General features: G+C 36.7%; 1 protein-coding gene and 1 pseudogene across 10 annotated transcripts; one reads left to right on the top strand and one right to left on the bottom strand.

The window, feature by feature from the left end:
- Positions 1–1882: 1882 nt before the first annotated feature.
- On the bottom strand, positions 1883–202551 carry EVI5 (ecotropic viral integration site 5). 10 transcript variants are annotated; one of them, XM_036026423.1, is made up of 22 exons: positions 202241–202551; positions 183348–183442; positions 159761–159990; positions 144320–144509; positions 143505–143729; positions 142617–142691; positions 138329–138454; positions 135335–135478; positions 134277–134366; positions 134066–134163; positions 122690–122750; positions 113847–113900; positions 111724–111756; positions 111013–111159; positions 92115–92249; positions 89554–89694; positions 88068–88226; positions 74999–75145; positions 67805–67900; positions 40010–40105; positions 16573–16585; positions 1883–6456 (listed from the first exon to the last, which is right to left on the bottom strand). In XM_036026423.1, exons 3-22 carry the CDS (start codon positions 159907–159909, stop codon positions 6383–6385), a joined length of 2253 nt encoding a protein of 750 aa, XP_035882316.1. In that variant the 5' UTR covers positions 159910–159990; positions 183348–183442; positions 202241–202551; the 3' UTR covers positions 1883–6382. The 10 variants fall into 10 exon arrangements, with proteins under 10 accessions (XP_035882316.1, XP_035882315.1, XP_028367418.1 ...); XM_036026422.1 differs by lacking the exon at positions 183348–183442; XM_028511617.2 differs by lacking the exon at positions 183348–183442 and having other exon boundaries at positions 16573–16582; positions 202241–202493.
- Positions 196654–198450, top strand: LOC114496225 (annotated as a pseudogene).
- Positions 202552–216398: the final 13847 nt, after the last annotated feature.

Raw genomic sequence — 216398 nt, forward strand, 5'->3', positions numbered from 1 at the left:
TCTGTATCTTTGAACATATTTAATTTATATGCTGATGCTAAATTCTTAACGTGCCTTTTTTCTTTAACCATTTTTAAGTGTAAATTTGGTGGCACTGAATACCTTCGGTGTTGTGCAACCATCACTGCATCCATTTCTAGAACTTTTTCATCATTCCGAAGAGAAGCTCTGTACCATTAAACAGTAACTTCCTTTCCCCCACCCCCTATCCCCTGCTCACCTCTGCTGTATACTTCTATGAATTTGCTATTCTGGGTACTTCCATTCATTGATGCATATTCTGCACCTGGCTTATTTCACTTAGAATGCTTTCAAGATTCATTCATATTGTAGCATGTATCAGAACTTCTTTCCTTTTATAGTTGAATAATATTCCATTATATCTACAGGGTGGGGCAAAAGTAGGTTTATAGTTGTTTTGTATGGAAAAATAATACAATTAGTAAGCAATAATACAAGAATAAACTGTTTCGTGTACTCAGAACTGTAAATCTCCCTTTGCCCCACCCTGTAAACACTGTCTTTTATTACCCCTCATCTGTTGATCATTTGTTGCTTCCACCTTTGGCTCTTGTAGTGTTCTTATGAACTCTGGTGTACAAGTATCTGTTTGAGTCCTGCTTTGTTTTGACTATATATCCAGAAGGAGAACTGCTGGATCACATGGTAATTCTGTTTAGCTTTCTGAGTAACTGCCAAAACCTTCCCAGAATGGCTGCACCATTTTATGTGCCCAGCAGCAATGTACAAGGTTCCAATTTTTCCATTATGAATTTTCCTTACCAGCTCTGTTATTTTGTTTTGTTTCGAATAGTCCATCCTAATAATATGAAGTAGCACTTCATTGTGGCTCAGGCTTTACTTTTCTCACTGACTCCAAATTGGTGATCCCTCTCTAACAGGTAGTATATTTTTTAGTTTCGGTCCCAGTGGTTCTTTTTTTTTTTGACCCACTTCTAAATTTATATTAGACTCTCAGTGAGGGGCAGTTTTCATTCTCAGTGCTTCCCTACCAAGGACATTTAGGAATGACCAGAGGGAGAAATCTGCGACTCTCATCTAGTGGGTGGAAGCCAGGGATGCTGCTAAACACCCTACAATACACAGGACAGCCACTTGCAATATTTGGCCCCAAATGTCAATAGTGTCAATAGGTAGAGAAACCCTGGATTATAACTATCTTGTCATATTTCATGACCTTTATAAAGTACCTTACATATTTTGGGGAATAAAGCAGAATATATGGTGAACTGTGCTTCCAAACTAAATGACACTAACATTGTGATAAAGATGCAAAAGGCATAAATTTCTTTTTATAATAGCTTCTATATGTATACTCAGATCATATACATTTGGATATATTTATTGAATTAGTCACTAATTCAATAATCTAATATGAGATGAAAATATTACCATTAACATTTTTTAAAAATTGGTATGTTTCTGAAGGAAACAGCAAATCTGGCCTTTCATAAATTGAAAATGTCACCCTACCAGCCTCTCTGTCTGGCACCGACTACACATGGGTTGCACCAGGTGGATACGGTCCCTGTACCCACGGAGCACAAACCTCACTGATGAATATATGAATGTCAGCAGGCCAAGCCATTTTTTAGTGTATTTCATCTCATTAAATTATTTTTCAGAACTGCAATCTTGAATTTCTCTGTCACTGAAGTTCACATATTTCCATGTCTTTAAGTTTGTTTTCTGAGGAATTTTCACTTTCTTTCTGAGCTGCTTCTTACCTTGGTTATTCATGGTGTCTGATAGATTCCTTTGCTGACTAGGCATCTACGTATGAGTGGCATTTCTCTAGTAGAAGTGTTCTGATGCATCTCCCCTTTTAAGTTGAAACAGTTTAAGAAAGCAAAATTTCTATAAATGAAAAACTTTAATTGTTTAAAGCAAAGGCACAAGTAAATATTTTAGGTTATCATACAATAATAAGAAATTCCAACAGTAAAATGAAATACATCATAATTTTGCATCTTATTAGATACCTAATATATTACTCTATCATCTATTCTTTGGAGAGAAGAGGGGGGATAGGTAGATCGATGATGTGATGTAAAAACCTGGACCATAGTCTCCACTCCACTTTTAACCAGAAATTTTAATTTTAGTAGAAGATAAATTAAAATTAATTAATTAAAAACTCACTGTTTTGCCAATGAAGAGCAGCAATAACTTTCTTGCTAAAGCTCATTGTTTTAACAAAGTAAATCACTGATTTCTAAAACTGCTAGCTGCCAACACCCAGTCTTGCAACAATCAAGCGGGCCACAGCAGAGCTTTAAAACAAAACACAATTCATCCACGTTCTTATTTAAGTCCAGAAATGATCGGTGCATTATGTAAAAAAGGAGAATAAGAACCAAAATAATTTCTAATGTCAAAAATAAAATACTTAAAAAACTCTAGACCCAGGGTGTCCAACCTTTGGCGTCTCTGGGCCCCACTAGAGGGAGAAGAGTTTGTCTTGGGCCACACATTAATTACACCATGACACTTAGTCACCACAAAAAATCCCATAATTCTTAAATAAATTTATGATTTTGTGTTGGGCTGCATTCATAGCCATCCTGGGTTGCATGTGGCCCGTGGGCTGCAGTGGGACACCCCTGCTCTAGACCTTGTTGTTAATCAAAGGCACGATCTGGACAGTAATGAGATACATCATGAGTCAAGAAAAAGGTGGCTTTTTCCCTTCCAAAATAGCCAGTCATTTAGTTGAGATTTGATATTTCAATAGTCCGCAAATATTGAGTAGTCTAATATTTATCAATAAAAAGGGTAGAAATCGTGTAAAGTTACATCTTTTGACTTCTTTGTCCAGGATAAAAAATTTTACCACTAATTTTTAAAAAGGCTGTTGAAGTATTTCTTGCTCTAAAAGGCCTTTTTCATCATCTCAGTGCATTCATTTTATTCGGGTCATTGTAAGACTGTACTCCAGGCCTTTCAGCCCACATGACAATGGCAATGGCACCAGGCAGGTGACTAACCCAAGGGAGTAAGTTTTTTATTTGGAATTTAAAAATTTCATTCACTTCCCCTCTCTGTTCCAATATTCAACTCTGTTTAACTAAATAACATTTAAATGACACAACATACCACAGACTAATTAAAATCTATCAAGAATACAGGTCCCAATGTCTCCAAGTCTTAATTTGAATAAAATGGATACAATCAGAGCACAACAATCCTACTGTATCCCAAAGGTCGGAGGACTTTAACTCTTCTGAGTATTTGAATCAAAGATATTGAATGAGATAATGTTCCTTGTTTTTCATTGTCCAAATTACAAGAGTATCAATGGATTAATGTTTAGTTACCATAATTCTTTTAAATACCTAATTAAACAGTACTTATGAAATTCTCTAAGAATCTTTCAAAATTTAGAATTAAAACATGGCTATAGAAAGATATTCTTTCTTTTAAAGTCAAATTATAAACACTGACTCAATGAAGCATGCCTAAGATCAATCATATACACTTAAAGAACAGTGCCGAGATTCTGGAATTCTTTCTTTTTCCCTTTCAAGGTACAGATCTCCTTCCAAATCTGTGTCTGGTGTCAAAAACTTCATGATATAAATAGCTGCACACTTTCCATTTGAATAGTTCTGAGCACAAGATCCAACCAGGAATTTAAGTTTCCAAACTATTAGCTCAACAGAAAAAACAAATGGTTTGATCGTCCACTGAGACAAACTGAAGAAGTAAGCTTCCATTTTGGAATATCTAAATCAAGGGTCAGCAAACTTTTCCTCTCAAGAACCAGACAGCAGGTATTGTAGGCTGCTCAACTCCGCCACTGTGACACAAAGCAGCCACAGACAACATAATGATAAGCATGGGGATCCAATAAAACTTTATCAATACTGAAATTTGAATTTTATGGATTTTCATGTGACAAAATATTTTTTTCTCTCAACTATTTGAAAATGTAAAAAAACATGCTTCACTTGTAGGTCACGCAAAGATAGCATCTGGCTAGACTGGCTCACGTGTGTAGCTGCTGACCTCTGGTCTAGATCACCCAGATTTCTCGATGTGGGGTCAGAGTGGTCACATGACCACAAATCATCTCGTTTCACTTGGGCATCAGTAGCCTCCCAGGCTGACAGTACGAACCCCCGAAGCACCAGCCAATTCTGGGAGAGTATCTACACTCATAAGCTGTGAGATGTGATTAAACTTAATTAAAATCACATTAATTGTCAGAAAGGAAGGGCACTGAGAAATTCGTTAGCTGAACTTTGTCAAATGTTTTGGTGTCAGAAAGATCTGAACTAAAATCTTGGCTCTGCTACTTAGTAACATGTGACCACAGGTAAATTACTTAACCACTACGCCTAGTGCTACGGACACAGCAGGCACGTTTCGACCTTGCTTCTCAAACAGCTACAAAGGGTTTGCTGGAAAGCCTTGTCCGTGGAGATGCTAAGGCATCTTGGTTTTATTTTTTTATACATTAAAAAAAATTTTTTGTCCTCACCCAAGGAATATTTTTCATTGCCTTTAGAGAGAGAGGAGGGAAGAGAGAGAAGCATTGATTGGTTGTCTCTCATATGTGCCTGGAACAGAATCCTTGGGATCCCGGGATCATATGTGTCCAGACCCAGAGGTCACACATGCCCACATCTGGACCAGGAATCAAACCCGCACCCTATGTACATGTCCCTGACTAGGAATTGCCACCTGTAACTCTTTGGTTACGGGATGACACTCCAACTGACTGAGCTATACCAGCCAGGGTTCCTGGTTATAGACAGAAATTATTTTTGTCTCTTCTACTCCGTTCTGTTATATTTTTTCCTACATGCAAAATATTGTGCAAAATTGTATCTCCATATATGCTGAACTCTACCTTCACCTCTTATCCTTGAAGGCTGCTAATGAAAAAAAGTGGAAAGCATCCAGTCAACATATTTTTTGCTGTTTTTCCACAGTGCAAGTGCAATTTGGGTGTTTCCTCCAACTTACCATGACAGCTATTCGATTTCCAAGAAAAATAGTCTAGATGATAAAAAAGGAAGAATCAGTAGGAAAAATTATTGTGGCTTTATAGACTAGTATCAGAGAATCTGAAGATAATGCTCATAGATTATTTGCAAATATTATTGTTGTGTATCTTGGACTTAAGTCCATTGCTTAATTTATATTAAGTAGAATAGTAGCACTAAGTAATGTGTGCTATAACCTTTGAATCATGGACAATTTATTAGTTACATACACATGAAGTAAAAAGTCTCACCAATAGTATTTTTGAACAAGCATCAGTTATGAATTTGCTAGTGTTGAATGCTAAGCAAATTACTAAAGCTATTAAAATATTAGTGTTTGGTTTTATTTTCAATTTCCTTTTAACTTTTTATTTACAGAAGTCCTATTAGAATGCTGAAGGCAGTCATTTTGCAACAGGTACAATCTCCATATAAAATGATGTTCGATATTGGGTGATGCTTATTTATAAATTATGTACAAAAGACAATATATTTGTAGTTAACTTATTGCTCTGACTAGTAAGCAATATATGGAAGTATCATATGTACATAAAAATTAATTCAAACAAAACAAAACTCTCAAGAAAGGTAACTGTGAATTTGTATTTATAAAATTATATGGAAAAAACACTGTTTGGGAACTTTCAATGGCCCACTAATAAAGTAGTAACTTCAATGAAAAAAATCCCTCAAACACAGAAGGACAAGATAAATCAGATGTACGTCTTGGTCAAATGTTTGTGGACAGATGCCCTGAAAACTGATAGACATAAATATCTAGTTTGTTGATTGAGCATGAAATATTGCACAATAGCAGTGTTGTCTGAAGAAAATTAAATTTTCCATAGTTTCGAACTTCAAAATGGTTCCCACATATAGATATAATTGCATTTCCTACACAAGAAACATTTAATATTCAGTAATACTGTTAGAACCTTATTTTTCATGTTAACCATATTCCAGTCTACTTTATGGCAATGGTTAAGTCAGTGGTGAAGGTTTGGCAAAGATAAAAAGGCAGGTAAGATCAAAAAATATATATATGTACATATGAAACAGGTATGTCCCCCAAACCCTTAATTATATAACTGATCCCTTTTAAAAAATCCACAGTCTAGTTCACAGTGATGGTCAGACAGTGGTTGAGTACGACTCTCTTTTCCTTGGGGGCCGGTCCTTTTGAGCCACTTGATCGCTCTCTCTGGTCTCCATCACACTGTCCTCTGTTTCGCTTTCACTACCACTTGCCACGGCAGGGTCCAAAGACATGGGGCCAGATTTTCTGTGCAAAGGAAAACCAATGCCGCTTTCCCGTAAGGAGTTATCTATAAAATCTTCATCGGAGGAATGGAATGATTCGTCATCTCCTATCAAATGGTTGACAATGTGGATTCCATCAAAGGGGGGTTGCCTGAGAAGCCCCTCTGGCCTTTAGGCACCTGAGCTGTCAAGACAAAATCAAGTTAATATACTCAACTCGGGGAAATACACACATACCCTCACCAAGAAAACAAACATTTCATCTTTAAGGAAGATGTTACCTTGATCTTTTTCCATTTATAGATATAATAGTTAACTACCAATTTTTGAATGACTCCCATGTGTTATGTAATGGGCACATGCTGTTTTAGTTGAATCATCATCACAACAGCCCTGTATGGTACACTTTATATCCTCATTTCAGAGATTAGGAAATAGAGACCTCAGGTTAAACAACTAGCTGAGGAGGACACATAGCTAATAGTAAATGTTCACATTCAAATCGAACCTTCATTTTACTAGAGGTTAATACAATGAACCCTATGTACCATCACTTCATTTCAACAACTGGCACGGATAATCTTGTTACATTACACCTCCCCAGTCCCTAGATTATTTTGTGGTGAGTCTCAGACATCCTGTCAGTTCACCTATAAATACAGGTTCCGACAGAGGTAACGCACCAAGTGCGGTTGTAGGGGACATGAATATCTCGCATGAGATGGACCGCAATTTGAACCTTTCACCTAAAATGTCATATGGTGGGCTTGAGTATGATATTGTGATGTTACAGAACTACATGCTTATGATTTTGTAATAAAGGTTTTTATGCAATATAAAGGGGCATTACTTGTGCCAGAACCTGTATTTCAGTGTTCATCTCTAGAGGATATGTTTCTTAAAGACCATACTCTAAACTATCACACACACAGTATGTCTCCTTAATTCAGTTAGTAATGAAAATGATTTACAAGTCACTAAAATTTATTTTACTGTCTGTTATTCTAAGAAGCACCACACCACTATATCACTATATGTGGCTAGGAATGCTTCTTCCCACTAAGGTTATTTCCTTCAGCAGTGTTTTTGCCTTCTCTCCCCTACTCCTTCCTGGTCAAGAGTGGCTTCCCTCACCATGGTGCAGGGGAGAAGAACTGCATGCATTGCTCAGTTCTTTTCCCCTCTCTGTCTTTGGGAACCAGGTTCTGTTTCTCTGTCTCTGGAGGTTTATAGGGCATGGCACGCAGGGTGGGGGAGGGTGTGGAGATCAAATGCTACATTTTCCTGGGTGGGCAAGTCTGACTAATTCTAGAATTCAGTACTGAAAAACCCATTGCCACATATCTAAGCCACATTCCCCAAAACCAGTTTTATCAGAATTAAGGTTATTTCTTTTCATCACCTGTCACTTCTTTGCCTAAATTCCTTCAAATTCCCAACCCCACCACCATGCTACTTGCTCTACCACGTAATCACATTAGCCCTGTTCCATGGAGTTTATGTTTTAGATATGCCATTTAATCCTTATATTGTCATGTGTTAAAGAATGCAAAACAATAATAAAAAACAATTAACTACCAAAATCTGCTTTGATTATCAAGAATTTTGCTGAAATGTACCCCACGTGTCCTACCTACCCTTATCATTACTACTGATCTTCAATTTTGTTTCTCAGGGACAAATTCCCGGTCACTTATGAGCACTATCTTTCAAATCTTGAGATAAAGGCAATGTGAAATATTCAGGAAATGTTACACACACTTTCAAAACCAACGGTTCTAAGAGTAGAGACATTACAGCTTTGCTAGAACACCTCGCAGCTTTCCCTACAGACTTCCAGGAAGATGTGAAGAAACCCCAACACTTCCCTGCTGGTGTGTGACAACAGGAAACCAGAGGGGCGAGGGGACTCAGTACAGTGATGGCCACCTCCGGCAAGCTCTCAACCATAAAGAAGTTCCTGTACCCTAGGCCAGGAATTAGAGAGAGGTACCACGTAACTGAAGTGACACCCTTCTCCTCAGCGGAGCAGGAGGAACACAAACTTGGAGCTGAGCCTTCAGGGAAAGGGCACAGGGCACCACAGGGCCTCCCACGGCTGTGATACCCGCTGCATTACAACGGCCACGTTCTGATGCAATATCCTATCACCACATTGCAACACATAATTTATAGCTCCCAGGGTTAAATTATGTCAGTTAATCTCTTCCTTTCTCTCTTTTCCCCAGGCCCTTTAGAAGAAATGATATGAAACATGTGTCTTCCTCCTTCCTGGCTGTTTAAAGGAGGGCAGCAGCAGAACCACAACTTCCCAATTGTTTGGAAAGTTGTAGCTTTCCTCTGCTCTAACAAAACTTACTGCAATGAAAACCCTGAAGCCTCACAGATGTTAATAAATGACTGCAAATATTATATAAAACTATGAGTTGAGGGTTCATTTCCTCAATATCAAAGGAGATGCAATTAATGTTCTTTACTTGAGAACTGGTAACAGAATAATAAAGGCACAGAGGAATTTTTTGGTGGACAAAGGAAAAAGGTGAAGATAAGACACCATTTGGTAAAGAAGAAGCTATTGCTGAGTCATCGCCAAGACCCAGGAGGAAAGTGGACCCTGGGCCAGAAATCCCAGGGCACTGAGTACCCAGGGCACGATCTGGGCGGGGCTGGACTTCAGGTGCGCGTGTCCTTTGGGACTCCTCACTCTGTGGGGCGGGATTTGGCTGGAAGAAGACCGAGCTGGGCCCTCTGAAGTACAGTCTTGGTTACCTAGATTGAAGAGCTGTACTGCTTATTCTTACTCCTCTACTTTTAGGAGCTAATAAGACTTAAACAATAACAAAAAGCCAATGACCAGCCCCTCATCCCAACCCTCCCCCCAAAACTTTCAGGGATATTATCGAGAGCAAACTTAGATTTGCATATCTCAAAGTGTGGTCCACTGGTCATCTGCATCAGGACCACAGAGGATGCCTATAAAAAATGTAGACTTGCTTCCCACATCTCGGGAATCAAAACCCAAGAGCAAAATCCCGGCATCTACATTTGTAATGAGTATCTCAGGACATTTTGATATCCTCAGTTTGAGAATCACTGTGGTAGATCCTCTGTACCAACCAAATGGGACTGAGTCAGAAAGAAGCTGACTACCTGAAATGGAACTCTTAATTATTCAGGGCAAACATGCTTTGAACTAAGAACATATCCTGCATGTCTGGTGTATACAAACGGACACCGCCTTCCAACAGCACAACCGAGCTGGGCAGACTCCACCACCAGTCAGGAGCAGTCAGTTTAAACCTCTTTCCTGAAACTTTCTGCCGCTAGGGCCTAGGGATGCGTGTGTCCAATGAAACCGAACAGCTGCGATGCGCGTCCAGGGCCAGAGCCACCGCACTAGGGAGCCCGGTGCTAGTCTGCGGGTTTCGTTCGGCATCTCTTATGGGTCACACGTGGGACTAGGAATCTGACAAAAGCTACTAACTCTGTCTTGAAAGGTCACACACACACTTCAGCACACCCTTTGGGCCCACTGTCTGTTCTCATTTTTGGTTAAAGATGATGGGAATGGCTTCATGACCCTGAGAACAGTAACAACTTTGTCAAATGCTAGTAATAAATCCAGATCACAGAAAAGGAAAAAAAGGGTGCTCGTTTTCCAGGTGAAATTAGACATAGGCTTTAAAGTCGCTGACTGTGCCTGGAAGTACTTTTGAGATTCGCCAAGGAAACACGAGGCACCAGGGCGTTTCGGAACTGTAAGTAAAGGGATTCTTCTCTGGTGCGCCTTGGAATTCCTTCGAGAGAGGGCTCTGTGAGGCCACCCTGCAGTGGCAGTCACACTCCGCAGACCCTGCCCGGCCACTCTGTACTTCCTGCCAACTTTGTAAGCTCTCCAGTCAGTCCAACATTGCCAGACGCTTGAGGAAAGCATCTAAGAGAAGCCAGAAAAAAGGCAAGTAGGAAGAAACAGACTATCTGGGAGAAGAAAACTTAAAAAAATCATTTATTCTCTCTGAAGACACTGCATCCATGTAAAAAGAACAGAATACTCTAAAAGAGAGATCTTAAAACAAAACAAACACACACACAAATAAAAAGATCTCAGACATAAATTTCTCTAATATGAAAAACATGAAGTTTGAGACTGAAAGACCTATGAAGTGTCGGGACCTGGGTCGCAGGGAACCACCCCACGTCACATCAGAATGAGACCGCGGGCCCTGGGCACAAAGAGGGAAATAAAGCATCCAGCCCCAGACAAAAACATGTTTTATGCAAAAGATTAAGAGTCACCTTTAAAATTCTGAGAAAAAATAAGTTCTAATTTACATTAAAAATTTTAATTACCTTTAATTTTTTAATTTTCACTAAAACTCTAAATTGAGTGTGAGGCTACAATGAGTGCAGAGCTGCAAAGACCTAACCTCTCCCTCTCAAAAGAAAACCCTCTTTTGGGCGAATCACGAGAACAGAAGTCAGATAGGGTTTATCTCCTACAAACCTTTTTTATTTTAAGGAAAGAGAGGTGATTTGCTCCACCAAATTGAAGTATACCAAGAACGAAAATGACACCCTTCTGTTTCTGATCCAAGAAAAAGAAAGTGAAGCGAAAGGAATCCCTAAGATGACAAAAAACCTCCCAAGGCAACAGCTACACAGGAGGCCTCAAGGCGCCTCGCCCTCACTGAAGCAGACTGCGGGAGGCCAGAGGAAAGATTTCTTCAACAAGGTGGAATTAATAGTACAACTGAGTTGTCTGAATAGGAGAGATGAACATCTAACGGGATTTACATGGAGCTAGAGGAGAGTTACACATAAGAAAACACACCCTAAGAGAAAATGAAAAAACAGACAATCATTTGAATAAATGTATCATGTGTAGAATAATCACATTAAGGCATTGTTTCCATACAACTGTGTACTATTTGGCAATAAAAAGAAATGAAGTCCCTGGCTGGCGTAGCTCAGTGGATTGAGCGTGGGCTGGGAACCAAAGTGTCCCAGGTTCGATTCCCAGCCAGGGTACATTCCTGGGTTGCAGGCCATAACCCCCAGCAACCGCACATTGATGTTTCTCTCTCTCTCTCTCTCTCTCTCTCTCTCTCTCTCTCTCTCTCTCTCTCCCTCTTCCCTCCCTAAAAATAAATAAATAAAATCTTAAAAAAAAAAAAGGAATGAAGTAGTAACACATGGATGAACCTCAACAACATCAAGGTGAGTCAAAGACACCAGATACAAAAGATGACACACTGCATGACTCCATTTACGTGCAATGTCCAGAATGGACGAGGCTATGGATGCAGAGGGCAGGGAGACCGGCAGGTACCTGGGCCTGGGGGATAAGGGAGGAGAAAGGGAGGGACTGCAAGTGGACATGAGGCTTCTTTTTGGGGTGACAGAAATATTCCAGAAATTAGAGTGTGGTATGGTTGCACAGCTCCATAAATACACCAAATGCCATTGATTTACACTTAAAATGGAAGAACTTTGTATGTAAATTTTATCTCAATAAAGCTGTTTCAAATACAGTCAGAAAAACAATTACTCTCTTTGCTGCATCCCCCATCCCCAATCCGCATTATTTTCCAAACTTCCATGATAAGACCATCTTGAAACTTGTGAAAATCAGATTTCCCAGGCCTGTCCTGGGTCTCCGCTCCAGAGGAGAGGCCTGAGAAGTTGCACACTTAAGCACCTGTGTGCTTGATGTTCCACTGTGAATTTATATAGACTTAATGATGTAAACAAAAACTAATGATGTTGATTCTGAATACCAACACCCCAAATCCTTTGCTTTACTGCACTCACAAATACTGCATTTCTTACAAACTGAAGGTTTGTGGCAACTCTTCAATGAGCAAGTCTATCAGCACCATTTTCCCAGCAGTATCCGCTCACTCTGTGTGTCTGCCTCACATTTTGGTAATTCTCACAGTATCTCAGACTTTTTCATCACAGCCATGTGCTGCAACTATGTATCACATATAAATAGGATGGAGCTGAAAAATTCCTATCGCCCAGTGCTGCTGTCATCACTGTAACGCTGTAATGCAATGCAATACTCATCATATTTGTGGTAGTGCTGATGCAGTGCCTATAAAGCGCACAGCAGTGTAATGTCCAAGGCCTTCACATTCACTCACCACTGACTCACCCAGAGCAATCTCCAGCCCTGCAAGCTCCATTCACAGTAAGTGCCCTATACAGGGGCACCATGTTTTATCTCTTATACTGTATTTTTACTGTAGTTTTTCTATTTTAAGATGTGTCTAGATACATAAATGCTTACACTGTATTACAATGTCTACATTACTCAGTACAGTAACATCCTGTACAGGTTTGTGGCCTAGGAGCAACAGGCCATATCATATAACCTAAGTGTACAGTAAGTTCTCCCATCTGGGCTTGTGTAAGGGCACTCTATGATGTTCGCACAAAGCCAAAATCACCTAACAACACATTTCTCAGGAGGTATCCCCACTGTTAAGCTATGCATGATGTATTATTACATTTGTTATGGTGATCTGTAGTCAACAATTTTTTTTTTAATCTTCAGCTGAGGACATTTTTTTCATTGCTTTTAGAAAGAGAGAGAGACAGGGACAACATCAATATGAGACAGAAACACTGATAGACTCCCGTATGCACCTTGACCGGGGATCGAACCGGCAACCTTTCAGGTTATGGGACAATACTCCAACCAACTGAGCCACACTGGCCAGGGCTGTGATCAGTAATCTTTGATGCTACTTTTGTAATTTTGTGGGGGAGCCATGAACCATGCCCATAATTGGCAAATGTTGTGTGTTATGATGGCTCCAACTGATTGTACCCCCTCTTCCACGTCTCTCCCCCTCTCCTCAGGCCCCCTTATTCTCTGAGATAAGATATTGAAATTAGGCCAAGTAATAACCCTACAATGGCCTCTAAGTGCTCAAGGGAAAGAAGAGTTGCACAGCTCTCACTTTGACTTGAAAGCTGGAAATGATTAAGCTTAGAGAGGAAGGCATGTTAAAAGCTGAGACAGGCCTTAAAGTGAAGTCTCTTGCACTACATAAGTTAGTCAAGTTGTGAATGCAAAAGAAAAGTTCTTGAAGGGAATTAAAAGTGCTACTCTCATGGATACATGGATAAAAAAGTGAAACAGCCTTACTGCTGATATGGAGAAAGATTTAGTGGTCTAGATAGAGATCAATCCAGCCACAACATTTCTTTAGGCCAAAGCCTAATCCAGAGCAAGGGCCTAACTCTCTTCAATTCTGTGAAGGCTGAGAGAGGTAAGGAAGCTGCCGAAGAAAAGTCTGAAGCTAGCATAGGTTGCTTCATGCGGTTTAAGGAAAGACACTGTCTCCTTAATATGTAAGTGCAAGGTAAAGCTGCAAGTACTGATGCAGAAGCTGCAGCAAGTTATTCTGAAGATCTAACTAAGCTAATGGAGGTAGCTCCTCTAAACAACAGATTTTCCATTAGACAAAACAGCCTTACATTGTAAGAAGAGGTCATGTAGGAAGGCCTTTCATAGCTAGAGAGAAGTCAAGGTTGGGCTTCAAAACTTTGACGGATAGGCTGACTCTCTTTGTCTGTGGCCAGTGCAGCCGGTAACTTAAAGTTGAAGGCAATGCTCATTTATTTTTCCAAAAATCTTAGGACCTTTAAGAATTATGCTAAGTCCACTTTGTCTGTGCTCAGAAAAAAATATTCCTTTCAAAATATTACTGCTCATCGACACTATAGCTGGTCACCCAAGAGCTCTAGTGGAAATGTACAATGAAATTTATGTTGTTTTTATGCCTGGGAACATAATACCCATCCCGCAGCCCAGGGATCAAGGAGGAATTCTGACTTTCAAGTCTTATTATTTAAGAAACACATTTCATAAAGCTATGGATGCCACAGATAGTGATTCTTCTAATGAATCTGGGCAAAATAAATAGAAACCTTCTGAAAAGGATTCACCATTCTAGATGTCATTAATAACATTCATGATTCATGGGACAAGGTCAAAACAACAAATTAACAGGAGTTTGGAAGTTGATTCTAAACCTCTTGATGACTTTGCGGGGTTCAAGACTTCAGTGGAGGGAGTAAATGCAGATGCGGTGGAAACAGCAAGAAAACCAGAATCAGAAGTGGAGCCTGAAGGCGCGACTGAGCTGCTGTAATCTTACAATAAAACTAATGAACAAGGAGGGTGCCTCTCATAGATGAGCAAAGAAAGTGGTTTCTTAAGCTGGAATCTACTCCTGAAGATGCTGTGGAGATTGTTAAATGACAACAAAGGACTTCGATTACATAAACTTAGCTGATAAAGCAGTGGCAGGGTCTGAGAGGACTGACTCCAACTCTGAAAGTTCTAATGTGTGTGAAATGCTATCAAACAGCATTCATGCTACGGTGAAATCATTCCTGAAAAGAAGAGTCCATCGATGGCAAATTGCACTGTTCTCCCATTTTAAGAAATTGCCACAGACACCCCAACCTTCGGCAGCCCCCACCAAGACCAGTCAGCAGCCGTCAACGTCAGTGGGCTGCCTGCCCGTCATGGGCCCCACGGCCAGCAGCCCAGCGGCTCCCGCAACCACGTGGCTGTGTCCTCAGCAAGCTGTTCTCCCTGAGTCTCCAAACTTCCACCTGATACTGTATACATTTTCATGTGATAATATCAACTCTGATTTTGCTAGATGTTGCTCTAAAACAAATTCTTTTAACTATTATATTGAACCCCATGCTATTGCAATTTTTGTAAGTGAAAGTCAAGTATGAGCAATTTCACTTGGTTTAATTAACCTAATATTAAGTTATTTTTGTATTATAAGTATTCATGCAAACTCCCTCAAAAATCTGTGGGAAACAAGGCAGGGTATAAATCTAAAAACAAACATTTCTCACTGTGTCTATTGAATTTCTTAGTTTCTGATATTTGTTTAGTTGTATCCCAAGAATAAGGTCATTAATAAAACCTCTAAATTGTGCTTTCAAATTTATTTGTAGCTCAGTCATTTTGATAATAAATTATACTCACTAGAACAAAATCTCCAACTAATTTAATAACAACACAAAAATAAAAAATTAACACTGCTTCCTTTACTTTCAAGCATTTTTTGTTTTCTAGTATTATTTTGATATTAATAATTTAAAATATTAGCATTTTAATAAAACTTTTCATAATTTTTGTAACATTTTAAATAAATCAAGAGCCATAAGTAATTTCATGAGTACTTTATTTTATTGATTGACATACACATATACAAGGTCTCTCCAGAATAAATCCAACCACTGTTAATATAACGAGAATGGTTTATGCGACATCCCTGTAACCTGGCAGCCAAGGACAGTGGACTGGAATGTGCATGTGTGAACAATGACAACTTCACTGTATTAGTCAGTGAGGGTGGTAGATACCATTGAGTGAGCATGTGTACTGTGTGACTGTTACATTCAAAATGACTGAGCCAGTAGAGCAATGAATCTACATTAAATTTTGCTTTAAGCTTGAACATTCCTCTGCGGAAACTATCTGGATGATTCAGAAGGCTGCAGCTACAGGCAGCTGGTGATTGGCAGCTTCATCACGACAATGCACCCGCTCATACGTCATGCAGAGTTTTTGGTAAAACATCAAATCACCCAGGTGACTCAGCCCCCCTAAAGCCCAGATCTGGTGCCCTGTGACTTCTGGCTTTTCCCAAAACTAAAATCACCTTTGAAAGGGAAGAGACTTCAGACTGTCAATGAGATTCAGGAAAATATGATGGGGCAGCTGATGGTGATTCGGAGAACTGAGTGAGGTCCCAAGGTGCCTACTTTGAAGGGAACTAAGGCGTCATTGTCCTATGTACAATATTTCTTGTATCTTATATCCTCTTTAAGAAATGTTTCTATTTTTCATATTACATGGCTGGATACCTTCTGGACAGAACTGGCATATTTGAGTATATTCTTTATAGATAGATTTTTCCAAATTATATGATTTAACACTGGCATTAAATATCTAAAATTAGTGCTACCTGGAAAAGTATGGAATGACTGATTGTTGTACATATATTCTACTTCTTTTAGCCCCTGCTGGTGGCCATTCTTTCTTAATCAGTTTTGTATCCCAGAACTTGGCATTCTGACTTGGTAAGAGTCGAAACATAAGAAATGTCGAAGAACTATGCTGAAAAGATGGCAGGATTCTTGAAAAAAGTCCTCAGGTGCTGATTATTCATCCCATCCTCTTAAATGCTGAATCAAAATATTAATAAGCAGACAGGAATATATATATATATATTCCAAACAATATACTGTTTCTTACCTGATGTGGACTGCTTCATCAAGTTATGCATTAAGAGACAGAGTAAAAAAAGTAAAAACATGTAGAATTTATTTAGATAATACTGAAGATATTCTAACATATTCATTACAACTTCACAAGTTAACAAAATCATCATCTCACTATCAATAAAGAGATGAGACTGACGATTTCTCTGCATGTATGAACGATGCTGACCTAAGAGAACATTTAGTAAATAAAAAAGGAAAGTGACAAGCTGAGATATTATGTAACTTTAAAGAATAAAGCACAGAATACAGTATAGTTAATAAGAAAAACAGGAAACTGTCACGTTCATAGTCTGATGAACGTAGGTTTTGACAGGAAACAGCAGTTTCTAACTGCATGATGGTAAAAATTCAAACACTAAAAAGAGCATTAAAAACTATTACAGCTATTTTACAGAAATTTATCATTAAAACTTTAAAGCAGGGAGAACCTGCAGGGATGAATATTCCTAAAGGACTTCATAAACATTAAGGGTACATAAGTGTTTAAAATTTTTTTCATTAGTCTGCTTCATTAGCTAACTAAACCACTAAAGGTTAAGACAGAATTTTCTTTTCTCAAAAGAGAAATGTCATAGTTGTGGAGGCTTAAGGACTTTAAGTATAACTTAATAAATAATAGAAAGTCTATGCTAAAAGAAACCGGTCACCTGAGCTAGCATCCACGTGGACAAAGGACAGACGCTCTCTGTGTGTTTGCTCACTTGCAGCACATCACAGAACACTGGAACTCGGAAAAGTTAGGGCTGATTTTTACAGCTGGTTTTAAGAGATGCAACAGATTATTCTTCCTCAATTGTAGTATGTTGGGGTACAAGAATTAATTATAAACCCTTAGATGTAATGCTAAACGAAATAAGCAAGTCAGAGAAAGACAAATACCATACACTTCACTTGTAAGTGGACTCTAAAAAAACAATGTAAATGAACAAACAAAACAGAAACAGACTCATATGCAGAGAACAGACTGATGGTTGCCAAAGGGAAGGGGGGTTGGGGAAATGAGTAAAAAGGTGGAGGGACTGAGAAGTACAGATTGGTAGTTACAAAACAGTCACAGGATGTAAAGTACAGTGTAGGAAATATAGTCAATAATATTATGATAACTATGTATGATGCCAGTTGGAAGTATCAGGGAAACAGTTTGTAAAGTGTATGATTGTCTAACTTCTATGCTGTATACCTGAAACTAATACAAAATCATATTGACTGTAAACTGCAACTGAAAAATAAAACTAAAAAAGTAAACCCTTAGATTTACATGATGCTTACAGTTAAAAGTACTTCCATGCATATTCTTTCAAGTTAACATTTTTTCCCCTGTGTGTGATTGGAGGTTGAAGAGTGCAACTATACTTTCTCAGATTCAAAAGAATAAGAACTGCACTGAGTATTTTGAAAGACTATCAATCCACAACAAAGTGGAAAAAAATCATCCACATACCAAAAAAAACCCCTAACCAAATGAACTTTGATCACTACTAGACAGGGTTTGAACCACTGAAGTGAGTCATGTGATACTACCAAGCGAAGTGCAAAACAGTTGCAGTAAGTTTCCAGGACTGAGTCATATCAGATTATAAAAGCTCCTACTTGTACACTGGGGTTTGTGTAACCAATCTGTAAAATACAGAGTTATATAGCTTTTAAAACTAAGTGTAATATTTCTGTAAGTGACGTACAATATACAAAATGTTAAATACTAAACACTATCTATGGACATGGAGTCCAATAATCACATAGATTTGTTTTCTAAGTTCTAGAGGCTTTACTTTTTCTCTGAAAGTTCAATCAGTAGTTTTGTTGAATTCTTTACAGAATAGTTTTCTCAGTTTTGAAATTAAATAATGAAAATGGGAAATATGCTAAATTTATTCTTAATTATCAGCTTCTTTAAAAACGAAATTATACACATGACAGAGATTAAAACAAGCACACAAACCAAAAGATTTCCAGTGAATCAGAACAGGAAACCAATAAAAATGATCAATCGGAGGTCATGACTTTCTGATCACTGCATTACATAGACAAGAGCCGAAAGTCGGACCTATGATACTTCAAAGATTGTTTAAAAATCTCAAGAATTTTATTGAAAGAATATAAAATAGACAATGCTAACATGTTTCTGGCTTTAATCTAAGTAAATCATTTTTTAGAACCACATAATACAATACAGTTTTTTTAAAGTATAGATTCTATGTTAAATGTATAAAATGCAATAGTTAAGACTCATCTTTAGAAGCAAAATATGTACCCACATTAACAAGTGAAAAAGGTTGGAAAGGAAAGTTTAAAATTGAAGAAACTGATACTATGAATTTATTACTAGAGAAGGAGAGAGGGGAAAGAAATGTTAAGTCATTTACAAAGAACTCCCAGTCTTTCTACAGTGCATATTTAGATTCATCCAGTATACTGGGTCAAACAAAATCAAACTGCACTGTCCCCTTCCTGGCAGCCGACACATCTTGATAAAATCGAAACCATTAACACTATTTAGACAGTAGTCTAATGTCAATGGTGATGAGGTTAGGAATATATGAGGTTCTATGTAAATTTATGACCAATTACAGGAAATAAATCACTTCACACTTGTTTCACTCTGAACTTGTAAAGCTACATCAAAGTACCACGTACATTTCATTTGATTTAACCTTTAGCTGAAGCACTGAAAAAATTCAAACCTTTAGCACAATATCCTCATGAAAATGAATCATACGTTTTATCAGTCCATCCCATCACTTAACCAAGTTTTAAATCATTTACCTGATAAGGGACTTGAATCTAAAATATATAAAGACCTCTTATAACTTAATTATAAAAAGACAACCCAATGTGACATGAGAAAAGGGTTTGAACAGATATTTCTCTAAACACATAAATGGTCCCTAAACATATGAAAAGATGCCCAATATCATTAGCCATCAAAAGAATACAAATAAAAAACTAGATGAGGTAACATTCACACTTACTCCAATGGCTACAATAAAAAAGATAGTAACAAGTATTGGCAAGGATGTAGAGAAACTGGAACCTTCATACACAGCTGGTAGATACAACAATACAGCTGCTTTGGAAAGGAATATAGCAGTTCCTCGAAAGGTTAAACAGAGTTATCATATGACCCAGCAATTCCACTAAGAATATAGTCAAGACAAATGAAAACATGCTTACAAAGAAACCTGTACATCAGTGCTCACAGCAGGATTATTTATAACAGCCAAAAAAAAGTGGAAACAACTCAAAAGTCCATCAGCTGACCCAGGGGAAAATAAAATGTGGTGCACCCATATGGTGAAATGTTATTAGGCAATAAAAGGAATTGAGTACTGACACAGGCTATGACATGGATGAGCTCTAAAAATATTATGCTAAGTAAAAGAAACCAACCAACCACAGATAACAACATATCATGTAATTCCATTTAAATGAAATGTCCTGAATAGGGAAATCAATAGAGATAGAAAGTAGATTATTGGCTGCTTAGGGCTGAATGAAGGAAGTTTGGGGGAAATGAGGAATGATTGCTAATGGAAGTAGGATTAACTTTTAGATTGATAAAAATGTGAATATACTAAAAACACGGAATTGTATACCTGAAATGGGTGAGCTGTACTGATGTGAACTGTATGTTAATAAGCATATATACTTGTATATGTGTGTATATATATTTTATAGGTGTGTTTCCGATGGAGCTATTGCCAAACTGAAAATAAACAATTTTCTATTTAGGCAATGAAGAAAATTGAACTGAATTAAAAAAAGGCACCAACAATGTTAATTTTCAACATCCACTTTTTTCCTCAAGAGTAAAAAAAAGGTGGCTACTGTCTACTACTTCATTTAACTAGGAAGAAAAGATTCATAATAAAAATATAATGCTTTTGGTTAAGTAAAAGAAGATGATGCATTTGTAATATTCACTTTTTTCAGAAACCAAAACTAACTCCTGACAAAAAATAACTTAAAATATGCATAATATACATATATAACCACACACACTATTGTGTTAGTGAACACAGAATAAGCTTTCAAAAAGACAAGGTCAGTATCCCCCTCTTCCTCATTCTGAGGGCTCACAGGCTGCTTAGTTAAGATTGGGCACTTGCAAACCACATGACCTAATGAATGCTATCTTATCATATCACAGGTTCCTCAGACTGACCACAACCACTTAAATCAGACAGGCAGCAAAGAGGCACTAAGTCTCTGACACATATTATTGGTATGACATTTCAACCATCCAGCTTGTAGGGAGTAAAAAATCTGATTATCTCACCTCCAACTGCGTCTGTGAGATACGGTTCATGAAAAGCACATGATTTACTGCACTAAAGACTTCTAACCACAGTGTAAAATTTTTAGTATTTGTAAATCTGAGAGCTAGCTACTCATCTTTAGTCAAATCTTTAATTGACACGAAGTTGTGGAGCACATTTTCAAATGTTCTTAATTTGAATGCTATGTTACTCTTTCTTTTTTAAAAATCTACCATTTGAGAATTGAATTACCTGATGCAAAAAAAAATAAGGTTTTTCAAACGATTGACTATATTTCAAAATCCTGGTATAGTTGAGGAAACCAGACTAATATTTAAGAATATAAAGCACTAAAAATCAAGTGTTTAGTGCTGGGTAACTTGGTAAATAATAGCAAAGGAATATCTAAATAAGACTGAAAAGATTAAAATTGGCTCTGAGATGCATAATTTGGACTCAGGCTTTGAAAGGAATATAATTCAAAATATAACCAAGGAAGATTGTATTTTATAAATTTCCTCTTGTTTGATTAAGAAAGCTTTACCCTTGTTCATGAGATCAATTTCCATGAATGCTACTTTCAGTGCCACACACTACAAATGATCTGATCAGGAACGTCTCTGGTTTCAGAGACGCCCCCTCTACTGATTTCCCTCTCGCTTTTTATAGCTGCTCATTCTCAGTCTCCCATGTGAGCCCTTAACTTGCCTCCAAACCTTTGCGTGTGATGGCTGCCCTCCAAACACCCTTCTGCTCTCCTTTTCCTGGCTATCATCTGCTCTTCAATCCACACCGACAGACTTTGTAACGTGTTTCTAGGCCATGGTGCCATGTGGTTCTACCAACAGCACTGCCCACACTGACTGCCTTTCCCTAGCAGTCTGAATTCCTTAACAAATGGGGCTACTAATTTTATACATCCAGCACAGAACTGGAATGGAAAGGGCTTTATAACTTCTGGAATACAGAAACTGAGGCAAGGCCTGAGGATGCCTGGGAGCTAAAAGATGTTCAGATGGGCACTGACTGAATGAATATATGAAGTAAACTGGCATCCAGAGGTCACAGTCAATCAGCGGCAGAGCTGGGCCCCACTTGAAGCTCCACTCCTCTAAAGATGACAGTTTCTCAACCATGTAGTAAGATGGAGAGCAAACGATGCAACATCCAGAAACAAAATTAAACTTGTCAAATAAAAAATCAAACACAGCAACAAAAAAACAATAATCCTGAACTGCTATTAAGAACCTTATAAATTACACAGATATCTATTTTTCCCCCTTCTTCTCCGTTCTATGGATGTGCTTAAAAATTCTCGCTGGCATGATAATGAAAAGAGAAAGGAGAAAGTTAAGAGTTAGATGCAGAGTAGGGATAATCAGCTTTTAAATAAATAAATTTTAAAAATGAACACTTACTTGAAACCTGAGTACAGGAGTAAGTTCACTGGATTTTAAAACTGTAGCTTATTTTGGTTGCCCATATCCGGTTGAATGAAATCTTCAAGCACATCTGATTAGTAAGATCTAAGAGTATGCTATTAGATAGTCTATTCATGGGAACGCTAAAAAAAGAAAAAGTCTTTTCCACCCTTACTGAATTAAATTTGCTGAGGAACTACTATAAGCAATATAAAACCTGTAGCCTATAGGCTTTATCATTGGCTCCATTTCCTTTTGATTATTATCACCTGCCTCTATTTCTCATAACTCAAGTGGTGTTTAGCAACCAGCTTCCCTTGAAGTGGTTTCTTATGACTTATGTTTCCAATGTAATTGTCATGCAGCAATTGTTGGGACCATTTATGAAGTAATTTATAAGATCAGTACTAGTAAGTATTGTTTTACTACCATACTATTGAACATCTAGGTATACTCATTTGATGTAAAGTACTATTAAAAATTTGTCACCTTGCCCTGGCAAGGGTGGCTCAGGTGGTTGGAGCATCATTCCATAACCAAAAAGTTGCATGTCTGATCACTGGTCAGGGTGCATACCTAGGTTGTGGGTTTGATCCCCGGTTGGGGCGTCTATGGGAGGCAACTGATCAATATTTTTTTCTCACTTCCCCACCTCCAAAAACAAAAACAGAACATATTCTTGGATGAGGATTTTTAAAAAATTGTCCTCTAGTGCCAGAAAGCACAGAAATGTTCAAAGACTACTTAATAAGGTACCGAGAAAAATAAATTGGTGCTAGCTGGAAAGAGTTCCTGCTGATCAAATAGAGGACACTTTAAACACCAAGACAACTGATTGAATCTGTGAGTTCCTAGTGCTGAGGACTTTTGAAAACTCTAAGGAATATAAGGCTAAATAAGACACAATCTTTACCATCCAGAAATTTACAGGCTAGATTGTTCCTAAGCATCAAGGAGAGTATAAGAACCATTAATTAAAATAAAAGACATTAAGTGCTGTGTTATCTCTCATTTCTGAACTATTAAGTACTCAGTATCAGTAACAACTATATAGCCTCTATTAAATTAACTGTTACACTTTCTCCCATTAGATTGTAAGTTCCTTGACAGTAAGACTACACTGAACTTTCAACAGTGTCTGGAACAATCTCAGAAGAAATCCATATGACAGCTTGGATGTTAGCTTAACATCCAAGTCTGAATTATCTCCTGAGGATGTTTCTTCGGTTCTGTAATTCTGAGTACCAATTCCAAATCCTGAGTTTCAGACTGATTCTGCACTCTTCAAGTTGGCTGCTCACCCAGATTTTATCCTAGAAACCACTTATCAAAACTTCTTTAGGCATATACTACCTTAGTCAATATTTCTAAGAGGCTTCTTTCCTTGGTATCTTAAAGTTTCTAACTCCTTTCCTCGCTTTGCTTTTTATTTTTTATTTTCTAAGTGATTTTATTATTTCACCTTACCTGCTCCTACCAGGCCTATCTTTTCTGTCATATTCTCATGATTCAACTCCAGTTCCTTAATGAAATTACCATTATTAGAAACATATTTTCCTTAAGAAATTTAAAAGTCTTTTTTACCTATAGTAGGAATAGGATATATAGATGCATATAATTGGGTAGAACACCCTCTTTTTATGAATATGACTCAAACTAGAAAGTGGTCTAAACATTTTGAATAAAAGTAATGTATCCTGTGTGGTATTACTATAGTTTTTCTCTGAATGTGGTGTATTATACATTCTTTTTGAAGGTAAAGAATGAATGGAAAGATATATAGCCCTGGAAATTAAAAAAATTAATCTAGAAACAACTGCTGGAAGTTTGGTCACCAGTTAAATAATGAACTCTTGAAACAGAATGTATTGAATAGTTGAACTAATTTATATCATTGAGTAAGCTTGTATTTTTAAAAATAAGAGGTATATATGAAATTGAGTGGATTATTTTTATCTAGTTTTCTGTTTCTGGAAATGTCAAATTTGGCTAGAACATCTTAGGTGCCTCTACTTTTAGTAAATCATCTCATATTTAAAAGCTAAGATTTTAGAAGCATAATGTGAAGGAATAAGTCAGACTATTCCCCAGCTTCCGATGGAAAAGAAGTCCAGACCCAGCCCTGGCTACCGGGGCTCAGAGGACTGAGCCCCGGACAGCAAACCAAAGGGTCACTGGTTTGCCAGTCAGGGCACATGCCTGGGTTGTGGGCAAAATCCCCAGTTGGGGGCATGTGAGGGGCAAGCCACACATTGATGTTTCTCTCCCTCTTTTTCTCCCTCCCTCCCCCTCTCTCTAAAAAGAAGTAAATAAATAAATCTTAAAAAAAAAAAAAAAAAAGAAGCCCGGAACCTGATGCTGCAAGAAAAGTGAAGAATTCTAGGTTAGAGAAGATTTTTAGTTACTAGATGTTGGGTTCTCATCTGAAATAAGCAGTTAATTTTTATTCAACTAAACACTTCATGGAACTCCTACTGTATCTGGCGTGAGAGAGTAAGTGGGCTGGCAGCACTGTGGTGGGGCAGTGGGATAAGTACCGTAGATCAGAAGACAGAATGCCTGGGCAGTAGTTCCGTCTCTGCCACTAACTAGCTGTGTAATTCTGGGTAAGTCCCTTAACTCTTGGGCCCTCAGCTTCCTCATTTACCACGTGAAAAATTAGATAAACTTTAAGAACATGTTTGGTTTAAATATATCTATATATATCTCTCTCTATATATATATATCTGAAATCTCAGCTTTAAGTCTTTCATGTAGTGATATTATTCCAGACATAGAATATTGTATATTGTACAATAATTTTTATCTTATGACTTCAAATAAGATGACTGCTTATCCAAGATAAAATGGAACAGGTGAGGAAGAGAAGTAATAACACTCATTTAAATAAGTAATTAATGGAGGATGCAAAATTAAAAAACAGTTCTATACATTTTATTCAAGGGCCTTAAAGCAGTTTTTTCCCCAGTAAAACCATAATTTTAAAAAAAATTTGTTTTAATCATTGTTCAAGTACATTTTTATGTCCTTTATTCCCATTCCAGCCTACCCACCCAACCCTTCCCACCTCCCTCTAAAGCAGTTTTTGTAGTTGTATAAATAAGACCTCTCATGACGTACGTGGGACCTCTGGGCAGCAATAAAGAGCACTTTACTTGCCCTGAGGCTTCTGTGAGCAACTGTGTGGCACTTTACATTTCTCTACGTAGAGAAAGAGTAAATGTAAGGGAATGACTTATTTCATTAAGAATCTGGCACTCAGGGGAACCGAGCACTTTTTACTGTAAAAATATACATGAAAATGTAAAAATTCATATATTGAAATTTTTGTTAAATAATTCTAAAACTAAAATTCAATTATCAGTACAATTAGAAAACACTATTTTTGATCTTATATCTGCCTCCAGACATAAACTGTTGTTTATCAATGCAGTTTGTGAGTAAGAATGTCAAGTCTATTCCAGGTTATCACTCTGTGAACTAGGTAATATACTTGGAACACTACAAGATTTAAAAGAAAAGAAAGAATAGTAAAAACAGTCAGTATACAGTAAGCATCCAGTTAAAAACAAACCAAGATAGTATCACTCAGTTTGAAATAGAAAAATTAGCCGCCAATAACTTCAGAGACAAATGACTAGTTCTTTTCTACCTTTAACACTCTGGGTTTTGAAGATCAATGGTGAATGGGTCTTTAAAAAGCATCTTTTAAAAAAATTCAAAGTCTTGCCCTGGCTGGTGTAGCTCAGTGGATTGAGCACCAGCCTGTGAACCAAAGAGTGGCTGGTTCGATTCCCAGTCAGGGCACATGCCTGGATTGTTGGCCAGGTCCCCAGTAGGGGGCACATGAGAGGCAACCACGTTGATGTTTCTTGCCCTCTCTTTCCTCTCTGTCTATAAATAAATAAATAAATAAATAAATAAAATCTTTTAAAAAATTCAATTCAAATAATTTTATTAACTACTTTAAAAATTAAAAAAAATTTTTTACCTGAGGATATGTTCATTGAATTTTTAGAGAGATGAAGGGGGGAGGAGGGAGGGAGAGAGAAACATTGATGTGAGAAAGAAATATCAATTGGTTGCCTCCCATATATGCCCTGACTAGGGATTGAACCTGCAACCTTTTGGAGCACAGGATGATACTCCATCCAGCTGAGCCACCTGGCCATACTATTAACTATGTTTAAACTGAAGAATGTAAGTGCAAGGACAAAAAAGATAGGCTGTCATTTGATTCTTAAAGTTCCTTATTTCAAAAATTCTAATTTAATAACAAAATGAGAAAAAAGAACTCATATTAAACATATTAAGAATATTTAGGACATTAAAATACTTTTGGGGTAGATATTTAATTAAATCCATAGCTCTATGGTACACAGAAACAATTATCAGAATTTACAAGCTTGAAGAGTACATATATATACCCTAGCTGGTGTGGCTGAGTGGATTGAATGCCTGCCTGCAAACTAAGGGGTCCTGAGTTCAAATCCTGGTCAGAGCACATAAAATAGTGTTGTGGGCCAGGTTCCCCAGTTGGGGGTATGCAAGAGGCAACCTATCAATGTATCTCTTACACACTGATGTTTCCCTCCCTCTCTTTCTCCTTCCCTTCAGAGGAAAAAAGAAGAATACATACACAAATATTTTCTAAGCTAAACTTTAGTAAGGACTTTGTTCAGATTTCCTTTTTATTTATTCAAACTCCTAATTTCATAATTGGCTGGTAGAAATAAGAGTCTCGTGCCATATGATGACAACTTAAAAGTGCTTCCTCCATGAAGGGGGCAGGATGACAGAAGCCCTTCTGGGTACTGGAAACCAGTGCAATGGCTCCCTTTAGAGAGAAAGCTGGTTTTCTGCCTGGGATGCATATTGTTCACAGCATCCTATAATAGGTTTCTGCTAGTTTGTTTGTTTGCCAGCCTTGTCCTGAAATAGTTTACATTTCTCTAACTTCTTCAGGGCAGGGGTCTCAGTAATTATTCAGTGACAGACCATACCTCCTTCTAAATTTTTTCATAAATCATCCACCACTCTCTGATACATGGCAAAAAATGCTGAAGAAATCTTTTGAAATAAATTTGTTCTTCAGAAAGATCAGGCAAGTTTAAAGTCTAATCAAAATAACTATGTTGAAAAGCTCCCTTCTTGAAAGTCTTCTTGCTGGGGGCTCCTGTGTCTCCACACTTGCCAGTTCCCTTACCATCCCATTGGTGGTTTGGTCTCCTCTGCTGGCTCTCCTGACTGCTTAGGTCCAAACTTGTCCTGGACCCCGTTTTATTTATCCATGTACATCATTTAATGCCAATGACAACTAAACTTATTTTTAGCCCTGAACTCTTTAGACCCTCTTACTTCCATGTCCATTGCCTACCTGGTATTTTCATTTTAATGTTTAACACAAATTTCAACTTTAACATAAAAAAGAGCTCTTGATCTCTTCCCCAACCCTCCCCCAACCTCAATAAATGGCACCAAGCATTCACTCAATTGTCAAGTCAAAAGTCTCTGGAGTCACCGACTGCCTTCTTTTATATACCTCATACAATCCATCAGCAAGTTCTCTACCTCTAAAACACATCTCTAATATATCCACATTGCTAACACTTCCACTTCTCCCATTCTTCTAAGCCACCTTTGCTCTTGGATTATTTTAAGAGCCCCCGTAAAGAATTTCCATTTCCATTCTTGCTCTCCTACAACCAATTCACCATACAGCAGGCAAGGCAAATCAGATCACATCACTCTTTGCTTAAAACCATCCAAAGGCTTCCCACTAAACCAGAATAAAACCCAAACTATCTATTCCGGCTTACAAAGCACTATGACTCTGTCTACTTCTGTAACATTCACGCATACCATTTTCCCCGCTGTCTACTGTACTCCAGCCACATTCATTAGTATGGTTTCTCAACAAGTCCACTTTGTTTTCTTCTAATGTCTTTGTGTTAGTTCTTCCTTTTGTCTAGAATGTTCTTTCCACTGATTTTTGCATATGAGGACACTTCTTAGCATTTAGATCTCATCTTATATGTTACTTTATAAGCAAAGCCTTTGACAATTATTTAGTAATTAAAACATTTTCATGGAGTACCCTACTACATGCCAACACTGTTCTGGATGTCAGGAGGAAGGTACACAATCTTATTAGTAATAAGTGAAATATGCATTAAAACTATGAGAAATCTCTTCACAGCCAAAGAATGACTAAAATTAGATAAGAACTGACAATTCCACATGTTGATGAGTATGTAGAACAGTAAGAATTGTTTTTGTTGCTCACGGAAGTATAAATTGTCATAACCACTTGCAGCCATGTTCTTAACAGACCAAGATGGAAATAATTCAAATACTCATCAAAAGAATAAAAATTGTATATTTATAAAAAGGAAATGTATACAGTAATAAGAATGAATAACCTACTGCTATATTTAAAAAAAACATGGTTAAATCTCAAAAAAGTTTTGAGCAAAAGTCTGTGAAACCACTTCACCACAACAAGACTGGTAGGGAGAGCGAAGGAGGCACAAGAGGCTAGCTGGACTCCCGTGGGCAGCAGATGAAATTCCAGAGGGATATTTCAGCTGCCAGGTGGCTTCCCCTGATAAGTATGGTGCCTAAACTCCAAGCTGGGCTCCCCAGCCTTCAGCACCAAAGCCAGAAAGGAGCCCAGTTAGTATTCAGCTGTGAAAAGCAGTGGGTTTTTGGTCTATCAGGGAGAGATGGCTAGAGATGAAGAGAGTCCCTTAAAGGGCACCATATAAATTTCATTTGCAGCCATTTACCCTGGGCTCTGGCAGAGGGAGGGCAGAGTGGACTAGAGATGCTTGAAGAGAATCTGAGGTTGATGGTTCTGGGGAGAGAACTGAAGGACAAGCTGCCTGGATCCCTGTGCTGAGTCACTCCCCATACTGCAGAAGCCATAGTTCTCAAGCAGAGTACTCCTTTCCAAATGGCCTCACCCTGAAGGGAAGCAACAGCCCCGCCCACAGGAACTACTTCGCCCTGCCCTGCAGAGCTTAAGCAGGGCTGCTGATCACAACTTGAGGTTATATCACAAATTAGTTTAATAAGTAAGGCAAATCTCTATGAGAATTCAGCTGACCCTCCCCTGGGCCAGGTGCTGATAAAAGCTGAACTTGGTGTGTAGCCTGGTTCTTTCTGTACAACACCCAGGACCAGAAGAGGGAGCCACATGCGATGGATTGCTGATAGCTCCAAACAGGTTGCCCAGGGCCAGTCACAAACAGTGAGTGACAAAAGCCTGCACCAGAGTATTTGCAGGTCTACCTTATATATAGAAACAAATACGAAGATGTAGCCAAAATGGGAGGACCAAGAAACAGATCCCAAATGAAAGAGCAAGAGAATTCTATAGAAGAGCCAGATGGAACGGAGGCAAGCAAGTTATCAGACAGAGAGTTTAGAGTAACGATTATAAAGATGCTCAATAGCATGAAAAAAAGACATACAAAACATAAAAAAAGAACCAGTCAGAAATAAAGAAAGCAATATCTGAAATAAATAATACACTGGAAGGAATAAACAGGAGGGTAGATGAAGCAGAGGGCAGAGTTGGTGATTTGGAATACAAGGTAGAATAAACACCCAGGCAGAGCAGCAAAAAGAAAGAAGAATTTTTAAAAATGAGGAGAACTTAAGAAACATTTTGGACAACATGAAGTGTAACAACACCCACATCATGGGAATACCAGAAGAAGAAGAGAGCAAGCAACGGATTGAAAACCTATCTGAAGAAATAATGACCCAAAACTTCCCTAATCTGGTGAAGGAAAAGGACACACAAATCCAGGAAGCTCAGAGAGTCCCAAACAAGTTGGACCCAAAGAGGCATACACTGAGACACATCATAATTAGAATGATAAGCCTTAAAGCAAGAAGAGAATCCTAAAAGCTGCAAAAGAAAAGCAGGTAGAGTTACATAAAAGGGAGTACAAATTAAACTGTCATCTGATTTCTCAACAAAAACATTTCAGGCCAGAAGGGAGTGGTGTGAAATATTCAAGGCGATGAAATTCAAGGACCTACAACCAAGGCTACTTTACACAGCAAGGATGTCATTTAAAATAGAAGGAGAAATAAGAAGCTTCCCAGACAAGAAAAAGTTAAAGGAGTTTGTTAACACCAAACAAGTACTGCAACAAATGGTAAAGAGCATGCTTTAAAAAAAAAAGAAGTCCCTGGCTGGCGTAGCTCAGTGGATTGAGCGCGGGCTGGGAACCAAAGTGTCCCAGGTTCGATTCCCAGTCAGGGTACATTCCTGGGTTGCAGGCCATAACCCCCAGCAACCGCACATTGATGTTTCTCTCCCTCTCTCTCTCTCTCTCTCTCTCTCTCTCTCTCCCTCTCTCTCTTTCTCTCTCTCTCTCTCTCTCTCTCTCTCTCTCTCTCTCTCCCCCTCCCTCCCTCCCTTCCCTCTCTAAAAATAAATAAATAAAATATTAAAAAAAAAAAAAAAAGAAGAAATAGCCCTGGCTGGCATAGCTCAGTGGATTGAGCACAGGCTGCGAACCAAAGCATCGCAGGTTCAATTCCCAGTCACGGCACATGCCTGGGTTGCAGGCCACGGCCCCCAGCAACTGCACATTGATGTTTCTCTCTCTCTCTTTCCCCCTCCCTTCCCTTTCTAAAAATAAGTAAATAAATAAAAATTTTAAAAAAAGATGAACCATCTTTAAAAAAAAAGAAGAAAAAAGAAAGAAAAAACCAGAAGAAAATAGTCTAAAAATAAAATGGCCCTAAATACATATCTATTAACAATCACTTTAAAGGTAAATGGCTTAAATGCTCCAACCAAAAGACACAGGGTAGCTGAATGGATAAAAAAACAAGACCCATACCTATGGTGTCTCCAAGAGACACACCTCATATAGAAAAATACACACAGACTAAAAGTAAAGGGATGGAAAAAAATATCTCATGCAAAAAGAAAGGGAAAAAAACTGGGGTAGCAGTACTTATACTTGACAAAATAGACTTAAAATTCAAGGCTATAGTAAGAGACAAAGAAGAACACTATATAACAATAAAGGGGACAATCCAACAAGAGGGCATAAAACTAGTAAACATTTACACACTCAACATAGCAGCACCTAAATAGGTACCATATATTGATGTATATGAAGGGAGAGATTGACAGAAATACAGTTATAGTTGGGTTTTTTAAAACCCCATTGATTTAAATGGATAGATCTTCCAGAAAGAAAATCAACAAGGAGACAGCAGCCTTAAATGACACACTAGATCAAATGGATTTAATTGATATCTTTAGAGCATTTCACCTAAAGCAGCAGAGTATACATACTTTTGAAGTGCACATGGAATGTTTTCTAGGATAGACCACATGTTAGGACATAAAACAAGTCTCAATAAATTTAAGAAGACTGAAATCATATTAAGCATCTTCTCTGACCACAATGCTATGAAACTAAATCACAGGAAGAATACTGAAAAACACATAAAGACATGGAAGCTAAGTAACATGTTATTAAATAATGAATGGGTCAACAATGAGATCAAGGAAGAAATCAAAAGATACCTTGAAACAAACGAAAATGAGGACACAATAATCCAAAATCTGTGGTAAACTGGAAAAGCAATCCTAAGAAAGAAATTCATAGTGTTACAGGCCTATCTCAAAAAAAAAAACAAGAGAAAGCTCAAACAAACAATTTAACTTTACACTTACAAGAACTTGAAAAAGAACAACAAAATAAATCTCACAATGAGTTAGAAGGAAGGAAATAATAAAGATCAGAGCATAAATATGTGACATATTTTAAAAGATAAACAAGACTGAAAAACCCTTGACCAGGCTCATCAAGAAAAAAAGAGAAAGGACCCAAATAAATAAAATCAGAAATGAAAGGAGAAATAACAGCTAACACAAAAGAAATATAAAGGTTTGTAAGAAAATATTATGAACAACTATATGCCAACAAACTGGACAACCTGGGCAAAATGGATAAATTCCTAGAAACATATAATCTTCTAAAACTAAATCAGGAAGAAGAGATCTGAATAGACAGATTATACCTATTGAAATTGAAGCAATAATCAAAAAACTCCCAACAAACAAAAGCTCTGGACCAGACGGTTTCACAGGTAAAATTACCAAACATTCTGAGAAGAACTAACACCTCTCTTTCTCAAACTATTTCATAAAATTCAATAGGAGGGAAAGCTCCCAAACTCATTTTACAAGGCCAGCATTATCCTAATTCCAAAACCAGATAAAGACACTACAAGGAAAGAAAATTATAGGCCAATATCCCTGATGAACATAGATGCTAAAATCCTCAATGATATATTAGTAAACCAAATACAGCAACGCATCAAAAAGATCATACACCATGAGCAAATGGGATTTATTCCAGGATTTCAAGGTTGGTACAACATTTGAAAATCAATGAATATGACAGACCATATAATCAAAATGAAGGATAAAAACTACATGATCATGTGAATAGATGCAGAACAAGCATTTGATAAAATCCAACACCATTTACAATAAAAACTCTCAGCAATGTGGGATTAGAGGGAATATACTGAATCATAATAAAGGCCACATATGACAAACTCACTGCCAGCGTCATACTCAACAGGCAAAAACTACAAGTGTTCCCCTTAAGATACAGAACAAGACAGAGAGGTCCTCTTTCACCTCTCCTATTCAACATAGTACTGGAAGTCTTAGCCACACAATCAGACAAGAAGAAATAAAAGGCATCCAAATTGGAAAGGAAAAAGTAAGACTGTCTTTATTTTCAGATGACATGGTACTGTACATAGAGAACCCCAAAGGTTCCAACCAAGAAACTACTAGAACTGATAAATAAATTCAGCAAAATAGCAGGGTACAAAATTAATATTGGGAAATTAGTTGTGTTTTTATATACCAAAATGAACTAACGAAAGGGAAATTAAGAAAACAATTCCATTCACAATTGTTACAAAAAGAATAAAATACCTAGGAGTAAACCTAACCAAGGATGTAAAAGACCTGTACTTGGAAAATTATAAGACCCTTAAGAAAAAAACTGAAGAAGATACAAGTAAGTGGAAGCACATACTATGTTTGTGCATAGAAAGAATTAACATCATTAAAATGTCCATACTACCCAAAGCAATCTATAGGTTCAATGCAATGCCTATGAAGATTCTAATGACATATTTCCCAGAACTAGAATGAATATTTCAAAAACTTATATGGAACCAAAAAAGCCCTTGTATAGCAATAGTGAGCCTGGAAAGAACAAAGTTGGAGGACACTACCCTATATCAAACTATACTATAAGGCCACAGTAATCAAAACAGCATGCATGGTACTGGCATAAAAACAAACACATAGATAAATGGAACAAAATAGAGAGCCCAGAAATAAGAGGCCACACCTTTACGGTCAATTAATATTTGACAGAGGAAGCAAGTACACACAGTGGGCTAAAGATAGTTTATTCAACATATGGTTTTGGGAAAATTGGACAGACATGTGCAAAAAAATAAAACTATACCACCTTCTTACACCATACACAAGACTAAATAAAAATGGATCAAAGACTTCAACATTATACCTGAAACCATAAATTCATAGAAGAAAATGTAGGCAGCAAAATCTCAGATATTGTTCATAGCAGTACTTTATTGGATGTAGCTCCTCAGGCAAGGGAAACAAAAGAAAAAATAAAAAAAGGGACTACATAAAAAAAGTTTCTGCACAGCACAGGAAATCCTCAAGAAAATGAAAAGATGACCTACACAATGGGAGAGCGTCCTCACTGATACATCTGATAAGGGGTTAATATCCAAAATTTATAAAGAACTTACAAAATTCAACACCATGTAAGTAAACAACCAAATTCAAAAATGGGCAAAGGACCTGAATAGACACTTCACCAAAGAGAACATACAGGTGACCAACAGACATATAAAAATATACTCAATGTCACTAACCATCAAAGAAATGCAAATTAAAACCACAGTGAGATACCATCTCATACCCATCAGAATGGCTGTCATCAATAAACCAACAAATAATAAGTGCTAGTAAGGATGTGGAGAGAGGGGAACCCTTTTGAGCTGCTGGTAGGAACACAGACTGGTACAGCCACTGTGGAAAGCAGTATGGAGCTACCTCAAAAAATTTAAAATGGATCTGTGTTTCAACCTAGTTATGCCACTTTTGGGAATATATCTGATAGAACCCAATATTCTAATATGAAAGAACATAAGCAATCCTATGTTCACTGCAATGTTATTTACAATAGCCAAGATATGGAAGCAGCCCAAGTGTCCATTAGTAGATGAGTGGGTAGAACAACTATAGGACATTTACACAATGGAATACTGCTTGGCTATAAAAGAGAAGGAAGCTTTACCATTTGCCACAGTATGGATGAACCTGGAAAAAATGATGCTAAATGAAATAAGCCAGTCAGGGAAAGACAAATATCATATGATTTCACTCATATGTGGAATATAATGGACAAATGGAACTAACAAGGGAAATGTGGACAGACTCATAGATGGAGAGCAGGATGACAGCTGGAGGGGAAGGACCGAGCAAAAAGGAAAAAGGACTCATGGACATGTACAGTAGTATGGTGACTGCTGTGCAGAGGGGGGTGTAGGAGATTAAATGGTTATGGAAAAAATACTATAAAGAGTAAGTAGAAAATAAAAAGACATTTGCACCCTTATGTTAATACAGCAGTATTTACAACAGCCAGGATATGGAAGCAACTTAAGTGTCCATCAACAGACAGATGGATAAAGATGTGGTACATATGTACAATGGAATGTTCCTCAGCCATAAAAAAAGTGAAATCTTACCATTTGCGATAATATGGATAGACCTAGAGGGTATTATGCTAAGTTAAATACATTAGCCATTGGAAGACAAATATGATATGATTTCACTTATATGTAGAATCTAAAAAAACATGAACAAATAAAACGGAAACAAACTTATAGACACTGAGAACATTATGATGGTTGCCAGATAAAAAGTAGGGGGTGGGTAAAAATGGGGAAGAAATTATTATTGTAAATTGCAAATTACCACATATAAAAACAGCTATGGGGCTATAAGGTACAACACAGGGAATATAGACAATAATATTATAATAACTATGTATGGTGTCAGATGGTACTAGACTTATTGGGGTGATCACTTCATAAATTATATAAATGTCTAATCACTATGTTGTACACCTGAAACTAATATATGTTAACTATAATTGAAAAGTAAAAAATTATTAAAAAAAAAAAAAGCTAGGGAGACCCAAGATGGCAGCGGACCAGATGGATGTTATACTAACCTCCCTATAGGACCAAATTGGAAATACAGAACAACCAATCTGAATAACCAACTGATGACTAGCTGAAGAGAAGTCTTATAACCAAGGAAAAAAAGAAAAGCTATTAAGCAAATAGAACTAGAATTACTTTCTTAAGATTTTAAGAACATAAGCACATTAAAACTATTTTATTAAGATATTGTAAAATTCATCAAAACTGTTTAATGGAGAATATTTATTTTTTAGTATACGTGAGCTATCTTTAATCTGGAATAAATTTACCTATTCCTAGAACATCCATCAGAACACATCACCAGTAACCAAGTAAAAACATATAATCTGTATTCCAAAATATTTTTGAATCTGTTATTTAATATACATTTTCCCATGAAACACTACTGTAAATGGTAGGAAGGCTTGGAAAGATCCAGAGAAGCTTAGTCAAGTGGTAATTGGGCTGAACTATTTACCAGTTCAGCCTGGATTATATTTCTTAATATATATATACCTGTGTGATTCTGACATACGTTTCCTTTGGCTTATAAATGAGAATAACTTCCCACCTCCTTCTGCCTTCCTTTCCTGGTATTTAGAAAATATTCTTTGTCTTTGGTGGCCAGCAGCCATAAGAAGACAGACCTATGCTGTGAAAGTAGATGGTTTATTTGTTCCTGGCACCTACAATTTTGTTTGTTTAAATGTTCCTGATGTCCAATCTGCCTGAAAATTTTTTCATGTTTCAAAACCAGCCCAGATGCTGTTACCAGCTTCCGTACCCCTGTATGTTTCAAAGGAGGCTATATAGCATATGGTAGTTAAGTGCAATGGATGGGCTCAGAGTCATATAGTGAACCAGCCTCAACCGCTTTCACTGTCTAGTGTATGACCATGAGGAGTTATTGAACAGCTAAGAACTTCAGTTCCATTATATGTAAAACGTGAATAATAATGATGTTACGTACTCATAGGACTGCTGTGAAGCTTAAAAGAAATAGCGGAAGTATAACTCTTAGCAGTGTCTAGCAGAGAATGACAGTTAAATGAATAGTAGCTACTATAATGCTATACTTCTCATTATAGACTATAAGCCCCTTGAGGCTATCGATTGTGTTTCAGCATTCTCTATCTTCAGTTCAAAACCCAGTGCCTAGCATGTAGTGGGTGCTATGATGATAGACGGGTGGGAAGGTAGGATGTGGAAGGTGGGATAAGGAAAGCACCTGAATTGGGATCCAGGCACTTTTCTATGTATGCAATGAGGGCAGGATGTTAGAGAGGGGAGGGTTTGACCACAGCTTTTGCCAGGTCTGGGGCAGCAAAGATTTCCACGGTGGCTTCTGTGAGATCTTGGCAGGATATAAGAGGCTCCAAATTAAAAAATTTCTATGAAAAGTAAGTAAATTAGGAACAAAATTAATTAGGCGATGAGAGTAGGAATTGCAGGGACTGGAAGTCAAAGAAGGCACTGGGATGGATCACAGTAAACTGCAGAAAGTGAAGATAAAGCTCCATTTGCAATGCTAAACAGGGAGAGACAGAGGCTCTTCTGGCCAGATCAATGGCGCATTCACTTACTGGATGTATGCAAATTCATGTGACAAGGGAAGAATAACAGTTAAAATAGTTAAAATATTGTCATTAATTGATATTCTTCAAATTTTAAATATCGATGACATGTTTCCTAATCTAATGTCTCTGTAAGCAGCACAGAAAAGAACAGGCCAAACTGAATTATGAACCTGGGCCAGTTACTTAACCACTGTGAGCTTGTTTCTGTATCTGTTAAAAACTGAGGATACCACCACCAACTGGGATTAGTATGAAGGAGGGTTAGTAATAATAAATATGAAGTATCTGATACAGTGCTTGGCCGATACTGTTATTTTACAGATCAACAATAAAGTCACCATTCATAAAAAATAAGCTGCTTAATCCTCTTTACTGTTTCATATAGCTGACAACGCTAAGTGGTCAGAGTTGTTATAACACGTACAGCAATGCTGTGTCTGCAACATGTGTCTCAACATTTCCTTCAACACTTAGAGAAGCACAAAAACCAGCTAACAAAGTGACTAGCAACAAGCACATGCTTGCTTCATTAATATTTGAAAGTTAATTTTTATGTTGAAAGTCAAAGATTTTGGCAAATTCTAGCATATAGGCAAAAGCTACATTGGGAGTTTTAGACTGATTTTGGTTATATGTATATTTTTTCACTGTGAAGTGCTATATTACAAGAACGGGGTGATCGTTTTGAAAGTTATATAAATGTCTTATCACTATATTGTACACCTAAAACAAATATAATATTGTATGTCAACTGTGAAAAAAATAAATGAATAAAATTAAAAATCACTAGAATAAAAAGTGACCTTATTTAATTAACCCTCTTAAAAAACTGGTCTAACCAATAGTAATTTTCATAATACTACAACCAGTATCTTGGTTTAATCTTTCACTTGTTTTCATTTATCCTTTCTTTAGTTATAAAACTTTGAAACAGGTAAATGTATTAAAATCTGCTCAGAAAACATTAATAAAAAGGAATCTCCAACTGAAGACCTATAATGATTTCATATTATTAAGTAAATTTAATCTCTTTTAGTTTTGCGGATTCACCATAAACTGGATCTATTCGACCTACCCTTGTTTCCCAGAACTTAGTCACAAAAATTCTTCATCAGTTCTGGCCTCCTCTGAACTCCCGACCTCTGTGCTCTGAGCTCACTCTCACCTCTGAGCTCTTGTGGTCCCCAGCTGCACTGTCCTCACACCTTCCTCCTAACCGTGTTTTCTGACTAGGGCCTGCTTAAACCCAGCACTCTGGCCTACTCTGAATCACACAATTAGCATTTCATCACAAACTGTTTTAGTTTTTAATTTGCACAATCCAACTTTTTAACGGTAGAAAATTGACCCTGTTGATGAATTTTCTTTGCATGTTTCTATAACATAAAAGATTGCTTTCACAGGCCACACATGAAAAACAGATGTTAAAGTAAAGCCTTCTCTGAACCATTTTCTGCCAGTCCTGATGAGAATATCACTATTTTTAGTCAAGGTACCTGTCAGGCAAATGTAATACTTGCTGACTGATTTGTAGGCTAGTTTTAGAAATAAACTCAATCTACATACAATTTTCTTAATTCACCAACTTAATTAAGGCCTCCTTATCTGTAGAAGTCAAAATTATGAATGGAAGATTGTTTTATTTTAGTCACAATTAACTTGAGAAAACCTTCTGAATGCAAACTATAATACTTGGGTTCCCAAAAGAATAAGGATTTCAAGAACATGATTTTTAACTTTTTTTTATACTTGGCTATTGGATCAGAAGATATTATAAAAAATGCACACAAATAAGTAAAAATTACACATAATCCTGAATCCCTCAAATCATGGCTGAAAATCAGTATTTACAGGAATGACCCCAACACTGTCAGACCAATTAAATTAAACCACATCTAAGATTTATAGTTTTTGTTCATGTTTTGTTTCTTCGTTCAGAATTTACTTAGATTGACTACCTCCAGGAGGCATCACTCAGAACATGCAGACTTCACCTGCAGAGTGTGACACTGGGGAAGGCAATGCCCAAACTTTTTCCTTTGAGGTTTTAATTAACTTAGTGACCAAGACAAGCTTTCTTCTTAATAAAGAGGTTTATGTTACCCATTCAAATCTCATTACTATGAATAAACATTATTGTACAAATAAGCTGAGAAATGTGCTTTTACATTCATATTTAGAAAGATATTTATCATTAGAAAATAATAGAGGATAAGAAAATTGACTTAGAGCCACATTAACAAAAAGTATTTCTCTAATCAAAACACATTGGATTAAATAATTTAAATTACTTAATATAGCACTCTAGTAAAACTATTTGAATTTCATGAGTCGAATCTTACAGATTCAAGGTGGTGCCAGTTTAAAAGTGTTCAGATACTAAGAAATCTGTTAACTGATATTAGGCAAGTATCCTTTTTTGCAATCTCAGTAATACCACCATGAAGACAAAAAAGAAGAGGAGTAAAAAGACTTCCCTCTCTCCACAACGGTAAATACCACAAATCTATTGGTATAAAAAACTAGTTTAATTGAAGTCACTTTGACTCTTGACAAAATATCAAGGGTTCTTAGATTACAATTAAAAATAAAATATTTTCATGCAAATGTCAATTGTCTATTTTAGAGCATGATTAAAGAGGTTTAAGGAAAATAAGTTTTCAATATTGGAAGAGAAAAAAATCTTGTTAAAAGGAAGACAATCTTCTAAACAGAATTATAATCAAGAATTTACAGAAAACATTTACCAGGAAAGAGTCAGTCACAGCCAGTAATAAAGTGTTGTTACAATACAGAGGAAGGAAGAAAGAAATATGTGAAGATCAAAATTTATCACTTACCTCATGATTCAGCTCTGCTATCTGATCTTTCAGTTCCCTAATATACTGGTTAGAATCAGACTTGTTAAGCTGTCCTTGAAGCTTTCCTTCTTCTTTCTGTTTTGTGACAACAAAGCACAAACAAAAGAATTTTCACAGCATATACTCAAATACTTGAAAATATAGGACAGCATAGTGGCATATCTTTTACTTGGCTAAATTCTGAACAAGTTTGTCGTCATACTATTTTAAAAAAATGATTCATAGTAAGCGATACTGAATATTTCTAAATAATGCTTAATGGAACTGGTTTACAATAAATACAAGAGTCTTATAAATCAATAGTTAAGTGGATCCACTAGTGAAAGAATTACCCTAGAATTTCAGAGCTATTTATCTGGTTATTTTGAGGGCAAATGATTTTCTCTCTATTAGAGATTCAATGCTTAGTTGAGAATATGGTGAGTCTCCTACAGCTACACTGGCAATCTGCTTTTGACTGGGGAACAGAGAAGGAGAAAAAAAAGAGTTCTCCAAACTACTCCTAAAAGGGGAGTATAGCTCTTCTCTTCAATCAGCTCAGCAATGTGTGCTGGAGTCCTACACAGCGCTGATTAAGTGTGCTCCGCTCCTAAGAGCTAGTTCCAGACCTTCCGAGGGACCACTTTCCAGGGATAGAGGTTGGGAAGGGGAGGGGCTGCCTCTTTCTTAAGGCACCTGAAAACAAATGTGAACTTTTAAGATAAAGGGCTTACTAGCTGAGTGAAACAGGATTGTTTTGGGTCTCTAGATTATCTGTAATTAGGAAGTCAAATGTGAGGCTTAAAATGTTAAGAAGCTCTGATCCAGAGAAGTGTACTTAAACTACTGAGTAACTCCTGAAACGAGAAAAGCACTGGGTTACTTTTAAGTCACCAACCACTTATTTCCTTCCATGGAGATAACCATTGTTAACAGATTTTTAGTGTAGTTTTGCCATGATATTTTATACACATATAATCAAATATATATGTATACACATTTACTTGTACTATAGATTCTGTACACACTGTTCTATATTTGCTATTATCTCTCAAGAATGCAGCTTGAAAATCGTTCAATACCAGTTTGTGTAGAGCACCAAGACATACATTTTGATTTGAGAGAGCTTTGAAAGTCCTATAAAAAATTATGTTAGTGATATCTTTTTTTTAAAGTAGGTTTTAAAATCTGCCTTAGGTTCTGTACAATTACCTTGAGAGTAAGGGGATGCAGTGAAGAGTATTTTCCAGTGTGGAAATACCTGCTGCTATCTTTCCATTCACAGTAAGAAGGGACCTTGGACATCACCTGGTTTAGTCCTCTGACTGCAGCCAAGTCTCCCCTCTGCTTTCCTTCTACACACCTTCCCCTAACATCCTTGGCAGAAAGAGGAACTGGCTAGAACTACTTCAATAACAAGATGGGTAGCGCCTCTGTAGTCAGGGTACCATCCCAACACGACTGCTCTTCTGCACTAATTGGTCTAGCCACCTCAACTGAATTCTTACACACCCTGTTCCTCAAACCCTTTCATCAAGTGATTGCTATGAGCCAGTGGTTTTCAACCTTTTTCATCCCATGGCACACGTAAACTAATTACTAAATTCTGCAACACACCAAAAAATATGTATTTTTGCCAGCCTGAAGAAAAAAAAGGTATAATTTTGATTTATTTATACTAAACTACCACTGTTGTGTTGGCTGTTGTCATTTTCTTATTTGACAATCTAAGGGAATAGAGGTCAGTGTCCCTGACTATATAGTAGGGTATCACAGGTTTTAAAAATCTTGCAGTACACCAGCTGAAAATTCGCTGCTATAGCTCCTGCCTGCCTTTATTGCTTTTTTGTTCTTCTTCTTTTGGCAATATGCCTTGAACGCCTTTTACAGAATATGGCCTGCTGAAGCAGTTTGATGTAACTAATACCTGTGTAGCTATAAAAGAACAAGTATAATTTCTACAGGCTCTAAAACTTTTCTTATGTATTTAAACACATGAATATCACATATAAATCACCAAAGCAAAGATCTGTTTTAACAAGTACTACATTCCAAATATGCCAGGCTTCTTAAATATATACAAAAGATACCTAGGAATTTTAGCCAGAAGCCTGTATTTAAGAAAAAAATATTTTTTGAAAACTTTTAGTTAAATATTGTTTGTTTTGGCCAGAGACGGGCAGACTAACCAAAGAGCAGAAACCAAGTCAGAGTACTAATTAAATCATCTGAGGCCTTTCCTGTCTTTTCATTTATATGAACCAATAAAGTCCCTTTATTATATGAATCAGTTTGCACATAGGCTTCTGCCACTTGGTACCATAATAGCTTAAGTATTTTGAACACTTATCAGACCTTCTCCATTGAGATTTTCCCAAAGGAGTTAAACCCTAACTCCTAAAAGCATCATTATATGCATAATGATTTAACTCTCCTTCCAAATTCAGTCTATTTCATGACCATCTCATCCTAAGACTTTCCTTGGCTATATACTTATCCCACCTCAGTCCTGTACATCCCAAAGTAGGGAAGGGTGATGTCCAGTAAAAGGGGATGAGTCGTGAGTGAGTGAAGTGAGAAGAAAGAATGTAGGAAAGAAAAAAAAATGTATGGAGTGAGACTATCCTTTGACATAAAATAAATGAAGCCATTATTTGTATAGAATGTACTTTCCAAGTACCACATGTAACACAAGAAATGGTGGCAGCGACTGAGTTAGTAGACATACTTCCACAGGGGACTAATGAGATAAAAATTACTCATTTGGATATATGTGTTCAGCTGTCCTTTTTGATGGCTTTTACTTTTAGCACCGTATCATATTAATTCCCTTGCAATGGCTGATTAAATAGAAAGTGCAGCCTAGTACTAGGAAGAAATCCTTCAGGATGAGATGGGAAGGCTTTTTGTTGTTTGGAATCAGACCTGGAGAAAGATACCTTTCAATCTCATCCTCAGTAAAGGCAAAGTTCTTAAGGGTGATGGACATCCCACGGCAACAGTGTCATGTGGGATACAATAGAAATTTCAGGACAAATACTGGGTAGGTATTTGTGTAGACCTATGTTTGAAATGCCAAAAACTCTGTTTAGTTTTTTTCCATAAAAGACAATTTTTCATTTTCACCAATAACTTTATTAAGATATTTTGCTTATATCAGCTATCTCCCACTATTGGCTTCTAGTGCGTAGAGGCTAGGGTGCTGCTAAATATCTTTCATTTCATAAGACAGTCTCGCAGCAAAGAATTATTTGAGGAAAATGTCAATAGTACCGAGAAACTTCACAAGCCACTTTTGACACGTTTGATCAGTCACAGCACCTTCTTCATACACTGCACAAATCTTTCTTTGTGTTTCAGTTGCATTTTTACCTTTCTTGAAATAATAAAGCATAATATGCCAAAAATGTTGGGTATTTTCTTCCATCCTCAATATTGAAATGGCTACACAAAAATTCACCAATTTTGATAAGTTTTTTTAAAAATGCAAGCTGATATAACAGCTGTCACAATACAATCTAAAAAAATTGTTTTGAATCAAGTTCAAAACAACTAAGTGCTACTAGAGCCATTTACAGAAAAACCAAATAAACTTTATACCCAACCCAATAAAATTACAAAACTGAGATAAGCTCTAATGTTGAAAGACAGAAGTTTAACAATGCAGAAATACTTCAAGTTTAAATAATGTAACATAACCAGTAACAACAATTAATACCAACTCTTTCCTATAGGGAAACCTGCATGAAAAAGAAGTCTGTCAAGATAGGAATCACCCCTGGCTAGTTGGTTGGAGAACAGTCCTATACACCAAAAGGTTGTGGGTTCGATTTCCAGTTAGGGCACATGCCTGGGTTGCAGGTTTGGTGCCACTTAGGGCATGTGCAAGAGGCAACTGATAGATATTTCTCCCTCACATTGATGTTTCTCTCCCTCTCCCCCTCCCTTCTCCTCTCTCTAGAATCAATAAGCATTTTTTATCCTTGGGTGAGGATAAAAAAATTTTTAAACACAGAAATCAAAATCTGTTTTTACATAAAGCAACCCGGGAAATCCAAAGAGCTGTTTCCTCCAAAGGTAGGTCTTAGTAAGATTTAGCAAAAACTTTGTTATAACACCCTGATTTCTTTGGAGGAAAGGCCCTCTTAGATTTTATGACTAAAAAACCCCAGATGTTCCTTGAATTTCCATTAATTATAGAAAAAGGCAGAATTTCAGACAGAAAGACTTTATATACTTGAATAACTCCAACTGTATAAAATTATTCTTTTAAGGTTTAAATATAACTTCATAAAGCTCAAAAGTCATACTGATGGCCATTAAAACATTGTTTCTTGGGATATACTGCTCCCTACCAAATAACTTGTAGGGCACACAAGCTAGACTGAGGGGAGAGGAAGGGTGATTAAGTAGCTCCTGGCTCCAGCAGTGAGCCCAGGATAAGACCGTCACCATCCCAGCACACCTGTCACACATTAGTAGCACATTAGTGTGACAGACACACCAGCTGGAAAGCTCTGCAAGGAGTATTCTGATTCAACAGTCTGCTTAAAGGGAACATAGCTGTTATTTCAAAAATATTGGTGAAAAGTGAGAGATGTTGTAAATGCTACTTAATAAATTAAAATGTATAAATGATCTTTTATCCAGAAGTCTGGGATTTTTATGTTCTACAAATGGGCTCTAATTAAAATGTGTTAATTCAAAGTCTTTTAAGGACCCTCTTTAAATGTAAACTGGCTCAGGCCCTGGCCTGGTTGCTCAGTTGGTTAGAGTATCATCCTGATACACCAAGGTTCCAATTATTAAGATTTTTTGCAAGTATTTTTAAGCTTTCTATTTTCAAGCAATGTCCACATTGCTCTTTCTGATAAGCAGGTGGGAAAATGTCAGCTATACTAATAAATTACCAGGAACCTGATTTTCCTGAGGTTTTTTTTTTTTTTGGTGGGGGGCTGTCTAGCTGATAACAACAGATTCCCAGTTAACAGCTTTCCTAAGCAAAACTAATTGGTAAGTAACAAACTTAAAGAGCTGCAATACATCGACAATTTTGGTATTCTGTGATGTCACTGAAAAGACCTTAAATACATTTCCCTTTTGGCACACAATAAAAGAAACTTTATTTTTAGGGCATAAAGTAACATATGAAAAAGGTCTAGATGTACATTTCACTCTTGGATCTATCTTTGAGTAATTATTTTAGCAATTACCAGTATGATATCTATAGTAATCTAATTTATATTAAGGCTATAAACCATAGAGCTTTGTACATAAGCCTCTTAATCAAAAGTTCATCATCTATAACTGTATTTAGTAATGTCCATGTTTAAGTGACTAGAGGTGAAGTATAACAAGTTTAACTTACTCTGAAATGCATAAAAATAAGGTAGCTAGAATGGTAAATAGGTGAGTTCTGATAAAGCAATACATAAGACACATCAAAATATTAATTTTAGAATGGAGGTGGTGAGTTTATGGTGTTCATCATATAATTCTTTTAACTTCTGTATGTTTGAAATTTTTCATAAAGAAATACAGGAGGAAGAGGTCATCAATAAAAACAATTCATTGTCTCTCCCTCCCATCTGCTAAAAAGCAAGCACTTGGTCCACACCAGACTTCATTTACATTTGTGAAAAACTATCTATCGCAAAGGTTAGTAATTCTTCATTTAAAATCTACCTTTTGCTCTAGGAATGGATACTACTTTCTTCACGTTTTATTGGAAACTTAAGACACTTGAAAATAATGATTAAATCATATAAGTTAGTATCTCATTAAAATAGAATACACTCTAAGAGAGGGCTGAGTTACAGTTCATCTCTGTATTTTGTAGTAGACTCTATGGTTGTTACCTCAAGATCCATTCTCTCTCCCTCTTTGTGTAGTGGTATTAGAACTGGAATTATCCCCATCCTTAACCCCATTTGCAAGCCCTGCCTGGTAGGGTTTAAACTCAACAGGATAATTGCACTTGTGTTGCACAGTGATTGATTCAGGGGTTGTTCAAATAGTGTGATTTTCAAAAACTTCTGCTGGAAATTATGGGGTATAGTTTCTTATTGTGGAAATTATGATACGTGGGTATAAAGCTCACCTGCTAGTCATTTTAACAAATAAGGAAAACCTCCAGAGGAGAAAAATGATAAGGGCAGAGCCTTGGGAATCATGGTCAAATGCAACAAGTTGGAACCCAAATCAAACTTCCTGAAGCAACCCTACTTTCAAACTTTTCAGAGACATGAGCCCATAAATCCCTTTTATTATTTAAGCCATAAATTCAAAATTGGGTTTTCTGTTATCTGTAAAAACATATAAAGATATTTTAAAATATCTTTAAAATATGGCTAAGTACATGAGTAAAAAAATATAAACAATATAATCTAGGAAATGCTTAAAATAGTAATTCCCAAAGATGATTATAGAGAAAAATCATTTTGGGAGTTTTGTAGACATATAGGTTAAAAGAACCCATTTCTGACCTACTGAATCCTCTGGGAATGGGGCTTGAAAATCAGGACACTCTGAAAGCTACAGAAGTGGTGGTGATGATGTTGCCAGTGTGTAGACCTATGCTTGAAATGCCCTGGTTTGAACCACCTTTGAAAATTAACTATTTTTTAACACAAACTCAAAATTCTATTTATGTGTTAACTATAAATTACTTTAACCATACTTCCTAAGGATCTCAACTATTTTATGAGTTTACTCTCATCATAAAAATTACTTAGTATAATTTTACATATATAAAAGAGAAAAATATTTCTTTCAACTACTACCACAATGGTAAATGTGGTAAATGACCAAGATTCATAACCTTATTTACAAATGGTCTCTACATTTCCAGAAAGAATATATTTAAAAACAAAAATAGAGGAAAACTGTCAAGGGTTTTTAAATTAATTTCTTTCAATTCTGCTATCAGTTTCACTTCACATTATTTCTATGTTAGTTTCAGCTGGTCAGTTCCCTGTCTACAGAAGTTGGTTCAATTTTGAACTCAAATCCCTTTCTTGGTTAACCTACCTCTCAAAGAGAAAACATTATTTTAAAGTCTAGTAATATATGATGAGGAACTAAATAAAAAGTTTAGGATCTGAGAAAATTCCATACATATGACCTCTATGACTGAAAACTAAGATAACTGTTCTAAAGAATAAAGAGAAACCAAATATTTGGAGACCAGCAAAAATGATTCTTTAAAAACTTAAAAGCATCAGTATCAATGAAGAGATACGGCACTGAAAAATATTGTGGAGGTGATAGAAGAGGCAGGGGCCAGGTTTGCATTAACTCACAAATTTAGTCAGACTCATTTTAAAAAACAGATATTGTGGCAGGCATGCCTGGAAATCCATTATTGTTTGTTTCTTTATCTATGTTTTTAATGCTGGTTGTAACTTACCCTATCTTGCCACATGAAGGACACTTCCTTAGACAGGAAGATAGCAGATTTCAAAAGCCATTGTTACAAGCCAGAGGCTTTTTTAAAAAAGATTTTATTTATTTATTTTTAGAGTGAGAGAAAAAGAAGGAAGAAGAGAGAGAAACATGAATCGGTTGCCTCTTGCATACACCCCAACCTGAGACTGCGCCCCACAACCCAGGCTTGTACCCTGACCAGGAACTGAACTAGAGACCCCAGTGACCTTTTGCTCTGTGTGAGAACACCCAACCAGCTGAGCCACATGGGTCAGGGCTCAAGCCATAGGCTTTTAATACTCTCTACAACCAGATAATTTGCTTAGAAGTTTTTTGGCTTTTTAAAGAGAAATTAACCAGTTAATGCCCAGTTAATGTACTACATACATGGATGAGGTAGCAGCAAGCACCCTAGATCAGGAGGCAAAATTGTTTTTAAATCATTTAAAAGCATCTCGTATATTTATTTACATCTTACAAAATTATTCTCTAGCCTTTTAGTTTTCAAAATTTTCAAATTTGCAGATCTAAATAGTAAAATACCCACATACCCTTCAGCTACGTTCATCAACTACTATTTTGTACCATTTGCTTTCATTTTCTATTTATATCTTCTGAAACATTTGAATGTAAATTGCAGATAAGACATTTCACTACTTATATATTTTAGTATGCATCTCCTAAGACTAAGGAACTGTCTTATATAACCAAATGCCATTACAACACCTAAATTAATAGCAATTCCATAGTATATTCATTGAACATGTATAGTTCCTATTTAAATTTCCCTAAAAAGGCCCCAAATGTTTATTACTGTCCAGAATCAAACCAAGGTTCATGGTTACATTTGGTTATTATATCTCCTTAGTCTTTTTAAATCTATAGTAGTCACTCTGCCTTTTTTTTTTAATGACATCGTTAATACCTTTGAAGAAGCCAAGTCTAAAAGTTGTATATTACTCCAAGTAAAGTGCCTTTTTATTTCCTTTTTCAAACCAAGTAGGTGGCGAAGTAAAACTAATGTAATGTACATTTAATGGGTTGCTGGATGATGGGAGTAAGTATAGCCTAAGACATTTTTGCCTCTTATTAACGGACTAACCCATAGGTTTAACTCTGTGGTCCAAACAACTCTCTCCATATTTAACATCACTTTAAGCATACAAGAGCCTTTTAGTCTCTCATTTGTCTCTTCACAAAAATATTCTAAAAAGTAGGCAGATGACTTTAAGTTCTGGGAAAAGCACAGGGTTAGTCACAAGGAAATCTCTAAGACAGAGAGAGGACTTACTAAAGAGAGCATCAAAGAGTCACACATTAAACTTCATATTGCTCATTGAGACAGTGCTCAGAGTTAAAAAAACAAACAAACAAACAAACAAAAAAAACCCTAGGGTAGTTCCAGCCAAGATGGAGGGACAGGTAGAAACCCTTCACTTCCCCACACAACCAAAGGAAGGATTAACTTTTTAAAAACAATTTAAAAACAAAAACAACCAGAACAAATCAAACTGCATGGAACTATGACAACCAAGGAGATAAAGAAACATTCATCCAGACTGACAGGAGGGGCGGAGATGTGCAGCCAGGTGGAGAGACTGCAGAGCAGGGTGGCAGACATGCGGACATGGCAGGGGCTGGTGGATCTAGAGCTCATAAGCCAGGAGGAACAACGGGAGTGTGATAGACCATGAAACCCAGAGTTTCAGAGCAGGAAACTAAAGACTCAAAACCTCTGGCTGTAAAATCCTGTGGGGGTTGCAAAGGTGGGAGAAACTCCCAGTCTCACAGGAGAGTCTATTGGAGAGGCCCAAGTGGTCCTAGAATGTACACAAACCCACCCACCCAGGGATCAGCAACTGAAAGGGCACAATCCGCTTGTGGGTAGTGGGGAAAGTGACTGAAAGCTGACTGAGAGCCAAGCAAGCGCCATCATTCCCTCTGACCCATCCTCCACAGGCAGCACCAAAATTCAGCAGAGAGCTGCCCCAACCTGTTGAGTAGCCAAGGCTTCATTCCTTACAATGTAACAGGTGTGCAGAGACAAAGGAATATGACCCAAATGAAAGAACAGATCAAATCTCCAGAAAAAGAACTAAGTAGCAAGGAGACAGCTGACCTATCAGATGCTGAGTTCAAAAAACTAGTAATCAGGATGCTCACAGAATTGGTTGAGTTTGGTCACAAAATGAAGGAAGAAATGAAGGCTATACAAAGTGAAATAAAAGGAAATATGTAGGGAACCAAAAGTGAAAGGAAGGAAACCAGGACTCAAAGCAACGATTTGGAACAAAAGGAATTAATAAACATCCAACCAGAACAGAATGAAGAAAGAATAATTCAAAAAAAAATGAGAAGAGGCTGAGGAACCTCTGGGTCAACTTTAAATGCTCCAACATCCAAATCATAGGGGTACCAGAAGGAGAAGGGGAAGAACAAGAAATTGAAAACTTATTTAACAAATAATGAAGGAAAACTCTCCCAATCTGGCAAAGTAAACCGACTTCCAGAAAGTCCAGGAAGCTCAGAGAGTCCCAAGGACATTGGAACCAAGGAGGAACACACCAAAGCACATCATAATTAAGTTATTCAAGATTAAAGATAAGGAGAGAATCTTAAAAGCAGCAAGAAAAAAGAAGAGAGTCACCTACAAAGCAGTTCCCATTAGACTATCAGCTGATTTCTCAAAAGAAATCTTACAGGCAAGAAAGGCTGGAAGAAGTATTCCAAGTCATGAAAGGCAAGGACCTACATCCAAGATTGCACTCTTCAGCAAAGCTCTCATTTAGAATGGAAGGACAGATAGAGTGCTTCCGAGAGAAGGTCAATTTAAAGGAGTTCATCATTACCAAGCCCTTATTATATAAAATGTTAAAAGCACTTACCTAAGAAAAAGAATAAGATCAAAAACTATGAACAGTAAAATGACAACAAATTCACAACTATCAAAAACTGAACCTAAAAAATAAAAACAAACAACTAGAACATGAACAGAATCCCAGAAATGGAGATCACATGGAGGGTCATCAGTGGGGAGGGGGAAGGGGAGAATGAAGAGAAAAAGTACGGGGAATAAGAAGCCTAAATGGTAGGTCCAAAATAGACAGGGGAGGTTAAGAATAGTATAGGAAATGGAGAAGCCAAAGAACTTATATGTACAACCCATGGACATGAACTGAGGCAGTGGGAATGCTGGAGGATGGGGGAGTACAGGGCAGAGTGGAATAAAGGGGAGAAAAAAATTGGGACAACTGTAATAGCACAATCAATAAAATATACTTTAAAAAACCCAACTCTGTAGCTAAAGAAAATGTGATTATATGTTTCATCTTCTGGATAGCTGCAATTGTCCTATTTTAATATCCTCACATTCCATGTCATGGGGGTCATCATCTCAGTGAAAGACTCATCTGCACTTGTTTCTTGGCTTTGTTTTTTGTTTTTTATGCTATCAACTAAGCTATCAAAGGGTGCACTGTTTTTTGCTTTTAATACCACGAAATTAAATTCCAAATAGGTGCTCTTGTGTAGTGCAAAGCAGCTGTTGCCTCACTTTTTCCCCATCTCAGGAAAGGACAGAGGGCAATATATCCTGTTTACTAATGATGAACACTGTCGGCTCGGTTGAGCTAAGACCTGCAAGACCTTTGGGGAGTGCTGCCTTGGAATACCAACACTTTTGAAGAACTAGTTCCAAAAAGCCTTTCTAGACCTATATAAACATCATTTCATCTTTGTCATTTTAGTACCCATCACTGTTATTTTCCTAGATCCTCTTCTTCCAGCTTGATGATCATTATGGTCTAGTCCTATTGTTTCCATACTCGCGATTCTTACCATCATTTGTTTCTCTTTTAGCAAGATTATCTCTACTTTGATAAACTAATAACAAGTTCTTTTTTTTGGCAGGCCCTTTTATCTGTGCTGTCCTCATAGATGGCTTGACCTACGCACAACCTGGCTCCAACAGCACTAGAGGATTAAACAGACTCAGGGGCTGGCTAACTTACCGAGGATCACATGGCTCATTATGAAAAAGCCAGGGGTAGAAGTCGGGTTTCACTCCTAGTCCCTTATTTGTGAGACACATCACAGCAGGGTATGTGCTAAAATTGTTTTCTAAAAATGGTGTTGCTTCTTTTATGTTATTCATGTATCTTTCTCTATTTAAATTAATTCACTATTTACCACCCATGTTTTCAAATAGCATCTGCATTTCTTAGTTCTTTATTTTGACTTGTTTTAAGCTGGATTTCACTATCTAGTTTTTTTTAAGGATCATGAGAATAGTATCCCATCAGTCCTTCCATGCTGCAAAATGCCAACATGTTTCTTTAATATATTATTTAAAAGACATCTTGTTTGGCTATAATATTTTGGGGTCACCCAAAGTCAGACTTTTATACACTAGCACTGAGCAAACTTCCTGGGGTAATGGAAATGTTGTCTATCTGCACTGTCTCATATGGTAGTTAGTAGCTATCGTAGATGAGGCTACTGCACTACTGAAATTGAGGAACTGATTTAAATTTTAATTTAAATTAGTTTAAATTACTATATGTGGCTAATGGCTATCGTATTGCAGAGTGCAGCACAGCCATTGCTTCACTGGTCGCTGGCATTGAACACGCCATGAGAAATCTGGAGGACAAGTCTTTGTCTTCTCCTACAACTCAGCGGGAAATTTGTTCTAAGAGTGTGGGGCACTCTGTGTCCAATTTTCCTAGAACGTAGGGTGGGTGTCCTTTTAATCCAAATATTTGAATTTTCCTTAATTTCAGGGACCTCTTTTTGTTTATAGTTTTGAATACCTTCTTTCCATTTGTTGTGGGACATCAACTTTCCTTAGTGTTAGATAATATGTCATCTGTACCTAGGAGCTAATACTTGTTTTACATTCTTAATCTCTACAGTCACTTCATCTCAAGTTTCCCTTCCATGCCTTTATTCCACTTTTTAGCATTGTCTATTGAGTAGACTATTCTTTTGTGGTTTTGGCAATGATGCATTAGACCTTGATTTGTTTCCTTAATGGTACAATCTTCCTTCCCACCTCATTATATGTTTTTATTATCTTTTGATAATTTAATTTTATTGAATTCATGTTTAGTTGTTTTATAGTGTGAAGCAATTTAATTCCTCTCATCCCTGAATTACCTTTCTTTTTGGTCAGGATCTCTCTGAATGGTGTTTCTTTCTCTTTTTCTGCTTCAATAACATACAACACACTGCTGTGCCCTTTCTTCTCACCATGCTCATGGCTAAGTGACTGTCCAGATATCCATGCACTTTAACAAATGGTTTACTTATTAATGCTTTCCGCCACATTTAAAAACTACTTTCTTTGCCCTCCAACTCAAGTTTGTTCTCACTTTTCTATAGCCTGAGGATTAGCACGGGGCAAGGAAGAACCTAACTGAACAAGGGCTCTATATGTTCTTCTGTGATTTTGTTAAATATCTTGTATAACGGAATTGGGGGATATGTCAAAACCTGGGTTTTAGAGTTCAGTTTATTTCCCAAATTCACTGTGTTGTGCCAGGGCCTTTACTTTAGTTAAAATTTCTCATCTCTTTCACTGGATTGCTCCTTCCAGAAGTTTCTACAACTCCTTAGTCAGGAAATTACATGTTCGTTTTCCTTCTTTCCACATTTGGGATATAAACAAAACTTTGGGGGATTTTGCTGATTTACCTGTACGGCTTGGCGAGTGCAACAGGAGAGGGGAGATGGTTGAGGTTAGCAGCCAGGCCCCGGTGGGCCTCTTTGCTGTAGTCTGTTTCTTTCCTTAACTGTCATTTTTAAAACTTATTGCATTAGGCCATGTTTTTTTCCCTTAAGACAATAACAACTATTTTTTACTATTAGGTTGACCTAAAAGTCTGTTACGTTTTTTCCACACTATGGCTCTTGTAGCACTTAGTTTTTTTTTAACTTCATTTGAAACAATTTTGTTAGATTGTCTTGTGACAGGTGTCATATCAGCCTATATTTAAAACCACTTATCAAAATTGGTGAATTTTTGTGCAGCCATTTCAATATTAAAGACAGAAGAAAATATCCAACATTTTTGATGTTGGATTTGTTATTATTTCAAGAAAGGTAAAAATGCAACTGAAAAGCAAAGAAAGATTTATGCAATGTATGGAGAAGGTGCTATGACTGATCAAATGTATCAAAAGGGGTTTGCAAAGTTTCTTGGTACTATTGACATTTTGACTAAATAATTCTTTGCTGTGGGGCTGCCTAATGCACTGGAGATGTTTAGCAGCACCTCTGACCTCTACCCACTAGAATCCAACAGTGGGAGACAGTTGACATATTCAAAATACCCAAATCATTAAAGTTATTGGTGAAAATGAAAAAATGTGTTTTTTATGTTACAGAAAAAAAAAACCCACAACGGATTTTTTGACCAATCCAATATTTTGTTAGATGGCTAGGGTAGGAAATTATGGGCTCAGTTTCAATTTATCTCTGGGGCAACATTTACTTAAATAAATGAATCTTTACATATAAAGTATTTAGAACATGCCACCTGCTCTTTTAGCACACAATATCAAACTCTCTCATACATGGCTATTTTCTGCACCTTAAATTTCATTCAGCAATTATTTTTTGAGCACCCAGTATATGCCAGGGTACAAGGTATAACACAGTATTAAATAAGAGAAACAAGGTTTGAATATATCATGTGTGGGTATGAGTTCATTTTTAAAGTGAGGACAATTTCAGGCACTGATAAGAGATATTGAAATAAAAAAAAGATGATGATAAAATAGAGAGTAACAGCATGAGGGAATACTCTAAAAAGGTGGTCATGGAATATTTTTATGATTTGGTGACTTGTAAGTCGAGCTATAAATAATGAGAAGGACCCCACACTGGGCAGATCAGGAAGGACGCATAGTATTCCAATATAACAAGGAGCAAGAGCAAAAGCCTTGATGTAGGGATGAATGATTTTCATTTCAAAAGCAAAAAGGCGGTTGGTGTTGCTACAGCCCAGTAGGTGAAGGGCTGTGTTGTTTGTGACTCGGTCAGGGGAGGAGGCAGGATCTGGGCAACTCAGGGACTGTAAAGCCAGAAGAGTGTGGCGCTTTTGCTAGGTTGACCAAGTTTTCTTTGCTGCTCTTTTCCAACATTATTTGGAACTCCTAACTCTTATTTCTATTCTAGCAACAGTTACTTTAAAAATGATTCAAATGCATGTAAATTTCAAAAAAAAAATTACAACAGTAGTCATGTAAATTCATATAGTATATAAAGTAAGCTCCCGACCCTTACTCCTTTGCACCGAGCCCTCTCCCACCTCTGTGAACAGTTTGACAGGTATCACAGCCAACATTCCAACGTATGTAAATGTTTACATATACACACATGTATATATACATAATACAAAATATTTACATATACACACATGCATATATACATAATACACACACCTTTTAAACACACACAAATGGAATTTTGACTATTTATAATGTTTTTATTTAATATGTCTCACAGGTCTTTCTTAATTCTTTCTTAAAGACACAGACTATTCCAAGTATGGATTAACTATGGTTTAATGCATAAACTATGGTTGAAGCATTCTCCTATGATGAGTAATTGCCAATGTTTTTAAATAATAAAAACAATGTGAGATGTATGAGTTATCTTAAGAAGTTACATAAAAAAATAAATCTAAAGTAGAAGTAAGGAAATAATAAAAACAAGAACAAAAAACTAGACAAAAATTGGTGGCTTATTGTTTAAATTTACAGTGGTTAATACTATACTAGCCAGTAGTATTAGAAGTATTGGCTACCAGTACTGTTTGTTGCTTTCTCCTTTCGTGACTGCTTTACAGATGTCTAACATACTACCCACTTCTCAACTGAAACTTAAAATTAGTTAATAAATTTTTAAATAGAAAGTTTAGACTAGGAAATCAGTAGTTTGACATTTTAAGCCTGACAACTTAAAACTTAAAACATAGTTTACAAATAGACATCACACCCTTAAAGGAAATAACAGAAACAATTAGTAATCTCTCTATGCTCTCTTCATAGAGATTTCAAAATAAATCTAAGGTTATACATAGGATGTGGGTTTTTCACTGGGAGCAGTATTACAGAAGTTTTGTGGTGTTAGGAGGGTCATGACACAATGCATGTTGCTTAGCCTCAAATGCAAGTGTAAAGCTTACATTTATTTTAAATTATACCCAGAGATAAAAAACATAACAAAAAGATGATGCTACAGAAAGATAGATCCAACCTCTGTCTCCTCTATAAAAGTTAAACTATTTTAGAGACCATAAAAAGGCAATCTCGTGACTGGTTTAAAGGTTAAATAATACTCTTTTTCAAGGCTATATTATGAAACTATGTTCAACGGTCACAGAGGCAACTGTATTAACTTGCAGCAGGGGCCCAATTTCTAAATCCTAATTTGATATTTTCAATTCATATATTAAAGCAAATGTATTAAGACAATTATAACTGCATATGAAATTATTACAGTAAAACTTAGTGATGTGAGTAAATTCGTGACAGCTGATTACCGTGATTAATCAATATAACCTTACTAAAACATCCATAGCAACAGCTTAGCTTTCATTACTGATTTGTACTTTGCCCTAAAACAAATTAATCAGAATAGTAAATGTGGTAAACGGTAGCCTCTCTGTGACTTCAAGGTGACTCATTTGAAACATCTAAAAACAAATCATACTATATCAGGTACTATTGGTAAGTTTCTAAAACAGTTTCCTGTAATTTAAAGTCATTGCCAACAGTTAGGAAAAGATGCTCAACTTCACTAGCTACTAGGGAAATGCAAATCAAAACTACAACGTGATACCACCTCACACCTGTTAGAAAGGCTGTTATTAACAAGACAAGCAACAACACGTGTTGGAGAGGTCGTAGAGAAAAAGGAACCCTCATTCACTGCTGGTGGATGTAAACTGGTATAACCACTCTGGAAAACAGTATGGAGGTTCCTTAAAAAATTAAGAATAGAGTTACCATATGGCCCAGCAATCCCTCTTCTGGGCATCTACCCCCCAAAATTAAAAACATTTATTCACAAAAATAATGCACCCTTATGTTCACTGCAACATTATTCACAGTTGTCAAAACATGAAAACAACCAAAGTGTCCTTCGACAGATGACTGGATAGAGGAGATGTGGTACATACATACTATGGAATACTACTCAGCCAGAAGGAAAAATGAAATACTGCCATTTGTGACAACATCGATGGACCTTGAGAATACTATGCTAGCAAAACAAGTTTGTCAGAAAAAGCTAAGAACCATATGATTTCAGTCATATGTGGGACATAAGACTGACACTCATAGACACAGACAACAGTATGGAGGTTACCAGAGGGAAGGGGGTGAGGGGTAGTAAAGGGTAAAGGAGAAAGATGATTTGACTTCAGACAGTGGGCATGCAATGCAATATACATAAGACTGTTTATAGAAATATACACTTGAAACCTATACAATCTTATTAACCAAAGTCACCCCAATAAATTTAATAAAAATTAATCGATTGACCTTAATATTCATGTAGCCCTAATAAAAATCTTAGCAAGTAAAAGAAGAAGTCATGGACAAAACATTTGAATATTCTTTGTTTTAGTAACCGGAAAAAAATAAAACTATATATAAATAGTTGAAAGAAAATAATAAGGTAAGTTGAAAAGTATGGAAAAAAGAAAATCAAATTTTTCCTCAGTGCTAAGACTGATTTAATTCTTTTCAGAAGACACACAGACACACACACATTTTTAAAGTGATGTCTCTTACAGGACTAGCTAAAGCACATATGAAAAATCAGCATTTGTACAAGATCCAAAAGCTAGAAAATATTTCTTATAAATTGTAGCTTAATTGAAAATAGATCAACTTTGTGACCAATACTTAAAATTCTATGTAATTCCAGGGATTTTCCCAAACCATGGAATTACATAAACTACTTTTTTATAATAGACGTTTTTTAAAAGAACTGTTTCAGATTTACAGAAAAACTTCAGAACATAGTTCCTGTTTCCCCCCTGCACTGGTACCCCTGTTATTAACTTCTTCCATCAGTTTGTTACAATTAAGGAACCAATACTGATACAGTTTTACTAACTGAACTCCATACTTCATTCAGATTTCCTTAGTTGTTGTTTTTTTTTTTTTAATTTACTGTCCTTTTTCTGTTCTAGGCACCTATGCAGGAAACCACATTACATTGAGTTGTCACGTCTCCTTAAGTTGCTCTTGGCTGTGATAGTTTCTCAGACTGTTTTGATGACCTTGACAGCTTAGAGGAACACTGGTCAGGCATTCTGTAGGATGACCCACTATCAAAATTTGTATGATACTTGTCTCATGGTAAGATTGGGGTTTGGGGTTAGTGGAAGGCCAGAGAAGTGTAATGTCATTTTTATCATGTCATATGATGGGTATATACTGTTAATGGGATTTATAACTGTTAATGTTGACCTTAATCATCTGAGTGAAGTACATTTATCAGGTTTCTCCACTATAAAGTTATTTTCTGCTGCCCTTTCCATACTGTGCCCTTAGGAGGGTCTGCACTTTGCACATCACAGCCCGCACTTCAGCAGGAGGGATCTATGCTTTCCCTCCTTGAGGGCAGAGCATTTAGAATTCTTCTGCACAGAGATGTATCTCTTCTCCTCTGTTTATTAATTTATTCACTCATTATTTATACCAGTATGGACTCATGGATATGTATTTATACTTTGACCTATAACCCACTACTACTTTAAACAAGGTTCCACCTTTGATGATTGGGAGCTCTTTCAGGTGGCTCCTCTCTGTCCCTTTAGTATGCTCCTATTAATGTAGAGTTTTGTTTAGTTTTTGAGCACTTCTTTACTTTCTGGCATTATAAGAATGCTCCAGGTTCATCTTGTATTTTTCTTGTTTCAGTCCTGGAATCAGCTGTTTCTCCAGGAAACATTGGTGTCGTTTATTGGAAATGGTGTTAGAAACCAAGATCTGTGTGCTAGGTGTACAAAAACTAATTTTTAATAACACAAAGACAATCACTGGTATTATGGTACTTAAGATTCTAACCTCCCTTTACTAATTTTCCAGATGCTACTATGAGTTGGTTTGAGGTATCTGAATAATATCCTTCATTTCAAGAAAACAGTAATGTCTTAAAAACCTCTAGATATTTAATCCCTTTATATTTAACTACATACTAAAGTTGAACACCAAAGAATCATCTCTGAGCACGTTAGTACAAAAAAATTTTTAACTGAATTTTATAATACAGTGTAGTATCTGGGTACTCATCGCTAATTCGTTCTGGAACTTGTGATGAGTGCCAAAACTGACAAGTGTGGAACTGCTCATAAGCTACTGTAAGACTAATGTCAACCTCAGTTTCATTACAAGAGAGGGTGCTGAGTGCTGAAACATTTTTTTTCTCATCAAAATGTGATGAGTACAGGGTTTGATGAGCTCTGAAGTCGATGTGTACCGAGGTATGACTGCACCTCATGACTAGACAGCAAGCTAAGTAAAAAACGCTATATACCTAACTTCCTTTGTTGAGAACTTGTGGTAAGACTAGATAAGATTACAGAATAAATATCTCTAATTTAAAAATGCTTAAAATTTTGAGAGAATTGTTAAAGAAAAAAGAAAAATATTTTAATATTCAAGTAAGTTGCTCAAAACAGAAAACACTGTGCTTCAAGGGGGAAAAATCCTCCAAAAAGAAATTTGTTAGCCAGATTGGCATATGAACTATCACCTGCTGTGAAACTAACAAACTAGCACAGGAAGTTGGAAAGCATGAATTGATGACAAAGTATATGATAAACTCCATCATTTAGTAATGTCATGGTAATGTAACATTATTAAAATATACACTATTTTAAAGTTCAATAGTAAAGATTTTATCACTTCCTCTCCATCTCTGTCAAAACTGCATGCTGATCTGGGCACACTGATTTAAACCTAACTCCCTCACTTTATGTCAGAACAGAATTTTGAGTGGGTGTTTTTAAGCCAAGAGTGGTTGGGGTATTGCCCATCTGAGGCATCCCTAGAGGTTATCTGCTGGGCTAACTAACCAAAGTGGGTAAATGTGACTGGGTACCAGGAAAAGAACAAAAAGTTGGATTTGAGTAGAACTAAACCGTTTTAAATGAAAAACTTTCCATTATTTAGAACAAAGCAGAATTAATTCACGGATGTGCTTAGCCCACAGAAGCTTTTAATATGGTAATGAGAAGTTATTATACAGGGGTGAGCAAAAGTAGGTTTCTTTTACAGTTTTGAGTACATGAAACACAGAATTTATTCTTGTATTATTATTTATTGTTTAATTTCCCATACGAACAATTGTAAATCTGCTTTTGCCCACCCCTGTATTTATCTTTTTATAATAACTAAAATATAAAATCAACTCCAGGTTAAATACCAGAAAGCTTGGGTTCAATTTCCATCTATTTTCTTCAACTAGTTGAGCACGATTACCTGTTCTGAGCTTTGTTCCATAACCTAGAAAGTGGAGAGTTCTATTAAATATTAATGTAAAAATAAAGCCCTCAACTGTTAAATAACATGTGGATCTCTATAATAAAGGTAGAAAATTCCATTAAGAGAAGGAGGAAATAATTTTTAACCACCATTTCCTTGCATGTGAATACTATGAATTCTTGCAATCATTTTTTTTTAATCAGTTCAAAATTTCAATCAGTTAAATGTCATCTAACTGATCACTCATAAGCTCAAAATCCTCCAATGACTTTCCATCTTACTCAGAAAAAGGCCTAAATTCTTCAGCCCTACGCAATCTGCCCTATTTACCTCTCAGACTTCCCCCACTTCCCCTCTGACTGCACAGAGAGACTACACATACTCTTGGCCTTAGGCCTTCTGCCCAAACTATTCCCTCACTAGGAAATTCTTTTCCTTTTAAATCTGCATGCCTCATCTACTTCAAATCCTTGCTTATATTAGGTTCTAATGAGCCTGTATACTTAAGTATAAGAACACTGCTTGACATGTTTTAAGCAATCAATGATGCTAGCTATTAAAACTTTTATTATTAGTATCATGGAAGAATTAAGAATTAAAAGTTACAAGTAATAAAGTCTATGTTCCCCCAAATGAAAAATACATTAAAAAATAAAAAGTAGGTTAAATAACATGGTTTACAGTGAACAGAAATACGCTCACTAAAATGTACATTTTAGGAAAAACTAAAAAGTCAAAGCGATTCTTAATTTGACATTATATACAATTCTTGAAAAGAATAAATTCATTATCTGGGGTGAATAAAAACTATCTTAAAGGGAACAAAAATACTTTCTGTACTTTCAAGTTAGGTTGTAATTTTTGGAATCCTCTACAAGTTGAGTGTGGTTTCTTTTTTATATATAAGGTCATCTATGAGCTTTTTTTCCTGGAGACTAGTTAGGGGAGAAAGAACACTTTACACATGCTTTCTCATTTAATCCCAACAACTCTGAGGTAACTGTAGATTCCTCAGTTTTGAATGAGTAAATAAAAATAGTAACTTGTTAAAGAGATAGTTAATAAGAAGTTTGACTTCCAAATCTATACTGTTAACCAGTACAAAATCTCTAGCAATTTTAAGAAAACAAAAAGACAACAAATTGTGACCACAGAGTCATTTAGGATTCTGAAGTCTTGTTCTTAATAATAATTAAATTTCTTGAAGCTTTTTATTCTGATCAGGGCATATTATAATTATTTTTGCAAACTATTTAACGAAATTCCATTAGCCTGAGACATTCAACCAGAAAATTAGTTGTGAAGTATATGTGCAGATAGCAAGAAAAAAACAAACAAACCAAATTTTTCCTTTAAAAGATAGCAGCTATTATTTTATATGTAATTAAAGCCATTAACATCAACAATAAATGTACCTGAATTTTCAGAGGTTTGAATTCTATCCAATGACATTTCAAAGAAGGAACCCAGGGTCAGTAACCCCTTCTGTATAATGATAAATGCATTTAGCCTGAGTCTGAATTCATTTAATCTTCCTAACAAGTAGTGACCTATGGAAAAAAGAATGTATGCAAATTGATACATATGTGAATATAATGATAACACCTGAATTTTAAATATTTGAATACTCAAATTGCATACATTAAAAATCACTTGTAGAAACAACAGCAGATGAGTAAATTATTACATTCCTTTAATTTCTTCAAATACAAATATTTGAGTGGTGGCTGTGCACCAGGCATTACACACCAAGCCTGGAGGAAAACAGAAATGAAATAAAACAGGTAAAAATTCCTCTCATGAAACCTCCATTCTGGTGGGAAATGTGAACAACAAAAATGTATCATTTATGGCAAAAAAATGTTTTGAAAATATATAAAGCAGCATGAGTACAGTGTTTAAAACAGGAATGTTATTTTACATAGAAATTTGGCCAGAGGAGCTTTATCTAAGAAAATAATAGACATCTGAATATGGTAAGAGGATTATACAGTATTTAAACTTCATAATAGTAACTCTGAATTGTAATAAAATAGTAAAGCAATATACACTGGAGCCTTCGAGTTCAACCCAAATAAGCACTTATAGAATAATGGTGACTAAACTCTACTAACAATTGTCATTCTGTTTCAGAAGGAAAAAACTTAGGTGATAACTTTGACAAACAGTTCTAGGAAAATGGCCAAAATCTGAAAGCTGCTACACTTAGGAAAAGCACTGTGAGACCCTATATTAAACAGCTCCCACAGACAGGGGCAAAAGCATTGTCACGAAGAATGTAGAGTATATGACAGATGTAGTTATCTCAGAAAAATAACGTGGGGGAAGACTTTGGACTTTAAATCAGAAAGTGTCAAGTTGACTACCGAACCTTTAAACCAAATTTAATAAACCTCAGTCTCATAAGTATATTTACTACATAATGCTACAGTGTTTATAAAAATGAATATTTCTTCATCTAATGTATTTCCTCATCTAAATATGACATTTGCAAAAGTATAATTTCATAACTACATTTAAAAGCAGTCTTTATTATACCAAAGAACAGATTATGTAATATTTTATTAAATGAAGAATTTGAAACATTTTACGCACAAGAGAGTAACAGTAATTGAAGGGTTGGTCTGAAGAGATTTGAAGTATAAAAAGTTTGACTGAGTTGAGTTCTCCCCCTAGTGGTACTTGAAAGTTGATCTATTTCCTTTACTCAGAATAACCTAAAATACATTATTCTTAGAATTCAAAAAGGAGTTTCAGGTTTTAACAAAAGATCTATTTATGGATCTTAATCTGCATGTAGTAAGTAAATAAATGAGTAAAAGTGAATCATTAAGATGTTTACTGAAAATACATTTACTAAGTATAAATAGTAAGCTAGTGAAGGAAAATTTAGCAGAAATACCTCAAAAGCAGAGGACTAGGAGGTACAGAAAAATACAGCAGTTTATGAAGGTAGAGCAGTGTGTAGAATGGTACAGAATTTTGAGAGAACGTGAAAATTTTGAAAGGAGAATTTATGTGTGTAGGAGTTGGAGAGGAAGGATGGGGAGGTAATATTGACAGATGAAGTTAGAAATGCAGGTTTGAGCAATAAAGAAAAGGTAAGTATTTTATGCTAAGGAGCTTTGATGTGATTTGGTAGGTAAAAGGCAGTCAGTAAAGTTTTTATGATTTGCAAAGACAACTCTGGTAGCTCAGTGGAAGAGCTGAGGCTGCAGAAAAGGAACCTGGTTAGAAAGTTACCAGACGGTTGCTGGGGGCAGATGACTTAAGGGGGTGGAAGAGGTGGGGAAGCTAAGAAAGGCTAAGAAAGATTTTTAAAATGTCTTTGAAATAATTAAAATTACCTTTGATTTAGTTTTAGATTTACTCAGGATTTTTCTCTTTTGAAGATGAAGAGCTGGACTTTAATCTGTATGAGTTATCAAGAATTTGAAGGCAAATCTACAACAGCGGGTGAGGAGGTAAAATGATGGTGGAAATGCTAACTAGCACAAGCACTTGGTAAGATATTTGGGTATTATCAGGCAAAGTTGAAAATTTGCACGCTCTATATAATGGCCCTGGTATATATGGTACTGGGTAAGAAAAGCATAAGTGAAATTCCTCCTACTTTGAATAATTCAGTAATTCATGATACCACTGGTTAAGATGTGAGATATAAAAGAAGAAAACAATTTGGTTGGAATAGGAACACATTTGATTGTAAACATGGTGAATATGAAGTGTCTGTATAATTTCCATGTGGAGCTATCTACTGTCCATTAAAACTACTGGTCTACTCATCAAGATACCATACAAAGAAACAACAAAAAAGAAACAACAAAGAGAGTAGAAATCTGCAAAAAATAACATCAATATATAAAGAACTCATCCATAGGAAAAGACAACCCAATAGAAAAATATATGCAGAAGACTTTAACAGGCACTTCACAAAAGAGGAAATCCAAATGGCCAAATCCATTAGTGTCAGGCCAATGGAAATTAAAACCATGAATATCACTGCATGCCCTCCAGACTGGCAGAAATCAAAATGACACTACCAAGTGTTGGGGGAGGGTATGGAACAAGAACTTTCATGCACTGCTGTTGGGTGTTTAATCTGGTGCACTTTGGAAAATACAGTGGAAGATGTGCACGCTCTCTGACCCAGCCATCCCACAGCTTGGTACACATGCTGGAGGAACTTATGTACAGGTGAGCAGTACAGTGTACAGGACTGCTTGTAATCACAGCATTGTTCATAATGGTCCTGATCTGGAAATTCCCAAATGGCCACTAATATTAGAATGGATAAATACATTGTGATGTATTCATAAAATAGAAGATGTACAACAATAAAAATGATTACCATTACTAAAATAATGTTGAACAAAGAAAGAAGAGACAAAATATGAAATTATTCAATATGACTATACAAAATTCAGACACAGGGAAAACTAAATTGTGGATCAGAGATGCATACAAAAATGAAACAACTATAAAGAGTTTGATGGTAATCACCATAAATTTTAGGATTACCATAAAATTCAGGATAAGGGAATAGGGTGTGACTGGGTAGATTTTTGGGGTACAGGCAATATTCTCTACAGTGGCCTTATGGGTAACATTTTTTTAAAGATTTTTATTTTTTTATTTTAGAGAGGGGGAGGGAGGGAGAAAGAAAGGGAGAGAAACATCAATGTGCAGTTGCTTCTCATGCACCCCTTGCTGGAGACCTGGCCCGCAACCTAGGCATGTGACCTCACTGGGAATTGAACCGGCAATCTTTTGGTTCACAGGCTGGTGCTCGATCCACTGAGCCACACCAACCAGAGCTGGGTAACATTTTTAAAGATACATTATAATTTTGCTTCATTTATGAACTTCTCTGTATTTTGTTAACAATTTTTTTTTAAAGTGTAGAAATTAATGATTAGGGAAAACATGCTAGGGCTGGAGACATAGTAGGGTTCACTTGTAAAGGCGGCTCCTGAAGCCACATGAGAGAGACTCTTCATTTGAACACTGTTTCTAAGAAACCTGAAACTTGGAATCTCTGAAGAATACAAAGACTCAGGACTGAGAGAAAAGACAAAAGAACAGTTGAAAGACTGAAGAAAGTCAAAAGTGAGTGGTGTTAGGAAAGTGAAGGGAATGCAAAGAGTATGAGAGCTCAACAATGACAAATGAGGTACGTTTAAGCAAGATAAATACCAAAAAATAACAGTGAGTTTGGCAGATAGAATTTCAATGGTCACTTAAGTGCTGTTTGATACTAACACACTGCTTGCTATTCATAATAAAAATTTCATGTATCATTCTGTTCTATTTTTCAAAAATGACATGTTATATTCCATTTTAAATAAAGCATGCATCATACTAAGTTCTTCATTTTAATATTTCAGAATAAACAAAAAAAGTGATTTAAATTTTGTGACTAATATGTAAAGGTATGTGGCAAACTTTTATAATTTTCTTGATGTTAGAAAGAATAGCACAGATATTAATCTGTACTATTGTAGAGATTAAACTAGAATTGCACATGATAGCATGATTTAAAAAGCTGATTACAAATATATTATGCATGTTCTAAGTTTTTCTGAATATGTGATACTTTATGGGGAATATTATCAACAAAAGATAAAGCATATCTTTTTATAAACTTATACAAACCATAATGTGTTGTGATTACTTTTGACCCAGATCAAAAGAGAGGTTATGCCCTGGCTGGCATAGGTCAGTGGATTGAGTACAGGCTGCAAACCAAAGGGTGGCCAGTTCAGTTCCTAATCAGGGTACATGCCTTGGTTGCAGGCCAGGTGCCCAGTAGGGGTCGAGTGAGAGTCAACCACATATTGATGTTTCTCTCCATTGCTTTGTCTCTCCCTTCCCCTCTCTCTAAAAATAAATAAATAAAATCTTAAAAAAGGGGGGGTTATAATATAATAAGTCTTAGGAATTAATTGAATTTTGAATTGAAACTTAAGAATAAAAAGATTTTTCAGGTGAGGAGAAAACTGTATTTATGGCTTGGAACAGAACATATTAAAAAACTGTGAAAGAAATAAGATTTTAAGTTAGTACTTTTCTTATATTGGAAATGTACCTTATATAGTACAATAAGAAGTAGGACATAAGTAACAAAATGTTTATTTTTAGAACCTTTTTTAAAAAATTTATTGATTTTAGAGAGAGAGAGGGAAGGAAGAAGGAAGGGAAAGAAAGACATCACTGTTTTTCCATTTACGCATTCATTGAAGACATGTTTGTTCTTAAAGCTTTGAATTTTCTTTTTAAAATAGCTTTGACAATGTAAAAATGTGATAAATTATCATTAAAAAATGGACTTGGAGCACAGGAAACAAAAAAAAACCATGTAAGTAGGACTTAAAAAAATAAGACCTTTTGTACATCAAAGGGAAATTACAGAGCAAAAAGGTAACTCATGAAATGGGAGAAAATGTTTGTAAACCATGCATCTGAGCCCTGGCTGGTGTGGCTCAGTTGGTTGGAGTACTGTCCCTCAAACCAAAGGTTGCAGGCTCAATTCCCAGACAGGGCACATGCCTGGGTTGCAGGCCAGGTCCCCGGTAGGAAGTGCAAGACAGGCAACCACACATTGATATTTCTGTCCCTCCCTTTCTCCCTCCCTTGCCCTCTCTAAAAATAAATAAATCTAAAAAGAAAAATGGGCGAAGACTTGAATAGAAATTTCTCTAAAGAAGCTACAAAAGGCAAATAAGCACATGAAAAGATGCTCAATATAGTGATATTGGGCATCTTTAGGGATATTGGGAATCATTAGGGAAATGAAAAATAAAACCACAATGAGATACTAGTCACACCTGTAAGGATGGCTGTTATTTAAAAAATGAAACAAAATTAGTAAGTATTGGTGAGGATGTGAAGAAACTGAGACCCTTGTGCATTGCTGGTGGGAATGAAAAATGATGCAGTTGCTATGGAAAACAGTATAGTGATTTCTCAAAAAAAGTTACATTTAGAATTGCTACATGATCCAGCAATTCCACTTATAGGTATGTACCCCAAAGAAATGAAAGCAGGAACTCAAACATATTTGTACACCATGTTCATAGCAGCATTACTGACAACAGCCAAAAAGGTAGAGGCAACCCAAATGTTCATCAATGGACAAATAGGTAAACAAAATGTGGCACACACATACAATGGAGTATTATTCGGCTTTAAAAAAGAAGGGAATTCTGACACATATTACAAACATGGACTAACCTTAATGACATCACGCTAGTGAAATAAGCCGGTCACAAAAGGATAAATACTGAATGATCTTACTTATATGTGGTACCTAAAGTAGTCAAATTGAGAGGCAGAAAGAAAAATGGGTGTTTTCCAGGAGTTGGGGGAAGAGGAGAACAGGGAGCTGGTTAATGGGTGTAGACTGCAGGGGTGTCAAAGTCATTTTCACCAGGGGGCCACATTAGCCTTGCAGTTGCCTTCAAAGGACTGAAATAATTTTAGGACTGTATAAATATAACTACTCCTTAACTGTTAAGGAGTTGAAATTACATTCAGCCCTTTGAAGGCAACTGTGAGGCAGATGTGACTTCTGGTGAAAATGAGTTTGATACCCCTGGTGTCGAGTTTAAATTTTGCAAGCTGAAAACAGTTCAGGAGATTGCTTGCACAACAGTGTGAACACACTGAATGTCACAGAACTGTACAGTTTAAAATGTGCTATGTTTTTTACCACAATAAAAAACATGGACTTGGATATGAATAAGTGTTAAAAACAGAATCACAGTCACTCTTTGAATGAAGATGTAAGTCACTATTTCGGTGCAGATGGAACAGAAAACAATTGCATTCTTTTTATGTGTACTTTATTATTTTCATATGGTACCTGGATTTCAAGTTCAGCAATGTGCTGCTGTAGTTCAGCCACAGCAGCTATGCTGTCTGCTTCTCGGAGTCTCACAGCCATCACTTCTTCCTTGTTCTAGGGTAACGAACAAAACAAACCAATAACAAACTGTATAGTAAATCAAACTAATAATACACTAATAATAAAACATAAATGATGTAATTTATCTCAAAATTTAAAAAAATAAGCCCATGATAAATGAGAGAAGAGCCATTATCTCCTAAACTTAATATGAAATGAAGAATATATAGAACAGCTTTCCATTTTTAAATATTAAGAAATACCATTCATATAAACAAATATTGCTCAAGATCTTTAAATTAAAAATTAATTTGTTTAAAAGTATTCAAGTTATTGTTGACTGTAAAAGTTAAGTTTTTATTAAAGAACAATTATGGAAAACTTTCAAACAGTTAAGTAACTAAGACAGTAGACTAATGGAGAATATGGATACTAACTGTGTTAGCTAGATAATATTTTAAAAATTATATTCTTTCTGAAATAATAAATGATAATGAACATTTACATTATATTAGAAAGAATATTAGATTATGTCACAATTCTGCATATTTATCTACCACCTCAAAATTTCACAAAAGAAAAACTCTAAAACCATATTCTACAATATATATATGAGAAATAATAGTAATCCAGAAATAACAAGGAAATATGGCAGAGGAAAAGGGTATGCAAAAATATTTTGCTCCCCCATTAACTTCAGTTGAAATTTATCAGTCAGTATCCAAAATGTGTAGCATGGTCATCATATAATATTGACAGTATTATAATATCAAAATTTTAAGAAATACTAAATTTAATAAAAGTATAATAATTAAGCTTTTAAATAAAAATTTATATTGCCCTGACTGTTGTGGCTCAGTGGGCTGGGCATCATCCCACAAACTGAAAGGTAATGGGTTCGATTCCCAGTCAGGGCATATGTCTGGGTTTCGAGCTAGGTTCCTGGCTGGGGGCATGCAAGAGGCAAGTGATTGATGTTTCTTTCTCTCTCTTTCTCCCTCCCTTTCCCTCTCTCTAAAAATAAATAAATAAAATCTTTGAAAATTTATATTTATTTTGTATCTCAGATATGATATTGGTACTTTACTTCAAGCAAATACTGCTTTAAATATTTTGTAAATTTGCATGTGGCCAAAACATGTAGTTTCTGTACCCAATGCTATGCTGATAAATGTTTAACAACCAGCTCCCAGGGATGTGTCTGTGTGTGTGTGCACGCTCATGTGCATGTGCACGTATCTGTGTGTGTACATGTGTTTATGCATAAGTGTATTATATATTTTAATACAAACTGATATAAAGGGTGTATAGTACAAAATACTCACATAATAAGACATTCAATACTCATTATTATAAATTCTAGATAGTCAGTATATTCTCATGGAATATGTTGCCTTATTTTTGCCAAACTCTTGTATCCATAAGCCACCTATGGTTGAAATTGAGGAATAAGTGAAGTTTTGATGTGTACATTGGTTAAGTATTTTTGTTTTATGTTAGAGTTAAGATGGAAGTGAAATTAGGAAGACATGTTAGAATTTCACTCATTTGTCAATGAGCAAGTTTTTGCTGATTCCGATAATAGTAATAAATAGAAGAAAATTTCCTTAACATTTTGTACTATTCACAATGTAAAGGCTGAAGATACAACAAACTTTTAAGCTTTAATCTGCATTATTAGCCTAGAGCAGGAGTGAAAAACTTTCCCTTAAAGCACAGGTGGCAAACACAAGGCTGGCAGGCCAAGTCCAGCCCTCCACTTTGTTTTATCTGGCCCTGCACCTTGTTTCTACCCAGTGGCAGCACTGAGGTCTCCCTTAACTGTTAAGGAGTAATTACACTTATACAGTCCTAAAGTTACATTTGGCCCTTTGAAGGCAAACTCGAGGCTGATGTGGTGAAAATGAGTTTGACATCCCTGCCTTAAAGGGTCAGAGAGTAAATATTTTAGACCTGATGGCCATACAGTCTATCACAACTATTTTATTTGCCACTGGAGTGTGAAAATGGCCATCGACAGTACATTAATGAATGAACAGGCTGTATTCCAATAAAACTTTATTTACAAAAACAGGCAGCCAGACAGATTTGGGCCATGGGCTATAGTTTGCCAACTCCTGGTCTAGATAATCAACAAAACAATAAATCAAGCCCTGATATGTAGTTTGCCAATTTATCTGGTGTAAATACTTTCACTATGGCTCCTTTCAAGCTGCCGACATAACATGACTGAAACACAGCGTTGGGAAGAAATGTGCAGTAGTACACTGTTGTGGGGTATTTCCACCATACAGCTACAACAGGTATAAATAACCTCAAAAGCACAGGTAACAGTAAAATGCAAAATAATTAGGAAATGATGTTTGAGTGTTTATTACCTCTGTTCTACTATAATTTAGTTACATTAAGTAAGTTTTAATATAGCTGTTTAACAAACATGTTACAAAATTCTCAAAAATTTAATGATTGGTTCTTGCAAACTTTTACCTAGTTGGTTCCAGCACACCAGCATCTATGCTTACTAAAATTCAAATCTAGTCGTCACCCCCTTATTTTAAACACTTTAATGGTATTCCACTGATCTTGAGACAACATTCCAGGTCCTTATACGGGTGTCCAAAACTCTGTATGATTGGGCTCCCCCTTTACTGTTCTACCTTCATATCATACCACTGTTCCTCACTCCCCCTCCAGCTAGAAAAAACTTTTTTTAGTTCAACCAACATGTTGTTCTTTTTCACTTTGTTCTTCACACATGCTATTCCCTTTCCCAGATGAACTCTGTTGCCTTTCCTTGAACTAACTCCTATACATCCCTAAGGTCCCACCTTAATCATTTCTTTAGTTGATCCTCCTTGAACCATGACTCCTACACTAAAATCCCATTCTAGCACCCTATATTCCTCCCCGATCACAGCACTATCTATACTAAACAGTCATTGTGTGTTACTTGCTTGTATCTTTTACTAAGAGAAAGTCCCTTGAGGACAATGGTCTATCCCACAGCCAGCTCCACCTTGCAATGATGTGAGTGGGCCACCTAAAAATCCTTATCTTCTCACTTCAGTTAAACAAATGGCTGCAGCCTCATTAGAGACTAAACCACAACCACTTAGCTAAGTTGCTCCTGAATTTCTGACCCACAGAATCTCTAGAGTACTGGTGCTTATTGCCATTTCAAGCTACTAGTTTTAGAGGTAATTTGTTAAATACCGATAGATAATTGATACATTTATACTCTAGTGATTTTAGTTAACCTGTATAAAAATATATCAGTCAGGTATAAAAACAAAAATTTAGACATCAATTTCCCCTAATCTTTCCCCTCTCCAACCTGATTTTCAATGGATGTAGTTCTCTTTAGTTTAACTGCCAATATCTGAGCCCAAGCTAGTACCACTGTCCTATACTCTTATTACCTGATGATCTCATGTCAAATCTCTCTCCAATCCCACCCCAAACCCATTTCCACATACAGTGACATGTGGTTCTTTTAAAAAATTGCAGTCATTGCTACAAGCAACACCCTCTAATAAATGTTAAAACACTGGGGCCCGTTCCATGCAGGGATCTTCTCCTGGCTCTTCACTAAGATCGATAGACTTTTTTCTACTCTTTAGGTCCCAACTCTGATACTGCCTTCCGGCAATGGATCTCAATTACCACTGTCCCTTAATTCCCAGTCCGCAGTATATCATTAGTGATGATCTTATCTATTCTTACTTATTATCTCACAAACACTATGTCCACCTTCTACACTACTGTGTCCCCCAGTGCCCATAAGAGTAACTGACAAATAGAAGATGCCCAAATATTTGATGAATACATGAGTAGCTGCCATCATTCTTTGAAGTCTCATAATCTCACCTCCTCCCTACTCTATTTGAGAATCACTGTCCTAAAATATATAAATTACATCTATTTAAAATGGAAAGATTTTCCTACACACTTTGTAATAACATGAAGAAACAGGAATTAGAATGCCCCATTTGTCAAAGTACAAAATGATGCCACCCTAGGAAGGTAACTTGACAAAAATCTATGAAAAGTAGAAATATATTTACTCATTAACCAAACAATAAAGTTTACAGGAATGTATCCTGTAGGGATGTATAGATATATTTCTATACATCTAAAATTATGTATGTTTCAAGGTTGTTCACTATACTTTGTTTATAGTAGCAAAACACTGGGAGCAACCTGTGTGCCCCTCAATAAGGGCCTAATTAAGTATACTATGGTACATCCATGAAGTGAAAAACAATGCACCTTGGAAACTAATGAGAAGACTCTTCAATGACTATTTAAAGCTCTATAAAACATATGACAAAAAAAGCAAAAAGCAGACATATAGTATGCCAACATTGATGTAAAAAAGTGAGAAGAAAAATTATGCACTTTTACTTGTTAGTATTTGCCTAAAAGAAACTCTAAAAGGACTTATCAAAAAATAATAAAAGCATTACCTGGGAAAAAATAAGAGGTATATGGGTAAGGGCAGGAGGAGGATGAGACAGAAGGGAATGGGGATGTTATGATACTACCATTATAATCATAGTAAAATACCTTGATTCACTCTCCTTACTTAACATTATTTATTACACAATTTTACAAGTTTGTATATAAATTAATATACATTTTCTCATGTATGTTTATATATTTGTGTCTATGTGTATACAGATATATATATCTGTATATACATATGTATCTACATATAGAACTAGAGAATCTACAATCTTTCCATAATCTTCAATTTTCAATTTATATAGAAAATTTCATGGTCTCATTACCGAAATCTTGGGAACCATGTGTGTTATGAAATTTCAGGTTTTTTAGATTTTTAGAAAAGTAATATGGTGTATAAACCATACATTAGTCCTGCCCAGTGGGATCTGAGGCAGCATCCACAATGAGACAGTACACTCATGCTCAACTCAGTGAAGCAGTAAAGCATAAATACCCACACCAGCTGAGATATTTAAAAATGATAAGTGACCATACTTCAGTTCAAGTCAGGTTTTGCTTCCAAATGAATCTGTATAAAATTTATGAAAAAAACCTTTGCGTTTATAGTGTTTGGGATTTTCATATTGAGGATCACAGACTTGTACTATTTCATATTTAAATGGGAATGTTCAAATTCAGTTACAGAAGAATAACATTAATACTAAAAAGTATCCTGACATTTTAAATAAATGAAAAATAAAATGAACTTTCATAATTGCTTATCAACAAATAATAAGCTATAATCATATAAAACTAAATGAAAATTAGTCAGGTTTATCTGACTGAAGGACTGACTTCCCTGAAAGTTAGGGTTGTTTCTAAATTGTTCCAGCATCACAAGGTGAAACACACACACTTTATCAGAATATACTAGGAGCTAGAGTAACAAAACACTGGTCATTCTTGAAATCTGCAAAAGGCATTATAAAAGATTTAATAAATCAATGCAAATCTTAAACATAGGGGAGAAACCAGAGTCAGATTTGTAACATACTTCACAGAGGTATTAATGAACAATTAATTTTTTTAAAAAATCTCAAAACAGTTCTTAAAATTCTCTAAAATTCTGAATCTGAGCCCATTGCTCAGATAACTACAAAGAAAACAATTATTTTCATTAGTAAATTCCCCAAATATTTTTTCCAAAAAATATTTAGGTAGTAAGGCATTTGAGGAGCAATACTAAATCCAATAAAAATGTTATCAACACATGTTTTAAGGAAAGCTTACACCAATAATGAAAAAGATTAAATTTTGTTCTTTATTAAAAATAAGTCAGCACACACCATATAGCATACTAAACTCTAATCAGGCATTAGTATAACAAATCAAATTGATATAACTTCATGTCACATCATTTTATTTGTTTTTGTTAAAGATTTTGTTTATTTATCCCTAGAGAGAGGGAAGGGAGGGAGAAGAAGAGTGAGATGACATCTATGTATGAGAGAAATATCGATCGGCTGCCTTCTGCACAACCCCTACCAGGGACCTGGCCCACAACCCAGGTATGTGTGCTGACTGGGGATCAAACCAGTGACCTTTCAGTTTGTGGGACAATGCCCAACCCCGTAAGCCATACCAGCCAGAGCCACATCATTTTATTTCTAAATTAGTATGGTCATATCCTTCAAGAGGGCCTACTATTAAAATAGTACAAATTTCAGTACTGCTTACAGATTTCTGTCAGTATAAATTGTAACAGCCATGCATATTAATTAGGATGTAATTTCATCTCTGGATTTCAGTGACACTGATAAACCACTCAAGCTTCACTCTTGGTTTTTAATGACACCAGAACAAGTTGATGGAATTACAGCTTTATATGTGCCATTGAAAGTCTCATTTCTTATCATAGAATAATAGGGCTGGAATCTTTAAAGGACATCATTCCTAGTATCTCACCATGGAAGATGGATGTCTAGTTTATTTTTAAAATCCTGTAACTCATCCTCAGTAATCCATTCTACTGCTCAGAACACAGTCACCTCTTTAGTTATTTCACACACGCACACTCTCTCTTCCCACTCCACTCTCCACCCCCTCTGTCCCCACTGCTATAGCTATTTATTTCAAAAAAAAAATGTACTTGCATTCAAACACTTTCATGCTTTATGAACCCAAACACTTCACAGAAAATAAAAAAGCTGATTAAAATAATAATGAGAAATGTAGACAATTTCCCCAATCCACTGGAACACACAACAAACACTTCCTTTGCTCTCTACTCTATCTAGAAAACATGTCAATATTCACTGCTCACTAATAAGGTACCTATCAAAGCAGAGTTGCCCTAACCTCTCTAAACTCCCTATCTTTTCGGTTGAGACCTTAATGGCTTTGGTTTTAAAGAGCTGCAAGTAAAAAAAAAAATTGTAAAGAGATACTATTTTAATCCCTTAGTTAACTTAATTTCATGCATTGGCACGTGGCTGAAAATGAGGTTTTCTGGTGAAATCCACCCCAGAGCAAGATCTGCTAACCTAGTCTGAAAGCAACTACCAAACCAAGTTCAGAAAAAGTAGGAAATTAAACTAGCTTCTTATGGCTTTATTTGATTTTAAGATAATGTAATCAATGCTGAGATAAAACAAGAAAAGGGACTTTTACACTGACAAAAACAAACTAGCTAGTTGATATATTTACCTTGCATTCAATCTCTGCTTGTTTGCGCTTTGCTTCACTTAATTGAGTAAGCAGACCTTTGTTCTGCACAGAAAGATACTGCACCTTCTCGCGTAGACTGATCACTTCTTGTTCTGCTCTTCGAAGATGGTTACTGTTGATCTGGTTCTAATAATAAAAAATGTAAATACTCAGATTATACAGAAAAATGGCCTGAAAAAACTTACAAATTTCTACCTGCCCATTTCATGTTTACACATTATTGAAAACTGTTGTTACTATTAGTTATAGGTCAATTTTATTCAACAAATACTTAAAAACTAAAAAAAAAGGGGACTTATAAAACTGCTTTAAAAATCAAATCATCTAAAAGAATACATAAGTTCTATATTAGAAACTGTCATGACAGGTCACTTTATCATTTATACAGTAAGTACCTATAAACTATAAGGATTTTTACACAGAACTTGAAGGTATTCATTTCTGACATAGGCAACACTGTATAAAGTTGCCTATTTAGCAGGAAGAGGATGAATTTAGCTCCTCTTTCCAATTCTCAGAAGGAAGCACAGACTGACTGAAGGCACGATCACCACGAGCTGGGCTGTGAACCCAATGTCATGGCAGGTGTCACGCGCGTGCCTCCATTCCTCCACGCACAGCACAGTCCGTGCTTATGGAATTCTGAATTCTGAATTCTGAATTCTGGCTTCTGAATTCTGGCTTACGATCTGGTAACAAAGCAAACTAGTTAATATCTCTGAGTCTCTATTGCCTTATTTGAAAGGTGTATGTAAAAATACTACCTACCAGTAGTTCTCATTTGGTTGTCTTGAGTGTTAAGTGAGATAATATATGTAACAGGTTTAACATAGAATAAGAACTCAACAAATACTAGCTGCTTAAGTATTATCATTATAGGACACTTTAACACACACACACACACACACACACACACACACACACACCTTGAACCAACTGACTTGAGATACTTTTTCCAATCAGGCTTGACCCAGCCTGAATTCTCTCAACCCCATATTTTTCTATCAGGGGCCTGAAAGAAACAATATGAATTTTCCTAATCAAAGACAAGTAAAATCTGGCTCCTCATTGAACAGTTCTTCAACCTTGGTCAAGTTATCTAATTCCATCAAAATTCAGCACACTGATATAAGCACAGATTTACCACTTGCCTTTCAAGGTTGTATTGGGAGAATTACATGAAAAAAGTTTATGAAAGGAGTGTCAGGCACAAAGAAGTGTCTGAAATTTAAGATAATAAATACATGGTTGTTGCTATCATAATACCTATTCTACCTCACTCTCTGAAAAGGACTCTGCCTCCAGCTTTAATGAAAAATATGGATCATCTAATAGATATAAACTCCAAAACTTTCTTCCACTTCCAGGTTTTTTCATCTTCATTTTTACTTATCTTTCTGACTCATAGAAGAAATTCCTCCTTTCTAAGACCATCCTCTATATTATTCTCTTCTCACTTCAATGAATGCTATCTACAAAATTTTTATGAACTTCTTAGTATTGTACTGAAAATGTCCCACAACCTCTTTCTACTGTCTTGCCTTCTACCGTGAAAACAAGTGACTACACTGCAGAGGGACATACCTTTGATATAAGCTCCAAAGAATTCCCACAGCTAGAACTCCTCCCTGCACCCCTGATTAAAATTCCATGATCCAAAATTACAAAACACACATAAACAAAACTCCAAAATTGCCTGTAAATGAAAAATAATAGATAAAAAGAGAGGACCACAGATTTTTAAGAACTCTAGATAAAATCACAGGGACTTTACATATAATATAGTTTATATTTAACATTACTAGAATAAAAAGAGGAAACAAAAACATAAGCAAAGCACAGGTCACTCTGAAGAAAATTTGGCAAATTTAAAAAATAACCAAATACAATTTCTAAAATTAATACAGCCATTGATGTTAAAATTTCAATTAAAGGGTTAAATAAATTAAATACATTGAAGAAACAATTAGTGTCCCAGAGAAGTCCAGAGACATAGAAAAAAGCATAGGAAAGTAAAAACACCTGCCTAATAAGGGTTATAAGATAAAACAGAAAAAAAAAAGGCAGTGAGAGATGATGGTCCAAGACAGCAACTTTCAACCTTTCTAATCTCATGGCACATAAACGAATTACTAAAATTCTGCAGCACATCAAAAATTGTTTTATACTTTTTGCAGATCTGACAAAAAATAGGTACAACTGTGGTTCATTCCCACTGGATGGCTATTGTTGTGTTGACCACTGCCCTTTTTTAATTTGACAATCTAAGGGAAAGGTGTCCAGTGTCCGACTAAATAATCAGGTACTGTGTATTTTAAAAGTTCTGCAGCATATCAGTTGAAAATCACTGGTCTAAGACACAATAATAGTAGAGAACTTTTTATAATTGAAAAAAAAATGTATAAATCCACATGAAGTTCAGGAAGCACAACTACTCCTAAAGAAGACAAATAAATCCTCACCAAGACACAATGTAACAAAACTTAACATGCTAAAGAAAAGAAGAGGTAAATCAAGGTAAAATCTGAGTATCTGTGAAGGAGGAAAGTGAAATATAAAAGTGGCAGACATATCAACAGGAAAAATATGTAGTGCTTAAAAAAACAAATTTCATCCTGTGATAGTATACTCAGCTAAACTATTATACAAGATAAGAGAAAGCATTTATTTTCAGAAAGTGAGAGTTTATAACACTCAATTCAAACTGGAAAGAAACTTAAATAAAAATAATAGAGAGCAAAAAATTGTCAAAAAGGCAGACAAGTCCAAATGAGCACCAACTCCATAAAACAACAACTACGTCTAGTCATTTGGATGCATAAAAACTATGTGCAATAACAGTAAGATGTAAGATTAGAAGACGGAAGAAGAGCACATGAGGTTTGTGTAATGCCCTTAAGACAGTTTGGAAGGAAGATGGAGATAATTACTAACTTTAGACTTTGTTCAATCAGGTAAGTGAGCATTTTCTTTTTTTTAAGTAATAAACACCAACAGAGAAAAAATTATGAAAGTCAAACTAATAGAAAGAGAAACTAAATTAAGCCAATAAAAAGCAGTAAAGGAGGAAAAAGCAGAAAAAGGAAGATGAAAATTAGAAAATAAAACTATTTCAAATATTTCATAATACAGACTTGTGATTTCTGGTCAGGGATGTAGACAGAAAAAGCATTGCAACTGCTCTTTCAATTAAAAAAGAAGAAAATCCAGTCAAACTCTAAATTCGTGACTTTTGTTGAACCCAGACAAGTAAGGTCAGAGGACTACCAACTAGCCCCGAATCTAAAGAGAGACAAGGGTAGAAGCAGTCAGCAGCTGTTAAGTATATTTCAGCTAAAATAAATATCAAGTTGGTAGAGGCCTAGTGTGGGCTGGCGAGTGAGGAGCCCAGGGTGGCTGCAGAGTTCACAAACTACTTCTCCATGGACCCCAACAGATATATGACAAAAAGACTGATGAAAGTCTTGAGAAAGAAAGGCCAATGGTACAGGCATGAGGGAGGGGAATAGCAGCCGATATAGAAGGGACACTGACTCTTGCTTGCCTACTCTTGGTAGTAAAAGGTTTAATCTGCTTGGATCACTAATCTTCTTGGGGCACTAGGGAAATCTTTGTATCTGAGTAAGAAGTAGAACTATATTTTGGGCCTAGGACTATAGCTGGTATAGGGCAGGAGAACTAAGAAGGCCAAATACTCAGATCCATGGACAGTGCAGCCTAAGACTGAGGCTTTATCAGAATAGGGCAGAGGTGTTTTCTGCCCCACCAACCTCTTCTAACACTGGAGACCGACCCTTTCTGAAGTGCTGTGCAAAAGGAAGACCTAAAGATAGTGAGAAAACCCTTTGGCAAACCAGCCCTCAATCTAAAAATAAGATATTGCTACAGGAATTTGAAGCCTGTGGTGTAATGAGGGTAACCACAGAAACAACAAACCTCAAACCCAGCTCAACTCCTGACTATATTAACTCAAATCCCCCACATTAAAGTCCTAGCAGAAGGAAAGGTGTGCACATATACAGGCATAAAAACCTTAGTTTTACTGTCCTACACAAGATATACAGTTTTCAACAGAAAAAAATCACAAAGCATAGGGCAATGTAAAAAAACACTAGACACAGCCAAAACACAATGCAATCACCAGGACCCAGCTTCACATATGACACAGATATTGAAATTATGTCATACCGATTTAAAATAACAGTGATTAATATACTAAAGGCTCTAAGGAAAAGGTGAAAAATGTAAAAATCAGGTACTATCAGCAAAGAAATGAAAACTATAAGAATTAAACAGAAATGCTAGAAATTCTAAATATGGTAATTGATGTGAAAAATGCCATCAATGGCTCATCAACTCACAAAGTGCAGGAAAGAAATCTGTAAACTTAATAATAAGTCAATAGAAATATTTCAATCAATAAGAGCTAAAACACAAAGTGCAAAATAATGGAGGAAAGAACAGAACATCCAAGAGTTGCTGGATGTTGCTGGACTTCAAACAATCTAACATATGTGTAATTGAAATCCCAAAAGAAGACAGTATGAAACAAGAAATATCTGGAGAAATAATGACCCAGAATTTTCCAAGTTTTATTACAGACACAATTCCCAGGTCAAAGAAGCTCAGAGAAATAACAAAGCAAAAAACACTCAACTCATATCATATTTCCCTAAACAGGCTGTCCATTTCATTTAAATTTTCAAATTTGAAATTTATCACTTAAAGTTGTTCTGAGATTCTTTTTACTGTATTTATATTATCACTGGATCTATATAGGGTGAAGCAAAAGGAGGTTTACAATTATGGGTATGTGAAACACAGAGCTTATTCTTATATTATTATTTATTATTGTATTGTTTTTCATATGAAAAAATGTAAACCTGGTGTAGCCCCACTCTGTATTTATGTGCCTTTCATTATTCCTAATAGTGTTTATTTGCATCCACTTTAGTTTCTTTTTTTAATTATATATATTTTTAATTTTGTAATATATTTTATTATGCTATTAGAATTGTACCATCTTTTTCTCCCCTTTATTCCCCACTACCCTGCACCTCCCTCCTACCAGCATTCCACCCCTGCCCTTTAGTTCATATCCACGGGTCATACATATAACTTCTTTGGCTTCTCTATTTACTGTACTATTCTTAACCTCCCCTGTCTATTTTGTATTGACTATTTAGGCTTCTTATTCCCTACACCTTTCCTCCATTCTCCCCACTCCCCCTCCCCACTGATAACCCTCCATTGATCTCCATTTCTGTGGTTCTGTTCCTGTTCTAGTTCTTTGCTTAGTTTGCTTTTGTTTTTGGTTTTGGTGTGGTTGTTAATGATTGCGAGTTTGCCATCATTTTACTGTTCATATTTTTCTTCTTTTTCTTAGATAAATCCATTTAACATTTCATAAAATAAGGGCTGGGTGATGATGAACTCCTTTAACTTGACCTTGTCTGGGAAGCACTTTATCTGCCCTTCCATTCTAAATGAAAGCTTTGCTGGATAGAGCAATCTTGGATGTAAGTCCTTGCCTTTCATGACTTGGAATACTTCTTTCCAGCCCCTTCTTGCCTGTAAAGTCTCTATTGAGAAATCAGCTGACAGTCTGATGGGAACTCCTTTGTAGGTAACTGTCTCCTTATCTTTTGATGCTTCTAGGATTCTCTCTTTCATTTTAATCTTGGCTAATGTAATTATGATATACCTTGATGTATTCTTCCTTGGGTCCAACTTCTTTGGGACTCTGGGCTTCCCGGACTTCCTGGAAGTCTATTTCCATTGCCAGATTGGGGAACTTCTCCTTTATTATTTGTTCAAAGGACTTTTCCACTTGTTCTTCTTCTTCTCCTTCTGGTGCCCCTATGATTCGGATGTTGGAACATTTAAAGATGTTCTGGAGGTTCCTAAGCCTCTCCTCATTTTTTTGAATTCTTGTTTCTTCATTCTTTTCTGTGTGGTTGTTTCTTTCTTCCTTCTGGTCCACTCCATTGATTTGAGTTCCAGTTTCCTTCTCATCACTATTGGTTCCCTGTGCATTTTCCTTTATTTCACTTAGCATAGCCTTCATTTTTTCATCTAATTTGTAACCAAATTCAACCAACTCTGTGAGCATCCTGATCACCAGTGCTTTGAACTGTGCATCTGATAGGTTGGCTATCTCTTTGTCGCTTAGCTGTATTTTTTTCTGGAGCTTTGATCTGTTCTTTCATTTGGGCCATTTTTTTTTGTTTCGATGCACCTGTTACATAGTGAGGGGCGGAGCCTTAGGTGTTCACCAGGGTGGGCAACCCAGTCACTGGGTTGTGATGCAGTATGTTGGGGAGAGGTCCAAGAGGGAACAATGGCCCTTGCTCCACTCTCTGCCAGATTTCAGTCCCTTCCGCCACTTCCCCCAAGCAGACTGGGCCTTTCTGGTGCTGATTCCAGGTGGGTAGATTTGTATACATTCTAGGACCCTGTGGGTCTCTCCAATGAACTCGCCTGTGAGGCAGGGAGTTTCTCCTGGCACCTCAACCCCCACCAGTGTTTTTGATTGTTTTAAGGCTTTATTTCCCTGCACTGGGACACTGGGTTGCGAAGTTTGTCTCGCTTCCCAGTTTCGCCTGGTTTATCTGTGAGCGAATGTGGGACCACCTGGTCCGCCAGCCACCTTGTGCTCCACACCCCTCCACAATCCACCTCCTTGCTGGGTCCACTCACTGCCACCTTGCTCACCCAGGTCCACCAGCTGCCACTTTGCCGCGAGCTGTCTCTGCCTGGCTGACCGACTCCACCCTTCTTACCGGTCTGGACAAATGTTTCTTCTTTAACTCCTTGGTTGTTGGACTTCCATACAGTTCAATTTTCTGTCAGTATTGGGTTTTTTTGTTTGTTTGTTTCTAAATTTTTGTTGTCCTTATTTTGGTTGTGTGAGAGGCACAGTGTGTCTACCTATGTCCCCATCTTGGCTGGAAATCCTGATCTGTTCTTTCATTTGCGCCATATTTTTTTTTTTTGTCTCCACACACCTGTTACATTGTAAGGGGAGGAACCTTAGGTATTGGCCAGGGTGTGACAACCCACTTTGCTGCACTGTGGTGCTGTATGTGGAGGAGGAGTCCAAGAGGGAACAATGCTGCTTGCTTGGCTCTTGCCCTGCTTTCTTTCACTTCCTCTGCTACCCACAAGCAAATTGCGCCCTTCTGGTGCTGATTCCTGGGTGGGTAGTTTTCTGTAAGTTCTAGGACCCTGTGGGTCTCTCCAACGAACTCTCCTGTGAAGCTGGGAGTTCCTCCCACCACCACAATTCCCACAGGTTTTTACAGCTCCCCACAGGTTTTGAGGCTTTGTTTCCCCACGCCAGAACCCTGGGTTGTACAGTCTGTCTCACTCCCCAGTTGTTCCTCCTGTTTATCTGCACATGAATGTGGGACGGCTGGTCCACCAGCCACTGCCGCACCCAACCAGTCCTCCAGTCACTGCTTTGCCTTGGGTCCTCTCCACCCTGGCTGCCCGTCTCCATCTCTCCTACCTGTCTCAGTGAATGTTGCTTCTTTAACTCCTTGGTTGTCTGACTTCCATACAGTTCCATTTTCTGGTAGTTCTAATTGATTTTTGTTTTTAAATTTGTTGTTGTCCTTCTTTTGCTTGTGAGAGGAGGAAAAGTGTATCTACCTACGTCTCCATCTTTTTTTAAATTACATTTTATTGAATATACTATTACAGTTGTTCTAATTTTCCCCTTTTGCCAACCCCCACTTCCTCAGGCAATCCCCAGCCCTTTGTTCATGTCTACTGATTATGGGTATATGTCTTTGGCTACTCCATTTCCTATACTGTACTTTACACCCCCATGGTTATTCTAACTACCTATTTGTATTTCTTACTCTCCTTTTTCACCCATTCCGCAACACTCCCCTCCTACCTGGCAACCATCAAAACACTCTCCATATTCATGAGTCTGTCTCTGTTCTTTTGTTTGCTTAGTTTGTTTTTTAGATTCATTTGTTGATAGATATGTATTTTTTTTAAATTTTATTTTAATCATTGTTCAAGCAGTTTTCTCCCTTTTACTCCCATTCCAGCCCACTCACCCAACCCTCCCCACTTCCCTCCCATTACCACCCTCCCCCTAGCTTTTGTCCATGTGTCCTTTAAATTTGTTCCTATAAACCCTTCCCATTCTCCCCTGAAATTCCCTCTTTTCTCCTCTCTGGTCACAGTCAGTCTGTCCCCTATTTCAGTGTCTTTGGTTATATTTTGCTTGTTTCTTTGTTTTGTTGTTTAGGTTCCTGTTAAAGGTGAGATCATATGGTATTTGTCTTTCACTGCCTGGCTTGTTTCGCTTAGCATGATAGATATGTATTTATTGCTGCTTTATTGTTCATAGTTTTTTTGATATTCTTTTTCTTAAATAAATATCTTTAATATTTCATGTAATATTGGTTTGGTGAATGTGAACTCTGTTTTTTCTTGTCTGGGAAGCTCTTTACCTGCCCTTCAGGTACCTTTCCTGGATAGAGCAACCTTGACTACAGGTCCCTGCTTTTCATAACTTTGAATATTTCTTGCCAATCCCTTCTAGCCTGCAAAGTTTCTTTTGAGAATGAAAAATCAGCTGACAGTCCTATAGGAACTCCTCCATAGGTAATAAACTTTTCTCTTACTGCTTTTAAGATTCTCTCTTTGTATTTAACTTTTGGCATTTTAATTATGATGTGTCTTAGAGTGGGTCTCTTTGCATCCACCTTGTTTGGGACTCTGTGCTCCTTGGACTTGCATGTCTATTTCCTTCACCAAATTAGGGAAATTTTCTTTCATTATTTTTTTAAAATAATGAAATTTCTTACTCTTTCTCTTCTCCTTTTGGCACCCCTATGATGTGAATGTTGGATCTTTTGAAATTGTCCCATAGGCTCCTTACAATATCCTCATTTTTTGGATTCTTTTTCTTCTGGTTATTCTCATTGGTTGTGTTTTGCTTCCTTATGTTCTAAATCATTGATGTGATTCTGAGCTTCATCCACTCTACTGTTGCTTACTTGTAAATTGTTCTTTATTTCCGTTAGTGTATCCTTCATCTCTGACTGAATCTTTCTTATGCTGTTGAGTTCCTCACTAAGTTCCTTGAGCATCCTCATAACCTTTGTTTTGAGTTCTGCATCTGATAGATTGCTTATCTCCATTTTGTTCCTTTATTTTTCTGGATTTTTGATCTGTTCTTTCCTTTGAGCCATGTTTCTTTGTCTCCTCATTTTGACAGCCTCCCTGTGTTTGTTTCTATGTATTAGATAGAACTACTTTGATTCTGTTGTCTTGGTAGCGTGGCCTAATGTTGTAAGTGTCCTGTAGGGTCCAGTGACACAGCCTCCCTTATTACCCAGCCTGGGTACTTGAGGTACGCCCTTCATGTGGACTGAGTACACCCTCCTCTTGTAGTTGAGCCTTGATTGCTGCTGGCAGATCAATAGGAGGAATTTATCCAGGCCAGTTGACTGCAAGAACTGGATGTGAATACCAACCACCAACTTCCACCTGCCATGGAGGATCAGCTGTGCAGGGGCAGGGCGGTAGTGCCCCAATGTGCTCTGCAGCTGCACTGGATGTGCAGGCTCTGCAGTTTCTTGGTTGGTACAGGCCAAGGTCAGTCCCTACTTGTGTTCTGCCTGGTGCCAGCCTGTCTCAGTCATAAAGCAATCTGAGATGGCTGCTACTTGTGTTGGGCTTGGAGGTTCCCAGGCAAAGCCAACCTGTGAACCTATGCTGCTGCTATGCTGGGCCTGGGGCCACTTAGTAAGAGGTATTGAGGCTGGGGGCTCACTGAGGCTGGCTGTTGCTTGTGTGAGATAATTTAGGAAGTTGTAAAGCATAAGCCAAGACCAGACACTCATATGGAAAACCACAGTTCACATCTTGGGTGGGCCCATAAGTTGGGTGGGGCAAACCCTCAGGGGATCTCCAGAGAGAGGCAAACAGTGTTACCCAGGTTAATGGAGTCTCAGATATGGCACCTGCCTGCTGGTTCTGTGGCTCCTTGGAGTGAAGAGGGTTTAGAAAAGGAACAATGGCCACTGTTCTCCCTTTTGTCTGGGAGAAAGCTATCCCCCAGCTCTCACCTTGATGCCAGACACTTCAGTTCCTCCCTGTTTTCCACTGTTGCCTTTACAGTGCTGTTGCCTGCTACCCCAGTGCTGGAGCTCAGAGGGTTGAGTCTGAGTAAATCTGTGTGCAGATTCTCTGAAGAACTGTTTGGGACTCTAGAAGTCTCTTCCACCAACTCAATCCTGCTGGTTTTTACAGCCAGAAGTTATGGGGACTTATCTTCCTGGCATAGAATCCTGGGCTGGGGGATGTGGTGTGAGGCTGGAACTCCTCACTCCCAAGATATCCCTCTCAAATTTTTACCCACCACATGTGGTTGTGGAACCAGCTTGTTCAGCAATCCCTGGCTCCACACCTCCTACCAGTCTAGATGGATTTGGTTTCTTTAGTTCTGTAGTTGTTGGATTTCCATTCAACTCGATTTCTGATGGTTTTGAGTGGTTCTGTAGTTTATTTGTAATTTTGACATGGTTGTGCAAAGAGGTGAGCCATGTTTACCTACACCTCTGTGTTGATCAGAAGTCTGTTACCTTCTTTATTTTCTTGAAGTTTGCCTTATCTTACCAAACTGGATGTAAGAAGACACAGAAAACCTGAAAAGATCTACAGCCCTACCCTTTGACAGTTTGGATCAATAGTTACTCTTCTCATAAAACAAGAGTATTTACAGAAATAAATTCCAGCAAATATCAAGGTAATGGGTAATCCAATGTTACATAAGATTTCTGAGAATAGAAGAAGATAAAATAAAACCCACCTCATTTACATTGAGACAATAAATCAGGAAAGCATCTCCCCAAAAAGGGAAATACAGTACAATTTCATTTAGATACAAAAAAATCTACAGTATTAAAAACCTGAATCCAGGCCCTGGCTGGCACAGCTCAGTGGATTGAGCACAGGCTGCGAACCAAAGCATTGAAGGTTCAATTCCCAGTCAGGGCACATGCCTGGGTTGAGGGCCAGGTCCCCAGTGGGGGCCACATGAGAAGCAACCACACATTGATGTTTCTCTCTCTCTTTCTCCTTCCCTTCCCCTCTCTAAAATAAATAAATAAAATCTTAAAAAACAAAACAAAGCAAAACCCTGAATCCAGCAATGGGAATATGTTGTATGTGTTTCTGAGTAAGTGTTCTGTCACAAACTTGTTTGCCTTTTACTACTTTAATAACTGTATCTCAATGTAACTGGTTTGCTTTACAATCCTATATATTTTATTTGATGCATTGAAAAACATTATTTTGAGAGGTGCATAAGCCTCAGACTGCAAAAGGGGTTCATAGCCAAAAAAATAATAAAAACCCCTGTTCTGAAGAAACTCTTAGAAATATACACAAGAAAACATGAAAGAATGTTTCACTGACTGTAATAGCAAATTTGGTACAAAGAGAAGTGAGGCTCAATAAACTAAGATAAATTCACTAGGTGGATTTTTCTAAAAGTCATTAAGAATGAAGGAACTGGAGCTTTATGTATCAACAAGGACATGTGTCTTAATCTGGGTGCTAGACACATGGGTGTTTGATATAAGACTCTGTGAATGACTAATACAGCATTACCATTACACCACAAATTCCCAAGAAAGCCTTCACCCAAACCACCTAGCTGGAATTAGTTCTCCCCTATTCTCCATAAAATTTCTTTCTAACTCTATAATTACCATGTTTCTGAATTACATATTTTTCCAGTTTATTAAAATATAACTGACATATAACACTGTATAAATCTAAAGCATACAACATAACAACCTGACATATATATTAATAAGTGATTACCACAATATTTAGGTAGCATCAATTATCTCTGATAGTAAATTATATTAAATATAGTTTGTGAATTCTTGATTCTTCAAGTATAAGTTCTTTGAAGGCTGGACAGTACTTTGTATTACCAAGTTCTCAAAACCATGTTTGTTGAATTCACCTACACCCAGTCTGAAATAAATCCTGAACATGGCTTAAAAGCTGTGTTTGCATTTTTAATATATATAATGAGATGAAATTTGATTATAAAAATAAAATTTCCCATTATAAAAACTTTTACTTTTCATAATCTTACTATTATTTTTAATTGCCATAAAAATATAAGAAAATAATTCTCAACAATGTAAAACAAAATATATTTACTTTAAAGGATTTACATATTCATGTTATGTTCAAGTTGGAACCATCATTTCTGTTTTTGTAAGTAGGCATACAGAACGATACATGAGTTAACTATGCCCCCTACTGACGAATAAGTGTTTTTTGAAAATGAAATAACATTACAGAGAATAGAGAATATGATCTGCACAAATGCACAATGTAAAAACCAAATATACCTTTAAAATAGAAATAGTTTTCATAAAAAGGACCTTCCATATCTTAAGTATATTTAATATAGGGTTTATAGAGAAAGAGGGACTTGAGAAGAAAGTGACGAGAATTCCCATTACACAATTTTAGGAAGCATTGTTCACACTATACTCTGTATCAGTGGTTCTCAACCAGGGAATTCTTCCAAGGACATTTGACAATGTGTGGAGGCATTTTGGTCAGTACAACGTGGGGTGGGAGACAGGGAGGCACTCGGTGCTACTGGCATCTAGCAGGTAGAGGCCAGAGATGCTGCTCATCATCCTAAAATGCACAGGACAGTCTCTACAATAAATACTTATCTGGTTCAAAATGTTAATAGTGTAGAGGCTGAAAAATTTTGCTCTACATGAGTATTCCTTCTTGAGTTGTGTAATAAGGCAACAAAGTCAAATGGAGTATTATGGCTTGCTTAAACTTGGTTGAATGTCAAAGAAGTTAAATCTCTGATATCAAATAAAACAATTTTAGCCTTTTATTTGGACTACAAAATTGGAGTATAAACAGTTTTGTATGTCCACCTTTTACTTCTATTCTAGAGATGATACATTCTGTGCATAAACTTTTGATCTGCCAATGACATTTTTTAAAGCTATCAGGCTTTCCATCATACCTGTGTTTCCATTTCCATCATCCTTTGTTTTATTTCTCTTATTTCTGCCTGTGTTTCTGCTTCTCTAAGTCGAATGGTCATCAGTTCATCTTGTAACTCATTCACAGCATTTTTCTTAGGTGGATCTTTCCATCTTCCAGTAGTACGAGCTAAGTGGCGCTAAAAGACAAAAATTATATTGCAACAAATATCCCCAGTATCAAAATAACAGCTAACTTGACTGAGCAACTATGTCAGATTCAGTACTATATTAAGCACTTTATACACATTATTTTATTTAATGTCCAGAAAATCTAAACAGACCCTGTTATCTTCGTTATACAGGTATGAAAATGGAAACTGTGATTAAATAACTTCAGAAAGGTCACACTGCAGATCCCACTGCCAGTAAGTTGCAGATATAGCTCAATTTTTTATACTGTGAATTAATTATTGTGAACAATACAAATTTCACCCTAATTTTTTTAATGAGATTTCCATATTTTTTAAACAAAATTCCAAGAAAAGGGGAAAAATGGGGCTATTCATGAACTAAGGAAGCACTATTAGAAGTTAAGAGCAGTGTTCTTAAGATACCTGTGGTGAAGGTATAGGTTTGTTTGCTTTTAATTTCCAGTTTATTGCTTCCTAATACTTTGCTAGATACATCACCTACCCCAAATTCAAACCAGGATCACTATCCTGAAATGCTGTCTAGTTTTTGTTTTCTTACCTCTCTCTGTTCTCTCTTACAGATTCTGGTTTTTTGTTCCTTGTAAACAGTTTCCCTCATATGTGAATTTGAGGGAAATGTAAATTTCCCTCATATGTAAATTTGTTTGCATACAACTGGCTAAATGTCTGATTTATTTTGTGAGATACTAATTTTCAAAAGAAGTTACAAATTTATAGACAAATTTATATTTATGTCAGCCTTCCACATTTTCATACTGAAATATGGATATAAAATTAACAGAAAAAATATGTACTATATAAAGAATTATTTCCTTAAAGTTTTTCCAAAAGAAGTTATATAAATTACAATGGTATAACATAAAAATATGACCTCTATTTTATCTTTGTTTAATTATAAGAGTTAAAAAAGGGAGAAACAGCTTAAAGCTATTTTCAATTTATAAAGACTCTCAGTTGTATACATTATACAGGATCTTTCATATTTAAACTCATATCCTAGTGTTGGTCATCAACTACTTCAAACTCACACAAGGTAAATATTCAAGTTTTACCCTCTTTTTAAAAAGCACACAATAGGCCTGGCTGACGTGGTGCTGTGGATTGAGTGCTGGCCTGCGAGCCAAAAAGTCTCTGGTTCAGTTCCCAGTCCGGGCATATGCCTGTGTTGCGGGCCAGGTCCCCAGTTCAGGGCATGTGATCTCTCACATACTGATGTTTCTCTCCCTCTTTCTCCCTCCCTTCCCCTCTCTCTAAAAGTAAATAAATAAAAAATCTAAACACACACACACACACACACACTATATATATATACCTGCCAGTGCTCCTCTAAATCTCTGACTTGTTGTCTAAGTTCTTTCAAACCCATAATAGCTTCTGCTTCTCTCAGTTTCACAGCAATGAGCTCTTCCTGAAGCCTTGCAATGTTATTCTCATCAGGAAAGGAGTTGTTTCTCTAAAGCAAAAGAAAATTTAAATTTAATTTGATTTTTAAATTTAAAGAATAAAGCATATAAAATAAGAGCTATTTTTGTCCCATATGTAATTAGTTAACTTTATACAATTTTATTGAGATATAATTCACAAACTATGAGACTTACCCTTCTAATGTATACTAGTCAGTCGTTTCTAAGAGTATTCGCAGGGTTGTACAACCATGATCATGATCTAATTTCAAAACATTCTAATCACCTCCCCAAAGAAACCCTGTACCCATTACCAGTCACTCCACACTTCCCCTCCCCGCCAGCCCTTGGCAACCCTTAATCTACTTTTAAATCTCTATGGATTTGCCTATCCAGGACCTTTCATATAAATGGAATCATATAATATGTGGCCTTTTATGAGTAGCTTCTTTCACTTGACATGTTCTCAAGGTTTATCCCTTTTATTGCCAACTTATGTTACATTATATGAATATACCACATTTTATTTATCAATTCTTCAGTTGACAGATATTTCTGTTGTTCCCACTTTTTTGGCGAACATGAAAAATGCCACTATGACTATTTGTATAAAAGTTTTTGTGTGGGCCTATGTTTTTTATCTCTTGAGTACATATCAAGGAGCAGGACTACTGAATCAGATGGTAATTCCACATTCAATTTTTAAGAAACTGTCAAGCTTTTCCAACAGCTGCACTGTTTTACATTCATATGGGAATGTATGAAGATAACTACTTAATTTTGAGAACACAAAAAGTCTAACTCTGCTTTGTTTAATAAAATGTTAATCAGTGTTACAAAGCATTAGGGCTAAAAATGGTTTTCAACATGGCAATAAATTGAACTAACCTGTGATTAGGACTCCAAATGAATCCTAAACATCATTTATATTTAAAGACCTATGGAAAGAATAGTTTAAAATCTCTGTACATTAGTCACTATGTATGTCGATAGTCACAAAATTAAGACCAAGGTGATCTAAATATTTGTTTCAAGGGCACAAGATTTAGATTATTTTCCTATCATACTGAAAGACCCACCTTAGCATATAGGGTATCCCTGTAATAAACTACTCTGGGGAGTGACCAACAGATCCTAAATTAAGCCCCCAGTAAAAGTTCCTTAGGGAAACTGAGGTACTAATGAGATTAACTTGAATATAAAATTTTCTCTCTCTCTAAAATAGTTCATGGTACACATGAAGATTTTAGCTCACAGTGATGATAGAATGAAGTTATTCTTGCCAACTACACACTTTTATAATGAACTTTATTTTCTTTATTGAAAACCAGAAATTTACTGTATATGCATAAAAGAGAGAGCCCTGCATGAAGAAATTAATCATAGGAAGCATGAAACCTTCCAATTTCATTTCCTTTCTACTTAATACTATGAATACCAACAAACCTACTTCAGAAGTCCATTTTTAAATTGGACTCAAGGACATTCCTTACTACCAAAAATTTACAATGGAGAGATACAGATTGCTATCTAAATTAGGGAGCCCAGAATACCCCTAAATTGTAGTTAGAACCAAATATTCTGTTGGGCATTTTCAAAGCATTCTTGTACACCATTTTCTCAATAAATGAGAATAAATTTTCTAAAAAGCAATATAAAAATAGCAAGCAGATTTATAGCAGAATTATTGTGCTACTGACTGTAGTTATACCCTGCTCTATCTCATTAAGAAATAGTTAAGAACAACTCAAGTCTGTCATGTTTGTTATTTATGAGCCTTTGAGTCAATAGCTAGATATTCCCCAGGGATGAAAGGAACACACTCAACATACAGCCCAAGCCATCAATGATTTTACAGACAAGGAAACAGAGTCTGTTATCTAGAACACAGATTCTCAAGTCTGAGAGTTATAAGAAACCTGAAAGCTTGTACTTCCACTACTTGCCTAATCCTTAAAGTTCTTTAATGACTTTGAAAAGAGGTAAGTTAGCTTCTGTGGTATGCCTGAAGCTAAGATCTTCCTACATACCCTGAGGTGGCTATTGTAGCTTGGAAAATTGTAAGTTACAACCAGTAAAATTTTCCTGAAATGTTTATGTATTAATCAAATTCAACCTCTTACAGATGAAAATATTACAATATTTGAAGACAACAGTTCATTTCTATCCCTTAAGTTTCTCTTCTCCAACATTTAAATAATATTCATATCAAAATTATCCTGGTTGTTTTCCTCTAAAAGGACTATAACCTCCATTTTACCCTTAAATATGAGGCTTTGAGTAGTATGGCAACAACAAAGAATAACTGGGAATCTTATTTTTTCCCGTCTTCTCTCAGTAACTAACATGTTAAGGTACCTAATGTATGAAAGCACCAAGTCCAATTTAACTGCTCAATAAGTACTTAACAAGGGTCTAGTAGTGCATGTCCTGTCTGATTTGGGAGTAACAGCACTTATGTTGTTCTCACCTTCTCTAAATCCAGGACTTTATCCTGCATCTCCTTCAGCGCACACTGAGACTCGGCTTCGTTCAGACGGGCTTGAACCAATTCTTTCTCTAGCTGTAGCACAAAATCTTCATTGTAGTTGGAACTGCATTTATGCTACAAATTATAGAATTATAGGATTTCATGAAACATGAACATACAATAGAAATAAATGTAATTTGCACAGTACAGTGATTAAGTGCAACCAAATCACCAAAAAGTTCTGTCTACCCAATATTTTCAGTATATCTCCTCCAATTAACTTTCCAATTACTAGAAAAGTCCAGGTTCGATACCCATAAAGATGATCACAGTATTGGGTGTTGGTACCTAGTTATCACACTAATCAAATCCAATATATAGAAAATAGACATCTCTGTATCTTGTTATCCATCCAGACACAAAGAATCTGCTCCGACTCCACAGGCCTGCACTGCACCATAGTGTGGCCATTAGCCACGCATGGCTACCGCACACGTGAAATGTGGCTAGGCCAAACAGACAAAGGTTGTTAAGTGCAAAATACTAACTGGATTTTGAAAATATGAAATACAAAAGGCAAAATATCTCATTAATAACTTTTGCATTGACTACCTGTTCAAATAGCACAGGGTCTGGCAGAAGTAAGGCCTGCTTGAGTGTGGTTGGTAGGGTAAGTGCATGTCTAGCACAAGAGGGACAGCAATTTGAACATTTCGCCTAAATGTCATATGGTGTGCTTGAGGGTGACACTGTTATGTTACAGAATTACATGGTTATGATTTTATAATAAAAAAGGGGTATTCTTTGTGCCAGACCCTGTATATTGAATACACTGAGTTAAACAAAAATAGTTATCTGTAATTATTAATTACTATTTTAAATTCATATTTGTCTCATATTATAGTGCTTTTGGACAGTACTGTTATAGACTACAGAAGACAAGTACACATTTACTGAAAATTCCATTTTAACCTAATGGAAATAAAAACAAGGGATCCACAATAACACAAACCATCCTAAATCCCAGCAGAACAAAAATGTGTTTTCTTTTAGAAATGTAGATCTCTTTAAAGATATGCATGAAAATGATTGCTGGAAGCAGAGAAAAATGCAGATGCCGCATGAACACACTGACCACGGAAGCAGGAAGCCTTCCCGTTTCTTTTCCTACTCTGTAATGTGAACACCAATGCAGATGCTCAAGAAACCCCTTTTAAACTGGTTTCTATACACAAACTGTCCTAAGAAACCAAAAAGATATCTAACTCACCACAATAAAAAACTTCCTAAAATAAACTCTCACTTCACATTTAATCCACGTAGTAAAGAAAAAGTGGCAAACTCAAAATTTCAGAATAAAGTCATAGAAAACAATCTCCTACTGAACTAGCATGCAGAAAGAATGGTTTCTTTTACTCTTCAGTACATTAGAAACAAAATAGATGTCAAACTAAAACTCTATTAAGAAAACTATTAAGTGCTTAATTAAAACACACGGTGCTCCTTTGTCCCAGTTACTCAAAAAGATGATGTCATTTTCAAAAATAAACAGTTCATTTATTAAGCAAATGAGGACTTTTTAATTCAGTGTGTTACACATTATTTCCCCTAGTAATTTTTTATTAAAACATTTCAATACAAATACATCTGTAACAGGCATATCACTTTAGCAAATACTTACCTTACCAAGTAGGGGAAAGGCACTCTTTTGGAATGACCAACTACAGGTTCCATAATTGTTGTTTAATGAGATCACAGTTATTTTATAAATAGTACGAGGTGGTTTTGCCCTTAATCTAAAGCCCTGAGAACTGCAATTCAGGTTTGTTTACCAAGACTCTATATTAGGAGATCCCCAAGAAAATGCATCAAACACAAGCGTGGCCCATATGAGAATGGACTCATTGATCTGGTATAAACCAAATGATCCAACCAAGCATGCACACACACACACACACCCTAACATTGGAAGACATTTTTTCCAATAAAATTCACAAAATTTCTAACTGTCCTCTATTGTTCAAGTGATAAATTCCAACTTCCATAGTTTATGCGTTATTTCTCCTTTCACACTTTTCATTTGTTCCTCAACCCACTGAAAACTAGCCTTAGTCCTTGATGAAACTTCTCTAATTACTAACAAAAAAACTCAATGAAAGCTGTTTTACTCAGCTCTTACCTTCACTAGTCAACTGACCACTCTTAATTAAAACTTTGTCCTTTCTTAGATTCTGTCACTCTTCCATGGTTCTCCTGCCTATCTTCTCTGTCTCCTCTTCCAATTCTGCTTCAGATAGGTATCAGTGTGTGTGTGTGTGTGTGTGTGTGTGTGTGTGTGTGTTACTTAGTAGTCCCAGAGGTTTAATATTGTGTTTTCTCTCAATCTTTCTGTTAATTTTCTTATTTGGTAGATCAACCATACATGATTTCATCCATTGTCTGTTGGGAACCGCCCTGCCTGGTTTTAGAAGCTGTACCCCCCCCACCCCCCACCATGGCTAAGGCTGAGTAAAAAGACCTTGGGGCCATAAGCCACTTAGAAGACAAAGCTTATCTTCCTTGTAGGGCACCACCTCTGCCCCCTTTCTCTTCACCCTGTTTGGCCCCAGGTAGATGGCTGATTAGCCAATGATGGGTAAGATTCTTCAAGGGAGGGATGACCTAAGACAGGCATGGTCACAAAGAGGCCCTCAGGGAAGGACTTGGGGGGCTATAGAAAAAGGGAGTGATAGACCTTCACCCTTTGGCTTTGACATAGTCTGAGCCCTCATTGTGTCTACAAGAAGTCTCCTAATCTCTTGGCTGCCTTACTTCCCCTGCCTGACTTAAGCCTGAAACAATGCTGGAGGTGGGTGCAACCCTGTGCTGGGAAGGGTGGGTTCCCCAGGATGATCAGGCCTAAGAAAGAATGCATAAAATCCTATGAAACATACTTTGCTAATACCCTCAATTTAAATGACAAGGGTCCAAGCATGAAGTGAGTTTGTTCCCCAAAGTTTTATGGCCCTTTAACTATCTGACTCTGACTCAGAATAAGCCCTCAGAGTTCTCCAAATGTTATTTATTGTTTAATCATTTCTGCCTGACAATGATTGATGAGCTTTACATGTACACCCTGCATACCTATGCAAATTAAACCCAATAAAAGCCTGTCAAGGCAAGGGTCAGCGCGCTCTCCTCTTGAGAGGGTGGCTGAGGTGCTCCGAGGCAGTCTTCCCTTGAGAGAGTGGCCATGATGTCCCTTTTTATCCACAGGACTCGGTAGTCTGTGAATTTGTCTCATCTCATCCATACTGCTGCAGACACTGCGGGCCGGTGTCTGCATCAATTGTCTGTACAGACTGTATGTGTCCGCAGTATCAGAAACTGTCTATATGTATTGGCTATTGTCTTTATAGAGTCTACTTAGTCAGTGAATGAAATTACCAAGGAAGGATCTATAAAATAGTAAAAGGGGGACAGGAGGAAAGAGAGACAGGCAGAGGAAGGGAGAACATACAATGATGGAACTCTAGGGAAATTGATTGAGAGATAGACAGATGGACAGACAGGTAGATCTGACTCTCAGGTCCATATTTCCAGCCCAGACCTTTCTATAAACTAGTGCCATATTCAGAACTTCCTACTGGTCTTCTGTATCTGGTCGACCTCATATTCATTTCATGTTCAACATGTCAAAACTGAACTCCCCATCTTTTCCTCCTAATGTATTTATTATTTTGTTAAGAATTCCACCATCTAATATACGACCAAGTCAAAACTTTCCCTCTTATATTCAACCTGTACCATACAATCACAAAACCTGAGTCACTTTTCTTCCAGATAGCTCTTGAATTTGCCTGTTTCTCACCACCTTCATTGTCTTTGTTCTTATTGATGCCTTCATCTCTTTCTTGGGATCATTACAATAGTCCTACATATATCCCCCTCCTGTTATAGTTGTTAGAGTAGGTGGGTATCATTATTTAACATTTTATGTTACCTTTCACACTAAACTGAAATGAACAGAAGGCCCGAGGAAGTTTTGAATCCATGTTTATTAATAGAAAACTGTTACTAAGATTATACAAACATTGATACACTTTTTAAGAAGTATTCAGAATAAATCGAACTCCATGAAGCCAATTTCACTCTGGCCAATTATATTCACATGCATTTTTGTTGGACAAATAGTATTTTCATTGAAATTAATTCTTAATAATAATATGTTCCCACTATATAGAGATTCTACACTTTAGTATTGCAGTTTTAAGAGTCAGAAAAGGCTCTAGCATTTGTCTGGCTAGTTGACTGAAACAAACCAAAAGGTGACTCACAATGAGTAAACTGCAAATGCTGGACCTACTTTGGTTTAATGTAGAAGGAAAAATTGGTGACAAAGAAATCTGGGAAAGCTGTATGTAGACAGTCCTCTCTGAATGAGCTGAAAACATGACAAAATTTATGTGCAATCTGAATGCTCACTGAAGGGCAGGCTCAGTAGAGAAGGATTTTAAAGCCAGTTGGATAGGATGATCCATTTTGTGGGTAGCTGTCAGCCTCCTCCCCAGCCACCCAATAACAGACTTATGAACAATGTGGCCATGGTGATGGGTGAGAGTTATGCATGGGCTCAACAACATGGACTTCCACTCACTGAGGCTGTAGCTACTGCTAAATGTCTAATTGGCCAGCAGCAGAGACCACTACCCAACCCCTGACATGACGCCATTCCCTGGGGTGATCATCCAGCTATCTGGTGGCAGGTTGATTACACTAGAAGGCTTCCATCATGGAAGGGGCAGCATTTTGTTCTTACTGGAATAGACACTTATTCTGGGTATTGGTATGTGTTCCTAGCATGCAATGTTTCTGTCAAAACTACCATCTATGGAATTACAGAATGCCTTATCCACCAGCATGGTATTGGACACAGCATTTCTTCTGATCAAAGGAGTCACCTTACAGCAAAAGAAATTCAACAATGGGCTCAATCTATTGAACTTACTCGTCTTATCATCCCCTAACATTCTGATGCAGATGGCTTGGCAGAACAGTGAAATGGCTTTTTGAAGACTCAGTTACAGTGCTGGCTAGGTGGCAATATCTTGCAGGGCAGGAGCAAGGTTCTCCAGAAGTATAAATAAGCTTTGAATCAATGTCCAATATATGGCGCCATTTGTCCCATAATAAAGACTCAGAGATACAGCAGTCAGTAAGTGGGAACAGGATTGATTCCACTCATTGTTACCCCTCATGACTCACCACCAGCAAAATATCTGCTTTGAGAACTTTTACTGTTGGTCTAGAAATCTTAGTCCCAGGGGGAGGAATGCTCCCCCACCAAGACACACAAAAATAACTTTACTAAACTGGGAGCGAAAACTCACTGGGCCATTTTGGGATCCTCATGACTCTGAATAACAGGCAAAAAAGGGAGTTATGAAGCTGGCTGGGGTCCCCGCATGATCCTGACTACAAAGGGGCACTGGACTACTATGCCACAACAGGGATTAGGAAAAATATGGCTGGAATATATGATATCCTTTAGGGTCTCCTCGTATTATCATGCCCCATGGTTAGGTCAATGAAAAAATTACAAAAACCTAATTTAGGAAGGATTATGGAGGGCCCAGCCCCTTCAGAAATGAAGGCTTTAGTCACCCCATCAGGTAAAGAACCATGACCAGCTGAGGTGCTTGCTGAAGGCAAAGGAAATAGAGTGGGCACTGGAAGAAGGTACTCAGCCATAAATAAATACTAGCTACCACCACCTGACCTGTCACAGACACGAGGATGGTTAATTGTCATGAGTAGTTCCTTTTAATTTTGCTATGAATATGTTTGTGTATCTATATCTATCTTCTTTCCTCTTATTCCCTTATGTAATATAAGGTACATTAACTTTATATCACAGTACTATATAAGTATCATTAATTTTACATCATAATATTTAAGTTACAGGATATTGAGAAAATATCACAGAAGGACTTGACCTCCTCTTCTAGGGAAGGCATTAGTGCACTTTTGGTTGTGTGCAGGAGAACTGTATCATGTTAGGCAGAATTATGACCTTGTTGTTACTGTCTTATGTGGAGATTAAGTATGGTTTAAGGAGATGCACATGGGTGCCAAGTTGGTAAGCATTGGACTTATGATGGTTAATTTTGTGTCTACTTGACTAGGCCATGGGGTGCCCTGATCAAACATTACTTCTGAGTGTGTCTTTGAGGGTGTTTCCAGGTGGCGCAGTAGACTGCTCCCCCCACTAGAAGTAGGCATCATCTAACCAGTTGAGGGCCTAAATAGAACAAAAAGAGGAGGAAGGTAAACTTCATTCCCTTTCTGCCTGCTTGAGCTGGGATATTGGGCTCCTCCTGACCTTAGGCTGGGATTTATACCATTGGCTTCCGTGGTGCTCAGACCTTTGGACTCAGACAGGAATTATACCACTGGCTTTCCTAGGCCTCTGGACTGCAGATGGCAGATTGTACGACTTCTCAGCCTTTATAATGGCGTGAGCCCATTCCTCACAATAAATCTGTGTCGTGTGTACTATTGGTTCTGTTTCTCTGTGAACCCTAATACAAGGTAAATTTTAAAAATAAGATGAAATTTACTGATTAGGAGTTTTATTGTTGTTTTTTGTTTTTGGTCCATTTCATATTTGACCCATTGGAGCTTTTGCTTTTGAATTTTATTTTTTGGTCATTATTCCTACCATATAAAATTTTCCCCATTGAAACTTCTGCAGATCTAAATTTTGTCAGGAAAGTGACACTTGTGAGATTTGTCAACATTTACTCTACTAAAGATTTTACCTTAACAGTTTAAGCTCTTTGTAAGTTTGGTTTTTAATGACTAGCAGCCTATGCCACTGGCTGAGTAAGCTGGTAGAATAAAATAATGGAACAATGTTAATACTATTCCTGATAATAGCTACCACTGGTTGAGTATTCATTATGCACAAGGCATTATTCTCGAGTAGAACAATCTGCATAAGCCCCAACAACACTCTCTTGTACATAAGACAAACTGAGGCACAGAGAAGTTACTGCTAAGTAACTTGTCCACGGACACACAAGTGAGTGGCAGGGCTGGCATCAAAGTGGCCATGTTAAAACATGCTTCTGTGGACAGTAAACTATCTGTTTGTTTTTCCCACAGGGAAAAAAAGTATTATTTATAAAGCAGGTTTTAAAGTTTATAGTGATAATGATGATGATAATAGCAGCTAACATCTAGTGAGTACTTATTATATGCTATACAAATGCTAAGTGCTTTGTATTCTCATTGAACCCTCACCACTTCTTTATTTTAAATTTATTATTTTTATTAAAATACAGTTGACATGCAATATTATATTCATTTCAAGTATATAACATAGTGGTTTGGCATTTATGAACCTTATAATGTGATCACCCCAATAAGTCTAGTAACCATACAAAATTATTATAATATTACTATTTTCCCTATGCTTTCCCTATTTTCCCTATGTACATTACATCCCTGTGACTTTACTAATAAGGTAACTCAGCAAGGTCAAACAGCAATCAGCAGTTCTGTTAATCAGGAGTATAAAATACATAGCCTAGGTTCTTAGCCTCTAACCAATATAAGGATTGAAATAATACAGGTAGGTTTACAGTTGTAAGTATATGAAACACTGAGTTTATTCTTGTATTATTATTTATTAATTATTGTATTATTTTCCATACAAACAACTATAAACCTACTTTTGCCCCACTCTATTTTAAAGAGCTTGATATATTGTTTTTAATGCACTGTTCTAAGAATTAATGGTACAATGTTTGAAGTCTAAGCATCTAAAATAATTTATGCATCCTTACATAATGTTCCTGTAATAAGAAATTCTTAGGAGAGTACAATACAGTCAGCATTCAGTGCTCATCAGCTTCAGAACTCATCAAATCCTGTACTCATCACACTTTGATGAGGAAAAAATGTCTCAGCACTCAGTGCTTGCTGGGGACCTGTTGCACTGGCTAGAACTGGTATGTCCCAACACCACCCCACAAGAGAAAATGCTTCATCATTCGGTACTCATGGGTTTCCGCACTCATCACAAGTTCCGGAACAAATTAACAGTGGTAACAAATTAATATAGGTACCATTGTATTTCATATTCACATTAGTAACTTAGCAAATATACAATTTCTTTTACCAGATGACAATTGCCACAATTACGATGGCTGATAAGTCAGCACGGGGTCATTTATTTAAAAGTCTTTAAATAACGAATGACTTCCCCACACCTACATCAGGTTCACGTTTGTCAACGAATCTCTTAATGATACCAGCAAACCCATCTAAATGAAACTGACAGAAAATAAGTTTTTTCATAGGTAGAGTCTCTGCTTTTCAATCCCATATGCTTTTCTGGTGTTGTAAAAGTTATAAAGGTAAAAGAAAAGCTAGAAAGCCCTTAGCAATCTTTCTGGGTTATGCCTTGAGTAAAACAAAAGAATGCATTCTCAAATTCAAAGTTTGAAGGACATATGAGTGATACAGTGAGCAGCAAATATTTGAATTTAAAACAGGAATCTTGTATTGTTAAATAAAAAAAATCCAAATTGGAAAAAGGATGGTCTATACAGATATATCAAATTGTCTTTGAGTTTAATTATACATTAAGCAACTAAGTTTAAGACCTGACAATTGTATGTTCTCTTCAGAAACTCACACATTTCATGAAACCCTGTATTCTCTTTGGTGGCATTTTTCACAATACTAATTAAATGATTATGCACTTTAAAAAAATTCTATCACTATATACATTACACAAGCATGCCAGGTATAGTTTGAATGACTGATTTACTACCGTACTGTCTGAACTAATCTGTGCTTTTCATAGTAGGTGAGCAAACAGTATTCACTTAATAAATTAGTCAACTCTTATTTAAAAAACAACAAAATCCCTCAATTACATATTTTATATTAAACATGGGGAGAAGGAAATTAAAATTGTAAAAGTAACATATAAAATCCATTTGTTCCAAAATAAAATTCATAATAATGTGGAAATATGGTACATTTCTAATGTCACATCAAAAGCATTTGAAAAAACTATTACACAAGGCAAGCAGTCCAGAATAGGTTTCTATACTACAAGACAAAATTACAGCAGAAAAAAATTAAATAAAAAATTATATCTTGCTCTCCTTCTCAGCATATGATCTCCAAATAATGTTTGTAATCCTCCCTACTGCATGCTCCAAATAGTCTTTTTAAAAAATTCCAAGCAATACGGATGTATTATTTATAGATTTGTCACACTGAATTTTTTTTAGTTGGTACATCATTTTTAAATAATTTCTTCCCAACATATATCCTTTAAGATGGAAGTTCATCTTAACTGCAAGATTTTTTTAAATGTTGAAAAATGCTGAAAAAATTACTACCATTTATTTATTTATTTATTTTAAACTGAAAAGGAAAGGTGATTATATATGAATGTAAAACATCTAATCTTAAACTAAGGTCAAAATTAGTCTTGGAATAAAACCTCTGGCCAGATTTATAGGCATATTATCAACAGCCAAAGAGTTGGTCAAACTTTTAGATTGTAACATCGTCACTCTATTTTGGACTTTTAAAAAGACATATCAATTTACCAATAATTGGTAAATCATTACATATTAAATGGCTTTTCTTTAAATGCCACTATAGTAGAGCTAAGCAGTGTTATAACAAAAGAAGAGATATAAAAACATTAACTTCAATATTCATAATGGAAAACAAAACCACCAACTAGTTAAATCAGGTGTAGGGCAATTCCTAAATGCTGCTGAACAAACACATTTTCTAAAATAAATTATCTAGAAGATTTCACAATGTCCACTAACAGTTTTTAGTTTAATAAAGTTTATTCATGAGTTTAATCTAAGTAAGATTAGTTTTTATTTCTCATACAAAATCCTTGGTTCTTAAAAGGATCACATAATTCTTTTATATTTTCCTCTAGAATTATAGGAAACAAAAGGAAGGTCAGAAGAAATCTTGTCTAGCCTCCCCTACAGTACTTCCTAGTACAAAGGTCCCAAGAACTTCAAAAGGCTATCATTTCAGTATTAGGCAGCCTTAACTGCTACAGTCCTTATTCTTTATGCTGAACCTACCAAGACACTGCTAGACACAACCGTTTATTCAGGGTACCTGAATGATAAGCAGCCATGTGTAGGCAAAAAGCTTTTAAACAGATCAAGCAAGATTCTAAGACAGTTGATCTCATCAGGAAAAACTGTCCAACATAAAACACTCAAAGGGACAGACTCAGAAAAGGCAACTATATGACATTATTGGATCATTTATTGTATCATTTCTACTTCTAGGTTTCCTGGAAAAACTGACATGAACATGTAAAACAAATACTTAAAGGGACAATTTAATCTTAATACTTGGCTTTATCTTATGCTTAGTTTTTAATTTAATTTAAAATTTACTTAGCATTTAGTGTAATACTGTGTACTAAAAACTAGTGTATATATATATATTTTAGTGTATATATATATTTAATGCATACAAAATTTACTAAATACTAAATTCAATAAGAAATTAAAATCATTTTTGCAAACCAACAATATCCAGTACTAACTATCAGGGTCCAGCATAAAATAAAATCAATTTTCTGTTAAAGACAATTATTTAATAACTGTAAAGCAGAAATGCTTTATAAAAAACATGAATACCTAAAATTAATTAAAAATAAAATTTACCTTTTAAAAACTGCTTTGGAAAAGATTGATACACTACTGTTAAAAAACTATGGCATATTATTGTACTAACAGCATCAAAACCATTAAAAATTATATAAAACATTAAACAAACAAAAAGTCCATGAATCTGGAGTGGTAAGGAAGAGTACACTGTAAGTAAGAGAGATTAAAGGGAAAAAAAAGAGAAAGATCTCTTTACAGAAAAGCATTAGTGAATAAATGTAGAAAAATGAGAAAATATGAAAATCACCATTTTGGAAACCCAATCACTGGATGCTAAAATTATTAGGTATAAGGTCAATGAATAGAGGACAGGATATTTATTTGGTACAAAAATATTTCCCAAGAGATTACTTAATAGTTGCAAAGAAATCATACCTTTACAAGGGAAAGTCTATGGTAACCAAACTTCGCATGGAACTCAAACTCAGCATCACTAAATAGCAACAACAACTTATGTGCTTACTGATTTAAAGCAAAATAAAGTTCACAGCATCATCTAACACTGAAATGTTAAAAATTATTAACTGAATCTAGTTTACAGGAAATATGACACCATGAGGAAGGAATCAAATTCAGAATATGAGACAAGACAACTTGGCTATATCTGTAAGAAATCAATGTCAACTTCCAGTCACGATGGCAGTGTAGGCAGACATTGCTCATCTCTTCGCACAACCAAATCAAAATTAAAACTAAAATAGAGAACCACTATTCTGGGTGGAGATTCCTAGGTGAGTATTTCTGAGAGAATCACTCAGAACAATCAGAAATTGAGTTGAATGGAAGTCTGAAAACTATAGAATTAAGGAAACCACATTCATCTAGACTGGTAGGAGGGGTGGAGACACGGAACAAGCTGCTCCCACATGCATGTATGGTGGATAAAAACTTGAGAGGGATATCTTGGGAGCAAGGAGTCCCAGCCCCACACTAGGCTTCACAGCTCAGGGTTCCATGTCCAAAAGATAAGTCCCCACAACTTCTGGCTACAAAAACCAACAAGGACTGAGTCTGTGGAAGAAACTTCTGGAGCCCCAAGCAGTTTCTCTTAAAGAACCCAAACACGAACTCACCTACTCAGGCTCTCTCCCTCCGAGCTCCAGCACTGAGGTAGCAGTTTGAAAAGCACCAGTGGCATACAGAGAGGAACTGAAGAGTCTGGCATCAAGGCGAGCAGAAGCCATTGTTCCTTTTCTAAAACCTCCACCCACACAGCCAGCAAGCTAGTGCCATATCTGAGATCCCATCAACCTGGTTAACACTGTTTGATCTACCCTGGAGATCCCCAGAGACTCTGCTCCACCCCACTTATGGGATAACCCAAGCTGCTCTTCCCTATGAATGGCTGATCCTGGCTCATGCTGCCCAAGATCCTAAATTCTTTCAAACAAGCAACAGCTGACCTCAGTGAGCCCCAGGTCCCACACTAGCAGCAGCCAGCCTAGATTCACAGCTTGGCTTCACCTAGGAATCTCCACCCAGGCACAAGCAGCAGCCACCTCAGATTGCTTCACAGCTCAGGCAGGGCAGCCCCAAGCAAAACAGCTGGAGCCTGACCTTGGCCTGCACCATCTGTAAAACACCAGGGCCAGTGCACCCACTGAATAGTTACAGACTACACTGGAGCACCACCACCCTGCCCCTGCACAGCTGATCCTCCACAGAAGGTGGAGGTTACAGCCAATCCTTGCAACTGACTGGCTTGGGTAAATCTCTTCCATTGATCTGCCAACAGCAACTAAGGCTCAACTACAAGAGAAAATTGTACTCAGCCAACACAAAGGGTGCACCTCAAGTACCCAGCCTGGGTAATAAGGGAGGCTGTGTCACTGGACCCTACAGGACACTTACAACATTAGGCCACACTACCAAGACAACAGAATCAAAGCAGCTCTATCTAATACATAGAAACAAACACAGGGAGGCTGTCAAAATGAGGAGACAAAGAAACATGGCTCAAAGGAAAGAAGAAATCAAAACTCCAGAAAAATAAAGGAACAAAATGGAGATAAGCAATCTATCAGATGCAGAACTGAAAACAAAGGTTATGAGGATGCTCAAGGAACTTAGTGAGGACCTGAATCTATGAAAGATTCAGTTAGAAATGAAGGATTCAATTTACACTAATGGAAATAAAGAATAATTTACAAGTAAGCAACAGCAGAGTGGATGAAACTGAGAATTAAATCAATGATTTGGAACATAAGGAAGCAAAAAACAACCAATGAATACAACCAATGAGAAGAAAAAAGATTTAAAAAATGAGCATATTGTAAGGAGCCTCTGGGACAACTTCAAAAGAGCTAAGATTTGCATCATAGGGATGCCAGAAGGAGGAGAGAAAGAACAAGAAATTAAAAATCTGTTTGAAAAAATAATGAAAGAAAACTTCCCTAATTTGGTGAAGGAAATAGACATGCAAGTCCAGGGAGGACAGAGAGTCCCAAACAAAATGGATGCAAAAAGGCCCACTCCAAGATATATCATAATTAAAAAGCCAAAGGTTAAAGACAAAGAGAGAATCTTAAAAGCAGCAAGAGAAAAGAAGTTAGTTACCTACAGGGGAGTTCTCAAAGACTGTCAGCTAATTTCTCAAAAGAAACTTTGCAGGCTAGAAGCAACTGGCAAGAAATACTCAAAGTCATGAAAATCAAAGATCTACAACCAAGATTGCTTTACTCAGCAACGATACCATTTAGAATTGAAGGTAGATAAAGAGCTTCCCAGACAAGAAGAAAAAAAAAAAAAACTAAAGGAGTTCATCATCACCAAACCATTATTATACGAAATTTTAAAGGAACTTATTTAGGAAAAAGAAGATCAAAACTATGAGCAATAAAATGGCAATAAATACATATCTATTAACAAATGAAACTAAAAAATAAATTAAGCAAATAAGAAGAACAGAAACAAAATCATGGATATGGAGCAATTTGATGGTTGCCAGATGGGAGGGGGATGGGGGGGACGGGTGAAGAGGTGAGGGGAGTAAGAAGTACAAATAGTTACAGAGTAACCATGGGGATGTAAAGTACAGTACAGGAAATGGAGTAGCCAAAGAACTTACACGCATGACTCAGGGACATAAACAATGGTAGGGGGATTGCCTGAGGGAGCAGGGGGTGCTGGGTGGGGGGGGTGCAAAGGAAGAAAAATCAAGTCAACTGCAGTAGTATAATCAACAAAATATAATTTTTTAAAAAGTCAGTCATCCTTGATCTTGGTTATTTCTCCTCTCTTCAGTCAGTCTAGACTCTAAACAGAGGTTTATCAACTTTATTAATCATTTCAAAGAACCAGCTTTTCAGGGGGGTTCTCAATATTTTTTATACTGTTTTAATATCATTGATTTCTACTCTTTTTATTATCTCTTCCTTCTACTTGCTTTAGGTTGAATTTACTCTTATATGTTGTTTCTTAAAGCAGCTTAGTTTACTGGTTTGAAACTTACTTCCTTTCCTAATATAAGCATTCAGTGCTATATCCATACTGATTTTCCTCCTACTTGTTTCATCAATTACTCAGAAGGGGGTATAAAGGTCCACTTGACCTTTCAGTTCTCTCAGTTCAGCTTCATGATGCTCTGTTAGAAGCATACATATGTTTGGAGACATATATTCCTAAGTACATACAATCCTAAGTAAGATTATTATGTCTTCTTGGTGAACAGACCCTATTACTATCACAAAATGTCCATCTTCCTTTGTTTTGAAGTCTACTTTATCTGGCATTAATATATAAACTCCAGTTTTCTTTTGTTTAGTGTTTGCATGGTATATCTTTTTCATCTTTTTACATTTTCCCTCCCAGTGTAATTAGTACATTGTGCCCAGCAGTTACAGGCAGATCCTGTTGATCCTTCACTCCTGGAAACTCACTGGGGAGTGGAGAATACCCTCATTAGCTATACTATTATGCTATCCTACATTTTCAATATTCATATAACAATCTACTTACCCTCTGTTACCCCTAACTTTTTTCAGATGAGACCACCTCAAATTCACTGGTTCTGTGAACAACCTTACTTCTAGGTAGAGGAACATAAAAAAACAAACCCACATCCACTCTACTCTGGCACATTATGGAGTTAGCCTATCCAAACATCATATCCTCCCAAATCATGTTAAATTGTAGCTGTGGGTAATAGTCCCATAGTCAACACTTGCCAAAGCTTTTCTCCCATTAGTCCACTAATCCCCTATTTCAAATTCTTATTTCTTGTACGTCTTAAACCTCTTGCCTTTGGGCTATAGTTCCTTATAGGTCATTAGTCTGACAACTTGTTTTAAGTCACTTCTCCATTTGCCACCACTGATCTCTGCTTTACTTTTCACTCCTCCTTTAGTCTCAATGCAAACCACAACTCTGATTAAGATTTGCCTAACTCCAGACCTGAGGGATCGCCTAATCCTCTCAGGTGCGTCCTACAAGCTAGCCCACTCGGGTCCTACCCTGACCTTTACTAATGGGTTCCAGCACCAGGATGTGACATATTCTCCCTTCTACCACAATCATTAAAGCTAAATTTGTTGTTTCTTTGAGCCTTAAACCTTCATTTCTTTAGTCTTAAAAACTTACTGAAGCAAAATTCAAATAACCATTTTAAAGTGAACATTTCAGTGGCATTAGTATATTCAGAATTTTGGCAACCACCAACTCTATCCAGTTCTAAAACATTTCTACCAGTCCAATGTATAATCCCTTACCTATTAAGCAGTTTCTTATCTTTTCCCCACCTTCACCTTCTGGCAATCACCAATCTACATTCTGTCTCTATGGATCTATCTATTCTGGGTATTTCACATAAATGGGATCATACAATATATGATCTTTTGATCTTTTGTGTCTGACTTCTTTCACTTAACTTTAAGGTTTTGGAAATTCATCCATATTACAGAATTTACCAGTATTTCACTCCTTTCGATGGCTGCATGATATTTCATTTTGTGTTTTTATCCATTCTTCCATTGATGGACATTTGGGCTGTGTCCATTCTTTTGTGAATGTTACTATAAAATCTGTTGCTACACACTTGTTTGAATACCAATTTTCCATTCTTTTGGGTATACATCTAAGAGACGAATTATGGATCATATGGTAATTTTATGTGGGCCATATGGTAACTCTATGTTTAACTCTTTGAGGAACCACAAAATTGTTATTCACAGCAGCTGACCCTTTTATACTTCCACTAACAATGCACAAGGGCTCCAATTTCTCCATCAACTTGCCAACACTTATTTTCTGTTTGGCTTTTTTTATTAGAACCATCATAATAAATGTGAACTGGCACCTCAGTGTGGTTGATAGGCATTCCCTAGAGACGAAATATGTTGAGTATCCTCCTATGCTTGTTGTCCACTTTTATATCTTCTTTGGTGAAAGGTCTATTCAAGTCCTTTGCTCATTTTTAAAGTGGGTCGTTTGTCTTTTTTGTTGAGTTTTAAGAGTTCTTTATATATTCTGGATGTTAAGTCCTTGTCAAATACATGATTTGCAAATGTTTTCTGCCCTTCATTTCTGCCATGTAACCTGCCTGTCCTTTAATGGCAAAAGGTTTTAATTTTGATGAAATCCAATTTAACTGTTTTTTTCTTTTGTTGCTCATGCTTTGGCTGTCAAAGAACTCACATCTAAGAATCCATTGCTAACTCTAAGGTAATAAAGAGTTACACCCATGTGTTCTTCTAAAGGTTTTTTGGGGTTTTTTTTGGGGGGGGGTTGGTGTTAAAACCATAAAATCTCTATTTAGATCATTGTTCAATTTGAGTTAATTCTCCTAAACAGAGTGTGGTAGGAATACAAGTTCATTCTTTTGCATGAGGATATCTAGTCTCCCCAGAACAATTTGTTAAAGAGAATATTCTTTCCTCATCAAATGGTCTTGGCACCCTTATCAAAAATCAATTGGCCACCCTGACTAATGTGGCTCAGTGGGTTGGCCATCATCCCACAAAACAAAAAGTCACCAGTTCGATTCCTGGTCAGGGCACATGCATGGATTGTAGACCTGGTTCCCAGTTAGGGGCACGCAAGAGGCAATTGATGGCTCATCAATGTTTCCTTTTCTTTCCCCTCCCTTCCTTCTCTCTAAAAACAAATAAATAAATAAAATCTACAAAAACTCAACTGGCCATAGATGTATGAGTTTATTCCTGGACTCTACATTTCTAGTCTATATGTCTTTTTTACTCTATATGTCTATTCTATCCTCTATGTCTGAATAAAGGGATCACATATAAAACCAGCAAGGTCTATATGTTTATTCTCAAGCTAGCACCACAGTTTTTGCTAATTTCAATAAAGAAGTTACTTTGTTATGACTTAAACATAGTGAATTGGCTTTAACTCAGTAAAAGTTATCTTTCTAGTTGCTCACAAACCAGATGTTCTAGGAATTTTTAATAAACCATCAAGGTGACTGATCCTCTTCTCAGATCTCTAACCGTTACTAAATATAATAACTGCAGTTGCCAGCCCTAAAGCCTTCACTATCTCTTATTTTTTAATATCCTTCAAAGGCAATAATAATATTTCTATGATCATTTTGCAAATTATTTAATATCCAGGAATATGTACATTGCTTTAAAATTGGGAATTTAACCATGGCTCTGTTCCTTTCACCTATTTCGTTCATCTCTCCTTTATACATCCGTTTTCCAGTTTATTTCAAAGGAGAACGTCTGCTTAGTGAGAAAAAACTGGGAACAAAACTGCAGTAGGAATCTGTTTTCTCTTTGTTATATCTTAGCCCCGCATTATGGGTCTATCTTTTCCTTGGGAAAAAAACACAAAAATTATTTTTGTTACACCTAATTTCCAAAAGCTTCACTTTCATTCTAGCTATTTTTCCCTGTCCACTTTTTCATTTGAAACTAACATTTTATATTTTTATACATATCTATCTAGAGGTCTCAATTTTTAGAAAACAATGCAAAAAGACTAATAATTCACGATTCTAATGTATATGGCTATAACTTATGTTTCATGTAAATGTAACACTTATTATCTATCCTTATAACACAATCACATTGCGTTGATAACTCAGTTTGGCTTAATTGTTAATATTACCCCCAATTCTGCTTTTTCTATTTTTATACTTTGATATTCAACATTTCATAAGGAGGCAGATAAAAATATTTGAGTTCCTATCTTTTAAATATTCTTTACTACCTTCCTATTCATTTTTCTTAACTGTATTCAATAATATAATAGAAAATAATTAATTGGTGTTGTTTCTTCAATTGCCAATTTTTTCTTTTTTGTTTCTAGTTTTCTGATTTTTGTACCCAGATGACACTGTTTCTTAATTTTACTGAATAAAAGTAATGTCCATTTTGAAGCCATTCTGTTTGATCCCAATCTGTACAGAGTTGTAGGTTTAACACAACTTTTTTCTGCCTACCCTGTTACAATCCAACTCCTACTTAAAAACAGAAAACTGAGAAAAGAAATACCTTTTCAAAGATTTATAGATTTGTCTTTTTACCTCTCATATCCTTGATTAAGATCACACTAGTCTGAATTTGCCAAAGGAAAATGACATACGCATGGCAAATGATACCCGAAAATAGCTGCACTATAAGTACTTGTTCAGTACCTGTTAGTTAACATAATTTTTACAAGTTCATTCTTTTTCATTTTAACAACTCTCTAATTTGAAAAACTGTAAGCATAGACCTTAACCCATAATTTAATGTCTTAATGCAGAAAGTCAACGCTATAGTATTTCATAAGACATAAATCACCACATTATCAAAGCTTTAAATGAGATTATCATGTATATTCTACATTGGGTATTTCATTTGCAGCATTAACAAAAACTAGCTGAAGTTTTGATTTTAAAATTATCCATGGAAAAAAAACTATTAGAAATAGATTTCTAAAACCTGAAAAGCAGGACTTACATACATTGCTTATTTTCTACGACTGAGAACATAATGAGAAAAATGAAAATATTACCTATTTAATGAAACTATGTAGACAGAAAAAAATGTCAAGAGGAGGAGTCTTTAGGCCACAATAAGACCACTAAGTATTACAGAACATAAATTTGATCAAGAATTTAATTAAAGTAGAAAACAAATTATTTATAACAAGAGCACAGAAGTTGTGCTTTTAAAAAAGGTTTAAAGGAAAGGGGATGAAAAGGTGAGAGAAAGTACTACCGGACTCCTTACCCATTGCTGTTGGTGCTGGAGCTTCCTGATGGTATTCTCAGCCTGCTCCAGTTTAGCACTGGCCTCATCACTCTGCTGTTTGATGGTGGCCAGTTCCCGTTTTATGAGGTAGTTTTCCTCAGCCTCCTGGGCTCTTGTCACTTGTCCCTTAGGACATAATTTTTGTGTGTGTAAAGCAACTTAGGATAGAGTCAAGAAAGACTGCCTTTGTGAGGTTTAGTTATTTGCTTTGACATATATTTAAAAAATCACCTCAGAGAACAGAACAGCCTAAGCAATTGTTAGCCAGCAGCTCATTATTGCTCCAGCAAATTTGGGGGAACTAAATGAAAAATTCATTGGACAATCTTAAGGACAATTCTTCTTTTAGTCAATAAAAATTCAATTCATGCAATATTGTTGAAGTGTACATGCAAAACTAAAATTTCAATGAATAAGTAGTTAATTTCACAGAATCCACTGATTGCCATTTGGTAATATTTTAAAATAAGGTTAGCTTTATAACGTGCAAAAGGTGCTTGCTTATTTTAATAAACCAAAATAACACACTGTTATCAAAAATAAGTTTACACCCATATATACCACCCAAAAAAAATATATTTCTGGGAGAATGCATGTAAAATTGCATGCATTAGAATACAAATTTCTATATTTAAGACTTCCTTAGATGTTAGAGAAAATGCTAAGAAAACAAAAAACAAAAAACTATACCTGTATCAATCTATCTGCCAAGGAAGCACTTTCCTACAAAAGGAAAAATTCAGATAGAAATGTAAGAGAAAGAAGTAAAATAAAGATGATAAAATTAGGAATAAAAAGAAACAAAGCATACCCAAATTCCACCTACTTTTCATGTAATTAAAACAGACATAAAGATTTTAAAACTATTTTTACTAAATGTTTTTATTCTTAAATCTTTATATATATATATATATATATATATATATATATATGCACACACATATATCCATATATATATATTAAAATAAGGATAGTCTATAGAAAATCATGTGCTTCTAGGGAAAACTATACATAAATTCCAGGAGGTTTTTCATTACTTGGGACAAGTAAATATCTTCTTTTTTAACAACAGTTTAAAATCTTTATTTTCAGAGTCAGCCATATTGTCTAACCACTTACTGGTATATGAAAGGGAGAAGGAATTTGAGTAAGCAATTCTACTTACAAAGTGTGACAGTAATTTGTGCAACCCCAACTTCCAAAGACACAAAGCAAGAAAAATATTACAAATGAAATTAATAAGCTCAAAGTCATACTCTCTAGCAATAACTAAGTAAACTCTTCATTGAAGATTTAATGGATACATATGTATTTAGAGTTCTAAGTGCTAAAGGACAATGGTGGGCTGTCTAAGCCAGTAAAAAAGGTACTTAGTTTTTAGAATCAAAATCCAGGCTTAACTTTCCTAATAGCACTTTTCTCATTCTGAAAGTTCATTGAGATACAAATGCTTTCTCTGTGAAAACATCTCATTCCAAAGATAAAAGACCGCTTAATTTATTACATTTTAATATAAACTGAGTATTTAGTGAAAAAAAAGTATATAATTAAAACAACTTAAAAACAACTAGGCTCAACCTTTACACATAGCCACCAAAAAAAGTAGAATTATCATTTAAGCAACTTTAATAAGATGAAGGAAATACAAGAAAACTATTTTGGACTTAATATAGTAAATCTGTAATTATTATGTAACAAAAATAGACAGGTAGGAAGTAAGCATCCTGGTCCTTGTGCAGCACTATTTAACATAAAACCATCAATACTTTTAAACAAAAGGACAAATATGCAAACTATTTTTTTATTTATGCTTTCTTGAATATTGGGATCTACAGATTTTCAGGGAAGATTTTAAGATACTTGGCAATATCAAAAAAGAGTACCTTTTAAACCTACTTCTCTCATCTTCAGTTTAAAAAACCCACAACACCAAGAGACTTTGTAAATTCAGATGTTTTTCTTAAAATAAACGAAAACTCTTACACTATGCTTTTATTACTCGATACATTCTTATAGAATGAAAAACAAGACTGCTTATATCAAAAGCATAATATAAGAAAGACTGCGATATTTCCACATTTGCACAGTTGTTTTATAGGAAACAAAGAAGAAGAGGTAACAAGTGGTATCAAAATAATTTTAAGAACCAAAAGTTTAAGCACAATTCCCCTGTGTTGAAAATCATGTTGGATTTTTTTAAAAGATTTTCTTTCTTTTTAGAGAGGGGGAAGGAAGGGAGAAAGAAAGGACAAGAAACATTGATAGGTTGCCTCTAGCACACCTCAACTGGGGATAAAGCTGCAACCCAGGCATGTGCCCTGACTGGGAATCAAACTGGCAACCTTTAGGTTCAAAGGCTGGCGCTCAATCCACTGAGCCACACCAGCTAGGGCTCATGTTGAATTTTCATGTAAGAAATTAGTCACTTTAACTACACTAAAGCAATCCTAGCTAGGCCTTACACAAATCACTGCCACATTTAATATGGCTAGAAAGGGCAATACTTGAAACTCATCTTTAAAATACTATACAGAATAGATTCTCAAGTAAGTTACCTCTAAAGAATATATATTTTAGAGATTACATGTAAGGAAAACAAATATTACCATAATAATAACCTTAGTTAAAACTTTGTAGTTCAAGAACTAGTAGTGATCAATTATTACTGATGACAAGTTAAGTAGTAAGATAAGCAGTCAATACCAGAACTTCAGAGACATATATGCTATTAGATTTCTTGAGCCTCTATATAAAATAGAAAAAAAAAATACTGTGTAGTCAACAAAAGCTTCGATAAGTAGTCATTTACTTACTTTTTCTAGTGTTTCAATGCGCTGTTTTAAAAGTCTATTTTCTGTGCGTAACCTCTGGGGGGGGGAAGAAAAAAGAAACATACAAACAACAACAAATAAAAGTTTATTTGCAAACATTCCTGAGAATAATAAGATACCTAAATTGTAGTCCTTAAAAATGTACCACCTTTTATAAATAAGAAGGGAGTCTAAAGAATGATTATATTATTGTTTGTCAAACGCTCAGAGTAGGAAATACATGGCAAAGAAAATGACCACATGTATTATTCCAGCTGTGATTGAATTTTAAATATAAGCTACAGTACACACAGAAATAACCCCTTTCTTTTCTGTACCTGTCTTAATGGCTCTTAATATTCCCATTAAATAGAAAAGGGTATAACTCATTTATGTCCCACAAAGCCTATCTACATAAACAGTATTTAAATGTCTATCAAATAAATAAGAAATTTGGAAAATGCATGCTCATAGGATAAATTGTCAGTTTTGAACTAGACCAGTGTTCACTCATAATGCATTACATATGCCAAGTTGCAAAATTCCTTACATTCTGCAGATACAAAGAATGAGTTGTTTTCATTGAATACATTGTTTCTCTTGTGTTGTTTTAAATGTTAAGAAAATTAAAAGCTCCTATTAGCAGCATTTTTCTCATAGTTCAAAAAATAAAACCAAATCTTCATCCTATTGTTTGATGCCTGGCTCCCCAAACCCTGTCAAATTGCTGCCATCAAGTATTAAATCTAAAACACTCTACGTTTAAAAAAATCTTTATGCATATGTCACCAATATAACTTCATATTGGCCCACTATATAAATTACTCCTTCATTTTAGTATCTGCTGAATATTACTCTGTTTTGTCATCAATTTCAAAACTCCCCTTACCTTTTTGTACCAATCTCCTCCACAACTCTCAATCCAGCCTTCTTTCAACCCTACTTTTCCTCTAAGTTCCTGCTAAAAACGCCTTCCTCAGAAAATTCTTCTATCAATTTAATGTAATATTTTGCCAGTAAATACTAAAATATAACATAAAGTCTCAGACCAGGAAAATAAAAGACCATGAATTATTTATATCTTATTGGATACAATAAGTGGACCACAAATTAAAATAAACCTTAAGAGTTACTACAAAGTACTATGCAAATTAAATTTTCTTGTTCTCTTCACTAAAACATATTTAGATTATCTGAAATGTGTGATCTCAGACTACAAAATAGCATGGCAGTCTACACAAGTAAGCAATAATTAAATTTTGTTAAAGTCTGTAAATCCAAACCAACAAATGTAATTCTCAAAATGTTCTCAACATAATTACATCAAAATAAGATTGTAATTTTTTGTTTATGCTGAAAGATTTAGAAAGTTAAGTTCAACCAGACAATTGAGTCTATAAAATTAATGTTACAACAGAAATAATGTTAAAATAATAAAATAAAATAAATTCACCTGAATTTCCTTCCCATTCCCTTTCAGTTGTCTAAAATTCTGCTATAAATAACAATCTAAACTGACTTTTCCTCAACCATTTACCCCAATATTTTATACCACTTTTTAAATAAATCACCAATTCCTCATTTGTGTGATATCTACTTCATCATGAACTGATAACTATAATAGACTTTATCAGTTTAAGTCAAGACTATTTCAGGATTACCTATTAAATTTCAAGTGTTTGGGGGTTTTTTTCTGGACTAGTATCATAGTATTTCAGTAATTATGCAGCTTTGTAATGCCTTTAATATCCCGTAAAGCTAATTTCCCCCACTGTTATATTTATCCTCCCCAAGCTTTACCTATTAGTACACTAAATTAGTAAAGAGACTAGACTGGTTTTGAAGTTAGGCAGATTTAGTTTCAAATCCTTATTCTTCAATTAGCATCTGTGCATGACATTTAATGACTTAGATCTCCATTTCCTCATCTAGAAAATTATAGCAATAACACCTACAATGATACAGAGAAGAATTACAGGAGATAGCACGGTGCTTAATATATACCAAACACCTGATTAGTTATAAGCACTGCCCATATTTTTAAAGTTAAGCATGAATATTATTTTATTACTTTTGTCTATCTTACAATTATGCTTTAGATTTTTTTATTTCTCTGGAATATTGCAAGAAATTAAATTTGACTGGGTTTGTTAATGTGTATTTTGTGGGAAAATTCATGTGTTTATATAAGATATAGTTATTTTGTCTTTACCTTTTATTCATCTTTTTAAAATGCCTATATACAAAGTTTTGCTTCCTGTTTTTCATTTAGGTTATTCCTAGATATGCTTTTATTTTTATTTTAATGAAACATCTTCAAAGATATTTCTGAAATGTTTATATATTGCCTTTATACATAAGAAAGGTAACGATTAAAATGTATTACTTGCCTGATTTCTCATAAATTTTTGAGCATCCTGGTTTTTAATCACAGTTTTTGGAACTAATTAAAAGAATATTTTCTAAACTTTAAAGTGAAAATCACAAAGAGAAATACCAATAGACATGTACACCTAAAAAAAGACTTGACTACCAAATTAGAAAAGAAAAATTGAGACTGAAAATGAGAGCCAGAATGAAATACCTAATGTTAGGAAAGTATTAGTGAAACAGAAACTCATTGCTAAGAAGGATAAACTCTGGGAATATTCTTTAAGAAATTCACTTAGTACATATGAAACATCTTAAAAATACGAATGTCCCACAATTCAATAGTTCTACTTTTTACAACTGGCTATGAAAATTTAAGGTGCCAAAAAACTGCATATACAAGATGCTAACTATAAGCACATTTTTAATAATGAAAGAAGTGAAAAACATCCCAAAATAGGAAAGTTCTGTTTTCAAATAACCTACTCTTCAACCATCATCTCCTATTCTTTTCAAATTACTTATTTTATGACATTAACCCAAGTTCAACAATCCTCCTCATACGGACAATCTAGTGATCTTACCCACTTTTCATTGTTCCACACTCCCTCTCTTCTCTCTTTACAAAGCTCAATTCCCAATCATTATAGACTTCCCCTTACTTTTATCACCCTACCCCACCTCTTTCTTAGCACTTAGTATACTTTCATGATGAAACCACTACTCTGGGTCCACATACTGACAACTCTGTGTCTGCATCTATATTGGTAAATATGGTTAAAGAAAAATATAACCATGATGCTTATTTAAATTAACAATCACTAAGTTCACTGGGACTCTTAATGCACCCTAGCAATACGTATGTATTTACTTAGTCTATTCCTTCTCCCCGTCTCTTAGGTCACTATTTTATACTTACTCCTCTTTCTTCAAACCAGCAATTCTCTCACCCACTATCAGGTGACAATCTTGCTTAGTATTTATTTCACTGAAAACATTAAAGCAGTCAGAAGAGAACTTCACAAGAGATCACAACCACATCCTACATTTTACCTGCGTTTTTGCCCACAGAGTCTGGCACAAAAAATGCCCCTTTTTTATTACAAAATCATAAGCATGCAATTCTATAATATAACAATATCACACTCAAGCACACCATATGACATTTTAGATGAAGTGTTCAAATTACAAATATAAATTATTACACCTATAGTATTACCCTATCAGCCACACTCAAGGAGGCAATACTTCTGCCAGACCCTATATTTTACGTTTTCTCCTGTCATTACAGATTAATTATGTTATTAGACCAAGACTCGTACCCATGTGCTAAGTGCCATACCCTCCTGACTCCAGCAACTACCCCGTCATTCATACATTATCAATTTTTTCCTACTTAATTATCACCATAATATGCTTATTAAAAAGCACATGTGTTGCCCTGGGCCAGATGGCTCAATTGGTTGGAGTGTCTTTCCATATACCCAAAAGGTTGCAGGTTCGACTCCCAGTCAGGGTACCTCCTACGTTGCAGCTTCAATCCCCTGTGGGGGCATATATGGGAAGTAACCAATCTATTTTTCTCTCTAAAATCCATGTCTGTCTGTCTGCGTGTCTGTCTCTCTCTTGAATCAATAAACATATCCTTGGGTGAGAGTTAAAAAAAAAAACAGCCCTGGCCAGTGTGGCTCAGTTGGTTGGGAGTCATCCTGCAGACTGAAAGGTTGTGGGTTCTATTCCCCATCAGGACACATGCCTGGGTTGCAGTTTGGTCCCTAGTCGGGGTGTGTGCAGGAGGAAACTGATTGATGTTTCTTTTCCTCTATTTCTCCCTCCCTTTCCTTCTTTCTAAAAATCAATCAATCAATACTGGAAAAAAAAAAACCTACCCATGTGTTTATTTACATCTTAAAAAAAAAAGGAAAACAAAAAACTCTACATAACTAGCTTCTACTCTTTTCTCTTGGCTTCTAGGACACTATACCTCCCTGTTGTTCTCCTGCTTTATCTTCCTAACTTTTAAATGTTGGTTTACCCTAAGGCTCAATTCTCAAACTCTCTTCTCCATTTTATCTGCTTAAGAATTTCTGGCCTTACAGGGGGTATAAGTAAAAGTTTAAGGTACATATAGGAATTTATATGCCCTTTAAATTGAAAATCTATCTGTTTCTCTGGAGAGTAGTAAAAAACTGTAACCTTTGCTTAGTGATGAGATTCCCCAGGTAGTCTCATCCACTCTCCTGGCTTTAATATCATCACTGTGTCAATAACTGCCAAAGTTATATTTACAATTGAGCCTCCTTCTTTTAACTCAAACTCCAAATATTCAAGGGGCTATCCAAATATCTCCTAGGCATCTCATGCTTTAAAAATATGCAAAATTAGGTACCTGGCATTTCTCCCTAAACCAGATTCTCCTGTAAGCTGTCACCATCTCAGGTAAGGAAAGTCAGTTTTTCCAATTGCTTAGACCAAAATGCTTGATTCCTGTCCCTCTCTTGTCTCCATGTTAAATTTGTCAGCTTTACTTTTAAAACCTTTTCAGAATCCAGTGACTTCTTACCACCTCAGTCCAAGCCACCATTACCTCTTGCCTGTACTACTTCATCAGCCTTGTTCTTAGTCTCTCTGCTTGTCTGTTCTTGCCCCCAACAACCTACTCTCAACACAGGAAGGATCCAGAAAGATCCACTGAACACTTTAGTCAAATCTTGCACTTCTCTACTAAAACCCCCAATTGCTCACCAGAGTAAAATTGCTCACCATTGCTTCACATGATCAACAATACCCTGCAATGTGCAATGTGCAACATCTTACCTCCTACCACTTTCCTCATCATTCATGTTGTCCCGTCCACCATGGCCTCCTTGCTATTCCTCGCCAGGCACACTCCTGACCAGATTCTGCTCTCCTTCCAGGTACCTACGTATCTAGTTCCCTCACTTCCTTCAGGTATTTATTCACAAGTAACCTGGTCAATTTCTCCAAGTTGTCAATTCAAACACTACCATTATATTTCCCCTCCCTTATGGTATATTGTTCTCCTATTTAACACATCATCTAAAATACTGTACATTTTACTTTTCTGTTTATTGTCTGCCTTCTTTACTACATTGTAACACCATGAGGGCAGGTACTGGTTTGTTTCATAAACACATCTCAAGTCTCTAGAACAGAATTTGGACATTAAATAGACACTATAAATAACTGTTAAATGAATGTCATTAAATAAATATGCTATTGCACCCCCACTAGATATTATTATTTAGCCATTAGTTTTTTTAATGAAGTGTTCATAATAACACAGTAAAATGGATATCCAAATACTACTTATATTACCAATACATTCAATTCTCTTGGAAAGCAGTACAGTGTATATACACTGAAGAACATTCATGAGCCTTAAAATAAAACAAATTGGAGTTCAAATTCTTGACTTTCCCATTTTCTAGCAATGTGACCCCTATCATATTATTTGAACTCTCTGACAATTAGTTTTCTCATAAAAAGATGGGGATGAGAAAATTTTCAAAATGCCATTCTAGGAATAAATGTAGGTGATGCATGCAGATGAGCCTTCATACATTAAGTGTCGAATAAATGTGATTGTCAATACTAATACCTCACATTGCTAAAAACAATTACTGAATGATTGAGATATTTGTCATGATTTCTTTTTTCTATGATAGGCAATGGATACACAAGTGTTTTTATATTATTCTGTTTTCTACTATATCTGGAATATTTCTTAATTTTTGAAATATAAAAAATTAATTTCTCAATAAAAATAAGTAAGAATTTCTAACACCTCCCATTTGCAGGGCTCTATGCCCCACAGTATAAATTTAAATACAGATTTAAATTTATCAGAGATTATAGATTATAAACTATCAGATTATCACTCCATATATTTGTCTTACTAAAATGGAAGACAAAGATTATTCTTTTTCAAAGATTTGTGGGTTGCACTAATATAAGCTAGAATTTTAATATTTTGTACCTCCTTGCCCTCAGGTGGAACAATAGGTTGGAAGAAGACAATGATAAAGATGTTTCTAATAACTAATTTCACACAGTAAAATGTAAGATTCTCCATATGAAAACATTATTATAAAAATGTTCCTATATAGCACTTTCAGAGAAGTGGTAGAAAATACTTAAAAGTCACATCTTGATCAGAGAGGTGACTGACATATAATTCTTAAAATAAAAAGGTCATCAACCCAAAGGTCTTAGGATTTTAATTAGAGTAAAAACAGTGGACACTTTAAACATATTGTATAATATCAAAGGCTGATTTTTTTTTACTGCTGTATCAAAACATCAAATAATTTGATGACCATGCTATGTGCTTATGTAAAGAACAGCACAAGACTCTGTCCCTAAAGCTTTTTTAGGAGAACCAAAGCAAGAAAGTATTAGTTAACAAAACTCATTCCCTCAAAAAAAGGACCTTGATGGGAAGGAAAAACAGTGAGTAAGGAAGTGGCATATCCCAATTTAGAGAAAGGCTCAAAAAACACATGCTAATTAATTTTAAGTAAGGCAATCATTCGATCATAACTGATCCCATAAACAATGTGGTCATCTGATTCTGACTGAGATTGAGTTTCGAGGTCCAAGTAAAAACCCAGACACATCCAAAACTAAAGTGAAAAAAAGTACAGTAGCACAAAAATTCTGTGCCTTTATCTTTTATCTGTGACAGGGTGGGGAAGGAAGCAGGAGGAGTATATAAAAAAAAGAGATGGATATGGTACAAGAGTAAAAACGAACTACAGGCAAACCAGATCCTATAAAAGGAACAGACTACCTTTGAGATCAGCATACTTTATTTACCTGATATGTTCCACTAATATTTTTAACTTTCTTTTTTCTCCATAAATAACTATGCCATCTGTTTTTTGCCTAAGACACATGGAGCTGGCAAGCAAAAATATTTTGTGATTTAACTGAATTAAAACTTCTCCCCACCAAAAAAAATTTTTGGAAAATAGCTGCAAATATAGGCTAAAATCTGCTAACAATCTTTTCAAAAAGGCTTTTTGTTATTCCTACATTCATGTGACTTAATTTTATAAAAAAAAACTTCTTCAAAAGCAAGAACTGTTCATAGACCTGAGGTTTTTTGTTTTTGTTTTTTTTTTCCAATAACATAGCATGGTGAAATGAACAGGATGGCTTCCCCATCCTCAGATTCTTGATCTGCAGTTCCGAATATTCCTGGTATGCGATAACCCATACTCTCTCCCCACTCATCAGGATGACGTACTTTTTATTTTCAGTAGGTTGAAGTAGAGGGTATGATTTAATGTTACCCTTACTCATGGTACCTAAAAGAAAAGCAAATGGTAGAGCAGCAGTTGGGTGACAGAATTTAAAAAAGGAGGAAAAAATATCCACAGGGGTCTTTTCTTTCTTTCTCTCCTTCTCTCCTTCTCTCCTTCCTTCCTTCCTTCCTTCCTTCCTTCCTTCCTTCCTTCCTTCCTTTTTCTTTCTTTCCTCTCTGTCTAAAAAATGTAGAAGTATCTATTTCCAATGACAGAAATGGAGGACAAAATGAAAATTAAACATCTAGAGAAGGAGACAGAGTTAATGACAGGCCACACAGAAAAACAGGGGAGATCAGACAGACACACAAAAACAGTTTTAAAAAAAAGCAGAGTCATTCAAAAAATATTGTTTGTTTCTTTTTTGAGGGGGGCAGATTAACATATAAGAAATTAGATTGGCCAGTCCCTGAGTTCCTTCACTAACTCATGGTCCTAGCTCATCATTCCCGTCCTAAAATATCAGCATAAAAGCCAAAACAACTTCCCTTAACTCCCACGTCAAACAATGCCAAATATCCTCAACTCAAGAATTTCTGGCCTTACGGGGGGGACAAATAATAATTTTAAGGTACAGGAATTTGAATGTCTTTTAAATTGAAAATCTGTTTCTCTGGAGAGTAGTTCAAAAGTATAACCTTTGCTTAGTGATGAAATAATTGAATTAGCCAAAGCTTCCTGCATCTCTAAAGCAGCCATAATTAGTTCTAGTGCAATGATTTGCTCTATTTGGTCTACTTTAGACTATACTACATTAGTCTCAGCATGCTATACATTATCTTTTCCACAACATTTTCATTTTCATTTTAAAATTTTCATTTAAAAATGTGCTTAAATGGAATAATTATCTTCCCCATAGAAGTATTTTCTCCTGATGATCCACCAACATATCCAGAGAAAGAGAAGAGCTGCTCTCCTTTATATCAGAATAAAAACCACTCTGGTCACATTTCTGGTTTTTGAAATATCTATTTTTGCCTATAATTAGTAGGAGGGCAAGTAAATTTATCCTTAAATAAGTACAAACATCTTTGCCAAATGTGCTATAAATAAGTAACAAATACATCAACATAACCTAACATCAATTGCCAAATAACTGGCTTTAATCAATTTATATTCAGCACTTTTAAGCCCTGAGATGCTTACTTTAATTTCAACTTGCTCTTCCATTTCTTTAGTTTTTATGGTAGTGTATTCCTTTTCAAGCCTAAGAAGAAAAAAAAATAAAGGTATGTTTTCATTCAAAAGTAGTCATAAAATTATAAAATTTAAAACTGTATGTTAACACAGAATATAATTTCATTAAGTTACCCCAACTTGTAACTTGAGATATTTAATATAAGAAAAATCATTCAAATAGTTACATGAATTATTACCAAAAAATTACTTTACAAATAACAAAAGTAAACTTTAGAAAAGAGATTCTGAAATCGAATGACACACATGAACTAATTACTAATTAGCACCAAAATATTTATTTTTTGCTGATCTGACAAAAATCAGTATAATTTTGACTTACAAAAGAATAATAATAGTAATTACCTATACTTTTTGCTCCAATGTGACTTTTTAAAAAAATCAGGTGCCTATAGTTATATATAAGGATTATAACCACCAAAACTTAACCCACGAGATGCTACCTTATTATGCAACATGACCAATAAGATGCACCTCTATTATATGACCTATATATTTATGGTTCAAGACTAAGCACTCATACAACATGGTTATCAGTGTGTTGGCAGCTGTAATTTTTTCATTTGATAATCTAAGGGAAAAGAGGTCAGTACCCCTAACTAAATAGTCAGGTATTATACGTTTTAAAAATTCTTGTGGCAGGCCCTGGCTGGTGTGGCTCGGTGGATTGAGTGCTGGCCTGTGAACCAAAGGGTGTCGGGTTCAATTTCCAGTCAGGGTACCTCTCTGGGTTGTGGGCCAGGTCCCCAGTAGGGAACATGTGAGAGGCAACCACACATTGATGTTTCTCTTCCTCTCTTTCTCCTTCCCTTCCCCTCTCTAAAAATAAATAAAATTTAAAAACATTCTTGCAGTGCCCTTGCCAGTGTGGCTCAGTGGATTGAGCACCTGCCTGCAACCGGAAACGTTGCCAGTTTAATTCTCTGTCAGGACACATGCCTGGGCAGAACAGCCAGAAAACTAAACTGTATGGAAGTCTGACAACTAAGGTGTTAAAGAAGAAACATTCATCAGATAGGCAGATGGAAAGGAGAAGACACATAGCAAGGCAGCGATTAGCAGATTGGACTGGGCAAGGCAGTGGCTGGCAGACCAGGCAGTCCCACATTTTCATGCAGATAAACTGGGAGGAACAACTGGGAAGCGAGACAGACCATGCAACCCAGGGTTCCACCATGGGAAAAGAAAGTCTCAAAACCTCTGACTGTAAAAACCTGTGGGGATGGCAGTAGGAGAAACTCCCAGCCTCACAGAGAGTTCCTTGGAGAGACCCACAAGGTCCTAGAATGTACACAAAACCACCCACCTGGGAATCAGCACCAGAAGAGGCCAATTTGCTTGTGGGTAGCAGAGGAAGTGAAGAAAAGCAGGGCAAAACCCAAGCAAGTAGCATTGTTCCTTCTCTGATCCCTCCCCGACATACAGTGCCACAATGCAGAGAAGTGGGTGGCCCCTCCCTGGCCAATACCTAATGTTCCATCCCTTACAATGTAATAGGTGCATGAAGACAAAAAAAAATATGGCCCAAATGAAAGAACAGATCAAAACTCCAAAAACAGAACTAAGCAATGAAGAGATAGTCAACCTATCACATGCACAGTTCAAAACACGAGTAATCAGGATGCTCACAGAAATGGTTGAGTGCAGTCGCAAAATGGAGGAAAAGGTGAAGGCTAAGAAAAGTGAAATAAAGGAAAATACACCAGGAGCCAACAGTGAAGGGAAGGAAACTGGGACTCAAATCAACGATTTAGAGAAGGAAGAAATAAACATTCAACCAAAACAGAATGAAGAAACAAGAATTCAAAAAAAATGAGGAGAAGCTTAGGAATCTCTGGGACAACTTTAAATGCTCCAACATCCGAATCATAGGGGTGCCAGAAGGAGAAGAGGAAGAGCAAGAAATTGAATACTTATTTGAAAAAATAATGAAGAACTTTCCCAATCTGGCCAAGGAAACAGACTTCTAGGAACTCCAGGAAGCTCAGAGGGTCCCAAAGAAACTGGACCCAAAGGAAGCATATACCATACTGACTTCTCAAAAGAAACCCTGCAGGCAAGAAGGGACTGGAAAGAAGTATTCAAAGTCAGGAAAGGCAAGGACCTACATCCAAGATTACTCTATCCAGCAAAGCTATCACTTAGAATGGAAGGGCAGATAAAGTGCTTCCCAGTTAAGGTCAAGTCCATGGAGTTCATCACCACTAAGCCCTTATTATATGAAATGTTAAAGGGACTTATCTAAGAAAAAGATGGTAAAAAATATGAACAGTAAAATGACAAGAAACTCATAACTATCAATAGCTGAACCTAAAACAAACAAAAACAAACTGAGCAAACAACTAGAACAGGAACAGAATCCCAGAAATGGAGACCACATAGAGGGTTTTCAACGGGAAGGGGGAAAAGAGAAAATGGAGGAAAGTTACAGGGAATAAGAAGCCTAAAAGGTAGGTACAAAATAGACAGGGGGAGGTTTAGAACAGTATACGAAATGGAGAAGCCAAAGAACTTATGTGTACAATCCATGGACATGAACTAAGATGGGGGAGTACTGATGGGAGGTGGGGTGCAGGGCAGAGAGGAATAAAGGGGAGGGGAAAAGGGAGAACTGTAATAGCATAATCAGTAAGATATACTTTAACAAATAAACAAATAAATTGCTGCTTTAGAAAGTAAAATAGTAAGGTACCAACAGAGAACTAATTTCACAGATTTTATTCAGCCCTAAACTGACAAAAGAACTACCCATCCTATCCCCCTCAAATTAAAATACATCTGTAGAGTTCAAAGAAAAGAAGAAGCTTAACAACAGAGATACATTCTGAGAAGTGCACTGACCCATTAGGCAATTCTGTCATTGTGCAAAAGCTCAGGAGCCATGTAGGCTGTCTCTGGAGCACACCCATTCCTTTTCTAGGGCAAGAAATTTTTTTTAAGATTTTTACTTATTTGTTTGTTTTTAGAGAGGAGAAGGGAGAGAGGGAGAGAAACATCAATGCATGGATGCCTCTCACATACCCCTAAACTGGAATATGGCCTGCAACCTGGGCATGTGCCCTAGACTGGGAATTAAACCAACAACTCTTTGGTTCTCGAGCTGGCACTTAATCCATTGAGCCACACCAGCCAGGGCTAGGACATAAACTTCTCAATTTCTTTCTCCTAAACTCTAAGGGGCCAAATGAGACTTACAACCAGGGGAACAGCAGGCAGCAGCAGCTCATCCTGGGCTTATCCCTTAAACCATCTCCAAGGCCCCCTTTTTCTCTGACTTTCCAGTGAGCTAAAAGCAGCCCTATCTTGGCTCACTTCTCTCGCTTCTTTCGTACAACATTTCTAGGGAGTCAAAGCAGAGCACTGCTTCAGCGCTCTCCCCTTACTTTTGCTACCCTAAGCTCTTCCTCAGTTCTACTGTACCCAGCTTTAATAAATCCACTCTCAGAAAAAAAACAAACAAACCTTAGAGCCATGAAGGACAAACACAAGATTCAGTCAAGCATGAGAAAACGATGCAATCAAGAAACAGTACACAAAAGATGTATGAGGCATGACATGGCATGCTGTTTTATGGCAAACTTTTAAAAAAAATTAGTAGTAAGCATATATTCTAAAATAACAATTAAAAGAATAATAAAGCAAATATATGAACCAGTAACAGTCATTTATTATCATTATCAATTATTATGAACTGTACACAATTGTATGTGCTGTACTTTTATAAGGCTGACAGCACAGTAGGTTTATTTACACACACACATGGATGATACACTGCACTATGACATGACCCTGGCTATAACATCACTACGTGATTGGAATTTTTCAGCCCCATTATAATCTAACGGGACCACCTTTGTATATTCTGCCCATTGTTGACCAAAAAACATCGTTATGTGACATGTGACTGTACTAAAATTTACTAACATTTATAATGGGGCTAAAGAGACAGCTATTCCTAACAGAATTCCAATTAATAAACATAGAAAAAATAAAGCAAATATAAAAAGCCCTGTCTGGGTAGCTCATTTGGTTAGAGCATCATCCTGATACGCCAAGGTTGTGGGTTTGGGAAAAATACAAGAAGCAACAAATGAATGCATAAATAAGTGAAACAAGAAATCAATGTGTGTGTTTGTCTCTCTCATCAATAAATAAATAATTAAAAAAATAAAAATCTCCATTAAAACTTCACAATAGTAACTGCCAAGGGCAAGAAAAATCAATGGATTCTACAATTAGTGAATAAAAGTTTAAGCATAGTCTCAAAGTATCTCTTCCCAAATATTTAGCAATTACAAAGGGAAAAATAGTAAATTTATGGTACAGAATCCTAGCAGACAACATCTGAGCCAAGTGACCAAGGCTAACATCACCAGTAATCACATAACATAGGATGCACTAAAAACAGCACCTCACTTCAGCAGTATCCTTTCCAGGAATGCAGATCCTCAACATAATCAGCAGAAATCATCAAACACACCCAAATTTAAAGACATTCTACAAAATAACTAATCATCTTGTTTCAGAAGTATCAAGGTCACGAAAGACGAGACAAGACTGAAGCACTGTCACTGCATGCAGGGTAATAAGAAATGACACACATACAGTGCTGCATGTGGGGGAGGGGACGGAGAAGGAGCAACGCTGCTTGCTCAGCTCTCAGCTAGCTTTTGGGGACAACTATAATAGCATAATCAATAAAATATATTAAAAAAAGATCCCTGGCTGGCATAGCTCAGTGGATTGAGCGCGGGCTGAGAACCAAAGTGTCACAGGTTCGATTCCCAGTCAGGGTACATGCTGGGTTGCAGGCCATGACCCCCAGCAACCGCACATTGATGTTTCTCTCTTTCTCTATCTCCCTCCCTTCCCTCTCTAAAAAAAATAAATAAATAAAATGAATAAAATTTTTTAAAAAAAAGGTGACAAATGAGATATACTATTTTTACAACTCTAAGTGTAAAATTATCATTTAAAAATTTACAGGACATACAAAAATTAGTCCCAACAAAGTATTTTTATATCTTGCTCTTGACCAAAAATGTTAATATCAAGTTTAATGATTCTAAATATTAACAAGACCAGGCCCCAAATACTTAAAGCTGCTTTTAAAACTTAAATTCTCCCTCAAAAGTAAAAACCTATTATTCACTATATATATATAAAATCTCATTTAGCTTATAGTAACTTTTATTGGGGTAAATATGTAAAACATAAAATTTATCATCTTATTTTTGAGTGTACAGTTCAATAGTATTAAGTACATTCATAATGGTGTACAGCCATCACCACCACCATTTCCATACCACTTTTCATCTTACAAAACTGAACCTCTACCCATGATGTAGTAACACCCCATTCTCCCCTTTCCTGACAACAACTATATTATGCTGTCTCTATGATTACAACAGTAAGTAGCTCATGTAAGTGGAATACATAGAATTTATCCTGTTGTAACTGGCATATTGCTTCCAGCATAATGTCCACAAGGTTCATCCATATTATACCTATGTCAGAATTTCCTTCCCTTTTAAGACTGAATTGTCTTGCATTTGCTGTTAATACAATGAATTCCACTGTATTTATACACCACATTTTGCATTTCCATTTATCCAGCAATGGACACATAGTTGCCTCCATGTTTTAGCTAATATGAATGCTGCTGTTATGAATATGGGTGTACAAAATATCTTTTCAAAACTTATTTCATTTTTTGGAGCATATACTCAGAAGTGGAATCACTGGATTATATGGTAATGCTACTGTTAATATTTGAGGAACTGCCATGTTTCCAGAGCAGCTTTACCATGTTTCATTCCCAGCAACAGTGCACAAGGGTTCGTATTTTTCCACGTCCTCAGCGACACCTGTTATTTCCTAGTTTTGTGATAGAAGCCATTGTACAGGTGTGGAGGTGTATCTCACTGCAGTTTTAATTTACATTTTCACAATGATCATTCATGTTGAGCATCTTTTTATATACTTATTTCATTGGTCATTTGTATATCTTCTTTGAAGAAATGTCTATTCAAGCCCTTTGCCCGTTTTTTAAATCCACTGTTTGTTTTTTGTTGTTGAGTTTTAGGAGTTCTCTATATATTCTAGATATTAATCTTTAATCAAATAATATGATTTGTAAATATTTTCTTCCATCTTCTGGGTTGACTTTTTACTCTTGAAAGTGTCTTAGGTTGCACAAAATTTTAAAAATTCATGAAATCCAATTTGCCTATTTTTTCTTCTGTTGCCTGTGCCTTTGGTGTCATACCTAAGAAATCATGTCAAATCCAACATAATGAAGCCTTTGTTTGTCCTATGTTTTCAACTATGAGTTCTACAGTTCAAATTCCTACATTTACATCTTTCATCCATTTTGACTTAAATTTTGCATATGGTGTTAGGTAAAGGCCCAACTTCATTCTTTTGCATGTGAATATATGCATGACCATATATGTGAGGGCTTACGTCTGGGCTCTCTGTCCCACTGCATTTGTCTATATGTCATACTATTATATAGACATACTATTCTAGCACCACAGTGTTTTGATTACTGTAGTTTTGTAGTAAGTTTGAAGTAAGTATGAGTCCTCCAGCTTTGATGTTATTTTTTAAAATAACTTTTTATTTTTCAATTATAGTCGACACATATTATATTAGTTTCAGGTATAAACATACTAGACATTTATATAACTTATGAGGTGATCGCCCTCATAAATCTAGTACCCATCTGATACCATACATGGTTATTACATTACTGACTATATTCTTTATGCTGTATCCTACATTCCCATGAGTATTCTGTAACTACCAATTCATACCTTCTAATTCCTTCCTCTTTTTCACTCATCCCCCAAACCCCTCTCACCTAGAAACCATCAACATGTTCTCTGCATCTATGAGTTTGCCTGTTCTATTTTTTCGCCCATCTTGTCTTTCAGATTCCACATTTGAGAGAAATCACACTGTATTTCTCCTTCTTTATCTGACTTACCTCACTCACCATAATACCTTCTAAGTCCAACTATGCCATCACAGATGGCAAGATTGCATTCTTCTTTATGGTTGAGTAATATTCCATTGTATATAATGCACCACCTCTTCTCCATCCATTCATCCATCTAGGGACACCAAAGCTGCCTCCATATCTTAGCTACTGCAAACACTGCAATGTGTATGGATGAACACATCTCCCCAAACCAGTGTCCAGGGTTTCCTCAAATAAATACCCACAAGTGGAATTGCTAGGTCCTTCTTTGTCTCTTGTTATAGCCTTTGTCTTAAAATCTATTTTGTCTGGTATACATATTGCTAACATGGCTTTTTTTGGTTTCCATTTTCATGGAATATTTTTTTCTATCTCTTTACTTTCAGTGTGTACATGTCTTTAATCTGAAGTGAGTCTCTTGTAGACAGCATATATAAGGGTCTTGTTTTCTCATCCATTCAGCCACTCTATGTCTTTTGATTGCAGCCCTGGCTGGTGTGGCTAGGTGGGTTGATTGCCAGCCTGAGAACTAAAGGGCCGCTGGTTCAATTCCCAGTCAGGGCACATGCCTGGGTTGTAGGCCAGGCCTACAGTTGGGCCCACAGTTGGGGTGTGTGAGAGGCAACTGATCGATGTACCTCTCCATGTACTGATATCTCTCTCTCCCTCCCTCCCTTCCCCCTCTCTAAAAATAAATAACATCTTTATAAATAAGTAACCAAATCTTTAAAAAACAAAACATAATTTTACTTTCTAATTTGGATGCCTTTATTTCTTTTCCTTGCCTAACTGACCTAGCTAGAACTTCCAGTACTATTTTGAACAGAAGTGGCAAAATGGAGCATCCTTGCCTTGTTCCTGATCTTAGAGGAAATACTCTTAGTCTTTTACCATTCAGTGTGATATTAGCTGTTTGTTTTTTTTCATACATGGATTTTATTAGGTTGAGATAGCTCATCATAATCCTAGTTTGCTTAGTGTTTTTTTATTATGAAAGAGTACTGAATTTTGTCAAATACTTGTGCTGCATCAATTAAAATGATCATGCAGTTTTTTTCTCCTTCACTAAGTTAATGTAGTGTACTGTACTGATCAATTTTCATATGCTGAACTATCCTAGCATTCCAGGGATGGAATAAATCCTATTTGGTTGTGGTGTATAAGCCTTTTAACATGCTGCTGAATTTGGTTTGCTAGTATTTTGTTGAGTATTTTTGCATCAGTGTTTAGAGGGTATATTGATCTTTTAGTTTTCCTGTACTGTCTTTACCCAGCCTTGGTACCTGGGTCATGCTGGCCAGTGTCATAGAATAAGTTAGGAAGTATTTTCTCCTCTTCCACTTTTTGTAAAACTTTGAGAACTCATAGTAGTTCTCCTTTAAATGTTTGGTAGAATACACCAGTGAAGCTCATAAATTGACTTGCTTTTGCAACTAATTTTAATAACATAATTCTCAACTCACATCATAATATATTTTCTGAATTAGGAAGATCTATAGAACTATGTCCTATGTGTTAATGTAATTTCATGTTGCAGCAGCAAAGATACTGAGAACTGTCAGCATATAGTACCACTATCACTTTAAACCATTTTGTAATTACAGAAACTAGTGTAAGAAATGCTAACTATGACTCCAGGCTAAGATTTGTTTAAGTGATATACAATAAATAAAAATATAAGTTCATAATTCACACTTTATGACTTTCTTCCTGGTTGTGATAATCTTGAATTAACTCAGTGGTCCCCAACATTTTTGGCACCAAGGACCAGTTTTGTGAAAGAAAATGTTTCTGGACTTCCGGCAAGATGGAGGAATAGGTGGGCGCACCGTACCTCCTCGCACAACCAAGAACAGAACCACAATAATTTACAACAATGATTTGCAGTCATAATATCAGAACTGTCAGAGGATTTATCTAAATGGAAGTCGGACAGCCTAGAAGTTGAAGTAGACCCATACATCCAGACTGGTAGGGGACTACGAGCCGAGCAAGCGGGCGCGGGGCTGGCGCGGGTCGCAGGCGCGCGTAGGTCGGGGGAAATTTGGCGCAAAATCGGCGCGACAGCAATCTGGGACGCAAGAGCGCAGCGGTGTAGCGGTGATCCCTGAGTACGCAAACAGCGGCTGGGGGAATCAGTGGGGCAGCGACTGGGAACCAGGGCAGAGCTCACGGCCCAGAAGCCTAGGGAAGTGTCTGACTCCAGGAGAACGGAAGGGTCGCCATTGATCCCTCCTGTCCCCGCTCCTGCCCCTGCCCCTGCCCCCACATATAACGTCACAAGCTAGCGACTGGGGCACCCAGCACCGGTGAACACCTAAGGCTCCGCCCCCCACCATAACAAGAGCAACCAGACCAGAGAAAAAATAAATAAATAAGTAAAATAATAGGAGAGACAGTGAAAGATGTAAGACATGTTTCCAGCAGAACAGATCAGACCCCCAGGACTCATCCTTTTGAGTGACCAAGAAATAGCCAATCTATCAGATGCACAGTTCAAAACACTGGTGATCAGGAAGCTCACGGAACTGGTGGATTTTGGATCCAAATTACATGAAAAAATGCAGACTACCATAAAAGGGATGCAGGAAGACACACAGAGGAGAGCCAATTGTGAAAGGAAGGAATCTGAGTCTCAAAACAACACAATGGGCCAGAAGGAAGATAGAATCAACCAAGCAGGAGAGCGTGATGAAATAAGAATTCAAAAAATCGAAGAAAAGCTTAAGACCATCAAGGACACCTTTAAACGTTCCAACATCCGAATTATAGGGGTACCAGAAGGGGAAGACCAACAAGTGGAAAAGTTATTTGAACAAATAATAAAGGAGAACTTCCCCAAACTGGCAAAGGGAACAGTCTTCCAAGAAATCCAAGGAGCGCAGAGAGCCCCAAAGAAGTTGGACCCAAGAAGAAACACACCAAGGCACATCATAATTACATTAGCCAAGGTAAAAACGAAGGAGAGAATCCTAGAAGCAGCAAGAGATAAGGGGACAGTAACCTACAAAGGAGTTCCCATCAGACTGTCAGCTGATTTCTCAAAAGAGACCTTACAGGCAAGAAGGGGCTGGAAAGAAATATTCCAAGTCATGAAAGACAAGGACCTACATCCCAGATTGCTCTATCCAGCAAAGCTCTCATTTAGAATGGAAGGGAAGATAAAGTGCTTTTCAGATAAGGTCAAATTAAAGGAGTTCATCATCACCAAGCCCTTACTTTATGAAATGCTAAGGGGACTTATCTAAGAAAAGAAGATAAAGAAAAGACATGTATAGTAAAAGGACAGCAAACTCACAATTATTAACAACCACAAGAAACTAAGTAAAACCAAAAGAAACTAAGTAAACAACTAGAATAGGAACAGAACCACAGAAATAGAGGGCACAAGGGGGGGCTAGCAGTAGGGGTGGGAGGAGGAGAGAGGGGGAAAAGGTATAGAGAATAAGTAGCATAGAATGTAGGTTGAAAATAGATAGGGGGAGGGCAAGAATAGTATGGGAAATGTAGAAGCTAAAGAACTCATAAGTATGACATATGGACATGGACTAAAGTGGGGGAAGGTGGGTGGGAGAGGGGGCACAGGGCGGAGGGGAGTGAAGGGGGAAATGGGACAACTGTAATAGCATAATCAATAAAATATATTAAAAAAAAAAGAAAAAGAAAAAAAAAGAAAATGTTTCCACGGACCAGGGGTCAGGGGGAGGTGAGGTAGAGACAGGAGGTGGAACTCAGGCAGCATTTCCAGCGGTGTCCGTGGACAGGGGCAGGGAGGTTGGGAACCTCTTATTAAGTGACACTCTGGGGTCAACTGAGAAGAAAAGAATGTCAGTGAATTGGACCACACCATATAAGTGGTTTTTAAAATGATAGCATACTCACACATATATACTTACTGGGTTTCTAATTTTAATCCATATGAAATGAGAAGAGGGAATTTTTTTAATTGTTTGAAATTATAAGAGAAAGTTTATTCAGAAAGTTCAGAGGCAGTAAAGTGAAGCAGCTGGACTATGTAGGCTCAGGAAACAAGTTACAGAAGTAAAAGGGCCCTTGGAGCTTAAAAGAGGGAAAAGCAAAGGTATCACCTGGGGGAAAGTAGGAGGGCATGGGAAAGGAGAGGGCATGGGAAAGGAGAGGACATGCTACCTAGAGGGAGAGGAAGGGACAACGTGCGCAGGAAAGGAGGCAGGGGGTTTAACTACCAAATAAAACACTACTGTTATATAAACTGAGGAGGACAAATACACTTATCAGTAGAATGTTTTGCCACTCTTATTTAATTTCTTAGATGCTTCAGTAAATCCCTATAACTAAAAACCAAGATATAAAATACTTACTTTTTCATTTTTTTTGAGTTATACTTGACTTGGTAAGCTGCCTGGATTAATTTGTCTGGACCTCCATCAAACTGATGTGGGATGACCTTCTGAAAGTGCTAAGAAACAATAAGAAAAAAACATAAGAGCTATGTAATGCCTTTGCTATTAATTATTACTAACTAATTAATAGCAAAATCTAAAGGCATTCAAGAAATCAGAACTGACTTACCTGCAACATCCCTTCCATGTCCAGTTGCATCAGTTCTGCCTGATTCATTTGAAGAAGTGCTAATCCCACTCGAAACACTATTTCTAAACCCTGAAGAAACAAAGTATATAAAGCCAAATTTCTCTTACTCTTCCATCAACAAAAACTAATTATTCAAAAGTATAATAAGGTAAACATTAGGGATCTAAACTAGAGCTTAGCAAATATTTCCATACAGCTGAATAATAAATATTTTAGGTTTTGTGGGCCATATGGTCACTGTCACAAATACTCAATTCTGCCATTGTGGCCCAAAGCAGACAGAGACAACACATCAACAAATGGGTATGGCTTTGTTTCAAGAAAAATTTATTTAAAAAACAAGTGGAAGGACAGATTTGGCAATACAAACCAGTACACAAATCACAGTTTGCTGGCTCCACACTAAACTAATTTAGCTAGATAATACAAATTAATCTTAATAAGATGTAATTAATTACAATTAATATTGGGTTTGACTAAGATGTAATCAACAATAATCCTTTCAAGTGCTACCTACCACTGATCACCTATTCTTACCTTCCTACCTTCCCATTCAAGATACAGAAGACAAAGGATCACTACTACATGCCAATGATAATTAAACAAACTACCTAAAATGTGTTCCTGGAACAGAAGAAATTTAATTAGATTCATTATTTTTGTCTTTGGATACCAGAGGCACTGCAACATACTAACTGTAGGGCAAATTTTTTCTCTCACTGATACTCACTAAATCAGTCAGGAAGTGATACTGAGGTTTCTCCAGATTTTGACTGCCTAGATCTGAATCCTGTTTACTATATTGACTTATGTGTTTGTCCATAGACAAGCTAGGTACCTAATATTTCTCTAAGTTTTGGCTTCCTCATCTATCAAATGGGGAAATGAACAGTACCTAACAGGGTTGTTACAGGTTTAAATGAGATCATCCATGTAAACAGTTTGGCATGGGATATATGGATCTCCTTTATTGTTCTCCTCACAGCCCGGCTCTAATTAACTCAATGATTCCTTGCTCAGTCTGCCCATTAGCTTACCTCAGACATAAAGATATCAAATATCCTTGTTGCAATTGGTAGTGGAAAAGTTGTAAGAAAGATAGTCAGAAACCAGGATGATGCATACATTGAGGTGTGAAAACTCTGAGACTGAAAATGTATAAAGAGCTCTGGAAGATGTTCCTAAAGAGAAGAAAAGAATTAGTCAAAACACAGTAAAATTGATTATTTTAAACCAGATCATTGTATGTACACTAGATTAGCCTATACCCAACAAAAGATAAGATAGGGCATCATATGGAAACATTAAGATATAGAAAATGATATGACTGGGACAGTGGTGGTTACTACCTGGGAAGAAAGGGAAAAGAATGTACAGTTAGGGCTTTGGCTGTATCTATAACATTTGATTAACCAAAAGAAAAATTAAAGCAAGTAAGTAAAATTTGTATATTTGTCTAACCTTATTGGTGGGTAGATGTGTATCTGATATTTTCTACAAACTATAATGTTTCAAACTTTTTTAAAAAAGGAAAGAAATATTATTTTGAAATACTTTCAGAGGCTATCTACCATTGGTCACCTTATCTTCCTGCCTTTCACCCAAAATACAGATGCTTCTGCCACTCTAGCAATTCAAAATACAAATCACACATTAACTGAAAATAAACAAAGAGCATTTAAGGGCTGATAAAAATAAGCTTACTATTTAAAAAAAAACAACAATTTGAGGATCATCTCAAGACCTACTTTATCTGTCTTTACAATTTAAGAACATTTTGCGTATCCCTTCCTCCCACCACACATAGAAAAGACAGGGAATTTTAAAAATTCCTGTGGGTAAGGCTGCCAAAGAAAAGGAGACTCCTAAAAACAGTGATCATGCCAGCTCAATCAATAACCTGTATTCTTAAATTTTGCTTATCTAACTAACATTTAAGTAAATGAAGGTATTTATGCTATTACTTTATTATTTTTTTTAAATTACTTTATTGTTGTTCAATTACAGTTGTCTGCATTTTCTCCCCACCACTCCTCCCCACCCCAGCCAATCCCACCTCCCTCCCTTGTTTCCACCCTCCCCCTTAGTTTTGTCCATGAGTCCTTTATAGTAGTTCCTGAAAACCCTTCTCCCCACTGTCCCCTCCCACCTCCCTTCTGGCTACTGTTAGATTGTTCTTAATTTCAATGTCTGTGGTCATATTTTGTTTGCTTTTTTTCTTCTGTTGAGTAGGTTCCAGTTAAAGGTGAGATCATATGGTATTTGTCCCTTACCGCCTGGCTTATTTTGCTTAGCATAATGCTTTCCAGCTCCATCCAAGCTGTTGCAAAGGGTATGAGCTCCTTCTTTCTTTCTGCTGCATAGAATTCCATTGTGTAAATGTACCATAGTTTTTTGATCCATCCCATTTACTGATGGGCACCTAGGTTGCTTCCAGCACTTGGCTATTGTAAATTGTGCTGCTATGAACATTGGGGTGCATAGGTTCTTTTGGACTGGTGTTTCAGGGTTCTTAGGATATAATCCTAGCAGCGGAATTACTGGGTCAAAAAGCAGATCCAAAATGGAGGAAATTCCATAGTGTTTTCCACAGTGGCTGCACCAGTCTGCAATCCCACCAACAGTGCACTAGGGTTCCCTTTTCTCCACATCCCCTCCAACACTTGTTTGTTGATTTGTTTATGATGGTCATTCTGACTAGTGTGAGGTAGTAGTCATTGTGGTTTTAATTTGCATGTCTCTGATGGCTAGTGATGCTGAGCATGTCTCATTTTCATATGTCTCTGGGCCCTCTGTATGTCCTCCTTGGAGAAGTGTCTGTTCAAGTCTTTTGCCCATTTTTTAATTGGGTTTTTTGTCTTCCTGGAGTGGAGTCATGAGTTCTTTATATATTTTAGAGATCAAATCCTTGTCTGAGGTCATGCTATTATTTTAAAGACAATATAGTAAACTTATTTTTGTATGTAAAATACAAAAATTAAATCCAGAAAGGTAAAATATTTCAAAAGTATTTTTCACTTAATTTTGATTCCTCTTCTTTTTACCCTCATGCAGTCACTAGACTGAGTCTTCAACTTGCAGCATAAAAGAATGGAAACATTATTTTTTTAAAAAGATTACCAGCCCTGACTGGTATAGCTCAGTGGATTGAGTGCCAGCTTGTGCACCAAAAGGTCACTGGTTTAATTCCCAGTCTGGGAATCGAACATGTCTGGGTTGCCGGCCAGACCCCCAGTTGGGGGGCATGAGAGAGGCGACCATACACTGATGTTTCTGTCCTTCCCTTCCCCTCTCTCTAAAGTAAATAAACAAAATCTAAAAAAAAAAAAAAAAAATGGCAGTAGTGCCCTGGCTGGTGTGATTCAGTTGGTTGGAGTGTCTTCCTGTAAACCAAAAGGTCACAGGTTTGATTTCCAGTCAGGGCTCATGTCTAAGTTGTGGGTTCGGCTCCCAGTCAGGGTGCTTAAAGAGCCAACCAATCGATATTTCTCTCTCACATCAATGCTTCTCTCCCTCCCTTCCCCTCTCCCTAAAATCAATAAGCATGTCCTCTGGTAAGGATTAAAAAAAAATTACTAGCTCCCAAAACCAAAACATAAGATAAAAAGAGGAAGGCAGGGGAAAGAGACAGAAGAGGCAATCTCAAAGGAAATGAACTGACATCATAATGTCATGGGCTCCTGTAAGACAGCATAGACTACATAACATTAGGCTATAATAGGGCATAATAAGAAAACTCATGTATTTAGGCAAAGGGGTTATGATACATTTAGCCTATGTGCTTAAGGTTTGAATACAAAAATTGCAGTCAAGTTCCAGACTGTGATAATGCAGATATCTGCAAACAGTGCCTAAATGGAAAGTAGGTCTAAATTGTGTGTTAATCAACCAACAAATGACTGTGTGATCAAAATGCTAATTTTTTCAATTGCTGTAATGCTTTTAAAATTAAATTTGCTTAGCTGTCACTCAAACCACGATGCCACAAAGAAAGGCAATATGCCTTTTTTTAAAAAACACTATACTTTTACCTGTATCATGCATTCAAACTGGTACATACAAAGGCCCAATTCTGCCATACTTGGTTTAAAAAGTTCACGAAGTCTATAATCTTGCATTAATTTAACAAATACACAGAACGCTTCTTCTTCTGGCATCTATATTAGGAGAAAAAAAGCAAAATGGGTTAATGTTCTGTGATATACAAATAACTAAAGTATATTTAAACTAAGTGCCCATCCTACTATAAACACTGTTTTGAGTGGCCATATGATACAATCTTAAGAGTAGCAGACTAGAAATCAGGTTTTAATCACCCATTTTATCACAGAGAATAAAAAGTTAAACAAATCTAACAATCTCTGAGACTGGTTGTCTTACTTGCCTAATTCATTAATTCAACCAACAAATATTCACTTAGAGCCAGATACTTCTCTCTCTCTGGGTCCATACTGTGAACAAAATAAACACAAATCTCTGCCTTCAAGGAGTTTGTACTTTCTAGTGGGGGGAAGTAGACAATACATGAAAAGAAATCAATTAATATATGTCAGGTGGTGGTGAACACTATGAAAATAAAACAAAGTAGGGTAACAGGGAATGCTGAAGAAATGCTATTTATGTAGGTAGGTCAGGGAAAGTCCCTTGATAACATTTGAGCAAAATACCGAAGAAAGTAAGGGAACAACTGAGGACCCGTTCTGGGAGAATAATACAAAGGCCCTGAACTGGAATCAAGATTGGCTCCCATTTCCACCCCCCTCTAGTTTCTGTCCGTATGTCCTTTGTATTTGTTCCTGTAAACCCTTCCCATTCTCCCCTGAATTTCCCTCCCCTCTGGAAATGAGAGGGAGGTGGGAAGGGATGGGTGGGTGGGCTGGAATGGGAGCAAAAGACAGAAAACTGTACTTAAACAATAATTAAAATAAAATTTAAAAAATATATATTGGCATGCTCAAGGAACAGCAAACAGAGGACTACTAAATTAGGAGCAACATTACAAGTGGTAGTTAGGTTATGCAGGAGCAATAACAGGGAGCTAAATTACACAGCGCTCTGAAGGCCACTGTAAGGACTTGGACTTTTCCCACAAGTGAGATGGGAAGGAACCCTTTGAACATTCTGAGCAGAGGGCATATGGTGTACATGTTACAAGAACTTGTAAAGTAAGTTTTCAAAGAATCTGTAATTGGTAACAACTTCACATTTAACATGTAACTAACTGGAAAATTATATTAAATAAGATAACGAACGTAAAAGCTTTGTAAACAGCTACGCAGGTATTCATAACGCTTAAGCAAATAATATTTATCTAAATTATTAAATCATCTTTCTCAAAAAAAAATGTCTAATACTCATTCACTCACATTATACCAGTGTGTTTCAAAAAAGAAAACCTCAAAGGATCTCTAGGTGTTCTTCTAGAGAAGAACTGAAGACTGCTTCTAATAACACATTTTCCTGGCCTTGACATGACCATGAAAGGAACCAAGAATAACTCTTGGCAAAACCTGTACTTCCTTCCTTCCTTTCTCCCAACACACACAGCCACAACTGTGCCTTGGAAACCATTCTTATTAATCCTATTAAGTCCTGCAGCCCCACTGATTTAAGTCAGTCACTGCAAGGAATCCGACATCCCAGAATCTCATCCTGTGATTCTACTCCTCCCCTACTCTAACCCCTCCTCCAACCTTCCCAAAATCTTCCACAGCACTTTCTAGAACTCATAATCTTCCACCAACAAAAATATCCTGACTATACCCTCGATCCCTTTATCAAATGTTCTTTCATCTTCTTCCTCCAACTGAAACCTGACTTTCTCCTAAGAAGAGTTCCACACAAAACCTGGCTCTCCTCTGGGGTGTTTTCTCCCTCACAGCACTGAAAGAAGCCAGGGAATAGAGAGGTGTATGTCCCTTCTTCAACCTCACTGCCAATTCCACAGCACTAACCCCCCATTCTCTCTGAAACACATACCAGCAGACATTTCCCATTACTCTTCTTTTTTGCAGCATCCACAAACCTCTGGGTCATCCCCACAAACCCACTTATTTTCATGTGGATTAAAATTCCCTGACCTAGCACATCTTTGACTTCCTTTGCTCCAATGATCTTGGCAGGCAGTTACTCACTCAGGCTCTACAGCCACACCACCTAAGGTTCAAATCCCACTATATGAGCTTCAGCAAATTATTTAACCTCTCTGCTGCTCAATTTCACCATCTATCAAATGGGTAAAATAATAGCACTTATTTCACAGGGACACAGTGAAGATTAATATAAAGTATTTACAATGATCTGACTTTGCAGTCCTCTCCTTCATTTATACAACACTGTTCCCTACTCTTCCCTGTGCTCACTTTGCTGTTATATGTATTCACTCACTTAAATCCACAATTACTTTGTCTTTTTCTTCTCAGTTATCATTTCAACTGCAAAACTCCATTTTTGGATAAATTCAACTCTATACTACATTTAGGCAGAAGAACGTGGCTGAGTAAAATAAAAACACTTAACCATGCTGACTGGCCTCATTTTAAATTCAGGAATCCTAATCTCAGTGGATCATTCATGCTGTCTGGTGTATTTTATTTCCTTAATTCAATCACTCTCTTTCAAGACCATTTCAGATTTCCTTCTCTGTCCTCAAACTTCCATTCATCTCTAAGCTAATGACCTTGTTTGCTATTTCATTTTTTTAAAAAGATTTTATTTATTTATTTATTTTTAGAGAGGGAAGGGAGGGAGGGAGAGAGAGAGAGAGAAACATCAATGTGTGGTTGCTGGGGGTCATCGCCTGCAACCCAGGCATGTACCCTGACTGGGAATCGAACATGAGATACTTTGGTTCGCAGCCTGTGCTCAATCCACTGAGCTATGCCAGCCAGGGCGCTATTTCATTTTTTTAATAGAAGTGCTTAAAAGACAATTACCCCATTCTCACACCACCACATCTACCATTCTACCTGCGCCTGCACCCATTTTTATAGCCTTTAGCAATAACAGCTTCTGGGAGCAGTTCTTCTATTACAAAACAAAGTAAAAACCAGTCATTGTATTATAAACCAGTGTCACTGACATCGGGTTTTTGATACTCAGAAAAGAAATATGTACATTCTTAATACTCACAGAGTTTTGATACTCAGGTAGAACTGTGGCTACTTGAAGCGAAGCATCAGGAAACACAGTTTCTGATCCCTACCCTGCTTGTATCTACCATGATATGTGATCTTCATAAGTCACTCAACTTTCATTGCCTATCTACTATGTGCCAAACACCATGCTAGGCTTTTACACATATAATCTCATACAGCCCTCACAATCTGAAAATAGACAATATCACCCAGGTAAGGCCAGAGAAAGGTTAAATAATCTAGCCCAAATTCATAGAACTCAGTATAGAACTAAGTTGAAAAAAAAAACAGCCTACATAATTCAAATCAATTTATTTATAAGGTTTCTTTTCTGACCATATTTTAATCTGAGACTGAATATAGAGTAGGATGAGTTTTTTAAAAAAAATTTTAACAACTCTGAAGAGATAACACTCTATGACATTTCCTTTCAAAGCTGACTGACTTCTGAAAACATCCCACCCAAACCCACTCCAAAATAAGTCAGTGTCAATGGAAATATGTATTATAACCCTGGGATGACGGAGTCCCACATTTTAGGGCCTATAACAAGCATTCAGCTACATGACGAACAAAATTTCAGTATAATTAGCCCTGGCTGGCGTAGCTCAGTGGATTGAGCGCGGGCTGTGAACCAAAGTGTCACAGGTTCGATTCCCAGTCAGGCCACATACCTGGGTTGCAGGCCACGGCCCCCAGCAACCACGCATTAATGTTTCCTTCTCTCTCTCTTTCTCCCTCCCTTCCCTCTCTAAAAAATAAATAAATAAATAAAATCTTTTAAAAAAAATTTCGGTATAATTTCCAAAGACATGATACAACATCAGATTTCATACCAACACTTTAATCATGTCTTCCTTGGCTGAAAAAAGGTAACTCCTCCTTAAATATTGACATGTAAGTTAAGATTTAAAAGTGGATACAAGCTTGAGTAAATATTGTGATCCAAATGTAAACACTAAAAAGCTGAAGTTTCATTTAGTGGAAGGATATAATTGTATGGTATTTCCAATACTTTTAGTAATTTTTTCAAGTACAAACTAAATATTCCTAATTAAATTGTGACTAGAGAAAAATACCTACTAGCAACTTATACTTAATAAAAACAAGGATGCTCTTTAAATTTTTCAATCCAACTTTAATAAAAAACTTAATTGACCATTTAACACTTGTACTAACTTACCTGCATAAGCAACAATCCAACTATAAAAGCACTTCCTTGACAGTAACCAACCTCACGATCCACTAAAGAATATGCCTAAAAAGTAAAAAATATTTTTCAAAATGTTTTAACATGACATATTATACTTTCCTTCTCTAAAAACCTAAAGATAGTGAAACAAGTAAATTAAAGACTATATACTTTTAAGAAAAGTTCTTGCTTATTGTAGATGTTATCCTATAAATATTTAAAAAGCTAAAGATTTATTACATAAAATTTTCTTTTGACAATTTCCCAATTAGAAACTAACAGCTTTTAAGGACAAAAAAAGAAAGAAAGAAAGAAAGAAATCTGTACTCAGGAGAGTAAGAGAGCTTAAAAGTAATTTAAAATGTATATCTAATAAAAATAAAACCAGGGTAGGTTAATATAAAGAAAGCACTGGCAAAATTGAAATTATTTAATGAGAAATCAATTATTTCACAGAGGTAGCTAGAAGGGAAAGAAACTATGGAAAGGGAAAGGCAATATTGAAGGAAAAATGACAGTGATACACACTTTCAAGGGCTAAGAGTCCTTAACAACACTCACCATAGAAAATAGAAAAATCTACTCCCAGGTTGTGAAACTCATAGAAAGTGTTCATTTTCATAGAGAATCTTTCTATGTATAATGATTACTAGGCTATTTGATCTTAGCCAACTAATATGAAGCAATATAATAAATCTTCTAATAAGTTTTCTAAACTAGACAGTAATATAGCATCAGAATTAAAGCAAAAATTATGCTAAAGGCAAATTTAATGCCAAAGCAACTGATTATTGAGGCGAGAGTTCATGCTTCATTGTGGAAATTGTGTAATTTCAACCTTCTGAGAATTCATTTAAAAAGTAAATAAATAAAACTTACCTTCATTACATTAAATAAAACCTCCTGTCCAAGGCTATCTTTTTCCTTAAAAAAATTATGTTCAGGGTAAGTTCTAGCAATGTCCCTTCGGATCAGTTTTTCACAAGGCGAAGTCATTTTCAGGAGCTCTGAATACTGATCCTTAATTGGCATGCTTTGTGCACTGCATAAAAGTTGCCAAACTATTGCTCTAAAATGGTGGGGTATCCCTTTACGAACAAGTTCCTAAAAATAAAAGTAAAATTTTAAAAATGAATTAAGTTTCCTACCTTGAAAGCCAAAGAAGACTAGTTATGCTACTTATATAAACTAGGGAATCTTTTAACCAAGGCTAAGATTTGGCCCTTGATGTATCCAGTTCTGGTGGGGGGCAGGCAAGTGGCTACAATGTTACAGATAAATTCTTGAAATTTCAAAGCATGACTTCTAAAGGCACTACGGATTTGATAATCTGCAGAGCTGTGAATGGTAGTAATCATCATTTTACAAGGGGCTGTTATCGGGCAAAAGAAAAAAGTGAAATACTGGAAATTCAAGGATGTAGGAAGGATGTCACAACTTCATTTCTGAATCAGTAAGATGACAGAATTTCTAAAATAACTTTTACCTATATATTTCTACAATTAGGAGACCTCTATAACAACTGATATCCACGAATCAAAACTACTATGGACACAAATAAATGAAAACACATAAAGGACACTTCTTTATTACGGTAGCTGGAAAGTACTTGAATCTGATTTTTAATCCTCTATTGATTTATGCCTGATACCCTTTGGGATAAAAGGAAAAACTTCAACAAACAATATGAATACCTTAACTTGCTTTTCCTTCTTTTTGCGTACATCTTCCCATTCGTTAACAATTCTTCCCCAAAGTATCCAAGAATCTTCTTCAAGGTGGCTGAGGTTGCTGGAGGCTGATGAACTTGATACAAGAGAGGATCCACTGTTTCTTCTTGACCCATTTACAGATTTTAAAGACTTACTATCCGTCTCTAACAATCTAAAACATAATTAAAAATTGCTCAGGATCTAATCTCACAGTAATACTAAATGAAGTAATGACAATACTTAGAGCTTCACTACAGCAATTTAGTCAGTTTTAAAATATGCATAATTTCAATAATATTTGGCTGGCATCTATAAAATTACTGCTATATTTTTCATCTAAGCATAGTAATTTCAAAATCTGAAATAGTAAGTTATATTAAATATTTCAGTCCCATCAGTCCCATTGTAATTTCCCTTCATCTCCACTGAAAATTCAAATTGGGAGAATCTGATGAGAAAAGTGGCTGGGAGGGCTTCAGGAAAAAAGAAACTGCACTTGGAAGAGTTATGAGAAATTCTACTGAAGAACTGATCCTATTATGTTTACAATATGTCCAGGGCTAAAAAAGTAAGGAAAAGCCACACAAATTAAGCAAATCCCTTCTCTTTTTATATTTTGCTTCACCCATGCATAATTAGTCTGCCTAAAACAAAAAGTGTTTTGTTTGGCCCATGCAGTGTTTGTATAAAAAAACTGATCAATACTATACTAAAACTGGAAGTTTTCATTTATTTCTTTATACACATATACATTTGTATTTACTTATAATTCTGGATTCTCTTGAAAAATAAAACAGGACGAAACTGGGCCCATATTCATGCACAGAAACAACAGGGTGTAGTGAGTAGGAGCTTTAATCCACTCAGTCTCCCAAAAACTCACTTCTGTCTAACAGCTATAATTTATCGATGGGCTTGCACTGTTAAACTGAGACTTCTCCTGCTGGCCTTTTATTTTGCAACCCTCATCTGTAGAAAGATGGAGTAAGATAATTTTTAGAGAATCCATTTCACAACTCATCACATCAAATCCAGTATTTCTTTCACATATACATAAGACTATAAAAAAAGACGGAAATGTGGCTCTATCAGTATAAAGATGTAAATATATGTCATTCAAAATAAAGGTCCTAAAACATCTATTTGTTCTTGATCTCGGCTGCTACTCACTTCCAGTAAGTCCTTCAGAAAGTGATGTGCTCAGGGTACAAGAAACGCTATACTAATTTATGATATATTAAAACTAAAACAGAAGAAAAAAGCATTTGGGTCAAAAACTATTTAGCAGATAAGATAGATTTATATCTTACTCATCTTTTTATCCCTAAAGGCACTTAGTTTAGTATAAAGTACATAAAATATTGACCAAACTGAAATAAAATGAAAACCCTCCATATTAAAAAAAACCCTCCAAATTCAAGATATGTCATAGTCAATAACAATAATACAAATTAAACAACTACTGTCCTTATACCTGAGATCCTTTAATACATTTTCAGGGCAACAATAATTTAAATATAAGTAATTTTATATATAATTCTAAACCCTAAGAATTACCAATGGAATAGAGAAATAAACTTAGTAGAATAACCTGAACCTAAGGTCTTCATTTCACTTAATTATTTAATGAATGCTTGCTGTATGTCAAATAATTAAACTGTATCAATACCATCAACAGAGAGACATTCAATTTAAAAGAACATATTTCCTAAGCTAAACCTAACTTTGGGATAGAATGGGCATATAAACTAAAGGTACCTAAAGAGGAGGATTTTAGGGAGTCAGAAAGGTCTCAGATTACCAAAGTGCAACTTTGATAAACAAGAAAAGCCAAGTGAAATTCACTGGTGGCTTACAGAAAAAGGTTAAGCAATTCACTTTCAGAGGCAACTGAAATAACATATAAACATACAAAACTGTGAGAAATATTTACAAATGAAATATTCCAAGACATCACATTATTTAAAGATATTCCCCCTGCTTTAACTTACATGACATACAAAAATGATTCAAAATGGATAATAGGACTGTATATAAAAATGAAAACTATAAAAGTCCTTGAAAAAAGTAAGAAAAAGTCTTCATACTTTGAGTAGACAAAATTTGTTAGTGGGAGAAAAGGAAATACTAACCAAAAAAGAAAAAATTGTTTAAAAAATAAATTGGACTTCAACCCTGACTAGGTAGCTCAGCTGGTTGGAGCATCCTCACGTGCACCGAAAGGTTCTGGGTTTGACTCCCAGTCAGGGCACGTAGCTGGGTAGTGGGTTCAGTCCCTTGTCAGGGCATGTACAAGAGGCAACTGATCGATATTTCTTTCTCAAATCAATGTTTCTCTTTCTCCCCCTTCCTCTCTCTCTCTAAAATCAAACATATCCTTGGTGAGGATTAAAGGAAAAAACTAAATATATAATAAGCTAGACTGCAAACTTAAAATGCTCTGTCCTTCCAAAGATACCATTAAGAAAACAAAAAGGTTAAGCCATAGACTGAAAATAATATATTTTATTTTATTTATACACACATATACACACGACAAGACTGGTACCCAGAATATACGAAGAACTCTTTTTTTCCCCCAAATATTTTACTTGTAAAGTGAAGTAAAGTAAATACTTTACTTGTAAAGTATTTATGTAAAAATAAATAATTTTTACAGAGAGGGTTAGGGAGGGGGAAAGAAAAGGAGAGAAACATTGATGTGTGAGAGAAACATTGAGCAGTTGCCTCTCGTAGGCACGTCGACCAGGGACCAAACCCGTAAGTGTTACAACACATAAGACTTGTATCTAGAATGTATAAAGAACTCTTACAACTCAATAATAAAAAGACAACCCAATTGAAAAATGGGTAGAGAATCAGAATAGACATATCTCCAAGGAAGACAGACAAGTGGCAATACGCATATAAAAGATGCTCGGCCCTGGCTGGTGTAGGTCAGTGGATTAAGCGCCTGTTGCAAACCAAATGGTTGTTGGTTCGATTCCCAGTCAGGGCACATGCCTGGGTTGCAGGCCAGGTCCCCAGTAGAGGGCGTCCGAGAGGCAACCACACATTAATGTTTCTCTAGCTCACTTTCTCCCTCCCTTCCCCTCTCTCTAAAATAAATAAATAAAATCTTTTTAAAAAGAACATACATTCTATAAATTCTACATAGTTTATAGAATATGTAGTTAGAATCACATATTTTTATTCCTTATTGTAAAAAGCTATAATGAAACAACTCAGGAAGACTCCTAAAGAGATTGTCACCTAGTTTCAAGATAATTAAAATATTCTGATATCGTAGTGGAGGGTGCACGCTGCCTGAAAAAATCAACAGTTTCCAAAAATTTGAGCCTGGCAACTGGGAAAATGGTAATGCAACATTGGTCATAGGTCTACAGGCTACTGAGAAGTCTATTCAAGACTTACTTATTTTCCGGAATTCTATGCAGCAGAAAGAAAGAAGGAGCTCCTACCCTTTGCAACAGCATGGATGGAGCTGGAAAGCATTATGCTAAGTGAAACAAGCCAGGCAGTGAAAGACAAATACCACATGATATCACCTTTAACAGGAATCTAAACAACAAAACAAAACAAAACAAAAAACTAGCAAAATATAACCAAAGACACTGAAATAGGGGATAGTCTCACAGTGGCCAGAGGGTAGAGAAGAGGGAATTTCAGGGGGGAATGGGTAGGGATTACAGGAACAAATTTGGAGGACACATGGACAAAAACTAGGGGTGGGGGGTAATGGGGGGAAGGGGGGAGGGTTGGGTGGAGGGGCTGGAACGGGAGTAGGGGGGAGAAAACTGTACTTGACCAATGATTGAAATAAAAAAAAAAAGAAAAAAGAAAAACAGAAGCACACGGATGCTGATCCACAGGCACTAAAAAAAAAAAAAAAAAAAAAAAAGACTTACTTATTTTCCTCTTCCCAGAGCACATATATTCACTGACTTGCATGGATTTATTGCAATAAACTTACCTTCCTGACCCATTATAATTTCCTTATGATACAAAAATTTTATCCGATTAAAGGAAAAAATACTGACCTGGCAGGAATATTGTATGATATAACCAAAGGCATACCCATAAATTTATGTGGCCTCCTGGCCATTTCTTATCTGCCACTATTACAAATAATTCACAAACCCAAACTTATTCACCCTCTCAGAACACTGCCAGACTAAGATATCAGAGGCTGGTCTACTAACTGTGCAATACATAATCTTCAGTCTCCTAACTAAGCAACTCCAAGTTTCTGTTAGAGTAGTTCCAGCTATAAGGGTAACATTCAAAATGGGTACAGTTCCACATTATCTAAGATGGGAGTGCTGAAGTCAATTATTGGGTGGACTTCAAATAGTATCAAGGATAAATAAAGTCCAGGATTGGTTGCTTCCAGAAGCTTAGAAGACTTGTCAGAGAGAAGGCATTTCCAGTTCCCTGATGGATAGGACTAAAGACTAAATTGATAACAGGGGAATATGCTACCGGATACAGTAGTTTGGGTCTACCTTTACCATATCTTTGCTACTGGGAATTGAACCTTCTCCTCACCAAGAGGATGCCCTACATAAGGAAAATGGCAGAGTGTGCACTTCATGATGGGCATACAAGGGAAAAAAAGAGTAGCTTGTGGCAACACGTATTTGATAAACATCAAAGAAAAAGCCTCTCTATGATACTATGACTGAAAAACACAAAGAAGAGGAAAAAGAATGAGTTCTCTTTTAAGTATTTGGAGCTCGAAGTGCTTACAACTATGTAGATAAGAAGCACAGGAGATGAAAAGATAAGTCTGAAGCTCAGAAGAGAGGAGAAACCTACAAATAAAAATTTGGCAATTATTTATGAAGACTTGATAGTAAACTTTCTAAATCCCCTATTGTACTCAGCCTAATGCTTTCCTACAGATACCAGAACTAAGAGAGAAGGATAAACAGTAACAGATTAACATCCCATTTAGTAATGTGTAAACTGCTAAGACAATTTATTAAAAGCTAAGGAAGGATCTAAGAAAGCTAAGGAAGAAAACTACTATATGAAAAAAACACCTGGAAAGCTAAATACTAGCACTTAACTGCAGAGGGCGCAACTTTTCAAACATCCCTTTGTAATATTACACCAAAGACACAGGATATGAATATGCTGGGGAAAAGACAGCAACTTGCTAGCTCAAAGAAAGGCAAATCAGTGGCAACAAAATACTCCTTTCTGACTCAGAAAGGAGTCACAGTCTTCTACATCAACATCATCAAGCATAAAATCGTGTCTCAGAGCAACAGAAACAAAGTAAGGAGAATTAAGAAAAAACACAAGGAACTAGCACTGGAAAAAATTCAGCGACAACTGAGAAGAGAGGTACCCACGTGACAGGGATATCTCAGTTCTTAAAGCACTACGGTTTTTCTCGTGGTTTTGTTTCTTCAAGATCAGATCTTGGAGAAGGTGAAAAAACGTGTTTTACAGCCCCTCTTCCAAATATTCTCATCAGAAACCAATGGTTTAGAGATAACTTTAAATACAGACATTCCAGACAGACAATTCCGGGCAGACTTCACTTCTTGTACTTATTGATTTAAAAAAAGATGATAGGAAGCTAAGCTATTTGCAACAGAAAGAGTAGTAAAAGAAATTCTTTCAGTTGATTTTGTCATCAAATTCCTTAGGAAATTAGACAATTGATAAAAATTTTAAACAATCCTCAAAGTAAAGAAAAATTAAGTGTTTGAGTGAAAATCTGAAGGCATCTCCTACAATTAAAATTGCATGACTTTTTTAACACAGAGACTTGAAAATACCCATTTTTTACTTCCTTATGTTCATAACTATGTAATAGGGTATATCCTCAGGAAAACTGAGGTACCAATATTGTGGTGGTAAAATTATAAACATTAAGATTAAATATTACCTAGATCAGTACTGTCTAACAGAACCATAATGCAAACCTCTTACATAATTTTAAATATTTTAGTAGCTGTATTTAAATTAAAAAGAAACGGGTATAATTAATTTTAATATTTTATCAAATATAGTCAAAATATCACTTTAACATGTAATGAAATTTTCTTAGTTAATGAGACAGTCTTTATTTTAAATCAACTCTTCAAAATCTGGTGTATTATTTTACTCTTAGAGCACATCACAGTTAATTAAGATCAGTCAAATTTCAGGTGCTCATTTGCCACATATGGCTAGCAGCCTACCATAATGAATGGTACAAAAATATATAAATTAAAGATTCAAAAACATTCCTCTTAACCTTAACAAAAAATAAAAAGTACAAAGATATATAAAGTTTCAAACATTCCTGTTCATCATATCAAAAAATAAAGTATTTACTTTCATTTAAAAGAGCCTTTCCATCTCCTCATCCTCATATCTCAGCCCCCAAATCTGTTAAAAGGCAAAATCTGATTAAAATAATAGAAGGTAAAAGGAAACAAACATGGTTGCAACGCCAAACTTTTAAACCACACAATTAATGGCTCACTCAAAATTTAAATCAGCAGCATTCATGTCCTTAATTAAAATGCACTGCTATTCCACTTGAACCATACCTTCTTAAATTCATCTGTCCCAAGGCTGAATGCACATTGTTTTCGTATTTTGAAAAAACACAGAAAAAATTAGCTCCCATTTCAACTTCATGGCTATGAATTATTAACCTTCATCAAACAGAACTTTGACATTGTATTGAACCATATAACCACATCTTTCTGGATTGCCACATGCTCTTATTTTTCAAAAGTAGTAACTGCAGTAAAATTATAGGAAGAAGAAAGGTATTTTTATAAAATTTGATATTTTCATTTTTCTCAAATTTTAATTTTCTAAAATACTGACTTTTTTACATTCTGAATTAAAGACAGTTACGTAAAACAATAAGAGACTTATTTATATTTGGAAAGGAGAAAGAAAAAAACTAAAAAAAAAAAAAAACCTCCACTGCTATAAGTAGTAGTTGTGTCTCAAAATGCTCCCTGTCATTTTATTTTTTACTGGAATCAGAGAGATATTTTTTCCACTAGGATTGTTCTTCTAAGGCAAAAAAAAAAAAAAAAAAAAAGTCACTACATTCCCCCATTCTCTACACAAAAATCCTTCCTATAGCTTCTGAATTTCAGTAACTGAAGGTGGGGAGAGAGGGGAAGAGGAGGTAGGCAAAGAGAAGGAGGATGGGGGTGGGGAGATAGACTTTCTTTTTAAAATTTTTTTATTGTTATTCTATTACAGTTGTCCCAATTTTTCCCCGTTGCCCTCCTCCACCCACCCCACCCCCAAAGTCAGTCCCCACATTATCATCCATCATGTCCAAAGGTCATGCATGATCTCTGACTAGTCCCTTTCCCTTCTTTCCACCATTGTCCTCCTCCCCCTCCCCTGCAATCACTATCAGTCTGTTCCTTGTTTCCATGCCTCTGGCTCTATTTTGCTTGTTAGTTTATTTTGTTCATTAGATTCCTTTTACAGGTGAGATCATATCATATTTGTCTTTCACTGCCTGGTTTATTTCACTTAGCATAATGCTCTCCAGTTCCACCCATTGCTGTTGCAAAAGGTAGGAGTTCCTTTCTTTCCTTCTGCTGCATAGTACTCCATTATAAAAATGTACCACAGTTCTTTGATCCACTCATGTACTGATGGGCACTTAGGCTGTTTCCAGCACTTCGCTATTGTAAATAGTGCTGCTATGAACATAGGGGTGCATAAGTTCTTATGAATTGGTGACTTGAGATTCTTAGGGTAGACTCCCAGCAGTAAAGTCGCTGGGTCAAAAGACAGATTCATTTTTAGTTTTTTTAGGAAATTCCATACTGTTTTCCACAGTGGCCGTACCTGTCTGAATTCTCACCAATAGGGCACTAGGGTTCCCTTTCCTCCACACCTTGCCAGCACTTGTTGTTTGTTGATTTTCTGATGATAGCCATTCTGACAGGTATGAGGTGATATCTCATTGTGGTTTTAATTTGCATTTATCTGGTGATTAGTGACATTGAGCATCTTTTCATATGTCTATGGGCCATCTATAAGTCCTCTTTGGAGAAGTCTCTATTCAGTTCCTTTGCCCATTTTTAAATTGGATTGTTTGTTTTTTTAATATATTTTATTGATTATGATATTACAGTTGTCCCATTTCTTCCCCTTTATTCCCTTCCACTCTGCACACCCTTTCCCACCCACATTCCCCCCCTTTAGTTCATGTCGTGTCATAACTTCTTTAGCTTCTACATTTCCAATATTATTCTTGCCCTCCTCCTGTCTATTTTCTACCTACCATCTATGCTACTTATTCTCTGTACCTTTTCCCTCTCTCTCCTCCTCCCATTCCCCTGTTGCTAACCCTCCATGTGATCTCCATTTCTGTGGTTCTGTTCCTGTTCTAGTTGTTTGCTTAGTTTGTTTTTGTTTTAGGTGTGGTTGTTAATGATTGTGAGTTTGCTGTCATTTCACTGTACATGTTTTTGATCTTCTTTTCCTTAGATAAGTCCCTTTAACATTTCATATAATAAGGGCTTGGTGATGATGAACTCCTTTAACTTGACCTTATCTGGGAAGCACTTTATCTGCCCTTCCATTCTAAATGAGAGCTTTGCTGGATAGAGTAATCTGGGATATAGGTCCTTGTCTTTCATGACTTGGAATACTTCTTTCCAGCCCCTTCTTGCCTGTAATGTCTCTTTTGAGAAATCAGATGACAGTCTGATGGGAACTCCTTTGTAGGTTGCTGTCCCCTTATCTCTTGCTGCTTCTAGAATTCTCTCCTTCATTTTAATCTTGGCTAATGGAATTATGATGTGCCTTGGTGTGTTCCTTCTTGGGTTTACCTTCTTTGGGACTCTCTGAGCTTCCTGGACTTCCTGCAGGTCTATTTCCTTTGCCAGGTTGGGGAAGTCCTCCTTTATTATTTGTTCAAAGAACTTTTCCATTTGTTGCTCTTCCTCTTCCCCTTCTGGTACCCCTATAATTCAGATGTTGGAACATTTAAAGATGTCCTGGAGGTTCCTAAGCTTCTTCTCATGTTTTTGAATTCTTATTTCTTCATTCTTTTCTGTTCAGTTGTTTCTTTCTTTCTTCTGGTCCACACCATTGATTTGAGACCCAGTTTTCTTTCCATCACTGTTGGTTTCCTGTTCATTTTTCTTCATTTCACTTAGTGTAGCCCTCATTTTTTCATCTAATTTGTGACCAAAATCAACCAGTTCTGTGAGCATCCTGATCACTAGTGCTTTGAACTGTGCATCTGATAGGTTGGCTATCTCTTGGTCACTTAAAAGTATTGGCTCTGAGGCTTTCATTTGTGCTTGTTTGAGCCATTTTTTTGTTGTTGTTCTGGTCGCGCCTGTAACATATGAGGGGCGGAGCCTTAGGTGTTCACCAGGGCAGGGCAACCCAGTCGCTGGGTTGTGTTGTTGTATGTGGTGGCGGGGGCCCAGAGGGAACAATGGTGTTTGCTCCACTCTCTGTCGGATTTCAGTCCCTTCCACTGCTTCCCCCAAGCAAACTGGGCCCTTCTGGTGCTGATGCCCGTGTGAGTGGGTTTGTGTGCATTCTAGGACCCTGTGGGTCTCTCCAACAAACTCTCCTGTGAGGCAGGTAGTCTCTCCTGGCAGCTCAGCGCCCACAGGTGTTTTCAATTGGTGATTTGAAGCTTTATTGCCCAGCAACCCAGTGCTGGGACCCTGGGTTGCTTGGTCTGTCTCGCTCCCTAATTTTGCCTGGTTTATCTGAGGGCGAATGTGCAACCGCCTGGTCAGTCAGCCACCTTGTGCGCAGTGCCTCGCTTCACAGTTGCCACCTTGCTGGGCCTGCCCTTTGCCGCCCTGCACCCGGGGTCTGCGAGCCACCGCCTGCGCACCCAGGGTCTGACTGCTGTGATCTTGCCCGTGATGCCTTACGCACCTGGTCTTCCACTTTTTGTGCCTCGACCCCCCTCCACCCAGCTGCCCGACTCTGCCCTCCTACTGGTCTGGATGAATGTGTCTATTTTAATTCCTTGGTTGTGCGACTTCCATGCAGTTCAGTTTTCTGTCCGTTCTGGTTGTTATTTTGTTTCTAAATTATTGTTGTCCTTATTTTGGTTGTGTGAGGAGGCACAGTGTGTCTACCTACACCTCCATCTTGGCCAGAAGTCGGATTGTTTTTTTTGGTATTGAGTTTTATAAGTTCTTCATCAATTTTGGAAATTAACCCCTTACTTATCATATGTATCATTGGCAGATATATTCAATATGTTCTCCCATTCAGTGGGTTGTCTCTTCATTTTTGTTGATGGTTTCCTTTGCTGTGCAAAAACTTTTTAGTTTCCTATAGTCCCATTTGTTTATCTTTTCTTTGTTTAGCATGCCTAAGAAGATGTATCAGAAAAAACACTGCTATAAAAAATGTCTGAGATTTTACTCCCTGTGTTTTCTTCCAGTATTTTTTATCATTTTTGAGTCTTACGTTTAAGTCTTTAATCCATTTTGAACTTATTCTTGTGTATAGTTTAAGAAGGTGGTCTAATTTCACCTTTTTGCAGGTGTGTGCAATTTTCCTGAAACCATTTATTGAATAGACTGTCTTTACACCATTGTATGTTCTTGCCTCCTTTGTCAAATATTAATTGACCATAAAGGCATGGGTTTATTTTTTATTCTCAATTCTGTCCCATTGATCTATGTATGCTTTTATGCCAATACCATGCTGTTTTTATTACTATGGCTTTGTAGTATAGTTTGATATTAGGTAGTGCTACTACTCCAACTTTGTTCTTTCTCAAGATGGCTGTGGCTATTCTGGGTCTTTTGTGACATATACTTTTTTGAAATATCTGTTCTAGTTTTGTGAAATATGCCATTGGTACTTTGATAGGAATTGCATCGAATCTATACATTGCTTTGATATGAGAAAGAGTTTCCAAAAAGAGTTATAAGGATGCTCAAGGACTTAGTAAGAACTACAATAGCATGGAAAAAGACACAGAAATCATAAAACAGAACCAGTCAGAAATTAAGAATAAAATATCTAAAATGAAGAATACATTAGAAGGAATACTAGAAGGTTTGATGAAGCAGAGGATCAAATCAATGATTGGAAGACCCTTGTCTTTCCAACATAAAACACCTAATCAGAGCTGCAAAAAGAAAAAAGAACTTTAAAAAACAAGGGTAGTTTAAGGGAACTTTGGGACAACATGAAACACAGTAACATCCACATCATTGGGGTACCTGATAGGAAAGAGAGAGTAATGGATCAATAACCTATTTGAAGAAACAATGGCTAAAAACTTCCCTAACCTGGTGAGGGAAAAAGACACAAGCCCAGAAAGTGCAGAGTCCCAAACAAATTAACCCTAAAAGGCCCACACCAAGACACATCATAATAAAAGGGTAAAAGGCAAAGGCAAAGATAGGATCTTAAAGGTAGCAAGATAAAGACAGTTACCTTTCCTGTAAGACTGTTAGCTGATTTCTCAACAGAAACATTTCAGGCAAGAAGGGACTGGCAGGAGATCTTCAAAGTGATGAAAAGCAAGGGCCTACAACCAAGACTACTTTACCCAGCAATTCTAAAGAAAAGGTACTCAATGGACATGGACAACAGCATGGCGATTGTTGGGGGTATAAACTGTAATGGAAAAAATATAATTAAAGAATAATAAAAAAAAATTGAAGGAGAAATAGAGATTTCCAGATAAGAATAAGCTACAAGAGTTTGTTACCGCCAAACTATGTTAAAGGGTCTTCTGTGAGAAAGAGGAGAAGGAAGAGAGGAAGGGGGAGGAGTGGAGGTGGAGAAGGAAGAGAGGAGCCTAGTTAAAAGAATAAAATGGCAATAACTTCATATCTACCAATAATCACTTTAAATGTAAATGGTGTAAATGCTCCAATCAAAAGACGAAGTGTAGCTGAATGGATTAAAAAACAAGACTCATATACTTTGGCATATACTTTGCCAAAGCATATACATTGTATGTGCTGTTTACAAGAAACCCATCTCAGAATGAAAGATACACACAAACTAAAAGTAAAGACATGGAAAAAGACATTTCACACAAATGGAAATTAAAAAAAAAGCTGAGGTAGCAATACTTATCTTTGACCAAGAAGTTTTAAAACAAAACTTTGCAGTGTGCATATGATGTTTCATTGAGTTGTACACTTGAAACATGTATGATGGTTTTATAAACCAATGTCACCTCAATAAATTCAACTAAAAATTGTTTTAAACAAAAATAGAATAAAGGCTATAATAGACAAAAAAGGTCACTACATAATGATAATGAGAGCAATCTAACATGAAGATACAACTTTTGTAAATATTTATGCACCCAACAGAGGAGCACCTAAATAAGTTAAGCAAATCTTGATGAACATAAAGGGAGACACTAACAGTAATACAGTCATAGTAGGGTATTTTAACACCCTACTGATATCACTAGATATATATTTTCTTTGAGATATAGAAACTCAATGAAAACAAAGAAACAGTAGCCTGAAATGATGCACCAGGTCAAATGGATTTAATTAGTATCTTCAGAGCATTTCAGCCCAAAGCAGCAGAGTATACATTCTTTTCAAGTGCATATGGAACATTTTATAGGATAGACCACATGTTAAAACACAAAATTAATCTCAGTAAGTTTAAGAAGTTTTATCATATCAAGCATCTTCTCTGACTGACACAAATCCATCATAGGAAAAAAAACTGAAAAACATACAAAGACATGGAGGCTAAATAACATGTTACTAAACAATGAATGGATTAACAATGTGATCAAGGAGGAAATCAAAAGACAGCTTGAAATAAATGAAAATGGAAACACAGTAACTCAAAACCTATGGGACACAGCAAAAACAGTCCTAAGAGGAAAATTCATAGCATTAAAGGCCTATCCCAAGAAATATCTCAAATAAACAATCTAGCTTTACACTTTAGAAAACTAGAAAAAAACAAAGTCCAAAGTGAGTAGAAGAAAAGAAATAATAAAGATCAGAACAGAAAAAAAAACAAAATAAGAGTCTAAAAAAAAAAACAATACCAAAGATCAATCAAACCAAGAGCTGGTTCTTTGAAAAGATAAACAAGACTGACATCCTTTAACCAGACTCATCAAGAAAAAGAAAGGAGCCAAAGAAATAAAATCAGAAGTCAAACAGAAGAAGTAAAAACTGACACCAAAGAAATATAAAGAATTTTAAGAAAATAGTATGAACAAGTATATGCCAACAACTGGACAATATAGAGGAAATGGATAAATTCCTAGAAATGTGCAATATTCCAAAACTGGTTCAGGAAGAATCAGAGAATCTGAATAGACTGATAACTTGATTCAGACACCGGCCCGCAGTATCCGCGTCATTATGGATAAAATGAAACATTCACACGGATTACCGAGTCCAATGGAGGAAAAGGGACAGTATTGCTTTTCTCTCAAGAGGAGCAAAAGCCTTGGCCTTTGCCATGACAGGCCTTTATTGGGTTTCTTGGCACATTACATGAAAGTCCTCATTAACTATGCACAGGCTCTCTTTAGGTGGTTACCTTATACAGAAAACAAAGGAGCCAATGCTGCTAATCACATCACAGAAGAGGGATATTTGCAAATGAAAAGGCAAAAGTGGTTGAACCAGTTACACTGGTCCTTGGAAGGTTTAGGATGGTTTTTAGGAAGCTATTTTGCAGTAAATGTCCTCAATTCACGGTAAGGGAGTTTTTTAGCAAGAGCAAGACTCAAAGCGGCCTAGGCACATTGCAGGCCTGATTCCCCATGGGAGAACCTATCCATGGGCGCAGGTACTGTGCATCTCCAGGTGGGAGCTGGGCACATGCCATGCAGAATGGTCTCCTACAATAACAGTGAAACTGATGCAGCAATCAAAAAATTCCCAACAAACAAAAGCCCTGGACCAGATGGCTTCACAGGAGAATTTTACCAACAGTCAAAGAATTAATACCTATCCTTCTGAAACTATTCAAAAAATTCAAGAGAAGGGAAGACTCCCAAGCTCTTTTTACATGGCCAGCATTATCCTAATTCCAAAACCAAATAAAGACACCACAGAAAAAGAAAATTATAAGCCAATATCCCTGATCAACATAGACGCTAAAATCTTCAACAAAATATTACCAAACCAGATCCAGCAAGAACCAATGTTCTCTCTCATATCAATCTTTCTCTCTCAAATCAATAAACATATCCTCAGGTGAGGGTCAAAACATATATATGTTTATATATATATATATGTAAAAAATATATATACATATATTTTTTTAATTAAACCAAGGATGTAAAAGAACTGTATGGGAAATTGTAAGAAAGAAATTGGAGATACAAATAAGGGGAAGCAAATACTGTGTTCATGGATTGAAAGAATTAACATCATTAAAACATCCATACTGCCAACAGCAATCCATACACAAATGTTTACAGCATTTCATAACAACAGATGAGTAGATAAATTGTGATATACCCATACAATGGAATACTACTAAATAATAAAAAGCTACAACATGGATGAATCTCAAAATAATTTTGTTGAATGAAAAAAAATCCACTAAAGAACAGTACGTACTACATGATTCCATTTCTATAAAATTCTAGAAAATGCAAACTAACTTAGTGATTGAAGACAGGTCAATGGCTTCCTGAGAATGGGAAGGGGGATAATAGATATATTAATTTTCTTTATTTTGGGGGTGGGATATATTAATTTTCTTGGTTCTGTTGATAATTTCATGATAAAACTATCAAAATATATACCCAAACTATATGTATTTTTATTATGTCAATTACAATAAAAAAAGCTGTTAGAAATTATCTCTCTTATTAGCCTTAAAGTGAAGGGTGGTATATACCTTGACTGAACACAAAAGGATACTCTTCCAATAATTCTTTTAGAGATGTCCTAAAGAGCTTTTGAAAATACAGTAAAAGGATGCAGAGTCCAGAGCACACATTCCCAACAGAGTAAACAATAATTTCATAACCATCAACAGAAAAGGATACTTTGCCTTCTATGAATAAACTTATGAAGAGATTTCCCATTCTAAAACACAAATCTGACATCCACCCAGATTAAATTATTTTACCATTTAACCAAAAGGGATTACTTAAGAGTTTAAAAGAAAAATGGTGGTTTCATTTGCCTTTAAGTTTTTTCTAAAATTCAGAAGAATTTAGGGAATATTCTATATTAAGAAAGTAAATATCTAAAGCTATCTGACCCAGAAGAAATTTTAGTCCAACTTTAGTTTTAAGACTGACTCTTCAAAAAAAAAGACATGCACAATGTTAAGTAATTCCGATAAACAATGAGCCAAAAAAACAGAAAATAAAATTCTAAATATGTGTAAATATTTAAGAATTTGATTATGGTATATATACGTATGTGAATAGATGTGGTTGTATGATAACTGAAGAGAGAAAAGCCATGCAACTTCACTCACCTATTTTGTTCCTCCAGTTTAGCCAGGAGTTCTAAGTCATCTGGACTCAACTGTGACGGGGAAGAGGGTGAAAGGGCTGGCGTTGACAGTGTGGTAGATGAGGATGTAGTGTGTAATGAAGCAGATGGACTTGCCACCTGACTTGCCATCTGACTGACAGTGTATGATACTGTGTTCTTCACCCATGAGAGAGTAGAACTCAGCTTTTCTGCAACCTTGTCTGTCGCCACCTAAGGATAAAAATAAAAGTTACATGTATTTTAATTAATTTGTATTTAGTTCTTGGTATTCATTACCAAGAACTTGATAATCCTGTTAACTTTTACCTGATAACCACCATCAAGTTATTCTCTTTGAGGTGATAAAAGTAAAACCTATTTTAGCAATAATTATCCTAAATAACATCCAGCTTTTGGAATGTTTCAGTTCCACAGCATGAACAAACTAAAAGTGTTTTCCAAAATACAGGTTAAAATCCAACAGGGACTGATAAAACCAATTTCATAGGTAACACTAGGATTTTAAAAAAATAGAACAGAACATATTAATATAAAGATACATTACCTTATGAAAATTTTGTTTCAGTTACAAGTATGAAAAACACAGTGGTACCTTGGTCCTCATTGTTACTCTATTCTGGAACCTGGGACAAGTGCAGAAACCAACGAGTACCGAAAGGTCGCAGGTTGGGGCACATGCCTGGGTTGTGGACCAGGTCCCCATTTGGGGGCATCTGAGAGGCAACAGATCAATGTTTCTCTCCACCATCAATGTTTCTCTCCCTCTTTCTCCTTCCCTTCCCCTCTCTCTAAAAAAATAAAATATTTTTAAAACCCCACTAATACATACACATAAATAAAAATCCTACCAGTACTGTCCTGGCAGATACTATTATCCTCTTGGATTGCCCTAGGCTTCCTCACCTCAATACACACAGAGCTCTCTCTTTCTATCCCTCTACACCCACTTCCACCATGTCAACTCAGCCCGACAAGTCAATGTAGGGAAAGGATAATATGGAAAAGAAAGTCTAAGGTCGGAGTTGTGCAACTCAACGTGAAGCTGGAACTGTAAAGACAAAGATTTAATTACAAGTGTTGAATAGGAGTAAGAGTTTAATTAATCTAGGGATAACTTTATTTCTTTTCACTTTCAATAACTTTCCCCTTTTAGAACTTACTTCCCTTGGGAATGGTATTATACAGGAGATCAGAGGGTGCTTACTACTGAGGGAAGAATCCCCAATAAAGGCAAGATAAGTATGAGACCCAAGGAAAAGAACCCTGGGGCAGATTATTTAGACTTCCTAGTAAAAGAAGTCCTCATCAGGGCAAAAGACCAGATAGGAACTATGGAATAATTTAGCCAGAACTACCATTATGCCAGGAAATGGTTGGAGCCATGGCAGACAATAAGATAGCCTACAGTGTTACCCTACTGATTTTTTCTACACAGTTACAACTACAAATTCAATTGTGAAGATGGCACTAATTTGTATCTCAAGTGTACACTATATTTTAAGACAGAAGACTTATATAAAATTTATAGAAAAATGTTACTTTTTACTAATATCATTAATCCAGAAATACATATAACGTTCAAGAATTAGTGCTTTCAATTTGCACTATATAAAAGTCCTCTGCTCAAGATAATTGCAGCAAAGGCAAAATTCTTCATTATTAAAACATTTTGCTATTTATTAAAACAAATAAATGCATCATACCCCTTCTGCTTAATGTAGCAACTGGCTTCCATTTAGAGTCAGAATGACCAGGGGCAGAGTCCTGGCACCCTTTCAACCTTGCTAGAAGAAGATTTAGTCTTTAACTATTGAAGAGGGCTCAACAACCCATCTTTAAATTTTAAACTTTTAAATATAACTGGAGCATTTAATTGCAGTTGCACTTTAATAAAGTTTAATACCCATGGTGCTAGAAATCTCACATGACTGAATTACTTTTTATATATCATGTCCCATTTTTCCTTTACTTTTCCAAATCCCCACTCTGCTGTCTCTAAGCCTCTTTTCCTTCATCCTATGGTAAACTGAGGTCATGAAGACAGAATAAATCTCACAATGCGATTATGTCATAAAGTTCCTATCCACCTCACAGAGGTGTTATGAAATTATTTTTAAGCATTAACATACTTTGAAAAGGTTAAAACATTATTAGAAGTGCTTAGTAATTAGACACAAAAAGCACATAGTGTATAATTCTATGTCCAGAATATGCAAATCCAGAGACAGAAATTAGATCAGTGGTTTGAGGGACTGAGGGATAAAGAACAGGGGAATGACTGCTAAGGGGTGTCAGTTTCTTTTTGGAGTGATGGAAATGTTCTGGGATTGGACCGTAGTCATGGTTATACAACCTTGTGAACATACCAAATGCCACCAAACTGTACACTTTAAAGGAGTGAATTCTATGGTATGTGAATTCTATCTCAATTTTAAAAGGGCTTAGTCAACCTGAAAAAGCTACATAATGTATGGTTCCAACTATATGACATTCTGGAAAAAGCAAAACTATGGAGACAGCAAAAAAGGATCAGTGGGTGCCAGGAGCTGGGTAGAGGGGAGGAGCAAACAGGCAGAGCACAGAAGATTTTTATGGCAGTGAAAGTACTCTCTATGATACCGTAACAATGCATACTTGTCACTATACATTTGTCCAAACCCACAGAATGTACAACGCCAAGAGTAAACTGTAACATAAACTATGGACTGTGGGTGATTATGATGGGTCAATGAAGGTTCATCAATTGTAACACAGGTACCATACCAGCAGAGAATGCTGATAAATGGGAAGGGCAGGGAAATCTCTGTACTTTCCACTCAATTTTGCTGTGAACATAAAACTTCTCTAAACAAGTAAAATCCTAATGAAATAAAGATAAAGTTTAGTAAAAGCCTTAGATATTAGTGTAATATTTGAGTATATCCCATGAGAAAAAAATCATGATTCCTTTATTACTTTCTATGTTATCAGAACTTACAAGGATACTCTTAACTTCCAAAGGCCTGCTTTTAAAGATTCCAATTTTCAATCCAAAATCTAAAATAGTCTAAAGGAGGTGTCAGTGTTTTCCCCATTTCAGAAGTGAAAAAAGGATGACACAGACAAGTTATATAGCTTTATATATGGTCAGAAAGCTAGTAAGACTCAAACATAAAAAGTCTGGTTTGAGATTCTTTCTCCTTAACTACTATCATGAGTGGGCGAGACCAAAACCTGGCAATGGATGTGGTCACTAATGACCTTAGTGAGTCCATTTCCCCATGAAAAAAAGGAGAAGCCAGATTATAGTAGACTGAGGAGCATCTGAGAGACAAAGAATTAGGAACTGCACAGTATTCCCATTCACCACTATGACCTTTATTTTTGAGACGCCTTGATTCACACTGATTCCTGAAAGCTGAAGTTTCCAGAAAGTTGGTCAGGGTTTTACTGTACATCAAACCAAGTTTCTTTCCAAAAATGCCTTCAAACAGATATTAATTTCATTTGATTTTATTAACAAAAGAAGAAAAACACCCTCTGTTGGTTGGCTCATTGTCCCATAAACCAAAAAGTCACCAGTTCAATTCCCAGTCAGGGTACATGCCTGGGTTGCAGGCCAGGTTCCCAGTTGGGAGTGTGCGTGAGGCAACCAATTGATGTCTCTCTCTCACGCCAATGTTTCTCTCTCTCTCTCTTTCTCTCTCTCTCTCTCCCTCTCTCTCTCCACCCCACTCCCTCCCCCCTCCCTAAAATCAGTAAGCATGTCCTTGGGTAAAGATAGATAGATAGATAAATAGACAGATAAAAAGAAAAAAACCTGGCACACTTCAGATAAGTAAGCTGTTATGGCTATATATTTTTTATCATTGTTGGATTAGTTTGTTTTATATCAAGGCTGATTCAACAATTTAGCATTATATTTTTTCTTAGACTTTTCACATCACTTAATATTAACTCACTTAATGCTCAAAATTCTGTAGGACAGGTAATGTCTTCATTTTAGAGATAAGAAATCCAAGGTTACAATCCTTTCAAAGACTTACCTCTTAATTCAAAATAGATCAAAGACCTAAACATAAGAACCAAAACTATAAAACTCTTGGAAAAAAAACAGGGAAAGGCTTTACGACAATGATTTGGCAATCATTCTTCAAGTATAATACCAAAAGCACAGACAAAAGAGAATTTCATCAGAATTAAAACTTTTGTTCATCAAAGGACACTAACAGCAGAGTGAAGAAGCAACCCACAGAATGGAAGAAAGTATTTGCCAATCATGTATCTGTCGAGGGAGTATATCCAAAATACATAAAGAACTAAAATCAACAATAAACACAACTCAAACAACCAATTAAAAAAAATGGGCAAAGGACTTGAACAGACATTTCTCCAAAGATATACAAATGGCCAATAAATAATATAAGCATACAAAAAATATGCTCAACATCATTAATTAGGGAAATGCAAATCAAAGTCACTTCATGTACATTAGGATTGCTATTATTAAAAAAAAACAAACAAAAACAGAAAACAAGTGTTGGCATTGCTTGCAGGAATGTAAAATGGTGCAGCTGCTATGGAAAACAATATGATGCTTCCTCAAAAAAAAATTAAACATAATTACCAAAGGATCCAGTGATTCCACTTCTGAGTATATACCCAAAATCACTAAAAGCAGGGCTTCGAAGAGATATTTGCACACTGAAGTGCATAGCAGAATTATGGAACTTCTGACACATGCTACAACATGAATGAACCCTGAAGACATTAGATTGAGAGAAATAAACAAACACAGAATGACAAATACTGTGTGATTCCTTTTATATGAAGTGCCCAGAGTAGTCAAATTCATGGAGACCTAAAGTAGAATGCTGGTTGCCAGGGAGTGGGAAATGGAGAGTTTAATGGGTACTTTGCAGACGGATGATGATAATAGTTGTACAATAATGTGAATGTACTTAGTGCCACTGAACTGTACACTTGAAAATTGTAAATCTGTCCTGGCTGGTGTGGCTTAGTGGATTGAGTGCCAGCTTGTAAACCAGAGGGTCACTAGTTCAATTCCCAGACAGGGCACCCTGGGTTAGAAGCTAGGTCCCTGGCTGGGGCCTGGTGAGAGGCAAGCATGCATTGATGTTTCTCTTTCTCCCTTCCTTCCCCTCTCTAAAAATACAGAAAATCTTTAAAAATAAATAAATAAATAACAATAAAATTTTAAAAATGGTAAATCTTATATTTTACAATTAAAATTTTTAAAAAACTTACTTCTTCATTCCTATACAATTGACCCTTGAACAACATTTTTGAACTGCAAGCATCCATTTAAACAAGGATTTTTTCAATAAATATATATAGTCAATCCTCTATATCCCCAAGGTTTTGCCTCCGTGAATTCAACAAGGATCAAAAACAGTATTTTCAATCCTCTGATGCAGAGAGCAGACTGTATGCATTGTTCCATGCCATTTTATATAAGGGACTTGAGCATCCTTGAATCTTGGTGTCCACTTACTTGAACCTCAACAACCTATGGTATATGGCCACATTACCCTTATGTTGTTACATCACTAACCATTTAAATATACTGCCTCTCAGTTCCTTAAAAAATAACAAGATTGTTTCACATATATTCATATTGTCACCCAAAAAGAATAGGTCAAAGATACTACTTTTTACTTTTCATGAATCTTGATGATTTAAGAACAAAGCTATGTGAACAGTAGGCACTCAATTAATACTCCCTTATTAACTTTTGATTTTGATTGTTAAACAGCACATTTCAATGAATATAACTCCTATTCGAATTTTCTTTTGCAGCTATATACACTAGTAATTTTTTTTAAGATTTTATTTATCTTTAGAGGGGAAGGGAAGGAGAGAGGGAGAGAAATATCAATGTATGGTTGCCTCTCATGTGTCCCCTGCTGGGAAATGGCCTGCAATCCAGGCATGTGCCCTGACTGGGAATCGAACTGTGATCCTTTGGTTTGCAGGCCTGCACTCAATCCACTGAGCTACACCAGCCAGGGCTACACTAGTAATTTTTGATGTTTTGTATTTATTCACCAAAAAATGTTAACATATAAACTAGGCTAATAGCTATTAAAACAACCCCTCCTGGTAAGTTTTTGTTGGTTATAAAAAAGTATAGATGAGCAACATAAGTAGATATCATTACCAGATGCAAACAGGGCAGGGGAGAGGGAGCTATAGAATAATTTTTACAACATATCTGCAGCAGGCTGTCTTTACCAAAGATGGCCTGTATTAGTTTCATAGGACTTTTGGTGGTTTGCCAGCATTTCTTAACATTTCTTAACTTGTAGCTGCAGCACTTGAAGCACTTCTCTCTGCCTCCTTTGTCACATGGCATTTGCAGGTTAGGTGTCTGTGGCTTCTCCTCAGATTATATTTACAACAATCCTATTTCCAAATAAGGTCACATTAAGTGATCCTGGGGGTTAGGGCTTCAACATACCTTTTGAGGGAGACACAATTCAACCCATAAGGTGGCCACATTCCTATCTCACATCTTCCCACTGAGTGGTGGAATCTATGTCCCCTCCTTTTGAATCTGAGTAGAACTTTCTGACTGCCTTAACAGTATTTGTCAAAAGTGATTACCATGGGTCATTCTTAGCACCCAACCTCCAAGCTGTTCAGAAGCCTAAACAAGCCCACACAGAAACCACGTGGAAAGACCAAGTGTGGATATTCTGGCTAAATAGTCCAGCTGAGGTCCCAGCATCAACCACCAGACATAAATGTGAACACACCATCAAATGATTCCAGCCCCTAGATAAAGAGCCAACGCCAAGCCTGAGAGTCTTCCGGACTCAGACTCACAGGTATTATGAAGCGGAGTCCAGCCCTCCTCATTATGTTCTGTCCACAGAATCTATGGACATGCTTAAATAATTGTTTTAAGCCACTAAGACTTATGGTGGTTTGTTACACAGCTATAGTAACTGGAACACTATCATATTATCTCACAAAACAAAATTAAATGCTGTTTTCCAGTGGCCATTCCAATCTCCATTCCCACCAACTGTGCAAAAGAGCCCCCCTTTCTCCACATCCTCACCAGCACTTGTTTATTCATTTATTGATGATAGCCATTCTGATGGGTGTGAAGTGACACCTCGTAGTTTTAATTTGCATTTCCCTGATGATTAGTAACACTGAGCATTTTTTCATGTGTCTTTGGGTCATCTATATGTCTTCTTTGGAGATGTGTCTATTCAGAGTTTTACAGTTTTTTTCATGTAGACCTTATACATATTTCATTAGATTTATATCTAAGTATTTCATTTTTTGAAGGGTTACTATAAATGGTATTGTGTTTTTATTTCGAATTCCACTTGTCCATTGGTGATATGTAGAAAATCAACTGACTTTGATATCATAACCTTTTTTTCCTATGACCCTACTATAATTGCTTGTAAGTTCCAGAAGAGCTTTTTAATTTAATCTTTCATATTTTCTACACAGCCAATCATGTCATGTGAACAAAAAGTTTTATTTTTCCCCTTTCCAATCTGTATACCTTTTATTCTTTTACTTATCTTACTGCATTAACTAGGAGTTTCAGTATGATATTAAAACACAGTGGTGATAGGAAATACCCTTGCCTTATTTCTGATCTTAGTGGAAAAGCTTCAAGTTTCTCACTGTTGAGTATGATGTTAACTGTACATATTTGTATAAGAGGATGAACTCCCCCCAAATGGAATTATCTTCTGCAGGGGGTGCCCCTTGTAGTACAGGCTTCCCTTGCTAGGTGAGTATTCTAGGAACCCATCTGTATCAGTGTACTAGCTGGTGGTGTTGTGAGACCCTGCATTTGGCTTCAGCACATTTTTTTTTAAGACTCTTTCAAAGTATTTGCTCATTTCGATGATGGCTGATTTATGAGCGCACCTGCCCAAATTGCACCAAGTATTCAGCAGTTTTTGACCAAAAATGGCTGACCCCTGTGTCCCACCCTCCCCATTCACTTGATCTCACCCCAAACCACTTTTTTTTGTTTCTCCAGAGATGAAAAAAGTCCTCAAAAAGGAATGTTTTGCCAACGTGGAGGAGGTGAAATAAAAAAAAAAGGCAGAAGCACTAAAAGGCATTGAAATCAACAAGTTCAAATGCTGTTTTGGGCAGTGGAAAAAGGTCTTGATAGGTGTATTGCATCAAATGGAGAGTACTTTGAAGGTGACTGAAGTTTAACCATGTAATAACACACAACTTTTAATAAATAAATTTTGGGGTTTTTTGGTCCCCCTTTGAATATTCTTTATAAAGTTGAAAGAGTTTCCCTCTCTTCTAGTTTGCTGAGTTTTTATCATGAATGGATGTTGGATTTTTATCAAATCCTTTTCTGCATCTATTGATCATGTGATTTTTCTTCTTTAGCCTGTTAATGTAATGGATTACATTGATTGATTTTTCAAAAACTTAAACCAGCCTTTCATAACTGACATAAATCCCACTTGGCCATGAAATGCCATCCCTTTTATACTTTGTTGGATTCAATTTGCTAATATTTTGAGAACTTTGTATCTATATGTTCATGGGAGATTTAGGTCTGTGCATTTTTTCCCTTATAATGTCTTGTCTGGTTTTGGCATTAGGGTAATGTTGGCTTCACAGAATGAATTAGAAGTATTTCCTCTGCTTCTATCTTCTGAAAGAGGTTGTACAGAACTGGTATAATTTCTTCCTAAGTGTTTGGTAGAATTTACTAGTGAATTCATCTGGGTCTAGTTTTTTCTGTTCTGAAGGCTATTAATTTTTAATTCAATTTCTTTAGCAGATACAGACCTATTGGGGTTGTCTATTTATTGTGTGAGTTTTGGCAGATTGTTTCTTTCAGGGAATTGGTTTTATGGTCCAAAATGTGACTATCTTGGTGAATATTCCATGTGAGCTTGAGAAGAATGTGTATTCTACTGTTGTTGAATTAAGTAATCTATGATTGCCCATTATATCCAGTTGATTGATGATGTTGTGAATTCAGCCATGTCCTGTCTGCTGAATCTGTCCATTTTTGATAGAGGGTATTTATCTCCACTTATAATAGTGGATTAATCTATTTCTCCTTGCAGTTCTATCAGTTTTATTTTTTCCTCACCTGAGGACATTGTTTTCATTGCTTTTAGAGAATGAGGGAGAGAGGCCAAAACATCAGTGCGAGAGAGAAGCACTGATTGGTTGCCTTCAATACATACCCAGACTGGGGATCAAACCCACAACCTAGGTAGGTGCCCTAACTGGGAATTGAACCCAGAACTGTTCAGTTACAGGACTATACTCCAACCGAGACACACTGGCCAGGGCAGTTCTATCAGTTTTTGCCTCATTTAGTTTGATGTTCTGATTTAGGTGTATACACATTAAGGTCTTCTTGGAAAACTGACCCTTTATTATTATGTAATTCCCCTCTTTACCCCTAATAACTTTCTTTGGTCTGAAATCTTCTCTGATATCAATATAGCTACTCCTGCTTTCTTTTAATTACTGTTAGCAATGGTATGCTTTTTATGTCTTTCTCCATCAATTTACTTTTAGTCTCTATGTATTCTTATAAAATAAACTTCTTGTAGACCACATAGTTAGACCTTGTTTTCTGACCCATCCTAATAATCTGTCTTTTAATTTGTGCATTTAGACCACTGATGTTCAAAGTGCTCACTGATATAGGTGGATGAGTATCTCTACCACACTCATTACTATTTTCTATTTGTTGCCCATGTTCTTTGTTCCTATATTTCTCTTCCATCCTTATTTTACCTCTTTTGGTTTTAAATTGAGCATTTTATATTATTCCATTTTTTCACCTTTCTTAGTATATCAATTGTACAGTACCCTCCCTTACCCACCATGTCACTTTTCATGGTTTCAATTACTCATGGTCATGTGCAGTCTGAAAATATGAAATGGGATATCCCCAAAAGTAACAATTCCTAATAAATTGTGTGCCATTCTGAATAGTACAATGAAATTTTGTGCCATCCCACTTCATCCCACTTGTGATGTGAATCATCCCTTTGTACATGCTATCTGCCCATTACTCACTTAGTAGTTGTCTGGGTTATCAGATTGACTGTTGCAGTATTAACACTACTTATGGTTAAAGTAACCCTGACAGTACCCTAACTGTATGTTAGAATGTCTAGATAATTCACCACATTTCACTGCATCAAATAGGTACTGCATCATCTTACATCATGACAAGAAAGCTGAATACAGTACAATAAGATATTTTGAGAGACTGCATTCACATACTTTTATTACAATATATTATTTTAATTGTTCTATTTCATTATTAGTTGCTGTTGTTAATCTCTCACTATGCCTAATTTATAAGTTAAACTTTATCACAGTACATATATCATAGAATATATAGGGTTCAGTACTATCCAGAGTTTCAGGCATCCACTGGGGGTCTTGGAACATATCCCTCTTGGATAAGGGGGGACCACTGTATTTCTCTTTTTTACTTTTCTTAGTGGTTGCCCTAGAGTTTGCAACATACAATTACAGCTACTCAAATTCTACTTACAAATAGCACTATACCACTTCATGGGCAGTGTGAGTGCCATATAATAACATAATCGTAAATCCTCCCCCTCAACCATCCCTTGTACAATTACTGTCATTCATTTCACTTACACATCAGTATACACATACACATAAGCATACATAATCAAATACACTGTTGATACTATTTTAAGCAAACTATCTGTTAAATCAATTTAAATAAGAAAATAAAGTTATTTTACATTCATTTGTTCCTTTTCATGGATCTTCCTTACATTATATAGATGCAAGTTTCTGGCCTATATTATTTTCCTTCTCAAAGAAGAACTTTTTAAATATCTCTTGCAAGGCAACAAATTCCCCCAATTTTTGTGTGAGAAAGTCTATTTCTCCTTCACTTTTGAAGAATAATATTGCAAGGCACAGAATTCTAAGCTGTTTCTTTTTTCTCTCAGCACTTTAAATATTTTAATCCACTCTCTTTTTGCTCATTGTTTTGAGAAACTGCATGTAATTCTTATTGTTGCTTCTCTCTAGCTAAAGTGTGTTTTTCCTCTGGTTTTCAGGATTTTTTAATTTTATTTTTGATGCTCTGTAATTTGAAAATAATATGCCTAAGTGTCATTTCTGGCACTTATCCTGATTGGTGTTCTCTAAGCTTACTGGATCTGTGATTTGGTGTCTGACATTAATTGGGCAATTCTCAGTCATTATTATTTCAATATTTCTTCTGTCCATTTCTTTCCTCTTCTCTTTATAGATTCCCATTATGTATAAATTAAACCTTTTGTGCTTGTTCTACAGTTTAGGATATCCTTATTGTTGTTGTTGTTTTCTTTTTTCCATCTTTTTTCTCCTGTTCTTCAGTTTTGGAGTTTCTACTGACATGTCCTCAACTTACAGATTCTTTCCTCAGTCAATCTAGTCTACTAAAAGCCCACCAAACCATTCTTCATTTCTGTTACACAATGTTTTTGATCTCTTCCTTTTTGGTTGGTGTTTAGAGATTCTATCTCTATGCTAACAATGCTCATCTGCTTTTGCATGCTTTCTACTTTATCCACAAGAGCTCTTGGCATCTTAATCACAGTTGTTTAAATTCTTTCTTTCTCTGATAATTCCAACATCCCGACTATATTTGAGTCTGGTTCTGATGCTTGCTCTATCTCTTCTCTGCACAAAATCATCTGTAAATGGAATCACAATGTCAAGGGTCCCCAAAATAGAGTCAGGAGGCCATTAGAGAAGTCAGGCTCACACACATCCTACACCTGGATTGGGTTTGGGCTTCTGGACTCCCTTGGTTGCTGTAGCATATGCTGAAAACTTGCCTCCAACTGTTTCCATGACAACGCTTACCTCAGCATCTCACCACCCAGACATTACCAATCCTTTGGAACTAGTCATCGCACCATGTTAGAGAGCCAATAGGAAAAGTTTCTTTTGTTACAACTTTTGGTTTGCCTTTATTAAGTTCTGTCTTTACTGGAGCACGTTTCATGGTTTTTCCCTGAATTGGATCTCATAGATTCTAATCCTTAAGATCCCAATAAATTTCTGTTTACTTTGTAGCCTCAGTTCAACATACTTGTAGCCTCAGCCTTATCAACATTACATGGTGTCAGAAATGGAATCCAAATTGACTGCTCTTCTCCAGTGCCACCACAGGGTCAAGTAAGCTACCTGCAAGAATCCGTAGTGCTATTGTCTCCTTGGTGGTCCTAGGCCAATCTTGGTAAGTACTCTTGGACCCAAACCCTCTTGCTTTCATTAAGGTTAAAGGTTTATCTGGTTGTTTTTCTGCCACCCAGCTTTTGTCTACATGATTCAACATGCCCCTTTGGTGAGTAGTTGCTCTTTCATTCCTCTGTCAGACTAGTCTTTTTGTAAAATGGGAGTTCATGTTTTAAGGTAATGGTTGCTGAGCAGCCACCTTCTAGAGCTCCTGCAGAATTTTTGTTAAAAAATTATGGGCCCTTGTCTTGCAAATTTCTTTTTCACTGGATTATGATTACCCAGGATGAATTACAGCTAAACTGGCCAACTTGAGGCTCCTTAGAGATTCCTAAACTTGTTTACCTGAGCAGTCAATTAGAAAACTATGGCTCTAAAATAAAACTGAATGGAATGCTTAGTTGAATTGGTACCTTGAGGTTTCCAAACATCTTCAGGACTCTAAATTAACTGAGGAGAACAAATAATTAAAAGAATCAGAATGGCTTCTGAGGCTTCTTCTCCCCCTCTGCCATCCTCTGTCTCCTTCTTGTGCTCAGGCCCTGTGTCCAGCACCATATTTCTTCTCCTGCACCTCCAGGAAAACCCACCCCTTTAAGTTCAGACACTCTGATGATTCAAATGCTAAAACCCTATTTCTGCTGTAAATCACTGACTCAAATAAAAAACTACAAGGAAAAATTAAAATAGCAATTAGGCTAGGCTTAGATATAAAACAAATATACTACCAAAAACTCAGGACAATACTTGTTTTTCTGTTTCCTCTCTTCCTGTTTGCTGAAGCTTCTTGATAGTTTTCCATCCTGTCAAAAAGAAAAAAACGTGATTCCCATTGTTTGGAACAGCTGTTGGAAAACAGAGCTCCTCACAGTTAAAACATTTTGGGGACTCCAAAAGCAAGACAGGCTTCACCTGGCTAATAGGCAAGGATCTTGTACCTTTCTGGAAATGGGTAAAATTCTGGGTAATCTGTAACTGTAATGGCCTTTCTGTGAGAACCTTTATTTTTTGATAAGTCCACCTTATTGGCACTATTAAAGGAGGAGAATCTCAGACCTCTAAGACCTCTCAGAGTCAACATAATACATTTTTAATTGAATCTTCTAAAAGACAAAATGATTTTTAAAACAGCTTTTAAAGGATCCTTCGAACACACACAATTTTAAAAATCTTCAGTAAAAAACTTTGACCAGATGGCCCTTAACTGATAACCTTAACCTCAGTCTGCCAGAAACATAATTTGGATCCTTTTTTTTTTTTTTTAGTTTTGTATACTGTACCTGAGACATAGCTAATTTTTTTTATTTTAATTGTTGTTTAAGCCACAGTTTTCTGCCTTTTACCACCCATCACAGCCCGTACTCCTAGCCCTCCCCACCTCCCTCCCATTTACCACCTCTCCCCTGTTATTGTCCATGTGTCCTTTATACTTGTTCTGCAAACTCTTCCCCTTTCCCCCGAATTCCCTCCACTCTCCCCTCTGGTCACTGTCAGCTGTCCTCTATTTCAGTGTCTTTAGTTATATTTTGCATGTTTGTTTGTTTTTGTCGATTAGATCCCCTGTAAAGGTGAGATCATATTGGTATCCTGCTGGCTTATTTCGATCTAGCATAATGCTTTTCCAGTTCCATCCATGCAGTCACAAGGGTAGGAGCTCCTTCTTTCTTTCTTTCTGCTGCAAGAATTCCATTGTAAAAATGTACCACAGTTTTTTGATCCATTCATTTACTGATGGTCACCTAGGTTGCTTCCAGCACTGGCTATTGTAAATTGTGATACTATGAACATTGGGGTGCATAGCTTCTTTTGGATTGGTGTTTCGGGTTCTTAGGATACAATCCTAGCAGTGGAAATTGCTGGGTCAAAAAGCAGATCCATTTCTAGTTTTTCTGAGAAATTCCACACTGTTTTCCACAGTGGTTGCACTAGTCTGCAATCCCACCAACAGTGCACTAGGGTTCCCTTTTCTCCACAACCTCTCCAACACTTGTTGTTTGTTGCTTTGTTTATGATGGCCATTCTGACCAGTGTGAAGTATCTCATTGTGGTTTTAATGAGATAAACCACACAGGACTCAGCTAGCAATACTGAGCATCTTTTCATGTGTCTCTCTGGATCCTCTCTACGTCCTCCTTGAAAAAGTGTCTGTTCAAGTCCCTTGCCCATTTTTTAATTGGGTTACTTGTCTTCTTAGAGTGGAGTCGTGTGAGTTCTTTATATATTTTGGAGATTAAACCCTTGTCTGAGGTATCATTAGCAAATGTTTTCCCATACGGTTGGATCTCTTCTTATTTTAATACTGTTTTCTTTAGCTGTGCAGAAGCTTTTTTAAATTTTTAACAATGAATCTTTTTAACAACCTCCTGAACCACAAGATCTCTGTCTTTGGCTATTCATGTTTATATGTGTGAGTGTGTGTGTGTGTGTGTGTGTGTGTATCATATGAGATATGATATTTTTCTACCTCTAAACAGTACTGCCAAAATTAATCCGTAAATGCAAAATTAATTGGTAAAGGAGTTCTGTTTAAATGGCTTAAAATCAAACAAATGTCTATATGAATTGATGAAATACAATAAAAAGTAACTCAAATGCTTTTAGGGGTCGCATGATCTGGGGTTAATCCTTAGTCAATAAAAGTGAGCTTAAGATTGTTGGTTTAATCAAAACAGGCATGGCTGTAGAGTTATCAATGCTGAAAAATAATGTAAACATAATTTTAATTCTATGTGACTGTTTTAGTGTAATAAGCTCATTTTATCTGTTATAAAATTTGTCAGCAAGAAAAATAAGATGATGGTTAACTGCTTTAAAATGTCATGAATCTTCAGGAAATTGTTTAAAAATATCATTGTTGAGAACAAGTAGTTTAACCAGAGATAAAGTTTCTACTTAAACTTTTCAGTAGTTTCCCCAAATCCTTTGGCTACTCAAATCCTTAAAGTTCACTAAGTTAAATGATAAATTAAATCAAACATTACAGAAGAACTGAGTTTAGAAAAGGGCATGTGGTTGTCCACTACTCTACAAGCTTTGGGGTCAACAGACAAGGTGGGAAAGCAGGATAAGTTGTAGACTTTAGTATGCCATTCTGCAAAGCTACAAGGGCACAAGATGCTGCAGATTAAGATCTAGCCACTTTGTGCCCTGGCTGGTGTGGCTCAGTGGATTAAGCACAGGTCTGTGAACCAAAGTGTTCCTCAGTTTGATTTCCGGTCTAGGGCACATGCCTGCAACGCAGGGCAGGTCCCCAGTAGGGGGCGCTCCAGAGGCAAACACACATGGATGTTTCTGTTCCTCTCTCTAAAAATAAATAAATAAAATCTTTTAAAAAATGATCTAGCCACTTTGTGACAAAGCCTGATTAGAGCAATAAGAGGTAGAATCTCTTGGAAACTAATGAGAATAAAGAGGAGGATATTTTGGTGATTGAAAATAACTGTATATAGAAAGCAAGGTGTGTATGTTCTATAAAAGAAATGAGGAATGAAAATGCATTTTGTTGAAGAAAAAGAAAGTAATTTGGTCCTAAAGTGGGGCTGATTTTATTCAGAATAGAAAAGAGGAAAAGAGCACAAAATCTGAATGCATAAAAAGGAAGTTGTAGAAGGGTTACGGAAAAGGAATCTTAAAAAGAAAATTTTATATATGGTCAAACTAAGATTGAAATGGATTTATTTAAGTTAACTTTCTTTTAATATAAAAAATACACTGATAACGGAGTTAGAATTTGGTGATACCTCTCTGTTAAAAGGACAAAGTTTGCCTATACCACTGTTATACTCTTAAGAGAATGTAAAGGGAAAGCAAAGATTTTGTTTTATTAAAATTACTTCCTGTGTTCCACATCATCGGGTCTTTGATGCTTAGGTAAGTCAAATTAAAACAGGGTGTTGAGCTACAGGTCCCCAAAATAGAGGTATCCCCCACAGAACCTTGGCTTGGTGGATAGGGGAAAGGGAGGATGACTATTGAGACGTATTCTGCGTATCTATGGCAACTTGGATAGCTGAATAGTTACATTTAAAAGCTGTGAGGGCCAGGGAGATAGGCATGACTTTGACTCCTGATGTAGGGAAGGGGCTTATAGCATCTGCACAAAGCAGGGAGGTGGTTCCCATTATAGTACCTGAGCAAGAGGCAGGAAGGAGGTTTGCCCTGTGTCACCAGGCCATGCCTGCCAGGACAGATAATGGCAGCTGAAAGAATGTGAACTGTACAAAGAATGGGCAGGTGTAACCCTCTGTGAAAGGAGTTGGAAATGGGGTCACGCTGGAAGCTCCAGGCCAGGATTTAAACTAGGCACCAACTGCCATGTGGTTTGAAAGGGTGCAAAAGGGCCCCATCAGCCCACCATGAGGTCACGTGGTTTCAGATTAAGCACTGGAGATCACGGAAATTGTGGGACCTGTCCAGTCAAGCACTGATTAATGGGAGATGCCTAAATGCTGAACTATATAACCAGGAATGCTGAGCCATGGACTTGTTTTTCTGAAAGACAGTATCTCTGACTGGCATATTCTGAAACTGGCCTGGTTTGGCAAAGAGAGGCAGGACTGTGTGTTTGTGGGTGTTTTAAAGGGAGTGGGGCTTAATGGCAGAATTCTACCATTATTCTAAAACTGCGTAACTTTTAAATAAGTAACTCCTTTCCTTTTCACCAATCTCTGGCATTGGGAGTCATGCTTCTTGGCAGTGGGCAATTGGATCCCCCAACTGTTTCAGAACAGCATAGGCCGGAGTTCTGTAACAAAATCTCCTTGATATTAAAAAAGCTAAATTTTGGCCCTGGCTGGTGTGGCTCAGTGAATTGAGTGCCAGCCTGCAAAACAAAGGGTCGCCAGTTAGATTTCCAGTCCAGGACACATGCCTGGGTTATGGGCCAGGTCCCTAGTAAGGGGCATGGGGGAGGTAGCCACACACTGATGTTTCTCTCCCTCTCTTTCTCGTCTCTAAAAATACATAAGTAAAATCTTTAAAAAAAAAAGAAAAGCTAAATTTTGTTTCCAACCATTAAACTTCTGTATTTTCCTGCAATGGTTAAATGAATAACTAAGTACTATTTCACAGTGACCTGTGATCTTATTTGGCCAAGTGCTTTAAGACTTTTGATGTTTGAAAAACTTCTCAAAACTAAAAAATTAATCTTTTAATCTGAAAATGACTTTGGTATTTTTCAGAAGGATCCTTGAAACACTTCAAAGGGAATCTCTTACATAAGGAGAAAATTAAACTAATTATGCCTGTTTGATATGCTAAAATTTTGAGATTTGGCAAATGGGTAAAATCCATTTTACCCATTCTCAAGGATGTAAGTATGTACTAGTGATGATTTCCATGCATTCTTATTGGGTAGAAGCATTCCCGTGTCAAAGTAGTCCTAGAAAGGATTTTCTAACTTGCAGAATCCCCTCTAAACTCCAAAGCAACCAGTAAACCTACTTTACAGGACAAATTTTATAATAGATATAATAGATATAATTTGGCCAATATTACAAAATTGTCATTACTTTTGTCATCTCCAGTCTTCTGACCTTGTGAAATAAATGGGATGATTAAAACTCAATTGGCAAAACTTTTATCTGTCTTGATCTGAAGCCCTTCCCTTTGTATTTCTTAACCTAAGATCTACTCTCTGGCAAACACTGTCTCCTTTTAAAATCATTACCAAACAAACTTGCCTTATTTTAAGTTGGTCCTTTCAACCAACAGCCCCTGAAAATAATTCAAAGCTTGTAGAGCAATCTTTTCACAGCATGCTGCCAGGAGATGCAGATTTGTAAAATCACTATTTCCAAATTAGAGATTTTGCCTACTGGAAATATTACCTTTACAAGGATGCCCATCAACATGGCTGGAAAGGGCCATATCAGATATTATTGACTATAGCTGTGCTGCTACACTCTATAAAATATTGACTCATGAATTCATGTTCCTCATTTTTAAAAAATGCACCTTCACCTATACTTGAATCACCCAACTGAACATCCCAGCCTCTTTAAGATCTCAAATTAAAAATATTCAGATCAACCCCAAACCAACAACAACCTGGATAAGAAGCAGACATCAACCACAGCAAGCAGCTTTCCCAAGATTCAGCACCAGTCCAATAAAACCAACCCCTGCTATTCATAATCTGTATGTTTATTTCATAATTACTATCATATACTCTTGGGAACATTAATGCTTTTAATACTCTGACAAGCCAGTCATTTCCCCTGTGCTTTAGACTGCCTCCTCTAATCACTCCACATTATTAGCCTATGTTCATGAAATGTTTCAACGGACATGTATCATACTAGCTATTTAGCTTTGTTCCTAATTTTATTTGTATCTTCAACTGGCTTTAGTCATGTGATTTCTTCTTCCTTTATTTTTAATTTCTTTGGCATCTAGAAATAGATAGAGTATATCTATGTTCAATTTTATCATTCCTTAGCAAGCTGTTGAAACCTATCTGACTGTTAGATGTATCATTATACCTACTACTACTTTTCCAGCTGCAGTGATCCCACAGTATTCCCTATGCTAAACTTTTCATCTGTACCTAAATGTACTATTGAAAGCAGAAGACCTTCCATGCATGTGACCTACTGAGTTCAACTTTATTTTTTCCTTATACCCCCAATCTATGATGTTGTCAGGTTACATGGAGACAAATGCTATACACCTCTAAAGCCTATAACCAAAAAATCAAAACTTGAACAATAGACAAACATATACTATTCATCTTTTTAATAAAATCCACTTTTCAGACCCTAAATCCTGGGTTTTCCTACAAATTATTTGCAGTAACAAGCCAGAACCTCCACATCAAGCCGACTCACAGAAATCATGTACTCTTGTCTTTTCAGTATTCCTACTCCTCACACTGCCAAAACAACTTTTCCCAGGAACCTTGGATCATACTGTGCACTGATGACTCGCTCAATGATATCACAAGGCTGCCCAGTAACAACTCTTTTAATATCTGGGATCTATCGAGACTTCTGTGCACTCTATGGATATGGTTTTGTTTGTGGCTGTAACAACGCCCCCTGGGCCTATGAATGCTTGGATTCTTGGAGGAGGCATGGACAATGCATCCTAGGACAAATAACCACTCCATTTACCATCCTAAAGCTAATGCCAGGTTGAACACCCTTGCACAGACAAAAAAAAAGGGGGGGGCACTTTGTATTATAGGAGATTAGCCAGATGAAGATTCCTCTGAACATGAAAATAATATCTATGGACATTCACAAGTTATGACCTCCCAGTGATTATTCTGGCAATCAGTTAATTGCTTTCTTAGGATTTGGAGTGCTTGGTTTGGAATATCAAGAGCTGACTATGAAGTTATGTTGTACAACTTGACTAGAACAATGAACAGAACTGCCTGACCCATCACACTGGCTGTTAGAACTCAACAAAAATCTTTGGATTCCTTAGGCCACATAGTACTTGATAACTGTGCTGCTCTTGTCTATCTACTTGCAGCACAAGGTGGCATCTGTGCTATAGTCAACATCTCCTGCTGTCCCTGGATAAATACCTCTTCCCAGGTATAATTACAAACCACCAAACATCTTAAATTCATGAAGTACCTTGTAGGGCACTCAAAAGTCACCACTGGCATCTTTAACTGTTTAGAAATTAAATTTTCCAACATTTTTCAGCTGGCTCCCAACCAGAATCAGGGCCATTTTAAAGTCTAATTTATAAACTGTTGTTGTAATTATCATTGTTCTGATTGGTTCAATGTTCCCCAGTGTCAAATTGTTGATGTGCTATATAACCAAATATCCTAACTGCACTTCAAATCTAAGATAATGGTTGCTCAAAGACTACACATGATTAATCAAGCCTTCCCCCTTGAAGAGTAATTCACTTTTGAGATTCTGGCTGAAGACAACCAACTATGTGTGAAGACCATGCCTAAGGCCCACTTGCTTGGGGCCTCCTTGATGTTTAAACATGATCACTGCCCCTAGGACTATGAGTTCTAAGCCAGTAACATTTCAACCCCTCTAGGTGGGACACGACCAAATGGTCCTGACAGCTCTATACCAAAATGGATGATCAATGCTTTCCAAGTTAAGATCTCAATCAAAAAATGGAGAAATGTGAACAGAATCAACTCAAAATGGAATCCACAATGTCAAGGGTCCCCAAATTGGAGCCAGAAGTCATTAAGGAAATTTAGTTTATGAACATCCACACCTAGATGAGGTCAGAACTTTTGGACTTCCATGCTTGCCGTAGACGCACATCCTGAACCGTGAGCCTCTGTTCCCACCTCAATACTCACCTCAGTGTCTCACCACTCAGACCGGACAAATCCTTTTTGAACTAGGCACCGCACCATGTGGTGACACAGCCAACAGGAAATGAATTTTTTTGTTACAACTTATGCTTTTTGCCTGTATAATCTCTGGCTTTCTTTGTATTTTCTGTTGAGCACATCTTATGTCTTACCTCGAATCTGGATCTTCCAGATTCAAACCCCGTAAGACCCCAAATAAACTTTTGTTTTACTTTGCAGTTTGTTTTCCTTGCTCAACGCTGCAAACTGTGTTTTTTGACCTTTCGTATGTCTTACAATTTTTCTTGATAGTTGGATATGATGTACTGGGTAAAAGAAACTGATATAAACAGGCCTTTAAAATCGTGGCAGGAAGATCCAGGGGTAAGAGAAGCATTTTATAGTCCTACAATTTGATTCTGGTCTTTTCATGAGGCTACATCTCTAGACTGTGAATGTCAAATGCACTCAGTTCCCCTGCCTCCCCCTACCCCCCATACCTCACACCTCACTCCCACTGTGGGCAGGATGGCTAGAGTGGGCTGGAACTGGTTGTTTTCCTTCCCCCAGGTCAGTTAGGCTCTGATAAAATCCCAGCAGGCAAAGCCCTGGTTAACCCTGTGGAGGTTGTGGTCAAAAAAATTACAGCATAGGTCATGTGTATCCAAAAGATATATTCATTACTACTATGTGCTGAAATGCGGGAAAACAAATTTAAAACACTGCAAATTTACATTTACTATATTTATAAGATAAAACATATGATTTTTATTTGTTTTTAGTTACAATCTAGAAATTATGAAATAAAGAAACAAAGATACATAAATAATAAACATAAATAAAAACATAAAGAATAAAATTTTTTCTTTTCAAATGATGGAAACATGGATATTACTAAAAATTACAACCAAAAATGTCTTTAACATTAATTAATCAGAATCTTCAATAGTTGGCTTTGCAAAACATTTGCAACAGTCACTGCAAACAATATCGCTGTGCTCAAGGCATAAACAGTTTTCACAACACTTGCAAAGATATTTTGATGACGCAAGTAGCATTCACTGAAGTTCTTCAACATCTCTTGGATTATGAAATTGATATATTTTTCCACAATGGTAAATGAAAAAAGAGCACAACACTGACTTCGAAGTTTGTGGGGGGAAAAAAAACTACACCAACACTGACTTCCAAGTTCACGGTATCTCTCAGACACAATTTACTATCAAATATCACACACCCTTATGAAACACATGTTATGGACCAAACTGGCAGCTTAATGTTATGGCTTAACATTAATTACATACAAACGCGCAGCTAATCCTGACCTTGAATCTATGCACCTGATATATCTAACAATACTTAGGAAAAGAGTTTGTATCTCTCAGATCAGGTGTGACCTCTGCAGGATTAACTAGTTTCTCCTAAATGCAGACCTTATTAAAAATAGAATATTCTGGAATATTTCAAAATAGTTCCTTTTCCCTTCCGCCAGAAAGAAGTATGAGAGAATTTTTCTCCAGTATTCACTATGAGAACATGGTGGAGTTCCTGGAGGTAAAAAGTGTGGAGGCCCCTTAATGACTGACTGAGTTTCCCTGGAGTTTTATCTCTCAGACTTGTCCACACTGAGCTTCCAGCAGTTCGTCAGTTATAGTTCAGGTTTCCCTTACCTACTACTAGTACCCACAAAGGTTTTAGCTTGCAGGTTTCTCTCTAGTAAGTTATGATTCTCCACCTCTCTTCAAGTTGGGGGCCAGTGGATGGATTGTCCTAAGACCTCACTTCTCTGATAAAGCTATGAATTGTTTATTTTTCCAGTTTGTTCAGCTTTTTACTTATTAGGACAGAGTGGCAACTTCCATGTCAGACCAGAAATTAGAAGTTGTAACTTTGTTTTAAAAAGATGACTAGAAAGACAATACAGCAAACCATATGCAGAATGCTAATTTTCACTAAAAAGTGAAAAGAGCAAGAACTCAAACATATATACGTTCTCATTAGAACAAAGATATAAGGAAAGAACAGAAGAAAATACATCAAAATTAAAATGAAAGTTATGTTATAGCAATGAATTTGGGAATGGAGAGAGTCTTCTGTGTCAAATTATCTTCAGTTTGGTTATATAAAATGTGCATATGTAAGGAATGAGGTAAACACATCCAAAAAAAAGTGAAAGATGATCAAGAATGGGAAAAGGATAAGAAAAAGAATACTAGATAGTAGGTTCAAGAAGAAAAATATATTGATTTGATTTTGCTTTTAAAAGAATTCTTATTTATGGATTTTTTCATTATAAGTGATCCATATTTATGGCAAAAAAATATAAGAAAAAAAGCTAATTCTCCATAAGCTCACCACCCTATCAATGCTAGTCTTTTTTTCAAAAATCATGGAGCCTAAATGAGGGAACATGGATAAAGCAGGAACAAGAGAGACCTCAGCCTTACTTAGAAGTAAAACAGGCCCTGGCCCGTGTGGTTCTGCTGGTTGGAGCATCGTCCCATAGACCAAAAGGCCGTGGGTCTAATTTCCAGTCAGGGCATATACCCAGGTTGCAGGTTTGATCCCTGGTCAGAGCACAGACTAGAAGGCAACAAACCAATGTTTCTCTCTCACATCGATGTCTCTGTCTCTCTCCCTACTTCCTCCCTTCCTTCCTCTCTCTCTAAAAGCAATGAAAAAATATCCTCCAGTGAGGATTAAAAAATCTATTTTTAATAAAAAAAAAAGAAGTAAACTGAATTAGCCACAAGCCCTTAAAAGTTCCAAACAGACTTTGTTTCCTAATTGTGGTAAAACATACATATATCAAATGTAAATTTTGCCACTGTAACAATTTTTAAGTGCACAATCATTGGAATTAACTGTACATTCACAATGTTGTACAACCTGTCTATTTCCAAAATTTTTTTATCATCCAAAGCAGAAACTCTATACCCATTCTTCCTTCTCCCCAGCCTCAGGTAATCCTAATCTACTTTCTGACTCTATAAATTTATCTATTCTAGATATATATAAGTAGAATCATACATACAATATCTGTCCTTTTGTATCTGACATTTCATTCAGCATGTTTTCGAGGTTCATCCATGATGTAGCATGCTATCAGAACTTCAATCCTTTTTATGCCTGAAAAATATTTCATTAAATATATTTCTTTCATTTTTCAAGGTGTTAGAAACTCAGAGCTCACAAAAAACTTGAAATATTTAATATTGGAAGATTATATACGTATATATCTTCACTCACCTGTAGTTTATCCATATATCTGTTGGACATTTGGGTTGCTTCCAAACTTTTGGCTAATGTAAATAATGCTGTTGTGAACCCTGGCATACAAGTGCCATGCAGACTTTTAATAATTTGCTCTGGCTACAAAGCCAGTCAAAGGACCAGAAAGGAAAACACCAACAGAAGAGGCCAACAGTGATTACCACAATAGAACTAAATAGAATATTAAGACATTAACTATACAGTTTTAATATTATTTATATTCTAATTTTTCTAAATCTTCTTGAACAAATATGTATTATTTTCATAAGTGAGGGGTAACCATTTTTATAGAGTCCTTTGTCATGACAGGATATATATATGTTCTAACCTGAAAAACAAACAATAAGCAAATAAAAGAGAGGAAGCAGCACAATGCTGATGCAAGGTACTAAGAGATCATTACTGAGTTGAGGATTGCAGGTTAGGAGTGCTCCTAAGAAGGGAGCAGAGTTTTAGCCTAAAAGCACCTTGTTTTTCTGTTCTGACCAAAGAGAAGGTACTACTTTGCCCTCCATAATGCTTAACCTGTAACCCAGTATATACTAGAAAATCAACAACAAAAGTTGGCTGAAAGAATAAATAGATGGATAATTCTACAGATTTTTATTTTTAATTCTAAGCTCTTCCAAATATATCATATTGGATAAGTTATTTTTATAGTCTGAAATAAACTATTACAAACACCTCAAATTTCACAGTAAGTTTATAGAAACCCATAAATATAAGGGGAAACTGGCAGACAGGTATTTATCTGACAGGAGATGGTATTTTGTGGATCATTATTTAAACTACAACCCTGACTGCTTACACAAGAGTACAAACCCCTAGTGCTCCCCAACTTAGAGTACCACATATTTTTAGTGAATTTCTAAGTGTTGGTAATGCCAATGAATCCAGAAAGGTCTTTTCTTATTTATTTCCAAAATAAACAGGAATGTATCAAACTTAGAAGTACATTCTAAAATGTTTGCTCAAATTTCAAAGTGGTCTACTTCAATGTAACTATTAAAAAATCATAAACTTGAATCTCTACACACCGTATTTCTCTTCATTCTTCAAGATGTTGGACATTCTGAGCCCATAAAAAATGTAATACACAACTGAATAAACATGTGGAAAGCAAAACAATATATATGTTGCTTCCACATGTTCATTCATATATATGTACATGCATGTGTGTGTGTACATACACACACCCACTCAACTTGGTTGCGTTCAACCTTGTTCCAGTAGGATTTAAGGGTGGTGCAAATTAATATCTATCTTCAATATTTTGAGCAAGTTATAAGGAATTATTGTTCCAACTCTGTAAACACAGATATAAACAACATTATTACACAAATAGCAATATCCTACATGCTTTGAGTGTTATCAATGAATATGGAGTATAGGTTTTAACCCAGTCCGTAAATATCCACAAAGAAGAATTACATACTGTCTTTCACTGAAGTCGACAGCTGTCAGAGATGGAAGAAGGGAAGCTAAAGAGCACTGGCTTCGACAGGAATAAAAAATTAGAACAGGAATTACAGTGAGAGGGAAAAAAAAAACAGGAAATAAGGGCAATACTGCTGACAAGACTCCTTCTTCTAGATGTCGATATGACAAATTTCTCTGAATTAATTTATTTTCTGTAGGCATACAGCTTATTCTCATCTCTCCCTGATCCTTCACACCTCTAAAGCTAAATTTCAAAACAGCAAAACTTGTATACAATGATATACTATTGCTACTGTTTCAACCATTATCTACTGCATGTTTTACTATTTGGGTACATTATCTTATTTAATCTTCACAATAACCCTGAGATTTTACTGAAGTTTATGGAGGTTAAACAATTGCCCAAGATCCATTAGTTAATAAATGATGAGCCAGGATATTAAACATTCAGTCCTAAAACAAAACATCCTAACAAGTATAAATCACTGATAGCAAGGGGAGTTAAAATTAACCATAGAACATAAAAGTAAAAACACAGCAAACACATCAGAATATGCCATCACCCTGAGGATTTTATTTGACAGACTGACATGGCCTGCCCAAAACCAATCTAATTCTGTATTTAAGAAATTCGATTAACTAAATTATCAAGATGAAAATTATATTTCAAAATAAAACTGTCAACAGATCACATAAAAATTCCTACCCCCTCTGAAAACAGGCTACTACAGACTTTACTTATTTTTTTTAATCCATGTGTTATACTACTGTAAAAAAAGTCTCAAAGAAAAGATAGCCCAGAAATAAATCCATGTCTCTATAGTCAATTAATATTTGAAAATGGAGAGAAAACATACAATGGCATAAAGATAATCTATTCAATAAATGGTGTTAGGAAAAATTGGACAGATAAGTGCCAAAAAATAAAATTAGATCACCTTCTACACCATACATAAGAATAAACTCAGAATGGATTAAAGACTTAAATGTTACACTCAGAACCATAAAAATCCTGGAGGAAAACATAGGCAGTAAAATCTCAGACATTTCTCATGGAAATATTTTTTCTGATATACCTCCTTGGGCAAGGGAAACAAAAGAAAAAATATACAAATGGGACTACATCAAACTAAAAAGCTTTTGCACAGCAAAGGAAACCATCAAAAAATGAAAACACAACCCACTGAAATGGGAGATATATCTGATAAGGAGTTAATATCTAAAATCTATAAAGAACTTACAAAACTCAACACACAAAAACCCAAATAATCCAATTAAAAATGGGCACACAACCTGAATAGACAGTTCTTCAAATAGTATACAGACAGTCAATAAACATTTGAAAGTGGTGTTGGGGAAATGGAGACAATTGGAATACTATTCACTGTTAAATAACTTTACTTAACAGGTACCACATGCACTGCTTTCTAGTTAACTAAATTTCCTTAATTCTATTGGACTGTCACAGCTCAGAAATACTGTAAGCTACATATAAAGTTAACACACACATATATATTTTGCCAACCCATTCAAAACATCTGAATATTGCTGATTTTTATATACTGTCTGACTGAAACATTTCATGTGAATAAGATACTAACCAGTTTTAGCATTATAAATGTCTGAGATATCCAAAACTATACTAGATTATAGCATGCAATTACCTTGAAGAATTAGCATTCATTTAGCCTTTGAACCTCTTTAAGAGCTATACGAGTTCAATTTTATTCAAAAATTTAATAAAATATTTTAACTGATCATTTTATCTAATACCTAGTATTAAAAGATTTTTCATATTATATTCAGTATATTCATTGCTATGTTATACTTATTTCTTAAGAAGAAATAATGACCCTTTTAAAGTACCTTGATCAAATAACAAAAATTACCATGAACTATAGATCTGAATTGTTTTGATCGTGATAAAGAAACAAAATGACCTCTGCCTTGGCTGGTACAGCTCAGTGGATTGAGCACCACCCTGCAAAACAAAAGGTCACCAGTTCGATTCCAGACAGGGCACATGCCTAAGTTGTGGGTCAGGTCCCCAGTTGGGGGTGTTCTGAGCAATGTTCCCCTCCCTCTTTCCCTCTCTTCCCCTCTCTCTGATAATAAATAAAAGTTGTTTTTTAAGTAGCGTCTAATTTACTGCTAATACACTTCAGTAAACACAATCTATTTTTAAAAGTATATAAATGTACAACCTCTCCTATCTCCAAGCCAACCTAACCCACCCAAAGAATAAAATAACCAGTGTTTTTAAGCACATACCATGCATCAAACAACAAATATATAAGGTAAACAATATCACTACTCATATGAGAAAACTCTTATAGGTAGTTCTGGTAATTCTCTTAGCCATTCCAGTCATTCAAAACTAAATGAAAGATTTCCAGTCATGATGGCAGTGTAGAAAGACATGGCTCACCTCTTTGCACAGCCACATCAAAATCACAACAAAAATAGAGAACAACCATCACACAGAGCCATAAAAAATTGAGTTGAATGGAATTCTGAAAACTATGAAATTAAAGAAACTACATCCATCCAGACTGGCAAGAGGGGTGCAGATGCAGAATGGGCTGATCCCACACCATGTGTGGTACATAAAAATTTGGGGGGATATCAGGAGAGAGGAGTACCACACCAGGTCCCCCAGCCCAGGATTCCTAAGTGCCTACAACATCTGGCTGCAAAAGCCAACAGGCATCGAGTCTGTGGAAGAAACTGCTGGAGCCCCAAGCAGTTCCTCTTAAAGAACCCAAACATGAACTCATCCAATCAGACTCCCTCTCTCCAAGCCCCAGCACTGAGGTACCAGCTTGAAAGGCACCAGCGGCATACATGGAGAAACTGAAGTGTCTGGCATCAAGGTGTGCAGAGGCTACTGTCCCTTTTCTAAACCCTCCACCCACAAAGCTGGCAAGCTAGTGCCATATCTGAGACTCCATCAACCTGGACAATACTGTTTGACCCACCTTGGAGATCCCCAGAGACTCTGCCCCACCCAACTTATGGGCCCACCCAAGCAATTTTTCCATATGAATGGCTGGTCTTGGCTCGAGCTGAACAACTTACTAAATCCTCTCAAATAAGCAACAGCTGTCCTCAGTAAGCACTGACAGCAGCCAGCTTAGATTCACAGCTTGGCTTCACCTGGCAATCTCCAGCCCAGCACAAGTAGCAGCCATCTCAGACTGCTTTATAGCACAGGCAGGGTGACCCTGGGCAAAACACAGGTGGAGGCTGACCTTGGCCTGCACCACCTGGGAAACCCCAAGGCCAGTGCATCCAGTGAACAGCTATAGACCATGTTGGAGCATCACCACCCTGCCCCAGTACAGCTGATCCTCCACAGAGGGTGGAGGTTGGAGGGAAGTGGTCACAGCCAGTTCTAACAACTGACTAGCCTGGGTAAAGCCCTCCCATTGATCTGCCAACAGCAACCAAGGCTCAACTACAAGAGGAAGGTGTACTCAGCCCACACACAGGGCACACCTTGAGTATTCATTCAGCCTGGGTGACAGGAGAGGCCATGCCACTGGACCCCACAGGACACCTACCAAGACAATATTAGGCCACACGACCAAGACAATGAGTCAAAGCAGTTCTACTTAATGCATACAAACAAACACAGGCAGGCTGCCAAAACGAGGAGACAGAGAAACATGGCCCAAATGAAAGCACAGATCCAAACTCTAGAAAAAGAGCCAAATGAAATGGAGATAAGCAATCTATAAGAGGTAGAGTTCAAAACACTGGTTATAAGGATGCTCAAGGAACTTAGTGAAGACTTCAACAGCATAAAAAAGAGTCAGTCAGAAACGAAGGATACACTAATGGAAATAAAGAAAGCTTTACAGTAGAGTGGATGAAGCCAATAATCAAATCAATGATTTGGAACAGAAGGAAGCAAAAAACCACCAATAAGAACAAGAAGAAAAAAGAATCCAAAAAAGCAGGGTAGTATAAGCAGCCTGTGGGACAACTTCAAGAGGTCCCACATTAGCATCATAGGGGTGGCAGAAGAAGAGAAAGAGCAAGAAATTCAAAATCTATTTGAAAAAACTATGAAAGAAAACTTCCCTAACTTGGTGAAGGAAATAGACATACAAGTCCAGGAAGCACAGAGAGGCCCAAAACAGCTACATGCAAAGAAGCCCACTCCAAGACACATCATCATTAAAATGCCAAAGGTTAAAGATAAAGAGAGAATCTTAAAAGCAGCAAGAGGAAAGAAGTTAGTTACCTAAGGGGAGTTCCCATAGGACTGTCAGCTGATTTCTCAAAAGAAACTTTGCAGGCTAGAAGGGACTGGCAAGAAATATTCAGTCATAAAAAGCAGGGACCTACATCCAAGGTTACTCAACCCAGCAAAGCTAACATTTAGAACTGAAGGGCAAATAAAGACCTTCATAAACAAGAAAATACTAAAGGAGTTCATCATCATTGAACCATTATTATATGAAATGTTAAAGGGACTTATTTAAGAAAAAGATGATCAAAACTATGAATAATAAAATGGAAATAAATACCTCTGTATCAACAACTGAATCTAAAAAACAAACTAAGCAATCAAAAGAACAAAGACAGAATCATAAATATGGAGAGCATTTTTGATGGTTGCCAGATGAGAGGGGTGTGTGGGGGAGAATGGGTGAAGAGGTGAGGGAATTAAAAAGTACAAATAGGTAGTTACAGAATAGCCACAGGGATATAAAGTACAGGTTAGGAAGTGGAGTAGCCAAAGAATGGCCCATGGACTTGAACAGTAGGGAGTGGGGGACTGCCTGAGGGAGTGGATGGTACTGAGTGGAGAGGGTATAAGGGGGAAAATCAGTATAACTGAATAGCATAATCAGTAAAATTTTTTAAAAACTGAAGAAAAAAATTAAATCAATACTGCTATCAGACAAACCTTCCTTATGTATTATCTTCGATTCCATTTGCCCTCTTCTGTATTTTTAGTCTCTTTTAATAATATAATCACAAAACCATAATATCTGCTATTCATATTGAGCATCAAAACATATGCCATGCACTGTTCAAGGTACTTTACATTTTTTCCATTCTTAATGACCAACTTTTCACAATATGAAAATATACATTTTTCTAATGAAGGAACAGACTAAACTCAGATTAAATGACAAAGTAAAATGCTGCCTCTTTCTACTACACCATGCTATTTTTTTCTGCCACCAGTTATTATTATAATTAAATTACTTGCAAAACAGAATCGCACTAGATTCTCAACAAAAACTAAAGTTGTTTTCCTTCATAGAAGAGATAATTATTATTATGTGCAATATTGTATTGTAATTCCAAATTAGATGTAAATTTCCCCACAAATACTTTTGTATTAAAACTGGGAAGAGAGAATGCTATCTAAAATATACTAATAAGAGCATTAGATAACTACAATTTGATCTTTTGAGCTTCATCTAAAATTGCTATAGCTAAGCAAAGTTCATGGGTAAGGAGCCAATAAGCCTGTTCCCTGACCTCAACATTCCATCGTTACAAAAACAGAGGTATGTTTTTAATAGGCATATCCATATACATAATTTTTTCCTGGCAGCAACAAGAGTACTAAAATACCTGTTTCCTTATGTTTCAATCTAGTTCTAAAAAAGCACAAATTCAACACAAGTAGCTCTGAAAATACATCACATATTATGTGAATTTTTTTAAACTTAGTATACACAATATATCAAGCACCGTGTGAAGAAGTGTTAAGGACTTTCACTCCATACACAATAGGAAATAAAAAGGAATTACCACTGTTTTATAAAACCCTACAATGACAATAAGAATCTTCAACATAATTTTCCAAAAGCGTACATAATGTCCAAATCACAACAAAGGCCTAAAAATGTAATTTTAATGCTAGTCATTTTAATTACTTTAAGTATGCTGACTCTGGTAAAGGAAGAATAATAAAATTATAAAGGGGGAAATATCTGTTAAGGAATTTGGCAGGTGTGATTAAGTTAAGGATCCTATGATGAGGAGGTTATACTGAATTGAATTATCTGGGTTGGGTCCTTCTGAAGATGCTATGCAGTTGCCCTTGAAGATGAAGGGACTAAGAATACAACACAAGAAATAGGAGGGATGCAACTCTAGCAGCTGGAAAAGGCAAGGAACCAGATTCTTTCCTAGGAACCATCCCTGCCAATACCTTGACTTGAGCCCAGTGAAGACATTTGTTTTAAGCCCCTAAGTTTATGCTAAATATATTATAGCAGCAATAGGAAGCTAATACTGTGAATGTGTGTACCATATCCCATTAACTGCATAGCTTCTATAATATGAATGCACCATATTTTATTTAGACAATCCCTTACTGATGGATACTTGGGGTGTTTCCAAATTTTTACTATTGTATACTAGGTGCCATAACACCTCTAAACACATCTTTTCACATTTATGAGATTTTCTATAAGTTATTCAATAAAGTGCAACTATTGAGTTAAATAATATATTGTAAGTTTTAACAGATATTTAAAAAATTAAGCTCAAGTAGGTTTGAGGGTGGGAGGTTGGGGGGTTTGAGGGTGGGGATGGGTGGGGTGAGGGGCATGGTAAGGTGAAAGTGGAGACAACTGTACTCGAACAACAATGAAAGAAAAGAAAAGGGAAGAAAGAAAGAAAGAAAGAAAGAGAGAGAGAGAGAGAGAGAGAGAGAGAGAGAAAGAAAGAAAGAAAGAAAGAAAGAAGAAAAGAAAAGATTGATTAAGCTAAAAAGGGCTGTATATATTTTTTAGTCATGGCAACATTCAAGCCCCTCCCTCCTTCTTCAAGCTCTATTCTTTCAGAGTCTGTCAAATCACTTCCCTGGTTTTCCTTCTGTAGAAGCTACTACTCACTCCTTCTGTTCCTTTACAGACTACTCTTCATCAGCTCATTTCTTAAATGTCAATGGCCCCCAAAGTTCCAATTCCATCCTGGGCTGCTCCTCACTACACACACTTCCAAAGTTATCTACTTCCTACTGCCCCTATTACTATTTATAAAGAAAACATGATTATTATCCATTTCCCCTCCAAAATCTACTCCTCCACTGTGTTCCCTCCATTAATGATTGGCACACCAATATCCAGCAGCCCATGGCAGATCCCTGGGGGTCAGCTGACCCCTCCCTTACGCTCACCCCACACATGATAGGTCTAAAATCTGTAAGATTTCCTCCCTCCCTATCAATTCCTTAGAAAAGGAAGACATTAATTTTCAACCATATTACTTCTTTGTATTTTCCCCATTTCAAGTCTTGTATCCAACTGCACCAGAATAATCTTTCTGAAATTCAGTTCTGATTTGCCATTCAAGTAGACCTATCATATAGATTGCTGGTTGGAATGTAAAATGATATAACCACTTGGGAAAACTGCTTTGCAATGTTTTCTGAAGTTAAACATACATCTGCCCTATGACCCAATAATTCTGCCTTCATTATTTAAGCAGGAGAAACAAAAACGCATGTCCATAAAAAGACTAGCAGCCAAGTATTCACAACAGCTTTATCCATAGTAGCCAAATAGAAAAATGTGTAAACAAATTGTGTTACAGTCATACAATGTACTACTACACACCCATTAAAAAGAACTACTGATGTGAGCAACAACATGAATGAATTTCAAAAACACATGTTGAACAAAAGAAGTCAGACAGTAAAGAATACACACTGTATTATCCTATGTATGAAGTTCAAGAACAAGAAAAACTAATTTGTGGTAAAAGATATTAGGACCACAGAGACTGGCTAAAGGAAACATGAGGGAGAGATTCACATAGGCATATACACCCATCAGAACTCAATCAACTGTGTTTTTAAGTTCCGTGCATTTTTCTGTATGTACATCTTACCTCAAAAAATTTTAAGATTTAAAACTTTTACTACACTCAGCATTTTTACTTAGTAGTCAAAGAGAGCCTCAAGTTTTAAGACAAAGTTAATCACTAAATAACCCTTTCTTACAAAATTCATCTTGCTCAGAAACAAGACTTTATCAGCTGTGTCTTTCCCTTGTTTGTAAATTTTATGAAAGCAAGGATTTTGTGTATGTAGATCACCATTATCTTCCCAATACTTGTCCTTATGCATGACATACAGAAGATGCTAAATATGTTTTTGGTGGTTCCTAATGACTGACGGAGAATGTTTATAGCTTCATTAAATTTCTAGATCATTTTACTGACTCATTTTTCTGACCTTTTATGTTAAATGTAAATGTACCATCATGCTTGACAACCTTTTAACCTTGTTCATTTAGCAGTAGAAAAGGTTCTCCACATTTTCAAAACAGCAACCAAGTTGAGTCTTTAATTTTATGCTCATTTCTTACATGTATTTCAAATAAATATTCAAAAGCATTATACTTTTCATGGGCTTATTCCCCAAAATTCATTCTCAGTTTACTTTGCAGTCCATCTTCTCACCATCAAATTCTAGCTTAGTCTTCAAAACTCTCCTGGTTTCTGGTATGTCTGAAGACACTAAATTTTTCTTCCATCTTTCTCTCACATCGCTCATTAAAATATATTATACTGGGTTGGCCAAAAAGTCTGTTTAATTTTTTTCTGTAAAATAAGACACATTTTTCATTTTCACCAACAACTATAAAATATCAAATATCAAATCATATATATTGATTTGGATATTTTGATTATGTCGATTATCTCCCATGTGGTTTAAGGTTGAGTGTTCTCAATTAGTGCCTTAATTTGATCACTATCAACTTCAACTGCTCTATCCAATCATGGAACATATTCCAGCAAGAACCCTCCAGCACAAACTTCGCAAACCACTTTGGACATATTCTATCAGTCACAGTACCTTCTCCAAACACTGCACAAATTTTTATTTTTTTTGCATTTCAGTTGCATTTTTACCTTTCTTGAAATAATAAAGTACAACATGCTGAAAATATTCTTCTATCTTCGGTATTAAAATGGCTACACAAAAATGCACCAATTTTGATTTTTTTAAATGTACACTTATATGACAGCTATCACAATACAATCTAATAAAATTGTTTCAAATGAAATTAGAGACAACTAAGCACTACTAGAGCCACTGCAGGGAAAAAAAAACGAACTTTTGGTCAACCCAGTACAATTGTTCACATCATATTACACATTGTTCTGCTACACTTTCATCCAGTATCTGTTAACACTGCTCTAACAAATTCATTTGTGGCACAGCAAAAGAGCTGTACCAGGCCAAAGAAGAAAGCACCTAATCATTTAAGCACCAACTCAAAGGTAGAACAATATCCCCATCTTCTGTATCAGTGCTTATCCTTTCCTATAAAGGAAAAACAAAACAAAACAAAACAATGATTCAAAATAAAGCTAGTTCTGTTCTATTACCCATCAAAGTCCCTTCCTAGAACACTGGAGATAGCAAAATCATGAACTCGAAAGACAATGAATAGCAAAACCAACAATGAAGACTCAGATAATAGTGAGTTTAACCAGCTTTACTAAACACTTTGCAGAGTACAACTGTGAGGGCTGGATCAGTACAAAGAACAATTAACAAGTGCTAAACCCTCATTGTCTTCGGCCACTTTAAGGATGAACTGCAGACAACACTGGTAGTGAGAGCTCTTTTGAAGTAAATAAATAGTAATAAACAGCTGGAAATGGCAACAAATAAACACACCAGGCAACTTGTAATAATGAGAAATGGGATGACCCTTTCTAAACAAACACGCGGGGCCACAGTCAACAGATTCAATCCACAAAATTCAAAATTCATTAAACCACGGGTTTCTAATGAGGAAAGACTATCATACCATCAACATATATAGTAATAACTGCCAATATTATCCTTGATTGATATCTTGAATTTTATATGCAAACATAAAAATAAAATAATTTGTGGAGGAGCAAAAAAAGGCTAGTGGGAATAGTGTGCAGTGATAATGTTTGTATTTTATAAACACTGTCAAAAATGAATTTGAAGAGCAACATAGTCCTGACAACTTTCTATTTTATCAAATAAAGACATGAAAGAAAACATAAAGGAAAGCCTATCCAATATCTAGCATCACAAACTTCATATAAAGAAGGATTTTAACACAGAAAAGGAGGACATAATTTAAAGGTAAATACATCAAATTTTATAAAGTTAGCCTAAAAGAAAGCAAATCATATTGAGAATATTTTCATTTCATCATGAACTTTATGGTAAAAACTCTTTCAAAGCACATTTGGAAACCTAAAGCATTACTATGTATTAAAAAAAAAGAGTGAAAAGAAAAACAAAGCTATTAGAGGAGCTTAACAAGAGGCTTTAATGGTTCATTCTAATTAATTTATCAATTATGTTAACTATAAACCTAGATCTCTACAACTTTATCTTTAGCAACAGTTTTCAATTTTTGCTGGCAAAGAATCCTTTTCCAAAATAAAAAAAATTCTGAGTAGTATTATCTTCTTCCATGACCATAGTGACTTAAGATTATTTGTTGACAAAACCACATATTTAAAATAACTTTGTTACAAATATGTGAGATTTATTACTTATTCACTCAATATTAACTGTTTAATGCACATATAGATTTTCAGAGATCCACAGCCCTATCAGCTTCTCTAGTCACTCATCTCTTTACTATGAGTGTCCCACTATAGAAAGCATCAAACAGCTCAGTAGGCTGGCTTATCTTTAAAATCATTTCTGAGATTTTAGGATTAATTCTGGGACAATAAGTACTTTTCAAAAGAATTTGAGACATCTTGAGGAATGACAGTTTGATCTAATACTTAGGTGCTGTCCCTCCTGATATTCTACTTAGATAACAGTAAACAAATGTAAAAGTTATAACTCCACAAAGAGGAGACAACACCAGAAGACAGATGACAATACATTTTTCAATAATGGAACGCAGATGATGGACTTCCAGGTTAAGATAGCAGATGGACACACACATCTAATTTTGCTACCTTCCAAAACTCTACTAAACCAAGGATAAAGAAAAATTTTTGTTGTTCTTTTGTTCTGTTTTTAGAACACAAACCATAAGTTCAGAGAGAATGGAAATAGAGACAACAGCAACACAATTTTGGAAGCTGGATGGAAGATGGATGATTGGTAACTGACTAGTGAAAGAGAGTCAAATAAGTCAACAGTGCTGACAACTAAGAACAAACCCAGTTTATACTACAAAATCCTCAAAAGGCTCAGGAACTACCAGAACAAAGAGAGGGAAATAAGGCTAAAGAAAGAAAGGACCAAGTGAAAACTTTAAACATTTAAAAAACCTACACCCCATTCTTCTCCAAGTTGCTGCTTGGCCCACCCTCTGTGTGTCAGCTGATTGGAGATTTATTCTCTCAAGAGGGCGAACCACACAAGGTGGAACACACACAGTTTTCCTAACAAAGAGAAGCAAAAGTCATGTGATCCTACATACTAACGCTCTACAACTCATTACCCAGCCCTCTCTTCCTGACTTCCAAAATCGATGGCACTGGAATTCTGCCCTTCAAGCAGAAAATTGGAAGAAATGCTCTGGGAAATCAGACCAAGACAAAAGGAAAGACAGAAACACTGGAGATAGCCTCAAACATACAGTCCACCCAACCAATGGTTTCATCGTGACCACACTGGAATTACCCAGGCAGCTTGAAAAAATATGGATGCTTTTTCGAAATGGGTTTGCCACCAAAACACAGTTATTGCAAAAACCACCACTAAATCAAAGCCAAAATGGAAAGGAAAAGACTCACGTCAACATTGTGGTTATTGGACATATAGATTCCGGCAAGTCTACCACTACTGGCCATCTGATCTACAATGTGGTGGGATCGACGAACCACTGAAAAATTTGAGAAGGAGGCTGCTGAGATGGGGAAGGGCTCCTTCAAGTATGTCTGGGTCTTGGATAAACTGAAAGCTAAACACAGGTGTGGTATCACCATTGATATATCCCTGTGGAAATTTGAAACCAGCAAGTATTGTGTGACCATCATTGATGCCTCAAGACACACAGGCTTTATAAAAAACACTATGGCAGGCACATCTCAGGCTGACTGTGCTGTCCTAGTTGTTGCTGCTGGTGCTGGTGAATTTGAAGCAGGTGTCCCCAAGAATGGGCAGACCGGTGAGCATGCCCTTCTGGTTTACACCCTGGGTGTGAAACAGCTGATTGTTGGCATTAACAAAATCAATTCCACTGAGCCACCCTACAGCCAGAAGAGATAAGAGGAAATTATTAAAGAAGTCAGCACCTCACAGCCGCTGAAATAGCTCAGCTAGGAGAGTGTTAGGCTGAAGAAGTCAGCACCTCCATTAAGAAAATGGGCTACAACCCTGATACAGTAGCATACTTCTGGTTGGAATGGCGACAACATGCTGGAGCCAAGTGCTAACATGCTGTAGTTCAAAGGATGGAAAGTCATCTGTAAAGATGGCAGTGCCAGTGGAGCCACACAGCTCGAAGCTCTGGATTGCATCCTGCCACTGACTTGTCCAATTGACAGGCCCCTGCATCTGTCCTTCCAGAGTGTCTACAAAATTGGTGGTATTTGTACTGTCCCTGTGGGCCAAGTGGAGACTGGTGTTTCCAAACTTGGCAGGGTGTCACCTTTGCTCCAGTCAATGTCACAAATGAAGTAAAATCTGTTGAAATGCACCAGGAAGCTTTGAGTGTCCTGGGGACAATATGAGCTTCAAGGTCAAGAACATATCTGTCAAAGATGTTCATCGTGGCAATGTGACAGCAAAAATGACCCACCAATGGAAGCAGCTGGCTTCACAGCTTGGGTAATTATCCTCAACCATCCAGGCCAAATCAGTGCTGGATATGCACCTGTTCTGGATTGTCACACAGCTCGTATTGCTTGCAAATTCACTGAGCTAAAAGAGATTGATCGTCATACTGGGAAAAAGCTGGAAGATGGTCCAAAGTTTTTGAAATCTGGTGATGCTGCCATCATTGATATGGCTCCTGGCAAGCCCATGTGTGTGAGAGCTTCTCCAACTATCCTCCTCTGGGCCACTCTGCTATTTGTGACATGAGATAGACAGTTGCTGTTGGTGTCATCAAAGCAGTGGACAAGATGGCAAATGGAGCTGGCAAAGTCACCAAGTCTGCCCAGAAAGCTCAGAAGGCTAAGTGAATACTATCCCCAACACCTGCAACCCCAGTCTTAATCAGTGGTGGTAGAACAGTCTCAGAACTGTTTGTCTCAATTAGCTACTCAAGTTTAATAGTAAAGGATTGGTTAATGATTGCAACGCATTATAAAAGCTTCGAAAAGAAAAGAGAATGTTTTATGGGCCATTTAGTTTTGTGTGTATGTTCTGTGTGTCTGTGACAGTTTTTTAAATCAGTACTTTTTAATGGAAACAACTTGACCAAAAATCTGCCACAGAATTTTGAGACCCATTAAAACAAAGTTTAATGAGAAAAAAATAAAAATAAATTTAAAAAGATAATAAAAATATGCATGCTAATCTATGGTGGGAGAAATCAGAAATCTGGTTAGGGAGTGGGAAATATAGAAGAAAGGAATATAAAAGAATTTTCTAGAGTTTTTACAATGCTTTTTATCATCATATTATACACTTAAAATCTGTGTATTGTACTGTATGCAATTACACCTATTTTTTTTTTTATTATTGCTATCTGGGTCCTATCCCCAGAGATTCTAATGTATTTGGTCAAGCAGCATGCATGTGTGCATGTTGTGCACATGTATATGAGTGTGTGTGTGTGTGTGTGTGTGTGTTAATGCTCCCCATCCGCTTCTAATGGGCAGCCAAAGTTCAGAACCACTGTTTAGACTCTCTAGAGTCTATACTTTCTCAGGCAGGTAAGAGAAGTATGGCATCCATGAAACAAGAGATGGAGGACTACATAACTAAGTAGAAGAGAGGATGTTAAACCTACAGGTCTGCAGAAGGAAAGATGGTCAATAAACAATTTGCCTAACAGAATCCCAGTAAAGCTCAGCAACTGGAAGTCTCCAGGTACACAGTCAGTGGGGGAGAGGTATGGGGCTGAATTGCAGATAGTGGTTTAAAGTTTGTATTGAGTCTGTACACAGACCGTCCAGATTCCCTTCTCTATTATTCACATCCTCTCATAAATTAATTTCTGGAAACACAGAGACTCCAGACTCAAGGAGAGAAGAGTAAAGTGATGCTCAAGGCTGAAACCCAAGGAATTAAGCAGAATTACAGTAGTTCTTCTGTAGCCATCTTCCACAGTTCCAGTTACCTGCAATCAATCCCGGTCTGAAATTATATGGAAAATACCAGAAATAAACAACTCATAAGTTTTAAATTGCACACCATTTTCAGCAGCATGATGAAATCTTGCGCCATCCCACTCCCTCCACTCCATGCATCAACCCTTTGTCTAGCATATTCAAGCTGTATACACTGCCTGACAGTCACTTAGTAGGCACCTTAGTTATCAGACAGATTATGAAGGTATTGCAGTGCTTGTGTTCAAGTAACCCCTACTTTGTTTAATAATGGCCTCAAAGTGCAAGAGTAGTTATGCTGGCAATTCGTGTATAAGAAAGAGAAGCCATAAAGTGCTTCTTTTCAGTGAAAAGGTATGTATGTGTAGGAAAAAAACACAGCAAATACTGTATAGGATTCAATACTATCTATCCATGGTTTCAGGCATCCACAGGGAGGTCTTGGAAAGTATCCCCTGTGGATAAGCAGCGACTCCTGTATGTATAGTGAATAGTGGCCGCCACCCACAGGCCACTTCTTCTGCCAACCTTCAGAACACCAAAAGTCAGGTTATTTACCTCCCACGCATTTGATTTGAATGCCCCTTTGCATGCAACTAAACCAATTTTTATCATAGCATTTTTCCGAGTGAAGGACAAAGGTCTTTTCTTGAAAATTACAACACCCCTAAACTCTAGTTCCTGAAGGATATTAATCAGCATTGTATTCCCAGAGCCTAACACTGTGATTGTCAATATGGAAACACTCTATATATCTTTAATTGGTCCTAGACACTGCAGATACCATGACAAAAGAAAAAAAAACCCACCTCAGAAGTGTATTTGGACCAGGTGTATTTGGACCAGGTCCCACATGAAGATTAAAGACTTAGAATTTATTAATGAAATGATGTCTGATAATTGTTTTTAAATAATCCCAGAGCACTCCCTACCACCACCTCTCACAAAAATTCGTTTTTATTTCTGTATACTGGCCACAACTGTTATAAAATTATTTATAATTACATAAAAAAATATCAAATACCTAAGTATAAACATCAAAAGGCATGCAAAACTTTTACACAGAAAACTATAAAACATTACTGAGAAAAAAATTTAAAGATCTAAATAAATGGAAGAACATATCATTTTCATAAATTGGAAAATCAATATTGTTAAGATGTCAATTCTTTCCAAATTGATAGATTCAATTCTGATTTCCAAAATATGTAGAAATGAACAAGCAGACAATGAAAAAGCAACACCTGTTGCAGAGGGAAAAGGATGGTATTTTCAATAAACAGTGCTGGGTCAAACAGATACCCATATGGCAAAAAGTCAATCTTGACCCCTACAGCCCATCTGTAATTTACTATAAATCATACACCTTAAATGTGAAAAGTAAAACAAAATGAAACTACTACAAGGTAACACAGAGAAATATCTTCATATTCTTAGGCTAGGCATACATTTCTTAAACAGTGCACAAAAAGTTGTAATCATAAAGGAAAAGATTAAGTACATTACATTAAAATTGAAAATTTCTATTAATCAAAAAAGGCCATTAAAAAGAGTGAGGAGGCAAGACAGGGTAGAAAAGAAAAACTTAATCTATATCCTAGAAAGGACTCATGGGAGATACACAGACACATATAGACATTCAACCACAATCATCAAGAAAATTACAAAATAAAACCACACTGATATATTACTGTACCTCTACCAGAACAGCAAAAGTTTTAAAAAGTGATAAGCATCAGGAAGGATGTGTGGTAACTGAAATATCATTCCCTAATTGATACAACGTTGGGGACATATTCAGGAATAGGTAATACTAAAGTTTTATCATTCACACACCTCCTCACAAATCCACAATTCCACCACTGGGTATAAATCTCAACCAAGTAATGTTCTGTTTCTTGATCTGTGATGGGACACCCAGGAAAAATTCTTTACCTGCATACTTACGATTGTGCACTTCTCTGCATATCACACTTCAATAAGTTTTCTAAGATTTTTTTTCATACAATGTTCTCAAAGACCAAAGGCTGGTATTTTAGAATAGAAAAGGAGCTTCTATTGCACAAAGTTTACTAATAAAACTTTAAAAAAAAAGCTACGAATACATCATCCCAGAACAAAATTAAAAGCTACCAACAGATAATTTTTCTTGATCTTCATGGAGCACTGAATTTTTTTTCTTTCAGCAAAGAAAGAAGTTTATTATTCTACAATGTAACCCAAAGAAAAGATATCTGTGCAAGAAAATGCTGCTTTTCAAAATCACCTCTCAAGCAATGGATGAGAGCAAAGCGAAGGAATCATTCCAAAAGTTTTGGTTAACTCTTCGGGGAAAAGACGTCAACTGAGTTGATCTAAGACAACCAAACGACAGACAGAAAAACAAAGAAATCACAGCAACTATAAGCGAACACAACACCACAATCCAACCTACCGGACGGAATTCCGTGGTTAATTTAAGGCTTGCCCCGCTAGTCCTAAGGTGATTCAGTGATGGCTACACCCGCTCCCCAAGTGCATACCTTGGGAGTCACCTAGCACACCTAGCTTGCCCATCATCTGCCTGGAGACATGGCCTTGCGCAGAATCCCGGAGGCCAAAAAATGACGCTAACTTTGCAAAGGGCGCGGGCGGTCTCGCCCCGTCAGGTCTCCGAGAGGGAAAAGACTTCTGGCGTCAAGTGCGGGGGTGAAGGGTCAGCATTCCCCGCAGGATCACGAGGAAGTGCCGCTCCCGAAGCTGCCCCATCCCATCTCTCTGGGACTCTACTGGAAGATCCGCTGGCGAGTTTCCTCCCCAGAGCCCAAAGGAGGAGGGTCCCGGGCCGCAGGGGCCACGGGGAACTTAGGCCCCAGCGGTGCCCGACGCGCCCGCCCCACTCGCGCCGCAAGTTTGGTGGCGGCCCCCACTCGCCGCGACTCGGCCTCGCTGTGCGCCGTGCGCCCCGCGGAACCCAGGCTCTCCGCCAGCCGGGCCTGGCGGGGTGCCTCTCACCTTGGAAACGTTGGGTGGACTCCGCGGTAAACATTAACTTCCCATCCAGCCCGCAGCCGCGCCGCCGCGTCTCAGCGCCTCGACCCCGCTCTCGGCTCCGCGGGCTGCCCTCCTCGCCCTCTCTAGAGCGCCACGCTGGTGTCGGACCCTCACCCACCCCTCTGGGCGCCGCTGCTGTCACAGGCACTACGCGACCCCTAGCCTGCCGGTCCCTGGGTTCCTCCGGGGTCCGGCCGGGCCGCGTCAGGAAAGCCCAAAGCGCAGGCGCGGCAGGGCCTTAAAGAGGCCGGCCGCCTCTACCGCATAATGGGTCGGAGCTGGTTTGGGGCCGGGCTGGCCGAGAAAAGGAGAAGCCGAAGCGATTGGACAGTGGGGAACGGGGGCGGAGAAATCCCGCTCCCTCCTCCGTCTCTTTCAAAGCACCAGCTCTGGGCCCTACAAATTGCTGACTTGGTCTCTCAGAACGCCCCCAGCACGTGAGAGCTTCGCAAGACACACACACACACACCCCGGGAGGCTCGAAGCGACCTCGAGCTTAGGGCTGCTGGCTGTGCGCTGTCGCCCGCGCGCTGGTCTCCCGGGACGCGGCCACCGCAAGCAGACCTGCAGGCTGCCAGAGGCCCCTGAGAGATGACCTAGGTTTCTCTCAAAACCAATAATCAATTTGTAAGTGGCATATGTGACTGCAAATCACAGTACCATCAGTCCTCTCAAGACACTGGGTTTACGCGGAGTCCGGCAGTGGGCAGAACCTGGACACAAATATTGAGGTGCAGCCGGGCAGCCATCCAATATCAACAAAGAAATTCTTAGAAGTAAAGTGCTTAGTGTGGGAAAGAAGTGATTAGTAGATTCCAGCCTAATCCCAAGAAAAACAGGCAAGAAAACAACGGCAATACAAATTGCTTTCATTATACATTTAAAAGTGACAAAATGATAGCAATTATCAGTACAAAAAACAGAATTATTTGCCTACAAATTAGATAGCCCTGGTTATTTTCTGATTTAAATTTATATTCTCCAAAGGGGTTCCACTGTAATAAACATTTCAGAAAAAGAAAAACATTCCTTTTTTTATTTATATTTTTTAGAGAGGGAGAAAGAGAGAGAGAGAGAAACATCAATGTGCGGTTGCTGGGGGCTGTGGCCTGCAACCCAGGCATGTGCCCTGCCTGGGAATCGAACCTGTGACACTTTAGGTCACAGCCCTCACTCAATCCACTGAGCTACGCCAGCCAGGGCCATATTTAATCTTTTTTAAAACATTCCATTTTTTAAACAAGATTAGAAAATATCAAAAAAATAGGAAGTAGAGCCAGCTGAAAACTTTGAAAGCTTGAAATTTTGTGAGGAAAAATTTTACATAACTTTAAGCCATGCCATTATTTGAATATCATTTTAATTAACAATTTTATTGCAACAGAATCCATCTTGAAGAAGAAAGCTGAGACACCTTGATAATCTACCTTTCCCTCCTATATATTTCATCTACCAGCAAATCCTATTGATTTTATACCTTCCAAATTATCCTTGAATCTGTCCTCTTCTGTTTTCTCCATCTCCATCCTTGTCTAAGCTACTTTTGTGGGGTGAGAGGGGAACATTAAAGTAGTCATCTAATTGGTTTATCCACATGTGCTTTTACCCCTCCTTAACTTCTTCTTCACATAGGATATGTAAGGCTATGTGACCCTATCACAACCCAGCATAAAACACTTCAATAGCTTCCCATTCTCAGAGACAAAACCCTTCAACTAACCAAGCCCTTGCATAGTCAGGCGCCTTGCCCACCTCTCCATTTCTTAGTGCTCAGACCACATTCCATCCCACTGTCTCTGTTCCAGCCACACTGGTCTCTTCTAATCCCTTCAAGTTTCCTCCTTCCACAGAGCTTTTGCAAGTGCTTTGCTCTGTGCCTGCAAAGCTCATTCTTCTTATCTCAACTCAAATCTCTGTGAGAAGCACCTTCAGTCCGCCCTACCTCGTTCCCTTCGGATCACACTGCACTGAAACTGTAATTGTATGATTTTTTTGGTGAATTTGTGTTCCCCCCCCACTGGACTCCTGCCTCCGAAAGATCAGGAGCTTGGTTTTCTTTGGTTTGTGGTTGTATTTCTATAGTTGTTCAATACATATGTGTTTAATAAGTGAATGAGGCTCATAGAATGTTAGCACTTAAACAAGATGTGGCTCAAGGGTTACCTAGGTCTTAGAAGGGTAAAATGTCACAACTTGACATTTGGAATCAGAGTATAAAAAGAACTCCAACTTTTTAAAAACTGACTTTATATTGTTTTAGCTGGGCTGTCACAAGATTCTTTGGGTAACCTTAAAAACTCAGCTCTCAGAGCACCTTGTATAAACCCCTGAACATCACAGCTATGGGATAGGCCCACTTGAAACTAATAACATTGCTCACTTCGAGGGAGGAAGCCTGGGTAACTAGCAGTCGGGGCTGGGAAGGAGACTTGACTGCCTGCCCTTTTGTACCTCTTCAGTTTCAAAGTATGTGACTATATTACCTATTTTAAAATAAAATATATGACACAAAGTACACACTGTGTAATTCTACTTGTTTGAAATTCTAGAAAAGGCAAAACTAATCTGTGGTGAAAAAATTATAACTGGTTGCCTGTGTCAGGGAATTGACTGGGAAGGAACATGAGAGAACTTTCTGGGTGAGAAGATGGTCTATACCTTGAACTAAACAGATGTATTCACTTTGTCAAAAATGTTTCCAAGTTTCCTCCTTCACATTTCATTTCATAGTTCACATTTCATTTACCTAAAGCCTGTATAAAAATAAATGAAATGTATTGTTTTAAAAAAAATAACACAGTTAATTAAAAATAACCAGCACAGCTGTGCTAAGTTCCTGAAATCTATTATCTCAGATAAGTTCATTGCCCTGACAAGACAAGCTTGCACTATTGGCTCTGAGCTTCTCTGTGTATGAGTATTGGGTAAGAGCTGTACATACATTATTTCTTTTAGCCATACTATCCTCATGAGGCAGGTATTATTATAAGCCCCTTGCATACAAGAAAACTAAAACTTAGTAAATACCAAGTAACTTGCCCCTATTTATATAACTGGAAAATGGTGTGGCAGGGCTTTGAACCTATCAGTCTAATGCCAGCAGTGGTTTATGTATATGACTTACTCTCTGGATACAAGAACTTTGCAGTGATAGAAATCATATTTTGTCTTAGGCTTCTCAGTAGAACCCAGCACTTTGCATAGATCTTTTCAGCATATTTTGAATAAATGATAAACAACAAGCTTGGTATTGATTGTATTGGTACTATGTGTGTGTACTCTAAATAATCTAAATAACCAGCACAGCTGTGCTAAGTTCCTGAGACCTATTATCTCAGGTAAGTTCATTGCCCTGACAAGACAAGCTTGCACTATTGGCCCTGAGCTTCCAGCACTACCTCTCTTTTATTCCCCTCCTTCGCTCACCCTGAGCTCATCAATTTATTTGATGTAACAGCTTACACTTTAACTTATTACTGAAATAGCTACATCTAACCAGAGATAGAGCTAATTCCAACCTCTCACAAGTGCTTGAACACTTGCGTAAGTGAAATTTCACTGTGTGAATTCCACACCACCACCTCTGCTGCAGCTCTCTGGCACTCGGCTGTTCACACTCCGGAACTTCAAACTAGAATAGAAGAGAGAGGGGGCATGGACGTAGTGAGCGGTGCCACCTCCTCAGATGAATTTAAGGTAAATTCAGTTAGCAATTCATGCTGCACACCCTCAGCATTGACTTGTGTCACTCTCACAGAAGGGACAGTCTGAGCTCTATCCTCTAAATCCAGCAAGGGTTAAATCTCAGAACGCCATGCTTTCAACTGCCAAGGGTGTTTTATAAGTCAGCCATGTGAGCCTCATTGCTCACAGAAAGAAAAAGCAAGGGAGGCATTCCCCTGACAAACTGCCCAGGGTGCAGAAGAGGAACTCACCAGTGAAGTCAGACCCACTGATGAATAACACCCGACCCCCACCCTGGGCAGCTGGCATTTGGGGCTTCCTTGGGGAACCAGGACATCTCAGTTATATTCTAGGATTGTGCTGTCCAAGACAGCAGCCACTAGCCACATGCGACTATTTATGTTTAAACTGAAATTAAATTAAAATTTCAGTTTCTCCATTGCACTTACACATTTCAAGTCAAGTGCTCACCAATATAAAACATTTCCATCCATCCACCAGAAAGTTCTCTTGGCAGCAATATTCTAGAAAAAGGAGAAACAACACTCCTTTGAAACTCCCAGCTAATGTTCGAATATTTTCTGCTTTGGGGAAATGAAGGCTCACAATGAAATATTGAAAACCTATTATACTCGGCTCACTGCTTTCCATGACACAAATTCAAAAGGCACTCAAACTGAAAAGCTGTGGTTTCTCCATTTACTGAGATTCTAAGAATGGCTGCAACCTCACCAGTTTACCTCCATCACATTCCCGTGTTTGCAAGGTGCATAATCTTAGGAAAAAACATTGTTAGAGAGGCACACAATTCTTGCCATACCTTGGCACTTGTGCACAGGTGGAAACTAGATCTGCCACAGTTATGGTAAAGAACCAGCTCTCTGGCTCTAGAGTTTGGACATGATTTCTGTATGTGATATTAAAACATTCACACTATCAGTCTAACAACAGCTTTTGAAATTGCACCACCAAAATGGGACATCAATGAATTGCCAACTTCCACTCTACCCACTAAGAGGAGGAGAAGTCCATTCTTACTTGACGTTCTGAAATACCTGTTTCGAAGCAAGGTAAAATATAATGCAACTAGAGTGGTAATTCCACCTAAACTATCCAATTATCTGGGACCTAGTTACCTCTATACTAATGCAAGTGATTAGACTGTGACCTAAAATTTCAAGTGTGCCTGCCAAAAGTGTGCTTAACCTATTCAAGCTCCAATCTTCTCATCCATAAACTGGAGATAATAATGATAACATCTCTTAAGCACTAAAGTGACAAATGAAATAATATGTTCAAGGTACATAAGCATTCAACAAATGGCAGCTAATACAGTTGCTATTATCCAAAGCCAAGAAACAGCAACATGCAAAAATAAAAAGACAGATTTAAAACAACAACAACAACAAGACTGCCCTGGCTGGTGTGGCTCAGTGGATTGAGCACTGACCTGCAAAACAAAGGGTGGCTGGTTCAATTCCCAGTCAGGGCACATGCCTGGGTTGTGGGCCGAGTCCCTAGTGGGGGGCACTTGAAAGGCAACCACACATTGATGTTTCTCTCCCTCTCTTTCTGCCTCCCTTCCCCTCTCTATAAAAATAAATAAATAAAGTATTAAAAAAATAAAAAGTAAAAAAGTAAAACTTTTTTAAAAGACTGAAAAATACCTTTATCCTAAAAAATCTTGACTCTACCACCTGCTAATTTTCTGGCCTTTAACCTCTGTAATCTTCAGTTTCTGAGTCAGGCAAATAAGGGTAAAAGTTGCTAATAATAGATGTGTTGGTGAAATGTGTTATTCCATGTGAAAATGGTTTAATAACAGCAAAGTCAAGTACAAACTTTAGCTAATGTTAATTAGCACTCTGTCCCAATTCCATCAAAAAAAAAAAAAAGATGAGGAAACTATGTTAGCAAGGTGTTGCTTTACAGTAAAATGAACTTAGCTTTTATAATGTGACTTGGAAACAACCACTGCTAAAGTCATCACTGTAAGGCCACACGATCATCAACACGGCCAATTTGTGAGCTAATACTATGATAACCAGCCATCTCCCTCAGCTAATCTTTTTCTCCACATTAGAAATCTGAAGCATGTGCAGACACATCAGGTTTCCTCTAAAAATGTACACTCACCAAAGATAGCCAGCAGCCAATTACAGCAAAGAGAGAAATGGTACAGAATTGCAAAAAGTCAGTTACTAACATACCTTCCTTACAGGTGTGGAATTAAACCTAACACTTCATAAATTCTTGTTTATCACTCAAATGGCCACAATATCATGAGATCATATTCTTAAAATAAAACTGAAGAAATGTTAACAAGCTGTTTCCTGTGTTTTGAAGACAAAACACAGTATACAAACCCTAACTCAGTAACAAAATATTTTCTGCTGCAGTATTTATATTTTTATGTTAATAGAAAAGTAAACGTTGTTTTAGACATTTACCTGTTTCCCATCAGAGTTCCTAAAGGCAGCAATCATTTTGGTGGTAACCATGATAAGCAGAGAAGACAGGGAGACTGGGGATTTGAATTGAATTTATAGCTGACTCACAGGGAGTGTTTACCACGACAGTGCCACCGGGATCCACCCATTTCACACCCTTTCATTTCCTCTCTATACTTTTGTTAGGCAGTACCTTTAGGAGAAGCTGGGAATGTGGAGGACGATGCAGTAGCCAAAGTTGTTTGGTCTTATGAGAGCTAATGGATTTTGTTTTTCTTCTACCTTTCATTCCTCCTTTCCCCCTTCCTCCCTCCCTTTCTTTCTTTTTCCTTCCTTCGGTCACCTGATATGTCTCAGAATGACAACTCTATATTAACTGTTAATGTGTTTGAGGTACTGACTCTGAATCATTGGCCAGAAGTTTCTATATACTAGGTTTCAGATTCTGGAATTTGATGCTAGACAAAATTATTAACTAGGCAGAATTAACTTTTTTAAAAAAATTCTTTAGCTGATGTTATAGAATACTTCAGGCTGTTGTGTCCTGGAAATGGATGTTGTTGCATTTGTGTTACTCAGGACTATTAACTGAGAGTTTACTATGAAATACAGAGCAAGTGATATACCCTGTGAGAGACAGCTAAATAGCACTGTTCCATTCTCCATTATTCTTAGATGCCCTTGAAAGAGATCTGATATATTAGTCTTAAAAGATTATCTCTCTAATGATAGCTTTTTAAAATTTTACTTATTAATTTATCATTTTTGAGGGAGAGAGGAAGAGAAGCACCACTGTGAGAGAGAAACATCAATAGCTTGTCTCCTGCACGTGCCCCGACAGGGGACCAAACCTGCAACATAGTTATGTGCCCTGACTGGGAATCAACACTCCAACCAACTGAGCCACACTGGCCAGCGGGCTAGCTTTTTTTTTCTTTTTTTTTTGGAAATTGTTTAGTTTAAAATTTTTGTTGAATTTATTGGTTAATAAAATTATACAGGTTTGAAGAGTAAAATTTTATGAGTACATCATCTGTATATTGTACTATGTTCACTACTCAAAGTCAAGTCTCTTTTCTTGATCATTTATCCCCCCTTTACCCTCTTCTACCTCCCCCAGTCCCCTTTCCCTCTGGTAACCACCATACTGTTGTCTGTCTGTGAGTCGCTTTTTCTTGCTTATCCTTCATCTTTTTCATGCAGCCCCTCAACAATTCTCTCCCCTGAAAGCTCTCAGTCTGTTCTCTGTATCTATGAGTGTGTTCTATTTCATTTGTTTATTTTGTTCATTAGATTCCACGTGTAAGTGAAACCATATGGTATTTTGTCTTTCTGCCAGGCTTATTTCACTTAGCATAATACTTTCCAGGTCCATCCATGCTGTTGCAACTGGTAAGATTTCCTTCATTTTAACTGCTGAGTAGAATTCCAGTGTATAAATGTACCACAGCTTTTTATTCACTCATCTAGTGATGGGCACTTGGGCTGCTTCCAACTCTTTGCTATTATAAATAACATTGCAGTGAACATGGGGGTGCATATATTCTTTTGAATTAGTGTTTTGAGTGTCTTCAGATAGACTCCAAGAAGTGGAATCGCTGGCTCATAAGGCAGTTCCATTTTCAGTTTTTTGAAGAAACTCCATGCTGTTTTAGAGTGGCTGCACCAGTCTGCATTCCCACCAAAAGTGCAGAAAGGTGCACTTTTGTCCACGTCCCGGCCAACACTTGTTGTTTGTTATTTTCTGATGATAGCCATTCTGACAAATGTGAGGTTATATCTCATTGTGGTTTTAATTTGCATTTCTCTGATGATTAGTGACATTGAGCAACTTTCCATATGTGGATGGCCCATCCGTATGTCCTCTTTGAAGAAGTGTTTATTTGGGCCCTTTGCACATTTTTAAATTGGATTGTTTGTTTTTTGGTATTGAGTTTTATAAGTTCTTTATAAATTTTGGATATTAACCCCTTATCAAATGTATCATTGGTAAATATGTTCTCCCATTCAGTACGTTGTCTTTTCATTGTATTGATGGTTTCCTTTCCTGTGCAAAACATTTTTAGTTTGATGTTGTCACATTTGTTTATTTTTCTGTTTTGTTTTCCCTACTTAAGGAGATATATCAGACAAAAATATTGCTACGAGAAATGTCCAAGGTTTTACTGCCTATGTTTTCTTCTAGGATTTTTATGTCAATAAATCAACAAACAACTGTTGGCAAGGATGTGGAGAAAAGGGTACCCTCATGCACTGTTGGGAGGAATGTTACCCCCAATAAATTCAATTAAAATTTAAAAAAGAATGAAGGCTGCTGTAAGATTTTATTACAGAAAAAAAGAAAATATTCATACCCAAGAAAACTATTAAAATAAATATGAGAGTAATAACATTTGGGTTAGTACTTTTTGCCACTGGGGAGAGAGGCAGGGAAATTGCATGGAAGAGGAGTGGCCCAGGTCTGTGCAAACGTACTGGTGGTAATGTTTCATGACCAAGTAAATGTCTGGGTTTAAAGCTCTCCAGTTTAATTGTTGAGTTTCATCACACACAAATATTCTTTTTTCAACACATATTACTAAAAAATTTAAAAGAAAAACTCTATAATGTTATTAAAATTCCAATTTTAGGAAATAAAAATATTCAATGAATCTTCACTCTATTTTGAAAAAGAAAATCGAAGTGCCAAGGCTTCCAGGATTGAGAACCCTGAGCCTTTGCACTTTTTCACTTTTTTACTTCCCCAGAAGACTTTCCCTCAGTCTCAGTGACACAGAGCCTGGGAAATATAAATAGGTCCCATCTTGGATGATACAAACAAGTTGGCATAGTTTTTGTAACCAAGGCTTCTTCTCCCCCCCGCCCCCCCCCCACACACAAAGAACTGCTTCAAATATGCATGCCTCTCATAATTTCCAGTGTTCTGGTGCTTAGGGTGGGAAAATAATATTTTAAAGTTTATTGAGTAAGTTTCCCTGCATCCCTCCAGCTACTCATCCTTCTTTCTTTATCTGATTATAGAAATATTGCACATTAATTGTATACAATGTGATTACAAAAAAGAACAGAGATTAAAATCACTTGTAATCTCATTACCAAGTGACAATCACCATTCATTTTTCTTGTTTGTTTGTTTTTTATCTATTTCTTTCCTGTCTCATTTCTGAGTATATGACTACATACCTATAGTTGTTTTGTTAATTTATAAAAAGGAGATCAGACTTACTGATGGATTTAAAACCATGAAACTGAATGAAGGGAGTGAGTATGGATGAAAAAGAGAAGAGGCTCAAAGACTGTGCCTTAGTTCAGACACAATTAGAGGCTGGGGAGAAGAGGAACTAACAAAAGAGACTGCAAAAGAGCAGCCAATAAAGTGGAAGGGAAAACAGCAGAAAGTAAAGTCTGAGAAGCCAAGAGAAAAAAAGTATTTCAAGAATACTGAGACAGTTGCTGGTTATGGGTCAAGAGCAATGACCACTGGATTTGGCAACGTGAAAATCATTGGTAACCATGAGCTATATCCACAGAACAGTGTAGGTTAAAGATTGACTGGACTGGGTCCAAGAAAAAATAAAAGGAAAGAAAGCAGAATCAAAGAAACAGAGAAATCTTTAAAAGGATTTTGCTATTAAGGAAAGGTGAAAAACGGAGGACTAGTTGGAGAAAGTGGTTTTTGTTTTTAAAATGATTTAAACAACATTATGTTTGGATGCTGATGGGAAAGATCTATCAGAGATGGGAAAATAAGGATGCAGTAGAGAAGGGGAAGAATTACTGGAGCAACAGCACAGAGAGACTGGAAGAGATCTGGTGCCAGAGTTAAAGAGTGAGCTTCAGATGGAAACATGGACAGTTACTCCATTGTGACAAAAGAGAGGACAGGATACATGTACACAAAAGCATGTATCTGTGTAGATATGCTGAGAATTTATGGACATTCTTTTCAGAATGTGCTTATAATTTCTCAGTGAAATAAGAAGAAATGTCATCATTTGAGAGTGAGGGTGGAGAAAATATTGCCAGTTTAAGGAGCCAAAAGAAGGTACGAAATAGTTGTCTAGGAGAGTGAAAAAATCATTCACTAAAGAAGTAAAGTAATGTTGCCAGGCATTATCAACGACCCACGTGATGTTCATGGCCATGAATGTAAAATGAGAGCACTCAGCATGGCTGTGCATTTTACGCCAGACAAACTGAACCACCTGAATATAGACACAGAGTAGGCACAGATATGAAGGAGATGAAGACTCAGATTTTGGTCAAATGAACAACCCCTTTCCTCCGATTTTCAGCTGTATTCTTCCTCGCACTATTTCCTTTACAGAAAAAAAAGATGAAACATATCTCTACCAATAAAAAATTTTACCACTATCTGCTCAGTATTTGCCTCCTCATTCTACTCCTTCAGTTTCATGATCATCAGTTTCGCTACATACCCAATTCATCCTGACCCCTCTGTTCGATTGCTAAGTCAGTCCTCAAAGATTTTATCAACAGTTTCACTCATTGCTGTACTCCTTCCTATCACCATCTCTTTTTGGCTTTTTGGCTTGGTAAATTGTTGGGTACCCTAAGGACCACATTTTCCCCTGCTTAATCTTGTATACACCCTTCCTCCCTACCCTTGAACAGATCTGGGAAACATATGAACCCTGGATAAGATGTATTTAGTTCCTTACTCAGATCAAACATTTTCAGAAGTAATTTGTCCAAACAATCATATTAATTTCCAATAAATATGCACTACAAAAAGATCTTCTGCTTAATCTTTGAAATAATTTTTATATGTAAGAGTTTCATTGAGTTTTAATCATCGTATATAAATAGGTGCTACTGTTTTATTTTTAATATGTTTTATTGATTAAACTATTACAGTTGTCCCATATTTTTATACCCTTTATTCCCCTCCACTCTGCATACCCCCTTCCCACCAGCATCCTCCCCCCACTGCCACCTTAGTTTATATCCATGGGTCATACATATAAGACCTTTCGCTTCTCCATTTCCTATACTATTCTTAACCTCCCCCTGTCTATTTTGTACCTACCATTTATGCTTCTTATTCCCTGTATCTTTTCCCTCATTCTCCCTGTCCCTCTCCCTGACAACCCTCCATGTAATCTCCATCTCTGTGATTCTGTTCCTGTTATAGTTGTTTGCTTAGTTCATTTTTGTTTTTGTTTTAAGTTCAGTTGTTGATAGTTGTGAGTTTGTTGTCATTTTACTGTTCATATTTTTGATCATCTTTTTCTTAGATAAATCCCTTTAACATTTCATATAATAAGGGCTTAGTGATGATGATAGATGCTACTATATTATATTCTTGAATGTAAATTAGGAGAAGCTCATTATTAATCGTGATCTGATAAAACTGGAACTTCAGGAAGGTGAAGCTTAGCATAAGTATATGGAGAGTAGATGGAGGGAGAAAATGTTGATGATAGGTTACAAATTTACCCATGGTTAAATCCCTCCCAGTGACCTGCCAACAGTAATCAAGTCACAACTGCAAGAGGAGGGTGTACACAGCCCATGCAAAGGACACACCTAGAGTACCCAGCTTCAGTGATAGAGGAAGCTGTGCCACTGTACCCCATAGGACACCTACTACATTAGGCCATGCTACCAAGACAGAGGAGTCATAACAGTTTGACCCAATACATAGAAACAAACACAGGAAGGCTGCCCAAGTGAGCAGACAAAGAAACACAGCCCAAATAAAAGAACAGATCAAAAATCCAGAAAAAGAATGAAACAAAATGGAGATAAGCAACTTATCAGATGCAGAACTCAAAACACTGGTTATAAAGACACTCAAGAAACTTAGTGAGGACCTCAACAGAATAAAATAGATCTAGTAAGAAATGAAGGGTACACTAATTGAAATAAATAAGAATTTACAGGGAATCAACAGTAGAGTGGATGAAGCCAAGAATCAAATTAATGGTATGGAACAGAAGGAAGAAAAAAACAACCAGTCAGAACAAAAAAAGGAAAAAAGAATTTTTAAAAATGAGTATAGTGTAAGCAGCCTCTGTAACAACTTCAAGTGTTCCAACATTTGCATCACAGAGGTGCCAGAAAGAGAATAGAAAGAGCAAGAAACTGGATATCTATTGAAAAATAATGAAAGAAAACTTCCCTAATTTGGTGAAGGAAATAGATGTGAAAGTCCAGGAAGCACAGATACTCCCAAACAAGATGGATGCAAAAAGGCCCACTCTAACATGCATCATAATTAAATGCCAAAGGTTAAAGATAAAGAGAGAATCTTAAAAGCAGCAAGAGAGAAGAAGTTAGTTACTTACAATGGAGTTCCCATGAGACTGTCAGCTGATTTCTCAAAACAAACCTTGCAGGCAAGAAGGGGTTGGAAAAAGTATTCAAAGTCATGAAAGGCAAGGACCTACATCCAAGATTACTCTATCCAGCAAAGCTATCATTTAGAATGGAAGGGCAGATAAAGTGCTTCCCAGATAAGGTCAAGTTAAAGGAGTTCATCATCACCAAGCCCTTATTATATGAAATGTTAGAGGGACTTATCTAAAAAAAAGATCAAAACTATGAACAATACCTGGCTGGCGTAGCTCAGTGGATTGAGGACGGGCTGGGAACCAAAGTGTCCCAGGTTTGATTCCCAGCCAGGGTACATTCCTGGGTTGCAGGCCATAACCCCCAGCAACTGCACATTGATGTTTCTCTCTCTCTCTCTCTCTCTCTGTCTCTCTCTGTCTCTCTGTCTGTCTCTCTCTCTCTCTCTACCCCTTCCCTCCCTAAAAATAAAATAAATAAATAAAATCTTTAAAAAAAACTATGAACAATAAAATGGTCATAAATACATATCTATTAACAATTGAATCTAGAAAACAAACTAAGCAAACAAGAACAGAGACAGAATCATAGACACAGAGAGGGTTTTGATGGTTGTGAGATGGGAAGATGTCAGAGAATGGGTGAAGAGATGAGAGGATTAAGAACAAATAAGTAATTACAGAACAGCCAGGGGGATGTAAAGTACAGAATAGGAAATGGAGTAGCCAAAGAACTTACACACAATGACCCATGGACATGAACAATGATGGGGGGATTGCCTGGTGGGGGGGTACTAGGTGAGGTGGGCATAGGGGAAAAATTGGGAGAACTGTAATACCATAAGCAATAAAATATCATTAAAAATAAAAAATGTTAATGGTGCAAGACATTTAAGTGAGTAAAATAATATGTTTAATTGGCTATATTTAATCAGCTGGCATTTAATGTTTGTAATATTAAGATATTTCTCACTGAGACAATCCACACTGGTACTATGTTTGTTAGTCTTCCCTTTGTTTAGAATGTCCTCAAAGCATACTAGTATCTTGATATGTAAGCAATTTTCAGTAGAGTGTGAATGAGTAGTTTTTCAGTCATTTGCCAAGTTGAATTTTTAATTTCTGAAGTATTAATATGAGTAATGTCTAAACAAATTCTGCTTACATAAATACTTCATTGCCCAGATATAGCAATTAGTCTATCTGAATTTTAAATAATAGCTGGGTGCATTTGGGACTCTAAAGCAGCAACCTGAAACTCTGATCCCAGTCACTATGTTATATCTATAGTTATCTTGGAAACACACAACAGCTGGTATGTGACATAAAACAAGGAAGTGTCCATCCTTAAAATCCTCAGGGGTTGAAGGAGATTTTGGATCCCATGCATTTTGTTGCCATTTACCTTCTGGCCAGAGCCACTAAGGAATAGGAGGCTGGAAGGGCCAGTCTTCCTGCATTGATTGTGGGACATCAGCATTCTGTCTTCAGTCTGATTATAAAGTCCCTGAGCCAAGAGGAAAGAGGCACCTCTGACAGCCCTTCTCAGTGAATTCTAGATGGCCACAGAGGAAGCGGTGTGGCATCGCACTCAGTTCTCAGTGGGAGAAGATCCTCAACAATAGTGAAGTGAAAGTTCTCTGTGGGGCCAGGCTCAGCTTTGCGTAGACA

This window comes from Phyllostomus discolor, chromosome 5 (genome assembly GCF_004126475.2).
Source record: "Phyllostomus discolor isolate MPI-MPIP mPhyDis1 chromosome 5, mPhyDis1.pri.v3, whole genome shotgun sequence".
Classification (NCBI taxonomy): Eukaryota; Metazoa; Chordata; class Mammalia; order Chiroptera; family Phyllostomidae; genus Phyllostomus; species Phyllostomus discolor.

Bases quoted from the DNA above. Each gene is read 5' to 3' on its own strand.
- EVI5 (XM_028511619.2), bottom strand. From the start codon at position 159,909: ATGGCAAGTCAGGTGGCAAGTCCATCTGCTTCATTACACACTACATCC. The intron at 135,479-138,328 runs GTAAAAGTATAG...TCTTCTCTTTAG, and splicing joins AGTTTGAATGCATGATACAG to GAACATCTTCCAGAGCTCTT. The intron at 111,160-111,723 runs GTATAGTTTTTT...TTATGTCCTAAG, and splicing joins TGGCAGATAGATTGATACAG to GGACAAGTGACAAGAGCCCA.